Source organism: Eublepharis macularius, chromosome 3 (assembly GCF_028583425.1).
Source record: "Eublepharis macularius isolate TG4126 chromosome 3, MPM_Emac_v1.0, whole genome shotgun sequence".
In the NCBI taxonomy this organism is placed as follows: domain Eukaryota; kingdom Metazoa; phylum Chordata; class Lepidosauria; order Squamata; family Eublepharidae; genus Eublepharis; species Eublepharis macularius.
This window is the reverse complement of record NC_072792.1, coordinates 114,452,876-114,725,676: the sequence shown is the minus strand read 5'-3', so window position 1 is coordinate 114,725,676 and position 272,801 is coordinate 114,452,876. Positions and strand designations below refer to the sequence as shown.

The window sequence follows — 272,801 nt, the reverse complement described above, 5'->3', positions numbered from 1 at the left end:
ATACTAATATAATCTTTTTTGTCTGATGTAACTATTTCTGGAAAATCCTGCTAAAAAGCCTCAGATTTTGACAGCTTGTGTTACCAACTGCTTCTGTATGTGCATGTTTACTTGGAAGATGGTCCCACAGAATACTGTGAGGATTTGTAAAATGGTATGCTGTTTACTGTATTTGTCTACACAATAATTATGAGAAGTACACCACCAAGGACTGTTAAACATGCCACTGAAAAAAACCTTAATTGTGTAAGTTTATAGGTGCCCAGTATCTTGTTTAAACATACATACAATGCACTATGTGTGCAAAGTGAGGATGTTCTCCAAAACTACCTATCACAGGTTTGCTGGCATTGCACATGTAGAGGCTAAGGGCCAGTGTAAATGAAACATGGGCAGTGGCATAACTACACAGGTAAGTTATTCTGTCAGCATCTTTAAATCAATATATCTAATTCTCAATGTGGCCAAATCTCTGGATACTCAAGCCACGAACAGACAAAACAGATCTTTTTACAAGCCTAAGAAGACCCCAAGTTTTGCAGAAAAATCTGACCTAAAAAATATCCCGGGGGGGGGTAACCCTCCCCCCTTCCATAATAGTAGTGCCTGTGGCTTTAAGAAAGAAATGCCCTCAATGCTGCTAGGCAGCTACAGCAGTCTTGCCAGTTGAAGACTTGGTTTCTGTCAGTAAAAAGCAGAAAGAGGGACAGAACTCTTCAGGGCTGTTTTGGCCTTTGAGGGAGGAGTCGGGCCAGGCCCAGCAAGGTCAGGCCCAGCAGCAACCACTGGGTAACTTGTACCACCTGACTTGTGTGACTCACCCAGACATGTTCAACAGCAGCCACTACGGGTGTGCATAATGGGGAAAAGCATATATTATAAACCAAACTTGCTGGTTTGACTCAGTAAAGCAGCTTCTGGAATGCTGAACCAAATCCAGGAAACAAAAAATTCTAATGAGACCCTCCCGCCCCCAAGTTTGTGTGTTTCGTTTTGGTTCGTATCTTCCAGCAGCAGAGAGGCACTGGGCTCGCCTGGCAAGGCAGCAGCTTGTTTTCTGAACAGCGCCAATCAGATCCCGAGGGAAGACAGACCACACATTAATTAATTCTGTTGGTGGGAAGAGGGAATGAGACCAATGTGCATGGTGTGAGTGCATCTCCCCAGCCCCCACCCTGTAGCTACCTTGGAAATGGCATTTTCTCCCTCTGCTAATCTAGTCCCCGCAAGGGGAGACCCTCCTTTCCTGTCATCTTTGGAAATGTTTGAAAGGGGCTGAAATCATAGGCTACAATTTGAAAGACATTTCCCTGGGAGTAAGCAGTATTGATTAATGGGACTTACATCTGAGTAGACCTGTTTAGGCTTGCTTCTATAGTCTTTCAGGGCTCTCTCTTTTTCTTAGTCAAATGGCAAACGTACCTACTCCCCCCTTTCAAAAACAATCCTGTCTGCCCCCAGAGCAAAAGGGAAACTTACAAGAAAAACACGTCTGTTTTTGTTGGGGGAGGGGAGGTTACAGCCAATCATTCTGCCTGCCTGCAGTTGAGTGATGGAGAAGATTAGCAGCAAGAACTCCTTGTTTTGCAGATGAACGCTGAGCATCAAAAAGAAGGATTTGGAATTACCCCTCATTGTGGGAAGGAAGCACAAGGAAATCTGAAATCAAATGTGTTGGAGGACTCTCCTGCTTGGGATTGCCCTGCTGCTCCACCCACTGACACTCAGCTTCTACAGGTCTATTGTGTGTGTGCTATTGTACTTGGAGAAAAACTCAGTGGATCGATGGTTTAGACTCGGGGGATTAATGGTTGATGTTTTTTGTTAAATACAAAAAGAGCTGCCCCAGAGCCCCGTTTCCCCATCCTGGCTCCTTGAAAAGAACAGCATGCATTTTGCACATGTGTGACCAACATCCATGCAACGGACTGAAATGAAAAAAAAACTATACAGATTAGTTCCAAGCTGGCACCAACCAACCTGAACTAGTAATGGAATTATTCCGGACCACCCCCTCCCTCAAAGCCAAAACTGAAATGGAAACTTTCTTGGTGCATGCACCCCTAGCAGCCACTCCACAAAAGACAATGTGATGTAGTGGTTAAGAGTGTCAGACTATGATCTGGGAGGCCCAAGTTTGAATCACCAATCTGCCATGGAAGCTCAGTGAACCTAACCTACTTTCCAGGGTTTACGTGAATTATTTAAGCTGCGTTTGTCCCCACTGTGGAGAAAGACAGGGTATAAAAGTAAATTAATAATAAATATAGCTGAAAATAGAGAACAGATAAAAAAGTGGATGGGAGATGGTGAGAGAGAGAGAGAGAAGGAAGTAGGAAAGGGGGAGAGGCTGTTGAGTCCTTCAGAGAAAGGAAGGAGGAAATAGGGGAGGGAATACAGGGGGAAATGAGGTGCCTTATAAAAGTCCTTGCAGGTTCCACACCTCACAATTGGGCCCAGCCCAGCAGCCTGCACAGCATAACTCAGCTAGACTTTCCCCAGGGAAAGGCTTCAAAGGGTAAGGAAGGAGAGGAAACTGAAAAATGGTGTGTATGTGATAAAGATAATATGTCTGGTGGAGAAGTTTACTTCTGTGAAGACAATTTATATAGGGATGTACGTAATGAATATCTCATCTGCAAAAATCACAAAAATAACTTGCAGGGCTTATTTTGAGAACCAGTTTGGCGTAGTGGTTAAAAGTTCTGGGACTTTAATCTGGAGAGCCAGGATTGATTCCCGACTCCGCTTCACTAGACTCAATAGTTCTCTCACAAATACTTCAAATATAGGCAGCACACAGCTGGCCTCTCTTTCCCTGACTGAGTGTCCTTTCACAAACATGCTCAGTTCAGGTTCCACACAGGTTATATTTCTCTCATGAATATACTCAGGCAGCACACAGCTAGCCTGCTTTCTTCTGACTGAAACTTTTCTCTCTGCACTGTCAGTCTAAACTGCATTCACTCCACCCACACACTCAGCCATCAACCAATCATATCACTCACTCATCCCTCTCTCACCCCCACTCTTCACCTAGCTCAAACCAAGCATTTAAAGACACATGCACCCATTTACTTGAAATCATTACACCAATATACTGATTTCTTGATAGTTCAAGGGAGAGCAGGTTGTCTAGTTAGATACAGACAACAGGTTTTACTTAACACGGTGCTGTAAATCTCTCTGGAGCCACTGAATAAATCTTTTTATTTTCTTTTTCTTAAAAGACCAGCTTGTATCTAGCAAGCTCCAACTCCCAATTCCTAGGTAAGGGTTTTGTTGATATAGAAAATCAGTATTTTGAGGCTTTGATGTCACACTATTAAAGCAGTGGTCACTGATTTACATTTATGGCTCTAAATTAAATAAATGTAATTATTTATCAAAAAAATGTTTTTTGAATTACCCTGGAGTACAGTCGCTATACAGAGACTATATGAAATAGAGCATTTTAAGTAGCCTTCATAATTAACTTGTTCAACTAATGAGAAGGCCAAAATGATGGGTCCCGGTTAGTTAAGGTGCCTCTGTGAAAAATTATAATTACTCTTTGGTTCCATGTTGAAATATTGGAATAAATATTGACGTATTGGAATTCTGAGTGGTCAAAAGAATGATTGGTAACAAAGACATTGCCTAGAGACTTCTTTGTGACACAGATGCTGTTGCAAAATGGAAGAGGAGGGTAATCATAACAAGGCTTGTGTTTAAACAGTTGCCCTGGAACATATGAAGACCATACAAAATGAAGCCTTTTAAGTAGCCTTCATAATTAACTTGTTCATTAACTGGAGCATACCCACAGGCAAGTGTTTCTCACTAGAGACACTAGATGCTCAGATGTAAGTGCTGTATTAGTTATTATAAATACTAAAAGTCAGCTTATTGATCTCTTTTTCATAGTCCTTCCCCACAGGTCAGTCAGGTGGTATCACCATTCAGATATGCCATTCCTGTTTAACTTGTCACTAGAACAATTAATTAGATAATTGAACCGGTTAAAGAAGACCTTATGAATGATCTGCAGCCCCAATTAATCATGTGCCATTTTGGCAAACGTCTTTTCCCTCCCTGCCTCCCCAGCTGAATTGGGCACTGCTATTTTCCTTGTCTGGCAAGGTGCAGCATAGAGACACTTTCCCAAGATGGCATCATAGATTAGCCTGCACAACAGTTAAAGCAAGTGATCTTACCAGGTGCTTTTGAGCATGGATCCACCAGTCACAGCTCTCTGAGTAAGCCTCACTGTAATCCATGAGGCTTGCTCCTATGTACTGTGATTCAGGAGGCACATTTTTTTTTCCTTTAGAGCTGTTGATTTTATCTATATGTAATGATTTATGCCCTTTCAGAGAACAATCCTTCTCAGAAGTAGAGTCTACTCAGAAGTATGCCCCATTTAATTTGATGGAGTTTGTACCCAAGAAAATGTTCTTAGGATTGCAGCCTTTATCAATTAAAATTTTTAATTACTTCATAGCTGTATTGGTTATAAAGCTGTGTACCCTCACTAAAACATTTGGTGAGGGGAACAGTTGAGACTTGTGGTATAGGCAGTTATTACACACGTTTTCCACTAGATGTCAGAATATTGCTAGAGAAGCTGATTAGGGACAGCTCTTAACAGTTTCAGATTCTCAGAGAGCACATTAACCTTTGGTAACCATTATCCAAATTTTTGCAAATGCATAAATCATAAAGAAGCTTCATCATTTTCTGCCTGTTATATTTTATTCTCTAGGTCTAATAAACTCACTGAAGCTTCCTGTGAAATCATTTTGGAGGTTTTGAATGAAATCTGTTCTCTTCACAAATGTATTCACGTTGTTAATGTCACGTAATCTCCTGGAAGTGTGCAGGGCAGTCAGTGGGATTTTTACATGCTTTATCAATTATGGGCTTTATGAATTATGGGCCTAACCAGTGAAGTTATGCTGTGGTGTACTGAAGTATTTAGCAATTGTAATGATACTCAACGAGTCCATGGAGCGTGAGAGCACTCTGCAATCCACAGTGGCTTGTTTCAGGCCAATACAGGCCTGATCCTGGCCCAATTGGTCTGAATCAGGCTAATGTGGAGCACAGAAATGTTCCCGCGCTCTGCAGCGGCCCATTTCGGGCTGAATCAGCTTGAATCCAGCCTGATTCAGGCCCAAATCGGGCTGAATCGGACCCATGGAGCACAGGAGTGCTCCCGAGATGGCTGTGGACCATGTGATGATGCCACTTCTGCCACTTCTGGGAAGTGATGTCATTACATGGGCTCTGGAGCATGCACATTGAAAGACAACAGGGCAGGTAGGTGCCGGGTCCCCCACCTCCCACTGGGAGGACAGGGGGATCTGGCAATCCAAGGGGGAAACCATTGAGAGATATGCTGCATGATCCCTTCTCAGCCACATACGTTATGTGCAGACTGTGATTTTGTCTGTCTCTTTCAGTCTGACCTATCTCACATGGTTCTTGTGAGGATCAAATGAAATAAAGATGAATGCCGCTCCCTGGAGGAAAGGCAGAATAAACAATAGAAAAGAGTCCAGTAGCACCTTTAAGACTAACCAACTTTACTGTAGCATAAGCTTTCGAGAATCACAGTTCTCTTCTTCTGATGCATGGTGTTGCCAAGTGGGCCCCCTCTCCTGCTTTAAGGCCTGCCATGAACTGTGTTAAAGTTTCCTGCATTGCTGTTTTACTGCTACACAAAGACTGCTTTGCACGTGTGTGCTCTAATACACGTGTCAGTTTCCTGCCTGCGTGTTAATGACCTTGCTGCTGCAATAGACTGTGTAGTTCCCTGACTCCATGTTTGGATAACTACAAAAAGGACTCTTTTCCTGGGCAACCCTGCCCTGACCTGTATCTGGACTTCCCATTGTGTGTTTGGACTTTTATTACAAGTATGCCCCGTGCCTGCATTGCCATCTGCCACGGACCGTGCCTGTTCCCTGCTTTGGACTGTGTTTTGTGTGCTGTTTCCCCTGCCTCCATGGAAGCCTGCCTCATATGGGCCCAAGCCGCTGCTAGCAGCCGGGCGCCTGCCGGGGAAACCTCCAGCGAGCCTGGCTAGGCGCTCCCTGGTCAGTTCCTGCCTGGAGCCTCCCGCGAGCCGGTCGCCGAGCTTGCCCTCGCTACCGGGCAGCCTGCTATCCAGCCCCAGCTATGCCCAGCCGGCATCCATGTTCTCAGGCAGCCAGAAGACCCAGGGAAGAAGACTACTTTGAGAAGCCATTCCGGCGAAGCGGGCACACCACGTCCGCAGCGAGAGTACCTCGCCCCGCTCTGCATATCTTAGGAGCTGCCCCGGAGAAGGAACTAAGTGCCGACCATCCCAAGCACTTAGAGAATGCATCTCAAAGAAACCTCCGCATTCCAGAGCTGATGACATCAGGACAAGCCCTGTCCGCTGGAACATCCTTTCAGCCCACTTGGATTTCCCCCTCCCTCTTTTGTCCCCTCTTCCTGAGGTGTCACTTATCACAATCAGATTACCAAAGTGGCCCATCCAAGCCATTCAGTAACCCATTAGAACCTTTGTTTTAATCTGTGAGAACCACCAAGTACAGCACCAGCCCCAGGGTACGTTTTGGGGTATTTAAGCTGGTCTCTCAGACCACACGGTGCTTAGGCCATTCCCATCCAGAACCCCTCGCTGTCTGTGGCTTAGGCCATTCCCTATCCAGACCCCCTTGCTGTCTGTCTGTGGATCCATTGCTGGCATTGGGCCACCTCGCTGTTGTGTCTCTGCTTCGCTCCAGGATTGTGAGTATTCCCCACCATCGTTGGGAACCAGCTAATGCGAAAGTCTCTGCATTTCCTACTCTGTATTTCTTAGATCTTGTGTGTTCTCTTGTATGCTTGTGCAAGTTTAGGCTTACGCCACATTGTTAGCAAATACACGTGATCGAACCTATTTGTAGTCTGCCTCTTTTTCACTAGAGTGTCTGGGATCGGGACCTCCGTAAACATAGGTTAAGATCCGCGCTAATTTTAAGTTACAGACTGCTAAAGCTAATTTCCCCCTTTAATAAGAGCAGTTCTGGTAACAATGGAGGGTAAGAAAAGCTGGTCAGATATATGGGTGGAGAGGGGAGGGGGAGTAGATGCAATCAGTAGCTTCTGATAATGGGATCAGTTTGCTTCTGATAATGAAATCAGTTACTTCTGATATCACCTGTAGTTCCCAGCTCAAACCCATCCAACGTATCATCAGCGATTTACAACCCATCCTGGAAAATGATGCCTCTTTCTCACAAGCCCTGGGTGGAAGATCTCTCCTTGCCTACAGACAGCCCCCCATCCTTAAACGACTTCTCACTTACAACCATGAATCAGCTAGCAGAGTCACCAACACAGGTACCAGACCCTGCAACAAACCCAGATGCCAGCTCTGCCTTCATATCTACCCAGGAAATACAATTAAAGGACCCAATGGCGTCAACTACACTATCTCTTGCTCTTACAGCTGCTCATCTTCCAACGTGATATATGCCCTCATGTGCCAACAATGTCCATCTGCTCTGTACATTGGACAAACCAGCCAACCTCTGCACAAAAGAATAAATGGACACAAATCTGACATGAAAACTGGAATTCATATGTAAATTTGACTCAGTCAGGCTTGGATTGACTAGAGACTATGAATGGTTATCTCATTATCAGAAGTAACTGATTTCATTATCAGAAGCTACTGATTGCATCTACTCCCCCTCCCCTCTCCACCCATATATCTGACTAGTTTCTTCTTACCCTCCATGCGTCTGAAGAAGAGAACTGTGATTCTCAAAAGCTTATGCTACAGTAAAGTTGGTTATTCTTAAAGGTGCTACTGGACTCTTTTCTATTTTTGCTACTACAGACTAACACGGCTAACTCCTCAGAATAAACAATGTGATAGATGAGAGTTGTGAGATCTCTTGCAATGTAGCTGAGGTTTTACTTGTGTTAGGCTCCATGCCCTACAGTCCATTGGCTCTCCTCATCCAGGCCTGAGTTCTCATCCCTAGTCCTGAGACCCAAAAAGATGTTAGGCAACTGGATGCTTACAAATATTGATTTATTTGTATATGAGCTTCTGAACTGTGTTGATGGGTACAGCTTAAAATCAGGAGGGGCCTGATTGGAACTCTTGTGATGTCTTCTGTTGATGATGTTGCTTTGGGAGAGCCAGTTTGGTGTAGAGGTTAAGAGCACGGGACTCTAATCTGGAGAGCCGGGTTTGATTCCCCACTCCTCCACAAAGCCAGCTGGGTGACCTTGGGCAAGTCACAGTTCTCTGGAGCTCTCTCAGCCCCACCCACCTCACAGGGTGATTGTTGTGGGGTAATAATAACACTTTGTAAACAGCTCTGAGTGGGCATTACGTTGTCCTGAAGGGTGGTATATAAATCGAATGTTGTTATTATTATTATTATTATTAATAGACAAAGGCAGCACAAAGCTGATTGTGAAGATATTGTCCCTTATGGCTTGAAAGTAACACAGCTGTTAGAGAATTTTTTTCCTGAAAGACCTTTCTTTCTTTTTTCCAAAGTTACAGGAGAAACGAGAATATTTCTCTTACAATTATCACACCAGTGAGCATTTAAAAAAATCCATGGTCTTATCATAAAAGATCTTGACTTGAATAGTTAGCAGTTTAACAGCCAAATCCTACGAGCAGCTGGGCTTGCAAATAAGCATGGGATTCAAGCCAGTATAGTGAATCTTCCAGAAGCATCCTTTGCATTGAGCAATACACTCCTTCACTCCATCTCATGGAAAGCAGCATAAACCAATTCTGTCACAGCTTCTAATCTTGCACAATAGGCAAAGTGAACTCAGAGAGCTAGTGTAGCACAGTGGACAAATGAGTGAGTTCAGGACTCCTTGAATCAAATACACTTCAAGCATTTCCTTTGACTTTCCAGATCTGCAATATGGAAGTTATGATATTGTCCTATCTTGCTGCTTACTCAAAGAACTCTGACCAACAGTGTTCTATAAATGCAAAAGAATTATTATATTGTACCAGTGTTCAGCTGTTACTGTTGTGGCCGTGTTCTCATGTGTGTCATCGTGGCAGTACTTAACATCATTACTGGATCTGGATATAGGCAAATTGTGCAGGTAGCAGGACCAAGGTGACAAGATTACAGAGTACGTTCTGTCCTGAAAGTCTTTCAGTCAAATAGTGCCAAAGCTAGTCTAAGCATGGGACTGAGCATTCATAATAGGGATGCCCCAAACAGGACAGACATAAATAGTGACAGTTTTAACACAAGAATCTGAGAACAGTGATCTGTGAAAGACCTTTTATTTGTGAACAGGAACAAGCTCACAATAAACAAAATTCACAGAGACAGAGATACACACATAGACTAAGTTTCACAGCTGTGGACGCACAACTCTATCAGCCTAGGAAACTGAAGAGTTGTGTCATACACATTTTCGGTACACATTAAATACCTTTACAGACAAAAGGCAGTGATAAACCACAGTTTTTCTTTTATCTCCTGAGCTCAGATCAAAACTTCAAGTTCGCTTATTTACCTAACCATATTCTGTGTCCCTTGTTAGGACTGAACATGAAATTTGCAATATCTGGTGTCATATGTGACAAGCATTTTACAGAACAAAGATCATGTTAAAGAAAGAAAAATGCAGTATAATAAATTGGCTACATCACTTGCTTCACTTCCTTCATAAATACAAATGATGCCATTGTGGGCACATTGTATCAAGTCAGTGTCTGTATTGCCACAGCTGCACACTTCCGTAATATTCTAAATAACTCCCCATTCCTTACTAATGTGTAGTTAACCTCATAGTTGGATCCCCAGGATGAGAATGCTATTGGCACACTGGGTTACGTGCAGGGTAGGTAGCATTTGTTTGAGTCCTCTTTCACATATTCCTTTAGGACCAGTCCTGGCTCCAGAAAAAAATAGAAAATCTTTGGTTTAAATAAGAGAACAGTAGCAGTTGTATTTCCACTTGCCTAAAGCACAAATACAGATTAACTTTCTAAATGTCTTTACTCATGCATGAAGTCAATTGTTTTAAGTAAAATTGTTAGAGATAAATATATTTAAGGTCAAATTCTGTGTGCATAAAAGTTCATTGTTGTGAAAAGCAACTATGACCCCATGGGGTCGAAGCAGAAACATAGACAAGTCTATCCTTCTCTGGATTGTGCTCTTAAGCTTTCAGGAGGTTAAGGTTGGGCCAAGTGTCAGTTGAAATAGCTCTGTCTTCGCTCTGAAAATAGTTGCGTGCTGTACTGAATGGCAGACTATATCCAGTCTTTTACACTTGCAGCTACACTTACAGATGTCTTTTCACCATAACATACAAATAATAGGTATTGCTTGGTTTTTAAAGAATGCATTTGTTTAAAATCTCCATTTTATTTATCTGTTGAGCACCTGCAGATTAATTCTAGGTGCTGCACGAAGTTTAAACATCCAGACTTTGTCTACAAATCACAAGCATAGCCTCTGTGACTTTCAGGCAGAGGTGAGAGGTGTCATTAGTATGTGCACATCCATCATTATTTTACAGTAGGATATAGTTAATCAATGCATCATGAAATAATGATTAATAAGGGATAATGCCCTGCTGGAATTGTTAAAAACTAATCAATTTTTATCATGCAGAGTATAGTCCTGTATAAACTCATTATTAGGCACATATGCATACAACACTTGGTAAAGCCTGGTTACTGTGGACCTTGTGCTATTTAAGAAAGTGAACTTTATTCTGAACTCATCAGCATAAGTCAAGGTCTTCAATGTTACTGCTTTGTAACTTACCAGAAATCTCTGCTCAATTGGCATCCAGTTGGTATTAGCTGTAGCGTCCGCTAAGGCTTTCGACATACCTGGAGGCTTCTTGGAGCTATTTCTGACAACACTGATGGAATCATTCCGACATTAGTCAGATTATTCTTACAAGACAAGCAAAAATGTTAGCTACAACTTGTCTCCTTTTCTCAGCATCACTCCCCCATATGCTGTCATGTGAGTAGCAAGTGTCTATTTAGCCTGGAGAAAAAAAGTTTGTTGGAAGCTGATACTGTAAACCTACAGCCCTTGCATAGAGGCTCTACACCTCTCTGGGGAAAAAAATCTAGGTGCAAAACTAGAAGCCACTCTTTACAGTATGATCATAACAATAAAAATACAAAGCCAAGTTCTCCTTCTCACTGATCTTTCTAGACCTATTGGGCTGCATATTTAAGTAGCCTACCATTACTTTGTGCTCTTTAACAATTCTTAGTTTAGGATATGTGCTATTTATCTACTGGTTGACCCTTCTTTGAGTCTTTGAATAACTCCTGTAGAAGTGAGCTTTCCTGGAAGTGGCAGAAGAAAATATATTATTTACAGTTTCTAGCCCTCTGATTTTGTGTGTCAACAAGCTCCTAAACAGAAGCACTGACTTTTGATTTTCAAAATTTTGGCAGCTGGAGTAGGATCAAGAGAGAGAGACTGCATAGACCAGGGAGAAGCACATAAGTGCTCAGCTTCTGATTATCTTTGATGTGGATGATAACTTAAGCATTACATACTATGACTTGAACCCCCACCCCTACCTCCTTGCCAATTCTCTGACTTAAAAACCCAGTACTACCTTCAAATAACTATTTTTGTAAAAAAAATGTAATCATTTACATGCATTTGCAGGTAACATGTACTTATGTATTGCTTTCTGAGCCTGATATTTGGATTTCACTGCCTTTTAGAGTTATTAACCATCACATAGTCCCTTCCAGTCTGACCCATATTTCAACTTTTCTGTGCTGCTTTACTGGAAAAGTTCATTGCTGTCTGAACAGATACACTTACACAAAGTGAGTAGTCATAGATATCACTACTGAATTGTATGCAGTCTAAAAGCAGAAGGAGAGATGAGGCTTCCTGGGAGATATATTCACCACAAATGAACCAGCATTTCCATATGTGCCTCCATTCTGTTATTAATGCAATTTAAAACACAAGCTTTTAAAACTGCTGTTAAATTTAAATTATTCCATCTAAGTATTGCTTTCTAGTTTTCCATCTCAGTAGACACTGTTCCATTTGAATAGCAAAATGGACATTGGGTTAGGGTAGTTAGAAAAAAGCCCTATTAGGCAAGAGTCCATCACCCAATAAGTGCAGGTTGTAATTAGACATGGGCATGAAGAGAGAAAAAATGAACATGGTGTTCATTGTTCGTTGCCATCCATGAACAACAAACATTGACAAACATGATCCTGTTCATGAACATGTTCATTGTTCGTGGAGGCCAGCAGGCTCTCCTCCAGCCATCAAGATCCCTACCGCACCACTCCCAGAAACCCTACCTGAGCAGGCAGCAGGAAAGGTACCAATAATAAATAATAGCTTGGCCCCAGAGCCTGGCAGCAGCCCTGGAACTTGAAGGGGTAGATCCCTACCACACCACACCCAGAAACCCTACCTGAGCAGGCAGCAGGAAAGGTACCAATAATAAATTGGGTAAAAGGGGTAGATCCCTATCCCACCACACACACAGAAAATTCAAGCTCCAATGCACTCACCCTGTCTCTCTAACAGCAGCTGTCTCTCCCTGAAAGCCAGAGCTGGGAGCCCCCCTCCCCCCTGGTCTTTTCCTCTTGTAACAAATTTGGAGCTCCAGTCCACACTTGGAAGGAAGACCTGCCTATCAGGCTAAATTGGGCTTAGATTGGGGTTTCCAGGGCAACAGCAGGAGTTCAGACAATCCGTGCCTAAGTTGCCAAGGGAATTGATTGCAGGTGCCAGACTGTCTGGCTTGACGAACAGCAACAGACAAGGCTGCCATGACCATCTGTTTGTTTAGAATGGGGCCTCATGAACAGCTTGTTTGCGAACAGCAGATTGGGCTGTTTGTGGGTTTTTTTAGTTCGTATTGCTGTTCATGCCCATCTCTAGTTGTAATACCTTGACAAAAGCCATATCAGATATTAAATTGATATAGTACATAAGCGGTTCATATTAACTGTTATTGTAAAGAAAGTGGACATCCTGGGAGAAAATTTGTCATTGAAATAATAGTTTAGTAATCTGGAGAGCCAAAGACAATCTCCTACAAATTAGTACAAGGAAGAGTTTATAGGCTCACACTGGAAATGTATCCTATATCAGAGGGCTGTCTTTTATTTATGGGAAAGTTGTGTAAACTTGTTCTCAATGGCAAGCATATTTCAAGTCTTCCATTATGTTATTTGTTGAAGTGTTATATGTACAAAGAGAGGTTTTTTCCAGATACTTTGGCAATGATTTTTTAATTGGCATCTTAATTTAGATTCCCATCATGGGAACATAGACATGTTCAGCTATGACAACTCACCACCGTAAATAATATGGTATCTCAGCTACACTTCCAGCATTGTTGTCAAAAGATAGGCTGGATTACAATTCCTGTCCCTGAATTTCCACTTAATGAATTCCAGAAGAAAAATTCCTAGATCTAGGCCTTTTAAGCACAGATGAGCCATTCTTGGTAGGGTTGGTGGGAGTGAGTGTCCTGGAGGTAAATTCCCACATGTGTGCACTCCTGGCACTGATGTAATGATGTCACTTCTGGGAAGTGATGTCATTGCAAGACAGCAGGCTTGCTCCCATGCTTTGCACTGGGCCAATTCAGCCTATTCAGGGCCAAAATTGGCTCCTGCGAAGCACGGGAGCATGCCTGCAGCCAAGCATGATGACATCACTTGAGGAGGTGATGTCCTCGCACTCACTGGAAGTACCCCCACTGCACTTTTGTCCAGGAGGTTCATTGCCTGCTGGGCCAGTTACCCATGCCTTTCCCTCCACTGGACATGTGAACAGCAAGGTAAGCAGTGGTGGAGAGGCAGGGGCTATGAGCTGGGGATCCCCTGCTCCCACCAGGGGATTGACAGCCCTAGTTGTTTGCCAAAACTTCACTTGGTTGCTGAAAACTATCTGATAGGAGCCCAGGTTAGATCCCATTGTGGTTTCATTCCATTTCAGAAGCTGAAGGAAAACAATACCTCCATACCTGTATCAGGCTACTATATCACTTATAAGTGAATATTCAGCACAAAACATTAATTTTTATGGATTCATTTAAGCTAGTGTAACTATAAGAAATAATATTTGAATCTGTAGATGTAAAATGTAAAAATCAAACTATTTCTGGTATAATACTAATAAGATTTTTTTTAAAAAAAAATCCTTAAGTTTTAGAATCTGGCAAATGTGCAGAATTTGGATTGGAAAACTATTGCCTGATTTGGCTTGCTCTTCCTGTAGAGGCAGTATTAAAAAAAAACCAAAAAAACATCCCATCATGTTTTCAGTACTAAGGGATGCAGATGTGTGCCTGTATTCTTCTTTCACATATGAAGACATGCTAAAAAGGACATCCAACAATCCTACCTTGTTCTTTCATAACTTATCCAATTTTAATATACATTTACAGATTCCCAGTGTTCTATTTAGGAGTGCCCAAAGTGCCAGGGAAAGTGAGGAGAAAGCCCACTGACCTACTGTAACGCTCTTTCTGAGTCTCATCATAGAGGTAGCAGCATCAGCATGCAGCACATCTAGGTTTGGGGATCAAAGTGTCCATGTCAGTTAAATGCTAAACCAGTTAGCAAGGATCAAGAACTTATTTATTTATTTAAAACCCTTCTGTGCAGCCTTTCAGCATCCCTGAGGTGGCATCTGAATCACAGCCTATGAAGCTGACCAGAGAGGCCAGGTAGGTTTATGTGGGACTAGGCAGTCCTTCAGGTATGCTGACTCCATGCCATATAAGGCTTTAAAGGTCAATACCAGCATCTCGAATTGGGCTTGGAAACAAACTGAGAGCCAAAGTAGGTGGGAAAAGCCTGGACTGATATGGTTCCTACAATCCACTCCAGTCATCACCAACCAAACATTTTTCAAGGGTAGCCCTTTGAATAATAATGATGAGGTATGGATAATAATTAATGTTAATTAAGGGATAATTATATCTCTATAATAATAGTAACAAAAATACTTATTTGATTAGTTATTATTAAAAGGGGCATTCCTGTCATTGTACATGAATTTCTTGTAGATTTTTGTAGAACCTACAAAACAGTATTCCTGCTGCTAACTTACCTGGAAAAATTAACAAAACTATATTGAATGTTGTCAAAGTTATTCCTGATTGGTCCTTATGATGTCCTTGTGATGTTTATTTGGAGGGCTTTCTAAATACTTCCACTTCGGAGGAGAGAGAGAGAGAGCTGGAAAAAGGCCTTCTCCATGATGGTGCTTGTGCTTATTTATTCTACTGCACCCACACTGATGGATATTGGATGGCAGGTAGTCTTGCTTGCTTCAGCTTTTGGTGGAGTCTAGATTTTCCATTGCTGGTTTAAATGTGGATGTTAGTATAGTTTTGTATATTTTGTCTTTTTTTAGTGTATTGGAAAAGATTTTGTAAGCTGCCTTAAAAACTGAAAGACTGGATATAAATATGTTAAAGAAATAACCATTTCTGTTACATAGGAGACTTGTCAGTTGACCAAAGAAAGCATGGTTATGATCTTGTTGAAATGTTTTGAATTTCAGGATTCTCTCGTTGCAGAAGCTCTCATAAATTTCAGTATTGAACTGTGGAGCTTCAGCTGCCTGGGAGATAATTGATTTCCTCCCTCAAGTAATTTAGTAGTCTTCACTTCAGAGAACATCTTTCTGATTATTGACTCTTTATTATTAGTCATTTGCAAAATTATTGCTATAGCTATGAACGTCACAGTTCTCTCAAACTTTGGCTCCTTTCCTTGAGCTTTGCATCTCTGCCAAGCTGATTTTAATAATCTTGTGCTTACAAAGAAAAATCTTGGTTTTCCTCCCTCCTGCCTCTAGAGAGTTAGGGATGCTGGCACTACTCCCTAGAAAATTGAACTTTCCGATCAGTCCTCTTATCAACTTGTGCCTCAAATGGAGCTCTACTCTAGTCTCAGAAATGCTTTGAAGAGCTAGGTCAATGACAAGCTTTGCAGAACATCTGTTTGCTGCATGGAGAAAAATACTTTCAAGTTATTACTATATCAATGTAAATATATAAACTGCTTGTAGCCTTTGTCTTTTTTTCAGTGTACACTTTAATAGGCATTTTACCTGAGAATAAATACTGTGCTTCCTCACATTGTCATGTATTCCACAATGTGAGCATGACCTCATCCCTGTCATATGGAAGACAAAATGAAAAGCAGACACACTCCAGACATAAATATCGTATCGTATCGTATCGTATCGTATCGTATCGTATCGTATCGTATCGTATCGTATCGTATAGTATAGTATAGTAACTGAGTTTGTTGCAGCTGATTTTCAGTGAAGTATATATAGCCCTAGGGATTCTTTGCACACAGCTAGTAACTGTTGCGAAGCTGAAAGAAGTTTCAGCAAGATAGCATTTATCAAAAACTGCAGGTGTTCTACAACGAGTCAAGAACAGTTAAGCCACTTCGCCATCTTGTCTACTGAGTGTGAACTTGCAAGAGAAAATGACTTTAGGGGGTTACTTCATAATTTTGCAATGCAAAAGGCCAGAAAAATAAAACGTTAACTGGCCTAATCTTTGTAACCACGTTGGTCCATGATATTTTGTTTTTGTTTTTTAAAGACATTGCCTGAATAAATCCCTTCTTAGTGATCCAAAAGTTACTAAATAGTCAGAAAACTTGTGGAACTCTCGGAGTGGATGTTATTATTAATCAAAAGTTGCCAAAGTGGGCATTTTTCAGAAATGTAGAATATGTAACAGTAACTTACTGTTTTCATGGTTAATGAGATTTGTATAGAATGAGGGATTGTGGTGTTGGTGGGAGGAGGGAACATTTTACAAGTTTGTACTGGGCATGAAAAAATAATGCTTGGGGCCTGCCCAGGGTTAGATAGATATCACATTGCCAGCACCAATTCCTAGCCCCAGCTAACATGGAGCTATCTTCTGGCTTTGCTAGAGGTTTACAAGTTGTGTTCCTATATGAGCAGGCCTTTTAACATGGCAAGGAAAGATCTCCCGTGCCTTCCAGCAGGCATCCAGTTGACTAGGCCTATCGTGACATAAATCTTGTTCAGGCTACAGTAGAGTCCATGTTGTGCCACAGTCAGGTAGCATCAACAAGTAGTGAAGATGGCAAGTTGGGTTAAAGAAAATGGTGACTTGCAGTGCAGTGTTCTACATGTGTTGGAGCTTAGAAGAATGTAACTGCTTACACTGGCACTGTAAATTCCACTGTAGTTCTAGCACATACCTCACGAGTCACAACTCACCAAGCCAAATGAAGTCCACCATCCATTTCTGTTGAACCCAGAGGCTTAATATATATCATGACCAGAAAGGAATAGCCAAGCACTTGTAGGGCTGCCAGTTCCAAGCCTGGAAATTCCGGGAGATCTGGGGAGTGAAACCTGGAGAAACCTGGAGAAAGTGGGGTTTGGGGAGGGAAAGGACCTTGGCATGGCATAATTCCATAGAGTCTACCCCCCAAAGTAGCCATTTTCTCCAGCTGAACTGATCTCTGTGGCCTGGAGACCAGTTGTAATTCCGGGAGATCTCCAGCCACTGCCTGGAGGCTGGCAACCCTAAGCACTTGTCAGGCATATATGGCTGCAAGGCTTTAAGTTGGTTGACTGCAAGCTCATTTCCACATTATAAAATTCTAAGCGGCCTATGACATTTGTTTACAACAATAAATAAAGTTATGCTGGCTTGTCTTTAGCAAATAATAAGGCAAGATAAACTATAATGAAGAAAGAGGGTTACAAAGGTAGAGGTTATTGCAGTTAAAAAGGAGGTGATATGTACAACAAATATTGCTATTCCCAGCCAGGTGTGGTGGCATGTGCCTATAATCCCGCTTGCTGGGGGAGGCGGATCATTTGAGCTTGGGAGTTCTGAACTGCACATGGCCTGTTTGCAGAGTGGGATATTACTATCCCTTATTCTAATGATCTCCTGTGGTGTTCTATTATATTACTGTTCTAATCCCTTTGTAAAAATGTGCTCCTGAACATTTCTGTTTTGCACATTCTATGAAAAGCTATTAAACACATTGTTAGTGGTCAGATCTGCCTTCGTATTAACAGAAGGCTTATGATTATGGCAACATCCTAAGCAACTCTCCTCATGAGTTTTAAACACAGAAATGCTGCCTAGCAAGGCAGGAAATGGCTTGCTAGGCAAATTACTGTCATGTGAGTCACCAGGTGAGACTAGCTTTTGGCCCCATGTCCCCAGAGACGTGCAATGATCCTAAGACTACAGGGTCTTCCAGGAGTTCCTGAATTAACCTGCTTAACACATCCTGCCAATCTTCTCCTTATCCACTCTCCCATTCCGTGCTACTCTGGGCTCTGATAGCCGTTTCCCATCCAGCCATCGCGGCTCATCAATCATTGATCACATTAGTTTTGCCCAGGAAGGTTTAACCAAACTGTTCCAGTTTCATTGTCTTGCCCCAGAGACAGCTTCCTAGTTCTTTGTTTCACCCCAGAGATGAACATTAAGCTATTATTTTGGGGCAGAAGACGCAATCCTGCCCAGGGCACATTCCACAGTATAATTGGACTACCCCTCCACTATAGTTGTGTGCATGCCCTCAGATCCAGCATCCACCCTCAGACCTACTCTCTCACAGCTGCCCTCTTCTGGTCTGATTGGTAACTATCACTGGACTCTACAATCCTCTCTCCAATTTTCCTTCCTGTTTTTCTACTTAGCTCTGTCTGTGTGCTGTGTGTTTTGTGCGATTGATCTTTATTATTTTATAAATAAAAGCTCCTTTGGTTGAACATCTGGCTGTTTATTAAAAGAGTTCTCTACAGAGACAATCCCCATATACACAGTTGTAAGATCTCGCAGTTAGCTTCCTCCCACTGCCTCTCCTTGCATGCTAATTCATCCAACTCACAAGGAGACCCCCATTAGGGTAACAACATTGCTGTCCTATGCAAATGCTATCAAGCCATCCTGATCACCTCCATGGATTCATGGTGTGGCCTTGAGCAAATCTATCACTACCTTAGTTACTTATTCCTAATATGTGTGTTTCCCATTTCTATCCCATGGGGTTCTCAAATAGATTAATAATGTCCTACTGGCCAGGGGTGTTCTGAGGGTGAACATAACATGATTTCTAAGTGCTTTGTATGTGAAAAATCTTGTGAAAGATTACTTTTGGAGTTACATTTTGTTAGATTTTCTTGCAGTCTCCAAATAACAAATAGGAGTTTGACATTAAAAGCAATTACTTTTTTTAATTAGACAGCCTTACTTTGTTTCCTAATTACCCTTCTGGTGTGGACTGTATGGCCTTATAATAATAATATTATAATAATAGCATTCGATTTATATACCACCCTTCAGGACGACTTAGCACCTACTCAGAGTGGTTTACAAAGTATGTCATTATTATCCCCACAACAAAACACCCTGTGAGGTGTGTGGGGCTAAGAGCTAGAAGCTGTGACTGACCCAAGGTCACCCAGCTGGCTTCAAGTGGAGGAGTGAGGAATCAAACCCGGTCCTCCAGATTAGAGTCCAGCACTCTTAACCACTACACCAAACTGGCTCACACTTCTACGTCTTTAGTAGAATATAGTATTTCCACAGAGATCTTCAGAAGTTTGCTTTATCACTTATCCTTTTTGACGGGTTTAATGTTTTCATCATATTGCTGCTGAATTTCCCCTTGCTGCATCTTAAGGCCATTACAGTTTGTTGTGTCCTTGTGCACTAATGAGAACAATTGGTCCATGTCTTTTGCATAAGGGCATCTTACATATCTGAAGACAGTAATGCTTCCCTTCAGTCCTCTTTCCCTGAGACTGAACAGGCTTCATTCTCTTAACCTTGCTTCTTCAGAGGTCTTATTTACTAACTAGATCATCATTGCTGTTGCTCTCATCTGAACTCTCTCCAGTTTTTTTCCCTCCCTCTCCTAAAATGTGGTGCCCTACATGGCATAAAGCTCTTCAAATGAAGCCCGCTGGTGCCAAGCCAAATATAAAAGTCAAAGTCTATCCCAAGCTGTACAGGCTTGATGCCAAATAGAGCGGAATAATTACTTCAGTTTTTTTTTTTTTTAAAAAGGCAGTATTCCTATTAAAGCAAACCATTGTTATGTTGCCCTATATTCATTTTATCCATTTTTACTCTTAATAATGAAACATGTTCATCCTAACTTATTCTGGAAACATAACAATCCAAACCATTTATCTTAAGTTCCACAGCCATGTCAGGTGAACTACCTGTACATCAGAAAGTGTTCGTCACATGTCATTGTCATAATGAAAATTAGGAAAACTAAAGACATATTAATATTTGTTCTGTGCTCTTAATGCCTTTATATGTGTGATTTTTAAAAGTACACTTAAATGCAGGGTTCTTATGTGTTACCCATCCTTATTACAGGAGTAAATGTGTGTTTCAGTCAAGTAATACTGAACAAGAAACTTGAGACAATGATGTTTATAGTTTTTTTAATAAAAATCTTACCCATGTTCATATATCCATTGGAGAAAAGATGATATGAATTGAAAAGTGTGGTATACTGTACATGCTCCAATTCCAGTTACCAGGTAATTCAGAAATAAAATGTAATGTAATACAGGTCAACTTCCAGAGCAATAAGCAGCAGCCTCTCATCCCAAATATTTGATGTGAATTTCTACTATTAGGCTAACTTGACAGACTAGCTTCCATTGGGCTAAAACCAAATCTTTATTTTGGGAAAATCAGCAACACTAGAGAGTTCTATTTATCCTATGGATTCCTTGGCGTATCACTTATTTAAATCTCCCCTGCATCACCCTGATTTCCATCCACTATTTTCCATGATTCTTGCCAGTTAGTGGCCAAAAGGCAGGTCCATTTGTTCACAAAAAATACACTGAGCATGCTCCTGGGGTAAGGCTAGACTTTCCCCTCAGAACCCATCCTATGGCTGATACTTTTATGATCTGAAACCAAAATAACACCCATTTCTTTTGTAGCATGCTGCAGTGGCCTCCATGTATTAAAAACTTTATTATTTTTAGGACATTTTGATATCTGAGGATTCCCATGTATTTAGAACACACTTGAATGATAATAGCAGCCCCACCAAAGGTGTTTTTGTGCAGTTTACCAGCAGCCCCCAAATCCTATCTTATTGTACAAAGAATCTTAGATTCAGATTCCCCCCCACCCCAGTATTTTCTTAACCTTTACAACTCTTTAAGACCACATATTAGTGTATTTTTCTTGAGAAATGCTCAAGATGTATAAGTAGCAGTTTCTGAACAAGAATACTGTGGAAAAGATGAAACTGTAATTTGCGATCTCAAATGCTTTTGTATTGCAAGTTATGGTACAAAATGAAAATTGGTATTGTGTGTATGTCTCAAAACATTTCTATGTCTGGCCCATGTTGCAAAACATTTTTAGAAATACTAGATATTTATTTTGTAAATTTGTATGATGCCTCTGTAGGGAACCTTCCTGAGGCAATTTACAGCTTAAAATAATAATCTTCAGAATAAAAGCACACTATTAAATGGTGCTGAGATCAGTCAGTCCCTTAATTATGAGAGTTTCTTGCATCTTATTTCTGTAGTTCTGCTTTCTAGAATCTATGTAGCAATGCTTTGCTAGATCGTTTGACATCCTACATGTTGAAGGATATACTTAGCCATTTGAGAGATTTTTCTGAAGACTGATGCTTGCCATTAACCAAATTACTTCAACAAGGTGTAGTTAACTGCACCAGATTGAAAATGGAGCCTGCCACTGTGCTACTGGCTGATGATGATCTTGTTGTGCCAGTGCGGAAGAATAATTTCTTTGCCAGTTTACAAAGAAGGAGTTCCTGCTGTCGTAACAGATCTTTCTGGTGTGCTTGATTTACTGGCCCCAATTACCATATTTTTGAAATTATAATCCATGTCTGATGAGGATGGTGGAACCTAGAAGGCCTTGAGCAGAGGATCTCGGAGTCTTATAAGGATATAATGTCTCCAATTGATCTTTCTGTTTTAATGTTTCATCAGCACTGCAACCAGTTGATAATTTTTGAATAAAAACTGTAGCATAATTGTTTGCCAACTCCTGTGATTCATTTTCACTTAGCTAATCAAAATGTTGTTCCACTAGACTCTGATGATGTTCAATATGCTTTGTAGGAGGTATTGCCTCAATCTAAACTGGCTGCCTCAGATGGCAGATTTCTTTTAGCCTTATCAAAGTACAAGACATGAGTTATTAGTCATTACTATCCTGTATCAAATACCTATCCAGAGGTTCATAGGGTTATCTTTTCATGGTGTTTGTTAGTTAATAAGACCTATTCAATTTTTTGTTCCTTCAACAAAAAGATAACCAACCTCTCAGTATCTTCTGATATACATTTTGTGCTAGTTAACATTGTAAAATTTTTAAAAGGTTCTCAGCAGGGACAAGCTGATATGGTCATTCTTCTATTTGATTTCACAAGTTCTCTGTCATCAGAGTTGGTTTGCCTCATTTTGTTGATGATTCTTTTGTTGCTAAAGTGTCATACTATGATCTGGGAGACCCAGGTTCGCATTCCTACTCTGCCATGGAACCTTACTGGGTGACCTTGGGTCAATCACACATTCTAAGCCTAACCTACTTCTCAAGGTTGTTGTGGAGATAAAATAGAGAGGATAACAATGTAATCTGGTTTGAGTTCTGATTGGAGAGAAAGACAGGGTATAAATGAAATAAATAAACAAATACATGTAGACATGACTGCTCCAAAACCAACAAGGAAATGTTTGATTTTAATGATGAGGGCACTCAGGAGTACATATCCCTTCCACAAGCTTTCACTTATGCAGCAGTTTTGAAAAGGTAAGAAACAACACAAGACTCTCTTGCTGTTTTCTGTAAACCAACACAAAAGACAGAATTCCCTGACTCTCCTCCAATCCCTCAGAGGACATTTGGCGGTGGGGGTGTGTGTGGAAAGGGAGAAATAAGTGGAGAGCACTATTTGTGGACCTCTCTGGTTGATCTGTGTGACAGGCCTTTTCTTCTAGCTGAGAGAACCCACAAAGTCTCTTACAAGTTTAGGGAGGGGGACTTGCAGGTGGAAGGCGGCGGCTGCAGACATTGTCCTGAAGCGTCAAGGTTTTTAAGTTTTCTAAAAATTATTTTAATGACCTATAAATGTTTTTATTTTGTATTAACCAAGACAAAACTTTTAGCAATTCTTCACTTATCATATTTTAAGTCTAAGTTAAGGCGTTTCTCAGGAACTGTCAGTTTTCTGCTTGCTGCATATTCCAGCATCTCCCACTCTCAGTACAGTCTGTATTAGCAAGCTAATTAAGATAGTGACTTTTATGTCTCCTGGGGTTAAGAAAACATTCTAACTTCATTTACTTCATGAACAGCCCGTCTCAGTGAACTAAAAACGTTCCTAAGAGAACAAGGAAGGGAAAAGGGAAAGAAAAGTTTTATTTTGGTCCTTCGTAATGGTCGGCTTTAAAAGGGCTCATTGCATAGAGGATTTTCCCCCTCCACGAGCATGCAAGCAGACAAAAATTGATTATTACTTTCCCTCAGATTTACACCTCCACACTCCTACTATTCCTACTTCAAATCGCAGTTTGCACCTTTGGCTAACCATCTGCCTGACTCTAATGAAGTAGATGAACAGGGAGAGGCACCTATCTTGTGCCAAGAAGATAAAAATGGCAACACAGACCATAAAGACGCCAGTGCCAGAGTCACGGCTAATAACCCAGGGGACCTCGTTCAGTTAACTGCCCAGTTAACTGCTAAAACTGTTGATGTTATTTTTGAAAGGATCAAGCTAATCAAAACTAAAATCAATCAACTTACCAGATGATTACAAACTATTCCGGCGTGAGATTGGTCCCAGACAGCTCCCAAATAGGAAATCATCCTATTCCAAATTCTTTACCTTGGAGACCACAATGAGAAAAGGCAAGCACCTGGAGACATCAAGCAGATGTGGACCCACTTCAGCTAAAATTGCAGCCTCATAAAATATGTATAACTGTCTGCAGACATAAAGGTCAAACCCCATTCTGGAACTCAACACGGCAAGCTGCCAACCACCTAAAAGCTCTGTTGGGCAAAGCGATGCCTTTACTAATTCAGGCAGTGCCTCTTTATAATTTGAAACCAACACACAGAGTAATGCTTACTTTTGGCAGCCCAAGGGGTCCCAGAATAATTATGCAACAGAAAGAATTTTTGCATACCAAGGGGGTCTTTCCAGCCCAGGTCTTTGACAATCTAATTGTAAAGCCTCTTTTTTCTAACTTACAAAAACCTGGTTCTGCAAAGGAGGTAAAGGAGGTAAAGATTGCTGACGATCTTCCCAACAACGACCTGATGAATTGTTGTTCATCAGGACCAGGATCAGAGGTCCGCCAATCCTATCCTCCATAATTCATCATTATCACATTTTTCTCTGAAAATTCAATTGTAGAGAATTTATTAGCCCTTACATCAATAGAGCAATTGTTGATTACCACCAGACTGGAACTGCTGAGATTAAAACTCTTGAGCACAAGTGACCTGTCCCAACAAGGGGTGTGCACTTCATGTATCCGATTTGGGTAAAATACCCAAATCGGGCCTGCTTTGGAAAGCTTCGGTATTTCCAAATCAAAGCTTCCTGAAGCATTCGTAATGCTTTGGGAAATTTCAAGGCCCTGGGGGTTAAGTTTAAAGGGCACTTTCACAAGTGGCAGGGCCCTTTAAACTTTCCCATTCCCCACCCTTACCCCCCACTTACCTGGCACCGTGCTGGAGGAGGCAGCCCTCCCGCCTCCCTGCTGGCCTCCAGTGGTGGCGGCAACTGTGTGCCAGCTGCATGCCAGCTGGCTGTGCCAGCCACAGCTGCGTGGTGACGGCAGCAGGGAAGGCCCTGTCTGCCGGCCAGCTGCGCCGGCTGCAGCTGCACGGTGATGGCAGCAGAGAAGGCCCTCTCTGCCGGCCAGCCATGCCGGCCATGGCTGCGTGGTGGCAGTAGGGAAGGTCTTCTCTGCCAGCCAGCTGGCCAGCATGGCATTGGCTCCAGCCTTCTGCCTGTCCAAGTAAGTGGGGTGGGGGTGAGGGGATGGGGGTGGGAGTTTAAGGATGGGGTGGGCCTCCCCCTCCCCCTTCCCTGTCACTTCAGTATGCTCTGAATCTTTACGGAGCATACTGAAGTGACTTAGAAACCCAAATCTGAAGTGGCATGCCGCTTCGGATTTCAGGTTTTTCCAAATCTTTTCCGGGTGCACACGCCTAGTCCCAACAGGTTCCAGCATCAGCTGTTCCTGTACTTATCCATGCACCTGAGTACTCTCTATCCAAGCCATCTTCTCAGTTACGACCTCCTTCAAAGTTGGCAGACCCAAGATTGCAAAAGACATCCCTACCCGTCTCCAAAAAGAGAACTTTGGAAATAAAGCACCCAACGACTTTCAAGAATCAATCATGAGCAATTGCAAAATCCTGGAAGTAGTTCCCTCACATAAAAACTGTTATATCTTGTTAGATACTGAGGGTGATCTAAATAAGATATTGATAGTGGACTGACAACTAAAGATTTTATCATGGAACCTGAGAGGCTAAGGCAGCAAGCTGTATGACTCTGATTTTTTAACATTTCTTTCCAGTCATGACATACCCTGTCCCCAGAAAACCTAGATCCAGAATCTGGATTCTCTGTCCATGCAAGGTTTTAGGGCCTTTTCTGTGCCTGTGACTAAAGTCTGTTTGAGGGGATGTGGTAGTAGAGGACTGGTAACTTTTATTACTGTCATCCTGAATCTTGATGTGCAAGTTTTAGAGAACATCTGCCCTAATAACATTCAGAGTCTATGTGTAAAGGGTTCCTATTTGGGCCTCTGCTGTGCGTCAGGGTGTACATTCCTCCTAGGGGTGCTGGTACCCAGCCAGAGAGCTGCCTTTGGGACTCCTTATTATCCACACTGCAAGTGCTGATCTCTCGATAATCCATTGATAATATTATCTTATGCAGGGGTTTTTTTCTGGGAAAAGAGGTGGTGGAACTCAGTGGGTTGCCCTCGGAGAAAATGGTCACATGGCTGGTGACCCCACCCCCTGATCTCCAGACAGAGGGGAGTTCAGATTGTGAGTGGCGCAGAGGGCAATCTCAACTCCCCTCTGTCTGGAGATCAGGGGGCAGGGCCACCAGCCATGTGACCATTTTCAAGAGGTTCCGGAACTCCGTTCCCCCGCATTCCCCCTGAAAAAAAGCTCTGATCTTATGTGATGATTTCAAAGTGAGAATAGTTCCGGGGAAAACTGATGTAAAGGCAGGTCTGACTGCACAGATTGCAGTTCATGCCCACTTTCTAGACTGCTCAGTGAAGGGTGTGGTCATAAGTTTGGTCTAAAAATTTTAGAACTCCTCTCATTGCTCAATTTACATATTCTTCATGGTACTTCCTTCGATTCATCCAGAAGGACTTTCACCTTCTTGTCCACTTGCAAAGCCAGCACAATAGATTGCAAGGCCAGCACAATAGATTATATATCTACTTTAATGAATTCTGTGGTTAGGTTTGTAGATTCTGCCCTGAGCGAACATTGCTCACAGCAGCTGATACTCAACACCAACCCCAAACCAGGGTTTTGCAGAAGGCAACATATCCAACCTTAGAAGACTTAGATGGTCCAGAAAATTACACAACATGCTAGCCCAAGCCCTTATAAGCCCAGAGTTGACCTCCTTGAAATCCTTTCTACTACATCATAGTACTGATGTCATAAAGACCTTTGTTGACATCAATTCACAACTCAAGCCATACATTATAAATAATAGGCCTGTGAAAGTTTGCTCAGTTGCAAAGAATGGATGGTATGATCATGAGTGCAAAGATCTTAAAAAGGTGTTAGTTCATGCCATGAGACAATCTAGATGTAACACTGATGGGGCGCTAATGTCACGCCTTCTACAAATAAGATCTCAATACAAAAACCTAATTAAGCAAAAGAAAACCAATAAATTTCTCTGGAATGAGCTGGACCATGCAGTAATTGAAAAGAACAATTCCCACTTTCAGCAATTAGTGTCTGACAGAAGAAGCGGCTCTCCCTGTCAGTCTGATGCATTTATATCAGGTAAAGAATGGGTTACATACTTTAGCTCTGTCTTTGGATCCCAACCCTTTACTTCCTCTGTTAACCTATCCAGTCTCCCAAAGTGGGACCCTGTCTCAAATCTGAGATTAGAGGCTTAATAGCCTCTTTAACTTCTGGAAAATCTCCTGGGGAAGACCTGATCCCCTCCAGATGCATACAAAGTTTTCCCTAACTGGTGGTCTCCTGCACTGGCTAGGGTTTTTCACAGATCAATGACACAGGTCTCTCAGGATGGAAACTAAGTATTATCATCCTTATAAACAGAAAAGGGAATAAATCCGCCCCACAAAACTACAGTCCAATAAGCTTGCTTGATATAGTGGCTAAGCTATACAGTAAATACTGCTGTCCAAACTAGAAGACAGGGTAGATGAGAATCAAATTATTCACCCAGTCCAAACAGGATTTAGGAAGGGCTCAAGTACCACTGAGCATTGCATAACACTTCAACAATTGGCTCATTCAAGTATTCAAGGCCCCCTGAAAACTCTATATGCAGCCTTTGTTGATCTGGCTGCTGCCTTTGACTTGATCGATAGGAACCATCTGTGGTCGAAGCTCACAGACATGAATATTGACAATCGCCTACTATTTTTGTTTCAAGAGCTACATAAAAATACTCACGCCCAAGTCAGAGTAGGAATTTTTGGCTCACTAACTGATAGAATTCCGATCTGAAAGGGCGTGAAACAGGATTGTGTGCTAGCGACCCCATCTGTATATCAACAACATAGTTGGAAGCCTATCAGGTCCTTGCTTCACCCCCCCTCCCCACTGGGCCATCAAAACTTTCAGTCTTGTTATACACAGCTTGCATGTTCCTAATTTCCCTAACCAAAATGGGTTTGAAGAGGCTATTGCATCAATTAGGGGTTTATTGTAAAGAAGAAGTTCTTACTATCAATTACGACAAAACTAAAGTAATGGTTTTTAGAAAAACCAAAAATTTCTTCCTGGAGTATCTTGGGTAATCCAATTACACAATGTAATTCATTTAAATATCTTGGAGTCACATTCAGAGAGACTTGAAATTGGTCCGCCCATGTGGCATTAGTCATATCGTCAGCATTAAGAATGGTTGGATCTATCTTGAGTTTTTATTATTCTGAAGGTGGACACCTTATAGATCCTGTTCTGAGACTATATAATAGCAAGATTATACCCCATCTCCTCTATGGAGTTGAAGTCTGGGGATGGAATGATGTTAACTTGGCTAGCCTTGAAGTAGTCCAGAATTATTATTATTATTATTTTTTAAAAAAATTATTGGATGGGTTCACAAACATACACAGAAATCAATAATATTATCTACCCCATAACATTTTCCCCATCCTTCTCCCCCCCTTTTTCTGGTGACTCCCAGCAGTTTTCCATACCCAACTTAATCTAAAAAGTATATCATATAGATTCTTAAAGTCTATACTATATATCTATGTTATGCATACTAATCAAATCTCTTTACTCATCTTAACTATCTACACTTACTATATTACTTATCTTAAATAAAAATATAAAAATTATATAAGTACATAATAAGTACTACTAAATATACTAACTAAAAAAAAGATACATATATATGTGTAACATTCTATTCCTTAAGTACCTATTACTATAACACTATAACTCCATACTAATCCAATAAAATACAATAAAATAAGATATACCCCTTTTTGACCTTAAGTAAGTTTCTATGGGCCAAGCTACAAGTGACGAATGACACTTGAACGGCAAGTGTATTTCTCCCTGTTCACTTGCCCTCCACTCAATCCACTTGCCATTCAAGTGTCATTCGTCACTTGTAGCTTGGCCCTATCTCCCCTTTAATTCTCCAAAGACCTGAAGTAATCCAGAATTAATTGTTAAGGCATATTCTAGCTCCCCAAGAGTTCTTCAGTTGCTCTGATGAGAGCTGAAACTGGTATTCCTTCCTGCAAGGCTCAGGCCCATTTAAGAATCCTTAGATACTGGAAAAGAGTCAAAAATTTGAGATCTTGGTCGAAGCCACACTCACCCTTTGCCCGCATGTTTATCGGATATCTTCCGTTTGGCTCCAATCCGCGATTTTTTCCTCTTCGTTCACATTCCTTCTTCCAATCCGTCTTTCTCGCGCGGCCCTCCGGTCACATGACCGCTCAAAAACCGCTTTTGGGGGCGGGACTTTTTTCCCCGCCCTTTTTTTTAAAAAAATTTTGAGCGCACTTTTCCGTTAATTCGATTTTGCCTTACAGAGAAACATCATTGAATATAATGATGCCTCTCTTCCCCCCACTGACTGCACTGACGGCTCTCTCCCGTTTCTTGTTTGCCAACTCAGATGTCTGTGGGAAACTTTCGTGGCCGTTCACTATGAAGGACAGTTCAGCGTTTGAATTTTACCGCTGTTTCATGACCCTCGAGTGTAATTCTGTCACCCATGGTCACAGGATGAATCCACATCCACCCCACACCAGCATATTCCGATTTTGCAGGAGGAAAAAAAACCATTTGCCGCCATTCTCTTTTTTAAATTTCGTTTCCGTTATTTCGATCTTGCCTTATAAGGAAACTTCAATTAAGCGATTTATCACATCAGCTTCAAAGTTATTGGTTGACATTTTCTGGTGGGGGGATTTGAAAATAATATAAAAAGGCAAGCATTTGGTGGAGATTTCTTTGTGGGTGTTTGTTGGTGGATGGTGGGTTTGGGAGGTGTTGGTTGCTTCTGGTTACAGTGATGGATCCAGTGATTGCTGTGATTGCTCAGGTCATCTGGGTCATGATGGCATGCCAGACACAGATGCTGCTGGCATACCGAAGGTACGCCGTGTGACAGTGTCGTGCCGCAGCACGGATGTTTTTCAAAAATTCTTGTGCCACTGTTGCCTGGGCGCGTTCAAGAAGACGTCGGTGCCAGCGGTTTTGCCAGTGGCTCGTGCTCGCCGAGATGGAAGAGCCAAGGCAGCACTGGGTATTCCCACGTAGCTCAGATTGGTGGGAGAACATTGTAATGGTGCATTGGGACGACCGGCAATGGATGCGGCGCTTCGGGATGTAGAAGAGCACATTCATAGAGCTGGTGGAGGCTCTGAGACCACGGCTTCACCGGCAGACCACATCCCTTCGTGTGCCAATATCGGTCGAACGAAAAGTCGCAGTTTCCGTGTGGTGGCTGGCAAGCGGCACTAGTTACCAGGTTGCAAGCGACCTCTTTGGCATCGGAAAGTCAACGGTAGCCTTGGCGGTGGTGGAGTTCTGTCTCGCCGTTGAGTTAGAGCTTCTCTCCAAGACCGTCGTCTTCGGTGCCGCACTAGGACAGGTACTTGTAACCTTGTAATATCATTTTTTCGATATGACATTAAACCTATCAAACAACGCTTGCATTTTTCCTTCGAATACACGAGTGCAAATTTTAGTTGGCATTCCTACATTTCTGTTCATGGACCCATATGTACCTTGCTGAATGGCATGTCTTAACAAAATGATTTCTGGTGCAAACTCAATGTTCATTGTATAATCTACACTCGGATGAGAGAATCCCACATATTGAGCAGTTTATTGTTTCATTAAAAGTAACCACAGGATAAGAAACTGTGGGAGTGTGATCGTGTGCCCACTTGCTCAGTTGTATATCTCTGCTGCTTTGGCCAAGCATTATTTTTTTTTTCTTTGTTAATTTAAGAGGGTGTGCATTCTCACCTGGAAATAACCGTCCCCAACCCATGAGATCTCTGTCCCTGCACAACCAATGAAGTTCTTCTCTTTGTGCTGAGAGAACAACATCAATTGGGTTAACTTAGTAGTTTTTTGAATAAAATTCCCAAGTTAGCAGCTCATGAGTTGTGTTGTGGATGAACAGTTTTGAGTCATGGGGGTGGGTGCTGCATAAAGATTCTGCTGTAAAGACTAGCCAGAGAAGCGTGCATCTCCACAAAACAGTGTTGACTGTTCCCTTGCATGAAAGTTGGGCCATGGAGAGATTTTCCTAAAAAATATTTCCTTTGAACTATGTTGTGAGTCAGAAAGCACTCTGTTGCAGCAAAGACAAGACTCCTTTCTTGGGCAACAGTAACATAGGCTGTCAAGTGGTGGGGTCAGACTCAACATACTAATGTTTTGCTGAAATCTCTTGTTGCCAAAAGACGTGCTGTCCTGGCAAGAACTTGTCTCTTGTTGAGAAGCAGGAACTTAATTTGCATGGCCCGAGGATAGTAAATAACACTTCAATTACGTGGCTCTCAAATTTTACAACGTCCCATCACAGTAATCAACAATTAGGTTTCAACAAAACAAGTCTGAGACACAATGTCCTCACAATGCCTTTTTCCTTGGCCCATTTTCGAGAATCAACACAATTTCTATGATGTGTGGAATAAGAAGGCCACTATTCACACCTAATTTTCCAATCTACAACTGTCTTAAACATAAACTTTGAGGGAAGCCCCACAACTAGTATATTGAGATGTTTACACACGGGCGGACTCCTCAGCAAAACATCAACTTACCATGCTTTGCTGCTGTTCAAAGATTGATAGGCTTCCCAAACAGCATATAAATGTCGGCCTGGACATGTCTTTTCGTTGTGTGTGCATGAACCAACATGGCTTTTTCAAACCTGGGCCTCAAAAACACACCAAGCAAACAATCTTCCAACATATGGTTTTTTAATGTGAATTTTAACTTCAAAAAATCTCTGAAGTGATTGAGAGCATTTGATGATTGATGAATTCTTATGAATGAAATTTGCCTATTGCCACAATTTATTGCTGATCTAATTTTTTTCTTTTGATATATATTCCATTTATTGCGATTAGATTATGGATGGATTCCAGAAACTTGGATTTCCACACTGCGTGGGAGCAATCGATGGAACGCATATCCCTATCTGTGCACCAGGTGGACACCCAGATCAATATGGGAACAGAAAGAACTTTTCATCCATTCTTCTCCAAGGAACTGTGGATCACCTAGGCAGATTCGTGGATGCTGAGGTGGGGTGGAGTGGGAAAAACCACGATGCTTTTGTGTTTGCCCACTCAGCCTTCTGCGCAGCCATGGACGCTGGAACACTGCTGCCGGGCCATGCATTCCTGGTGGTGGATGGGGTGAGAATACCCCCTGTGGTCATCGCAGATGGAGCTTACCCAATGAGGCGGTGGCTGATGAAACCGTATGGGCGGGCAGCAACAACCTCTGCACACCAAAACTTTGATAGACGTCTGGCCAAGGCAAGAAACCGGGTGGAATGTGCTTTCGGTAGGCTGAAAGCAAGATGGAGGTGTCTCGCACATCGTTTGCAAGTGAGGGAGCACAATGTTGTGGCCATAGTGATTGCCTGTGTTGTTCTACACAACCTGTGTGAGAGCAAGGGACATCCAATTATTGGCGGGGGCAGACCTCCAGCACCTATTCTGGTTTCAAGTTTCGAGGGAACAGAGGGCACCTCCAACAATAGGCACCTCACTGAGGGGAAGAAGGTGCGTGACGCCCTTGCCAAATACATTGAGAACTTTGGGTGCTGAAATTCATATTGGCTGTCTCTGCTTGGCAAAAAAGGGCAAAAGAACCATTACATTTTCCATTAAAAAAAAAAAAAACAATAAATCGTTTAAATTACCAATGCTTAAATTCCTGTTATTGATTTCTTTCGAAATTAAGTCCTTTTTAAAAAAATCCTGACAGTCAAAACCTTGGTTAGATGTTCGGAAATGTCATCCATCACAGTAACAGCACTTTGCATCTGTTGTCGGTTTATGGCCATGAGGAGCATTCCAAACTGATCACTCAATCCCTTGAAGGGTTGTGTGTTCCACCCACTCCTCATGGGCGCTTCGTGAGGAACACATTAAAAAAAGATTCACGCATCATTATCACTCAGGGAAAATGGAACAGATACATTGTAGCAGATCTTCACATCAATGTAAACATCACATTGTACAATGCATCGCCCCACAATGTCACATAGGACTTCTGATTTTTCTTGTGTGAAAATGAAAATGTGCCCCAAAATATACTTTTAGAGATGATGGGGAGTTAGCCGTGTAAGTATGTGGTGGAATAATCAAAAAGAGCACAGTGGCACCACCTTTATTTATGATCTAAGACTAAACCTCTGGATTCTAGCGTGAGCTTTCTGGAGTCAACCTCAAGCAACAATGAAAATAGTTGTTTGAAAAGGTTGTAATGGACTCTTTGTAAAAACACTTTGGCTAATGGAAGAGAGAACATAATCAAACCATGTCATGCTATTGAACACAGTTTTTGAAAAATAATTTTCCTTTTCCCAAGGTTCTGTGAGAAGACAAGTGGAACATTGAAAAAATAAATAAATAGAATGTGTGTACCGGCATAAAATGGATCAGAACACAACACAGGCAGCAATCCGGACGTCAATGGAAGGAACCTTTTTTTCCCCCATTCCAGTATTGGATACATCACAATATATCAAATTGAATTTATTAAATTAAGTTGATGACAACCAACTCTTCCACAAAACTCAGTGCAGGGTTTATTAAATTATTTGTCTTATGGGTAGAGGGAAAAGACGGCTCAAAACAAGTATCGAGCAACCAAGCAAACGTTGATGACATTGGGATCACCATATTAAGTTGTTTACATAACTTGACCAGCATTTTCTTGACATCGAAATAATCAGGTTTACAATCAACACTGCTGTAGCGGTGTCTAAGTTATTGTTCCCCATCAAAGAAGATGGCACACAACGGCAAGCGCACACACAGCTACAGTGAAGTTGAGTGCAATCAAGAGGGGAAAAAAAATTAAACCGTGTGTAACAAAAGTTTTAAAAATGGGTGGTTCTGTGATTGAAATTTCAAATCCAATGGTTTGTCAAGTCGCTATCCAACATATCACGTCTCGCCATAGTGGGGGTCGCTTAATCATAGTTGGAGGGCGTGCTTGTGTCGTCCTCAACCTCCACAAATCATAAAAAACAACAGAGGACCACATAGTTGTCTACAGGAAAAATCACCCGGTGACTGAAATTGAAAAGTTTTTTCCCATGGCCCACGCGGGTGGCGAATCGATGACATACATTGGATTTTAAACTTGATCACAAACCAACCTTTGTTTGGATAGCACATGTTTTATTAAAGAGAGAACAGTGGTAAGCATGGTTAGATTCGTTAACCTACGGAACAGTCATGAATATTTTCCCTCGTTCAGTGCTCACAGCGTCAATCGATCTCTGGCTTTGCCAACACAGGAACGTTTACTATTGCCCATCTTGGTTGGAAGATTATGTGGGGATTGTGAACACTGTTCAGATGTCATGCCAGATACGCTTTGTTGCCGCTGACTCGAGAGCATTTCTCCCAGAGCCTTTAAGGTACTAACTGCATCACTCATTACAGCAATATTTTGCTTCCAAACCTCTGTGAAATTTTCCCTCTCTATCTTGGTCTCCTCCAAAAATTCCTTTTGAAGGAGCTTTTCATCCTCCTTCCATCTGCACATAACCTCATAATCCCTACCCCATTGCGCAAGTTGAGCCTCATGCTCCTCCCTTGCACGGAGCATCATTTTATCCGCCACACCATACAGTGCCGCGTTCCTGCGTTTTCTATTCCTTATGTTGCTTAATCTTGTTCCCGGTGATAGTTCGGCTAAGCAGCTTCCTCTTCCCCCTGTAAGTGTAGAAAGACACAGGAATCAAGCATTGCAATGGATAATCACCTTTTCCTCCATGCATGATTTGGCTTGTTGTTATTGGAAGAAGACCGGACACGGCCCCCCGGGTGACGCAACACAGGACACAGAAGAGTGGACACACATCATTTTTCACACGATTTTGAGGATGGATACAAACTATCGCCAACAGATCGTGGTGGCCCACTTGTCAAAGACGGCCAGAAAAGCATTATTTTTTCATCAATCACACATGTGTACCCTTGATTTTCAAATTGCCCCGCAGCCTACAGCCAAGGCAAATGCAGCAAACAGCACAGGTCACAGCATTAGAAACAGGACCAAACCATTCATGCAAGTGCATGCCACACTAATTTTGTTCATGTTTTCACAGTAGTTGCCTGAGCAAAGGAAAAATAATGAAAATCTCATGTGTACATTAGGGGATGATTGGCACTGTCCCCCCGCTTCTCAGCGTCAGTTCACCACTTGCTTCGATGTTGAGGGTTGCGTTAAAGGCGAGTAAACAGGGTGTGTGCCGGGTCCAAACGCATATCTGTTTCCTCAACGAGATTAAATAACAGTTTGTGGTTAACATCAAAAGTTAGGCTTTGGCTCAACAGCATGGATTTTACCAATAGACTTCGCAGAAAAAAAATGTTTTCCTTTGGGCCCATTACTTTTTAATTTCCAAAGATGGAATTAAAAATTATATTTAATCAATATAAAATTTTTACCGGGAATGCGTGTGGATCTATGTGCCAAGGGCAGATCACTGTCGCTGTCATCCTCTTCCCTCATATTTGCACGCGTTGCATCGTTCTCTACAAAGGAAAAATCACCCATTATTGGAGAAACAAAGTTTTAAATTTTAACCTAGAAGAACAGCTTTTTTTATATTGTGGACCGTAGGCCGTGTTTGGCCTCACATGAATGGGATGTCTCGGCATGGTCATGGTCTCTTCCTCTTTTTTGGTTGTGTGTGGGGTTTGGCAAACATTTTCCATTGATTCCAAAATTACATTTCCTTAAGCTCTGATCTGAACATACCGACTAAGGGCAGCAGTGCTCAGTGGTTGCAGACCACATGAAAGTAGAGAACAGTCATTACCCTTGTCATCGAGACCATCCAATGTGCGGTCTAGGTCTTCGTCATTCACATCCATGGACGATGAAGAGTTATGATCTGGAGAAAAGTCCAAAAATTTTTTTTTGTCCATAAGCACATAGAATGAACAGCAAATGTATGCAAAGCATTAAAATTTTATAGTGGTGTTTCAGCAGAACATGATGAAAACTCACGGTCTCCCATTGCTGTGGGTGATGATCTCCTTAGATGTGCCGCGTCGATGGTGACAAACTCGTGAGAAAAAAGTTCCTCCGAACCCTCCATCACCTGATCAGGAACAGTGATCTGTGGCCAGCCAAAGTCAAGACTAATGCTCCTGGCTATCCTTTTTGGCTTGACACTTGCGTCCCCCCTAAGGATGCTGTCAAGTTCTCTGAAATAGGGACATGTCATGGGTGCGTTTCCTGATGTGCCATTATGAGCAATGACACGTTTATACTCCAAACGCATGTTTTTCGTTTTATTCCTGCACTCAATAGCGGTTCTGTGGTGACCGCGGGATGCCATCTGCCTTGAAATTTTCTCAAAGTTATCCAAATTCCTATGGCAACTACGAAGGGCCTCTTGGATTTTTTCCTCACCCCAAAATGATAGCAAGTCAAGTACTTCCCTTTCCCTCCATGTGGCCGATCTTGGAACACCTGCAGCATTGCTGGCCATCCTTGCGTGGTCCGATTGCTCCCGGTGCTTCAAGCACAGCCAGGCTCACAATCACACCGCTTGCACGTTCTCTTCTGCAGGAAGCAGCAACCTCAGCTAGGAGCATGCGCAGTTAGCGTCAACTGATCACCACCTCTTACATTGCATGTATTTTGCTTTTTTTTTCAATATCAAATTATCGTTACGCCGTTATTTTGATGAAACATTATTAAAAAAAGGCCGCGAATCAATTGGAATAAAATCTAATGAACCCTTCCAATTTACCATGAGAGAGATCGAGAGGTACATGTGAGTCATAAAAAAAGATTAATCAAGTTGTTACACATTGTGATCTTTGATATTGGTGATTAAACTTTATTTTGTCGTTGCCCAACCCGTTATCACAATGAAAAAATTGCCATAGAGTTAGATGGGTTTTGTCAAATTAAGGATTGAATGGGCAGGAAACCATATAAGTTTTTAAAAAATACTATTTATTTTTAGGCGGGAAGAAAAGGGCGACAGCACAGTTCGCTTTTCCCGCCCATAGATAACGCCGGAACACCATTGGACAGGCTACTGTACTTTGACCAATCAGGAGTCTCGATTTTTGCGCCTTTCCAGGACCGTTATTGGGGCATGTTTCTTAATGCAATCACTTATTTTTGCAATTACGTCTTGGAATCAGCATGGCAAGCCATGGGAAAGGAGTCTTCTGGCGGGATGAAGAGGTTGAGACCCTCCTCGAACTGATCGCAAGCTCGGGAAAGTCCGAGCGTGTAATGAAGAGCACTCATTTGCCCACCAAAGTGATTTTTCACAAACTGGCAAGGCAAATGAGTGCTCGTGGATACCCTCGGACCCCCGAGCAGTGCCGATCCAAATTTAAGAGGGTCAAGGGCGATTTCTATGGGGCGCTTGAGGCTTGGCAAGGAATCCCTCGCCAAAGCGGCAAGCCCCCATACTTTTCAAAAGGATGAACCTCTGGGATCTTGCCGGGAGGCCGAGCTGGCAAACCAGACGTCATGCAGGTAGGTGTAAATTTTTTTTTTACAGTCAGAATTCTAAGTGGCTTATGTTTTACGGACCTCGTTGCTGTTTGAGGATAGAACCATAGGTTTGTGCCCCAGTATAATGTTTGCCCACGCCATTATCGAATTACAGTTTTTTCAAATAAACGATGTAACGTTGACGAATCGAGCTAGTGGTTCATTGTCAGGATATCTATAAGTTTGCAAGGTGCCGTTGGTTCGCTTTAGAAGCTTTGACATACTCAGAGAACTCCTTTTCTATAGAAAAGTTATTTTACACAGAGAAGCTGCACCCGGACTGTATTTCCTGAAATCCAGATTCCTTACTTTCATTCCCTTAACCTTTACCCTGATGTTCTTCCAATAGAGGACTCAAAGCATGTCACCAGAGAAGCTCCCCCCCCCAGTTTACATTCAGAAAAATTATTGTGAGGTGGGAATGATCCTTGATTTGTGAATGACCTAGGGCACCAACTGAGCTTTGGATGCACAGTTGGCATTTGAATCTGGATCATCCAGATCCTGAAGTGACAAATTTAGTTCTTAAATGCTACCATTTGAGAATTTCACCCAAAAGCACTCATTAGTTGGACGACCCCCCCTGCAGGTTAAAATGTGGAGCATAATTGAATAGCTCCTGTAGAGGTGGACTGCTCCTGAACAGGGAGTTTCCATTATTATGTCATGTGAAAAAGCTAACAACACGCCTATCTTCAGTGGATTTTTTGAGAGGGTGGTTGAATGACTTGTGGGTAGAGTTGATCTTCTTTTAAGGACAAGTGAGATTATTTAACAGCATCTAGAAAAAAAATCAATATAGGCCCGTTATGCCTTCTGATTTTTTGCGCCCCCCCATATCTATATCTTTAAGAGACATTGTTCAAAACATTTTTTTTGATGTGTCTGATGGTGCATGGATGGCTCAATGCATTGATTTTTTCGCATTGCAGCTGTTCTCCGTGGAAGAGAGGCCACCCAACGTGCGGCGGAGGGTGAACAGCAGGAGGCCCTGGACATCACCCCAGGAAACATCTCCTCCGAGGATCCCCTCCCTCCAACTGCAGACACACCATCTGGTGAGCATTTAGAGGCAAAGTCTCCACAGGGGATGCCCCCAGAAACCATGGACAGCATAGTGTCTGTTGTAAGCTCCTGTCACTTTCATCTTTAATTCATATACTCATCTCTCCACTATTAAACTTTTATTTTCCTGTACCAAGTCTAGTCAAAGACATTTAGGATGTGGTATCCATCAGTTCTGTGACATATATTTCTTTTGTGAAATTTATTGGTTAATGAATCTCAAACGTTTACCTTGCCCGTTGCTGCTCTGTCATTGACCGGCAACATAATGGACATACACAGAACCCGCCCAATGATGGACAGAAAATTGAATATTTATAAAGTAAAGTGTTGTAAAAGATTCGATTGCATGAAGTTCTCATCAGAGAACCACTGTGACAACACGAGAGAGGTCCCTCCGTTCTCATTCATCCATGTCTGAGTCTTGGTCTGGTCTCCTAACGCAGGTGAACAGACAGGGCAAGAAGCTGATGCAGAGGGTCTTCCCTCCACAAGTGGCACACCAGCACCCCCAGCAAGACCGAGGAGGAAAACCCTTGATGACGTTCTCTCAGCTGTGGAGGGGCTGGAAGAAAGACTGGGCGCCTCCAGTAAGTAAAAGTCTGAAAGCGAACCAACTTTGTCAATAGAACAGAATTTAAAAAGTTTCCTCTTCTCCACAGTAAACCAATTGCAGGAGAGAATGACCACGGTGGAGGGCCGTGTCAGAAGGTTGGGGAGAAGGGTGACCGCTGTCGAAAGGAGAGAACGCCAAGACGCCCGTCCCACAGCGACATGATTGAGCTATTTCTGGCGCTGCTCACTGTATATAGTTTAAGATAAGGTTTTCCCAACAAAGTTATCACAAAAAAAGTAATTTAAATGTTGTAATGTTGCATGAAAGATTAAATTGAAATACTTCACTGTTCACCTTCCAAATAAATTATGTTAATTTTTAAAAATAGCACTGTTTATTTAAATTTATTTAAAATCAAGTCAATGGGTATTTTGTGACATCCGTGAATAGGCTGGCAAGGAAGATTTCAAAAGCAATTTTTTTTTTCCACAAAGAATATGCATGCATCTTCACCTAACAGATTGCTTATTTAATTCAAACCCCAACAAAATATTGCGGAGACTGATCAAGAGTGTCCCCACTTAGCAACAATATGGCAGGAAGGACAAGCCTTTTGATGACTTGTTTCTCTCCAGGAACACATTTCTGAGCCTATCTCTTTTTTTCCTTGCTGCGGCCCCCACCACTGACCAAGAACTTATTGCTGGTGCAAAAATAAACCCAAGCAGCAGTCCTCAGCGTAATAGAGGGATTTTTTTTTGATAGGGAGGATTCTGGAGATTAACAAATGGGGTACGGTTTGGCTTTGGTCTATATACAGCATTCTATAAAATTCAATTAGTTCATCCACAGCATTATACCACCAATGGTTAAGTATGTTTTTAAAAGGGGGTGTACCAGGAGTGAGAAATCAGTTTCCAAAGCCATCACAGTCACCTCCCTCCCGCCGTATACCGAGAAAAAAATTTCCTCACAGAGAGTGAAAGAATCTCTAGTTTTAATTTTTTTTAACCTGAATGTTTGGAATAACGATATCAAGATATATTGCTTGCGGATGCGTGTCTCTCCGACGCGATTACGGAGATAGATCAGTGGTACCATAGCAAACAACGATATGTTCAGAGTTTGGGATTTCATGAGGCTAGGCTTCATTCTTCATCCCTACCTGTGTCAAAACCAGAAATCTCTGTCACACAAAGATAGAGAATTAATGTTCAATAAAAGTTATTTCCATATAATGGGCGCTCGATTCTCACAGTTCAGCCTAGGGAAATTTTTTTTCACACGAAGGGTTGTCATAACGAAAAATTGATGCTTTGATAAAAAAGTCTTGTCTGCCCGATGCATTGTCGGAGAACCAACTGTGTGGCTGCATGTATCTAGCCCCCCATTTTCTAGTGTGAGGTTGCGGAACATTTTCCCTGACATTTCTCAAGGGAATGTACAATGTCATTGGAGACCGGTTACAAATGGGGGGAAACGTGGAAGAGTAGTGGAGGTCCCGCACCGTGTTTTTTTTATTTCGGAAGTATGATTCACCATAATTTCGATATTACAGTAATATTAAACAAAAAAAAATTTTTTAAACGGAACTTGTGCGAGTCCCTTCTGATGATGGATTCTCCCCAAAATCATTCTTCAAAGTAACAAGTTTGATTCATAACCTGCTTATTCAATAAGTCCAATACTATGAAGTAAAAACAGTCTTTTGCAGACTGCGGAGCTCTTGCCAGCTGAATCAGCCAATAGGAACTCACGGAACGTCCGGAGAGACAGGAAGGGGTTGGTTTTTAAAACAACCGCGTAAATTGCGCATTGGGCCGTTCACGGCCACCGTGAAACTCCCATTAAAAACCCGTGACCACATATTCGGGAGAAAACCGGATGCAATGCGTCTGTTGGATGAGGTGATGTGACCGGCGCTAGAGATTGCGTGGGGAATGCGGGAAACATGCGACTTAGAACGGGTAATGTGGATTTGACCCTAGTCTCCTTAGTCATCAATTGTTTAACTTGTTATCTAAAGATCCACAACGTCTTGCATTTCTGAATATCATATTTGCAAGATATTCTATTCCAGATGATGTTCTAGGAACATCAACTGATAACTCCCAACTCAGAAATTGGATACATGACGTCAATGCCTGGCTAGATCATTCCTCAGTTTTAAAATCCAAAGCAGCTTCATGGTTTAAACTAATTAAACTGGACCATACTAGAACTCCCTACCTAGTTAATATCCCCAGCTTTGCACTCAGAGTGACCTTCACTTCTTTACAATTCCAGTCAATGCCAATGGCACTCTTGGAGGTGTATAGGTATAGACAGAGAAATGTACATTTTACAGCAGTTTATGTACAGCAGTTTATTTGCTTTCAGCCATTTGACCTCAGCTGTCAGGCAGTGAATCAAGACCTCTACTACATCACTAAGAGCTTTGGATAGGAGATACAGAGACGGGAATCATCTGCATATTGATGACATCTAATTCTATAGCTACAAATGTTTTCTCCTACCTTAGACCAGCCTTAACCTCAATTAGGTTTCAAACTATGCCCACAGTGATGTTAGCTGGTCATTATGCCAAAATACCTCAAGCTCTTCACTACTGTATTTGTGGAGCCCATGTTGTAGAGGATCTGCTACACTACCTATTATCCTGTCCACTCTATACAGCGCCAAGGACTAAATTCCTAGCACAGTTTTTAATGGGTCTAAGCTCCTCTTTAGACTCTGAGAAGCTGCTTTTTCTCCTGTCTGATTCTGTTGCATTTGTTTCTTATAAAGTCTCTTATAAAGGGCTCTATAGTATACTCTATCACATTCAGTGCAGTTAAACAGCCTTGAGCATTTTGTGACCTCTGTAGAGCAATGAAAGTTCTCAATTTTCACTGGGTCTTTTTTAAAATTTGAAAATGAATATTTTTCTGCATGCCTGGAGGAGTAGGGGTGTGAAATTCTGTATAGCTGGTCAGAAAATATACCTAAAAATACCATATTGGTATTTACCATATACCAATATTGCGTGGGGATATTGGTATTTTTATATATACCAATTTTTATATATACCAAAATACCATATTGGTATTTTTCAGGTATATTTGGGAAACCTGATTATATCTAGGATTCTCAAATATACCAGCATTGGCATTACCAAATAATCCTAGGAATATTCAGGAATCACCAGCACCTGCATTTTAAAGGTTGCCATCACCGCATCTTTTTTCTCCTTTGCAGGTTTCCTGCACAGTAGGAGATGGGAAAGGGAGACATTTTTCACAAACAAATGGTTATCATATTAGAGGGAGCTCAACTATTTGGCCAGTCCTAGTGATTCTCTCATAGGGTAGTTCTGACCATAGTCAAACAGCATAAAAGCCGGCCTTTCACCCAGCTCACTTTTGCAGGCAGGAAAGAGCTGGGAGGGGGACTGTTCATCTTACTACTGGTTCCACATATCTCTGGCAGTAAGATGAACAGCCTGTCCCCATGGCTCTTTTCTGCCTGCAAAAGCATGCTGAGCGAAGGGAGGGAATCACAAAACCTCTCCTGCCTCTGGGCATGTGGCCTGGAGCCCATTCCACCACCACCACCCTATTCCTGATTTGCAAGGATAATATTTGCAATAATAATAAAAGGCGTAGGTTGACTTTATAGCATTTAAAATTATTGCATGAACTGACAGCAGTGCTGTTCCAGGTGAGGGTTTTTGAGTCCTCAGTGGAAGGATTGCAAAGGATTTGCCAGGACTGCTGGCACTTAGGCTGAGGGCTATATAAAACATTGAAAAGGCCAAGAGAAGATGGTCATTTAGTTTTTGAACAACTACCAAACATCCTATACTTTACTGCAGAAAAAGGTATAAAAAGGATTTAAGAAAGCAAAGAGTCATCCAACTCATAAGCTAATGATGACACAGCATGTAAATCGAATACTCTTTCCAAGCACTTGCCCTTATTGAGGGAGAACTCTTCCCCCCCCCCATCCCAAGCCAATACTCCTTCAACCAATTGCTTTTCCTTCAATTATTTCTAAACCACTGATGGGCCTTTCAATTAGTATTGCTTGTTAATTCCACACAAGGGCTTACAAAGCTGCCCATTACATGGCAAACATTCTTCCTGATTAAGCAGAGGAAGTAAACACTTGATTGACTTTTGCCATAAATGCTGACATTCCAAGGCCAAAGATAAAACCTCTTCATTATCCAGGCTATCTTTAGCAAGGATTTCAGCTTCAAGAAAGGTGGTGGCACAGCCTTGGATTAACATATGTGTCTTCATTCTTTCATGCCCATATTACAGGCCTCTGTTTTTCTTATGTATATGATATGATGTGCTGAATAACACATTGCTTTGTATAAAAGAGCACCCAGGAGTTGCCAGTCACTTAATTTATTTCATTTTAAAATTATCTCCCATTTCAAAATTGTCTACAAGCCAAAAATAGAGAGCATTTTGGAGGAATTGGCCATATTTTGCCTTTGTTTGTGTACCAAACAGCAGAGAATGAAATAATGGCTCCTCTGCTGGGTTTATTTTAGTACAAGCACGTTAAATGGAATTGAGGTTAATTGACCTTTATATAATGGATACACAGGACAGTACTTACGCTATGCACATAGAGAGCAATTTTATTTGAAAAGCAAATTGCATTAATTGACATTCATTGTGCAACTTTCAGTTGTTTATTGCAAGCAGCTCATGTGAATAGTTTGTTGATGGTATAGATAGGACAAACATTTGTTTCTGATAAATAGGATTTTCAGTTGAGTAGCTTTTAATTAGATGAATACTACCTGAACTTTCGTATAAAATTGTAAGGCACCATACAGTATGAAGGTAATACTAGCTAGAAATTTAAATCCTTGAATTGTTACCCTTGCTATGGAAACTCTTGAATTGTAACCCATTTTGAGGTTATACTGCTATTGTATAACCTCTCTGCTGCAGACCCCCATCATGTAATTCCTTACATTCCCTATCCCCCAGTAGCAGAATTTTGTGAAGATCAGTCAGCTTCAGAGAAGAAGCAGGAAAATTTATTTTATTTATTTTACAAAATTTATACCCCCTTTTCCCCCCCATAGGGCAGAAAACACACATTTTCTAATTAAAACACACATTCTAGTAGTTCAACTACCATTAGATAATTTAGCCTGGATCCAACTCCTAAACAGGCAGCCATAGTTTTGCATTAACAAGCTCACTAATTTTGTATTTTAATTTGGTATTAATTTCCTAAAGTGCATTATTTAGAAACATGGGTTGAACCCATGTTCATGGGTTGAACCCATACGATGACTTTATTCCACCAAGTCTTGATTAGTGGAAAAATATTTCCTTTAACAAGGGAAGTCTTCAGTTAAATGAAGACTCACTAGAAAGTAGTCATTGGATTGGATTCTGTGGAAAAGTCACAGGTGTTGGCAAGAGTGGATCTTTCCCCATCTTCCACAGCAGAGTGTAGCTTTTCCAAACATGTTCTGAGTCATGGAGACTCTTGTGAACACCAATATAAGAAGCTTCAGTGAAGAGAGGAAATCACGCAAAAGCATCCATAGTTGTTTTATCCAATTCCATCTCATCTCTACACCCCACTTAAATATGGTACATTTTGTTCACAAGGATTTCCTGACCCTCAGAAGTGTTTTTCAGAACAAGAAGCAGGTGAAATATCCACCCTCCCAACTCTTTCTCTATTCCACAAGCCTACTGTATTAAAGAGAAACTATAGATTGACATTTACCTCCGACCAACAGTGTTTAGATTAAATTAACATTCCCTCTAGAAAAGGCTAAGAAACAAAGGCTAGCTCACATATTGTGCTGGAATGCTAACAAAACAGTCTGGTGATGGGACCTACCCCAGACTGCAGGCACATCTCACCTCTGCTGAGGCAAGCCATATGTGGTGGCAGCCTCATCAGCCCAGCCAGGTTGTGCCTGAAACAAGCAGGGTGGATCTGCGAATCAGAATTAAGAAATTGCGTTAGGCATCTAGTGGATCCTAATACATCATCAAGTCCTGCCCAGGGAGAGAAGCTGCAGCTTCTAGGAGGAAGCTGCAGCTGAGACAGGGTTCCAGAACACTTCCTGGTTGGCTGAAAGGGTGGAGGGCATGGGATTGGAAGCATGGCCAGCTCTGGGAAGGGATTGGAAGGGTGGCCAATTTAAGGAGGATCTGCAGCAGGCCAGGAAGAATGCAGCATCTCTGCTCAAGCAGTGCATGAGCATACAGAAAGGAAGAAAAGGAATCAGGTGGTGAAATCCCTTCTCCTTTCTAGTCTAAGGCCTTGAGGTTCCTCTGCAACATGGCTTGACAAGGAGGAATGTCACAAAACTGACGGGAAAACGATTTTTTACATGTACGCTATCTTTTTCTTCCACGGTTGAATCATTTCTTATATGATGATGATGAAATAACTTTAATGACAAAGTTCATCTCTGGAAATGGCAGTACTTCTCTATTTATGAAATGAGTATGCTTGTTAATAGCAAAATGTACATTTCTTTTACTGTAGGATAGCCATTTGGGTTTCACTTCCCAGTGATAATTTCTAGCTAGACTGACATATGTGCGCATATTATAGAGGAGCCTACTCTAAATGGTTTCATCACAGCATGTACATTTCTCTGTCTATACCTATACTCCCTTCTAGAGAAATTACAAAATTTGCTTGTGATGTCCTGTCCAATATTCTGCACAGATTCAGTATGCAGAAATGAACAGAGAGCTCAATACCTGGACATTTTTAAAACAGAGTTAAATTTAATCCCATGGATGCCAAGAGTTTTTCTTTGCTATTATTTGGACAATACGTTTCCTTTTAAAAGAAAGGTTGTTTCATGGGAGCACCCCTCCTTGCAGACTCACCTGGGGGGCTGGTTTGCAGGCGATGCGGGGGAGGCTGATGGGGAGACGGCATGGTGGCCACCCTGTAGTGAGGGGCGGGGGAATGACTGGGGGTGCACGCCCAGGACATCCGGCATGTGCCCCTGGTCTGGAGCCCAGCTCCCGCCCCTCAGCTCTTGGCCCATAGCGTCTTAGGCTAGGCATGATCCCATGCCTGGTGGCATTGTGCAAGGTGGACCTATCTCTTTCTAGTGCACCCACTGCAACATTCGCACACAGGGGAATGGATTATAGTTTGGCCAGTGCACATTTCTGTCACTTCTCTGCAGATTTCACAGTGACACAGTCTCTCACTTTTCCTTACTTCACAGTATAATATCCTGAACAGGTAGAACACATTCAGTGCTGTGTAATTAATGCACATTGATTAACTCGGTTACCCTCAGCATGCATTATGGAATTCTGGATGTGTGAATGCGGCCAGTAATGGCACATTGCAAGCTATCCAATGTGGAGGGGAACATTATGGTAAGCTCCTATGAAGGAATGGCACAGCATTTGCTGCTGTGGAAGGGTTTGAAATCCTTGTGACCATGGCTGGAAGGGCAGATTCTTCCTCATAATCAGATGCAGCGTTTTCTTGCCTCGGAGTAAAATGGAAATAATGGAATAGCATGCCCCATACTCCCCCCCCTTTTAGGGATTCAGTGTTAGGCGCTTCTGTGCTCTGCATTCTATAGGAGCACATAACACTAGTAGCGAGCTCCTGCCTTAGCCTTAATTCTGTTCTGCGGACATATTCCCAGCAGAACAGGCACAAAACGTTAGTTTGATGTTTGGAGCATGAACACTAGGTTGCAGTTCCAGCAAGCCTCCTGTAAGGCACTTGCCTTGGTACGTAGTTTGTAATATATAAACAAACAAATAAATAAATAAATAAAATGAAGGATGGGAGTTCACACAGATTGCAGGGAGTTTTCTGCCACTATATTCATTCCCCTCCTTGCACTTCCAGTTCTCATCATTCTCTGAGCAGAGGTAAATATTCCAGCTTTCTTTTCTCTCACCTCCAAGTCTCCTTTGAGGATCAGTCAAATATATTTGGATAGATGATAGATAGATAGATAGATAGATAGATAGATAGATAGATAGATAGATAGATAGATAGATAGATAGATAGATAGATAGATAGATAGATAGATAGATGATAGATAGATAGATAGATAGATAGATAGGTATTCAGTTGCAGCATGCATTAAATTATTTACTTTTGAAATGGGATATCGCTGCTGCGAAGTGCTCTTGGGGGGTTTGGGACAATTTGACACTGTTTAGTGGTGTACATTCCATATCAAGCATTCTAAGGAGGCAGCCCTGAATTCTTTTTCATGCATCCTATGCGCATGTTCACCTTGCTTTGTCAGCTAACAAGTTTTTCTTCAGCCCAGTATGCTGCAGGACGTGGAATCTACACTGCGGAATACTAAGAGACTGATTCTTCAAGTGTATTCTGGACGGAGTTATGGGCCAGACCTGTTGCCAGTGAACTGCAGAATTTTTTTAAATTAACTTTTATTAATACATTCATAACATGATAAGAACAAGAACTAGAACAATGAGGTAACTTGCAACTGGTAGTATCAACTATACATCAAATAACTGCTTTCACAAGTAGATTGAAGCTAAGGTCCATAAAGCAGGTATACAGAGTAATTCTGATGGATCATTTGAGCTAAACTCAATCCAAAAGAATTAAAAGTCCAGATTCACCATCGCCTGGTAAGGAAGCTTTGTTAATAACAATTCATTGGTCAGATAATCTAAGAACAGTTTCCATTTTGCATAGAAATTTGTTGTGCAGTGTGGCCTTTCTCTATGTTGCAATCTTATCAGTTAATTTTTCCATAATTAGCTGTTCCCAGATTTTGTTATACCATGTGTTCAAACTGAGAGACTTAAGAGATTTCCAATTAAGAGCTATGGAGGTTTTTGCCACTACTGATTATGATGAAATTAACTGTTGCCTTATAGTTGGAAGTTCTTGATCTTTCCAAATGTCTAAGAATATTAGTTCTGGCTTTGATGATAAATTGTATGAAGTAATAAGTGCAATTTGTCGCCACATTGTGTCCCAAAAGTCTGCAATACATGGACACTGCTACCAGCAATGTAAGAAGGTACCAATCTGTCCGCATCCCTTCCAGCATAGTGGGGGAACTGGTGGAATATATGTTAGACAGCCTATGAGGAGTGAGATACTAATGGTTTATTATTTTATACGATTGAAGTCTTGTGCTTATAACTGGAGTATTCACTATGCTTGAAGTCCAAACCTGTTGCCACTCCTCATCAGAAATGCTCATCTTGCAATCCTGCTGTCATTTCAAGTGAGTAGTGTCTTTTTTCGGTATTGCATCTTGTATCAGTATATTGCATACTTTCGGAAGCAACCCTTTTCGGGTAAATTCAGCAGTTTCTAGCAATAATTCCAATTTCATCTTGGGTTTTTTCATTATGTATCCTAGTTTGATATCTTTACAAAAATGTGAAAGTTGCAAGTAAAGGTACCAAGGAATGGAGCAAGAATATTTTGCTTTCAGCTTAATTTTTTTCTAAGAGGCCTTTTTTAGAGGCAATGTCTATAAAGTGTAAACTTTTAGTCAAATCTATTCTGTGTAGGAAATATGATGCAATTTCATGAGGTAACTGTTTTTGAGAGTTTAAGGTGGTGTGTCTTGATAATTGAGGGATTATTTTACCCTTATACTTGTCCCATCTATTTAGAATAGCCTTATATAGTATATTATGGGTAATCTCCAGTGGGTAACGCTTCTTGTCTAGCCAAATTATATCTTGTATTGTCTTAGAATTACATATTTGATCTAAAAGAGTGATCCAGTCAGATTGTCTTTCCTCATGTAATATATGAATAGTATTTGCTATCCTGGCAGCAGAGTCGTACAGTGCTAGATCCGGATAATTAAAGCCCCCATGTTTTTTTTTTCTTTCTGAGTACCTTAAAAGCTACTCTAGGGCACTTATACTGCCAAAAAAATTGCTTTAGTAAAGTTTGCCATTGAGTCAGTATTTTAGGCAGGATTATTATAGGAATGGCCCTGAATAAAAATATTAATTTCTGTTGTACAACTGATTTTATTATATTATATCTTTAATACCAGTTCAGACCTTGTTTGTTCCACTTAAGCAAACTTGATTTAATCTTCTTCATTTTAAGCTTATGATTAATTTGAACTAATTGGTCCAGATTTGAAGAAATATTTACTCTTAAATAAGGTAAAAATTGATGAGCCCAATGAAATATATATCGAGTTTTAATTGAATTTTCTATTGAATTTGGTAGATTTATAGGCAAGATATTGGACTTGTCTTGATTGACAGTCAATCCTGAGATTTGACTGAAACTAGCCAATTCATTATTAAGAGCTGGAATCAACGACAAAGGGTGAGAGAGATATAGTAAGTTGTCATCAGCAAAAAGACGTAACTTAAATGTGTGCTGGTTGATTGCTATTCCTTCAATGAATGCGTTCTTTCTTATTGAGTTTGCTAAAGGCTCTACGGCAATAATTAAAAGTATAGGTGAAAGAGGACAGCCCTGGCATGTGCCTCTATTTAAGGTTATATTATCAGAAGAGATTCCATTCATTTTGATTTTAGCTATAGGGTGAGCATATATTACGTTAATGACACGTAGGAAATTATGCCCAAAATTCATTTTTTGAAGCAAGGCTTGCAAATATTTTATTTCCAAGGAGTCAAATGCCTTCTCTATATCTAAGGCAAAAATTGCCAATTGTAATAGATTTTGTTTACAATGTGATATTATATTGAGGGCCTTAAATATGTTGTCCATTATATCCCTTTTGGGTACAAATCCAGACTGATCTATGTTTATATATTCACCAATAAAGGTGTTTAATCTTTTAACCATTATGGAAGTGAATATTTTATAATCAATGTTTAATAGAGAGATTGGCCTATAAGATGCTGGATTCATCCCATTTTTTCCTGGTTTTGGAATCATTGTTATGGAGGCCTCCTTCCATGAGGGAGGAAGTTCTCCCGATTGCAAGATGTTATTACATGCATTCATTAAGGATGTTGATAGTAAATTAACATATTTTATAGAATTCTGCTGTAAATCCATCGGGTCCTGAGGCTTTGTGAGTTTTAAGTTTCTTAATAGAGTCTAAAATTTCTTGTAAGGAAACAGGATTTTCCATTAATTGACAATGAATTTCCTTGAGCCTCATTAATCCAGTTTGGGTCTTTAAATACACTTTAATTTTGTCTACGTTTGGAGTAGAAGATGTATACAAGTTAGCATAAAAATCTTTAAAGACTTTTATAATATCCCCGTCTTTGTACGTGTCCTACCTTGGGTACCTTGTATTACTCTAATAAATTTGTTTTCTTCTCCTTGATTTTCCAGGAGATATATCGCAATGTCCTTGGCGTTAAGATGTTATTATTCCAACAAGCAGGGCTGGCCTAAATGTGTTTTAATTGAGTTGTCCTGTTCTGAGTTAAATTATTCAATATGTTTATATTTTATATTCTTATTGTTTTATATTTGTATGTTTTATTTTTGCTGTACACCACCCTGAGTCCTTCGGGAGATGGGCGGTATAAAAATTCAATTAAAGTTAAAGTTAATAAATTGCTCAATTTCCTTAGCACTGTACTCATTATATAATAAATTCCTATTAAAAGTCCAATGTCTTTCTTTATACTTTTCTTGGTTAGTGGTAAGAATGCATTACACCCACGCATGATCTGAGTATTCAATATTTCCAATCTTTGACTGTTTGATTTGTTGTGTTATATCACTAGATACCAGGACATAATCAATCCTGGTATACACATTGTGTCTATGCGAATAATAAGTATAATCTCTTTTAGAACCTCTCATTACTCTCCAAACGTCAACTAGCTGAAATTGTTGTAATATTGTTGCTAATTGTGTATCTTGATTATGTTTCTTCGCTTTTCTGTTATTGAAATGAGACCTGTCCAATTTGTAGTTCATAATGTAATTAGGGTCTCCCCCAATAATTAAGGAGCCTTCCTGAAATTGTTCTAGTTTACCTAAAGTTTCTGCAATGAAGTCAATTTGGTTTGAATTAGGTGCATAAATTGACACCCATGTGTAAAGTTGCCCTTCTATATGTCCTTTGATAAATATGTATCTGCCTCTAGTATCTTTCATCTGAGCTTTAAGAGAAAATTGGATATTTTTGGATAGAATCACTGCTACCCCCCTAGCTTTCGAGGATCCCTTAGCATGATATTGACTTTGGATCCATGAAGCTTTTAGCTCCCCTGCAGTCTTGGAATGTAGATGTGTTTCTTGTAAGAAAATTATATCTAGCTTGAGTTTAGCCAAATTAGTCAAGATTCTATTTCTTTTGATGGGATTGTTTAATCCTCCGGTATTTTGTGAAATTATATTTATATGTGAAATAGGTGTCATCATTTACCGGCAGATTGATACCTTCTAGTATATATATAACGTTCTGTACTACTGAAGTAAAATACCTCAGAAGTAGGTGAAGTCTTTTGCAGTATGTTTCTAAATTTTCTTTCAAATTCATGCATGAAATATGGAGTCAGGATTCCAAAAACAGCCTCTTTAAACCCAATGGCCAATGCACTTTAGCTGTATCTAAATTAGAAGAACAATAACATTAACAAACTGCAACTTCGAGAAAATGTATAAACGTTTTCGTCCAACCACTCTGGGTGCCTCCCTGGTGTAACTAATGTATCAAATGGAATATGTAAATACTAAAAAAACAACAACAATGTAATCAATCAGTAAAACAGCATAAATTAAGTTATTGAAAATTGATTAACCCTATCACTAGCAATTCCCTACTCCCCAACTATGGAAATTTGTAACCACTCACGAGTTCAAGGGAGATCTTGGATTGTTTCCTTCCTCCACCCTGCAGCCCTCGCAGATGGGGCTTTAGCATTTGGCCTTAGTCACCCGACATCTATAGCTGTAGCTGCACATATGCTGATCATTCTGGGGGGCATGGGGCCTCACCCCAACATCTAGAGGGGTGTGTGTAGGTTCTAGCTCATGGGGCCCTTCTCACGTGCCCAGGGTAATGCTGATTGCCAATTTGGGGTCAGGAAGGAATTTTCCTCCAGGCCCAATTGTCTCTGGGGTCCTGGAGCTTTTTTGCCTTCCTCTGGGCATGGATGGGAGGAGTGTCATCCAGGAGCCCCCCCCCCCGGAGGGCTTGTCCTTACTATTGGTGTGGTCCCCTTCCCCCATTTCCTGGGGGAGGTGGTTATTGGCAGAATGGCCTGTGGTCTTTTCCCTGCAGCGAACAGGTGGATTCGTACAGCCACAGATGCCGAGCTATATTGATAGAGCCCAAGCTCCCCGCTAATTCTCTCTTTTTAGTTCTGAGCTGGTTCTGGTGAAGCCTTACTGGAGGGGACAGTGGCTGCCAGGTCTGGTGGTGGTGAGGTGGCTGGGACCTGGAGGGGTGTGCCAGCATGGGGAATCCTAGCAGTGGCCACGTGGGCCTCCTGCAGTTCTTCAGGATCAGCAGGGGGTTCCTCAGGGGGCCCCAGCTCAGGATGTGCCTCCTTGGACAATGGGTTAGAGCAGGTTACGGTGCCCAACCTCGATTGAATAGGATGCAGGGCAGAGGCTGTGGGACGGCCGGTGGAGTCTCATGGGGTAATTCTTCCCCAGTCTGCTTTCATGGAATGGTGATGGTTCTCGCCTGGTGATGCCTGTCCAGCTGGTCTGGATATGTAGTCTTAGGACACTGAGGGGCCAGCTTGGTTGGTTTTGCAGTTCTGGAGCATTGGGAGTGAGCCATTTTTGGCTCTTGTGGTGGATTGGCATTGGGCACCATTTTTGGGGGGAAACAGGGCCCTCAGGCTCAGTTTTCCTATTATGGGGATCCCCATAAGGGGTCTGGAGAGTGAGGAATGGCCAGTGCATGCCCAGCTGGGGGCTGTCAGTCCACTTCACTCCCAGTTGGCAGGGATGTTTCATACAGGGATGTATACCCATGTGGCATCCCACTGGCTGTCATCCCATGGTTCTCCCCCTCAGCAGGGGTCTGAGAGGGCATGTGGGTCATCGGCTTGGCAGGTGGGTGAGCCAATGTTCGGATCTATGCCCTATGCATGCCTTTGCTCCCTGAGCTGTGATCTCAATAAAGTTGTGGCCTTCTTTACCTTCAGCACTGTGTCTATGTGTTTTTGTTGCCGTGCCCTTTCCCTGCTCTCCTCCCTCATGTAGCTCTCACCTGCAAATGCCCTTTAACATGAACTGCAGAAAAGCCATTAATTGTATGTGAACTGTAAACTAGAGATTGCCTTGCGGTGTCCACTTTCTTCATCTCCTTTGTCAAAATTTCACAGAAGGGGAAGTTTAGCAATATTTATCTGGTCTTTCTCAGATATGGTAAATGGTCTGATCAAGCTCTCTTCTCGTGCTTTGAAATACTCAAGAATTTGAGCACTCCTTTTGCAGCTTTCTAACTAGTTACAAACTAGATTCCAAAACACTCTTACCACTGACATCTATGTGCCCTGAAGTCTGAAGTAAACCAGTGCTTCCATCGCTCATCCTCCATGTGATAGTATTTAGCACATTCATAATCATTTGGAGGAAGTTCTATGTGAATCAGAAATACTTGGATGCATTAATACACATAATGGCTATAATACCCATCTTGTAAAAATGTAACTATGACTAGGGAAATTGCTGTAATTGTGTGTACTACAGTGTATTAATTCTTCTATTGCACATGCACTTCCTCCACATTATCTCAGTTATTTACTAAAGGTATGTGAAATAAATTCTACAATGGTGAAGCATCGCTAACCTGAGCCTTAATAGATGTTGCTATGTTTTTCAATGATTTGTACCTGAAAATATTGTAAATAACTTGTGCCATCCATATCTCATTCAATATCCTGATTTAATTACCACCTAATTTCCAGACATCTTGAAGTCACTGCCTTATTAACTACATACTATCTTATTTGACATTCCTGTGACTTTTAGAGATCCACATGGTTCCAAACTTGAAAAGTTATCATAGTTGCAATGGAAGAAGCATAGCATGTGATATCATGGCATCCTTTAGAATTATCAACACTTAATGGATTTTGGCAAGTTCATAGGTGGAACTGGCAACTATGGTATCTGTAGAACTGGAGCAGAATAGGTTCTGGAATTTGGGAAGGTGGAATAGATCTGTGACAGACTTCCAGCTGAACCTATATTGTTGAACATGTTTGAGCTCAACAACATAGTTCCATCTGTTTATATTTAAAATATGTTTCTAAAGGGAAATGTATTAATTTGTACATAAAATGTTTCACTTTATAAATATTATATATTATGATTTGGTCAGTATTTTACAACTAACAATCAATAATATAACACACAAAATACACACTGAATATATTTAGCACGAGTCACAATCTTGGAAATAACAACATTAGAAACTGAATGGATTCAAGTCATGTTAGTTTATTTTCAAGGGGAATGTTTTACGAAGTATTTTTTAAAATATCATGTAAAAGGCAAGCAAATTAAATTCAGTGGATGGACAATTTTCTATGCTAATTTTTAAGTCATTATTTTACTCCTTCTAATAAATATATATATATGAATGCCTATTTATATACTATGCACATTAAAGAAGAGTTTTACCAAAGCAAATCTTGAAAAGAGAAAAACCCTGTTTTCACAAAGTTTACAAAGAAATTAATAAGAATATGGAAACTCTTTATATAAAAAGGATGATACTTCATCCAATATTATAAACATCATAACTGTTTTGTATATAAACATCCTTTCACTTGATGATATAATTATCTTAAAGCAATTAATGAACTTCTGTATTATATTCAATAAAATTATGCCTAAAAGTTTCATATTCAGATATTTGGCTGGATACATTTTAATTGCAATGGCATTTTGATGAAAACATTAATATCTAGAATTGTATCATAGGATAAAAACAAGATTATTTCTTTGCCTTGTAAAACAATTATATACACTATTTACAGTCCTTAGAAATGTTTTTGGAAATGAACCATCTCAGAAATATAGAGCATTAACTAATCATTCTCATATGATAGAAAAGGAATTTACTGTACAGATAATGTATAAAAAATTTAATGACTGCGTCTTTAGCAAAATTACAAAAGAAAGCAGAGGATTATTCAAGAGACAGACATTTTCTTGAGGAAAATGTTATTAGGTAGAAATCCAATGGCATATTGAGTCTCAAAATTGATTGATTATGGACATTCCATTCCATTATTTCATTTTTATGCTAAGTTCAGGGTTTTTGCTAAAGCTGAAAACTCAGTGTGAATCATTCTGTTAGAATTGTAAATCCATTTAGTTCGACTCAGTGATGGTGATTGCATGCACTAGGGCAGAGAGGTTCTCCGTATCTGGGTCGTCTTTACTGTTATCTGAATTTTCTGATGAAGTGTAACAGCCAGAGTCTCTTGGACAGTCGTTTGAGTGTGACTTGTTAAAGCCAAGGTCAGGGCTTAAGGTCTTTGATACTTGCTCAGTGTGTTGGTCTTGATCATCTGCAAAAATAAACAATATATTATTTTAAAAATTCCCTTTATGTCAGTGATAGCTACATGGCTGCATAAACCTTTCTAAGCTTCATTTCCACTTGCACTATATATAAAGATATCAGAGACTACTAATTGTCTTCCAAGGTTGCCAGCCACCCAGAATTACAACTGATTTCCAAGCAACAGAGATCAGTTCCTCTGGATAAAATGGCTGCTTTGGTAGATGGACTGTATTACATCATAGTAATCCTACTACAACTGCACCTCTGTACCAGTGATGGCTCATATTTCTCAGATGGAAAATGTATGCAACATTCATTTCCATGCAAATCTCCTCCACTGAATTGTAATATAAGACACAGGGTTGTCAACTTTGTGCTGAAAAATTTCTGGAGATTTGGGTGTGGAGCCTGGGGAAGGTGGGGTTTAGGGAGGGGAGGGACCTCAGTGGAATAGAATACCATATCTTCCAAAGCAGGCTCCAACTAATTATGGTATAATTGGATTTTCATTACACATGTATAGTAGGGTTGCCATGTCCCCTTACCCTCCCACCTTACTGTGGATGATCTTCTCACACATGCACAAATTGTGCATATGCACTCCCAGCAGGTGTGATGATGTCACTTCTGGAAGTGACATTGTCACACGTGGTGGGCACATGCCTACTGTGTGCTGGCCCAGGAGGTTTTTTTGTCTCCCAGGCCCATTCCCTGGGCCTTTTCAACCCACTGTCCAGGTGAGTGGTGGTAGGAGGCAAAGGCTGGGAGTGGGGGATTCCTTGCTCCCACCAGGGGACTGGCAGTCCTAATGTACAAGCACTTTTGCAATGATTTAATGCAAAAAAACTGTTTTGTAAGGTAGCATGTTTTGACGATCATCTCCAAAGTCCTGTGTATCCTCCAGGGCTCAGAACCAATCCTTGTGATTTAAGCCTCATGCAAATCCACATGGTTGTCAGCCAGTCAGAGCCCACAGAACTTTACTGGATGGGATGGGGGAGTCAGCTTCAGTTTAAGAAAGGAGAAGATATACTTTTACCCTCAGATGGGATTTTGGTGGCTGTCGATAACAGTGTAAGCTAGACAAGGTTTTTATTTTGGCTTTTAGTTAGGATTTGAGATCACTTTAGGGCAAGAAGTATCCTGTTAAGTGTCCGTCAAATCTGTCTTTCTGTGTACAGGTTCTATAACCAGTGAATTAAAGGAGAGGCTTGGAACAGAAGTAATAAGCCTATTAGCTGTGGTTAAAAAAAAGTTGCAGTTGAACCCTGAGTGCTGAGGAACTTGTCCAGAGAAAAAGGAATCAAATTTCTCCTCAGGGTCTCACCACACGAGACAAAATACACTTGAATTACACGGGTAACAGAAAGCTTACATAGTATGAACCAGTTAAATAAAGATTGTGTCTCCCCTTTTTATTGATTTTGGGTGGCTAAAAGGGCTTAAGCAAATAAAAGGAGAAGCCAGAGTGTGGGATTTGAACAGCTGTAAACCCAGAAGACTCCCTTGTTTCTCTTCTCTTCCCCATCCCACACATGCTGTTCGGTTAGATGCAGAATCAATTTTCCATCAGAACAGAAATTTCCTGCCTCCGTTTCCCACTTCAGCCCACCAATCTCCATCGAATTGTGCTCCTGAAATACAGGAGATAGGAGACCCTGAGGTATGTCATGAGGGGCGTCTTCAGTCAGAGGAAATTTCCCTTCTCTTTCTGTTAACAGATAATTTAGTCTAGATCCAGCTCCTTAGCTGGATTAGTGGCATACAAAGAACCTTGCTCCCAATGCTTTGGATCAATCTATGCATGCTAAATTCCAGTGTTTTTTCTCACTTGATAAGAATATGTTATTCAGAATACAACTGCCAGTGATGCTGCTCCAAAGGGTAGCAAAAGTCCACTCTAGCACAAGAAAAGTAGAGATAGTTGTTGTGGGTTTTCCGGGCTGTATTGCCGTGGTCTTGGCATTGTAGTTCCTGACGTTTCGCCAGCAGCTGTGGCTGGCATCTTCAGAGGTGTAGCACCAAAAGACAGAGATCTCTCAGTGTCACAGTGTGGAAAAGATGTAGGTCATTTGTATCTTTTGGTGCTACACCTCTGAAGATGCCAGCCACAGCTGCTGGCGAAACGTCAGGAACTACAATGCCAAGACCATGGCAATACAGCCCGGAAAACCCACAACAACCATCGTTCTCCGGCCGTGAAAGCCTTCGACAATACAAAGTAGAGATAGCTTTCTGCTGTCTTTATTCAAGCACTGTAGAATTATTGTTCTTAAATGATACAGTTGATACAATGATTTGGGAAGGGCAGCTGGATATATTGAAGTATTATTGTCCTAGGAGGTTGTGCCCTGCTGGCTTTTCAAGCCAATACTGGGGCTCTAATACCCAGCGGTAAGATTCGCAGCTACAAAGTAGCAACTCATAGGACCTGGCCTTTAGACAATATGCACTCTAATCCTCAAATGTCAGCAACATCTTTACTTTTCTAAATCACCAGGCATGTTTTAGAATTTTAGAATATTGGTGAAAGGTATAGGATAAAGAGAGAGATTTTAAAGGCCACTATTAAATGTTGCAAATTCAGCAGAACACAGTATCTTATCAACGACTAGAAGTCATGTAATTTTCCTAAAGCATAGCAGTTTCATACAAGATAAATGGCTTTCAGTCAGAGTTGTCTAAGATAGGGTTAGCAGAGCTATGATATGCATCATTTTGACATGTATATTCTGATACTACTTTAGTCTCTAGGATTAGGCTATGGATGCTGAAGAAATATAAGTCTGATGCATACACTTTGACAAGAGCTATGCTATAAATATTAATTATCTGCATTTTTGCCCTTGTTTTGCCCTTGGACCTTGGTTTTTTTTTTGTTGTTGTTGCAAAGTTACAGGTGTGCAGCTTACTATATTAGATGTGAGAATACAACTCCTTTCAAAAAGGAATGTGAAGCTCAAAAGTACCTGATTCTGAGAATATTTGTTCTAAACATTTGCTTAACTTCCTTCCTTGACTTCAGGGGAACTCTAAATATACATCACCAGAAGGTCAGGCCCATTTACAGGTAAACTACACTTTTGTCCTAAAACATAGCAATTTCAAGAAAGATAATTATGTGATACATCCTTGGTAGGATCTTATCATATTTGTCTGCAGATTCGCTATTGCATGTTGTAGCTGTAAAAAAAACTCATATATGCCTAGTACAATCCTAATATATATATATATACATACACAAACATACACATATATATGTCATATTTGTGGGTATATATTTGGACTGGATATATCCAAGCATACACCATTAATTTTGAATGCTTAGATTTGTCAGACTGTGGCTAAATAAGGCACTCACTACAGGGTTCCCTTTAGAAGCAAACACAAGTCCATTGTTTGGAAAAGGAAACTTTACTGCAGAAAAGGTCCATTATAGTCCACTGTCCTGAATAGGAGACTCAGGATGGTACATGATCATTGTTACCAATGAAGAGCAAGCATAAGGTACAGAGTAACAATACCCATTCGGATCAGCCTCCCCCCACAGTTCTCAAAACAACATCTCTCAGTCCTGGGAAGCTGCTCTCCTTCAAGGCCAATGCTTGGTGGAACGGTGTTAGACTAAACAGTCTCCTCCGGTGGGAATGCTGCCTGGGAACTGGTGCACCTGGGAAGGAAACACTCAAACACTAGAAGCATTAGAAAATGGAGTCAGTACAGTTTAGATATACACTGGACCTGACATTCTGCCCCCCTTAAAACAAATCCCCCCCTGGTTTATATGGGTAGCGAGTATGAAAAGCTTTGGTAAGTCTAGGAGCATGAACATGCGCAGAGTTCACCCATTCATCGTAACCAGAATCAAAGTCCTTCCATCGAATGAGGTAAAAAAGCTGATTTCGTTTGAGTTTAGAGTCCAGGATTTGTTGTACCTCATAGTGTGTTTGGTCGTCAATTAAAGTTGGAATGGGTGGAGCTTTGACGTGCCATTTGTTGTCGGTGGGAGCTCTCTTTAGAAGACTGACATGGAACGTATCATGCACATGGCGCAGGTTCTTGGGCAAAGTTACAGCAACAGTCACTTTATTTATTACCTTGCGTACAGGAAAAGGTCCTAGGAATTTCAGAGCGAGTTTGCGGCTTGTCTGAGCTAGTTTCAGATTTTTTGTGGAAATATACACATGATCTCCGGGTTGTAATGCCCATTCAGCCACACGATGGCGGTCTGCGTATTTTTTGTAATCCAGTTTGGCTTTTTCAAGGTGTTTCTTAATAAGAGTCCATTGCTGCGCCGCCTCCCCCCACCACGAAGATACATCTGGCCATTTAGAGGAATGGAGAGGGGGTGCGTCCAACGGGAAGGGATTGAAGTGAGTTCCGTAGACAATTTTGAAGGGGGCCTCCCCCGTTGAAGCGTGTACACTGTTGTTATATGAGAACTCGGCCAGAGGGAGAAGGTCCACCCAATTATCTTGTTGAAAATTGATGTAGCAACGAAGGAACTGTTCTAATATTTGGTTTGTTTTTTCGGATTGCCCGTCGGTTTGTGGGTGGTGGCTTGAACTGATGCCTTGTTCAATATTCAACATTTTCAAAAGCTCCCGCCAGAAGTTGGCAACGAACTGTCCGCCGCGATCCGAAATCACCTTGGACGGAAAAGAATGTAATTTTACGATGTGTTTTAGAAATAAATCCGCTAGTTTTCGAGCGGAGGGTATAGCAGTACAGGGGATAAAATGAGCTTGTTTGGAGAACAGATCTACCACAACTAAAATACAATTATGTCCTTTTGAGATAGGTAGATCAGTGATAAAGTCCATGGATATTACCTCCCAGGGTCTGTTTGGCGTTTCCAATGGTTGCAGGAGACCCGGAGGCTTCCCTTTCCTGGTTTTGGCACTGAGGCAAATAGGACAGGAAGCAACGTATTGGGAAATGTCTTTGCGCATGCCCGGCCACCAGAATTGCCTTTGGATTAGGTGCAAAGTTTTCAGATACCCATAATGTCCAGCAGTGGGAGCATCATGACAGCGCTGCAAGACCTCCAGCCTGAGGCTGTCCGGGACATAAAACTTGTTCCCAGCTAGCCAATCCCCGTGTGGGGATTGGGTCAGTTTGTTTCTCGGAGCTCTATCCCCCTCCTTCTCCACTTCAGTTTTAAGTTTCGATTTCCACTCTTGGTTACCCGGGAGGGGCTGCTTGGCACGACTGCGAGTAGTCACCACGCCCCCAAGTTGCGTAGGCGAGAAGACAGTGTCGACAGTCTCCTCCCGTTTGCTCTTATGTTGGGGCATGCGCGATAGGGCGTCCGCCAAAAAGTTAGTTTTGCCCGGGAGATAATTTAGAGTGAAGTCGAATTTGGAAAAGAATTCCGCCCATCGCAATTGCTTGGCATTTAGTCTGCGTGGGCTTCGGAGGGCTTCCAGATTTTTATGATCTGTCCAAACCTCGAAGGGGTATCGCGCCCCCTCCAGCCAATGTCTCCAGTTAGTAAGGGCTGCTTTTACTGCAAAGGCCTCCTTCTCCCACACATTCCAATTCCTTTCCGCCTCCGAAAATTTCCTAGACAAGAAAGCACAAGGCCGCAATCTACCATCCTCCCCCTTCTGTAGTAAAACCCCCCCTATCGCCGTATCGCTGGCGTCGACCTGTACTATGAAAGGGGATTGTTCGTTGGGGTGGGAGAGGATGGGTTCCGTTACAAATTGCTTTTTTAGACATTCGAAGGCCGTTTGGCAATCGGGGGTCCATTGCAGTTTGGAAGAGGGTTTTTTAGCTTGGTCCCCTTTATCTTTGGTTTTCAGCAAGTCTGTTAAGGGGAGCGTGATTTGGGCGAAATTTGCTATGAAGTCTCTATAGAAGTTGGCAAAACCCAGGAAGGATTGTAGTTCTTTACGGGTGGTGGGTGTCTGCCAGTCTTGGATCGCCTGTATTTTGGCTGGATCCATTTTCAGACCTTCTTGGGAGATACAATACCCGAGGTAAGTGAGTTCGGTTTTATGAAATTCACATTTGGACAATTTGATGGGCAGCTTATTCTTCATCAGGGTGGCTAAGACCTTTCGTACCGTTTGAATATGTTCTTCCTCGGTGTCTGAGTAAATTAACACATCATCAAGGTACACCACCACCCCGCCACGACGTTGAGAAGGTCTCGGATGAGCGGTATAGGATAGGCGTTGTTGGTGGACACTGCATTCAATCCTCGGAAATCTGTGCACAGTCGAAGTCCCCCATCCTTCTTTTTCACGAAAAGGACTGGAGCGGCGTGGGGGCTAGTGGCTGGGCGGATGAATCCTCGTTGGAGGTTGGTGTCAATGAATTTCCGGAGCTCTTCGCGTTCATGGAGACTCATGGGATAGAGTCGTCCTTTGGGCAGTGAGGCTCCGGGTAAAATTTCTACCGCACAGTCCGTTCGTCGGTGCGGGGGTAGAGCATCAGCTTCCTCTTCCGAGAAAGCATTTAGAAAAGGCCAGTACGGTTCGGGTATTTGGTTGACTTCTTCTTGGGTGAGAAGGGCCTTTTCTTTATGAGTTGGATCTTCGCCCCAGTTTTGATTCCAACGGTGATTTTTACAGTTGGTATGACTGAAGGTAATACATCCTTGTGCCCAGTCTATGTAGGGATTGTGATCACATAACCATTTACTGCCTAGAATTAACGGGTACTTGGCAGTAGAGCTGATGACAAAGGACCTCTTCTCCCAATGTTGTCCCATGCCTGTGATCACTGGGATGGTTTCAGTTGTTACAGGATTCATGTTGGTACCATCCATTTGCTCAAAGATTACTGGATTTTGTAGATCCCGAGTTGGTAGAACTAGTCCATTGACTAGAGCAGGGGCGATGATGTCTCTTGAGCAGCCCGAGTCAATAAGAGCTTGCACCCGAATGTGCATCTTTCTCTCTGGGTTGATTAGAGTCACTGGCGTGAACAAGATGGACCCAGGCGGCCGGTTCCGTGCAGGGACGGGCTTAGGGCGGATCTGTCGTTTGGGTCCTTTTACGACAGATCCATTTCGTTTCCCGACTGGGGACTTTCTGGATTGGCTTCTGCGGTTGGGGAAGCGGGATCGTATTCCATAATTTCTTCCGCTTCCAGCCCTCTCTCGGAGGCTGGCCTTTGGGAAGCGCCGCGGCCTCTATTCGCTCGTGGTGCTGGAGTCGGGCGTTGGAGCGTAGGAAACGGAGCAAGGGTTGGACGCCGTAATTGGAGCGGAGGTCTTTGCACAGGCCGGTAAGGGCATTGTGCTGCAAAGTGACCAGCCTGTCCGCATTGCAAACACAGCCCTTGTTGCCATCTAGCATCTCTCGCTCCACGGGTGGCGTAGCTAGCTCCCCGTGCTCCCCTCTGTAAGGTCAATGGTCTTCTTTGTCCCGTTTGTTGTTGTTGTTCAACCAAACGGACTTCCAAAATGCGATTCTCCACTTCGCACACAAGTTGGATCCACCCTAACAGTGTGGGGGGATTGTCTTGCATGAGGGCTCTGTCCAAAAGTCTCGGGTTAAGGCCTTGTTTGAACAGAATAATCTTGGTGGACTCCTCACACCTAGGGCACTTGGCTGCTAATTGCCTGAATTTTGTGACATAGTCTCTTGCTGACATGCTGCCTTGTTTGATGGCTTGCAATTCTGTTCGGGCCCTGGTTTCTTCTAAGGGGTCTTCATATTGCGCTCGGATAGCATCCACTAACCCCTGAAGAGTATCGAGTTCTGGGGCCCCAACATTGTATAGTCCTACATACCAATCTGCTGCCTTGCCTTGTAAACGAGATCCAAGATGTTCGATTTGACTGGCCTCACTGCCGAAAAGGTGCCCCCATCGGTTGAAAAACTGTACCACTTGTACTAAGAAAAATCCCAGTTTGGAGGGATCCCCATCGAAGGTGGCTTCCAGCTTCACCCAGCCCATCGGGAGTTCTTGTCTCGGAGCAGGCGCTGGGTAGAAGTCCATCGGCAGTCTTAGTTGCGCCTGAGGCGCGGGAGGAGGTAACTGGAGTCTCGGTCGGGGCAACGGTGCCGGCTGTACTGGCGGCGGTTGAACCGGCGGTGCCGGCTGGGGTTGGGCTGGCTGTGCGGGCGGAGGTTGCCGTGGTTGAGCTGCCTGGGTTGGTCTCGGTTGGGCCGGAGGCTGCAGTGGCTGGCGCGCCGGTGGCGGCAGTCTTGGTCTGGCTGGTAACACAGGAGGCGTTGGCAGTAACTGTTGAGGTGGAGGAGGCTGGTGTGGTTGAGTGGAGATCGGCCGCTGAGGAGGGGGTTGGAGGTGTCGTAGTGGTGCAGGCCGTCCCGGTTGGTTCGGTGGTGGTAAGACGGGCTGGTCCTGGGGCTGCTGCAACGGTATGAGCTGCGGTCGAGGTGAGAGGGGCCGCAGCGGTGAGGGTTGGACAGGTGGAAGGCCGCGCGGGCTTGCCCCTCCGGGCGTTGTTAATCTGGGAAGCAACGGCTGGCCTCGTGGCGCTGTTAGACCGTCTCCCGCAGGTTGCCCGACGGGGACAGTGTCTCGCGGTTGACGAGGGGCTCCCTCCTCGGATGGAGCCGCGTGTGCTCCTGCTTGGTCCGGCCGGACCGTTATAGGAGAAGTATGAGGGGGTATCACCGGTGTATCACTTGGCTTTTCTTCCCCTTCCGTAGGCCTCTCAACGGGAGTCTCGTCTGGCGGCACATCCCCTCCCTGGTTAGGAGGTTCGGTGGGGGTCTCTCCGGGTGGCTCAACCGGGTTATCCCTTCTCGGTGGAATTTCCTGCTGTGCGGGAAGTTCCTTGGGTTGTTCTCCCGATTCGCCAGGGTAGGTGCCCCCCTCGCCGGTAGGTGATGACCGTTGCTGAACTTCCTCCACCGGATAGGAGATGACACTCTGGAGGGTAGCTATCTGTATCGCCATCTCTTCAGGGGACAGTCTTTCTCCTGCTCCCATTGCTGAAATTAGATGGATGGCATGAGCCAAACTTTCTTCCATATCCATCAGTTTAGCTTCTAACTGTTGCATTCGACTTGGCCCCGGTTGCTCGCTTATGGAACCTTCATTTGTTGCACTCACCGGGGAAAAGGGGCCCCAAGGAGGAGGGTCCCCTTGGACGACTCGCGATCTCGTGGCTAGAATTCCCTTGGCCATACCCGTCACGGCCGAGATGCTGGTATCTACCGCATAGGTGCGACCTTGTATCTGCTCCCAACTTTGTTCAGGGACCTCCGTTGGTTCCTTCCACGGAGCAAGTTCAGAGTAATCCCAACTCAGGGCGCCGCGGCGAGACGTGTCCTCCGTCTGCTCGAACGTCCTGTTCCAATATCGCCATGGTTGGCTGCTGTCTAGCTCAGGAACGGTTTCCAGGCTTCGGCGCCCGTCCATCGAAACTCGTGGATGGAGTCCACCTGCCCGACGCTCTCTGGTTTCTCGGGGTCTGGCTCCCCACTCCGACGGGGTGGGTACCGAAATCAAGGGGAGAGCGGTCGCTTTCGGCCTTGCCCCGAGGTCGACTTCGGTCTCGTCCCGAGTACTGAGTTCGATGAGAGGCGGGGTGGAAGTGGAGGCTCCGGTTCCGTTCCCGGTTGCTCCCAGCTCCTGGGAGTCTTGGGCTTGCACAGGTTGATTGTCGGGAGACGCATACGGATCAAACAAAGGATCCCTGTCCGGGACAACCTTGGATTCCGCTGGGCCCGACTCAGACATGATTGGTAACAAAATGTCAGACTGTGGCTAAATAAGGCACTCACTACAGGGTTCCCTTTAGAAGCAAACACAAGTCCATTGTTTGGAAAAGGAAACTTTACTGCAGAAAAGGTCCATTATAGTCCACTGTCCTGAATAGGAGACTCAGGATGGTACATGATCATTGTTACCAATGAAGAGCAAGCATAAGGTACAGAGTAACAATACCCATTCGGATCAGCCTCCCCCCACAGTTCTCAAAACAACATCTCTCAGTCCTGGGAAGCTGCTCTCCTTCAAGGCCAATGCTTGGTGGAACGGTGTTAGACTAAACAGTCTCCTCCGGTGGGAATGCTGCCTGGGAACTGGTGCACCTGGGAAGGAAACACTCAAACACTAGAAGCATTAGAAAATGGAGTCAGTACAGTTTAGATATACACTGGACCTGACAAGATTGCTTCTAAATGATAGGATGTTATAATGTAGAATTTTAATCCTACAAGGTATTTCATGTATTTAATATATTGAATACAGAGAAAATTTTGTTAGAAACTGCTTCTTTGGAAATACTGATGAATAATTGATATTGTTTTTGCATATAAGGCACAAAACAATATTTCAATTCTAGTTCCATATTGAGTTTACTTCCTGAGACCCTTCATATTCATATATGCATAAATGTTTATCCCTTCATGAAGAATTCCAGTGGCTCATATTAATTACTTTGGTTTCCTATTGTGAAATTCCCAATTTCAGGTTTCCATCCTGAAATTAGGTAAAAGAAACTTTGAAGTTAATGCCTGAAAGACTCAAATTAATAAACTTCTGGACACTGAGAACTGCATTGTGGTTTGTTCCACAAGTGAATCAGCAGTACAAGGTTCAGAAGAAGAGCTACAATTCTGCAAATCTGTATTTATCAGAAATAAAATTCAAGCCCCTTCACAGCCTTAAACAAACCATTTGCACTTCTCAGTCTAAACAGCTGGAGGATGGCTGATCTTGTCTTTTGGATATTTCAGTGTAATTTCCATAGTCAGTAACAAGATTCTTTTGTACAATTGGGTAATTATGCTTCTCACTTCTAAACACTACAGATAATCAATTTTAATCAGGAAATCATTTATAGTAGACTGAGTCATGCCTACTTAAGAAAAAATACTGACCTTAGAAAGTTGATTTCAGATTAAATATTTACTTACAACAATGATGTTCAGCTTTTTCAACCCAATTTTCCACTTGGACTGACAGAAACACAGCAGTTTAGCCAAGGTCATGCAGAACTACTCACTCTGCTAAGAGTTAACCCGTGGATCACATTAGCTCCCATTCTTTCATTATAATTACTTAACTGAGTGACCTATTATATCCCATTACATACTTTTACAAACTCCTCTCCCCCTATCTTGCACATCACTGATCAACAGCAGGGAGAAAACATTGCTTTTTTTAGCAAAGAGAAAGGAAGAATGCTGCCAGCAAGACCCTATTTTAAGACTCCTTATTCAACTTCTCCTTATATACTTAAGAAGTACACAGTGTTGTCCAAAAAGCCCAATAAATGATATGGGTTGTACCAAGAAGCTCCATAAATATTATGAGTTGTGAATGCATTCTGCCATACATTTGTTTTATCCATATGACGTGTCTTCTCTTTTAGCAGCACTCTACTGTGATGGAGATATTTTGGCCTTCATGTAACTCCATGTAACAATTAGACATGGGCACACAAAAAAAAATGAACCATGAGGTTTGTGATTCGTTCAGTTTAATGAACCACGAACTTTGACGAACTTGACTACAGTTCATGAACTGGTTTGTGGTTTGTGGTGGCCCAGAATGCCCCCCCTTCACACTCAGAGAGCCCAAACTCGCAGGGGGTTTTCAGCAGGCTCTCCTCCAGTGACCCTCCAAGTTTGGTCAAGATTGCAATACGGATCTTTGAGCTACAGAGCCCCAAAACCAGCACCCCCAGGAAAGTCCCATTCAAGACAATTGGAGTCATGAATGCCAATTGATTTATAGCTCCATTTGAAGAGATGGACCCCCAGACATGGGTAATGTCAGTGGCCGCCCCCTTTTCACGGGCTCAGGGAAGCGGTCAGCCACCTCCCTTCTCGAGGGCCGGGGGTTTGGCTGCCAACCGGCGGCACACACCCTGTGCCCGCCTGCACATCCCAACAGGCGGCCACCTTGTCCGGCAGATGAGTGATGTTGGCCACTCCCTCCTTGAAGGCTTAGGGAGGCAGTTGTCCACCTCTCTTCTCGGGGGTGAGGGATTTGGCCACCAGCCAGCAGCACCCTCTGTGCCTGCACGAACGCCCCAATGGGCAGCCACCTTGTCCAGCAGATAGGTGATGTCGGTGGCCACCCCCTCCTTCCTCGCAGGCTTAAGGAGGCAGCCAGCCACCTCCCTTCTCAGGGTGGAGATTTGGCTGCCGTCTGGCAGCACCCCCCCCCCCCGTGCCCACCTTGTCCGGCAGATGGGTGATGTCGGAGGACGCTGTCATGGCCCAGTCTGAGAGTGAGGTCTCCTCTGGAGGAGAGGAGCCTTGTGTAGCCAGCCAGGACTCCTCAGGAGAAGAGGAGCCCTGTGTAGCCAGCCCTAGCCCTGATTCAGCAGAAGCCAGCAATCAGGAGCAACAGCTGCTGGCTGATCAGAGCTTACAGCCAGCAGCTGAGGCACCAGCACCCTCTAGCTCCAATACTACAGAGGAAGCTCAGCCAGGGACTTCTACAGGTGCAGCGCAGCCAAGAGCCTTCACCCCCCAGGTTCACCCACGCCCAAGAACGCTGCAGGCAGCGCCAGAGACTGGAACTGCAGGAGAGATGGCGCAGTGCTCACCTCTTGAGCCAACGCCAGCTGCTGGAGAGTGACAATGAGTAGTGGCAGGATAGAGCCCCAGCAGCTGGCTGAAAACCACGCCTGGCTATAAGAGCCAGTCTGGAGGAACTGCTGGGCGTGGAAGCAACGTGTCTACTGCCTGCAACCACTCTGTGTTTTGTGAATCTTGCCTATGCCTGCTTTTGGACCTGACATTATTGGTGACTTACCTTGGACTGTGCCTGACCTTGCTTTTGGAGTCTGGACTCACTCCTGGCTTTATCTCGTGCTCTGACCACTGGTTTGACTTGGCTTTTGCTCTTGGAACTCCCCTTTGACTTTGGCCTTAAGGTTTGGACTTGAACCACCCTGCTTGGGCTGGCCCAGCCTGTGACAGACGCCCCCTCCTTGCAGGCTTGGGGAGGCGGTCAGCCACCTCCTTTCTTGGGGGCAGGGGATGGACTGCAGTCACAGTGCCTTCCCCCATGTGCCCACCTGCACATCTGGACCCATGAGTTTTTTCAGAGGGCACCCTCTCCTTGCAGGCCCGGGGAGGGCAATCCTCCATGGGGTTCTTGTGAGGAAATGAAGGAGAGAATGATATAAGATGCTTTTAGACCCCACTACCAGGGCTTTTTTTCTAGGAAAATAGGTGGTGGAACTCCTGGCAGGAGATGGCACCCTTGCAACCAAATGCGCGCGAATACTCCTGGGAACATGTGATAATGTCACTTCTGGGAAGTGATGTCATCACACAGGAAGTGATGTCATTGTGTGGGCCGCAGCTGCCCCCCCGGGAGCACTCCCACCCTTTACTTGGCAGCAATGTTCTCTCTAAGCGGTGCAGTGTTGTGAGCCAGAAATCTATTTTGTGATCAGTGACTTTTTGAGTATGCCTTTTCTAAAACCAGATCCTTTGACTGAAATACTTTTGAATTAGATTGTCTGACGCACTGGTATTGGGTGCCATCAATTTTTGATGACACCCACTTATATATGTGGTTCTCAAAAGCTTATGCCTTAATAAAGTTGGTTAGTCTTAAAGGTGCTACTGGTCTTTTTACTGTTTTGCAACTACAGATTAACATGGTCAGCTCCTCTGGATATTAAAGAGTTCATCTGTAATTTTCTTAGGATTGCGCTGTTTGTCTTTTTAAATGGACCTGTCCATTCTACAGTCTATATGAAAGTCAATAATGGTTAGCCAGTAGGGTTGCCAGCCTCCAGGTAGTGGCTGGAGATCTCCCGGAATTACAACTGGTCTCCAGGCCACAGAGGTCAGTTCACCTGGAGAAAATGGCTACTTTGGGGGGTGGACTCTATGGCATTATACCATGCCAAGGTCCTTTCCCTCCCCAAACCCTGCCTTCTCCAGGTTTCACTCTCCAGATCTCCAGGAATTTCCCAACATGGAGGTGGCAACCAGGGCCGGATTTAGATGAAGAGAGGCCCTAGGCTACTCCACTTGTGAGTCCCCTCCCAATCCCCCACCCTCACGACTAGAAGAAAATGGAAGAGTGTTATAAACAAAATTGAGTGAAGCCAAGGATGATGATGGGTATTTAAAAATCTGCAATTCACAATTTCTCCTCTAAAGGACATAAGATGTTATTGTTAAATACCATAGTGATTGTAAAAAAAATGCATAAATGTTAAAATTAACACTGAAAAACTTTTGCAATAACTGAACTTTGTAAACCTTTTGTGGAATAAGCATTAATTTTTAGGAAAATGAAGTTGCAATGTTATTCTTAAAAAAAAAACCCTTGACTTTACAAATTATATTGCCTGGGAAGTGTAAATAATATGATCATGATTACCTGACAGTGTGGCACTTTTAGAATCAACTTTGTTGTCATTAAGCAGTCAGTTTTAAAACACATATTTAGAAGTAAACTACAACCATCAAATACAGTAAGACTAAAAATGGTTTTTTCTAGCCTTCCTCATAGCAAAATCATCCAAAACTTCACCAAAATTTGTCTAAGTTTGTCACTTTCAATGTACAGAATGCTCAGTGTGGACAACCTCTCTTGAGACATCATGGCCCTTAATTCATTTTTAATTCTTTTGAGTCTTGAAAAACTCCTTTCTCCTGACCATAAAGCTAAGAAATAGCTGCAAGATTGCTTCCACATTAGGCAAGTCCATCTGAATTTTTTCCTTGTATATAATTTGATAAAGGTCTGTATGAGACAGAGAGTGCTCTTCTGTAAGCCTATGGCTTTGTCTCATATACAGGTGAAAGTGCAAAAGTTCATCAATACATTTCAGGTCAGTATCTTCTGGGTATGCTTCCATCAACAGTTCAACACCTTCCTGAATTTCTTGCTTAGATGCTGTCAGATTAGCAAGAATGGAAAACAATTATGCAACATCACTGTACACAGTACTTCTTTTTAAATTGGCTTCAAGTGCATCTAATATAGAAATAAAGGATTTTATCCTAAACTTATCTCTTGAAGAAAGTGCATCTAAGGCATCAGGTGCATCTCTGTCATTTCTTTGCTGTTTGTTCCCTTACTCTTTGTCTCCTTGTTTTGTAGTTAACATTTGGCAAGGTGGCTTTTGCTTGTTTCTCAAGCTCATCAAAATCTTCTCTAATTTTCCTTAAAAAATCCAGAAGTGAACTGTACAAACTTGCACAAGAACTCAATAACAGGTCTGATTTCTGAAGGGCTTTGCTGACCTTGTGAAAATGACCTAGCACATGGGTCCAAAAATGCAGCATAAACACAAATTCCAGTTCTTCAATTTTCTGCAAAAGATTGTTAGCTTGAAGCCTGGTCTCCCCCTTCCAATTAACGTCAGAGTACAAATGACTGAGGGCATCAGTGATAGCACTGTAACTTTCCAAAACAGCTTCTGTGGCTTTTGTGTGTGCGTCCCACCTAGTTGACAAATATTTAGGCACTTTAGACTGAGGTGGCAAAAATTTTAGAACTGTCCATCTCTGTGGAGGATGAAAAGAAGGTATAAATTTCATTGATAATGCCAAAACAGTTCACTGCATCAAGGCAGCAATCCACAGCTGAATGGCCCACCAGATTTAAAGAGTGACCTGCGCATGGAATAAATCTTGCAAATTGTTTTTTTTGATGATTTTTTGCTGCATACCGCTGTACTTACCAGCCATGTTGGCAGCGTTAGAAAAGGGGGAGGGAAGGCAGCGAAAACCATACTAAACAATTATGGAAAACTTTTTATATATGCTGGTAACAGTATAATGTAAATACAAAATAAATTGCTTGTACAAAAATTAATTCCTCCAATTATTAGTCACTGGAGTAGTTGAAATGTACCTTTAATCTAGCAGTCTAAATGTATATCTGTACCTTTAAGGGGATGGCTATATATCTACCTTTATGTAACCCAGTATTGCTGAGTCATTGTGCTGCCGGACCCTTCCCATTGTGGCTGTGATTTGACATGTTGGTTTGGTACTGGAGTGTGACTAGTTTTTCTTTTGTGCGTGGAACCTGGTAAGACCATGTCTGTGAAGGTTTAATTTTTGTTATTTTGAGTGTAGTTATCTGCAATGCATGTTAATTTCCTGCAATTAACGCCCTGAGGAAGCAATGAATTGTGAAACGGGGGAAATGGAATAATATGCAGGCATAATCCCTTTGGCGTTTGCATCAGAATCTTCAGCTTTCCAGTGTACCACTCACATATGGACATTTATTTTGATCATCATGGTTCTTCTGTATACATTGTGTTCTAAACCAACTTACTTTTGAGTTCATTGGCTATTGGTCCTGGTACCTTGCACATTACTAATTGACATTCATTGTATTTATTGTATCCTTATTATTAATTGACATTTATTGTATTTATTGCATCCTTTTCATTGTTTTTATTGCATTCTTTTGGTCTCTGACCTTGTATTTATCTTGCAACATATGTTCATTTGACTAATAATTGGAGGAATTAATTTTTGTACAAGCAATTTATTTTGTATTTACATTACACTATTACCAGCATATATAAAAAGTTTTCCATAATTGTTTAGTATGGTTTTCGCTGCCTTCCCTCCCCCTTTTCTTACCTTGGTCTAGCAGGAAGAGCATACCCCCGTCTTTTTTCATTTACTATGTTGGCAGCGTTGTCATAAGACTGCCCGCATCATTTTCTAAAGTCAATTTCAAGCTCAGTAGTAAAATAGTTGAACAATAAATCAGCCATGCTTTCTCCTGAGTGGTCTTTTAGCTCAAGGAAAGTTAAAAATCTCACAGTTGGCAAACCATCTTCAGGTGATACATATCTGATAATTCAAGTCAACTGATCAGTATGTGAAATGTCAAGAGTGGAATCTACCGAAAAGCTGAAATATCCAGCCTTTCTTACATCAGCCAGAATTGCATCCTTAACTTTTTTTTTGCCATGAGTTGAATAATTTCCTCTCATACAGTTTTTGACAAATAAGAGGAATTGCCTGATCCAGAATGTCCATACCGATTGATATGAGCAAGTAAAAATGGATCAAATTTTGCCACTAGTCCTAAAAGACCAAGATAATTGCCATTATTTGAACATCCAAAGTGTTCATTGTCTCCTCTGAATGGTAAGCCTCGTTCTACAAGAGTGCATATTACAGCAATAATTCTCTCCATGACATGCCGCCAGTACTGCTGTTCTGCTTTTATTTGTTCCTCTAGCTTGGAAGTTGTTTGCTCTCACTTCCTTGTTAGGTTGGCCAACATGGCATTCCTATGCTTCTCTGCGTTTTCATGAGTTTGGATAAGATGGGGGTTTTGCCAGTCATCAAACCCTTCAGTAGCTAAAGCTGTGGAAGAAGATGCAAGGTTTGGAAAGAGTTTACAAACAAAGCAATAAATCCGTCCTTTTGAGGGAGAATATACAAGCCACTCTCGGCTATATGTTTCCCCATTTGCTTTTGCTGAATAAAAAAGAGCTTTTGTGCAAAACCTGGGCTGCTTTTTGTACAGTTGCTTGGAATTTGAAAATGGCCCACAATGATGCAGAACTTGAGAGGGACCCCTCTCTACCCAATAGGATACTTCCTCATGTGATAATTCTGACCATAAACCAACATCTGTTACAGTAGATCTATGTTTGACATTATCTTTATCTGCATCTGGAACACCTTGGACTTGGCCTATCTTACCAGGTGTGAACTGCAAAATCTGACTATTTACATTATTTTTTGTGGTTCTTTAGCCTCTCCCTGTCCAGTAAGTGACTCTTGAATTAGTTCTATATTTTCAGTTTGAGCCAGCATCGTGGCTACTTCCTCATAATCAGCTTGCTGTTCCACATCCTGCTTTGCTGTTTCTCTTTCAGGGAGGTTTTTGTCTGGTTGCATGCTAGTAGTTGGCTCAGGCTGGATAGCTTCACTGCTGGCTCTTGTTGCTTCAATGAGTGGTGGATGCATGAAAGCAGTGATTGATCTTAACTTCATTACCATAGCATTTTCAAGTCTCTGTCTCTTGCGCTTGCTAGCACCACTTTCAAATCTTTTACTCATGCTCAGATTAGAATCTAAAAATTAAAATTAATCTTCAACTGGATAAACACATGGATCAAAGGTCTATCAGTGGCTATTGGCATAAGGTATAGATGGTTGTTGCTGAAGGTTTACAGAATTCAGTTTGGCACCTGCACATTTGGGGGCTTTTCCCCTCCCAGGACCCTTCTTAAGGCACTAGTAGCGGGCAAAGCGGGGAAGACTCCATGGTCAGAGCACCAGAGTGGGGTTTTAAACAAAAAACAAAGATTTTATTGTCTGTTTACAAGTAACAGGATTTTAAACACAAAAAGGCACTTTAAACCAAACACAGAAAGGGAAACACCACCAGGCACAAATAAAATGAGACAAAACGCCATTCTTCTGTCCCTGAACTGATCCCTATACTTATTTTCCCTCGGGATGAGGTTCAGTTACCAACCTGCAGCCTGGCCTCCTGCCTTCTACAGGTAGTGCTGGATCCCTCCGAGGATCCCTTCCCACTGCTGCCTTCCCTGATCCCCAAGGCCTCTCTCTGCCTGTGGGCAATCTGTAGCCAGAGCTTCCTGGCCTCTCTGAGGGTTACAGGATGACTCCCCCATCCCAGGCTGGCTGGAGCATTTATATCATCTGACTCCGCCCCCTGGCTTTCCTGCACTTTTTGGCCATAGAGGCATCTGGGATTTGTAGGCCTACCCTGGAGTTCTGCCCAACTTCCCAGGGTGGGTGGCCATTTTAACTTAACTAAACAACCTAAATTAAAGCAAACACAAGATGGAGTCTATTCTGTCACATCCAACAAGCCAACCCTATAGCACAACATCATTTTCCATTCTAAACATTTTCAAAAGTTTATAAACTCCCAAAATTGCCAAAAGGATTCAAAATAATTTTCTCCATGACACATGCATTTAGGAGGCTTGAAAATTATGCAAAAACATAGGTTAATAATTAACTATAATTTCTCATCTAATAATTCCAGCAGCAGCAAACACCAGGCTCCCATCCAACAATCAATACTAGCCATTTAAAAGAGCCAACTGCAAAAAAATGTTATATAAAATAAATATGTAAAACTTTGATTAGATTCTGCAGTGGCTTTAGAACAATTTATCTACTATTAATGTATGAAGCAGTATTGTTTGGATTTATTGGCATAACAATTGACACCATCAATATTTCTTTTCATATCCAAGAAGTTCTGAGAAAGGGGTTGCAAGTGCATGCTGCAGGTAGGGCTCTGTGATGTGTGAAAGATAGACTTCCCTGCCTGGGAGGGGTGAGGCCAGTGCCAGTCACATGTGCTTGCCTTGCTCTGTTCAAGCCAAGGAGGAGGGAAGAAATGGAAGGGACTTGGGAGAGCTTGCTTGCCTGGTCTATCTGCCCCAGCCAGCCCCCCACTCACACTCTCTCACTGATTAAAGTGCAGCATGTACCACTACTGACCTGACCTTTGAGCTGAGGAAGGCTGTGCAACTGGTTGTTGACTCTCGGCTGCTGGCTCTGGAGTCCTGGAGTCTGTACTTTGAATAGTGGCACCAGGGACCTAGAAGGGGCAGGGCTCGTCAGTCCAACCCCTGCACAGTCTCATCAGGGCTGGCCTTAAGGCAATTGGAGCAATTTGGCCAAATTGGGCCCCGTGGGCCACTCCTAAGGGGCCCCCTGCACCAGGGCAATCTAGATGAATTGTATTTATATCTCTAATATTCTGCAGACATTGGCTGTGAACTAGGCCCCACAAACATTTTTCAAGTTGGGCCCCAGAGTTTCAAATTGGGCTCCACTGGCTGGCCCTAAGTCTCATAGTTGCTGGGCCTGAGTTGCCAGCTCCTGCCCTCGCATGAAGTCTTGGGTTTGCAATTTTGGGAGAGGGGAGACTGCCCGCTGGGGTGGGGGTAGGGCTGTGGAGGCCCCCTAAATTTAGAGGCCCTAGGCTTCAGCCTACTTAGCCTATACATAAATCCAGCACTGGTGGCAACCCTATTAACCAACTATCTAGTGTAAGTATGTTGGGTGCCTATCAAGAGCCTCTGAGCACTTTTAAGTTACTGTACTTTCTCTAAAGAGATGTTTTAAAATAAACTGAATTATAGACTGTTCTTATGCTTCAATAGCTTTAATGAAGATCAGTTCAAAACCACAAGGGGCACCTTTGAGGACAAGAATTGTCATTATAGGACTCTCTAAAAGAAAAGTGTGTTTACAATTAAGTTCTTATTTATTATGCCAGCAACACTGAACCACTGTATCTAGGAATTCTGAGAACTTCCTTGAGCAATTACAAAATCATTCCATACTGTTAATTTTTAAGAAGATCCCTGGTTTTCATCTAACCTTAAACCAAGAGCAGTTTCTAAAGGCTTTAAAACTGAAATCAGGTATAGGGCGGGGGAGAGGGGGAAAAATCATTTGGGGGGGGGGTAAGAATTCAAAGAGATGTTTAACAATCAAAACACCCCCCCCCCCAAGATTATTGGGTTAACTCAATGCTCTAAAGATTACTTGGTTAACTCAATGCACTCAAACTTAGTAGCACAAGACTCTTTTGCTAAGCAGATTTTCCTCCAAGAAAAGTGTCAAAAGCAACACATTTTTAAGTACCGGCAACTGAACCTTCTCCTGCAGAACTGCTGGCAGATCGTGCTTTGCCCACTTTACATTTGAAAAGGAAAGAGCCTCAAAAGCTAGGTCTGTCTTCCAGTGGCCAGCAGGGAAGCTCTCCTTTATAGTGTCCAGGCTTTTTTGCACTTGCAGCTCCTTCTTGCCAGAAACAAAGACACTCCCACCTCAAGGCTTGCAGCAGCAAAGAGAAACAGCTACAAGAAAGTTTGCTTGCACCACGCCCTCTCCCTCACAGCCACCACAGGAAAAAAAAATCTGACAACTGATAAAGCCACATTCTCAGTTTGCATGCTGCTCTTGTCCAAGGTCTGACTGCTAAAATCACACAGCATAGAATCGCAAAATCCTAGTCTGCTTAATTTTCTTTAGGAAGGTAAAATGCAAAACTGCATTGGAGGGTAAAATGCAAAGTGTGAGGTGGGGAGGGGGAAACTGGCTGGCTCAGCTGTCCCTGCTTGGAAATGCATGCTGGAGCTGCTCCTCCCTCTAGCCATCCTTGGCTGACAAGAAGGGATGAGATTGGGGCAGGCTAGCAGCTGGCCTTGTTCGCACTGCAGCCGCCCCTTGGGACAGGGCATGGCTGGAGGGGAAAGCCGTTCCTGGGCTGAGTCCAGAGGCGCTACAAATTTCCCTGCTCTGCTTTGCTGGCTGGGGGGGACTGCTCAGCTTGGTGGGGAAACTGCCCTCGGGGACTACTCAGCCCACCTCCAGTCCCAGTGCATGGTGGTATCTCCAGCAAGTGCAAATGGGGGCTGTTTTCTCATCCCACGGAGGATGGCAGAAGGAGCCTAGCATTGCTTTTAGCACCAAAAAATTCCCTGTGCCTCCTCAGCTTCCCTCCAGACATCATTTTCTTCTAATTCTGTGCCCTCAGTAGTCCATCACCATACTGGGTCAGACTCCTGTGGAGACCTTCCAAACAGTTGAGAGGCTGCTGGTGCAGCAGCAGACACCTGGACTCTCCCCAACCCTGTAGGAGGCAGTCAAGCAACCGGGGCAGCCTGGGAGCCCCCCTGCCCAACAAACAGCTGAGAGGGCTGCAGCAGACACCTGCTCTCTCCTCGACCTTGCAGGAGGCAGCCAAGCAGCCACGGAGTAGACCCCCAACTCAGACCACCAAACAGCTGAAAGGGGACAGCAGACACCCACTCTCGCAGACCCTGCAGGAGGCAGCCAAGCAGCCTGGGAGTAGCCCCCCTCCAGCCCAACAGACAGCGGCAGCAGACACCAGCACTCTCCTCCACCCTGCAGGAGGCGCCAGGCTGCTGAGCCCTACACCCAGGGCTCCAGATTTCAAGCAGATGCTGGGGACGCCACCCCATACCAACCACTCGCTGGAAACAGCTCCTGACCCTGGAGCCACTTACCAGCCATGCTGGTCTGGAAGGAAGCAGGCCAGGGAAGCAGATGGCCAGGGAGTAGCCCTGCCCAGGAGTAGCCCCAACCTCCCTGAGACCCACCAAACAGCTGAGAGGCGGGCCTGCAGTAGGCAGCCTGGAGCCTGAGCAGCCGAACCTGGGCTACACCCAGGGTGGAAGCTCCACCCAGGAAGGCAGGCCCACAGGTGCTGTGGGCTGAATGGCTGTGAGCACAGGGGGAAGGAAGAGCCGCCTCTGAAGGGAAGAGAGGGGAGCAGATCGCAAGGGCGGGGGCGGGGCCTCCAGTCATGTGGGTGTTTGCGAGAGGTTCCGGAATGGTGTTCCGGCGCGTTCCAGCTGAAAAAAAGCCCTGCCCACTACAATTCTGCCAGCACAGAACTATACCCATCCCCGTGCCAGGGAAGAACAGTACCCATCTACTGGACATGGGGGCATTGACAAATGCCTTTTCCATTTTGGGCAGAGAGAAGTATTAGTCCCGCTTACGGGGTGGAGGAGATTCCCCTGTCCTGGGACAGCAGAGTAATGCAATGGAATCATGTTTGCCGGTTGTGGAGCCGATGGAAGCCCTCCACACCTTTCCAGGTGGGACAGGTTCACAAAATAAGGCCCCCACATGGAGACCAACAGGAACCTATATAACCTGCCTTCTGGATGTGGTGGGCGGGACAGGTCAACAAAATAAGGCCTCCATGGTCCAGCCGTGGCAAGCAGCAGGAATGAGTGGAGGACCGTGTCCCACACCGAAGGATCGTGGGCTACATTTCACACATGGGGGCCATGAAGGATGCAGCTGCCGACAAAACCCATGGTCTGGCCGTGGTGGACTGTTCTGTGGCCAGAGCAAGAGCAGCTGCTGAAACACCCATGGGGGAGTGGCTGCCAACAAAACCCATGGTCCGGCTGTGGTGAGCAGCAACAGTGAGTAGAGGACCGTGTCTGACACTGGGGGACCATGGGCCACATTTAATGCATGGCAGCCGTGAAGGATGCGGCCGCCAACAAAACCCATAGTCCGTCCATGGAGGGCAGCAGGAATGACTGGTACAACAACACAGAACATGCTCAAAACAGCATCAGGCCCCCCACCACCCTAGATGTGGTCTCCGACAAAACTAATGGTCCAGCCGTGGCGGCAGTGATGGATGCCCTCCCCAACCAATCCTGTCCCCAACCAGGAGGGACAGGATTCAGCATCAGGATGGGGGGGGATCCTAAATGTTGCGTGCAGCAGCAGAACCTATGGGCTGGCCGTGGCGGTTGGGGAGGGCCGTTCAAAGTCCCATGGATATGGGACCCACCCACCATCCTGGACAGTTTCATGTGCAAACTGTCCCTCATGCTGAGGAGCGGCTGCCACCAACATAACCCATGGGCCCCATGCCTACTGATAGACTCTTTGGTCAAACTTGATGTGTTCCTTGGCTGAGGGCTTACAGCACTCCTTTTTATTTTGTTTCTTAATTCTTCTTTCTTGGAGCACTTGTTCGAGTTGGTGTCTGGACGGTGGGTTAGGGGCCTTTTCTGTTGCCAGAGCAAGAGCAGCTGCTGAAACACCCTGAGGGCAGTGGCCACTGACAAAACCCATCGTCCGGCCATGGCCGACTTTTCTGTAACCAGAGCAAGAGCAGTTGTTGAAACACCCCAGGGGGAGTGGCTGCCGACAAAACCCATGGTCCGGCCATGGTGGACTTTTTTGTGGCCAGAGCAAGAGCTGCTGCTGAAACACCCCAGGAAGAGAGTGAGTGACAGACCTAGACCCATGCATGAGGGCCGTGAGGGATGCAGCTGCCAACAAAACCCATGGTCTGGCCATGTCGGCAACGATGGAGGCCTCTCCCTCCTTGAGAGGAGGCTATTATAAGTCCCACTCTTGGGGACCATGGGGGGGTTACCTCACAAAGTGTTATGTTCAGCTGCAAAACCCTCTTGCCGGACAGTGTCAGTAAGGATGGAACCCCATCCCCCCGGTGCAGAGGAGATCACGGGTCCCGTTAGGGACCATGGAAGGATACAGCCACAGACATCACCCACCTGCTGGCCATGGTGGCAAGGACGGAACCCCTTCCCTCATTGGGGGAGTGAGAGACCAAGTCCCATGGAAAGTGGGAAGTTGCACCCAGAAGGGACAGAGACATCAATCCCCATTGTGTGGGAGCCCTAACCCACCACACACAGACACCCGACTTGAGCAGGCAGGACTGTGGCAAAAAATAAAAAAGATAGTTGCCCCTGCCCCCTACGCATCAGGCAATTGCAAGAATGGCACCATGCCACACAGGGGTCATTGGGAAGGGTCTGAAAGTGTTGCCAGAGTGAGAGATTGAAATTGGGAACCGGGAGCTAGATCACAAGGAGAACTAAGGATTTCCAACTGCGGTGTGGAGCTGGACTGGGAAGATGGAGTGAGGGGTCAACTGCGAGCAGGGACATCCCCAAGGGTATGGGATGGGGGGTGTTGAAGGTTTCTCCAAACACCCACCCTCCTGAGGTCCCTTGATCACTACCCCACCACACGCAGACACTTGACCTGAGCAGGCAGGACAGGTACACAAAAAAGATAATAATTAAACCCAGAAGGAATAAGGAGAAACAAAGAAAATCCCAGAAAAAAAGGTAGGCCTCAGTCAAGCTAGGCCCCAGCCCAGAGCCAGGCAGGCCCTGAGACTGGGGTGGGTTTGGATGAGGTGGAGGAAAGAAGGCGCCCTTCCCAGCAATGCAAACTGAAGCAGAAGAGGTTTTTCAGTCTCTCTTTGCAACTAGCCAGCAGCAGCCAAGCTCACTTCCAATCTCCCTCTCTCTCCCTCCAATGCCAGCAACAGTCTTCTCTCTCCCACTGTCTGCTGAAACCGAAAGCAGGAGGCAGGGAGCTACACCTCATATGACAAAGGGTCCCATAGAGCAGAACAGAAGCTCTCTGGTTGGCAGTCAGACCTGCCTAATAGGGTTTGGAGGGATGCAATTGGAGTTCCCATGGCTACAGAAGGCCTGTCTCCCCCCTGCTTCTTGGCTTCCATGTAACAGAATGGGAGCTCCACAGTTGGAAGGGAGAGACCTGCCTATCAAGGTTAGGTGGGCTAAGACTGGGGTTTCTATGGCAACAGAAGGTCTGCAGATATTCTGGGCCTACGTTGCCTAGGAAATCAATTGAGTGGCGCCAGCCTATCTCGGGTCACGAACAGTTCCCAGCTCTCACGAACCGGGCCTAAAAAGTCGTGCAGTTCGTGAAAAACACAGCCCCACAAACTGTGTTTTTATGAACCATGAACTGTATTGCGATTTCTCCAGTAACAATCAGGTCATTAGAGAATATCTTTGCAGATCCATTATGATCAGACAAAAATCATTGTGTTCTCAGCTGAGAGAAATTTAGAAATAAAAATCAAGTATTGGGAACAAGAAAAGAGACTTGCCTATTTAATGTTCTTGGGGAACTACACCACAGTAATGTCCCCATTAAGCCAACTACATGGTAAGTATATATAAATTATAGACATATTTAGTCTTGCTCTTGGGACATATGAGAAATGCTGACAATTCCTTACCATTCAGATGGCCAGTCTGTGTTTTGCAGACAAATATTGAGGGGACAATGAGTTGCAAAGATGTGTGCTTTCCTAAATAGTACTTACATAAATAGTTTTTCTGGCTTTTCCTTGTGAATATTTAGGGTTCGTTTATAGAACAAATCATTTCATTTTAGTTATTAAAGAACTAAAACACATCAGCTTTATAATAAAGTTATGGTGGGAGACGTTTGTGTTCTCCTCCTTCAGTTATCATTAATACCTAACATAGGAGAAGTATGTAAGCCATAACATATGAATAGCTTCAAAAGTGCCTGTTTTCTTCCCAACACTTATTTTAACTGTAATGCATATATACCAGTTTCAGCTAACTGAAAGCAATTTCTGCTTGGAAGCAATAAACTAACAGCTGGCTAGCTATAGTTTCCCTGTAGGGCCAACTAGAGAACCATTTGTGGCTCTTAGAGTAGCAATGGCCTACATAAATTTTGTGGTGTTTTAGGAGGCAGTCGAAATTGTAGAGTCTGAGAAAGTCTAGTCTAGAGGCACTACAAGACAGCAACAAGTATTGCCCGGTAATTGCATTTCATGTGCTTCCTTTCTTAGTCTATAGGGGATGATATGGATAGAGAAGATAGCTTCATCTGCTTGTTCCAGTAGCTGTTCCAGAATGTCAACACTTCCCTGAAGGTATCTGCTGAAAATGTCACCAGGTACAAACTGGTTCAGCTATAAAACTAATGGGAGATTAGCCACTGATGACCATGACAAGCAGGGTACACTCATAATTTCTTCATGCTGTTATTTTCCCCTTCTTAAAAGAAATATAAGCTTTTAAAAAAACGTTGATCATTGTTGACGGCTAAACATATGGAAAGCCCTCTTCAGAGGCATGCCTACTGAAGGCATGCCCATTGCTTCATTAAAAAAAGAGTTATTGTTTAAATGGCAATATAACATCAAGGAAAAACTGAGCACTCACTTTCATAATCCTGCAGGTTTTCAATAGCAGATAGCAATCTCATTCTGTCTTCCGGATTTTCAATATTAAGCTCAATCAAATGGCTCTCTTTTAGATCTTTTAAATCTTCCAGTCTCTCATAGCCATTTAGCAAAAGTGTTGATATATAATCCTGAAGAAAAAATGCAAATTCCTATGCTTAAAATGACAGGCATTTTCACACATTTTTTCCTCTTTCATGGTTTTGTTAACAAGCCCCATCACTGCAGTACTGCAACCCAAGCTCTGCTCATGACCTGAGTTTGATCCTGGCAGAAGCTGGGTTCAGGTAGCCGGCTCAAGGTTGACTCAGCCATCCGTCCTTCTGAGGTCGGTAAAATGAGTACCCAGTTTCCTGGGGGTAAAGTGTAGATGACTGGGGAAGGCAATGGCAAACCACCCTGTAAAAAGTCTGCCAAGAAAATGTCGTGATGCAACGTCCCCCCATGGGTCAGTAATGACTTGGTGCTTGTACAAGGGTCGTTACCTTTACCATGGTTTCATTAGACAAGGATCAGGAGGCTCTGAGGTTCCCAAGATTAACAATTTCATATGGAAACTTTACAGACAGCAGATAATAAAGCTAAAGATTATCTCCATATGAAATGTCTTATATCTTTTATGCCATTTGATTACATTAATAGATATTTGAAAATGATATTCAGTTCATAAGTAAATATTTTAGAACTGAATAACTGTAAATTTTGAAAATATGCAGTTCAACATCTATAGTGAAAAACAGTTTTTACTATAAAACTGAAATTAAATATATAATTAAGAAGTACAAAACATACTTTATGATGGAGGAAAAAAGCACTTTAAAACATACATGCATATTTAGAGATGTCATGCTCCATTCAAAGCTGAACATTTTACATCCATGTTTTATACAAGACTGCTGAAACAGTGACTGTTCATATACTATCAGTATAACAATTGCTATTATTATTACCTTTTCTTGCCTGGATTTATTTATCACAGTACATCAAAGGAATTGCCAATGGCAAATAGCTCCGTTTTCACACAACTATGTGATACTTCAGTTATTGCAAGACTGCATTGTTTACAAACTACCAAGTGTAGGGAAATATGCTAGGCAAATATTGTGGCTTGCAGGTGCTTGACAACCCCCTTCTGTTTTTTGAAATCCCTAGCAAACAGGAAAAAACAACCCAGCAGGTTTAAAATAAATAAATAAATAAATAAATAAAAAAGCTGACAATTTTAAGGTCCCATTCTTTCAACAAGAAAAAATTACACGATTTCTTCTTTTGTTGAAATAAAAGTACCTGCTTAACTGTTGTAAGAGTGTGCCCATGTCTTTACATTTCAGAAATCCATCCAAACCTTTCCTTTAATTTTAAATATCCAGAAGTTCGGTAAAAGATCTCAACATATAAAGTGCAAGCACAAACCTTTAAAACCTTTTCCTCCAATATTTACACTATCCAATTTGAAGTATTCTTCAGTCAAATTGGTGTACCTTAGAATGTTTATATCTCATTTGCAGAGAAAACATTGTAAACAATATCTTATAAAAATGCCATTTCAAACAATATTACATTTCTGTACACACAACATAAAGCATATAGCTATTACCACAGATTTGGATTTGTTGTTTGTTATATATTTATAATCATCCATTTCTGAAATCTGAATATGTGGGAGAATTTCATTTGAGTATCTTGTGGTACAAGGTTAAGAGGAATAATTAACATTTGAAAATGGCATTGTAATTGTGAAGGACTACACAAATACTTTAATGTTCCGTGCCACAATGTTCTTACACCATGGCTTAAACAAAGGAAGTGTTAAGTATCTCTGTCTCTCTCCCTTCCCCTCTCCCAAGCATTTAAATCAGCTACGAAGTGTTTTCAGTCATAAAGAAAATGGAGTGAAGGATTTTATGAACCAAACATAGCAATAAGTACACAACTGACAGGCTCATCAAATGGATTTGCTGCTTTTAAAAGTGCATTTTTAGCAGGATGAGAAAAGTTAGTAGCAGACTGCTGGCATGTTATTTCAAGGCAAGCCCTTGCTGACTCATCATTGAGTAAAAAAGAAATCCAACAGTGCAAAGGTGCTTCTCAGCTCATTGAAAGACACTTGGATGTGCGAAAGCTGCTAGTGATGGAGGAATGCATTCTGCATTTGAGTACTGCCTCTACAACAAAAAGGCTGTAGTGCAAAGAGAGCCTTAGAATCTAAGCCTATGTGTTTGTTTTCAGACTGAACTGATGAAAAATGGGTTGGATCCTACCAATGTGACAGTGAAAATGGGTCTTTCCCAACCTCCCTCTTCCCATCCAAAAGGCACAGAGACCCCTTGCAGAGGAAGCCATGCAGGTGGTTTGCAGCTTGCAGTGAGGAGATGAATTGTGTGAGAGCACCCCTTTTCAAAAATGGAATATCCACAGGATACTCTACTTCATCCAGTTTGTCTGATGGAAAGAGAAACAAAAGGTCTGAGAATGCTTATGTGTTTGAAACATTGTGATCTGAAGCTTCAATGACTAATTTCTACTATTTAAATAGCATTTTTAAAAGACTATGCATAAGCTTGTTTTCTTTTCTTCCCTCACTCAGGTGAGATCACAATTGAGATTAAGATACCAATGCAATCTACAAACAGCTAATACTTAAAAAGAGGGAATTCGAGACATGTATTGAGGACTGTTCCCAATTCTTCCTTTCTTGTGAGACTAGCCAACCCTCTAAAAACCTCTAAAAAAGGAATGGGAACATGCCCAGCCAGATCTTATTCAACTGCCTGAGATGGTCTCAGTTCCCATTTCATACTATATTTTTTTCTTATTGTATACCAACATTACTTTAGGAGATAGATACCTATTCTGATCCAGAAAGGCAAATATGTGCACAAACTGAGCCTGGACATATGTTTCTTACCCTGCTCAAGCATCATGTCAGCATTATATAATGGTCAAGGTGTAGGATTTAGGTATATAGAGACCCAGGTTCAAATCCTTATTCAGCCATGAAACTCATTAGATGACCTCTTTCTAGTCACCTCATTTCAGCCTAAGTTACCAGTCAGATTTGGTCTGAGGATAAAATGAGAGGAGGCTAATATATGCTGCTCTGAGGTTTCTAGAGGCATACAAAATGTTTGGTAACTAGATATTAAACTGTACTTATTACTAACATCAAGGGGAGGGCTAGGACTGGTTTAGTCTCCCCTAAATATTTATTCAGCAATTATCCAATAAATTGTCAATTATCGGGCTACATAAGCCAGTTTGAGACCATCTGCTCAATTTACCAGGGAATGATTCAATTCCAGAAGACAACAAGCTGTCTCATTAATCAATTTCAGGGATATTGGCATTCCCAGCTTGCAACTTGCTGCTTTAAGCTGGGGGCCGTGGTTTTGCTGCGCCGGCAGAGGAGAAAAGCAACGCCGGCTTTCCCGGGCATCTGGGTATGTGGGGAGAGGCGGAGCTAAGGCTGTTTAAGGCTGCTCTGCCTCTCTCCCTCTTGCAGTCGCCGTTTGCTCAGCAGAGGCGCAGGAGCGGTCCCTCTGAGCGGCGAAGCAGGGCGTGGCGACGGCTGGCGAGCGGCGGCTGTAGTGCTCGGCGCGGACGGGGCGGTTTGGACTGAGGCATCGGAGCGGCCTCAGTGGACGGCGGAGTTTGGTCACTGCGCCGCAGCAGCTGCGCTGGGCAGCACGGTGTCGGCCTTCTCGGCCCAACGGCGGTTTGTGCACTGCTTTGGCAGTGCTGGGGGGAAAGGGCCCCGAATAGGCTCTGTTTCGGGTTGCCGGCTTCGTGGGCTGCTCCCTTTCCAGCCCTTTTAGTGCAGCCCTGTTAGGGGATTTACTGTTCGGGCCACCCGGGGACTGCTTGGGGTGCAGGTTATTCTGTTGGCTGGCCTGCATACAGGCTGGTTTGGCGGCCAAAGCTTTGCAGCACCTTTGCACCCACACTTGACTGCTCAGGGGGTGGCATTTTGTTTGGTGGGGCCAGTCAGTAGGGCCCAATTACCAGTTGCCTCTACATAGGGTGGTGTGTTGGGGCAGTGGTGCTGAACATCTTGCCCATTGGGCTGGTGTGTTGCGGTGGCCATTTTGGTTTGGCTCCTAGCCTGTTCCTGGCGGCCATTTTGTTGCTGCTGAGTCCAAGGTGCCTTCATTTTGTTTGTGACGCACTGCAATTAACGGTATGCCTCCAAAAAAGGGGGGTGGTACGTCAAAAGGCAAGCAGCCTGCTAAACGGCCTGCACAACAGCTGCCTGACCCCTCTTCCTCTGAAGAGGATGATGGGGCTGGCATGCAAGAAATTTTGGAGCGCATAGCGGCTCTTGAACAGGCTAGAGGGTCGCAAGGGCAGGTTGCCAGCAGGGCAAAAAGGCAAAAGGCAGTAAGGGCCACATCAGCGGCAACGTTTAGGCGGGAAATTTTAACCCGTCTCTCTGCCTTAGAAGGTGCAGCCAGCACAAGTAGTGCCAGCAGCAGTGCAGCACCAGTACCGGAAAGTGAGGACACCGGAGTTGGCGTGTTGGAACAGAGCGGGTTCGTGGAAGCTGGCCCGGTAGCGGTTGCTGTGGACACAGGGGAAGGTGAAGGTAAGCCTTGCACTGCAGCACAGCACACATACCCGTGGCCATGGGGCGCTTGGGGTCAGGTTTCTGCATCTAATGTGGGTGGTGCTTCTTATGCCGTAAGTAATCAGCCTAGCACATCCCAAGGGGGTGGTCAGTTTGGCATGTGGCCATCTTGGCCTCAACAAGCTGTAATGGGTCAACCTGTGGGAACAGGACTTGGTGGTTCTAGCATTCCTTGGCAGCCTCTGCCGAGTTCTTCATGGATGCCTTCAATGTTTGGGCCGAGTTTGTACAGCTCTGTCCCTTTTAATGCCTTACCTTTTGGAGATGTGGCACTTCCTTTAGGAGATCACCTTACCCAGGCCACTAGGGACAAAATCCTTATGGGGGACTATGTGGATGTCTTTACCCTCCTCTTCAGGGACCTGGAGAAGAGGGATAAGGACGAGCTGGACGATAAGGATAAGGAAAGGCTTAAGCGCCGCAGGGTAGATAGAACCTGGGCCAACTGGCTGCCAGGTTTCCTTATATATGCCGGTGTAATTGCTAGGGCGCAGTCGTGGAGAGCTGCCTCCTTATTTCAGTACTTAGACATAATCTATAAAGGGTATAATGACTTTGCTGGTGGGGCATGGCTCCAATATGACGAGGAGTTTAGAATGCGTGCTGCCATTAATCCAGGAATGCCTTGGGATAGAATACACCAGCAATTGTGGCTCCAGGTTATGTCACCATCTAAACCAAACACAGGGGATCGCTCTGACAGCGGTCACCTAGTACACCGAACATCGACTAATGTTACTACCCGCATTACTGTGGGGCAGGCTGTTCAACCCCGCCTGCTCTGTTGGGAGTTTACCTCCCAGGGTGTGTGCAATAGGAAATTTTGCAAATTTGGGCATGAATGCCCAATCTGTGGTGGGCCTCACGCCTTTACCGCTTGCAAGCGGCAGAAGCCTGGTGGGAAACGCAAAGGCAGGGGTGGTGGCAGACAACAGCAGTTTCCGCCTGGAAAAGGGGCCCAGCCCCATAAATCTGAAAGTGCTTAGTCAGCTTTTAGTCCACTATCCTAGGCGAGATGATGCTCGCTATTTATTAGAAGGGTTCACGTTTGGTTTTCGTATTCCTTTCCAAGGCCCTCGTTCCCCTTTCATGGCGGCCAACTTGCGTTCAGTGGCTGGCATGGAAGGGGTGGTTAGGGAAAAGATCGCCAAAGAGTGTTCTGAGGGCTGAGTGTTGGGTCCATTTTCTTCCCCTCTGGTTCAATGTTTGCGAGTTTCGCCATTGGGGGTGGTTCCTAAAAAGACCCCCGGTGCATTTAGGATAATACATCACCTGTCATACCCTAGGGGTGGTTCGGTCAACGATGCCATTCCTGATTATTTGTGTTCTGTCTGCTACACGTCGTTTGACCAGGCTGTTATGATGGTCCGACGATGTGGAGTTGCTGCGGAGTTGGCGAAATGCGATATCAAGTCTGCCTTTCGCCTTCTTCCAGTCCATCCACAGGATTTTGAGCTGTTAGGGTTCGCCTTTGAGGGGCAGTTTTATATGGACAGGGCTCTACCTATGGGCTGTTCCATCTCGTGTGCTGCCTTCGAACGTTTTAGTTCCTTCCTTGAATGAGCATTATGTCACCGGCTGGGCTGCCAGGATGTGGGTCATTACCTCGATGACTTTATTTTTTCTGGGAAGGCAGGATCTGGACAGTGCGCCAGGCTCCTGGCGGGGTTTGTTAGTCTAACTGAAGAATTGGGTGTACCGCTGGCTCACGAAAAGACAGAGGGTCCTACCACTAGGTTGACATTTTTAGGAATAGAGCTCGATACCATTCAGCAGACGTCTCATCTGCCCTTGGAAAAGCTCCGGGACCTTCGAGCACGCCTGGCTGTTGTAAAGGGCCAGGAAAAAAATTCTCTTTTGGAGCTTCAAAAGCTCTTAGGCCATTTGAATTTCGCGTGCCATGTGGTTGCGCCTGGCAGGGCCTTTTTGCATCAACTTTGTGACGCTCTTGGCACCCTTCGGTTGCCACATCATAAGTTGAGGATTAACAGGGGTATGCGTGAAGATTTACTGGTTTGGGAGCGTTTTCTGGAGTCATATAATGGGGTCACGTTTTGGAGAGGGGAATTGTTGTTGGAAGCGGAGCTACAGGTGTCCACGGACACTTCTGGGTCCTTAGGTTTTGGGGCTTATTTTAGGGGCCATTGGTGTGCTGAGCAATGGCCAGCCAACTGGTTTGAGAGAGGACTAAATCGGGACTTAACATTTCTGGAATTATTCCCGATTGTGGTAGCTGTTTTCCTCTGGGGAGATAACCTAGCAAACCACACGGTTCATTTCTGGTGCGATAACCAGGCCGTTGTACAGGTTTTGAATTCTCTCACATCCAAGTCCCAAGTGGTGATGAGGTTGGTTCGGCCGTTCACGCTCCGCTGCTTGCAATTGAACATCTTGTTCAGGGCCAGGCATGTCCCTGGTTTGGACAACGGTGTGGCAGATGCACTGTCTTGCTTGCAGATGGAGCGTTTTCGGCTGCTTGCCCCCGAGGCCAACTTACTGCTGGCTCAGATGCCGCAGGAGCTATGGGATCTTGGATGATGGAGGCATGCAGGGCAATGCAGTTAGCTATGGCGCCTAGCACGATGAGGGCTTACGACCGGTCGGTACACCAGTTTTCAGGGTTTAGGAGTGAAGCGGGGCTGCATCAGGTATGGCTGGTTCCTGTGGAACACTTGATGCAATTTTGTGTCAATCAAAGAGGTAAGGGCCTCGCAGTTAAGTCGATTAAAGCGCAGTTGTCAGCTTTGGCCTTTGCGAGTAAGACTCATGGGTTTTGTGAGGCTACGGGTGACTTTAGAATAAGAAAAATGTTGGAGGGTTGGTCCCGGGATGCAGGGCACCATAAGGATGAAAGGCAGCCCATTTCTCCGGAAGTTTTACTGGGTTTGGGTTCGATATGGGGTTGTATTTGCAGTTCTGGTTTTGAGAAGCTGTTTCATGCAGCTTCTTTAACTGCTTTTTTCGGTGCCTTGCGAGTAAGTGAGCTCGTGGCTGCATCCCTTAAGGATGAGTCTGGTAGGGCATTGTCGGTTCGAGACATCAAGTTCTCTGGAGGAAGTGTCACAATTACGGTGCGTAGTTCCAAGACCGATCAGTCGCAGAAAGGTGCGGCTATTGTTCTTGGAAGCTGTGGCACTAAGGAACTTTGCCCTGTAGCTGCTTTGCAAAGGTACATGTCTGTCAGGGGTGAGGGGCCTGGGGTACTGTTTCGTCACCAGGATGAAAAACCCCTCATGAAGTATCAGTTTTGGGTAGTGACTGGGCGCGCCCTGGCTAAGTTGGGCCTGTCGGGGGTTAAATTTGGAACCCATTCTTTTAAAATTGGGGTGGCTTCTACAGCTGCAGCTATGGGTTACCCCGTGGATGCCATCAAGAAGGTGGGAAGGTGGTGTTCTTCCGCTTATCGATCGTACGTTCGCCCCCTTACTAGGCTTTAAACGGTTATATTGTTTTTTCCTTTCAGGAGCTGTGCCGTGCCGCGAGAGGCTGAGGATCCTCATCGTTGGGCACAGCATGGTGTTTTGGGCCGCCCACCAAGCCAAAAGGACGTTGGTGGGGACCCAGTTGGGTTTGAGCGATCGGGCTACAGTTGAATGGCAGGGTCGCCGTGGCCTTCGGTGGCCAGGCTTGTTGCCACTTTTGTTTGAGGGGAGGTCTTGCCCTCCTCCCCATGTTTTAGTCATTCATCTAGGTGGGAATGACCTTGGTTTAGTTGAGGGCCGTGCCCTCTCTGTTCAAGCTGAAGTGGATTTACGTTTGGTTGTCCAGCGTTGGCCTGGGGTTTTGATCGTGTGGTCTGCCATGCTTCCACGCAGAGTTTGGCGGGAGGCTTGGGAGCCACGGGCGATAGAAAGAGCAAGGAGGAAGGCCAATAGGGCTCTATTCAGAGCCATGGAGGGTGGTTTAGGGGTTTATTTGCCCCATCCACAAATTCGAGCTGAATTTGTTGACCTTTATAGAGGGGATGGGGTTCACCTTTCGGTGAAGGGCAACAGCATTTTTCTTAATGACCTGCGGCAAGGGCTTAGGTTGGTGGTAGACCATTTGTGGGGCACAAGGGCGTAAGCAGAGGCTTCACCCTGGCGGTGGCAGGATAGGGTCTGGAAAAATCAGCGGGATGGTGAGCACCCTTGGCATGTACCCATTTTAAGGGGAAGCGGGGTCTGTCAGGATCTCTGGTATGGTTTGACGGCTGCCAGTAGAGAGAGCAGACTGCCGTGTGGGGCCTCCTGTACAAGTACGGCCCCTCATGTTTGATGGTGGGGGGTCATTAGGCTTGGTGGAGGTTCCATATGCCTGGCCAGCCGGGTGCCAGCCATACCTTGGATGGCTCGCCCTTGGGGCAGAGGGGCTCGCCCAGACAGGTCAGGGCAGTGGTCCATGAGTGACCCCAGGGCCTGACCTGTACCGCTTAGTTAGCCCTTGCCGTTATTACTGTTCATGCTGTTGTCAAATAAACGACCTTTAGTACCCAACAATTGCTTTTGTCTCTTTATTCCGCCTGGGGTGGCAAACAAAGGACTATAAATGAATGGTGAGCTCCAGAAATCTAGGCCTGAATTGAAACAGTAGTTGCAGGCTTGAAAAGGAGAAGGTGTAACTAACTATATGCAAACCACAACATGTTTTACTTTACTGACCTGGAGATGGATTCGTTCTAAGAGTTCTTGAAGAGATTTAGGCTTGGCCCTTTTACTTCTCTTGTGTGGCTTTATCTTTCTGGATCCAGATTCTTCTGCAATAAGGTCCACATAAATGAATTTGAAGTTTCCCACCTTGTTATTCAGGAGCCCTGTCCACATGCCCATAGGTGTTTTGCAGATGATGTCAATAATATCTCCTTTCTGGAGGAAGAAAAAAAAATGCGACATTTTGAAAATCATACAGATTATTTCTGATCTCCAAAACTAATTTAGTTGCTCAAAACAGAGCCACTGCAAAGGAAAAATAAGAGCCTTCTCAAATATTTATGTGCAGTTAGAAAAAAATAGAGCTAATGTTATGGCAGGATTTCAGTTCAGTGGTACCTTGGAGATCAACAAGATTTTCAGAGTGCAAGCTTTCAAAAGTCATACTCCCTTCTTCAGGTGTCTGTCTCCCTTCTGGTGTCTGGAGCTCTGACTCTCAAAAATTTACCCTCTGAAAATCTTGTTGGTCTCTAAGAGCGGAACTACAAGTGACAAAAGGCACAGATTGGACACTTGTCAGCTTCCCTCAAGTTTTGATGGGAAATGTAGGCATCCTAGTCTTGCAGCTTGGCTCTCTGTCTGCTGTCCAATGGACTTTTCAACTGTCACTTGTCCAACATTCCGCCAAGCTGCCTACATTTCCCATCAAAACCTGAGGGAAGCTGACAAGTGTCCAACCTGTGCCTTTTGTCACTTGTGGTACCGCTCCAAGGTGCACTGGACTCAAATCCTGCTGTTCTACTGCAGACCAACATGGCTATCTACAAAAGCTAATTTTATGGAAACCTAAGAATGAACAAACATGACCCAATTCATGGTTGCCCGTATCTGCTGCAGCATGGTTGTTCCCTATACCTTCTACTTACGTGAGAAGTAATATGATATGGAAAATGTACCCTTCGTTTTGGGTGCACATGCACAAGGTGTCAAAAAAGAACAAAACTACACATGACCAAAGTGTCAAAAAAGAACAAAACTACCTCTTATTAAATATTTCTTGTGTACATGCCAGGAGAATAATCATAATCAGTGTCTTGGGGTAAATTAATCAAATTTAGTGACTAAAGACTAGACATGGGCACGAACCGCATTACGAATGCAAAAAACCCACGAACCGTCCGATCGTCCGTTTGCGATCCAGCAGTTTGTGAGCATCCAAGTCCAACGAACCAGCATTCGTAAGAAGCCTGGTTCGTTGCATATGTCAGTGGTTCGTGAAGCCAGACAGTCAGGCACCATCAATCAATTCCCTAGGAAACGGAGCCGGGTGAATGCCTGAACTCTGTCTGCGCTCCTTCTGTCGCCCTGGAAACCCGAATGGAAGCTCAGCTTACCTTGATCAGCAGGTCTTCCTTCCAACCATGGAGCTGCAAAGTGGTTACAACTTGGGAGAAGACACCCGGGGGAGGGAGGAGGGAGTGGGTGTTCTGTAGCCATGGGCACTCCAATCTCATCCCTGCAAACCCTGAAAGGCAGCTCTGACGGCCCACCACAGACCTCCTGTGTTGGTCTATGGGACCTGGGCTTATAAATAGCAGTGGACTCCCAGGCTGGGTTTCACTTTCAGTGAGCAGTGGAGTGTGACACAGCTGTTGCTTGCTACTTGCTAGCCTTTGGGGAGAGAGACAGAAAGTATAATTGAACTGGGATTTTGGGGATAGGGATCTATCTCCTCTGGTTCCAGGGCTGCTGCCAGGCCCTGGGGCCAAGCTCAGTGGGTACCTCGGCTGAGGGCTCCCATTGATTGTTATCAGTGCCTGATCTGGTCAGGTCTGTGGGAGTGGTGGGCTAGGGCTCTAGTTCCTCCCTCCCTCTGGTGTCAGGGCTGCTGCCAGGCCCTGGGGCCAAGCTCAGTGGGTACCTTGGCTGAGGGCTCACATTGATTGTTATCAGTGCCTGATCTGGTCAGGTCTGTGGGAGTGGTTGGCTAGGGCTCTAGTCCCTCCCTCCCTCTGGTGGCAGGGCTGCTGTCACGCCCTGGGGTCAAGCTCAGTGGGCACCTCGGCTGAGGGTTCACAGTGTCATCTTCTCTCCTCTATTCTTGTTTGCTGGAACTATGAGGCTTTGGTGGCGGACAAGAGTAGACATGGGGGGAAGTGCAGAGATTGTCCCGGTTGCACCACAGGAAGCAATGCTGTGCAGGGCTCTGGAGCAGCAGAGACTCCCGCTCCCAAAAAATCACCTGTTGCGGCTGTGGAGGAGGCCAAAGAGCTCTTGCTGCCGGCAGAAGAGGAACTCTTGAAAATGTTTGAGGAGGAGGCGGCTGAGGGATCCTTGGAGGAATGGTTGGGGTTCAAGGAAACATCCAGCCCATCCCCATCCCAAACTACTGGTGCTGTCCCTGTCTGCAATCCACTCATCACTCCGTCTTCCATTGCCAGCTGTGTGGCACAGCCAGTAACCCTTCGTCCTCCCTCCCCTGGAACAGTTAGTGGGCCACGGTTCAACCTCAATGTATGGAAGCACTTTTGGGCCCTTCCGACTGACCCCCGTGTGGTGCGGTGCTGTGTGTGTGATAGCCTAGTGTGCAGGGGCAATGAACCTGTCATCGACGACCCTGAGTAGGCACTGGAAGAGGCATCACCTGAGCCTGTGGTCTCCGTCCTCAGGCAGCGAAACATCCATCAGGGGGAGACAGAGGGCCACCAGCTCGTCTGATCCAGGATTGGTGGGAGGGTCACCGGAATGCACCCCAAGCAAGAAGCCTTACCCCGAGGGTGCTGCTGGTGGGAGTGGAAGGGTCAGGCAGTCCACCCTGGGGGAAGTTGTTCCATCAGGGTCAGGGGTGGTGCTGCTGAAAAGGGTGAGGTTTAGGGCTCAGGAGGCGGGCGTACGTGTGGTGGGGCCTGCAAGGCTTCCCCCTATCGGTCATGGAGGGTGTGGGCTTCCAACTGCTGCTCCAGCACTTTGCCCCATGGTTCTCCATGCCGTCATGGCGCACCATTGGGCATCGAGTTGTACCTGCCCTATACGAGTCAGTGTGAGACATGGTGCACAGAGAGCTGTCGGCTGCCCAAGGCAGAACAGTGGCACTTCACGGCTGACCTGTGGAGCAGCTGCCATCACGGGTACCTTGCCATCACCGCTCACTGGTGGCAAGCAGAGGACCTCCGCCGCCCAGGCCAAGATCTGGCACCCGTGAAAAGGTGCCCAGCTTGACACCAGGCTACAGGGCAGTTCTTCTCCAGGCCCAGGGGATGGACGAGGTCCATACTGGGAAGAACATCACCGCTACCGTAAAGGCGGCTCTGAGGGAGTGGGCATCCGAGGTGGAAGGGTTTGTCCACGGCTTCATGGTGACGGACGTGGGAGCCAACATGTTGGCAGCCTTGAAAGAGGCATCCCTCCCGGGGCCTGGTGTGCATGGTGCACAAGCTGCACCTTGTGATGAGGGACGTGCTCGGGCTGGGCAGCAAGCCGAGGGACAGCTGGGATGAGGGAAACTTGTGGATACGCAATCTGCTGGATAGCTGCCGTGGCATTGCTTCCCACTTCTCCTGCAGCATAAACTCTTCCCGTGAGCTGTTCCAGAGGCAGGGGGAGGGAGGGGACCCCGAGTACCAACTCTTCCAGGACCTGCCCACCTGCTGGAACTCCACCTATGACATGATATGTCATCTGGTGGAGCAGAAGGGCCCATTGCAAGACATCCTGTCATCTTCGGATGTGCTGAGGAGGGGAGAGGAGTTGAGCCTCAGCTCCATGAAATGGAGAGACCTTGCCCAGATGTCCCGGATACTGAAACCCTTCAAGGATGCCACTGAGCTCTTATGCTCCTATGAGGCCAGCCTGGGTCAGGTCATCCCTCTGATCCACAGGCTTGACCGGTTTCTGGCCCAGGAGCTCCAGCATGAGCAAGAGCTGCTCCCTAGGGTCCAGGACTTTGTTAGGAGGATCCAGGCCTGCTTGGCTGAGCACTTGCATCCTCTATGCCATGAGGCGTTGTACCAACTGGCCTCCCTCTGTGACCCCTGCATCAAGGGCAGCATCGCCACACAGGCAGATCAGATGCAGCGCTGGACAAAGGAGCTCCACACAGCGGTGCTCCATTTCCAGAGAGAGCAGGCAGGACAGAAGGAACCAGGTAGGGGCGAGGGGCAGGCGGTGGAGGAGGAGGAGGTGGGAAGAGAGCCACGCCAGGGAAGACCCACCTAAACAGCCCCATTCGATCTTTGGGCCTCATCGGTGGGCTGCGTGGTTGGCCGCTACACAGTGGGCACGTCCCTCTCAGTGGAGGACTTGGCGAGGGCCATGGTGCGTGAGTACCTTGCTGAGCCCAACGAGCCCCCCCCCCATGCTGACCCATTGGATTATTGGGCAAGGAAATCTGCCATATGGCCGGACCTGTCCATCGTGGCAACAAACATCCTGTCCTGCCCTCCCACCAGCGTGCAGAGCGAGTGGGTGTTCTCCCACTTGGGAGACCTCCTCCGTCCCCGCTGTGCACGTCTGCACCCGGACCTGGTGGACATGTTGACCTTCATAAAGGTCAACCTCAACCTACTGGGGCACCCTTCCATGGACCTGGACCTACCTGGGCTCTGAGCTACCCTGGGGTTGTAGCCGGCCCAGCTCGTCCACAGCAGCCCTCAGTTCTTGGGGCTGCTTCCATGGCTGGTGACCCTTTGCCCTCCTCTCCCAGACAAGTTCCCGTTCCCTCTTTCATCCTCTCATTCTCCAGATGGTGCCCAAACGTCCCCTCCACACAACTTGTCCTGCCCATCCCGTCCTTTCTGTGAAAGCAGGAAGGTGAGTGTTTTCTGATGCTCTGTTTTTTGGGCACGTAGGGCAGCTCTGGAGCTGCGGCACATATGGTTGCACAGCATGGAGCCCAGTATCCTAGGCTCCTGCTGTCCCCTCTGAGCATGGTGGGAATGGGTCCCTTGACTCATCTCCTGTCCATGAAGGCAGGAAGGTGAGTGATATTGGCAACAGACTCCACTGCGACACAGGAGGGGCAGACAAGCCTCTGCCCCAGCAGCCTGCACACTCCTTCAGTGTGAATGTTTGGGGCCTCTTGGTCCTCCTCTTCCTGTCAATCTCCCAGCCCCTCTTCACACCTCGCCCTCTCTGGGACTGCTCCGACCCCTCCCAACGACCTCCCTGGTCCTGCCCATTCCTGTCCTTTCCGTGAAGGCAGGAAGGTGTGTCATGTTGTCACATGCTGCTGCCCGCAACTCAGTGGCTTTCTCGGCTCATGGCTCACCGACTAAGGGGTCTTCCTGGTCATGCTCTGTGATGCAGCTGGCAGTAACCCTTTGTCCCTGTCTCCCTGACATTTCCCCTGATGGTCCTTCTTTCAACCTCTCCCTCTCTGGATCTGCTCAGATGCTTCCCAACCTCTCCTGTCTTTCCCATCCCATCCTTTCCGTGAAGGCAGGAAGGTGTGGTGCTGCCAGCTGATGCTGCTTTTGGCCACGAGGAACAGCTCTGCTGCTGTTGCTGGTGTTAGGGTGGCATTGCAAGGTAGCCCCCCTTCCATGGCACCTGGTGTCCCCTCTGAGCAGGCGGGAATGGGTTCCTCCCACCGTTTCCGTGAGGGCAGGAAGGTGGGAGCTGTCTGCTGCTGCTGCTTTGGACCCCGAGGGGCAGCTCAGATGCTTTTGTGAGCTGACAGGTTTGAGCTGCACGGTGCACCCCTATCCATGTGCACCTGCTGTCCTCTCTGTGCATGGGGGGAATGGGTCCCATGACCAGTCACATCCTTTCCACGAAGGCAGGAAGGTGGGTGATGTCTGCCAGTGGTGGTTTTGGCCATGAGGGGCAGCTCCGCTGCTGTTGCGCATAAAATTGTACAGTGCAGCATCCCCTGTCAACAGCAGCGGCTGTCCCCTCTGGGCAGGGGTGAATGGGTAATGCCACAACCAGACACATCCTTTCCACGAAGGCAGGAAGGTGAGTGATGTTGGCGACAGCCTCCACTGTGACACAGGGGGAGCGGACAAGCCTCTGCCACAGCAGTCTGCACACTCTTTCAGGCTGGATGTCCCTCAATGGGACCCTTGGATGAGGTTGCTGGGGGATCTTCCCACTTCCCCTCTACATGACATCTCCTTTCCCTCCCATCCTTTGGCAGGAAGGTGGGAGATGTTGGCTGCTGCCAGAGAATTCCTCAGTGGGACCCTTGGATGAGGCCCCGTGGTTGCTGGGGGATCTTCCCACTTCCAAGACCCCCCCGCCTCCCCGTTTCTACCAGGCCCGGTGGCCGCCGACAACACCTACCTTCCAGCCTGCACTGGGAATAAGTGCGTGCCCCTCTGAGGCCTGGCGGGTGGGCTGAAAATGGCCGAAAAGGGGCCCAAAATGGTCAGGATCAGGCCGTTGCTGAACAGGAGAATGATCCACCACCCGTCAGAGGCCTGATCCGGGCTGTTTCAGCCCCAATCCAGGCCGCAACAGGCCCAAAATGGCTGCGAGTCAGGTGGGCAGGGCCACCTGATGTGTGACCTCTTTGGGGAACTGCCAGAACTGTGTTCTGGCGCGTTCCCCCTCGAAATGAGCCCTGGATAAGACTAGAAGGAAGTAGGGGAGAGGGGGAGGGCTGTGGCTCTCCCCTCACCTGAGTGAAGGAGGGTTGCCCTAGCACAGCTGCAGTTTATCAGCCTGGCTTCTGGTGACAGCAAGAGGGTTCTCAAGGCCCTCTATCCTGAGACAACTGCAGGAGCACTACTCCCACCACAGGTGCCTAAAGCAGGAGCTGGCACTGGGCAAGGGCCTGTTTCTGAGGCTCCCCCTCCTCCAGCTGTTGAGACTCAGCTGTGGGAGGAGGAGCAGCATGAGGAGCTTTTTGGGTTGGGCTTGGATTATGTGTGTTTCCATCCCTTGTGCCCACCTCAGGGACCTGGACGATGTTGGAGGAATTGGTGGAGGTGCCCATCATTGGTGAGCCTTCCCCAGTTTCCTCTGAGGCCAGCAACAGGCCTTTTAGGGTGAGGCAGGAGGAGAGGTTGGTCGAGGAAGAGATTGTAGAAGTGGTGGCCCCGAGAGCCAGTTTGGTGTAGTGGTTAAGAGCATGGGACCCTAATCTGGAGAGCTGAGTTTGATTCCCCACTCCTCCACTTGAAGCCAGCTGGGTGACCTTGGGCTAGTCACAGTTCTCTGGAGCTCTCTCAGCCCCACCCACCTCACAGGGTGTTTTGTTGTGGGGATAATAATGACATACTTTGTAAACCACTCTGAGTGGGCATTAAGTTGTCCTGAAGGGTGGTATAGAAATCGAATGCTGTCATTGTTATTATTATTACATTTCTACAGAATCTTGAGGAGTCGTTAGATGACAGTTAAGAGTAAGTCTCCTGCAAATTTGGTGAAATTTGGTCCAAAAGATGACCAGCCCCCAGGCCACCAGAAAAAAACCCGAATTGAATTTCCTTTAGGAAACAATGGCTGAATTTTACCAAATTTGCTGTGTAATACCAAACTGAACTAGAGAATGAATTCAGTATTCAAAGAATAACATTTTCCCCCAATTTGATATTACCAAACTGAATTTACTAAAAAAATTTTCCTGTGCACACTCCTACTGTCAAGTGCTAAGCATGTTGATCACACACATATATATATCTAAATAAATCTATATTATATTACATTTCTTTTTAAAAAAATTGAAGATCAACATTTTTGTTCAAATTCAGGACAAGTTGATTCAAAAATATTAGGTATGTGGTATATCTGGTTTCTGGATCATTTGTACTAAATTACTGAAGTTTCTTGGTTTCTTCTTTAGTATTGGTTTCTTCTTTAGATATTATCTAAGAGCAAGCCATTGATATGCTTCAGTAAAAACTGACAACTTAGGCAGATCCTCCATTCCCATTGGGATCAAATTATTACTTTAGAGTTCTTACCAATTAAACAGCACTTAATCACACCCCAGCATGCTTTAAAGATAGGCACTGGACATCAGCTTGTCTTTGCTAATGTAGAAAACAGAAACACCTCTCTACACACTGTCCATCCCAGCCATAAATCAAGGTCTTACAGCAGCAAAGCGTTTGGCCTCATTGTGTGAACTGGAAATCTGTAGAAAATTATTAGTATGTATTTTTGTACAGACACCTTTAAAAACATACAGTTAAAACTCGATAAAGGGTCTTAAAACATATAAACAAAACAACAGTTTTGTCTCACCTTGATTTTGAGAGAGTCTGTGTCATAAGGACTTGGTGTGAAATCTGTATGCACTTTGGCTCTGCCACAGAATGGTCCTGTATAAGGGACTTCGTCATCGAGCCTCAGGCTGTCCCTGTTGCTGGTTCCTTCTGAACAGCTAGTCACTCCACCTGAAAGTAATAAGGATGGTCACCCTTAGATGGCATCTGAGATGGATTGTGTGTAATGCCAGAAGGCTCTACAAGAAATATTTTTAAAACAACACAAAATGCAGTACTCCTGGCCAGTGGCAACAGCCGCTGCAGCTGGGGGCTGTGATTTGTCTCCCCGGAGGAGGAGGAAGCAGGCAGTGTTTTCCCAGCCATCCGGGAATGCAGCGAGGGGTGGAGTCAGAGACCTTACTTGGCCACTCAGCCTCTCAGTGCCTCAGTTGTGCCTCGTGCTCGGCCAGAGCGGACTCTTGTCTCTGGACCGAGCAGCGAGGCTTCCAGCAGCCTCCCCTCTTTCTCCACTCATACAGGCATTAGAGGAACAGGTGGACAGCTGATTGGCAGCCAGCGGCTGAGCGGGCAGGAGCGTGGCATCTCACAGGGGAGTGTGGCAGCTGGGCTGCGAGAGAGGAACTGCAGCTCCTGCCTGCCTCCATTGCTGAGCTGTCGGAGGAGCGAAGTGGAACAGCTGATTGGCATCTGGGCAGTGAGGGACAGCATTGTCAGGCTTTGCGGCAGGGCTGGGGCTTTTTTCACCCCCCCAGCACTTGTGGCAGAGCTTCTGCCACCACCGCACCAGTCTTGTTGCCACTGGTGCCATCTGCAGAGCACAATGGTCTGGCTGAGTTGTGGGCAGAGGGTTGCTCAGGGGGCAGCATGGGACATCGGGGCTGCAACCCAGTGTGAGGGCTTTGTCCCCTCCCCTTCAGCAGGTGACATGAGCTTAGCTCCCCCCTCTACTCTGGGCATATTAGCCATGCAGCTGGCCCCCAGAGTGGCAGTAAATGGGGTACTCATTCCTCCTTCACTGAGTGGGCAGTAGGGTGGTAGCTTCCCCCTGTGGGTTCATTTGCTGCTGGGAGTTAGGCCCTGTCCTCACCCCCCTCTTCCATTTGCCTTCAACTGTAAGGATCTGCTAGGTTTCCTGGTTTGCCTGTAGGGCCCAGCCTTGTGGCCTTGTTAGGGGAGGTGGGGAGTGGGCAACCATTTTGATGCTCCAGCCTAGTTTGCCATTTTGTGTGTGGCTAGATGCCATTTTTGCCCCTCCTTCTTTGCAGGGCTCATCTGCGCAGGTGGAGGAAGGGCCTAGTGCTGCCCCCTTCCTGTTTTTCAGTTAAGGGGCCCTGTTATATAAGCAGCCTTGCCTGCCCAGAGGCCTCACTGTGTGGCCTGGTGAACAGGTTTTTAAGCCCAGTGGCCATTTTGTAAAGGCCCAGGAGCCATTTTGTGTGGATGATGAGATGGCCATTTTGCTCTGTGGCCCATTAGTTGAGGGGCAGCTTTGTCTGGGTGCTTGTGGACACCTCCCCCCCCCAGGTGGTGTGGTTCCTGCACGCCAAGCCATTAGCTATAAAGCCATTATCTTTAGTGGTTAAAAGCTGCAGGAATGTTTTCAAGGGTTGTACTGGGTTGAGCAGAATGCCCCTCAAGAAAGGCTCTGGGCTCTCTAAGGGCAAACAGCCAGCAAAGCAGCCTGCCCCTACGCAGCCCACAGAAGCATTATCATCCTTGGACGATATGGAGTCTTGCCAGCAGGAACTGATGTATTGTATAGCAGCCCTGGAGCAAGCCCAGGCCACTCCCAGCCATAACTCAGGGGCCAAACAGAAAAGACAGATGAGGGCTGTGTCACGTGCAGTTTTGTTAGATATCTTGTCCCGCTTTTCTGCCCTTGAGGGTTTGTCTGGTGCCAGAGGGCCATCCTATGCACCTGAGGGTGTCAGACCTGGCAAACTTCCAGAGATCTCGATGGACGATGCTGGCATGGTGGAGGGTGACGCAGGTTGATCAGCGGAGTCCAGACAAGTGGCAGTAGTGGTACATCCTCCTGAGTTGGGTGGTACGTTTTCTGGCCATGGGGGCCCTAGGGTCAGGCCGCTGCCTCCGTGCTCCCATGCACATTTCAGGCTCCATACATGCTGCCTGGCATGTCATAAACTATAACTTCAGGTAGTGTATGGCCACAGTGGGGGCAGCTGTCCTTTATGGGACAATTGCCTGGGACAGCTGGATGGCCAGCCCAGACTCCAGCTAAAATGCACCATGGAGTTCCTTTTATGGCTTCCCTTGGGCTAACTATGAGTCAGTGCCCTTTAGGTCCTTGCCTTTTGGGGACACAGCAATGCGTCTGGGGGACCATCTGATGCCTGTGACAAGGGAAATGATCCTCAAAGGGGAATATGTGGATGTCTTTACCCTTCTCTTCAGAGAACAGGAGAAGAAGGATAATGAGGACCTCGAGGAGTGGGATAAGGAACGGCTTCAACACTGTAAGGTGCACAGGACCTGGGCTAACTGGATTCCTAGGTTTCTAATTTACATGGGGGTCATTGCCCATGCGCAGCTTTAGAGGGCAGCTCCCCTGTTCCAGTACATGGACATCGTATTCAGACTTCGCCAGTGCAGCTTGGTTGCAATATGACGAAGAATTTCAAATATGTGCTGCCCTTAACTCTGCTCTGCCCTGGGATCAAGTTAACCAGCAGCTTTGTCCCTCGATGTAGCCCAATGCAGGTGACTGCTCTGATAGCGGCCACTTAGTGCATCAGACCTCCATAGCATCTGGCACTCGCCCACCAGGGGAGCCATTTGCACAGCCTTGTATGCTCTGCTGGGAGTTTGCCTCACAGGGCAGTTGCTCCAGTGAGACTTGCAAGTTCCACCAAGTGTACCCAATTTGGGCATGCCCTCATGCTTTCATGGCATGTAAGTGTCAGGGACAGGGCAAAAGGCAAGGAGTAGGTGGGCAAAGGGACTTTGCCACAAGATTGAGTGGGCTAGTTAATGTGTAAGTTTTGTTGCTTTGTTGTTGAAGGCAGTTACTGGTTGTATTTTCTCCTGAGGTGTGGTTGTTGGGATTGGTGATGACCTGTGGACATGGAGATCTATGGCCTATCGAGTCCTCACTGGAGATTAATGAGCTTTTGTTGAGGCTTTACCCGTTGTTGCTGGGTCAGGACCTACGGCTTTTCTGCAGTATGTTCTGTAGAAGCTAAGGATTCCTATGGTATGTATTCCAGTGCTTCCCTGCTGGGTGTGTGCAAGAAGCTTGGAATTTGTTTTGTTTGGGGCCCAAGGCTCCACGCTACAGGTGTGCTGATATCCAAGGCTTCCTCACCAAGGCCGATTCCAGATGGGCATAAATAGAGCGAGTGTTTTCGCTTTTTCAGCGACCTCACTCGTAAAAACCTGCAATTTCCCGTCCCGGCTTACCTGCGGTCCATGGCGCTCAGTTGTGCTCTATAAGCAGATGGTGTGAACGCGGTATTGCGGGTTTGCACACTTCTGGACGCTTCGTCGCCGCGGAGAGGCCCTCCCCTTTCCCTCCTTCCTTTGCCGGCCGGCCGGCAACAATATTCCCTTAATTTTTTTTTTAAAACCGGGCGCCATTTGCGCAGTCGCACATTTGCGCACATCAAACTGCGCAAGTGTGCACAAACGCACAAATGCACAAAAGCGCACAAACGTCAACGCTGCGTATTCGCATACCTGCACATTTGCGCATTTGTGCAAAACACGTAAAAAAAATTTTTTTTTAAAAAAAATGAAATGCGAACCAATGAAGGCCCCCGACATCAACTGTGACGGGGAGGAAACAACCAATCCCGGGTAGCTCAGTTGGCCATGCGAACATCTGGAAGAGGGACGGCACGGCACGCTGCGAGACAAAGTGGATGGAAACGAAAGTGAACGCGTGGCCGGTAAGCGATTATTTCCACAGAAAAACTGCAATTTCTGGCCATCTGGAATCGGCCCAAGTGTGTGCAAGAATGTTATTTTGTTTTGGGCCCAAGGCGTCCCCCCTGGATGTGTGCAAGAAGCTTGGGATCCCTGCATGTACCTTCTCCAAGAGTTCCCCACTGGGTGTGTGCAAGAAGCTTGGAAGGTTGTTTTGTTTTGGGCCCAAGGTCTTTATGCCTGGGTGCAAAATACTTCCCTGCCTATGGTTACAGGAAGTTGGAATCTGCTGTTTTGGGCCCAAGGCTCCCCCGCTGGGTGTGTGCAAGAAGCTTGGGCCCTGGTTTGAGGTTTTAGTCCAAGGCTCCCCGCCTGTGGTGCACAAGGGGCTTGGACTCGGGGCTGAGGGCTAGACAAAGGCCAGCAAGCTTTCTTTATAGTCTGGGGGAGGGATTAGGGAGCCTCATCTGCAAATTGGAGCTGAATTTGCTGACCTCTACCGAGGGAATGGAAACAACAACATTTAGGATGATACATGGCAGGGGCTCAGTTGGCTTTAAGCCACCTGTGGGGCACAAAGTCCTAAGCAGAGGCTTGGCCTTAGTGGTGGCAGGTTAAAAGTTGGGGAAAATGAGCAGGCTGGTGACCACCCTTGGTATATCCCCATTGGAGGGGAATTCAGGTCTGTCGGGTCTGCTTTATGGCCCACTTGCAATGACAAATGCCCTGGTGGGGAACCCCTGGACAAGCCAGTCCTCCCCCAGCTTTATGGCTGGGTGGGGAAGCTTTAAGGGGGTGAACCACTTCACCTGGTCAGGTTGGGTCACAACTTGTAGTCAGGGTGGCTCGCCCATACAGGTCAGGGTGGAGGTCCATGAGTGACCCCAGAGCCTGACCTGTATGGCTAATTAGGCCCTTTGCTGTGTTGACAGATATGTTGCTGTAATTTTAATAAAATGGCCTTTTACTTCCGAACTTTGGTGTCTACCTCTTCATTCTAATTGCGGGGCGGGGGGGGGGGGCAAAAATTCCTAATGCAAACATACTAAGATCTTCTACAGGGCGGGATGAAAAACTTTATAGTCCCAAATGCAAATAAATGGGATTTGTGCTTAACTTTGGCTGGATCATGCTTCATATAATTAATTAACATATGTTGAAGGATAATCTTAATTGTGGTGATGTTCTAACAGATGGGCAAAGCAATCTTCCAAGTCCTGAAATGGCACAAATGCCATTAAAATGATAAAACCCACATCAACACAGAGCTATGAAGATTGGAGCCTGGATTTTACTTTTGACTTGTTGAAAAAAAGTTGAAAACCAACATGTACTTTTAATGCTCCAATTAAACTATCCTCTACTTAATATTTCCTCTTCATATTCAGAGCAAGAGTTTACTGTACATGTCCTATGGGATGCTATGTAGGGAGCTTCCAAAGAATCATGCCTTGCAGAGGGGACATGTTTTAAGATTTCTAGACAACATTTTGTCAGAGCCAAACAATCCAGCATCAGCACATTTGAACAAGCTCTGCTACATTCCATCCTCTGCATTCCCTTAAGATAACAGCATTGGCACCTTGAAATTTTCCCAGAAAATTGATAATGGAACAAGAAAATTATTTCACTTTATGTAGTTGCTAAAGAAGGCATTGGAGAAGAATAGTGTCAAGTCATGACTTCGCTAAGAATTTGCCTGTTCGTTTACTTCTTTGTTTCAATAGATTTGTTTTGCCCCACAGAGAAGGAAGATTAGGATAAACAAGGAGCATTGTGGGAAGATGTGGAGTAAGGGACGCTGGGATTATGTGTTCATTTCTGACAACAAATGTAGAAGAAACAAGAGGTTTCTCAGTACCACAACCTGGAAACGCCAGGGTTAACTTACATTCTTTCTTTAGCCCTTAGACAGTTGTATTTGCATAGATAATTTGGATTGCAAAACACATCTTCTGAAATTATGATGGCAGTACTAGGGTTGATTCCTAAATAAAGAAAGATCACATTCCCTTCTGTTCCTTTAAAAGTCCTGATGGAAACATCCAAGTGATCATTTCAATGCATCTATTCCACTTTGAAGGATGATGCAGGCCCTGAGACTCCAGGCCCCTGTGAATGTAGATGGTTAGGTCATGAGGGCTGATGGATCAGGTGTGTTTCCAAGTCACTTTCAGGATGTGGCCAGCCAGCTTCACTGACTATTAAGATGTGGTCTAAATGCTAACCAAGTCTCTCTCTACAAGTGCCACTTTGAAATGTATGCAAGCACTTTGTGGATACAATCACTTGTATCTATTCTAAATTGTACTCCACAAAAAGTGGAGGTCCTGTGTAAGAGCTGTCTAGAAGCTCTGCTTGACACATTTGGATGAATTTCAGTTGCCTGAGAATGGGAACAGAGTTCTTGGAAACATGGGCTGGCCATGCATGTGTTGAATTCTTGCCCATGCCAGCTGGTTCATACAAGCTGGGAAAATCTAAAAATATTGGTCCCGGTTGATAAATACCCTCCTTCAGAAGCAGGTAGTTCTAGTTGCTTTGAAGGAGGAAACTATAAGGCCACTGTTAGGACAAATGATCAAGTAGAAGTGATAGTACACAGACATCTGGATGGTATTGATTATTGACCCCTATTTGGCATCATGCCATTTTAGCAATTAACTGTGCCTTGATGGCTTTCTAGTGCATTACCTATGACAGGAGAAGCGGAGGGGTGGGATAAGTGTGACCTTGCTGTTTCTCCTGTATCTAGAAGCTGCTTTCAATACTATTGAACATGGTATCCTTCTGAGTCACCTGGTAAGGTTTGGGCTGGGATATATCATTTTATAGAGATTTTCTTCTATGCTTAAATGGTGTGGTAATAGTGGGAAATTGCTTCTTTGCCCAAGGGGATTTACCCTATGTAATGCTTCAAGATTCTATTAGGTACCCTATGCTTTTTAAAGTTACATTAAACTATTAGGAAATATTGTATGGAGCAAAGATGCATGGGAAGTTCTGAATGGATGCATATAGTTGGTGACACAAATGAATAAACAGAAGTTCAGTCTTACAAGGTGCAGACTGATGATAGGAAGCTAAATTAATTTAGCATTTGATGAATTTTCCCTTCTGGATGAGTTTATATTATCACTGCTGGATTAAGAATGTAGTTTGAAAGTATTGCTTCTAGAATACAAGTTATGGATAGTATTGCTTTTAAGTAAAAGGAGCTCGCTGAATTCCCAGAGTTGTCGCCGTGTGAAAGACGCAGTGAAGGCGTCACACCCTGGATGGGGAGGAGCGTCCAGCCCATGTCCGGTCAGCAGCGTGGTGGGTGCCATTCCTCCCAGGACTGCGGCAGGAGCAGCGCATTTCCCACCCACCCTCTGCTCAATGGAAGGGAGTAAGGACTGTCACAACTTTATGGGTTTGGCGGGTTTGTGGCATTGGGCCGGATCCCAACAGGGTGAGTCGGCCACGGGTCTGCTCACCCTGACGGATTGGAAGGAGAAGGCCGCCTGGCATGTGCCGGCGGGGGATGACACTTGCTGTGTTGGGCCAGCACGGGACTGGCGGAAGATGCATCGATTGGCAGGATGGCCCTCGATGCCAACGGGGATCCGTGCCCAGATGCTGGGCCAATGCTCCATCTAGCTGTAATCAATAAAGTTGTGGCCATTTTCTAACCCAAAACAGGTGTCGTGTGAGTCATTTGAGCCGGAACGCAGACTAAGATAACACATAGGCGACAACTGAAGCAACTCCTAGAAAATTATAAGCTGGTTACCATGTAACAGGTTTTGAGTAGTCAAACTTAGATGTTAACATAGCATGTACTACAATATAGCCTACAATGGTTTGCCTTTGAAGACAATGTATTGTCAATATACATAATTTAAATGGCTGTTGGTTTTATTGATGTTTTATATAATGTTAAGTGGAGCCATACTTGGTAGAATATACGTTTCTAAATTAATAATTGAAAAAATGCAACCAACCTCTCCCAGATTAGTTTGATCACCTGTATGAGCTCAATGTTGTGGCTATAAGAAAACAATAACAGCTGCCTATATTCAAGCACTTAATGGGGTCACAGCCATGTCTCTTTGAAATTGTGATTAAGCCAGACCCAGAACATAAAAATTGAATTGTTATGTCAGCGAACAGTTCCATTTTACAGTGAACTTAAATTTTAGCTCAGAGTATTAAAATGGTCTGTTTTAATGTCATTAATCAATTATATATGAGAATGTGAGACCTTACATAAGACTTTTTTAGTGAATAGTATACAATAGCAACATCTCTGTCTGAGCTAACCATTTGAACCCTGTCAGTACACCTAAAGATAATGGATGAGTTAATATTTAGAGATAATCAGGCTGAACATGATTTAAGATATATAATGAAAAAAACAGAGCATGGATTTCATGAATTTTATTCTTATGCTATTTTCTTGTATAGCATAAGTTACTTCCATATTTACCATTTAAATATATCCTAGTAAGATCAGATAATTGTTCTAAGAGGAGTGTCTCATTTCTGTCCATAAAAAGGGAACTGATGAAATGGATGAATCATATTTTTTTAAAAAATATTTAAATTTATTGTCTTTAGTGTAGTGGTGGAAAGTTTGAGTTAGTAACTCTGCAGACTAAATCTGTGAGTCTGAACCCACTAACCTGGGAGTAAGCTCTTCTGAACAAATTACATAGGCCTGAACTATCAATTACGCCTGAGTCTTGAATTTGCTACCTGAAAGCCACTAATTCTCTACCCTCAGTGCCATGGGATGAGCTGTGGATTAGCAAAGGTCCATGGCTCAGTGGTAGAGCATCTGCTTTGCTTGTAGAAGATCCCAGATTCAATCCTTGGCATCTTCAGTTAAAAGGATCAGATATTATGAAATGTGGAAGATTTCTACCTGACACTCTGGAAAAGCCGCCACCAATCAAATTTACAGTACCAGTGGTCTGACTCAGAATAAGTTAAGTTTAAGGGGTACATGTCTGTTCACATCTGCATTCTGAGACCTAACTTGCAGGATGAGTGTAAGGATTAGAGATGGGCATGAAAATGGCGGTTCATGGTGGTTCGTGGTTCGTGAAAAGTGATGAACCATGAACCACTATGAATTTGCCCAGTTTGCGAAGACTTCATTCAGTTCATGGTTCATCACTTTGGGGCAGCTGCAGCACATTTCTAACTGTTTGCATTTGCAACAGCAAGAAAAGTTTCAAACTTCCCATCCCGCTGCTTTTTCACCCGATGGGAGGGGGAGGAGGGGAAAAAGCAGGGCGGGAAGTTTCATAGCAACACTTTTCTTGCTGCTTGCAAGTGGCAAGAAAATTGTTTCTTTCAAATGCCGGCTGCTTTTCAGCTGATAGGAGGGGGATTCCCTCATCAGCTAAAAAAAGTTGCCAGCATTTGAAAGCTGCTCCCATCAGCGGAAAAAAGCTGCTTTCAAACGCCAGCTGCTTTTTTCAGTTGAGGGGAGGGAGAGGAAAGCAGCAACACCATACAAGAAAAGTGTTACTGCTTTCAAACCCCCTCCCCTCAGCTTAAAAAAAGCTGCTTTCAAACCCCTCAACTGAAAAAAGTGTGGGGGGGGGGGGGCATTTGAAAGCAGCAACACTTCTCTTGCAGTGTAAGAAAAGTGTTGCTGCTTTCAAATGCCAGCAGTTTTTTTTTCATGTGACAGGAGGGGGATTCCCCTCCCATTAGCTGAAAAAAGCTGTTTTCAAAGGGCAGCCTTTTTCAGCTAACAGGAAGGAGGGAGATTCCCCTCCCCTCAGGTGAAAAAAGCTGCTTTCAAACACTGGCTGCTTTTTTCAGCTGGGGGGGGAGTCATTTGAAAGCAGCAACACTTCCCTTGTGTGCAAGAAAAGTGTTACTGCTTTCAAACAGGGGCTGCTTTTTTCAGCTGAGGGGAGGGGTCCCTCCTCTCCCTCCCCTCAGCTTAAAAAAGTGGCCAGCATTTGAAAGCAGCTTCTTTCAGCTGATTGGAGCTGCTTTCAAATGCTGGCAGCTTTTTTCAGGGATCCCCCTCCCATCAGCTGAAAAGCAGCCAATGTTGCAAACAGCAAGAAAAGTGTTGCTTTCAAACGTCACAATCCAGCACACATTGTGTACTTAATCACTGAAGCCAGTAATTTTACATTGCTTTTTCCAAACAAGCATTATAATTTTATATTTCTTATTGTCTCAATAGTTCTTCCTTGATTGGGGAGACCAAAAAATGCCAGTAGCTGAATAGCTACTGGCATTTAAGTAATCCTGTGGAAACACACTTTAAAAAAATGCCGGCCATCTCTAAATAGAGCTGAATTCTAAGTGGGAGTGATATGTCATGTTTAGTCCTGGTCTCTGCCGATGAATTTTAGGTAATCTGTTGAATTAAGGTAAGAGAGATGTGGATACTAAAATAGGTGTTCAAGTTGATGGCATTTTCTTCCTTTCTCAATCTATAATTGTTTTGATTGATTAAGATATTAATTTTGATTAAATCAGACATAATTATGATATTATTAAAGGTTTGTTTTGTACTTACTTGATGAGCTTTGACCACTATTAAGACTATAGAGACTGTCCATGGAATCACTAGCTTGTAGAGAAGCTTTCTCAGTGTTTGATCCTCCTCCAGGGTCACTGTCTTTATTAGAGCTGGAATCTTCTTTTCCTTCCTCATTCTTTAAGGGAAAGGAAAAGAGTACTTAAATATAACAGTAATTCATACACTTTTCACAGAATGAGTATGCACATACGGAAGTAGGTTAGTAGGGTCAAAAATATATTAATTCAGTACATCTCCTGTTCTTAAACTGGATCAGTTTCATTAAAATATCCCTAGCTTCCAGGAAACCTGGATGCTGCTGAGTTCCATCTAAAAAATATTAAGCAGCAAATTTCAGATTGTAACTGTAGATGAACTGAACTGGGTTGAAGCCGGGACTTGCTGGCATTCCTGAAAGTTCTGCTGTGTCTTCCAAAGGCTTTCCTGTTAAAGAATGTGAATGGCACGAGGCATGATGTGAATGGCAATTTGTTGTACTGATACTTATATCTAAAATGGCCTGTTCTTCTGATGAAACCATGGAACACATTGGATTGTAGTAAATCTTCAAGCAAATCTTTGGAAGCAGGCAAGGATTCTTAAGTGGAGGAGGTTTCTCATCCTGATTAGAGACATGACATTTCCTGCGGAGGCACCTCACCTTTGGAACACCCTCCCCCTTGAGGCTCACCTGGTGTCTACTTTACTTCCCCCCCCCCCCCCCAGTGCCAGGCTAAAAAACATCTCTTTACCCAGGCTTTTAATTAGGTTTTTCCTCTTATCTTCTTTCTAATGGTCTACTTCTGTTTTATGGATAGTTTTTTTATGCTGCTTATGTTTCACAGTGTCATGCTATGGATGGCAGGATACAGCAGAGAGAGATCTGGACCATTGCAGCAAGACACAAGTGCTTGGTCAAATGGCTTTTATTCAGAAATCAGATCATTTCCATATACAGGTCCATAGGACTACTTAGAAGCAAGGTAGACATCTAAGCAGCAAGAGTAGTTGATAGGAATGACATCATGTGAGAGAAACTTCTCTTTTAACATTCTAGTTTACACAAGATACATTGTGTTCAGCAGAACAGAATCAAAATTGGCACGGATAGGGCTCAGACATGACACACAGTCAGTGTTTTAATGGTTTTTGATTGTATTTTTAAATTGTAAAACACTGCAAGCAGGACTATGAAACAGTGGCAGAGAAATTTTCTAAACAAATAAATAAACCCTGAGACTCATTAAATGGGGTCTGATGGTGCTATAGGCAGGGTCCAACAATGTTATGGAGAAAGACCTGGTTAAGTTACACATTGAATAACAGTATTGGTAGCAGTACTTCTACACATCACTAGGTAATGAACCACATTGTATTTATGAACATGTTTAATCACCAATTATATGGCTTTGAAGAGATGAATTATTCACCATACTAAAAAAACTAGTGTGGTAACTTAGTTGCCACACGAAAAAATAAAAACATAACTAGGTGCATAAAATGTAGTTGAGTTGTTTTCCAGTCTGCATAGGCAGTAGTCTTTTTAAAAGTTTTTCATTTATTTCAGATAATAAACTCAAACATATACACAAAAAGCATAACTACATCATAGAATCATCCATATCATATCTTTACAGCCATCCACTACTTCAGTCATCAATAATCATCTGGATCATATCATCTAAATCCTGTACGAGAGAAACATAATGAAGTAACTACTATAAATTAAATCAAATTGTCAGTTAAATCATATACCTATATAGAACTCGCCCATCTATTCCTTATATATAGTCTGCGTATGTAGTAGTGACCACAAGAAAGAATGCATAGAAGTCTTAGAAGAAGTCATCAAGTGTGGGGCCGTCTGGATGCCTGAGGTGAGCCTTCAAATGTGTCTCAAGGCCAATACCTGGGATTTACCTACTGTGTCTGTGGAGGGTGGTATTATGTCAACTTGAAACCTAAGTCAAGTTACTGAATTTTTTTAAATTTGAATTTCATCTAATGGTATGAAAGGTTATCTAGATAGTTGGAGAATTTACAGTAACATAGAAGTATGCAAAATCAAATTCCTTCATATGAGCCATATGAAAATATCTATGGTTCAATGGCTGTTGTGGGTTTTCCAGGCTGTATTGCCGTGGTCTTGGCATTGTAGTTCCTGACGTTTCGCCAGCAGCTGTGGCTGGCATCTTCAGAGGTGTAGCACCAAAAGACAGAGATCTCTCAGTGTCAACACTGAGAGATCTCTGACACTGAGAGATCTCTGTCTTTTGGTGCTACACCTCTGAAGATGCCAGCCACAGCTGCTGGTGAAACGTCAGGAACTACAATGCCAAGACCACGGCAATACAGCCCGGAAAACCCACAACAGCCATCGTTCTCCGGCCGTGAAAGCCTTCGACAATACATCTATGGTTCAGTTTAAAGGGTGGGTGGGGAAAGGATGGGAGAGCAGAGATCATTGTGGGACTACAGAATATTATCCAGCTATACCTTATTCAGTATGTGTCGTGTTATGTGCCGTCAAGTCACCTCCAAGCTTTGGCAACCCTATGAATGAAAGACCTCCAAAACATCCTAACATTAACAGACTTACTCAGATCCTGCAAACTGGAGGACTTGGCTTCTTTTATTGAGTCAAGCCATCTCGTTTTAGGTCTTCCTCTTTTCCTACTGCTTTCTACTTCTCCTAGCATTATTGACTTTTCCAGAGAATCTTGTCTTCTCATGATGTGACCAAAGTATGGTAGCCTTAGTTTTGTCATTTTAGCTTCTAGGGAGAATTCAGGCTTGAATTAATCTGGAACCCACTTATTTATCCACGGTATCCTCAAAACTCTCCTACAGTACCATATTTCAAATGAATCAATTTTCTTCCTGTCAGCTTTCTTCACTGTCCAGCGTTCACATCCACACATAGTAATAGGGAATACCATAGTTTGGATTATCTTGATCTTGGTTCCCAGAGAGACATCTCTATCTTTAAGGATCTTATCTAGTTGCCTCACAGCTGCTCTTCCAAGTCTCAATCTTGTTCTGATTTCTTCAATGTAGTCTCCCTTTTGGTTGATAATTGAGCTAAGGAATAGAAAATCCCGGACAATTTCAATTTCCTCATTGTCAACTTTAAAATTGTGTAATTCCTCAGTAGTCATTACTTTTGTCTTCTTCGTGTTCAGCTGTAATCCTGCTTTGGCGCTTTCTCCTTTAACCTTCATCAGTAGTCATTTCAAGTCTTCACTATTTTCTGCCAGTAATGTGGTGTCATCTGCATATCTCAATTTGTTAATGTTCCTTCCACCAATTTTCACTCCACCTTATTCTAGATCTAATCCAGCTTTCCTTATAATATACTCTGCATAGAAGATGAACAGGTAGGAAAATAATATTCATCCTTGTCTGACACCCTTGCCAATTGGAAACCATTCTGCTTCCCCATATTCTGTCCTGAGAGTAGCAGCTTGTCCAGAGTACAGGTTACGCATCAAAACAATCAGATATTGTGGCACCCCCATTTCTTTTAAGACTCTTCATGGCTTTTCATGATCCACACAGTCAAAAGCTTTGCTGTAATCTATAAAATACAGGCTGATTTCTTCTGAAATTTCCTGTTATGTTCCACCTGCCATCGTAAATTTGCAATGTGATTTCTGGTGCCTCTTCCTTTTCTGAATCCAGCTTGAATATCTGGCATTTCTCATTCCATATATGGTGAGAGTCTTTGCTGTAGAATTTTCTGTATCACTTTGCTTGCATGGCAAATTAATGCAATAGTCCGATAGTTGCTGCACTCTTTGGCATCCTCTTTTTTTGGAATTGGAATGTAGACTGAGTGTTTCCAGTCTGTGGGCCATTGTTTTGTTTTCTATATTAGTTGACAGATTCTTGTTAATATTCTGATGGACTCCATTTCTGTGGCTTGAAGTGGTTCTGTTGGTATTCCATCTGCTCCAGGTGCGTTGTTTCTCTCAATTACTTTTACTTCACTTTCTAGGATTTCTAGTTCCTCATCAAAAGATTCTTCGTCAAAAGTATCTCTCATCCTTCCATCTCTTTTGTATAGTTCTTTGGTGTATTGTTTCCATCTTTCCTTTATTTTGTCCGAAACAGATATTGTATTTCTGTGTTGATTTTTCAGCATCTCAAGCCGTGGCTTGAATTTTCCTTTGATTTCTCGGATCTTTTGGAACAGATCTCTTGTTCTTCCTTTTTTGTTTTTGTCTTCTATTTCTTTGCACTGGCTATTATAATAGATTTCTTTGTTCTTTCTTTATTCTGTTTACAAGGTATTATATCTGTAATATGGCATAATCAGCTATGGAAAGTGATTTGCTTATAATTATACTATGAATTCTTTGTTAATTTTATTTGTGTACTTTTATTCTTCTCTCGAGAAACTGCTGTAGGGGGGAATTCAAAATAGTTGGGAGCTAGGAGTGTGGACCAGATGGCAATTAATCAGTGGTTTAATTTTAAAAATGGGAGATTTCAGAGTTGCTACTATGTAGTGAGGGAAAGGAACTCTGCATCCTTTGCGTTCAGAGCAGAGAAATTCTTTAAATTTATTTAAAGAATTTAAATTTATTTGATCCCCAAACCATTATTTTTTTGTATTGGAATTTGCCTTAGTGAGTGGTACACACCTGATATTATTATTTCTCCAAAGTCCTTTAATCTGCTGCAGATAAGAATTACCTTGAATATAGTGAAGGTTTCTAGGGTTCAAACCTCCCTTTAGACATAACAGCGCTGGTCTGTCTGCTAGGAGTATCTAAGTATCTAGGCAATCACCTAGGACACTAGTCTGTTCCAGAAATGGAGGGGTGCCAAGCAAGCCTTCTCACAGCATCAAAGGATCAGTCACTGCACAAGGCATCAGGTGGCAGGAGAGGCTCTTCTCCACCCTCCGGTCCAGGGCAGGATCAGAAGGAAACTGAAGGTGCATGTGAAGGTCTCTTTCTTCCTATTCTTCCCCATTCTCCTCCACTCAGCACATGGGGGAAACTTTAAAGCCTTGCATCTGCATTGGTGCTAGGGATTTTAAACCAGGAGCTCTTGTTGCACTAGTAGGGCTTGACAGCCTCTCATACTGTGGCCCTTATCTCCAATAGGAATGAAGGGGTATGGTAGTGCTTCATCTTTGGGCAGAGCCCCAATCACATGTGGCCAACTTGAAAGTGTGTCTGCTAGTTCCAGCCATTTGCCTATGATGGCTGGCTACCCTCCAGAATGGGGAAGGATGGCCAAGACCAGTGTTGGAGGACCGTCTGTCCATCCCTGAAGTTGGTTCCATGATATGTGGGGTGTTCTGCTTTGTCCTCAGACACTGAGATAGGTAGTGGGCATACTGTGGCAAGCCACAGTCCAACTCCACTGAAGGCAATCTGAGTGAGGGTGGCTTTCCCATGATACAGGGGAGGGAGCAAAGTCATCTAGGATACCAAAAACCCCTGGGCCTGCCCTGAGGCCTAATCCTAGATTTTGGAAAAGATAGGGACAGGAGTTCACATTGTTTATTGACTGGTGAGTAAAGACTTTTTGTATAACCCCAGAAGCATAAATTCTTTGAAACCTGCAAGTTCTTCACTGCAAACACAGGAACCATGCCCCAAATAATATAAATCTTACTTAGCTCATATGACCAATGTTCATACTTGTCACTATGAAATTGAAGAGGGGTAACAAGAAAGTAGTGGGCCAGGGATAAAATGTTATGGGAGAGATCAGAAGAATGAATTTGATCAGTAAGAGGTAAACTGACTCAACACTAGCTGAGTGGCTGTTCCCCATCTCCCCATCTTCCAAGGCACTATGGATAGAAACTGTTTACACAGGGTTATTTTTAAAGAGCAATTGCCCCCTGAATACCAAAGCCAGGTATAGGATAGTAGGCAAAATGAAAAGATCAATGAAATTTAATTTTAAAAAATAATATAAATATAAGTTAATTTTGTTGTATTGTCGAAGGCTTTCACGGCCGGAGAACGATGGTTGTTGTGGGTTTTCCGGGCTGTATTGCTGTGGTCTTGGCATTGTAGTTCCTGACGTTTCGCCAGCAGCTGTGGCTGGCATCTTCAGAGGTGTAGCACCAAAAGACAGAGATCTCTCAGGGCCAAGCTACAAGTGACAAATGACACTTGAGCGGCAAGTGGATTGAGTGGAGTGCAAGTGAACAGGGAGAAATACACTTGCTGTTCAAGTGTCATTCGTCACGTGTAGCTTGGCCCTTAGTGTCACAGTGTGGAAAAGATGTTGGCAGGTCATTTATATCTACTCAGGAGGGGTGGGGTTGAGCTGAGTCATCCTGTAAGAGTTTCCCAGGGTGTGGAATGCTAATGGCGGGAGGCTTCACTGTACCTCCTCAGGATACAGTGAAGCTTCCCGCCATTAGCATTCCACACCCTGGGAAACTCTTACAGGATGACTCAACTCAACCCCACCCCTCCTGAGTAGATATAAATGACCTGCCAACATGTTTTCCACACTGTGACACTGAGAGATCTCTGTCTTTTGGTGCTACACCTCTGAAGATGCCAGCCACAGCTGCTGGCGAAACGTCAGGAACTACAATGCCAAGACCACGGCAATACAGCCCGGAAAACCCACAACAACCATAAGTTAATTTTAATTAGAAATCTGGGTTCATCCAAAGTGGTCCCACAGGTTGTACCACAGAATAAGATAAGACCTTGTGATCCACAAATATAACCACTCTGGTTATACAAGTAAATGGGTTTTCAAAATGGGTAGGTATTGTAACAGCTGTACTGCTCTCCTATCTTTGGCATGTGTCACTGTGTAAACTAAAGAAGTCATCACTTCATAATAAAAGAGAAAACAAAGAGAAGCAATTTCTTCACAGTGTTCCATTATTACAGGTGAACATGACATGCATACTGATCATGAGATAACTTATACCACTTGGAAAGTTACAGTGAATTCACTGTAACATATTTCTGGAGTGGACAGAGGTGATTAAACTTTCATTCCACCGTGTGCTAGACAGTTTCCAGAGATTTCTCTTCCTGTTACATTACTAGTCCCAAAAACCAGAACCAAGATTTAGAAAAGCCAAGAAAGACTAGATAAGGTTGCCAATCTCCAGGTGGTGGCTGGAGATCTCCTGGAATTGCAGCTAATCTCCAGACAATGGAGATCCATTCCCCTGAAGAAAATGGCTCCTTTGGAGGTTGGACTTTATGGCATTATAACTTGCTGAGTTCCCTCCTCTCCTAAATTTTGCCATCCTCAGGCTCCACCCTCAAAATCTCCAGGAATTTCACAACCCAGAGTTGGCAACTCTAGGACCAGACAAGACCAGTTTCTTGACATGAAGAAGTCTGATCATCGAAACTTCCTTGTATGAAAAACTTATCACTCCCCTGACCATTTCTTTTGGTCATATTAATGTTTTTAGATTCTATTTTGCAACAGAAGGAGCCGATGGGTTGGGAGGGTTGAATAATCCATGTAGATATTCATAGAATTATTAAATATTCATTTCTGTCCCTTGTGGAGAGGAACTTTACATTTTTTGGTTTTTCAAGACTTACAGTGAAATCTGAAGCAGAATTACTTCAGTCTAAGCCCACAGACACCAGTGGGCTTGGACTGAAGTAACTCTGCTTAGGATTTCACTGTTTGTGCTAGGAGTTGACATTTACAGAAGGTTTACGCTGTTACTTCACAATCCTTTTTACTGGCAATAATACCTTATTTAACACCTAACAATGTAAAAGTAGAACTGGGTTATTTTTACAAGGTGCATTTCTTTGCTCAGCCGCTATTTTGTTTCCCATTCTATGAGATCCTTTTGCAATTTTTCATTCTATGTTAATACTTTCCCTACATTCTTTGTATTTCACTCCCTTTCCCAGACATTAATGATTTTTTAGAAGTTACAGTACTTATCATTTGACTATCTTGCTGAATGAAGCATCATCAAAAAAACTAGCTGATCATACATATATATATATATAAGTACTTAATCTGAACTCAGACTCAACCTTAGCATCTGCTTGTAAGGCAAACTTCATCTCAGAACACGTGAAGTAATACTAATGAATAAATCCTCTGAGTTTTAGCCATCTTCATTCCCTTTCCCATTGAGGGTAGGACTTCATGTAGCATGGAAATGTGTAACAAAATTCTGAAGGCTATGGGATAGAGGGACATTTAAGCAGAGATGCAATTGGGATGGAAATACCATTTGTATATTCTAAACTACTTCATTTTCCAGCCCAAGCAGCTTTGGTGGGGAGGGGGCCAACGCAGTGGGGAAAGGATTTGGCAAATCAGTGGATAAAAAAGGAGTTATGTACATTTCCCTCCAGAAAAAGCACTGGATTTTGTTACATTTGTAAGTGGTAGTTCAGCCTTTAGCAACCTCAAGCAGCAATTTAGAGGTTTCAGTTGCCTCTCCATTTGGAAATAAATCATCACTTTCCTACCATAAAACCAAAAGTACAGCTGCAAAATATTTGTTTCCATCTCACAACATCTTCACTTAAAAAATAAGATTTGGTAATAGGATCTTGCCGAAAGGTTTCTGAAAGTCTATCACATCCAATATCACATGGAATCAAATAAGGGATTAACATAACAAAGAACACCATGGAATATGTAACTAAATTGGTACAGAATGCTGCAAGCCAGGATGTTGACTGGTTAGGGTTGCCAGCTCCAAGTTGGGAAATTCCTGAAGATCTGGGGAGGGTGAAACCTGGAGAAACCTGGAGAAAGTGGGGTTTGGAGAGGGAAAGGAAGTTGGCATGGCATAATTCCATAGAGTCCACCCCCCAAAGTAGCCATTTTCTCCAGATGAACTGATCTCTGTGGCCTGGAGACGAGTTGTAATTCTGGGAGTTCTCCAGCCACTACCTGGAGGCTGGCAACCCTATGACGAGTGGGTCACAAGGACCATATGACATCAGTCTTGGCCATCTATATTGGCTCTGAATTTGTTTCTGAGCTCAATTCAAGGTGCTGGTGTTGACATTTAAAGACTTAAATGACTTGGGACCAGCATACCTGAAACTGCTGTGGGGGGCCAAGGAAGTTCGTAGCCCGACTCGTTGGCTAGATTTTCGTAGGGCCAACTTCGATGAACTCAGAGGCTTGATGAGAGTCATTCCATGGGGGAGTGTGCTGGAAAGGAAAGGAGTGAGTGAAGGGTGGGCTCTTCTCAAACATGAGCTTTTGCAAGCTCAAGCCCTCACTGTCCCAGCAAGACAGAAAAATGGTAAGGGCTCCAAGAAACCAATGTGGATGCACAGAGAGCTCCAGAATAAGCTAAGGGAGAAAAAGGAAATGTTCAGGAAATGGAGAGAAGGACAGACCTCTAAAGAGGAGTGTATGAGGGTTACTAGGTACTGCAGATCAGCCATCAGAGAGGCCAAAGCTCAGTACGAGCTGGGTCTGGCCAAGAGGGCTTGCTACAATAGGAAAAACTTCTACAGATATATGAGAAGCAAACGCAAGGTAAAGGAGGCAATTGGACCGCTGTTGGGAGTAGATGGAGAAACTCCGATGCAGGACGATGAAAAAGCAGACAGGCTAAATGACTTTTTTGCCTCTGTTTTCTCCCTGAAGAACTCAGGCCCATCTAGAGATAGTAGAAAATGTGACAGGACACCTGAGTGGCTAGTTGACATTGACAGAGAGGTTGTGGAGAGGCATCTGGCTGCACTGGATGAATACAAATCCCCTGGGCCAGATGGGGTGCACCCAAGAATGCTGAAAGAACTTTCTAGAGAACTTGCAGAACCCCTGTCCATCATCTTCAATGCCTCCTGGAGGACTGGGGATGTGCCACAAGTAGAGATGGGCACAAACCACATTACGAACCGTAAAAACCCACAAAAATGGCAATCGCATGATCGTGACCCGGCGGATCGTGGTCGGCCATGGCCAATGATCCAGTGGTCGGGAGAGGCCTGGTTCGGGGCATTCGGGCTTGAAGCCAGACACTCAGGTGCCAGCAATCTATTCCCCTGGCAATGGAGCCAGGGGAATGCCTGAGCTCTGTCTGCCCTCCTTCTGTCGCCCTGAAAACCCAAATGGAAGCCCAGCTTTCCTTGATCAGCAGGGCTTCCTTCCAACCATGGAGCTGCAAAGCGGTTACAAGTTGGGAGAAGACACCCAGGGGAGGGAGGGGGAAGGGGGTGTTCTGTAGCCACAGGCACTCCAATCTCATCCCTGCAAACCCTGATAGGCAGCTCTGATGGCCAATTACGACGGACAATTTTTGATTGTGTATTGGATCCGGGAGTGTGTTGGACCAGGAGTTATTACTTTCCAGAAGATATATGCCCATGAAGAAGTGCCTTTTTGCCACGAAACGGGATTTGAAACATCAGTGCACACATCGGACCGTCGGCAATAATGGTTTCATCGTGCATGGATTATGACTTTTAAATTATTTATGAACTTTCCTGGAAATGTGTTTCCAACTGGAACTCCACCTCCCCGTCCTGGGATCTCCCATTGTGGAATATATATATGGACATTGACGGATTGTGATTGATATATTTATTGCTTTTTGTACAGTGTTTACAACACTTTTGCTATTTGCACTTAAATGCACTTTAATAGAATAGAGATACATATTGTTATATTCCCAGCTATGTTTCTGTTTACTCTGGAGAAGTGGGCAGCTGCGAATATGATGCAATTCAACAAAGACAAGTGCACAGTATTACATCTGGGCCACAAAAATGGGAAGCACAAATACTGGATGGGGGATACACTTCTGGGCAGTAGTATATGTGAAAGGGATCTTGGAGTAAGAGTGGACTGTAAACTAAATATGAGCAGTCAGTGTGATGCGGTGGTAAAAAAGGCCAATTCAATCTTGGGTTGTATCAAAGGGGCCATAGTGTCAAAATTGCAGGAGGTCATAGCCCCTCTCTATACTGCCTTGGTAAGGCTGCACCTGGAGTATTGTGTGCGGTTCTGGAGGCCTCACTTCAAAGAGGATGTGGACAAAATCGAGAGGGTGCAGAGGAGAGCGACGAGGATGATCAGTGGTCTGGAGACTGAGCCCTATGAAGAAAGGCTGAGGGCCTTGGGAATGTTTAGTTTGGAGAAGAGGAGATTGGGGGGGGGCATGATTACTCTCTTTAAGTATTTGAAAGGCTGTCATTCGGAGGAGGGCAGGGAGCTGTTCCAGTTGGCAGCAGAGAATAGAACCCGAAACAATGGGCTTAAATTACATGCACAAAGGTACTGGCTGGATATTAGGAAAAACTTTTTCACAGTCAGAGTAGTTCAAAAGTGGAATCAGCTGCCTAGGGAGGTGGTGAGCTCCCCTTCACTGACAGTTTTCAAGAAGAGGCTGGATGAATATTTGTCAGAGATGCTTTAGGCTTATCCTGCACTGGGCAGGGGGTTGGACTAGATGGTCTGTATGGCCCCTTCCAACTCTATGATTCTATAAAACACCTATCCCCATACAAATTTACCTAGGTCCCTGCTTTGGGTCCCTCCCTACACCTTCTGAGATTAGGTGGGTGGCAACCCAAGGACAGCCTTCTCAAACATGGCTCCAAAGCTATAGAACTCTCTTCCCAGGGATATTTATCTGTTCTTTGTTACTCTCTTCCACAAGTGGATGAAGACTTTTTTTGTTTCATATGGTTTTCTTGCCCTAGGCTTAATTACTGTTTTGTGTGTGTTTTATTATAGTCTTAATGATTTGTTAAATTTTTTTGTTTTAAATGTTTAGCTGCACTGGTTGCCCCAATGGCCTAGAAGGGCAGCATATGATTTTTAAATAAATAAATACATTTCTCTTGTTCACATGTTTACTGATACTCTTAGACATTTTTTTATAATTAAACTATATTATAAGCCTATAGCCAAACTGATTGTTTGGCTCAAATGAATACATGTAATTCAATCGTCATTTTCCCTGTTAGTCCCTTTCTCCTCTACCTTCTTCTCAAGTTCCTTCTTTTTTCTTCATTGCCTAGTCTGAAACTTTCTGCAGGCTCTGTATCTCTATGCTTCCTGTCCTTAGCTTCTTTATTTCCCTTGACGTCTTCCTTCAACCTGCTCCCAACCTACTATCTTTAAGGCCTATGTAAAGTCAAACTCTCTTCTCTCATATACAAACATTGTCAGCTTATCACAGCATCTTTCATTGCCTCATGTGATACACATGTCTACAATATAAATGGTTTCCTTTAAAAAATTCATGCTATCTAACATGGTTACAAAAACATTTAACCCATTCTGTTCTTGAAATGCATAATGTAGTATTACTGACAATGCTCAATGAAATAGAACTCTGATTCTAAACCATGCCCTTATTCACAGTGCAGGGAACCATGGAGGTCAAGAGTGCACAGACGTTGGGAGAGATCTATCATCTCCAAGAAATGATTCTTTTTTTTAAGAAGAAAACTGGGAAGCAGCAGCTGAGAAATGCTCAGTTATGGCTCTTATAGTCAATGGCTAGAGAAGTCCTGTCCTTTTTCTCTTGGCCTCTCCCTCCCCACCGTATGCAGTCCCTCAGTCTGAATGTAGCAGTACCTTCCATCCTTCACATCTGCTAATTATATTAGCCTCACTGAGATACTAGCCAATCTGAATCATGATGACCCAGAGAGTGCAAATCATGCTGATTACACAACAGCAACCACAAGAGTATCTGGACCATTTTTTACCTCCTAAGGAATTGCAAAAGAAGAATTTGAGGAGTTGTCAAATTTAAGGTAAAGTTTGGAGTTCTTTTATGCAATCAAGTGCTATGGGAAGGGAAACATTTCTGCTAAAAGGACATCTTGAATGTTTATTTACTGCAATCCAAAGATGCTTATGTGCTGTAATGGGATGTATACTTAGCTGGGAATGAAGATTGTGACACACACTTCCAGCCAAACAGATGGCTGGCACTGAGGGCATGAGTGGGTGGGTAGAGAAAGCTTGGTTGATTTGATTAACTTAGCTTGTATTCTGCCCTCCCAATGAATGGGCTCAGGGCAGATAACAATAATATTTTAAACCAACAATCATAAAAATCAGAAAATTTAGTGAATGTGTATCAAAAATTGGCCAAAGCTTGTCCTACATCTTTGTTTGCAAGAACCTCTATTGTTTGTTGCCATGAAGCAGTGATTGACATCCTTAGGGTCCAGAAGTTGCACACAGCTGAATATGATGCAATGGAATAGTTTACAGAGCAGAACTCTGCAGAAAGCAAGGCAAGCAGTAAACACACAGAGACACAACTGATCTTAAAGGAATTTAACAATATGTTTACCATTTCCTCTGAGAGTGCTTTGATGTACTTTTTCCCCATCTTTTTCTTCATGGTCATGGAAATTGCCCGCATTTTCTTTCCAAGGCTTCCTCCATTATTCATGATTTTATTTTGTCCTGGTTCTCCACCATCACTTACAGCCTCTACTTCACAAATCTATGGTTTTAAAGAAAGAGCAAACTTGAAAAGAAGTCATCTAATAAAAAGCCCAGATAGAAGTTATTCAGAGGCAGTTTCATTCTTACATTTATAGGATTGAATAACATGGCCACAGAGTGCTTGGCCAAGTGTTCTTTTCTCATTCTGATTGCAGTTTGTTTATAGCAGGTAAATTATGAAAGCTCCATTGCAGCCCTAGTTTGCGTTTGGGCATGCCACTGCAGTCTTCCAAAATTATGTAGGGGTGTGCAGTTCGGGTTAATGAAACCCGAAAAAATCCCTAATCACCCTGATTCGGGGCGATTCGGGGCAGCATTTTGCTTGCTTTTCAATGGGAAAAAGCCTCCCCAGGCTTCTCTGAAGCCTGGGGGAGGCATTTTCCCACCAAATCAAGTCAAAATTGGTGGGGACCTTCCGCTAACTCCCCTCTAACAACCCCCCAAGTTTCAGACCGATTGGACTTTGGGGGGCCATGTTATGGCCCCCCAAACCAGGTCCCCCTATCCTCGCCTATAAAAGGGCATAGCTTTAGGTTGCTGCTGCTAATCTCCTATTTTGTGCTTGCTGCTGATGATCTCCATTATTTCCTATGGGGGAAAAATGAAGAGGCAGGCTTCCTTTGCCAGGGGTGGCATTTTGCATGCACCCCAACCCTCAGGGGCCCTTCTCCCACCTTTCCTCCCATCCCCCACCAAGGCTCAGCCTGCTCCCACTGGGCGGGGGGCATTTCATGGCCTCCCCAAGTAGGTGCTCTTTTCTCTACTACTTACAGCTGGGTGAGGCTTGTCTTGCCAGGGGTGGCATTTTGCATGCAAAATGCCCCCCAACCCTCGGGGGCCCTTCTCCCACCTTTCCTCCCACCCCCACCAAGGCTCAGCCAGCTCCCACTTGGGGGGGCATTTCATGGCCTCCCCAAGTAGGTGCTCTCAGCCCCCAAAGTCCACCCCCTACAGCCCCACACAAACCCAATTCCCTCCCAGCTGCCACACACAGACTCAAATCCCCACATTAGCCCCTCACAGACCTAAATCCACCCCCAGCAGCCCTACACCCATAACCCCAGGAACAGGCTGGCCAGCCCTCCCCCTTTGTTCCCTATGCTGGGAACTTCTAAACTCTCTTTCCCAGGGCAATTCTGCACAGCCCAGGGGTGCCACAATGGTGGGCAAACTTCTGAGTGCCAACTTGTCCCTGGGAAAGAGCACCTGACCTGACACACAGACAACCACCCCCTGACACCCCCACCACCTACAGAGATGGCTGGCCAGCCTCCCCATTGTTCTCTATGATGGGAACCAACTGCACTACAAAGAATAAAACACGAACAACACAAAATACAGTTTTTAAAAAATTATTTTCTCCCTTTCAAAGTACAAGTAGGCAAAGCATTATGACACATTACACCAGCAGTCCCCCACACAGAAAAATAACACAACTCTCACAACATCAGAGAATCACAAAAACATAATTACTGTCAAAAACACTTTATTTCTTTAACTGCTTTAGGTTACACAGTAGGAGGGCACAACAGGGCATGATAGCAGTGTACTACACAAAATAATACAACCCACTTCACCCTTTTTTGACAGCAATTGTGTTTTTGTGATTCTCTGATGTTAAGTGAGTTGTGTCATTTTTGTGAGGTGGAATGCTGGAATGCCCTTTGGTGTGCCCCCCCCCCCCGCTGTGTAACCTAAAGCTGTTCAAGAAATAAAGTGTTTTTGACAGGAATTGCGTTTTTCTGATTCTCTGATGTTAAGTGAGTTGTGTTAATTTTTCTGTGTGGGGGACTGCTGGTGTAATGTGTCATAATGCTTTGCCTACTTGTACTTTGAAAGGGAGAAAGTGATTTTTTAAAAACTTTATTTTGTGTTGTTCGTGTTTTATTCTTTGTTGTGCAGTTGGTTCCCATCATAGGGAACAATGGGGCTGGCTGCCCAGCCATCTCTGTAGGTGGTGGGGGAATTTGAGGGAGGGTGCCTGTGGTTCAGGTGCTCTTTCCCAGGGACAAGTTGGCACTCAGAAGTGTGCCCACCATTGTGGCACCCCTGGGCTGTGCAGAATTGCCCTGGGAAAGAGAGTTTAGAAGTTCCCAGCATAGGGAACAAAGGGAGAGGGCTGGCAAGCCTGTTCCTGGGGTTATGGGTGTGGGGATATTGGGGGTGGATTTGGGTCTGTGAGGGGCTAATGTGGGAATTTGGGTCTGTGTGGCAGCTGGGGGGGTATTGGGTATGTGTGGGGCTGTAGGGGGTGGACTTTGGGGGCTGAGAGCACCTACTTGGGGAGGCCATGAAATGCCCCCCCAACAAGTGGGAGCTGGCTGCGCCTTGGTGGGAGGTGGGAGGAAAGGTGGGAGAAGGGCCCCCGAGGGTTGGGGGGCATTTTGCATGCAAAATGCCACCCCTGGCAAGACAAGCCTCCCCCAGCTGTAAGTAGTAGAGAAAAGAGCACCTACTTGGGGAGGCCATGAAATGCCCCCCCCAAGTGGGAGCAGGCTGAGCCTTGGTGGGGGGTGGGAGGAAAGGTGGGAGAAGGGCCCCTGAGGGTTGGGGTGCATGCAAAATGCCACCCCTGGCAAAGGAAGCCTGCCTCTTCATTTTTCCCCCATAGGAAATAATGGAGATCATCAGCAGCAAGCACAAAATAGGAGATTAGCAGCAGCAACCTAAAGCTATGCCCTTTTATAGGCGAGGATAGGGGGACCTGGTTTGGGGGGCCATAACATGGCCCCCCAAAGTCCAATCGGTCTGAAACTTGGGGGGTTGTTAGAGGGGAGTTAGCGGAAGGCCCCCACCAATTTTGGCTTGATTCAGTGGGGAAATGCCTCCCCCAGGCTTCAGAGAAGCCTGGGGAGGCTTTTTCCCATTGAAAAGCTTTCCCGAACCCCCGAATCCAGCTGAATCGATACCCGAATTGCTATACCCGAATCGGCTTGCCGATTCGGGTACAGCTGTTCCCGAATCGGCTTCTCGATTTGGGTATACCCAAATCAGGAAAGCCGAACCACTGTGCCTTTGCAAACCCCTAATTATGAGTATCATGGATCACAAAAAAGTTACAACTAGCTCTATTATATCACCATGTTGTTCATAAAATGTCAGTCAATATAGCACTTTCTATGCTAGGAGAGCTGGAAGAAACATTACACTTGCTCAGAAAGAACAATAAGATCTTTGAGTGTTGGGAAAATCTATTCCCCTTCCCCAATCACTTGCTAGGAGAAAAATGCATTTTCTGATTTCAGAAAGCGTGATTCCTGTTACCAGAGCTTTTTTTCAGCTGGAACGCGGCGGAACGGAGTTCCGGAATCTCTTGAAAATGGTCACATGGCTGGTGGCCCTGGCCCCTGATCTCCAGACAGAGGGGAGTTTAGATTGCCCTCTGCGCTGCAATCTAAACTCCCTTCTGTTTGGAGATCAGGGGTGGGGCCACCAGCCATGTGACCATTTTCTCCAAGGGCAACCCACTGAGTTCTACCACCTCTTTTCCCAGAAAAAGCCCTGCCTGTTACTACAATGTTTGATTAGAAAATATGAGAACCGTGTTCCTTATCTGAGCCAAGCTTCATCATATGTTTTGCACAGTGTTTTTTGTGTTGTTTTTACAAAAGTCATAAGAGAACATACTGTAAAAGAAGTAGATTTTGCAATACACAAACCTCAGCTGAATCATCTGGTTTTGATGATGAGGGATGTCTGCTATGGTCAAAGTTCCCAAAGCTGCTTGCTCTCTGTAAAAAAAAGAAAATATGTTTAAACACCCTATGTCATAATTCATTTTATTTTAAAAAGACATTTGATCCCAAGATATAAGAACTGTACTAAATGTCCTTTGCACATGGTATGGGAATTGTTAGGAACATTTATTAATATTTGTCATATATTCCTGGACTATGATGATAAAAGTCCTGGATGAAGCAATCAGAGCTTTGCAGATTTGGAAATTAACAGTCATTATCTTGCCAAACTACCATCCCAACAGAAGGATTCACTATCAATACCACACAGATTCAGTCCATACTGTAAGAAGCCACAAGTAGAACTGGTAGGTTTAAAGGACTCAGGCAAGAGAGATCAGTCATTTTTTTTTAACTTTCTATTAAATAAGTATATTTGCTTGGTATCCCTAATGTGCTTGGAAAGTGTTTTTAACTAAGTTTGGAGCATAATACAATTTTTCAGAAAAATCTGACTTTTTAAAAAAATGTGGAGTTAAAATCCATCAAATTAATAAAAGCAGTGCCTGTAGTTCCAAGAAATGAATGCCCTCAGTGGCCATTACTGAACAACCAGTAGTATTGCCAGCATTCAAGCCTTGGTTTCTGTCAGTAAATAGATGGGATAGGGCCCTTTCCAAGGCTGATTTGGCCTTTCAGGAAGGACTGGGCCAGGCCAGGCAACAACCCCTGGGTGATCTGATATCACATGAACTACATGACTCACCCAGTCCTTGCTGCTTGCCACTGTTAGCAGCAGCCACCCCACGAAAGCCAATGTTGTCTAGTGGTTAAAGTTTCAGACCACGGCGAACCACATATTCTTAGCCTAACCGAGCTCACAGAATTATTATGAGAATGATGTAAGCTGCTTTGAGCCCCTATTGGGGAGAAAGGCAGGATATAGATGAACCAAACAAATAATAAATATAGCTGTTGATGGGGGCAGATAAAAGTAGAATGGTGGATGGGAAGGAGAGAAGAAAGCAGGGGGAGGTGAGGATATGGGGATTACCAGGAGGAGGAAAAGAGGAAATATAGTGGTGGGGATACAGGGGATAGACAGGTACTTCCTGCAAGTCCTTGTGAGTTTCCCATGGTGCAACTGGGCCTGTCCTGGTGCCCAGCACCACACAACTGGGCATGACCCAGCCTGGTGGCTGGAACCATGCAGAGTTTTCCCAGGAAGAGGCTGCCAGGGCTTGGATGAAGGAAAAGCTTAAGACAAGTGGACAGATAAAGGTAGGTTGACTGGTTGATAAGAAGGTCAGAAAGAAGCAGGAACAGGGGAGAGACTACAGGGGCTTTCAGAAAAAGGAAAAAGGAAATAATTGGGGAGTGCAAAGCCTTTACGGGTCCCCTTTTTGTATTATTTAATACTGAACCTGACTTATAGAAAGTAGATTGGAGTAGACATGGGCACGGACCAGGGAAAAAAAACCAGTCTGTTGGTCCATTGCATTTCATGGATCACGACGTTTTCACGGACCTGCCCCTATTCATGGACCAGTTCATTGGTCCATGGTCCATCACTTCCAGGGGCCCTAGGAATGCCCCCTTTACACTCAAAGATGCCAAACTCACAGTGAGTCTTCAGCAGGCTCTCCTCCAGCCATCCTCCAAATTTGATCAAGATTGCATTTCAGAGGTCCGGGTTACAGACCTCCAAAGTGGCTGCCCCCAGGAAACTTCCAGTAGATAGACTAGGAGCCACAAATGCTAATTGACTTGCATTGGCTTACAGCAATTGGCAGAGCCCTAGGCTAGCCCAACACCCCACAATCAAATAAGAATTGAAAGGGAAAAAACATGAGACAGGAGAGTGAACCCACAAGGAGCCCAATAAGCTTGGTCCCAGAGCCTGACTGCAGCCCTGAGATTGGGTTGGGGCAGAGCCCTAGCCCACCATCCCACAATCAAATAAGAATTGAAAGGGAAAAAAATAAAACAGAAGAGTGAGCCCTCAAGGAGCCCAATAAGCTTGCACCCAGAACATTACTGCAGCTCTGAGACTGGGTTGGGGAAGAGCCCTAGGCTAGCCCACCACTCCACAAGCACATAAGAATTAAAATAAAAAATAAACAGAAGAGTGAGCCTTCAGATGAGAAAACCCAATAAGCTTGCTCCCACCCAGAGCCTTGCTGCAGCACAAGCCCCAAGCCTCCCTCTGGCGCAATCCAAAAAAAAAAAAAAACTCCCGCAACAAGCAGTTCCTCCTTCAGTAACCATCTGGAAAGTGAAACCGCGGCTCAGTGCTAGGTATTATATATACTGCTTACTTCATAGAGAATAATGGGAGCTCTCTGGTTGGCAGCCAGAGCTGCCTATCAAGGTTTTTAGGGCTAAGATTGGTGTGTTTCAAAGGTAGCAGAAAGTCTGCATGCGACTCCCCTACATTGCCTAGGGAATTGATTGCTCAGCACCAGGATGTCTGATTTCATGGACCAATGGACCAACAGACCAGTCCAAAAGTGGCATCCCATGACCCATCTGTTCAAGAACTGGGCCAATCTGTGTCAAATTTTGGTCTGTTTTTTGGTCCGTGGCCACCTCTAGTTTGGAAGAAAAAGACATAATAGAGCCAGATACAGACAAGAGTAATTTTCCTACAAACCTAGGGAAACATCTAAGTTTGCAGAAAAAATATAAACATTTTTTAACAATTGTAGTGTGTGTGTTACAAGAACCTCAAAATTGGAGAAGTGTTCTTTGCACTTGTCATCGTGGGCTGGAGCAAAGTGGCCACAGGTGGTGAAGCAAGTGCACAGAAGCTAATAGGCAAGGAGAGAGGACAGCCATGTGGGGACAGACTACAGGAGCCAGCCAAGGCAGAAAAGAAGCCATGCAGTCAATAAGGTGACAGTAGCTGGAAGGAGGAAGTGGCAGTACTGGTTGTGTCTGGGAGGAGATGCTGCTGCTACTTCTTTCTCCTTTCCCCAACTTCTATCCCCAAACAGGAGAAAAGAATGGCAAGTAGCAGTGAGTAGCTGAGGAAAAGAAAATGTGCTGCTGCTGCTTTCTCCTTTCTTGCTTTTCCGCTGGTTGCCCCATCCCCCTCCAGAGAGAGAATGTGGGAAAATGTCAAGAAGTAGAAACAGGCTTGTTGTGTCTTGTAAATCACAAATTTACTATTTATATTAGGTCCCATATCTTTTACACTTATCTGAAAATAAATAAAATTAATAAAAATAAATAAAATAAAAATAAAAATGGTCGTTACAAAGGTAATAGACAATTTAGAAAATAAAAATAAGCAGACTCATCCAGATGACTGCAGCCTTCTTGAATATTTTGTTTTTATACCTCTCATTAATCCTAAGGTTCAGGAAAAGTAGCAACAATTTCCCATATGGATCTGTGAACTCATGTAATCCAACTAGTGAGTACATTTGTTTGTTTGTTTGTTTGTTTGTTTATTTATTTATTTATAGTCTCATTGATCTCAATAGGACTGACCTCTGAGTTACTATATTTTATGATTACATTGCTGTCCAATATCCCAAAAATCTCTTAGGCTTGATACATCTAAATTCTATTTGTAATGGGAAATGATGTTTGGAGAAAGACAGTACCATTCACATTTATAGCTGGTGGCATAGTATCTTCTTGGTGGTAATGATATCCCATGCTCCTACAGCAATATATCCCCATGCTATAGGAACTGTGTGGGCTGGGCCAATTAATCGGACAGGAATGGCCTGCCTCCACTTGCAGCCCTCCTGTATTTGCTTACCCTCCTGGTTTGCTAAGAATTGCAAACGAGGCCTAAGATCCAGGTTGCCAGCTCCATCTTGGGAGATTCCTGGAGATTTAGGGGTGAAACCTGGTACGAAGGACGTAGATTTCAGTGGGGAGGGACCTCAGAGGGGATATGATTTCATAGAGTTTGCCCTCTGAAGCAGCCATTCCTTCAGGGGAACTGATCTCTGCAGTCTCGTGATTGTCAGTTGTAATTTCAGGAGAACTCCAGGCCCCACCTGAAAGTTGGTGAACCTACCTGAAACAGCAGTCCAAACTCCACTTATGTGGAAATACGCTGTCCTGATATTAATGGGATTTTCTTTCAAATAGATATTTTAGGATTTAGGATATTTATACCCTTTTAAAAATTATTGGTCCCCTGAATTGAATATATACAAGCTGAGTATTTTTATTGGCTAGCTGTTAACCTTTCTTCTTTATATAAAAGAGCTAATGAGTACTGATTAAAGAGCCCTTTAGCCGCTACAGTTAACATTTTATGTAAAGATTTTCTATATTAACCCAATGAACAATATCCTGACAAGTGACAAGGGGCAGCTCAATAGTGTGATATAACACACGGCCCTGAGGATTATGGGTCTATCAAGCAAGATTAACACCTTTTGCTGACTTTTCATTCTTGCTGAATGTGCCCCACAGCATTCTGGATAGATGAAAGCGAAGGAAGGACAGCAGAAGGCTGGAATTCATAACAATGCCTGTTAATTTGCAAGCAAGCTTACGGCAGATACAAACTTAACATCCAGCACCTTTCTGTAACATTTCATAATTTCAGCAGCCATATCAGGACTCCCTGTATATTGCTGATGTGCCAGTGGGCCACTGAGGAGCAGAGGGGAAATAATGCTTATCACTGCTCTTCTCATAAACAGCTGGAGCTCAGGGAAATCAGTTATTTCTTCAGAGTCTCAGAACACTCTTATATCCTCTCTGAACAGAAGCCTTGGGCTCTTTTGTTGTGTACTTCAGCGTCGCTCTATACTTATTAAACATTAATAAGGGCTGCAAGACGGTTTCCACCATTCAAGATAATGGGCTTTGTTTCACAAGACAGCATTAAGCAGGGCTACTTCAGCAATCCTCAGCCTTAACTTTTTTTCCATTAAGTAATCAATACAGCTCCTACTTCTTAAATGCATTCAACCCCATGACAACAGTATGGGAGGGGGAACCACTGAAGAACTGAGGACCATGACAAGAAACATGAATTTTGCTTCTGCTAGTGTGTGTCGGGCACCACATTAAGCTTCAGCAAATACCTGCTTGGTGCAGCCATTGGCGTAATGTGCAAACCTTATTTCCAGCTTCAGGAAAGCTTTTAAAGCAGATACAAGTCTATTGGAAGAGAATGGGCCATTGATTTTGACATGGGTATTCAGTATCCCATAAAATTAAGTGATTCTTTTTGGCAGAATGGCTGCATTAAGCAAATTAACCTCCTTGAACATAAAATGTGTTGCCAGAGGGAAGGGGCTGCTTGCCCCCATTAAGGAGGAAGAAGGAGAAAGAATGCAGGGGGCCAAATGCTCCCTCTGAGGTTTGACATTTTTTTCCTGACTGGATGATTCATTGGGGCAAGAGTCACACAGAAACAGACTTTTTGGTCAGTTTGTTTGGGCTCATGGCTTTGGAACTAGTGGATAAAAGCAGCCATTTGAATACAGAATATGCGACTGAATTTTCCAGTTCTACTTTTTTCTTCTACTACAGCTTAATTTATGTGGGCCAAATTATATCTTTTTCTGTGGCTGCATTTACTTGATAGATGCAGCATAGCATCAACTCCACATTTTGATAAGGGAAGAATTCACACAATAATTTTTTTAGAATATGCTCTCCTATATCTGTTTTTATTTGATCTCATATTCTCTGATATCCACCCTGATCTAAAGCAGTTCCAATACTTTCTCATTCCCTGCCAAGCTATGCCCTGTAGCCATTCTTATTCTACCTGTTCTGCTATTACTCTGCACATTTATCACCAATAACTCCTTGGAGTCCACTAAGCCAACCTTCCTTAGTGTAAGTGTGAAATTGATGGCAAAAACAGCTCCAGGAAGTGTTGTGGCAAGGATGGAGGCTTTGGTATTGGCTTGGGAATTTTCCATCTGCTCTGAATCTTCCACATGATTCCAACATTCAAGCACTATCAGGAAAGTGTGGAAACGGGAAGCATGGTGTATTCATAACATATGAAATGACCTTTCACTGGAAATGCCAGTGATTGAACTTGGCAAAGCACTGCCATTAAGTTGTGCATTCATATGTAGCACTTAAAAGTGTTTTTCAGTCCTTCCTCCAGCTGCAGGCATGGTACGCATAAAAAACAAATGAGCTTGTATGTAGTTTCTGAAACAATTGGTATCTAAACCAGAAAACTGATTTACATTATAATAGCATTTGGACCTTCTTGCACTTTACAATACATGTGTGGTCTTGGCTTAGGAAGTTAGGATCAATCACTATTTCTTCATTGGTTGGAAGATTTTCTAAACTCATGGATGCGTTTGTTGCTTTTATTTGTATCAACCCCCCCAAACTTCCCTACCACCTTCACTTTCACCAAATCCTTTGGGAAATCAGGACATGTAACTAAAGCTGTAACTACCTATTAGATGATGACATTATTATATTTACATTTTCAATCCCTGTCTTAACTAATCACCAAATCTCCATTACTCTCTCTCTCTCTCTCTCTCTCTCTCTGTAGCACTCTAGAGAAACTGATGCTTTTAAAGAGCTATCCAAAATTCCAGTATCACATTCATGAGAAGTAATAATTAGTACCTAATATTGGTTTAAAAAACTCAGCAACATGATAATGTTCACAACAAGGCCCAAGAAAACTGTAAACAATATCTTGTGTTTAGTTAGATTAACATTTGGTAAGGGAAAGAATCCCAATATGCCCTATTCGATTTTTCTACTAGCTCAGTTGAAATTAATCGGGGTGTGTATGTGTATGACATCAGTGTTTATTAGGTTGCACCTGTGGTAAATATTCATTTCTGGGCCACTGAAAACAAAGGATAAATCAGTAGGGGGGGCTTATGCTGAACAGAGGAGATTCATCCACCTGGTTTCACATCATTGGCCTTTATTTGTCCCCAGAGAAAAATATTTTCTTTATATAGCCATCAACTGTTCCATCACCATAAGTGCTCCTTTGGAACTAGGTTACAGTCTTAAGATAACTGTTGCAATGCTTTAGTAAGCTATTCACATCTCAAATAATGAGCACTTTTTTCCTTTTTGTCCTTTCTTGTTTACACCTTACAAAATATTTTCTGCTTCATTATGTTGGAACTTCTTGTCATATTATAAATTGTTCTCCCAGAGAACAATAGAATATATGCTTTACTGGAGACAGGGAATATGTCTACTTAGGGAATACTTTCAAAAGTAGAATGAATACTTCTAAGAGTTCCTTCCCTTTGGATATAAAGGTATGTACAGACTATGCAGGTGTCAGGAAACTGTGGTACTCCTCTACACCACTGCCTAGTGCTTTACCACGTGGCTGAGAAATATTAATCCTTTAAAGGGGGCGATTATATGTGGCCTTTATGGATCTTATGGTACCACTGTATGTAATGTTTACATTATAGGTTAGAGGTCAAGGATAGCTATATTACCTTAAAATATTTTCATTAAAAAGTATGTGTGGAGAGGTGGAGGAAAAAAGGAAATCTTGTAACTATTTTTTTTAGCACAGATGTAAGTCTAATGGTTCGATCCTATGGTAATGTGAACAGAAGAAGCTTGTTCAATGGGATTTTTTTTGGTTTTCTTTTGTAGCTACACAAGCCCTTTCAAAACTCAAAAGCCTCTGCTGAGAGTCAGGGGACTGTCAATGAAAAAAAGAATCATGATGTAAGATATCAGAGTCGTAAAATCTGAATGAAAAAGATCCATCTGTGTAGGCTGTCTGTTGGACAGAAGCTCCATCTACCCAATCCCCAAAGCATTTTTTTAACTTCTTAATTTTATTAATAAATAGGTATTGTCATCATGACATAAACCAGGCTTACACTACAGGAGAATTTGCAGTTGCAACTCTTTGGGCAGTATATCCTCATCTGTTATTTCATGAAGGATTTTACTGCAGAAATCAACTTCAAGGTTTGGCTTCCAAATTAACTTCCACGTTTCACATTTTTCTCTCTAGTCTAGTGTAGCAGAAAAGTCCATATATGACCTGGGCACAGAGCCCCTGTACAGCATTAACAGCTGACTTCACTGTGTTGCATCGTAACAGTATTCTGGCTCAGTGTTCCTAGGCTAACAGCCACCACTATTTTAGGGCACCTCTGGTGTGGAAAAACAGCACTTGACACATATTTTTAGTTTGTAGTTTGTAGCTGTAGTTCCCTGGGGGAACTCAGAATGGGATATGTAGTTCTGCATTCCTCCATTTTATCTTTTTCAGCGGCCTTTGAGGTACGTCAGGTTGAAAAATACTGAATAGTCCGAGGTCATCTATTGCATTTCATGTCTTAGCAGAGATTTGAACCCAATTATTCCAACATTACACAGTTCACAATAGTAAAGAGTCCAGTAGCACCTTTAAGACTAACCAACTTTACTGTAGCATAAGCTTTCAAGAACCACAGTTCTCTTCATCAGATGCAACATCTGACAAAGAGAACTGTGGTTCTTGAAAGCTTATGCTACAGTAAAGTAGGTTAGTCTTAAAGGTGCTACTGGACTCTTTACTATTTTGCAACTACAGACTAACATGGCTAACTTCTCTGGATCTATGACCACAGTTCATAATGTGTACATTTGTATTTCTGAGACTCATAGGATGATCCTCGTAATGTTTATCTTCAATTCAAAGGCAAATATTTCTGCCCTGAGTTCTTGCATATCTGAGCCGGAAAAGAATTCATGTCATCGTTCTCACCTCCCAACCCTAGCTCCCAGTCAGCTGACCAAGTTGCCCAATCAAATTACTAGGAAGGGCACCGTCTTCCCCTCTCTTTAATTATCTCTTCTTCTCTTCTGCTTGCCACTCTAACATTGCTTTGGCGGCATCCAAGATTACAAGAAGCTCCCTGGGAACCTAATAGACTTTGAGACTGCAATTCCCAGGAGCACCCAGTGGTTTGGTAATGGCCAATGCAAGATATGAGAATCCAGGGTGTAGTCAGAGATGGGGGGAGATTCCCTCCAGATGCTTGTCCTCTGGCTGACTGTCCAACTGCAGTTGCTGATGCCATCAACTGTGACAGGAGCACTAATGGCCACCAACACAACCTGATAACTGGGGAGTGATTGGATAGATTTATTTGTTATATCACTTTTCCAGCAAAATATCTGAGTTTATGGAGAACAATTCTGAATCATGCATTGGGAGTGGGGCAAGGGGCTTGCCCAAGTCTCCAATACAGATCTTGGCCATCTTAGAGATCTTAGAAACAATGTCCTTTGCAGTCCTACACACTTAATACACTGGAGTAACTGGTTCTGATGAGATTGCAATTACACGCAGCATAACAGAACCGAGTTACTTTCACAGACTGCAACTGTGGTTTTGTCTGCAGAAACCACTCCCTACAACTTCGCAACAACATACATCCATGGGACTGAAGCATACCTATGTGTGTATGATGTCAGGGTAGAGAATGTGATAATCCAGAATGTGAGATCTAAATAAATATTTCTCATTCATAAAGATCACTAAGTAGCCTTGTATAAATCATTATCTATCAGGCTAATCCACACTATGTGGTGGTTGCAAGGGTAAATGAAGTAAAAATTATGAAGCACTGTGCACTCTAAAACATATTATGACATATTATTATGAAATTCTGAATTGGTATCCTACTATATAAAAGGCTAAGCATATTCAAGACAACTTACTTCCTACCCTGGTGCACCTCCAGAGGGCACTGCTGGAGAGGGAAGCCCAGATGAGGCAGCCGGACCTCCAGAGAGCACACCAAGGCTGGAAGCCCAGACTGGGATCAGGAGTGGAGCAGGCTGCAATGCCCATCCCCCACCTCTCCCAGCTGTGATCAGGAGTGGAGCAGGTGGCAATGCCAGACCCCCATCTAAACTGGGATCGCCATCTTAGCTGGGATCAGGAGCGGAGCAGGTGGCAATGCCCATCCTCTCTTCACCCAGCTCAGATCAGGAGCAAAGCAGGTGGCAATGCCTGCTCCCCCCTTCAACCAGCTGTGACCAGCAGAGGAGCAGGTGGCAATGCCCGCACCCTGCCTTCACCCAGGTGGGATCAGGAGCAGAGCAAGTAGCAATGCCCGTCCCCGCCTTCACTCAGCTGGGATCAAGCGTGGAGCAGGTGGCAATGCTGACCCCCTCCATCTTCACCCAGCTGGTATCAGGAGTGGAGCAGGTGAAAATATCCACCCACCCTTTACCAGCTAGGATCAACAGTGGAGCAGGTGGCAATGCCCACTGCCCACCTTTACCTGGCCGAGATCAGGAGTGGAGCAGATGGAAATGTCTGCCCCCTTCACCCAGCTGGGATCAAGAGTAGAGCAGGAGGCAATGCCCGCCCCCCATTCAACCTGCCAGAATCAGGTGCAGAGCAGGCAGCAATGCCCGTCCACTTCACCTGGACAGAATCAGGTGCAGAGCAGGAGGCAATCTCTGCCCTTTCTTCACCCAGCTGGGATCAGGAGTGGAGCAGGTGGCAATGCTCTCCCTCCCTTCACTCAGCCGGGATTAGGTGCAGAGGAAGTGGCCATGCTGCCCCCCACCCCACCTTCATCCATCTGGGATCAGTGATGGAGAAGGAGGGAATGTCCGCCTGCCTGCCCTCCCTTTTCTAGAGCCCACTGCATTTTTCCCCATAATGGGCTTTTTTGCTAGTTATATAGTATACACAACCAGTGTTCTTTACACTGATGATTATTGTTACTTGTTCTTTTAGGTTTTATTTTGATTTTTAATGTACACACTCACATATACCAGATCACATATATATAGGACAATAACCTTTCTTAAAAGATAACAATATATACCTAGCACAATGGATGATCCTAAAGCATTATGATCCCAAAGAACATTAATATGGAATTAAGCCCCATTGAACCCAAGGTGACTCTTAAAATTTTTTCGAGTACTTGAAGACAAAGGAGATTTTCAGGATATAAACATTTGAGCCTCAAAGTTCCCTTCATCAGATAACCTTTATCCTTCTCTGCCTGAAACTATCTCAATGCAATTCTAAGCAAATTTACAGCCTTCTAAGCCCACTGAAGTCAATGGGCTTAGAGGGTATAACTCTGCTTTGGATTGCACTGTAATTCTCAAGTAACTGCATTGGATTACAGCTGTCGTAACTTACTCATGCGTTGGATGGAAAAGAAGTGTTTTACAAATCCGTGAATGGATACTGGACCACATAATTGAGATTTGGGAAGTTGTCCCATAGTTCAAATAGCCTAAATGGAGAAACAGCACTATTTAGGGAAGGGCTATCTATTAACCTTCCTTTACATTACTCTACTGGAGCTATCAAGCTGAACAGTCTTTTGAGCTATGGTATGGTGTTACATGCAATACAAAGGATTCTAACCTTTTCTAGAAATGCTTCTAATAGCGATACTATTTATTTTTAGGGATATGCATTCTTTAATTAATGAATCAAAGAAAAAAATGGAAAATCCTGTTCATTATTGTCATTGTACCCTGGCTACCCTGATCTCATCAGATGTGGGAAGCTAAGCAGGGTTGGCTTTGGTCAGAAAATGGATGGGAGACCTCAAAAGAAGACGTATGTTGCAGAGGCAGGCAATGGCAAACCACCTCTGTTAGTCTCTTGCCTTGAAAACTCCAGTAGGGATTGCAATAAGTGAGCTAAGACTTGACAGTGCTTTCCAACACCATTAGTTCATATTAATATTAATTAATAATGCCTTGCTTCTAATCTAGTGAGGTTTTCTAGAGGCAGGGAGCTCTTAGTTTCCAGAGTAATGCTTCTTGATTATTGCTGGCTTGAGAAGACATTCTTAGTTCTATAGAAGCAACATCCCCACAACAGAATCTCTTGAGTTAGTTCTGTTCTCTTTGAGACTGAGAGTTTTCAGTTTCCAACTGCAGCCATGTTGGTCTGCAGTTGAACAGCAGGATTTGAGTCCAGTGGCACCTTAGAGACCAACAAGATTTTCTGTAAGCTTTTGAGAGCTGGAGCTACCTTCACTTGTGTCTGAAAAATGGAGCTCTGGTTTTCAAAAGTTTACACTCTGAAAATCTTGTTGGTCTCTAAGATGCCAATGGACTGTGAGTGTTTGCAAGTTCTTGCTGATGCATTGCAAACTACAGCAGCCATCTTCATGGGTTCTGTTTTGGGTGTGCCAATTTCAGTAGCAAAACAAAATAATAAAAAATTCCCTACTTATGTGTATGTACTTAATCACTCTCCTAACTGTTAAATTCATAATCATTCTGATTTACATTTTTCAAGAGCAAGATGTATTTAAGATGACTTTAGAATAGGGTTCTTTTGCAGTATGCTGAACTTTATATTTTAGGGAGATGTAGGGAGAGGCTTTCTTCCTAATTCCACTTTAAACTCTCTTTTGTGTAAAAATCTATCTTAAGTTTGTCTTCTGAAAGCTCCTGAAAAAAGCCAGTAATAATGGCTGCAACTTGTGCAATGAGCAGTTTGGGAGGCAAAAATGTATCCTGCCAGTTAAAACATCTGGTAAATAATGTTGATCATTCTCCAAATGAATGAAGATAAAAATTCTTTTCAGAGTGTGATAAAAATTTTTAGTTTCTTGATATGTTATCCCCATATTGTCAGTCCTTGGCAAGTTCTCCACAGCAATCACACAGGTGCTTTGGTTGAAGTAACTTTTATTAGAGATCTATCAGGTTCAAGGTGCTCAGACAGTAAAATTGGCAGAAGTGACGTGTTGAAGGAAAGCCTGGTTAGTTATAGGGTAATGTCCCACCCCAGGTTAGTAGCCCGTTGAAATTCTGTTGCGAGTGCCTGAGACAAAAAGTATCAGAGTTTAGACTACGATAGGCAACAATAGCAAATTGGGAATGAGATCATCCCTGTTCTCAGGGAAGATACAATTCAGACTAGCTGCATCTGGCCTCAAGGCCGTTGGCTACAGAAGTGAAAGTGTTTAACTTCAAAGGAGAGATAACACACTGAACTTCCAAATAACAGGCATTGAACTGTACTCTGAACTCTCCATAGTGTCAGAGGATCAAAAGGTTACACATAACATACTCATGGCATGTACTGCAGGCAGACATAGATGACACATATTATGAATCACAATGTCTGCCAAAAAAATCATGGGTGTGGAAATTAGAGTAAATCTGTTCTAACAGATAAAAGTATATTAAATAAATGCTGCAGTCTGTTGCGGATTCCCCTTTCTTCAAAGCCTACTTAGTTTCTGGAGATTAATAAACATTTCAACCTTCCCAACTATGTTTTACTGTAGCCATGCAACAATGCCCTTGACCACTGGTGATGACCAACAATATACAAATTCTTGGGAAGATTTCTTTTTTAAGTATGGAGAGGGGAGGGAGGACTTTTACTACTTTTAAATGAATGTTTGATGCATCATTTTGGTTTACCTGATTAATGTGCACAGCAAACTCAGCCACTGGAGTTGTAATGTTTCTGCAAGCTTCCCTAAAGCAAAGCTCAGCCATTAATTCAATGGCACATGTCAGCTCAGCAGAACAAGGTCACTCTTCTCCTTCAAGGGGAACCTTTTTAGAAATAATAAAACTGACAGAAAGTTCTTTTTTACATGCTTTATATCACCTGAGGTTGAGTGCTGCAATGAATATAGTAGAGCATATAAACAATCCCATGCTCAAATCCCAACCAACCTCCCAGCTTTTGGGGAATATCAAGTTTGTTTGTTTTTTAAGTTGATGACAGTTTTATGCAGGGCAAACATGCCATCTGTAATCCTAAATGAGTAAAGAATGAGTAAAAAATGAGTAAATCTTTTCTTCAGATCTTTGAAGGAGAAAGTTTGGAAGCCTAACAAGCACAAATGCTGATGTTGCAGCTTGTGTACAGCAAGTTGGTGCTTAGGAAGAAAAATGTAGAGGGAATGGCTTCATGTTGCTCATTCCACAAGGATTTCAAACTAGTAGAAAGTCAGGAAAATATAGTCCAAATGTGATCGGATTGCTCAGACTATAAATATAATGCAATTCCAGAAGGGTAGCTATGCTAGTCCATTACAGCAAAACAAAACAGAAGTCCAGGTACATTTTAACCTGTTGTTAGTCTTTAAACAGCCATTGGACGTGTGTGTTTTTTTTAAAGGTAAGACAGTGGTTCTCTTAATTTTTGTAGTATATTTAGTGTTTTGGGAACCACTACTGCTCGTGTGTATCTGGGAAACAATGGCTGTCAGCTACACCGCTAAGCTTCACTTCCCACACCATCAATTGTCTTATGTTAAGGATTACCTTCAAGTAAATAGGCTACAAAACAGCTTCTTAATAGTATTGAATTTCCTACATGAAGAAACATATGATATGCACTAGAAATGGACTTACATTTCGTTGATCGCATTAGGTTTTACTCCAATGCTATACAAGAACATGAAAATAACTTATTTGCAGCAAAAATCAAAGCAAACCTGCACACTTCTAAACCCAGGGGATTTAGAAAGTCAAAACTTTTCCAGGGTTGCCAAATTCAGTCAGGGGAATACCTGGAATGGGGATTTTGGGGGAAGGGACAACAGCAGGGAATAATGACATAGAGTCTACACTCCAAAGTAGCCCTTTTCTCCAGTGGCACTGATCTCTTGTCTCTGGAGTCCAGTCAGAATTCCAGGAGATCTCCAAGCCACACTTGGGCATTAGCAACACTAGGTCAGAGAGTCTGCAATCATTGAGGGGCAGGGGTTAGAGTAGAATAGTGCTTACTGCTAAACTCTGCTTAGGATTTCACTGTTGGTATACTGTTGGCATCCTTCAGGTTGCTAGCTAAATTATTTTGATCCTTTGCCTTCTGCTGTTAAGCAGTCATAGAATGGTAAAGGAATTGTGTCATAGGAGATAGAAATACAAAAAGACCGAAAATATCAGTCTATAGGATAATGTAGAGATGTACAAGTATGCATTTTTTCTTTTATTATTTTTGCATAGCCGTACTTTCATCCTGCTTATTTTCTTTGGCAAGTTTGTTTTTCTGTTTTTTGATGTTATTTATACATTATAAATATAATAAATGCAAAAAACAGGTATTTTTAATGGCAATGTGACTATTAAATTTCATGAATATGGGGAGCAGCAAAGTTGATCTTCCTTCATTAATATTGAATCAGATGTGTTAACATCCTTGAAGTGTCCTAAAACATAATGGAATACCATGTCATTTGCCCTGACCTAGATAGCCCAGACAAGCCTGATTTTGTCAGATCTTAAAAGCTAAGCAGGGTTGGCCTTGGTTAGTGATTGGATGGGAGACCTCCTAGGAAGGCCAGGATTGTACAGTCCAGTAATGGCAAACTACCTCTGTTAGTCTCTTGCCATGAAAACCCCACCAGAGGTCACCATAACTCAGCTATGACTTCATACCATTTTCTACCACCAAATCATGACAGTCAAAGTACACTTTCCACAGGCCTTCTCACCTCTTCTACATCTGTTTACCGTTTAAATATAAAAATATTTTTGTTCATTCAAACTCCATTAATAGCTTTAATTTAAAGTCAAATAAGAATCTTGTTACTCTTTTTCCTTAACTGTCTGCAGAAATCAAGCCATATGTATACAAATGGGATCCTTGTTGTGCTTATTCAATGTTGATGACTTATGAACCCCAAAGAAACTTTTTGAAAAACAGGTCAGAATTGAAGGGAAGCAAAAACACTCTTCTGCCTGCCAACAGCTGTCTTATGGTTTGTCAAGATTACTATCACCAACTTAATAATGTCAAGCATTGCAGACACTTTTATAAACAGTGGAAGGTGGGGGGGGGCGTGGCATCGATTCCCACGGGAATGGACGTGTTTTAGGAGAGCTCTGTCCTCCTGAGCCCTATACCTCTGTTAAATCACTACTACTGAACTTTAAAAAGTGCTTGATATGCAAAATCAAATCTCAAAGAAAAAGAAATCGCGTTCAAAAGATGTGAAAAACTTACAGCAGTATTTTATAGACGCAAAAGACACCAAACAGGAGATGAGAAAAGCCGGAGTACAACTTAAAATGGTGGACGAGAGAGCGGCAATCGCTGAGGGGTAGGTAAATACCTCAGATCTTACTCTCGATCCCCAATTGCAATTCTTGGAGCAGAGACTTTCGAATCATGTGACCAAATTGTTACAACCTCTAGCAAATCAGTTGTCTGAAATAAAACTTGAATAAAACAAATCTGAAAACAGAAATGGCATTAACTCTGAGTCAGAGATCACAGAGAGATATACAGGATCTTCAGAAACTGACAGAGTCTCATCAGGAAAGACTTCTTGGTCTTGAGATTAAAGCCCGGCAGAGAAATTTAAAAATAAGGGGGGTGGAGGAATCATTTGCCACGAGTGAAAATCTGATGAAAAATCTGACATCTTGGCTAGCTGAATACTTCAAGCTGGGAGAAGATGCCCCCCCCCTTTCATTATTAGAGCCTATAGGGTCGGCAGAGAGAGATTTTACAAGAACAAGCCGAGCTTGAGAGATATAATTGAATTCTAGGAGGACTTTATGCGGCTGAAAATCCTTCATGAAGCAAGACGCAGGGATTCTATTCCCCTGCATGGTGCCTCAATTTTCATATTTGAAGACCTGCCTAAAGAAGCCTTGACAAAACGCAAAGAACTGAAACCCGTAACTGAAGCCCTTAGAAAATCAAATATATGCTATAAATGGCTGAACTGCTGCAGGCTGTTGGTGATTATACAAGGCAAACACTATACGGCCTCAGATGCAGACATGGAAGTGGAACTTCTCTCAGCATTGGGAATCGAATCACCCATGGAAGTTGGTAAAGCCAGCAACAAGAGAAAGTCTCCGTCAACTTCGTCACCATCCAAAGGGAGCAAGAGACCAATAAGAGAGACTTGAAGCTGGTTTTGCAAGCTGCTATATAATGAATTAGAAATTTAACGCTGTGATTTATTAAAAGTTCGGGGTAGCTAATTAAATATTAAAACGGGTGTGATTACAGGGGTGTGGGGGGAGGTAGAGTTCTGTTGCGACAGCTCCGTTTTTGCTATTAGTAGCTCAACAATTTTAGGATTTTTTCTTTCTTTCCCAAAACTAGAGTATTACTCTAGGTAACAGAGCTACTGTTGGGGAGATTGGGTAGTAACTTGTACATACTGCAGTTAAGAGGTGTTTTTCTTTGTTTTGTTTTGTTTTTGTTTTTGTATCCTTTGTTCTTAGGAAAAATCTCTTTACTTAAAGAGTTTGAACTGACTTTAGGGTAGAGGTGAGGGAGGGGGGAGTTGAAATTTACTTCATACAAGGCATTGAATAAGGTGGGAGTGGCAGCCAGAGAGCCCAGCCGAGCCTGGTCATCAGTGGCACAGGCAAGTGAAGAGCCAGTGGTGGACCTTGCGCAGGAGGCTGTGGGGGAATCTGCACCTGTGGCATTGGCCGTGGATCTTGTGGATGCCGGGGGTAAGGATGTTGTGCCTCAGGCTTTTTCATGGCCATGGGGACCTTGGGGGCCAGGAGTTAATCAGGGGGCTCATGGGTTGGCTCTGGGGGCTGGCCAACAGTTCCATGCCATTTGGCCTGCCTTTGGCCAACACTCCTGGGCACCACAGGGCCCAGGGTTGATGGTTGCTCAACAGACTGCGCCCTCACATCCAACATGGGGAGTACTGGACGGTTCCTGGAGTCAGGGTCAGGTAGGCATGTGGCCCGGGTACACAGGTGGCCTTGGGGTTTTTATCCATGTTCTGCCTGGGCCTATGGGCAGATGTCCTTTAGCGCACTCCACTTTGGGGATACAGCACTTCCTCTGGGTGACCACCTGACACAGGCGACCCGTGATAAGATTATCAAGGGTGAATACGTTGAGGTCTTAACTCTTCTTTTCCGGGAGTTGGAAAAGAAGGATAAGGATGATCTGGATGACCGAGATAAAGAGAGACTTAAGCAGAGGCATGTGGATCGGACCTGGGCCAATTTATTACCAGGTTTCTTGATTTATGCTGGGGTACTAGTCAGAGCGCAACCCCAGAGGGCTGCTTCTCTGTTACAGTATCTGAATATCATTTATAAGGGATATACTGGCTTCTCGGGTGCTGCTTGGATGCAGAATGAGGAGGAGTTCAGGATGCGAACAGCCCTTAATCCTAGTCTCCCCTGGGACCACATACACCAGCAGCTTTGGCTGCAGGTGATGTCACCTGCAAAGCCTAACTTGGGGGACTGTTCTGACAGCAGCCACCTGGTGCAGCGCCTGGCTTTGGCCACTTCAGTCACTACTACCCGCTCCACAGCGAGGCAGCAGGTTCAACTCTGGCTGCTTTGCTGGGAGTTTGCCTTTAAGGGTCAGTGTAGTTGGAAGCCATGTTGGTTCAGGCATGAATGCCCTTCCTGTGCTGGGCCACACCCATACAATGCTTGTCCCAAAGTTAGACAGGGTGGGGGAGGTAAGAAATCAGGAGGCAATGGAGCTGGCGGTCAGCAGGCTTCTGGTAAAGGGACCCAGCCCGGTAAGGCTGACGGTCCTTGAGCATCTGCTGAGCGCTTACCCCAGTAGGCAGAATGCCATTTTCCTGTTGCAAGGTTTTACTTTAGGCTTTAGGATCCCGGTGCAAGGGCCATGTTCCCCCTTTATGTCTAACAATTTGCGTTCTGTTTTAGGCATGGAGGGTATTGTTAGGAATAAAATAGTTAAGGAATGCGCTGAGGGCCGAGTTTTGGGCCCTTTTGACATGCCCCCGTCCCCAATTTGAGGGTGTCCCCATTCGGGTTTGTACCTAAAAGGCAGCTGGGGAGTTTTGCTTGATACATCACCTCTCTTTTCCCAAAGGGGAGTCGGTGAATGATGCCATTCTGGCACATTTATGCTCGGTTCGGTACACGTCCTTTGACCAGGCAGTCAAGGTGGTACGCCGCTGTGGAGTGGGGGCCAAGATGGTGAAATGTGACATTAATTCTGCCTTTCACCTTCTCCCAGTCCATCCTGAGGACTTTAAGCTCCTCAGGTTTTCTTTTGAGGGGAAGTTTTATATGGACCGGGCTCTCCCAATGGGCTGTTCCATATCTTGTGCTGCCTTTGAATGTTTCAGCTCCTTTCTAGAGTGGGAATTACAGCACAGAGCGTGTAACCGCGATTCCGTGCATTATTTAGATGATTTTTTGTTCATAGGGGCTGAAGTGTCTGAGCACTGTGCCTGGCTGTTAACTACTTTCGTCCAATTGGCTGAGAAGCTGGGCATGCCTTTGGCGCATGAGAAAATGGAAGGGCCCTCTCAGGTATTGATGTTTTGTGGTATTGAGCTCGACATGGTTCATCAATGTTTTAGAGTCCCCCCAGAGAAAGTTGCTGACCTTAAGGTTAGGCTGCTTGACTTTAGGTCCAAGCAAAAGGTGTCCCTATTGGAGCTGCAGCAGCTTGTAGGCCACTGGAATTTCGCTTGTAAAGCGGTTGCTCCAGGAAGGGCCTTTTTGCAGCATCTTTGTGATGCCATGTCATCACTGTAGGCTCCCCATCACTGCCTTAAGGTCACTAGGGGCATGTAGGAGGATTTGGATGTTTGGTCCACCTTCCTTGAGGATTACAATGGGGTTACCTTTTGGCGGGAGGACCTGCTGCTCGAGGCTGAGCTGCAGGTCACGTCTGATGCATCTGGCTCTTTGGGCTTCGGAGTTTATTTCTGAAGGCACTGGTGCACAGATCAGTGGCCACTTGATTGGTGTGAGTCAGGTTTGGATAGGGATTTAACATTTTTGGAGTTTTTTCCCATATTGCTGGTAGTCCACCTGTGGGGGGAGGAGTTCTCTAACCGTGTTGTCCATTTTTGGTGCGACAATCAGGCTGTGGTTCATGTAGTCAACTCCTTGACTTCAAAATCAGGCTGGGTCATGAGGCTGGTTCAAGCCTTCACGTTGTTGTGCCTCTGGAGGAACATTTTATTTAAGGCCAAACACGTTCCTGGTGTTGATAATGGTGTGGCAGATGCTTTGTCTCGCCGACAGATGGAGCGGTTTTGGCAGCTTGCCCCAGAGGCTGACCCAGAGCCGGCACAGATGCGCCTGGAGTTTTGGCAGCTTGGGAGGCCGAAGCGTTCAGGGCCATAAGGCTTGCTTTGGCCCCCAGCACTCAGCATGCCTATGACAGAGTGGTAGGACAATTTGCTGGGTTTAGGAGAGATTTGGGCTTGCAGCAGGTATGGCGCATCCCAGTTGAGCATCTGATGCACTTTTGTGTGCATCAGAAGGGATGAGGGCTAACAGTTAAATCAATATGAGGCCAATTGGTGGCATTGGCATTTATAAGTAAGGCTTGGGGGTTCCTTGAGGCCATGGGGGATTTCCGAGTAAGGAAAATGTTAGAGGGGTGGTCACATGAAGTGGTAGTTTGCGCTGACCCCAGAGAGTCTATTTCTCCACTCATTTTAAAGGGGCTTCTCAAGGCCTGGGGTGCCATTTGCACCTTGGGATTATTCCATGTGGCTGCTTTGGTAGCCTTTTTTGGGGCACTGCACATTAGTAAACTGGTTGTCCAGTCCAAGGCAGATATGTCTGGTTGGGCCTTGAGGGCGCAGGACGTTAAACTGGAGGAGGGAAGGGTTTCCCTCACAATCCGGAAGTCGAAAACGGACCAGAAACAAAAGGGGGTGGTACTTAGCCTGGGAACCTGTGTGGATCCAGAGCTCTGTCCAGTGAGGGCTCTCCGTAGATATTTACGGGTTAGGGGAGATGAACATGGAGTGTTGTTCCAACATGAGGATGGTTCGCCCCTGACACGTTACCAGTTTTGGGATGTGACTGAGAGGGCACTGGACAAATTGGGGTTGGCAGGCATCAAATTCTGCACCCATTCCTTTAAGATTGGGGCTGCATCTATGGCAGCAGCCATGAGGTACTCAGTGCAGGCAATTCAGGGGGTGGGTAGGTGGAAGTTGTCTACCTATCGGTCCTATATTCATCCTTTGACATGGTTTTAAATGTAGTACTAATGGTGTTTTCTTAGGTGCTGTGTTTTGCTGGGAGAAACAATGGATTTTGATCTGCAGGCACAGCATGGTGTTTTGGGCCACTCATCAAGCCAGGAGGACACAGTTTGGGTCCCAGCTTGGCTTGAACGAATGGGCAATGGTGGAGTGGCAAGGTCGTTGCAGCCTCCGGTCGCCTGGTTTGTTGTCACTCTTATTTAAGGAGCGGCGGGGTCCTCCACCACATATATTGGTGGGAATTCCCACTTGGGTGGGAATGACCTGGGGTTTATCCCAATGGTAGGGCATTGTCCCTGCAGGTTAAATGGGACATGCAGGTGATACTCCAGCATTGGTCTGGAGTGCTTATTATGTGGTCTGTCATGTTCCCTTGCAGGGTTTGTTGGGAGGCAGAGAACCGTCAGGCAGTTGCAAGGGCTCAGATGAAGGCCAATAGGGCCATTCAGAAAGCCTTCAGGGAGGAATTGGAGGTCTATCTACCCCATCCCCGGATCCAGGCCGAATTTGCTGACCTCTATAGAGGGGACGGGGTACACCTGTCAGAAACTGGCAATGATATCTTCCTCAACGACTTGTGGCAAGGGCTTAGGTTGGCGCTAGGCCATTAGTGGGGTGCTAGGGCCTAAGCAGAGGCTTGGCCCTGGCAGTGAGAGATAGAGTTGGTGAGAGGCCGCAGGCTGGTGAGCACCCTTGGCACTTCCCTATTGGTGGGGAAGAGGGGTCTGCTAGGAGCGTCTGGTACTGCTTGTGACGGCTGCCAGTGCACGTGGGCAGTCTGCCTGGGGGAACTCCATGTGCAAGTCCTTCCCTTGCTCCTGTACGGCTGAGGCTTAGGAGCTTGAAAGGGGGGAACTAATTTGCCTGGCTGGCCGGGTCTCCTAGCCATCCCCAGGGATGGCTCGCACCCAGGGCTTCGGGGCTCGCCCAGGCAGGTCAAGGTGGAGGTCCAGGGGTGACCCCATGGCTTGACATGTACTGCTTTTACCCTTGCCACAGTTATGGGTTAATGTTCTTGTTGAGGTTGATTTAATAAAGTGGCCCTTACATCCAACACTTGTGTCTGTCTCTTCATTCCAACTAGGGGAGCAATACAGTTCTACCTCTGGGCAGCTTGAGCTGCTCCAGGAGGGGGTCATTCATTACCTCCCTGGAAGGAGGGAGAGCGGGCTAGTTCCTGGGCATCTGAGTCTTTCGCTGGGTGGGCGGGGACAGCAGCCTTTTAAGCTGCTCTGCCCACATAGCTTCAGTTAGCTTTAATGCTTGGCCCACCCTCCTCATGCTGTTCCTGGTGTAGGATTAGCTGGTTGCTGTATTCAGAACCAGGTAGGAATTCCCCCCCTGCCTTTTTCTCCAGATTGGAGTGGGGATAAGGTTTTTTTTCACCTACCTTGCACCAGGGCTTGAGTGGAGGAAATTGGCTTGGGGTGGTGCTGATTAGTGATGTCACTGGAGGAATAGAGTTGGTGAGAGGCAGCGGGCTGGTAAGCATCCTTGGGGCTTCCCTATTGGTGGGGAAGAGGGGTCTGCTAGGAGCAGCTGGTACTGCTTTTGACAGCTGCCAGTGCGTGTGGGCAGACTGCCTGGGGGAAGCTCATGTGCAAGTCCTTCCCTCGCTGCTGTACGGCTGACGCTTAGGAGCTTGAAAGGGGGGAACTAATTTGCCTGGCTGGCCGGGTCTCCTAGCCATCCACATGAAGGGCTCGCACCTGGGGCTTCGAGCCTCACCCAGGCAGGTCAAGGAGGAGGCCTAGGTAGGACCCCATGGCTTGACCTGTACCGCTTTTACCCTTGCTGCAGTTATGGGTTAGTGTTCTTGTTGAGGTTGATTTAATAAAGTGGCCCTTAGATCCAACACCTGTGTCTGTCTCTTCATTCCAACTAGGGGGGCAATATACAAGACCCATCCAACACAACAGGATAATCTAATAGGAGTTACTGGAATGCTCTTGTCATCATACACAAAGAACCTTTAACTACAACCTCTGTTTTATCTATCACTGTACAACCTTTTTCAAATAAGTGTTAAACAGGTATATTGTGATGTGATCAAAAATATATTAAACATTCACATTTTTAAAAATAACTGCAGAGTTTATTACAAATTCATTAAGATTTTAATATGAAATTGACCTTTCACTGTCAGAAGTGCTTGAAAAACTGGGCCTTAACTATCTACAAAATTTGAGTGTTTTTGTTACTATGTTAACCTGAGAGCTTTTTCATACCTTGCTACAATATAAATGTACTATTGTTTATAACAACCCAGCCTCCTAAATTATCTTTTAAAATATAAAATGTTTCAGATCTTCAAATCATAATATATAAAAATTATTATTATTTACGTTATTTATATTCCACCATCTTCACTGGGACTCAAGGCAAATTACACAATGTAAGTCATTGTAAGTCACTGTAACTAAAAATAGCACAATAACATTTCCTTTAATGCAAAAAAGATACATTTTAAGTTAAAAACATTCTATCACCAGTGTAAAATGTAGAGTACAATCAAAATGTAGGGTACAATCTACAGGACAATTCTCTTACACAAGCTCATTGGGAACTTCTAATGGGCACAGCTTTCAGGACACTGAATCTAATCTATTCAGAAAGAAATACAAGAAAAGATGCAGCCTTGTGAGTTAGAGAAGCTTTAGACAATAGATCACACATATACATACAAGTTTATGTGATGCAATAACCACTGTTAGTTCTGATCTAGTTTATTTACAAGGCCTGCAGGAAATGCAAAAACCTTATCTGAAATGTCACTCACAGTACTTTTTATACCTGTGCATATGCAGACTTGTTTCTACAGTGTTATATATGTGGACCTCATCTGATAAGGCTTACAGGTATTTCCATCAGAAATTTTTGTATCTGGATGTTATCTGTTTGCATTTATTGTGGGGGGGCACGGACACAGAACTTGCAAATATCTTGGATAGTTTTTTTAAAGATTGTGCTAAAGACCTTTGATGACAGACCGACATGCCACCTGCATCTAGGAGGATAAGTTTTCACAGTTGGAAGCCAGGAGAAAATAGATTATCATCATCTCATCACCTCTCATTATTGTTAGAATAAAATGCAAATAGGTGAAAATGCTCCTGCCAAATAGGTTGTAAAAACCAGCTACTATGACATTAAGAGTAATTAATTAATTATTGGTTAATTTTTTTAAAGTAAAGTTTTCTATTTTAAAAATATTGCAGAAATGCCTTTGACATAGAAAGCTCAGGTTTACACCACCCAGGCACCTAACCCTTCTTAATATTCACTAATACTGAACAACTACCACACTGCAGCTCTTACCTGTCTTCAAATCTACAATTATAATTTGAATAATGGCGAATATTTACTTTGACTTTATCTTTTTATTTTATTTTATTTTATTTTTATAGGTTGCTCTTGAGTACATTTTATCCACCATAATACAGGGAACAGCAGTCAGAAGGAAAATTAAAAAGTAAAATTTTAATGGTATCACTTTACTGTGCTATGGTTGGATCTCACCTGGAGTACTTGGTTCAGTTTTGGGCACCACAATTTAAGGACTTTGACAAGCTGGAATGTATCAAAAGAAAGGAGTCTTGAGAGGAAACCATGTCCTGAGAGGAAAGGTTGAAAGAGCTAGGTATGTTTAGCTTGGAGAGAAAGTGACTAAGAGCCGAACCACATGATACGAATTACACATGAATGACACGAAAACGTACACGTGTTCCAACGTTGTTTTCAACTGCACGCACCAGGAATGCAGGACCTCCATCGAACCCATGTTCACAATGGCACGGGTTTTCTCTGCATTTCTCCAAGACAAGGGAAGGATATCCTATCATGCATCTGCACTCTGTGCAGAGACATGAGCGCCATCTACCCACAGTTCTGAGAGCATGGTGAAGTGAGCTACAGATAGGAAGTAGAAGATCCAGGAAAAAAGGACACTGCATTGTCGACTTACTGGTTGTGACTGTGAACACGTGCCATTGCAGCCACACTGAAGCATAACATTAAGAATCTGTGCCTGGACCAGAACACATGCTGATCGAGAGAATGCTGGACATGGGCATTTGGGGTAAGACAGGACTCCTGACACTTGCTCAGTCTCGTGTAATTCGTATTGTGTGGTTCGGCTCTAAGAGGTGATATGTATTAGAACATTAGAAGGGCTGTCACATACAGGATGGAGCAGAGTTGCTTTCTGTTGCCCCAGAGGATTGGGCTAGAAACAATGGGTTAAAATCATGGCAAAAGAGTTTTTGACTAAACATTAGGAAGAACTTTCTGACACAGGGGTTCCTCCATAGAACAGGCTTCCTCAGGAGGTGGTGGTCTCTCCTTCCTTGGAGGTTTTTAAGAAAAAGCTAGATGGCCTCTTGACAGCAATGATGATTCTGTAACTCAATGCATGCTGGGAGAGGGAGGTCATGAAGGGATGAGCTGAGGCTTGGCTCTTGGGCCCTTTCTTACATGCTCAGAGTAATGCTGATCATCACTTTGTGGTCAGGAAGGAATTTTCTTCCAGGCCAGATTGACGGAGGATCCTGGAGGTTTTTTGCCTTCCTCTGGGTATAGAGCAAGGGTCATTGGAGAAGGTGAGGGGGGTATATAGCTGTGAATTTCCTGCATTTTGAAGAGATTGGACTTGATGACCCTTGGAGTCCTTTCCAGCTCTATGTTTTATGGTTTTATATGCACACAGTTCTTCCCTAGCTACATTAAATGAAGGAACAGTTCTCTGTGCTTATGATTGTGAAGCTTCTCTAGCCATTCACTGAAATCAATGGGGAAATTTTATTTATGTGTGAGCGCTCATGATACTCTGGTTTAGGGACAATTTATCTCATAAAACACAGCAATGTGTATTTTAAATTGTCACAAGAAATTCCTTTCTAAGCGTTTTCTTGCCTATACCAGGCCAATTTTTATACTAACTTTGTTCACAGCACTCAGAACTCCAACTCAGATGTCTAGAACTAGACTGTCAAAGATCCTTTGTGATATGTGTAGCTAAAGTAGGAGTCACCTAGTCCAAGATAAGTAATGAACTGCATGACAGAGTGGTGATTTAAAACTAAAGATTTTTTAAATACAGTAAAAATAGAAGACCAACTGCTTCAGTGAATACTATTTTGAAAAGAGAGTTTTTAAAGTGTGTTAAGTTCAACAACATTCAAAATCAAATTTTTATACAAAAAGAAAGAAAGAAACAGAGCAGGAGAGGAAAGAGGAAATCTCAAAGACAGCCAACTTGAATTTTCAAGGATAGGAAATTCATTGTCATAAAAACATAGTAAATATTTCTAAATTAAACTAAAAGCAATGGAAATTGTTGTTTGATAATGATCAAAACTGTCTGAAATGTGACTGGTCGCAACATTTGCTTCAGTAAAGCCTGGCTAGCCAGGAAGATGCATAAGGAAGTCAATTGTGAAATTCTGCCAGTGGCTTTGTAACGATAGATACATGCTTTAAACATTTCCCAACCATGTGGCCAGTTTGGTAACTTGCTTATTCAGAGGAAATGTTGCAAAACTCAGCATCACAAATGTAGGCTTAGTTTTAGTTGGGCTTTCCCCCTAATTCTTCACACCAAAGATCTAATTCTTAAATTGTCAAATTGTCCCCTTCTTTTAATGAAAAGTAAACTCAATGTAAAATTGGTCTGAAACAAACAGAACAGTGAAAATATACTTTAACTAGTACAATATGCTAGTACAATATGTCTTTGGGTAAAAATTCTTAAACTACTTAATATAGTGTAAGAAATGATCAAATGTACAACAGATTGACATTACAATCCTAAACAGAATTACACCCTTCTAAATCCATTCAAATCAATAGGTTTAGAAGGGTGTAACTCTCCTTAGGAATGTGCTGTAAATTATGTTTGTTCTCCCATTGTATGATCTCAAGCCAGAGTGATATAGATCTGGGAGAAACAGGTTCAAATCCCCACTTTTCCCACTTGCTGTGAAACCTGGGGCTGGCCACTCCCTCACTGTCAGCCTCAATCTACCTCAAAATATTGTTGTGAGGATAAAATGGAGGGGAGAATGGAAAAGCCACTATGGACACTCTTTGAGATAAAAAATGGGAAATAAATAAATGACACAAAATAATTGGAGATTTGTAGAAATGTAGGGGAAATCAACTCTTACTGTCCATAGTGGTGATTCGTATTTACTGAGTGGCAGGCATACTGGTGATTCATATTTACTGAGTGGCAGGCATTTAACATTCCACATTCACAATTAATGGCACATTACTGAGCCCCATGTTTCCCTAGGTTTCTGAACGTTTGTGAGCATGTGGTGATACTGTTGTTTGGAATGTCCAGAAGTACCTCTTAATGCAAGACCATCTCACAGAAAATTATTAAAGAGAAGCTTAAAGAGTAATCCACCCTTATCCTTTACTGCTTAATGCTGGGCCATAGGGTGCCATCCTCCATGTGGAGCCATGAATACTCCCATAATTATAGCTGATCTCCAGACACAGAGATCAGTTTTATCCTCTGGATAAAATGGCAGCTTCAGAGGACGAACTCTGTTACATTACATCCCTGCTGAACTATGTCTCTTCCCCATACTTCACTCTCCCCAGGTTCTATCCTCAAATTTCCAGGGATTTTCCAATCCAGAGTCTCTACTAGACTGACTTTTCTCTATAAAGAGACTATACAATTTCACCAGTGAATGTATGAAGCTGTCTTAGGGCCAAGCTACACATGACGAATGACACTTGAACAGCAAGTGTATTTCTCCCTGTTCACTTGCCCTCCACTAAATCCACTTGCCGTTCAAGTGTCATTCGTCATGTGTAGCTTGGCCCTTATATTGAGTCAGACCATTTATCTTCCACGGTCCGTCTTGTCTACTGTGACTGACAGTGGCTCTCTGGGATCGCAGGAAAAAGTTTTTCACATCACCTTCTACCTGATCCTTTTAATTGGAGATGCTCAGAACTGAACCCTGGGCCTTCTGAGTGCAAAGGAGATGTTATGCGCCAGAGTCAGAGACACCTCCCAAGGAGTGAAGCTCTTGAAGAAATAACTGCTGATGAAGTTTCAGGATGGAGTCCTTAAAGCAAGTGCATGACAAAGTGGGTGTGATCAGTTTAGGAATCAGGGTATTTTTTATAGGTGAGATATTTTTGTTACTTAGTGTATGGCATATTAATTTAATTAAGTGAGGATGTGAAAAAAATGCATGCTAATTTCTGTTAAAGAAAGTGATTTCCTATATAGGATAGGAAGAGTAATGATAACGAAAAGTAAAGAATAGATAAGCCATCCAACTGATTCCACCAGCTTCCTTCCATTTGTTTACCAGTATACCTTATTCATATTATTCCACTTTCCTCTCTCATATAATACATATAATACAATTATCTACAGAGCATTGAGTTAAATATTAATATAGTTCCTCAGGTAACATGGATACCAATTATCAACCGATTATTTTTGTTGTGTCCTCTATTTTTTAACAATGAAAAGATAATTTATTCTTCTATTCCCCCCCCCAGGAAAGCTTTTCCAGTCCCCCCCCCCCCAAAAGCGACTCCACAAGAATCAGTTCATCTATTTTCCTCCTCCTCCATGTCTTTGACAGCAGGAGTTGAACCTGACAAAATCCACAGCAAATTTAGAAGCCTGACCTGCCACTGTCTTCCTGCCATTTTTATACTAGCCAGTTTGGTACAGTGGCTCCAGTTATTGAACTATAATCCAGGAGACCTAGGTTCAAATCCCCAGTCTACCATGAAGCCTACTGGACAACTTTAATTTAGTCATTCTCTCTCAATCTCATATGGAGGAGCAGAAAATAATGTATGCTTGGAGGAAGGGTAAGATAAAAATATACTAAATCAAGTAATAAATAAATGTATTGCATTTCACATCAGAAAATCAGTCTTTGGAAATCTGTTGTTGGGATGAGTTTAAAGTTTCCAGAGTACAGAACTTTCCCCATTGAGAACCTGCCTTGAAATCAACGGAATTATTTACAGCAATCCACTGTTATTACAAGAATAATAGTGACAATACTAAACATTGAACAAGGCAGTTTATCTATGACCTCAAAATGTCTTTTAAAAATTAGCTGTTTATTATGCAGTCCCATTACCAGAAATGCACACTGATGCTGGGACTGAAAAAGATCTCTGAAGGGCCAGTGACAGATTATACCACAAGGCAGACAAAGTGATTACTAGCAAAGGCTTGGCACAAAATAGTTAATTTACATTGTAACATTGTACATATCCACAACACATATATTTTTAGCTTTTCAACAGAGTCATTTACAGAAAGTGCAGCTGGCAAAAACTACTTAAAGTAGTTTTTTTAAAAAATGAAAACACACACCATCAAGTGGGGCCTACTACAATCTCAGAATTATTGTGGTGTTCCTATGCAAGCCCCAAGCAGTTCACTGAAAGTTTCCTTAAACAGTCATGTATCCAATATACCAGTCTTGGGAGAAAATAAATAACCAGTCTCAGACGGAAAATAAAATCCAATTTGTTGGCAGAACTGGCCTATGAGGTGAACTTTTGATATTCTATTCCTTCAAGTTGTGTCTTTAATCAACAAGAAATAGATGTTTCTAAAAGCAACTTTGGCCTAATTGTCTAAGGAGGATGTGTACATTAAAATAGGCTTCAGACATAAATTCATATCTCTTGCTGGGTTGTGGATAACTGTTGTGTGCCTAGTTCTTACAACTACATTAGGAACCACACATATAACCCCAAACAAATGGTCAGTTTGTCAGCACTGCTCATCTGACGAATGGGTGTATCTTTCTGCACATGTGTCTTTCTGAATAAGGGCTTTTGTTAAATTTCTTCAGTTCAGATTTGTTCAGGTTAGTATCTAGGACAACTTGTTGAAACATCTTTAAGGACATTTCACTTGCTTGGAATACAAACCACATATCTGCATCATCTGTATACAGTGATTCTGCAATTCCATTTTCATGTTTGTAAGGAAGTTGCCCTATAGCCAGGACCATAAAGTTACCCTGTATGACATGACTTAGGAAGTTAACATGTGAAGCGGCCCTCAGTTACCTCTAATTCAAGAGAGTGGATTGAGGTCTGCAAGCCTACAGCTTTGGTGCCATACTGTTAAATACTATTGTAAGCACCACAACACTTTTATAAACTAAAAGATATGATTTCAAAATCTAACTTCTCTTACCTTTGGCTTCTGTGATTTCTCCTTATCTGAAGCATTGGAAGGTTTTCTCTTCAACATTTTAAAATAAGTTTACAGAGAAGAATTAGTAGACTTTTCTCTGATAAAAATGCAACAGTGAATGATTCACAGGAGCTCACATCAGCTAAAAAAACCTTCCTTATTCTACTAAGGGTACTCTCAGCTCTCCGTTAGATGTGGTTGAAATATTCATGACAGCGGAAGGAAGACAAAAAGAAGAAGAAGAAGGGGGATGGGGAGAGAAACGTGGGTTGCAATTCACTCTTTCCCACATTCATTTCGGAGAGGCTTACACAAAAACAGTGCTTGATGTCCTTAAAAAGCAGAAGAAGTCAGGAATCAGGAATCCCGAAATCTCTTAAGATTTTTGCTGTATTTCAGTAATTCATTAATACCACCCTGAAACAGGCTCATGTCATGTTTGATCTCACCAATTCATGCTTTAGGAGTTTCTACATAAAGCAATATTCTTGGAAGTTATCAGAGGTGGAGGATCAAATTGATTCCTATCTATCTTTTTCTGATGGAATAAGTTTAGAAATGGGAGGCTGGATTTATTGTAATTCAGCTTCAGGATCTCTTTGCACAAAACTATCTGCCTGGCTCAGTTGACATGCTGCTTCCTCTCCCATAAGTTTAACTCCAAATTGTCAAAAATTGAATGATATTTACTTTGTAGCAACCTTGTCCACAACAGAACTAAATCACCAAATTTTGTTTAAGTGTGTTTAGTTCATTTGATATCAATAGGCTCCAATCAGTTTCATTCCTAACATTTTTATTTAGCTGGGCTATAAAGTAAGCTGACTGGAAGTAAAACAGAGAGCACCATTCCTGGAAAAATGCATATAAATAAATAGGAGAGGTTGCATGGATCATTTGTTGGTGCACTGAATCCACAGTATCCTCTCCACTATCTAGGGCAATTCGGCCCCCACCTGGCCGGCAGCCAAAGGCTTGAGGCTGGGGGCCACATTTGCTGCCATGGAGGAGAAGTGGCAGTGTTCACGTGGGAAGGGGGCAGGGCTAAGTGCCTTAACAGTACAGCCCTGCCCACGTATCAGCACTAGGGGTGTGCAATTCGGTATTCTGATTAGGTTAAAAATACCAAATCAGGGCCGTTTCGGATTTTTTCAGTATTACTGAAACTTTTTCTGAATACCGAAAAATTTCGGTAATACTGAAACAGAGATTGCCGAAACGATTCGGCCATTGTTTTCAATGAGAAAACCTTCTCCCGACTTTCCGGGAGTCTGGGGGGGCATTTTCTGTCCAAATCACACCAAACTTGGTGGAGACCTTCTCCTAACTCTCCTCTAACTACCCCCCAAGTTTCAGAAAGAGCACCTGAACCACAGACACCCTCCTCCAAATTCCCCCACCACCTACAGAGATGGCTGGCCAGCCAGCCCCATTGTTCCCTATGATGGGAACCAACTGCACAACAAAGAATAAAACACACACTGAATAAAGTTTTTAAAAAAATATTTTCTCACTTTCAAAGTACAAGTAGGCAAAGCATTGTGACACATAACACCAGCAGTCCCCCACACAGAAAAATAACACAACTCACTTAACATCAGAGAATCACAAAAACACAATTCCTGTCAAAAACACTTTATTTCTTTAACAGCTATAGGTTACACAGCAGGGGGGCACACCAAAGGGCATTCCAGCATTCCCCTACACAAAAATAACGCATCTCACTTCACATTAAAGAATCACAAAAACACAATTCCTGTCAAAAACACTTTATTTCTTTAACTGACCTGCCACTGTGTGTGTTATTTTTTTGTAAGATACTGCTGGAATGCCCTTTGGTGTGCCTCCCTGCTGTGCAACCTAAAGCTGTTCAAGAAATAGTGTTTTTGACAGGTATTGTGTTTTTGTGATTCTTTAATGTGAAGTGAGATGTGTTATTTTTGTGTAAGATACTGCTGGCATGCCCTTTGGTGTGGCGCGGTCAGTGCAGGGCAGAGTGGAGCAGAGCCGAACTGTTTGTACAGAGGCAGTGGCCCGAACAGCTGAGAGGTGACAAGAAGGCACAGCGGGGAGTGGAGATGTCAGAGCATCTGGCTCCTTTCCTTAGGCTGCACATGCCCTCCTGTCTAACCAGTGTTTTTTCTTCTTTTTTTTGCCATTTTTGGGGCTGCTCCAGCCTTTTACTGGCTGCACGCCAGTGGGCCTTTTTTTGCCACTCATCCCCCATTGGAATGGGTGTGTGTGTTTCTTCCCGGGAAGGGGAGCATGGGTGCCTTCTGCCACTTGGGCCCGGGGTTTGGGAGGATATTTCCTTTACACCCCCTCTTTCAGTTCTTGGTATAAGGGGTTTGGGTGCTGTGGAAGCATAGCAGGATTGTAGGGGTATATTTAGCTCACCTCCCTCCCATTAAATTTAATTATTTGGCTGGTGATTACTGCTGCCCCCCCTTCTGTACTGTGGGGTAGGGTGTTTGCCAGTTTATCTTTTCAATCTCCTCAAGGAGAGGGTGGCCATTTTAGGGTGCTTGTTGCCTCACTGCTTAAAATAGTTGGTGGCCATTTTAGAGTGCTTGTCCTCTTCCTGGCAAGCGTAAGTGGTGGCCATTTTAAATACAAGCAGAAAAGCATTTGGCACCTATTTTAGGGACTGACAAATCTGCATTTTAGCCCCAGAGACCTGTTCGGGAGGCTTTATTCATCTGATCAGGTGACATTACCAATAACAACAACAACAACAATTGTTCTTAGTATTATTATTAAAACAGAATAAACACATAACCTTGCCATCCAAAAAAGGGTCTGGCCCTTCTAAGGGGAAGAAACCGGCCGAGAAGCCCCCTCCTGAGAGGCCCCCTCCTACTTTGTCATCTTCAGATGAGGATGAAGCCTCTGGTCGTCAGGCCATTTTGAGCCATATAGCGGCCCTTGAGCAAGCTAGAGGTGTAGGAGGGACAGGGGGTGCGAAGTGCAGTAGGTCTCTTAGGTTGCATCGGCGGCTGCTTTTCAAGCTGAAGTGCATAATAGACTTTCTGCCCTTGAGGGGCCTTCTACATCAGCATGTGCAGATGCAACAAGAAGCCAAACCACAGAGGGTATGTCTTGCAGTGCTGAGCCTTCTGGAGTCAATCCTGGCTGGATGGCTGATACTGAACCGGTGGCTGTGGTCATGGACCCGGTGGTGGATGGTAAGTCTCTTTTGTGTCAACAGGATGGTGGATGGCCCTGGGGTCAGGCCACTGCCCCAATGCCCTCAGCTATGACACATCCGTCTTGTATGCAGCAGAACATCATGCAAAGTCAAAGCACTTGTGGGGTGGGCCTGTTCGGAACAATCAGTTATGGGGTGGACAGTCTGCCATAGCTGACCTGGGTGCATTTACACAGACATGTACCACCTCTTGGCAAGGTGTTGATGGCCAGTCATTGCCTGGCCCTTCTTTCACTTGGACTGGTTACTCTTCCCCTTGGGGTTTCCCCTTTTCAGGAATGACCCCTTATGGCTTGGTTCCTTATCGGGCCCTTCCATTTGGGGACACTGCCCTACCCTTGGGTGATCATCTTACTCAAGCTACTAGGGACAAGATTTTGAAAGGAGAGTTTGTCAACATCTTCTCCCTTCTCTACAGGGAACTGAAGAAGAAAGACAAAGAGGACCTCGATGATAGGGACAAGAAGCGGCTGAAATGGCGCCGGGTCAATCGTACCTGGGCCAGTTGGCTCCCTGGGTTCCTGATTTATGCAGGAGTAATTGTTAGGGTGTAGCCATGGAGGGCTGCATCTCTTTTTCAGTACTGTGACATAATATATAAAGGGTACACAGGCTTCGTCGGTGCTGCATGGATGCAGTATGATGAAGAATTCCGTGTGAGGGCTGCAATGAACCCTGTGTTGCCGTGGAATAAGATTCTCTAGCAGTTTTGGCTGCAGGTGATGGTCCCTGCAAAGTTTAATCTTGCAGACCACTCTGACAGCAGCCATTTAGTCCAGCGCTCCTCTGCTACTCCCAGTACCCGTGGGTACTGGGAGTAGCAGAGGAGCGCTGGACTAAATGGCTGCTGTCAGAGTCAGCCAGTTCAGGCATGGCTGTTGTGCTGTGACTTTGCATATCAAGGAACGTGCACAAGAAAACCATGCAGGTTCAAGCATGAATGCCCAATGTGTGGGGGCTCCCACTCCTTTAACTTCTGCCCTAGGTGCTGTAGAGGCGGGGGCAAGTGGGGTGAGGTGGGGCCAGAGGTAGCTCTCAGCAGCAAGCTGGTAAAGGGTCCCAGCCTGATAAAACCAAAGGAACTTAAGCTCCTCTTGGATGGTTACTCTAAGCGCAAAGAGGCCTTGTTCATGTTTAATGGGTTTAAGTTAGGTTTTAGGCTCCCTTTCCAGGGCTCCAGGACACCTTTCATAGTAGCCAATCTACGTTCAGTGGCTGGTATGGAAGGGAACATTAGGGATAAAATTGCTAAGGAGTGTGCTGAGGGTCGGGTGTTGGGCCCCTTTCCGGCCCCACTGGCCCTCATTTGCAGGTCTCCCCCTTGGGTGTGGTACCGAAAAAGGCAGCAGGTGAGTTCCAGCTGATACACCACCTTTCTTACCCCAGTGGGGGATCTGTTAATGATGCTATCTCTGAGCACATTTACTCAGGGAGGTACATGTCCTTTGATCAGGCAGTCAAGATTGTCAGGTGTTGTGGACAGGGTGCCGAGTTGGCAAAAATGCGACATTAAGTCAGCATTTCACCTTCTCCCAGTTCATCCAGAGGACTTTGAGCTGTTGGCTTTCTCTTTTGTAGGCCGTTTCTACAGGAGCGGAGCATTACCCATGGGGTGCTCTATTTCCTGTGTGGTCGTTTAGTGCTTCAGCTCCTTCCTTGAATGGGCATTGTGTCACTGGCTGCTCTGTTGGGACACTGTTCATCATCTAGATGTTTTTTCATTTTCGTGGGGCCTTCTAGATCCAGACAATGCGAACGGCTCTTGGAGGGTTTCATTAATCTAGCAGCACAACTGGGGGTCCCCTTGACCCATGAAAAGATGGAGGGCTCTGCCAAGCTGGACACGGTCCATAAAACCTCCAGGCTGCCGCTGGAAAAGCTAGCCGATTTCAGGGTGCAGCTTGCCTCATTTAAAGAGTGGCATAGAGTATCTCTGATTGAGTTACAGTGGCTTGTAGGCCACGTAAACTTCGCTTGTAGAGTGGTGGCTCCTGGACGGGCTTTCTTAAGGCGTCTCTGTGACACCATGGGCAAATTATGGCTTCCCCATCACAGGCTCAAGATAGTGCTGGGATTAGGGGGGACATTATGGTTTGAGATGAATTTTTATGGCATCTCCTTTTGGAGGGATGATCTTTTGCTGGAAGCAGAGTTGCAGGTGCACTCTGATGCCTTCGGCTCTTGGATTTGGGGTGTTCTTTCGAGGGCACTGGTGTGCCAAGCAGTAGCCATCAGATCAGGTGGAGTAGGGCCTCTGGGGATGGGACCTTGCCAAGCACACTGTGCACTTCTGGTGTGCCACATTGTGTTCATGCCCAAGCACGTCCCAGGGTGGGATATCACCTTACGCAGTAGTGTTCAACGAAGGGCTAGGGGCTTAGTGGTAAAGTCAATTAGGTGCCAGCAGGTGGCATTAGCAATGCATTTACCAGCAAAGCCCATGGGTTTGCGGATACCACTGGGGATTTCTGCCTTGAAGATGTTAGAGGGTTGGTCCCGAGGCAGCCCGACCAAGGAATGATAGGGAGCCTATGACTCCAGCCACCCTCAGTGGCCTTGGTTGGTATGGGGTTTCAGTGTGCTGCTCTGGTTACAAGGTGGCTCTAGTTCATGCAGCTGTGCTGACAGTCTTTTGGGGCGCACTTAGAATAAGTGAATTGGTGGCCCATTCTTTTAAGGATGAGTCAGGTAGGGCCTTGCTGGTCTTGGGCATAAAAGTTTGTGGGTGATAATGTTACTTTAAAGATTAGACATTCTAGGATGGATCAGTTACAGCTGGGGTATGTTATCCAGCTGGGTCCTTGTGTAGACAAAGAATTGTGCCCGGTTTCGGTGCTGAAGCAGTATATTGCACTTCAGGGGGATGACAGGGGGTTATTGTTTTGTCACATTGATGGAGCCCCCCTTGACTAAGTACTAGTATGGACAGTCGCTGGACGGGCTCTGACATGACTGGGTCTGCAGAATGTTAAATTTGGCACCCATTCCTTCCGGATTGGGGCAGCCTCGATAGCTGCAGCCATGGGTTACCCTAGTTAAGGGGGAAACCATCTTCCAGGCTGGCCAGATCCCAGCCATGCATTTGGATGGCTTGCATCCGGGGCAGTGGGTCTCACCCAGACCGGTCAAGGCGGGGTCCAGGGGAGTGGCCCCAGGGCTTGACCTGTACCACTGGTTAGGCCCTTGCCAGGTTTTTAGTTGTTGCACTTCATGTTGTTGCCAAAATAAAAAGTGGCCTTTTATTACCCAAGCCTTGTGTCTGCCTCTTTATTCAGACTGGGGGGGGGGGAATAGCCCATAATTATGTTAGGCATTCTATTACAGTGGAGGCAAAGGATCATGATTAAAATTTGTTGTTAAACCTTACTAATTATATCAGATTAAGATTAAGCTAAATGCTCTTGATTTCTGAGATACAGATTTAGCGCCTGTGTCATATAGTAGTTAGTCTAGGATGTGGGAGTCTGAAGCTTAAATACCCACTTTGATATGGAAGCATGAGGCTAGTCACTCCTTTACCTAACCTATGTCACAGGTTTGTTGTTATGAGGTTAACAAGTAATAGGTAGAAAGATATTTATAAACTGCATTAGGGCCACATAGGGGAGGAAAGAAGGGTGTAAATAAATAAATACATTGAGCTTTGTATCAAAAGCAACATTATCATGTTCATCTAAACAAACATACAATCCAAACTATTGCTTTTTGATTTGCTTTCTCTAAAGTGTTAACAGAAACTTTAACACATAATGACTCATCTCCATTTAAATTAAATATCCATACAGTTTTTACAACACTTTAAAAATGCATGCTAACTACTACAAGTATAATATTTTATCCTGCCTTATTATATGGTCCGTTTACATTTTTCCCCTGTGATGCATGGATAAGAAAAAAAATTCATAAGTACCATATATTTTGAAATGTCCTCTGTCTTTCTGGAGCTAACAATAAATATTCTAAAGAAAAAACACTCAGAGTATATATTAATATACACATGACTTAGCATTTAATTTTGTTATTCTGGTCGCTGCATAAATTTATGCAAATCTAAGGCAATTTGATGTCAAGGTGGGTTGAGCAAACTGGATGGACAGGCAGCTAACAATGAAAGATTATAGAGCCCTTGAGAATTTATAAGGTGGCCTTATAGCTAATTTTTTATAAGTCCTTCTAAAGGGTTAGATCATAAAAGGTGTTCATGGGCACAGTCTAGAAGGAACATCTCCAGGGCTATTAAACATGATTAGGGCTAGTGCCTAAAACACATCATTTCATTCCAACAGAGACTATTTGGAGAAGTTTCCTGGACACCGGACTCTATGTTTCCATAGTATCTAGGCTTTATTTTATTATTTAAATTATTTTGAGTTGTACTTTCATAAAGTTTTTCTTAAATTTGAGTGTGGGTTGACTGGTGATTAAACTTAAAAAATGATTATCTAACCTGAAGGATTAAAATATCTCAGTCTCATACATCTGATAACAGCAGTAGCAATGCAGATGTAGAGACCTAGCCCAAAAGACAATCGAGTGATTTACAGCAAATATTTATTTATTTATTCATTTATTATTTATATTCCGCCTTTCTCACTGAGACTCAAGGTGGATTGCACAGTGTGAGATTAGTACAATCAGTGGCAAGGACAAGGGCAGGCATTTCTATACAGTATCAAGAACATTTCCATAAACAATGCCATGGGGTAAAAGAATATAGGTTTACAAACATATAGTATTAGCAAGGATCCAGTATGGGGTTGAGGAATTGCTGGAACAGAATATAATCAGTTCTATGACTTACATATAAAGCACAGGTAGTATATAGGAGTGCATATTTAAAGCAACAGATAATATGTAAGGCAACATAATGGTGAAATCTATGGTTTCTAACTCATTAGCGAATCATCTGGGATCCCTTTCCTACAATACCGCCCTCTTAGCTGAGAAAAAGGCCTTTTTGAATAATTCAGTTTTGCATTGTTTGCGGAAAGCCAGGAGGGTGGGGGCTCTCCTGACCACCTCAGGCAGGCCATTCCATAGGGTAGGGGCCACCACAGAGAAAGCTTGTGTACGGGCTGCTGTTGATTTTGCCCATGTACAGGCTGGCACCTGCAAGAGACCCTGTTCAGATGAGCGAAGCTGCCATGGAGGGACATAGGGAGAGAGGCGGTTCCATAGGTATGCTGGACCAAGGCCATGAAGGGCTTTGTAAGTAATAACCAGTACCTTGAACTGAGCACGGTAACTGATAGGTAGCAAATGGAGTGACTGTAGGATGGGAGTGATGTTCAAGCTCCTGCTTGCTCCTGAAAATAGTCGAGCTGCAGCAGTTTGCACCAATTGGAGCCTCCTAGTTAACATAGATGGGAGACCAATGTATAATGCATTACAATAGTCAAGTTTTGATGTTACCATAGCATGGATCCAGGTGGCTAGGTCAGCCGTGTTGAGATAAGAAGCCATTTTCCAGGCTAGAGTGAGATTGTAGTAAGCATTTTTTGCAACTGCTTTAACTCGTTTTTCTAGTAGTAGCGCTGGATCCAGTATAACCCCATTTTCCGCCTTTCTCACTGAGTACAAGATCATAAGCCACTTAGCAATATATTAATAATACAGTTTTGGAAATGCACATTCTGTGTTTTATAGTCATAAAAATGGAGTACATCCAATTATCAGTATATTTGTTAAACTCCCATTTAAATATCATATACACCTTTAAAAGCAGATCAGACTACCTTGATAATTTAAGCATTAATTCCTTTCCTACTCTCTGTTAAAATCTGTGTGATTAATAAAAGGAGAATTCATATGTAGAATAATATATGAGCTTCCTTTTGCTAGAATATTTATTGTTAAACATGAAGGAAGAGACCATTTCAGGAGATATAGTACCACCCAAATCTATTTCCTCTCTTCATGCATCAGAAAAATTATAGCAGCTTGAAGGCTGACCTGATTATCTCTTTGTCCTTGAAAACCTGACCTCTGCACTAGTTGTAGAAAATACCAAACAGAGTGAACGACCTAGGCTGGTAACATTACAAGCACATAATTTAGTTAAGTAGGATTCATGAATGAATTTTAATGCTTTGGAGACTAATGTAGTCTGTGATTTTTATCTTTTTAATTCTCAAATGGTCTTTAATATAAAGAATGGATTCTGTAACATTGAACATAAGGTAGGGCAGGGGATTGGCCACCATATGAAGCAAAACATTTTAAACCAAATTTTTGGGGTTGATTGTAAATAAAGTAAATGATGCCATCACATTTCAGATTACTGTAGTCTTTTAGTTACTTAATGTTTTGTACCTCTTTATTTTACAAAGGCCTAGATGTTTATATGCTTTTCCACTTAAAGTGGGGAGTGGTGATTGTCAATGATTTCCAGGAGCAGAATTTGAGGGGCCATGAAATTAGGGCAGCCAGGTTTCCTGGTAGCTCCATGTCAGGGTGGAGATTTGAAGCCTAGTCTTCAAAATCCTAGTCCAATATTGTAACCACTCCACCACATTAGTTCTACAAGTTTATACACATAGAATTTTGCATATATTACAGACCACCACAAGACATCTCCAGATGTGGTACAACTAACTGACTTTCACCAGGCAATGCAAGAAGTGGCTACTATGCTGGAATTGTAGGGCTCATTCTATAGTGAGGGGGAGGTTTCAGCCTCAACCTCCTCTACCATCCTGGCCAATTCACCCTCCTTATGTCTTCATTGTTCCCCACCTGCCTTTCCCCTCATGTCTATTGAGGGCAGACAAACAATGCTCCTTCCCTCTTGATTCCCCAGGAGTCTTGAAATGTTGCATGGCTTGCTGACCTCCAGTGGAACTCCTTGTTGGAACTATGGAATTGATTACCAAATCATCTTCTAAAAGTGTTTCCAGAAGTGGCTTTTTGAGAATGTGCTACTTTGAATCAGAGCTCTATGTGGAATCTGCAAAGTGGACCAATACATAGGCCATTTCCACATAGCCTGTTGTTTTTGCCTTTTGCTTGCTTTAGGTCTGTGTTTTCTCGAGTCATGCCAGCAACTCATCTTTGGCATGCAATACCCACAAGCTCTTACCTGTGGTTGTGAGTTTGCTGTAAAACCTCCAAACATACAGAAATGTATGTCAGCATAGATAAAAAAAAATCTCAATCAGGCTTCTGCAGCTAGACAAAAATGCAAAGAAGGAGGGGCAAGAGCTTCAGGGGAAGAACTGGGTAGAGATTCAGAGAGGTGTGGAAGGTTTCTTCTGAAATGTTTAGATGTTCATATGCCTGAAAATGCTTTTTAAAAGCACCAGGAACACGCAACAACAACAAAACTGAGCAAATGAGATACTGGTAAATCTGTGGAATATCTGGTGAAAAACCAAGATGCATATGGCTGGCAAAAAATACCCTATGCGTTGGGTAACCCTATGCATTTTCAAGTGTGACTTGCACCTCTTATGACTTGTGGAAATGGCCATAAACTAGTAAGATAAGCATACATAGCATAACTATTGCAAGCACTAAAACAAGCTCCAGCCCCTTCAATAGAAATTATATTTTCTTTAAAATGGTTCCTGTTGTTCTTGTAAGATTCTGCTGTCTTACTATTTTCTGCATAGATTTGGTTATGCTACTCAAATGCTACTCAAATGGTTTTTTCAGTGTTAGTTGTATAAACATCCTAAGACCATATAACTGAAATCTGTGGTGTTTACTGAAGTTTGTGATTTTTTATTCAAGTTGTTGGTCAAATTTCCATTTGGAACTTTGGAAGTTCCCTGAATTTGTGCAATGATAAGAGGGGAAAGTAAAATGAGGAAAAAAACCTGAATACCCACAATATGTCGTGTGATTGAGTGGGTGTGATCAGCAACCATAAACCTAAGGATACTACTTCTCCTATGACTATACTGTAGTCATTTCGTTAGTTACTGTGATGGAATACACTTTAAAGAAGGTTCCCTAAGCTCAGAAAGCTTTTGACAATTTGTTCTGGGAGTTTATGTTTGCAACAATGGAGAAGATGCAGTTGGGAGAGAAATTTATACAAGCAATAAAAGCAATATATAAAAATCAATCTGCAAATATAATTGTTAATTCAGATGTAACAAAAAAGTTGGAAATAAGAAAAGGAACAAGACAAGGGTGTCCGCTTTCCCCACTTCTGTTTGTAATGGTATTGGAGATTTTACTTAGGCAAATAAGAGAAGACAATTCAATAAGAGGACTGAGGACAAAAGGATTTGCATATAAAGTCAGAGCTTTTGCCGACGATATAATGGTGATAGTGGAGGATCCAGTAGAGTGCATGCCTAAATTGATGAAGAAAATGAAAGACTTTGGAGATTTAGCTGGATTTGTTATAAATAAGGTGAAGTCCAAAATATTGTGTAAAAATATGACTAAACAACAGCAAAAGGAGTTGATGGACAAGGTAGAATGTGAAGTAGTGAACAAAGTTAAATATTTAGGAGTGGAAGTGACAGCGAAAAATATCGATTTATATAAGAATAATTATGACAAGCTATGGCAACAAATAGATAAAGACATGATTAAATGGAACAAAATGAATTTGTCATGGTTAGGTCGTATTGCAGTAATTAAGATGAATGTTCTTCCAAGAATGATGTTTCTACTACAGACAATACCTATTGTTAAAGATAGTAAACAATTTGAAAAGTGGCAGAGAATGATTTTAAACTTTGTTTGGGCTGGAAAGAAACCCAGAGTTAAAATTAAGGTACTGTATGATGCAAAAGAAAGAGGAGGTTTACAATTACCAAACTTTAAATTATATCATGAAGCGGTATGTTTGGACTGGATAAAGGAATGGTTGACATTGAAGCATTTGAAGCTGTTAGCATTGGAAGGATATAATAAACTATTTGAATGGCATGCATATCTATGGTATGACAAAGTAAAAGCAGACTCTATGTTTTTACATCATTATGTAAGAAGAAGCTTGTTTGCTGTATGGACCAAATACAAGAAATATATGGAAGAGACTATACCAATGTGGATTATTCCTGCTGAAGTAGTAAATCCAAGAACAGAATATGCAGGGGAAGAGTGGCTGACATACAAAGAAATTCTTGAGATAAAACAGAACAATTATTTGCTTAAAGACAATGACGAATTGCCATTCCAATATGGATGGTTTCAACATATGCAGATAAAAGATTTGTATGAGAAGGACAAAAGGAAAAATGGTTTTAGGCTACAAAAATCTGAGATTGAGAACTGCTTGCTTCAGGGGGGGAAGAAAATGATTTCTAAAATATACAAGATATTATTGAAATGGTTCACAGAGGAGGAGGTTGTTAAAGTTCAGATGGTTAAATGGGCAATAAACTGTAATAGGGAAATTTCAATGGAAGCTTGGGAAAAGTTATGGAAAAATACAGTTAAAATTTCAGCATGTACCACGGTGCGAGAAAATGTTTATAAAATGATGTATAGATGGTATTTAACACCGAAGAAGTTGGCCAATGGTAATAGTCAGATGTCTGATAAATGTTGGAAATGTAAACAACATGAAGGTTCATTTTATCATATGTGGTGATCTTGTGACAAGGCAAAACAGTTCTGGGGGGATATAGTAAAGGTTATGTCGGATATTTTACAAAGGAATGTAATTAAAACCCCGGAATTGTTGTTATTATGTATGAACCTAGAAGACTTTGATAAAATGGACAGAGTTATGGTATTTTATATGATTACGGCGGCCAGAATGTGTTATGCACAGTTGTGGAAGACTCAGGAGATACCATCTATGGAAGATTGGATCTTGAAAGTTCTGAATATGGCAGAAATGGACAAACTAACGAGGAAATTGAAAGAGCAAGAAGTATTGGAATATACATTAAGTTGGGAAAAATTCAAGAAATATGTGGAGAAAAAGTCGGACATGAAGGGGAAATTGCGGTCTTTGGATAGTTGTTAAGGGGGAGATAGAACTTTACTTAAGGTTAAAAGGGGGTATATGTTATTATATTTTATTGGATTAGTATAGAGTTATAGAATTATAGTATTATAAAGTTAAGAGTAAGACAGTGTATTCATATGGGAAGTAATAAGGTTGAATAATAAGGTTGAATAGGTAATAGGGAGTATATATAATATTTTAGTGATGTATGAGAAGCAATAGATTTATAATATAGATAATAGGTATTTAAGGATTAGTATATATATATAGTTAGTTAGTTAGTTAGTTAGTATATGTACCTATTATATACTTATATATTTTTATACTCTTAATTTAGATAAGTATTATATTAATATAGTTAATACAACTAAATAGACTAGATTAGTATGTATTATATAGATATATATTATACATATTATTATAGATTTTAAGAATTTATAGTATATATTCTTTAGGTTAAGTTGGGTATGGAAAACTGTTGGGAGTCATTAGATAAGGGAGGGGGGAAAGGATGGGGAAAATGCAATGGGTGGGAAATGATAATGATTATTATGTTTATGTTTGTTAACCCATCCAATATGTTTTTTTTAAAAAAAAAAGAAGGTCCCCTAAGCGCAACACTCAGAGAGCTGGAAGAGAAGTACTTAATTGCCTGTAATGAGAGCTTGATTGACAGCCTTCTCTCTTCTCTCTGATTGGTCAGTTGGAACCAGCCTTCAGGATGACGGTTGCTGATAGGTTTTGAGTTCAGAAGAGTGTGTGTGAATTTCTGACAGGGAAGTTCAGTCAGGTTCCACTCTGGCCTGAGGGAAAAGAAATCTTTGACCCTGACTGTGACATCATTGTCTTGAGGGAGAAATCTAGTTAAAAATTCCAAGTATAAAAGTCAGCAAAAGCTGAAACCCATTTACACAGCCATGATAGAACTTGGGGTGTGATTTGGCAAGAATGAGTGGGTAGCAAGTGGAGACTCCCATTCAAGCCAAATAAAGAAGAGTTAATTCTTCTTAGGAGAAGATCAATTCCTGCCCAGTGTCTAAAGAGGGTTTGGCTTTGAGGAGGACCTCAGGTCTGCTGTAGAGGGAAAACAGTTTTGAACAAACATCAGGAAACCTGAGCTGTAAAAGGGAACTCTGTGAAGAAGCATTGTTGCTATAAGCAAAATCTTAAACAAAACACCTCTCACTGTTATGAACTAAGAATAAAAAACTACATTTCAGGAAAATTATTTTGCTGGTAACTTAAAGAGTATTCTGTTCTACTGTCCTTATTTTATCCCTGCCTGTTCAATAAAGTTGTTGCTTCTTTTGAATGGTGTACACTCTCCAGTGCCATTTCTGAGGAAGAGGGATCCTGCTTTTCCCCCATCAAGTTTCTGGGCTGGGCTTAAAAAGCCAAAACTATAACTGCTTATTAGGGTGGAACACAAAATCACGAATAGAGACGTGCTACTTGGGGCTGCTCAGCCAAAGCAGACAAACTTGGATTTTGGTAGAAAAATCTGCCTCTGAGTCAGGGGAGTGAAGGGGCGGGGGGTCCGTTATAGTTACCAATCAGTTACTGGATTCAATTCAAAGTCCTAGCTGTGACCCACAAAACCCCTGATGGCCTGGGATCCACATACCTGCAGGACCACCTCTCTTGCTATATTCCTCCAAGCCAGCTGCACTCATCTGAGCATTGTCTTCTGCAGGTGCCAATCTACAAACAGGTAAAATAGGCAACTGCCTCTTAATGTGCATTATCTATGGTACCCTCCCTGAGGCTATCAGGAAGGCATTCATACTCCTATGTTGGGACCTTTCTGATGGTCTCAGGCAGGTTGCTTGCAAAATAATTAGAAGGGCATTCTTATAAGTGGTTCAAAACTATGGTATTATGAGAGTTGCCAGCTCCCCCAGCAACTGTTGGGAGATGGGGAGAAGGGGTAATTACCTGTCTTCCTGGTATATGCATAACTTAGAAGCAGGCAGAAGCCAGAGAGTCATACCAGGGCCGATTCTTTAACAATCGGCTGAAATCAGATTATTTAGTTTGTTTGAGGCTGATTATTAAAGAATTGGATCTGGCATTATACCTTCACTTACAGGTCATGCTGGAAGTGACTTCATTAGTTGGGGACACAGTTGTGCACACACCCAGTTTTCTCATCTGTCTCCCTCCTTCAATAAGCTGGCAATCGGCAGGCAGAAGCAGGGATTGGCAGGAAAATGCCCATTATTGGCAAGCACCAGGCAAGGCTAGGTATAATAGATGGGCCCAAGAGCCTACTTATATAAGAAGAGGCTACTTACTGTAGTATATTTCCATGTTTATATCATGTATTACTCCCTTTTACTGCACTTCAATGTCAGTTCAATGGTTTTTTTTACCTTTGTAACAAGGGGCAACGGCGAGCTTTCCCTAACAAGGGGTTGGTGGCAGACCTAAGAGGAGACCATGCCTCCGAGGCCCACAGCCCTCTCCCTGCCCCCGCCAGCCAGGCTGGCCAGCTCTGATTGGCCTGCCTTGGCTTAGATCCAAGACAGTGCAGGCTGCCACTGCAGCTGCTGCTGGGAGCCCCGCTGCCCTTCAAACATGGTGGCTACCATGTACCCCTATTCTCCCCACTGTGCAGCCTGCAATCCGGTCCCCCAGGTGAGTCTGGGGGCAGTGTTTATTAGATATCTGAGCTATTTGAATTTCTTTTCATATTTTGTAATCCACCTTGAGTGGATGAAAAAGGTAGGCTATAAATGAAGATGCTAATAATTCTCAAATGAAATACCATGAACCAATATAATCTCAGCTTTAAACTGAAGCCTCCAGAAAGGATTTGTTCAGCTCCAGCCCCCTTGTCTGTGAGCAGGCCCGCTCTCATTGCCAGTGCAACCCCCCAGACTTATCCAGGAGTCACTGAATGCTCATGTGCCAGCAACTCAGTGGCAACAAGGAGAAATGCTGCAATATCAGCAACACATTATGAGCCCTTTAAGTCCCTAATTCAGCTACAACCAATAGCTTTCAAACCAGCCAGGACAACAGCAGCAACAAAGAATACTGCAACAACAGTAATGCAATATGGGCCTTTAACACTCTGTTTTAAGGCCCTCTTAAATCACTGCAAAAGGACAGGGGGAACGGTCCCAAACTCCAAGGCAAAAGGCACACTAAGGACACGCCAAAAGACCGCTGCTGCAATCCAAAGCTTTATTCACAAGTGCCGAGGGTCAAATCAAGAAGACAGGGGAGCGCCCACACTCTCCGGCTGCTCCCGGCGGGAGATTGGCAACGGGTTTGCCTGGCAAAATTGTCCCGTTTCGCAAGGCTCACAGCTTCATCAAAAGCCACAAATAAATTCTTAGTATAAGGCGTATTTCTTTTACTGAAAAATAACCTGCTAGACAAGAATCAAGTTTCTTCTTAGTTTTTGTTGAACAGAATTTCCTCTCTTGTCCAAATCACTGGCCAACAGCTACTAGCAATTTAGCCCAGCCAGGACAGTGAGAGGGAGGAGAAGAGGTTGCAGGACTGCTAGTTCTTGAGTCTACAGAGCAATTGACTGAGCATAGGAATGCCAACCCCCTGATGTGGGTAGGAAATTCCCCATCCCCACCTTTGCTACCACATCGGTGGTTTGAGGAGAGGAGAGGCAGGCTGAGAGCCCCAGAGCATACATTGAAACAGCATGTGCACTCACTCTGGAGGCCCTAAAACATCACTTCCAGTGTAAATTGGAAGCTACTGTCTCAGCGGGGCCAAACATAGTGAAAACACTAAGAATCAGCCTGTTTGGTGCCCAAATTGGCCCCAAGCAAAGCACAGTGTGATGCTCTCCCCTCTGGGATTGAGGTCAGCCACTGTCTCTTTAACTGCTGTCCTTGCCTTCTCAGGATACTCCTATCTGTTTCTTGTCGCTCCACACGTCTCATCTAACCCCTTACTCTCAATCCCCCCCCCTGCATGTAGAGGGGACTCCCCTTTTATTCCTTCACCAATCCCAGCCTCCACCTCCTAGCCCTGCCCCTAACAACCTAGCTGCTGCCTTCATTGCCTTAGGCAGCCACACCTGTGGCTGCTCTGCTGTTGGCTCTTCCAGGCTACTCCCCGCCCTTTCTAGCCTGTCTGTTGGTTTACTGTGCTGCTGCACCTCTCCTGCTGGCCCCCGGGTGGTAGTGTGGCCTGCTGCTTGAGTTGGTTCTGGCTGGCTGTCTCTGCCCTTTGCCTCTTCTCCCCCTGGCTGGGCTATTGTTCTTCCCCTGGGCTGAGGAAAGAGGCTGCCCTGGAGCCCTGACTGGGTAACTGGCATTTGTTAGGACCCAGGAGACGTCACCTAGCCTGCCTCCTGTTGTTGAGGCTTTGCCTGAGCTTCTTGCACCTGGGGCTTTGCCTGAACTTTCTGCACCTGGGGCTTCTTTGGCATTATTGGCCCTTGTTGGTGTCTCTGACGTCTGTCCTCTCCTGGCTGGGTGAGTGTTAAGGGTGGCAGGGCTGGACTGGGGGGCTGCAAGCCTTGTTTCTGGGGTGGATGTCCCTGGGGCGTTCCCTAAGTCCGGCCCCAGCACCAGACACGCAGGAACATTCCCATGACCAACACAATGACATCACTCCTGGAAGTGATATTGTCACGTCATGCTGGGGGGGGGGGTCCTCCACCCCACTGTGGGCTTGTCTGGGAGGTATTTTGTCTCCCAGGCTTGTCCCCCATGCCTTTTACCCCTGCTGGCCAGGTGAGTGGTGGCGGTGGGTGGAGGATGTGAGTGAGAGATCCTCCACTCCCACCAGGGGACTGGCAGCCCTACTCGAGGCTGTGCTGCAGTAGCAGCAGAATATCCCTCACCTCTCCAGTCCCGTGGATCTGCAAGCCCAAACAGAACAGAAGAGAGCGTGATGGATAATGGAGCTGCTGAAGGACAAAGGAGTATATGCCCCTGAACCTGCCCCCCTCCCATCTTCTTTTATGTTTATGCATTATTTTGAACATTCAAAAGTGAATGGAATGTGGCTGTTCCTTTCCTCTATTTAAAGGTTTGTTCACATGATCTTTGGAGACCATAGCCATATTTTCAGCCTTGGTCCCATGAGCTGAACCAGTTATCTGCACAACAAGCACCATATGCCACTCTTTCATAAATTAGGTTTAGATACCCAGTTACAACAACAGCTTTCAAAGTATTTGCAATTGTGTGACAAAAACTATTCAACATGTGGCAGTTGTCAGATTGACAGAGGTCCCACAGCTACACAGATGGAAGCCAAAATTGACTGGTTGAAAATCACAGCAGTCATAATATAATGTGATTAGATCCTCAATTCACAGTTTTTTAAAAAGTTTTTGCATTTAATCTTTACCAAGTATTAAGACGTGTAGAGAACAATAGTAATTATGCAATTAGTAGGGCTGCCATCCTCCAGGTGACAGCTGGAGATCTCCTGGAATTACAACTGATCTCCAGCTGACCAAGATCAGCTGGAGATCAGTGATGGCAGGGGGACTGAAAATGGCAGTTTTTGAAGGTGGACTCTATGATATTATACCCTGCTGAGGCCCCTCCCTTCCCTAAACCCCACCCTCTCCAGGTTTCACCCCCCCCCCCAAATCTCCAGGAATTTTCCAACCCAGAACTGGCAGCAGTTTACACAGATTTTACTCATTAAGTGTTTATGCCGTTAGTAATTTGCTCATGCTCCTCTGTGTCATTTGTGGCAACCACCAAAGTGCTTATTCTGCATGACATGTACCAAAAGACAGTCTGCACTGGAAATAACTTAAGCTATAAATTTAGAATATCTAAACAAAAAGGTACATTTGAAAGTCAGTATAGGAGAACTGGGCAGTATCTGAAAGGTAAGTGGTACTGATGTAAGTCAGAAGAGACAAGAATTTTTCTTCTGGGTAGTTTGAAAAATTATTTAAACTTTGGTGGATAATTAAACAATACCTATCTCGAAGGATGGGGTGAGCAGAGACACTGAGAACTTCTGCACAGTTTTGTGACTTTGCCCAACCCCCATTTGTTCTTTCTGGGAAATTCAGGAGAAAATCAAACAGGATTGTGCCTCAGATGATCAAGACATGTGACTGTTTTATTGACTAATGTAAATTTGGATTTTATATTTAACTTCCTATTTATTCATCTGGGAACATGGTACAGCAGGACAATGCACATAATACTCCATTTGTGATGGTTGCTTCCTGTTCTGATCAAATGAGTCAACTTTAAATGCAACAAACAACTGCATAGGCATTTGTTGTCTCATAACTAAACAGAAGTACTGAATGTTTGTGAATGAGACACTAGAGAACTTTGATATAACTATATATCAATTCAAGGATAGTATTCCTTAATGAAGATAGTTCACTCGTTTAGCTGGGAGTCCTCAAGCAGTAACCAACGTGTAATGTATTTATGTTGTATGCAAGCAAGCCTGCAATACATAATTAGCAGAGTGCAGCTATCACAGATTTTTTTTAAAATGAAGGCATGGGTTCTATGAGCAAAGCAATTATGTCCATCATCATTTGCATCACTACCTTTGTGGTCCGCAGAAACTTGTGTGCTTTGAACTTATACAAAGTCAGACCTGATCTATTATTATCATTATTGATATTAATATTACTATACCGCCTTCTGTTCCCAAAAGCAGCCAAAGTGTCTTGCTAGTATATAAATTAAAATAATAAATTATAAATGCATAACAATAAATATAATACAATACAACCATCACTAAAATTAACTAAACCAGCTAAGAAACAGCAGCAGAAAATTAATGATGTAATAAAGGTCTCACTGCAAAAAATTAAATCAGTTGTAAAAATATCTCCAGAATAAGCATATTTTAAATGTCCAATAAGCTGGGCTTACCAACACCTAGAGGCAGAGCTTACTACAGCCTTGGAGAAGAGCCCCAAAGGCCCTGACATTAATAATACTAGCCCCATAAAGAGTGAATTACAGTAGTCCACCTAATTCAGGAACAGCATACCTGATAAAAAGCATCTCTTTTTATTACCATCTGCTGATCCAAAGACAGTGATGAATCTAGAAGCAGTCCCCCAGAGTGAGCTTGATAATTCAGGAGGCACAACCCCATCTATTCTTGAATATACTCTGGTCTACTAATGTGGTTCTTTCTTGGATTAACTTTCAGCCTGTTGGCCTGCATCCAATTCACTGCTGATTCCAGGTACCGGTTCAGGGTTTCTATTTCCTTTATGGAATAAGATGGCAGGAGAACTACAGCTGGCTATCAGCATACTGATGACACCCCATTCCAGATGAAGGTTGCTAGGACCCCTCAGCAACTAGCAGGGGTGGGGGGACTTACCGTGTCAAGGAGGAAATCAACTGGCCAATGGGGAGAAGAATGTCAGGAATGAGGGGAGTGTCATCAGCATCCTGACATGTTGACATCACCCCCTGGGCATCTGGAAATTATATCAGTGTATCACCAAGGGGACACCTGGGATGCTCTAGCATATGGGGAAAACTCTGGATAAAGTACAGAGTTTTCTCCAAATTTGAGGGGATAGCACTGAGCTATGGGCTTTTAAATGCACAATTTCGTTTGGATGAACTGTGGCTGTAGATCAAATTGTGAGAAAGACTGAGATATTGTGGGGCTAGAGAAGAACAGAAGTATGGCCTTCTTTAGGCACAGGATCTGCAAGATTATTGATCATCCATCTACACTGCATTCACAAAGGGTAACTTTTGGTAGCCTTCTCAGTTTGAAAAATTGCTCGGCAGCATGACTTTTCAAGTGGCAAATGTGATGCTTCCTGATCACCTATCTCTGATTAAAATCAAGATCAACAGACATATGTTGTTCTGATTAATACTCAGTCTCTTGTCAGGAATATCTTTTATGTTACCACCAACTTCTATTAGCAAACAGCTCAACCTGAATTTGTTACTTTATGTCAGAGTGTCAAAGTGCCGAACTCTCACAACATTAAAACAGCTGTCTAAGCACTAGCCGTAGAAGCCCAGTTACATATTAACTTTTAATATGTGAAAGAAAGCATTCACCATTTTCATTGCACACTATTTGATGTAAGTGTGACTCTGAGCCATTTGTCAGATTCAGAACTTTAAAAAAATCCAAATTGACTAGTAACTAAAGTAATTAGAATAGATAATAAAAAACCCACCCAAAACAAAAACAAAGAATAAATCATAAAGTTCTGTGTCAGGCTTACAAGATATGGAGGATATTTTCTTTCATATGTTAAATGTTAAGGAAATGCAAACCAATTTCCAAGAACTACTGTAAATATCACAAAAATGCACTTTTGAATTCCCCAGAACTCTTTAGCAAGCTGAATGTTTAGAACAATTAAAAAGGAAGGTAGGAAAAAGATGGTTCAAGGCACAGTGGCAAAACTGTAGTTTGAAAGCTTGAAACTGGTTCTAGTAAAGTGGTCATTTGACCAAATCAGCTGATTTCAGATTGAAGCAACTGCTCTTGACATAAGGAACTATTTTCATGCTTCCTGCATCAGGCTGTTTTGCACATGCATGTTTTGATAACCTTTCAAGGAGAAAAAAATACAGATTTGCAATTTTTAGATGTGTATTCTATAGTTAGATTTCACTACCATTATTTCTACAACTGCAGTGGTGGGTAAATTTAAAATCCTTTTCAGATAGTAACTTAGAAAAAAATGCCTAGGCTGTAAAACCACCATGGACTGGAAAAGGGCTGCCAAGCCTCCCACTGTAGTGTGTGTGTGTGGGGGGGTTCCCCCCCGCTGGTAGCCCTCTTTTTCTACTGCCACCCTGACTGGAGGCAGGAGAATTAAAAAAAAAAAGCAACATCATCAACATTGCTATGTCACTTCTGTGGAAAGCCAGTTAGCTGAAAAAATCAGGAACTTACCCATGACAGTGGGAGATCCACATCAGCAAGAGAACAAGAAAGACTGGGTTGGTGAGAGCAACAAGTACATTTTTCCCACTCCTCTATTCGGGTGATCAGAAAATCACAAGGACATAGCTGATTGTCAGGGAAGGGCTTCCAGTCACTCCAGAGTTGAAATTCAGTTTCTGAATGGATGGAAATATTTCCCAAGTTGCTCAGTCTTGAAATATAAGATCTGCCTAAGGAAGTAGAGATGAGGTCTGTTCTAGTGTCCCTTTCTTCCTTTCGTCTTGTATTCTCTTTCAAGATTTTCTTCTCCTGTGATTTAGTTAGTTTCATACAGGATGTCAGCCCTTCATCTTCGTCTTCAGTGAGGCAGGCATGCTGTGGTGGGAGATCTTCAAAAAGTTTTTAAAAGATTGTGGATTAAATCTGTATAAAATATCTGTCCCTCAAACATACAAATAATAAAAAGATGTGGATAGATGCATGGGAAACTTGTGGATAACCAATTTGGAGCCAAACACAGAGAATTATTTTGTTTTATGTTTTTTTGTTTATTAAAATATTTGTATCCTACTCATCATGACTCAGAGTAGTTTACAAATCATAGCTGAAATATTAGAATATTGAAGCGTCGTGTCTCCTAACATGCCTCAACTACCAATTTGAAAATTCACACATTCTTTGAGCCAACCAGGAAAGCACTTTGTTCTATGTACGTTCAAATAATATTTCACAAGAATAACAACAAAGTAATTTACATTTGAATGAATCAAGCTTCTACAGTGCTTGTACATTCTGGAATTGTTCTCGGAATGTGAGCTGAAACCAATGTAGATTGTATGCAGTCATAGACTCTTACTTACTGAGAGGAGCCAAGACATGCTTGATGTCCTCTAAACTTTGCAAACTGGCTTTCTTGGTTCGAACTAATTTCTGCAGCCGTTTTAAGGTTCCCATTGTTTCAGCTTTGTTCTCATCTGTGTCTGCAACCTAGTACAGCAAAACAAAACAAAACACAGAGTTGGAAGAGTTAAAACATTGTCTTTCTCAATTTATTTGAGAGGTAAAGAAATGTTTTCTTGTTTCTTTCTAACTGTAAACTCTGTCACAGATCTGAGATGTCTGAATGACGACTGAAATCCAGTTTGGTGTAGTGGTTAAGAGCCACATGACTGTAATCTGGAGAACTGGGTATGGTTCCCCACTTCTTCTCTTAAAGCCAGCTGGATGACCTTGGGTCAGTCACAGTTCTCTCAGAGCTCTCTCAGCCCCACCCACTTCACAGGGTGATTGTCGTGAGAATAATAATACCATACTTTGTACACCTCTCTGAGTGTGGCATTAAGTTATCCTGAAGGGCAGTATATAAATCAAATGCTGTTGTTGTTGTTATATACTTCAGCAATCTTACTGATCCTGTAACATCAGGATTGAAGCAGTGGTTGTAAACACACAGCCTTGGTGAAAAGTCTGGAGTTCCAAATGTCTTTGTTCTATATCTTTCGTTTTCAAACTTCAGAGTGATGCAATACTGTGAAAACCTGCCGGTGAGAGGTTCTTGCTGGTTAGAGCCCCCTGGTTTCAAGTATCTGTGGCAGTTACCTGGAATCCACCTTACTTGAAAGTGGGGCTTCAAAAGAAATTTAAAAAGTGAATGGTCAGCATTTGGAACATAAGAATCGTGATAACATGGAATGATCTTAGGTATAAAATGTTCCAAATTCCTTAATTAGTGATACAATAAGAAAGAGTTGGGTAATTTAGGCATGCTTATAGATCTCACATTATTGACAACAACAATGTAAGAGCCTAAGAAGCGCTGTGCTAGTTGAAATTAATTTTCTTAGTGTTGCTTATTGGCAGTGATGCTGCGTAGAGATTTGATTGTGCTATATATAATGGCAATGGAGTCCTACTTTTAATCCACATTATCACATGGCCTGAGCTATTGTACCAAAAGTGGATTTTTGCTTCTTTGCTGCTCAGGGCTTTTTTTCTGGGAACTCAGTGGGTTGCCCTCGGAGAAAATGGTCACATGGCTGGTGGCCCCGCCCCCTGATCTCCAGACAGAGGGGAGTTTAGATTGCCCCTTCTGTCTGGAGATCAGGGGGTGGGGCCACCAGCCATGTGACCATTTTCAAGAGGTTCTGGAACTCCGTTCCACTGTGTTCCTGCTGAAAAAAGCCCTGTTGCTGCTATATATCATAGTGATAGTAAGCCTACCTTCTTTAGAAAATTTTGGAGGGGTGGGAAAATCCTAATGTAGCAGTTTTCTCTCTGACAGTGGGTTTTGAATATAAACCAGACAGAAATGTTTGAAGAAGCTATGTCTGGAGTACAAATAGAAAGAGAAGAAGACCCTACAAGCAGCAACAAGGGCTAGTCAGATAGGAAAGTGAGGACAGCACCTCTCTTTCTATCATAGATCCAGAGGAGAACTGTGGTTCTTGAAAGCTTATGCTACAGTAAAGTTGGTTAGTCTTAAAGGTGCTACTGGACTCTTTTCTCTTTCTATTGAGCGTTATTTCCTTGTCTCCATATTGGTACCCTCACGGAAATATCCTGCTTCTTCTCAGCTAGATAGCTAGAAGTTTATCTCTATCTCTCCACTTTAATATCAGGTATGTTAGTTTCTAAATAAACTTTCTTTACTTTTTAATCAGTTCGTGTGACTATTGTTGTGTAGATACTCTTGCCAACATGAACAATTGCTTTTCATAGTCACTGCTCCATAAACAGCTGTTTACACACAACAATTCACCAGTCTGATCAGGTGTATGTTTCCATGTTAAAGCTCTATTGTGTAAAATGTACACCCAAAATGAGTGCTGAGGTGCTGTATATTAAGATGCAGAGCCAAACAGGCCTCCATTTAGCAACTGTTTTGTATTCTTCAGACTTCCAATTCAATAATCTGTACAGATATTTCAGACTTTGAATACCAACATTTCTGATACAAGGTTGCAAATTTTTAATATTAAAAAGTATTTTCATGGAATAAAATACTTTGGGAACCAAACACAATAGAATAGATATGTAATATAGTAAAATTTTGAGTAAGAATATAAAAATTATGAAACTTTTTTTTCAGTGTAAGCCACACCACACAAATTGTTTGAGGAATAGACAGGGATGGGAAAGGGAACTATAATGGAAAAGAGATTATAAAATAAAAATAGTATCTTAAAATGTAATCTAAAATAACAGATTGTGTTAAACTAAGCATGACTTTCTGAAATGAAAGAATGATTTTACATATCTAAGAACTTTTCGCCAGAATACAACTTGGAAGATAAAAAAACAGGCTATAGCTTTACACAGAATTAAATGTAATTTGAGGCTTCCGTAAGTGGTGCATAATGGAACAACTCAGGTTAATTTTGAATTTATAGTATGAATGAAATCTAACATCACTCACAACCATGTTACAAAAAGATTCAGAAGTCCACATTTGAGAGTTGATTTCATGTTTATTTAAAATTTCAAAGCTACTTGGTTGAATTAGGCATATTGCTTAAAATATTATGATGTACACCATATTGACTAAAGACGTTGTTCCATCAAAAAGTCCCAGTGAGGGTAACTTTCAGTAGAATCTTCTGCTGATAGCACTTAGGGCTCAAATACATAGCCAAGGAAAGACACATGGACCAAGAGAAAAGGGGCAGCCACTTCTGGTTCCATGGGCAAAAGCAAGGCAGGAGAGAAACTAGAAGTTCCTTCTCTCTTCTTGCAGCATGCCCTTGCAGTGGCGAGCAAAGGAGCACTCTTTAAGGTGAGTTCCCCTCATGTACCTTTGACTATGAATCCGGTCACACACCCATGACCCAGAATATTGTGTATTTGAGCTCTCAGTGACACAAGCAAACTTGCACATCATGATATTCTAGCTTTACTGCATCTTCAGTGTGTTAAACACATGCACAAACCCAGTATGGAGTTATTATTTTTATTGTTTGTATAGTCCTATTTCATTAGTTCACAAGCAATGATCCAAAGTTTTCACATTTCTTCACAATGAGGATGGTGTTGGACAAGATGATCCTTGAGGCCTTTCCAATTCCTAGGAGTGAATAGCCCTCTGCAAATGACGTTACGCTTGTTATGATGAATGAGTGCAGATCAGAAGTGGGCATGAGCATGTCGGCCCTTTGCCACACTGGCAAACAATTGCTAGGCGTTGAGCACAGTACCAAAGTTTGCACACTGGTAATATATATAGTCTCTCTCCCTGTGATTGAAAATACTGCTTTTTTAATGTTCCCCAGCATGGAGACAGAGCTTACATAGGCACAACTCATACACACATGGAAATCACACTCACAAACCAATAATCATACACAGACATGGGGCGAGGCCTCTATTCTCTTGCTCTCCATTCAGGGATGTTGATTTCACCATGCATAATGTTGTCTGCAAAGGGGATTTTAGACATCTGAACATAGATTCTTCAGGGATTTGTGAAGGCTGTTTGCAAAATATGGATCAAATGGTTACAGAATGCTAGCAATTGAATTAGGTAATGCTTAGCAGCCCTACTGTAACTATTCAAAAGTAACATGCCCATTAATTTGGGGCAGGAAGGTCTGATTTTGAATTTTAATTTGTGAGGGAAGGGGGAGGGAGGGACTCAAAGCAGAACAGCACAATCTCGTCAACTTATAGAAATTCATTCACTGTCATTGGGACAGTGGATACAGTTGTCCCAGCCCCTTCTAGATTCAAATAAGGCACAGGACTTTATTAGTTGGACAGCTAATTGCCTAGCCTATACGAAGGGCAAATGGGTAAGCTATGAAAGAGGCTTCATGTCCTTCCCACACAGTCATTTGCTACATGCTGCTACCCCCACCTAAGGCCACATGGGACAAACTGGTCACTTTAGGACCAGGCAACATTTTTGTGGGGGAAGGATCCACTATGATTGGTTTATTGTGTGTATAAAGTGCTCTCAAGTCTCAGCTGACTTATGGCAACTCCAGAGGATTTTCAAGGCATGAGACATTCAGAGGTGATTTGCCATTGCCCGCCTCTGTGTAGCGACTAGACATGGGCATGAACAGCATTACGAACAGAAAAAAACCATGAACAGCCCAATCTGCTGTTTGCAAACAAGCTGTTCGTGATGCCCCATCCTAAACGAACAGGTGGTCGTTGCAAGCCTCATTCATTGCCTTTGGCAGCCGTTTGTCAAGCCAGACAGTCTGGCATCTGCAATCAATCCCCTTGGCAACCGGAGGCAGGGACTGAACTCTGTCTGAACTCCTTCTGGCTTTCCTTCCGGCTTTAACCCTTCAAATTACTTCCAGCAGAGAGTCCTGTTTTTGCCACTGTGAAGAGAAAATGACAGCCAACAAGGAGACCCATGGATCATACCTTTCCTAGGGTGCAATCTCTCTGAAACTTGGGGGGGGGGGGTGTCTTCAGAGGACAGTGAGGACTATGTCCCCTGCAAATTTGGTGGGTATTGGACGTTGGGAAGGTCAGTTCGTAGCCCCTCAAAGTAGCTGCCAGCAGACACTGCAGTTTTTGCCAGGACAGGGCCCCTGCCAGCTGATAGTTTAAAGGGATCTTTAAAGGGCCAGGTAAGTGGGTTTGAGGGGAGGGGAGCTAAGTGGGGGGGTGGGGGTGGTTTTGGCCCCCACGAACAACGAACAATGAACATATCCGGGAACAGTTCATGTTCGTCCATGTTCTTTGTTCATGGATGGCAACGACCGACGAACGGGGTGTTCGGGGTTTTTTTTCCATTCATGCCCATGTCTAGTAGCGATCCTGGATGTCCTTTGTGGTCTCCCATCCAAGTAATATTCAGGGTTAACCCTGCTTAACTTCCAAGATTTGATGAGATCAGGCTAGCCCAGGGTATCTTAGAGAACTCTTTTTTGACTGCTTCCTGTTGTTGGGGGATGGAAGGGATAATTAGTCCTGGTCTACAACTAGTTTAACAATAACTGGTTTGGCAGGAGTAGGGAAGGTTGTTCATTAAAGGTATGACAAATTGGTGAACACCCTGAACCATCTGTCATGAATAGGATTGTTCCTGAGAAGCCCATCACTTGCCCCTATGGCAGGGTGAATAGAGAGGGGATGCCTTTGGTGCTGAGCAGCATCACCCAAACCCTTAGTTGTCTCTTCAGCACACTGGGTGAGGCAATGAAACGTGGCACCTCTTGGAATAGGTATGAGGATAAACAAAGCCAGTAATTAATTGCTTGGATCCAGGAAGGAGTTGCCCATGTTGTAGCTTTCAAAGGACTACCTAGCATAGCCCACCCTTTAAAGGAAATAGTTATGACATAGATCAGCCAATAAATATTAATAAACTAGTTGCTTTATATCCTATTTTGAGGAGCATTGCTGGGACAAACAAATGAGCATGGAATTATGTGTCAGTGAAAGGGGCATTGTTTCAAAGGGTTAGCAGCAGAAAAAGCAGAGATTTATACTTCTTTTGCTCTTGCTGCCAAATAGCCTTAACCTTACATGATGGAAATTTCTAGGCAAAGCTTGTATCTTTTGTGCGCCTTCTCTGACAGTGGATCTAATCAGTCCTGACACTTTCTATGTGTACACTTACAAGTAACTTGTAATGGAAGTGTGTATCTGATTAATGGCTGCTTTCTTCCAAGTGAGAAAAAGATGAGAAGCTGCTGATACTGCTGTGTGAACTGCCAAGGAGCAGAAAGAACTATCATGTTCTGGGTGAGGCAGTCAAACTAGTGGAGGGACCAAGCAGCTTAGAAGGACAGGGAGCATGTGAATGTGAATGGAAAGAGCACATTCAAAGAATGCAGAGGGTGGGACAAATCTAGGCAGCAGCAGTGGCTTGCTGAGGTCACTGGACACAGTGAATACTGGCCAGTCCCAACAGGCTCAGTAGCCATTTGGTCTCCACATGCAGGGTTACCCTGATGCTTTTTCTTGACACTGTTTCTGCTCTGGCTACCATGAAAATCTACCATTCTCCTCCATCCTCAGTGGTTAGTGCCATCCTGTTATTCAGCCCACTGATTCTTGTTGCTCCCAGGAATCATGTATTTGCTTTGCTAGGGGAAGAAATCAGCCAATAATCATATGGACAGCACACTTACAAATTGCCTGGAAGGGTACACATGGAAAGCGTTACTTCTGATTAAGCCCCAAGAACTGACTTATTGCATGACCTTGGGAAAAGCCCATGTTTACATATAAATTGCTGTTCTTCCAGTCCAAGTCATGAGGCTATGCATTCACTGAACAATGACAGAATACTGTTTAAACAGTTCTTTTCCAAACCTGTGCCATTTCACCACAACCTAGTTTTCAAAGATCTCAGCCCAGAAACAAACCCTGCTGAGGCAACTAAGCTATTACTAGCAAAGCCTTCTGAGGATTTAATCCATAGATCTAAAGAGGTTTGCCTTGATAATGATACAAATGTAAATCAGTAAAAGAAGTCTTGTCAAAATACTCTTTTCTTGCCGCCAACTAACAATTCAGAGCAAATGAAAAGAATATAAGATGTGCTAACTCACCATATCACTAGATGTATCATGATTCTGAGGTGGAATCCACTGTTCAAATGTCATTACCTTGACCATAAAAGATTTAAAAAAAAGTACAAGAAAGCTTAGTAACTAATATCATATAAAGATTTGGATGTATCATAACAGACAGAATATTGCTGAAATTCTATAGCATGTCATGGCCACACACATTTAAACCCAAATCTGCCCCCTATCATGCAGAGAAAAGGACAGGTCCAAAGTAGACATGGGCATGAACAGAAAAAAAAACCCGAACATGGTGTTCATTGTTCGTTGTCATCCATGAACAACCAACACTGATGAACATGATCCTGTCACGAACATGTTCATTGTTCGTGGGGGCCAGCAGGCTCTCCTCCAGCCATCAAGATCCCTACTGCACCACTCTCAGAAACCCTACCGGAGCAGGCAGCAGGAAATGTACCAATAATAAACAATAGCTTGGCCCCAGAACCTGGCAGCAGCCCTGGAACTTGAAGGGGTAGATCCCTACTGCACCACTCCCAGAAACCCTACCTGAGCAGGCAGCAGGAAAGGTACCAATAATAAATAATAGCTTGGCTCCAGAGTCTGGCAGCAGACCTGGAACCTGAAGGGGTAGATCCCTATCCCACTACACACAAAGAAAATTCAAGCTCCAATGCACTCACCCTGTCTCTCTAACAGCAGCTGTCTGTCCCTGAAAACTAGAGCTGGGAGCCCCCCGGTCTTTTCCTCTTGTAACAAATTTGGAGCTCCACTCCACACTTGGAAGGAAGACCTGCTTATCGAGCTAAATTGGTCTTAGATTGGGGTTTCCAGGGCAACAGCAGGAGTTCAGACAGAGTTCAGACAATCCCTGCTTAAGTTGCCAAGGGAATTGATTGCAGGTGCCAGGCTGTCTGACTTGATGAACAGCAACGAACAGCAATGAATGAGGCTTGCAACGACCACCTGTTAATTTAGAATGGGGCCTCACAAACGGCTTGTTTGTGAACAGCAGATTGGGCTGTTCGTGGGTTTTTTTAGTTCATATTGCTGTTCGTGCCCATCTCTAGTCCAAAGGAGGCATGCAGATGATCTGCACTCACCATTTACCTGCCCAGTTCCCTGCAGGGTGCTTTGCTTTTAGTTGAGCTCCAGCACTGGAAGTGAGGTAGACCAAGTTCTGGTCTATACAAGCAACAGGATGAGGTAGTAAAATCTCAAGGTATTACAATGGATAGTTTGGGGCAGTAGTTAAGAGCAACAGGACTCTAATCTGGAGAACCAGGTTTGATTCCCCTCTCCTCCACTTGAAGCCAGCTGGGTGACCTTGGGTCAGTCACAGCACTTCAGAGCTCTCTCAGCCCCACCCACCTCACAGGGTGATTATTGTGTGGATAACAATAACATACTTTGTAAACCACTCTGAGTGGGTGTTAAGTTATCCTGAAGGGTGGTATATAAATCAAATGTTGTTGTTACCACTTCAGACTGCAGGTGGAGAGGCACACATTTTTAATGTTCACCACTTTTAAAGAATTGTTAAGGTATAACATTTTTAGAAAATGTAATCTCTCAGCTGCAGTGTGAAGTGGTGCAGCCCATAATACTATCTAGTACTGTGCTATATCATTGAAATGTATACTGTTGCATATTTAGGCCAGGCCTAAGGTAAAAGCACTCAGGAACAGGAACAGTGGAAAAAAGCTGTGGGTGAGAGATTTCTGCACTCTTCCCCTTTACATTCTTTCTGGCCGTTTCCACACAGCTTACCTTGTTCCGGAAAACAGCGAAATCGCGCGTGAAGACGCTGTTATCGCACGAAAAGACATGATAACAGCATCTTCTCACGAGTTTTCACTGTTTTCTGGAACAAGGTAAGCCTTGTGGAAATGGCCTGTTTTTCCAAGTTATTCCTAGAAGATTCAAATTTTAAATATGGATTTCATAGGGTTTCCAGACCTGATCTGACAATTAGAAGGAGACTTGGGGGGGGGGGAAATGGAGGAGTGATTATTAGCAATAGTGTGGCATCACTTCTGGGTCTTCCTGGAAGTGATGTCATACCATCACTGATGGCATTTTTCCCTTTCTCCTTCTAGCCATTGAAATGCCAGAAGGCTGCTGTTGGTGGGAGATCTCCCATCCCCAGCAGGCACACAGCAAACTTAATTTTTTACCATCAAGTCTAATTTGGCATTCTAGCACCATGTATTTCAATAGAGACCATTTATTCAATGATTCATAGCTGTATGTTTGCTAAGAGACTGGGTGAAGTATATGCTTGTGTGACTCAGAAGCAAAATGAAGCAGCACATATATGCAATACTTCATAATTTGGGATACTTTCCATATGCATGATTGAAACTATTTATAAAGTATATTTATTAAAACATTTGTATCTTGCATAATCAGCCCTATTATACTCTTGCTTTGTCTGTGGTCTATAGATGTCAACGAGCTAGGCTGGCAATGCTGAAGGGTTATGAAAGAAAACATTTTTTCTCTTATTTAGTAAAATTTATGTTTGTCACTTTAATAATATATAATACAGTGCTACATTTTTCCTCTTTGTTAATATGTATGAGAGTAGGAAGGCTAGAAGCAGCCTAAGAATTTATGTGAAAAATGAAACATAAGATGTTTTTGAAAATGTATTCCAATGGCAGACTTACTGTTTATTTCGTATTTTTCTCCCATATTCTGTAAAATATCTGGATTGTTAAAGGTGAATACTGTCAGAGAAGAACAAGCAAACAAAATATACTGGAAATAAAATTTCGCTTCAGTGCATATTCCTTGTGGTGAGCTGGAAGCAGAAACATTCCAGCCACAAGCAGATAGTATTTTTCTTCAAGCCATTACTTGCTTAAATTTAAAAATTGCCCCAACACAATTGAGGCCAAGCTTCTGACAAGCAAAATCAAAAGCATGAGGTCATGCCTCTTCAATGAATATTACTTACATATACAGCTATCCTTGGAAGTGTGCTATAATATATACAAGAGAAACAAGGTTTATTTTTCTTACCTATAGACAGCCCCCTATCTTAAACAACTTTTTACTCACAATAATGTACTTCCTAACACAAACTCTGGGATCAGGGCCTGCATAAACCAAGATGCTAGCAGCACTGTCTCCCTATGCACTGTGACAGCACAATCACTGGACCTAACAACACCATCTCAGCTTCATTCACTTGTTTATCTTCCAGTGTTACATACACTATCAAGTGTTAGCAATGTCCTTCCTCTACACTGGACAAGCAGGTCAGTCTCTACACAAAAGAATAAATAAACATCAATCTGACATTAAATATTGTAACACTGAAAAACCATTTTTTAATCTTCTGGGATATTCCATTGCTGACCTAAAAGTGGCTGTTCTCAAACAAAGATGCTTCAAGGGTAGATTATAATATGAGATTGCTGAACTTGAATTCATTTACCAGTTCAGAACAATGAAAGTCTTAGGGCTGAATAGAGACAAGTCAGCTAACCCCGCAGCAATAACCTCTTGCACCTGCTCCCTGTTGCTTTCCGGATCCTGAGACGAGCGAGCCCTTATCTCGGATGGCTCGCCGCAGCAGCCTTGGGACAGCTCCTTCCGTCCAGCTACTGATTGTGTTCGGCCAGGAGGACCAGTGGGGGGGGGGGGACATGTAAAAGGGTTGATATAATGTAACCTATGCTCACTGCGTCATTCTTAACAAGAGACCTGTGTACAGCCAGACACCTTTAATTGCTTCTGTGTAACCTATGGACATATGTACCGAGAAGCCTGTGATATCTCAATAAAGACCTATTTACTCAAGAGAGCTTGGATTTCTTGCTGCAAGGGTCGGGAGTCACCTTCAATGTATCCTGTCTTCCATAGACTGACACACTTTCCGCAGGTCATAGAGAAATATCTCATTGCCCTATGTTGACAGGTGTACACCGTCGCCTCGGTAGAGGTGGGCAAATTCAGTCCTAATTCTAGGACGTGGCAAATAAATGCCCATGCCATCCCCCCAAGGACTTATTAATGGCATGGTTAGCCTTACGCCAGCCCCCCTCAATTGCCCTAAGATTAAAGGCTTTCCGCCAAACCCGTCTTTGTAGCATCTCTGACCAAAATAACAATATGGAAGGACAGTGGGCAACAGACCTGACAAAGGGCTTTGGTTGGCTTTAAGCCACCTGTGGGGTGCGAGGGTCTAAGCAGAGGCTTGACCCTTGCAATGCCAGGGGAGTTTTGAGAATAGGGTGCAGGCTGGTGAGCACTCAGTGGCGCTTCCCCATGGGTGGGGAACAGGGTGTGCCATCAGTGCGGTATGCTTGAGGCAGCTGCCATAGAACAGGCAGACACCTGCGAGGATCCCCAGGGACAAGGCCTTCCCTCATGCTATACAGCTGGGGTGTTAGGTGCTTGATGGGAGGATCCATTCTAGGGATAGCCTACACCTGGGGCTTTGGGGCTCGCCCAGGCATGTCAAGGCAGAGGTCTGAGAATGACCCCATGGCTTGACCTGTACTGCTTAGTTAGCCCTTGCCATGGTTTATGTTTAATGGTCATGTTAATAAACGGCCCTTTAATTCCAAGCCTATGTCTGTCTCTTCATTCTGGCTGGGGCTGCAAAGAATTCTTATCCTATGCTAAATTCTACTCTAATTAAGCTGTATTGTAACTTTGTGCCTTTACATTCTGACTCCCTTCTTTGCTTCACCTCTCTCATCTCCTGACTGACATATAAAGTCTCAGGGATCTCCACTCCTCCTCATATCTGAAGAAGAGAGCTTTGACTTTGAAAAGCGTATACCATGAATATCTTGCCAATGGACGCAAATCCTGCTGTTCTAATGCAGACCAATACAGCTACCTACCTGAAACTAAGGTACCTGAAACTACCTGAAACATTTTTATTCCACTTTTCAGCCACATTACCTCTATAGCAGGAGGCTTCCCACTTGCAAATTCACTGCCAACTGGACTGGTGTTGGGAGAAAAATTGAAAAAAACAGCAGCGTCACCAACATCACTATGTCACTTCTGGGTAAAACCTGGAAGTGAAAAGGGTAGCTCTAGGTTTTACCATAGAGTTTCTGGCAATTTCTAAAGCTGCCCTTTGTCACTTTCAAGTTTTACCTAGAACTGACATAGCGATGTCATACCTCCCCATGTCCCAGCCCTCCTACTAGTTGCCAGATGTGGTTTGGCAAACCTACTTCCAATACAGCTAACATCAGGAAACGTCAGGAACTACAATGCCAAGACCCTCCTACTAGTTGCCAGATGTGGTTTGGCAAACCTACTTCCAATACAGCTAACATCAGGAAATGTCAGGAACTACAATGCCAAGACCATGGCAATACAGCCCGGAAAACCCACGACAACCACAGCTAACATCACTTGAAACACATAATAAATATTTTACTAAAAAATACTGACGAGTGCCAACGAACAACAAATTTACATCATAGTGAACAACTGAGCAGGATTTTTTTTAGCAAAATCAAGTAATATGAGGGCTATGTATTTTGTAAAAAAAACCCCAAAAACGTAAGAGGCATTAATGTCCCCTGCACCTCACATGTTTAAATCACAGAACAGAACAGATGTGTTTGGAAGCCAGTGTTCTTATATACTACCTATTCCAGTAATTCCTATTTTAATATAAATGTGTCTGTAATTTGTCTTCTTTCATATACTTGCAAGCCAGTAACTTCCTTCTATGTCTGCAACATTCTGCTCTTTCCAAATATTCAGGAACATTATGAGATGTGGAACAATCCCTATCATTATTTTGATGATTTAATTCTTAATTTAATGTTACACTATAAATCAATACATTTTATACAATTTTGCATATTCCTATATAGTTTAAGTGGGTACCTGTCTTGGTCTGTAGTGGAAGAGCAAGATTTGGGTCCAGTAGAACCTTAAAGGCCACCTAGATTTACAGGGTATGAGCTTTCGAGACTGGAACTCTGACTCTCAAAAGCTCATACTCTGGAATGTTAGTTGGTCTTGAGGGTGCAACTGAACCTGAATCTTGCTCACATATTCCTATATGTGTGCTATTTCAATCCCAATCCATTAGGTCTCTAGAGTTACCTTCATGTCTCTAGAAGTTCAGAATCTGGTTTATAAAGAAAAAAAACATTGATGACAAAGGAAACATCTCTTGCAGTTTCTAATTCAATTTTAGAACCAGCAGTAACAATGCTGTCACTGGTCACACCTATTTCTGCTGTGCCTTCTTGTTTCTCGGTGTTCAGCACAGTAGCTAAAACATTGTTAATTACTTTTATAATATTATGCAGAGGCCCAAGGGGCAGGCTGCTTTAATTGCTCATACTAGTGGGCTAATCAATATAGTCTTCTGAAGAAGAGTGCCTGGAGATACTGTGTATGTTTATAAAGACGAAGAAACATTCAAGATGCATACACCAATCCTGAGCTTGCCAGATTGATCAAAATGTATAGTATAGGTCTGTGTCAGATAAAATGGTAGTCAGCTAATTTAACAGCAGGCTAGTTAGTTGCAGCAGGGGGAGAAGGGAGATGGGAAAGCTTTTCTTCAGTTTGTATGGGTTATATATTACGAATAGAAGCTGAGTTATATATTACTAATAGAAGCTCAGTGAATGTGAACAAGTGAGTCAATAGCACTTAGAGCCAAACTGAACATAATGGCATCCTTGTGGCAACCATGAGAATGCCACAATTTCAAAGTCATTTGAAGACGCCACAAGAGTTTGATCCTGATTGGGCATGCCCATCATTCTTGTTCTTCCTGTACCTTTTCAAATGTTGAAACAGCAACAGAGGGTTGGTACAGTCCTTTGGCACATGATAAGGCACAGGGTTGGGGGAATAAGAGTGCCTCAGCCTGCTGTGCTGGGTGCCAACATGGCATTTTAAAATGATTTTAAAATAGTGACAGCATCGTCATGGTGACCATGAGGACACCATCATGTCTAATTTGGCACTAATTCTTTAGCTACTTCACCAGATACAGAAGCATATCTAGCAAAAACTGCAGCAAAGGCAAACCCACAGAACTCAGTTTTTTGGCCATCTCCCTAGCAATGTGATTCAATAATAACATCTTGCTTTAGTCCATTAAAGAAAAATGAAAGAATAATAAAAGACCCAGTTGGTGTAGTGATTAAGAGTGGCGGGACTGTAATCTGGAGAACTGGGTTTGATTCCCCCCCTCCTCCACTTGAAACCTACTGGGTTACCTTGGGTCAGTCACAGCTCTTCGGAGTTCTCTCAGCCCCACCCACCTCACAGGGTGATTGTTGTAAGGATAATAATGACATACTTTGTAAACTGCTCTAAGTGGGTGTTAAGTTGTCCTGAAGGGTGGTATATAAATCAAATATTATTATTATTAAAAAGTTGTCTTGTTTTTTTCCAACCTAGCGGAACTCTCTGTTTATTGAGACCAGGGCCCAGCAGTATCTGTTATCATTTCACCGGGCATGTAAGACAGAGATGTTCTGCCAGGCATATGGCTGAGGTTGGGCCAGGCCTCCGCTGGCCTGGTAAGAGGGGAAGAGAAACTATCTAAACCCTCCCAATTAAGTTTGTCCACCATCTGTTGCCATCTGTTTCTGGTTATATTGTATGAAATGCTGAATGCTGATTGAATTTTAAATGTTTTATTGGTTTTATGGAACATGTGATATTTATTATGGTTTTAAATGATGTGATCTACCCTGAGCCTGCTTGCAAGGAGGGTGGAAAAAACAAACAAATAAATAAATAAATAAATAAAATACCCCATGAAGGATGTGCATTCAGATAATAACTAATCAAACTCTGAAACAAGGATAGCCTGCCTAACAACCCTGAGAAGGATAACTAATCTGTATTAAATTCACTCCAGCATTTATATCTGAAACAACTAGACCATGGCTGCCCTTCCTCTCATTGTGTTTTGTAATCTACAGCTGAACACTGACATGAATCCCTTGGATCATTTCCAGTGACAGAAGGGATTTCTATGAGCAGAGTGTATTTTCCTTAGCTGCCCCCTCCTGGTGAAGCCCAAAATATGCCCTGAAACACTGCTTGTGGAAGATACGGGCTACTAAAAACAGTAGGTGTGCAGCGGGGAGGGCGAAATCAGTGAACATTGCCCTCACATTTGTTGGAAATTGCAATGTCTGGTGTACTGCAGCAGCAAGAAGGGAAGAAGGGGGCAGCAAGGATCACTTAGTTAAGACAGTGAGAGCATCTCTCTTAGTTAAGACAGTGAGAGCATCTCTCTTGTTTCCTGAGGGTCATTTTCTTGTCTTGTTTCCTATTGGGCTAAACAGGGCAATATCCTGCTTCTTCTCTCTCTTGCCCTACTCATTCTTCTACAAGATGTAGTCAGATAGCAAGGACCCTATCTCTATCTCTCTTCTTCACTCTCAAGTATGTATTTCTTAAATAAACTTTTTAGCCTCTTTAATCAGCACAGCATAACTTCTCTGCTCTGTTTGCACTCTGCTAACAGGGTTATAGGTCCAGGCACACACTTGCTGTAATTAGAGAGGCAATGGACTCTGCCAGAGCTCAGATAGCCGCAGGCAAAAGTGTATCATGGCAGACAATAGAGGAAAGATGGCCAACCCCTGGGGATCACAGCAGGGGTTCTATGTCAACAGACTCAATGATGAGAATTACCAGATATGGTCTGAAAGGATCAAAGCTTGGCTCATGGAGCTAGAAGTGAGGGATGCAGTGGAAAATCCCAAACCGACAAATGACGCGCAAAAGGAAGCTGCTTGGATCAAAAACAACAATAAGGCCAGATCTATTATTATTAATGCTTTAAGTGATAAAAAGTTGTTAAGAGTCATTCATATGCAAACTTCTGGTGAGATGTGGTGAGAGCTTGCAAATATGCATGTGAAAGGATCGCTTAAAAGTGTTGCTTATTAAACAATTATACAGAATTCAGATGCAACCTAATCAGGACTTAAGAGAGCACATTTCTAATTTTATGGAATTATTACAGAAATTGAGAGGTCTTGGAAAGCAGATAGACTTGTCAATAATTTTGCTGACTAGCCTTCCTCAATCTTATGCAAATGTCGTGCATGCTTTGGAAATGCAGGAAAACTTAAGCCTGAATCATGTGCTTGCAAAATTGGAGGAGGAAAGACTTAGTAAACAGTTTGATAAGAATCAGTCCAATGAACATGCCCTGAAAGTTAGCTCAAGAAATGATTTCTCCTGCAGCTTCTGTGGGAAATGGGGTCATGTTAAAAGAAATTGCAGAGTATTTGAATCACAAAGAGCCAGCAGTTTTCAGCCACGAGGGAAAGAGACAAAGGGATTTAGGAAAGCAGATAAAGCTGGCTCACCTAATGCAAATAGCTGACCTATTGACGGCAAATCTAACAAGAACTGTTTAATTGTTGCCTCAAAGGATGAAAGTGTATTTCAATGGGCCATTGATTCTGGTACATCGAATCATTTATGCAAAGATAAAGAGTTATTTGATGAATTGAATCCACATTATGAAAAACTCTTTGTAGCAAACGGACAACCAATGATTGCTCAGGGACGAGGCCATGTAACTATGTATTGTGCGCTACCCAGTGGTCAAGTTATAGAAGTGCAGATTTTTAACTGCCTCTATGTACCTCAGCTGAAGAGCAATCTCCTATCTATCCCAGCAATGGTTCAGAAGGGGATAGATACTGTGTTCAGAGGAGAGAAATGTTTTATTAGCAATGAGGGTGAATTGATTGCACAAGGCACATTAAAGGATGGCCTGTATATGCTTGATTGTTCTGAAAGGGGAGTGAATCTAGTTAAAGAATGCAACCATAAGAACTGTTCTAAGCTTTTACATAGAAGGCTTGGACATGCTAACATGGATTATATATATATCAACTTGAAAGGCAGAATCTGACTAATGATTTGCAAATGAGAAAATGTCCTGATACAGAGAAATGTGTTTGCTGTATTCAAGACAAAGGCACCAGACCAGAGGACCTTCTTTCACCAGGCAGAGTGAGAAGCAAACCACAAGACCACTAGAGCTGATTCACAGTGATGTCTGTGGACCAATGGGAACAGCAACACCCAGTGGAAGTAAGTACATTCTGACTTTTACTGATGATTTTTCAAGATTTACTGTAACTTATCTGCTCAGAGAAAAGAGCCAAATACTGGAAAAATTCAAGCTGCACCTAGCAATGGTGCTGAACAGATTCCAGAGAAAACCAATGGCTATCCACACAGACAATGGAGGCGAGTTCATGAGGAAGGAGATGACAAACTTCCTAACAGCTGAAGGAATAGAGCATCACCTAACCGTGTCCTACATGCCAGAACTCAATGGGATAGTGGAGGGAAAGAATTGCTCTCTCACAAAAATGTGCAAAAGTATGCTCCAAGAAGCAGAGCTACCTCAAAAATATTGGGGAGAAGCTGTCAACACTGCTACCTATCTGCAGAACATGCTGCCTACAAAGGGTGCAAGCAGCACATCATTTGAACCGCAGTACAACTGCAAGCCCAATGTAAGGCACCTCAGAGTGTTTGGATCCAAAGCCTACACTTATATTCCGAAGGAAAAAAGGTCCAAGATGGATCTCAGAACAGAAGGCATATTTGTTGGATATGCACTGGGATGCAAAGGATACTGAATCCTCAACCTAGAGACAGACATGGTGAAGATTCACAATGTGATATATATTGATGAAAGAAAGAAGGCAAGCAAGCCAGACACCACAGAATCTACACCAAGAGAAGCTGAAGCAGCACAGCAGCCAGAGATGATGCAACTGTGTGACCTGACTGAGGCACATGAGACATCTGCAGAGCCCACAGAAAGAGAAGGGGAAGCAGAGCCAAGTGTCAGATGCTCAGCCAGAACAAACAAAGGAGTTCCACCAAGGAAATTTTCCTACCTGGCAAAAACAGAAGCTGTACCAGAACCTTCTAGCTGGGAAGACATAGAAGGAATGCCAGCAAGAGAAGCAGAGAAATGGAGAAAAGCTGCAAAAGAAGAAATTGACTCCCTGATCCAGAACAAGACATGGATTCTCACAGAACTACCACCTGAAAAGAGGACGATAGAATGCAAATGGATCTTCATAACCAAACTTGATGCAGATGGAGAAGTACAGAAGTACAAAACAAGACTAGTTGCAAAGGGATATTTCCAGAAGTCTGGAGAAGACTATGATGAAACCTTTGCACCAGTAGTGAAACACACTTCAGTAAGAACACTACTGAGCATAGCAGCCGCAAGGAAGATGCATGTGGAGCATCTGGATGTGAAGACTGCTTTTCTACATGGAGAGCTGAAAGAAGATGTGAACATGACACAGCCTCCTGGATTTGACCAGTCCAAAGACAGTCCAAAGACAGAGGACTTGTATGCAAACTGCAGAAGAGCATTTATGGACTGAAACAGGCTGCAAGGCACTGGAACCAGAAACAGAACCAAATGCTCATGAAGGAAGGATTCAAGCAAGGCGGGGCAGAGCGCTGCCTGTACTCAAGAAAGAAAGACAACAAATGGACTTTTATTCTGATTTATGTTGATGATCTTCTTCTTTGTAATGAAAATCAACAAGATTGTGATGAAATAATTCAGCGCCTGAACCAAGAGGTTGAGGTGAAGGGTCTTGGAAATGTCAGCTTTTACCTCAGCATCCAGATAGAGCAAGAGGAAGATGGAAGCTATCTTCTCAATCAAAAGCAAAAGATCATGGACTTCCTAGACTACATGAATATGAAAGATGGAAGATCAACATGCACTCCAATGGAAACAGATTTCTTGAAACAAGATGGAAGCAATGAACCTCTGAGAAACATCAAAGTGTACAGAGAAGCAATTGGAAAACTGCTGTACATAAGTACAGTAACCAGACCTGACATAGCAGCAGCAGTTGGAATACTGTGCAGGAAAAGTGCATCACCAAGTGTGAATGACTGGAATGCAGTCAAAAGACTGGCAAGATACCCAAGAGGCACTGCACAACTGAAGCTCAAGTTACCAGCAATCGACAATCCCAGACTAGTGGGATTCATGGATGCTGACTGGGCAGAAGACACTACAGACAGAAAGTTCACCAGTGGATGAGTGTTCTTCTACCGCGGAGGAGCAATCAGTTGGAGAAGCAGAAAACAAGACCTTGTAGCGGCATCAACTACAGAAGCTGAATACATATCAGCAGCAGAAGCATGCCAAGAACTCAAGTGGATTCTACAACTGTTAGAAGACTTTGGGATAGATGAACCCAAACCTATACAACTCTTTGAAGATAATCAATCATGCATAAAACTTGCAAAGACAGAAAGAATTGGATCAAGAACCAAGCATATTGACATAGAGTCACATTGTGAGAAATATGCAAGAAGAAGGGCTTGTTGAGCTACAGTACTGTCCTACAGAAGAAATGATTGCAGACGTTCTCACCAAGCCACTTATCAAAGAGAAGTTTCAAAGTCTACGTGAAAGGCTGAACTTTATGGACTTTGTACACTAGACATTGAGAAGGGGTGTTGGAAATTGCAATGTCTGGTGTACTGCCGCAGCAAGAAGGGAAGAAGAGCCTTCTATGCAGGGGGCAGCAAGGGTCACTTAGTTAAGACAGTGAGAGCAGCAGCTCTCTTGTTTCCTGGGGGTCATTTCCTTGTCTTGTTTCCTATTGGCTAAACAGGGCAATATCCTGCTTCTTCTCTCTCCTGCCCTACTCACTCTTATAAAAGATGTAGTCAGATAGCAAGGGCCCTATCTCTATCTCTCTTCTTCACTCTCAAGTATGTATTTCTTAAATAAACTTTTTAGCCTCTTTAATCAGCATAGCGTAACTTCTCTGCTCTGTTTGCACTCTGCCAACAACATTCATTAGCAGAAAATTTCCACTTTCAACTTTCATTTCTCTACTATGGTAAGGAGCAGAGTGGGGCAGCTAGAAGGAATGCATGACAGTAGGTATGTACCTGAAAACCAACCTTAGCCACATGCGTGTCAAACAGAAAACAATATTGCCTGTGACTGATCTTCTGTGCACACCATTTCACTCAATCACATTGCTGGCTCAAAGGCTTCAGTAGGAATTTATACACCCAGAGCATTTCAGCTATTGAGCATGAAACTGATGGAAGCAATGGATAAATGCTTTGCTTTTAGCTGATAACAGCATAGTAAATTTGGTCTGGTAGGGACAGAAGAGGAGATTTTTGGCTTCAGCTAAAAAAGGCTGGTTTTCCTGCACTCCACTTAGTTCTCCTTTGCAACAGGCAGCCTGATTATAAGGCAGAGTAGGGGCTATCAGGTTTCTACCTGAAAAGTAGAGAGAGAGAAGAAAAATCAGGGAAAAGAAAAATCAGGATCAAGTATCTCTTCCTGTTTTAAAGCAATCTTGAGAGAATACCCAATAATGCATACGGCATCCATTGATGAAGCAGGAGAAGGGGAGGCAGCTGTATTTGCAAGGTTCATTTGTGTGTAAAATGTTCAGAAGCCTTTGATTTTTCTGTTTAAAAACAGGCTCTCACCCTGTATCTACATCAAGATTTCAATGATGGGAAACCAAAGGGGGGGGGGAGCCTCATCCTGCCTAGCTGAGTTTGGGACAAGAGCCCCACTCAGATGACTGTTTCCAAGTTACCTGACATGTGGTTTCTTCTATCCTTGTTCCTTGTAGTAAATGGAACCGTTCACCAATAGGCAACTCTTCCTTCATTTCTGGAGGGGAAAATTAGAAATGTACCAATATAATTACACTGAGGTAGGGTTGCCACTTGCCATCCTCAAGGTTGGTCTTGAGATCTTCTGGAATTATAACTGATCTCCAGATTACAGAGATTACTTCCCCAGGAGAAAATGGCTGCTTTGGCGAGTGGACTCTCTGGCATTATGCCCCACTGAGGTTCTTCACCTCCCCAAACTCTGCCCTCCTCAGGTTCCACCCTCCAAATATTTCCCAATATGGAACTGGCAACCCTACACAGAGGAATCTTTTTTAAAAGCACAGTTGTTTTATTTCTATTATATATGCCCAAATATTTTTTTGCCAATTATCAAATTAACTTAACGTGCTTAAAGGCCAACCTGTAGTTCAGTGTCTTGATTCATCAGGATTTTGCATTTTGTGATGTTAGCTAATGATCCATCATGCCCGTTCTCTTTTCAAAGGAGGGGGAAGGGGGGGGGAGAAAAGAGGGAACTGACCCCATTTGATTTTTCCAGAAAGCACAAAGGTGTTTTTGCAAAGAAACTAGCTGAGAGTTGCCAGAATTAGGTGTCAGCCTCTTTTAAATAAACTTGAGTAGGCCAGAACTCTGAAAGCACCCAGAGGCAATTGCTGCTCTGCAGCAAGTGAGGGCTTGTGTTAGATATTAGCTTCCTTACCTGACCTGGAAAGGTAGGAGCCATGAAAGGACTAAAGAAGAAATAAACTGAGCCTCTAGGTTGAAAAAGACAGCCACTGGCCTAGACAGAATTGACAACAGCCAATATCTGCAATTGACTGGATAGGTCAATTTTAAGATTTCTTTAGTTCTTTGTTATTGCTGTCACCCTGCTGGGGCTCATCAATAGCAAGTGTGCTATGAAAGCTTTAACAGGCAGTTGCTAGGCTTTATTTTTTCACAGAAGAAATGCTAAGAGTCCATTCATAATTTCAGTGGTTTTGCAGTTATTCCAATGTTTGCTGTAGCCATTAAGAAACATGACCACAGTTGAACAGATGACAACCAGGAAATTGTAGCCTCGCGATATGGCTGGAGCCAAACATCTCCAATTTTCACTGCATGTAGATACCGCAGCAAGCATAAAGCATTTCCAAAGTACATGTGAACTTCTTCTCAGTCTGGATAGACTTTTCATCGGTGGTGGCCAATTTACCACAAATTAAATGAAATACATGAATTACTGTAAGTATGTGAAAAAGTCTTCTTACCCCTCCTTTGTCTCATGCCTTAATGTGTTTTTCCCTCTAGTCTATGGTTTTACCATAGTTTCTCATGATTCCTAGAACCATCTTACATCACCTCCAGGTTTTCCCTGTAACTGACATAGCAACAGAGACAATATTGTGCCTCCCTTGTCCTCTCAAACCTCCCTCTGGTTGCCAGGCATGGCAACCCTAATGATGGCTACTGACATGCCTCCTGGTGCTTGCTTGCTTAGTCTTGAATGGAACAAAAAAAGGGGGGCTTTGGGTTACTTCTTCAGCAGATGATTGGCAAAATACTGAACTCAGAGTTGTGCAGCCTCACCTGGCTGGTATGGCATGTCATTATTTTAATTTACTCACAAGATTGTGATCTAAAGCACAATGATCTAGAGTAGGGCCCTCCAACTTTTTTGATCCTTTGACACTTTTAGAATTTTGAGAGGGGGTGTTGAGTGTCACTAGAAAATGGCTGCTGTGGGAATTGGAGCCAAACCTCAAATGTCTACTGCAGGTGGTAAAGCCAAAATACTTCTCTTCTTGATTTACAAAAGAATTGCAGAAAAGGAATAAAAATAAATGAAGAAAAGCTGGAGAGAGGGAGAGAAGAGAGAGATAAGTAAGGAAGAAAAGCCTAAGGAGGAGGGAGGAAGAGAAGAGAGAATAAAAAGAACTAAATCCTCAAGGGGGAATGGAACCACACACTGCCTAAAGAAAACTTGAGTGCTTACCAGTCCCCTTGATCCTCTAGTAGCTATGGCTGTTATTGCAGCCATCAAAAGTCTGATCATTTGAATGAGGGCAGCTGATAAAAAGCCTCACTCGGCAGGCAGCAGGGGACAAAGTAAACCCCACTCTTATCAATGGGACACTGCCAAATTAATTCAGAAGTTTTTCAATATGTCACTACTGGCATTCTCTTAGAAGGACTTTATCTCTGTATTACGAAGATCAACTAACAAACTAAGTCAGAGTCAAACAGCTTTTTGACTCAATCTCACCAATTCCCATCCTTATTGCAGCCCCTGTTTCAAATAGCTTTTATACATGCATGTCCAATGATATCCAGCATCTCCTTTTCGGGGTGATAAAGGGGACCTTTTCCAGCAGCAGAAAAGCACCATCTTTTGATGGACTTATTCTCCACTTATTTGTCTAATCCCATTTTGGTGGATGAAAGTGCCATAAAGCTATAGGTGATTTATGGTGACCCCTGTTGGGGTTTTCAAAGCAAGAGACTAACAGAGGTGGTTTGCCATTGTCTGCCTCTGCAACTCTGATCTCCTTTGAATATCTCCCATCCAATTACTAACCAAGACCAACCCAGCTTAGCTTCTGAGATCTGATGAGATCAGGCTTGCCTGGGCTATCCAGGTCAGGACAATCCCACTTCAGAGCCACCTATACTGTCACTATAATTACATCCTGGACCTGTAGCAGTAAGTTAATTCCATGAGTTAATTGTGCAAATTATATACTGTCTTCCTGAGCCTACTGCCCATCAACTTCATTGGTTGCCCCTGAGCTTCATTAGTTTGTTTTTCCTTTCTTATATCCTGAAAATCCTCAAATTCTTTAGCTTTCACTTGTTGGGAAGGTGCCCAGCCCCTTGTTCATTTTGGTTGTCATTTTCTGTACATTTTCTAGCTGTATAAAATACTTTTTGAGATGGGGTGACCAGAAATTTACCACAGTGTTCTAGATATTGCCACATTTGTCCCATCTACCTTGTGCAACAGTAAAGAAAACTGCACGTGGGTTCTACTGACCTATAACCACAGGAAGCATTTAATACTAGCCATGTAGCACTTTACTTCAATTTCTTCCTTATTTAAAGTACATATTTTTCCCTTGGGGAAGAGTCAACCCTCCCCACCAAATGCCTTGACAAATTATTTCACTGTTTTCCTCTGTGCCCTTTAAAATGTTTTGTAGAAAATGCAAAATCAGCTGAAATGCATTTTGCAATTACCTTCAGACTGACAGTGCCTTCCGAAGTACAAATCATTCTCTTGCTTCTTGGGAAGCTGCCCAATTGTGCCATTCACATTTTTTCTATCTAAAAGTAAAGCATAGAGAGCAGTTTCCAGAAATCGTATTATAATAGTGATGGAGCTGAATGCCTTATACAATTTGCTTTGGGGTACGAATTGACCAACTCCATTAGACAACTTTTCTGCAAAAGCGTCCAAAGTAAAAAACTTGTGGTCAATTGCCATTTATACATAATATTTACAGTTTGATCCTCAAGTCAGCATTGAACTGGCACAATGAGTCCTTAAACTAATAAAAGAGACGGTTGAACTCCCTGTGCTAGTCTTGGGCCATATCTGCATGACAGCTGCACAAAGTGGTTAGGATCCAGTGATCTGTCAGCAAAAGATTGTTCCTTTGTTCCCTTCCCCTAAGTGTTCCATTTCATCCCTTGAAAAGACAATTACTGGAGTTTGGGAACTGTATGGAGAAACAGCCAGGTGGGTTAGGGGGTCTGCATTGGGGAAGGGGCCAAATCACTTCCTCCTGCAAACAGATGGAAGATAAGGGTCAATTTCACTTCTGCCTCCTCACTGTCCCCTCCAGCCCACATCCAAGCAGGTCCTGCAAGTCCAAGAATAATCTTTCAGAGGGTCAAAAGGGACTGCCTGTGAGAGGAATATGTTGAAAACCTGCATTTTCCAGTGCCTTCCACTGACTGAGAACTGGATCCAAGCCATTGTCCATTTAGCATTTCAACACAAAACCCATAATGTATATAAACTGGTAACCTGCAAAAACAAATAATAAAAGCCCAAATTCTATCATTCAAATAAATTGGCCTAAGTTGTTTACATCATCTCCCACATCTGGGAAAGGGACAGGGAGGAACATATGCCATATGAGATGACTAGTGGACACAATTTAGATATGAATTAAAGGAAACTGCCATGCAGGTACGCAGGGATCAACGGTGTGCTGCATGCTGATTATGAGCCAATTGCATCGTACAAAAGATCACATGATGGGTGGAAATTATATTTCACCTTAGAGTTTGTTCTTGTACTTAGTCTGAAAATAACTTTAATCAGAAACCTTATAGGTTAGACATGCAAATTCAGGAATTATATTTCATTCATAGCATGAAGAAACAGAGGCTCCCTGTGGTGACTTGTCTGCAATGAGCAGTGAGTATGGGCCAAACAGAAAGCAACTGCCACAAGCCAGACGGATATTCAGTGTGGCTGTGCAAAGCTGGAAAAACGTTGATTAAGCAGTGGAGGACGAAATGTGGCTTAGGTTGCAAACTGGGATGACTCAATGTTCTTCACAAGTCAATTTGGGCATTTGGACTGGAATCCTAAGAAACGTAGAGAAGTACTTAAGAAGATGAGGGTCTCTATTATTTTTATGTAAGTATGCCAAATCAGTTTGTACAATTAAAGATTCACATAATTAGATTTTTAATGTATATGGATATAAAAATCATAATTTAGAAGTACGGATGCTTTTTTTTTCCAGGTTTTGCACTGATTTCAGGAATGTAGTAAGACCATAACACAAACCAATATTTTGCCTAGTTATGAAACAAATTAAGAATTCTGATTAAGTTTTGAATAAATCAGAAGTGTGACTTGGAAACGTATTTGTTTTTAAAAATGGCTGTCAAAATAGGATGTTTTTATTTTCTGAACATAAAAATAATTATCTATGTAATTAACAGTTTTGCTGAATATCAGTGGCACAATTCCCCTGTGTTTGTATTTTTTAAATTAATATTCCATTTTTATTATATATCTATATCTGTATCTCTATGTATATCTAAGAAAGTGATTTCAATGTCACATGGATAGTTCATACTTATGACTGTTTTTAAAACAATGCAATGTCAACTTGATAACAAATTCCATCAATTTTTTGTTTTCTAGAAAATGAATCCAAATCCTGCTGAGCTACAAAACTCTCTGAAAGATTGGTAGGTTCTTCATGATGGATTGCTATGTTGTTTATTTACATATTCAGTGAAGAAAATGTATTTTACATTCTGAATACATTTGGAATAAAAAAGAAGTGTGACTTGGAATATGCAAAAATGTATTTTTTTTAAAAAAGTGACTGTCAAAATAGGATATTTTTTATTTTCTAAACATGAAAATAATTATCTTTCTCATGAAAGAAAATTGTCATAGTTTGTCCTAGCAAGTGAAAAACAGCTATTTTTTTACCAACTGAAAATCAATGAGCTGGGGTATCTCTGCATAAGATTGCATTATATCCTCCCAGCTTACAACTCTTTTCGATTTCTTTTTGAAGAATACAGTTTGTGAAGCATGACACAATTTCCAACCATTACATGCACAAAATGTAATGAAATAAGCAAAAATTCTACATGAACAGTGTTTTGTATATTATTCTTTCTCTATTCCTTTGCCTGAAATAGATTTCTATCTTTCAGTAAAAGTAATTGGGACTCTAGAAAGAGTATTATTTTATTTATATGGGAAGAAACAAGACAAAAGCAAACAGAGTATAGTTTTAATTACCAAATGCTTCATTCTCTGACATTGACTTCTGGATGGACCTAGAAAGAAAAGAAGAATGTGGCCTAATCAAGTATTTATAGTTTCAACCTAATTCTCCAAAAGATTGAACAAGGATTTTAGTATGCTGCCTTTACAGGATTTTTAGTATGCTGATCTTTATATACACTTACCACAGTAGATTCTGCAGTAAGATCTATTCTACAACAGCTCCACCTGTAACAGATGGGTTTATTAGACTTTCTAAGGTGTCCTAGGATTACATGTCATTCATCTTCATGGCTTCTGTGCAGGCACACATTGGGACTGCACACACACACACTAGCCACAAAGATGACCAGAGCTTTCTAGAAGACTAGGAGCACCCCTCCTCCCTTTGGCATTTTCCTACCAAAAAAAAATCACATAGCCAGGAGGAGGGGTACTGTTCCTTTAGTTCTCTTTTTGCTACCACAGAGAGAGGATCTCCATTGCTGTTCTCTGCTTTTCCCTCACCTGATCCTAGAGGCTGAGGATAATGACTTCTTTTGTTTTTTAACCTTCGATAGACATTCTAGTGAAGAATGCAACTACATTTAAAGAAGAAAAATGTCTCTTTCCTTTTGTTGTTATGGCTCAAGAGAGGCCTCTTCAAGATGCTGGAAAATGTCAGCCTGATTAAAGGCACCTGCTCCCTCCCTGACAGCCGTGAATATCAAGAGCTAAGTCCAGAGGTGTGGTCCATCAGAGCCTCCACACAATAGCTCTTCTCCAAGGCTATAACTTTGTGCCAGCTTGATGGCTTCCCTGGCACCATTGAGTACCAAGGGCTAAGGCCAGATATGTGGCCCGTTACAGGCTTCTTACAATGGTTCATCCTTCAAGGCTGTAGCAACACACCAGCATGATTAAAGGTACCTGCCCCCTCAGTTCCAAGAGGAGAAGTCTGGAAATGTGACCTGACAGAGCCCTCAGTTCCAAGATTCTTTCCCAAAAACTTTAACTGCATGCCTGTATGGATAAAGGCCACTTCCCTCCTTGACTGTGTCAACTCTGAGGGGAGACACCTGGAAATGTAGCTTAACGGAGGCCTGGGATAAGAGGCTGAGAGGCTTTTCCCCAAGGCCTTTGGAAATGTGCCTGCCTAACTCAAGAAATCCCTCCTCCTCCCAGGCTGTCCTTGGTTCCAAGAAGCAGTCCCAGGAGGCAGGAGTTAATACAGCTAACAGAAACATAGCAGCCTGGAACCTTCAATGTAATGGTTGGGGCTCTTCAGCTGCTTCTGTTTTAACAGAGATACAGAGATGATAAACTTTCATGTCTAAGCCCAATGCTTTTTGAAGGTAGTTTTTGCCTGTTGGTTCCATATATGCCTGTACACCCTTTTTCCTACCAGGAAATGTTGCTGGCTCTCCCTGGGGTTCTCAATCTCATTGCTGTAAGATTTAGCAGTCATTTAGGAATGTGCAGAGGGTCTCTTTTAGTCAGGACAGAGTAACTTTATTCAGAAACAAAAAGAAGAACACAAGGGGTAGCTCAGGCCTTCTTTATTAGTCCTTCAGCCAGTATACACAAACATGAGTAAAACCTGGGCTGGAACTAGGGTTCCAGGATGGGGAAGACCTGGCACTTACCTCGCGTCTTCCATGTGCCTTTTTTGGGGCTCACGTGAAGCACGGGAGAGTTTCTAGAGCTTCAGTCCTGAAGTGATGTATTTGAGAATCAGCCCATTTGGGGCCGATTTCGGCCCTAAACGAAGCACAGGAGCATTCCTGCAGCTGGCACCACAATGTCACTTCTGGAAGTGACATCATCATGTCTGCTGGGAGCACATGCACTGTGCATGTTCTGGAGTGCCTGCCAGTGGCAAGCAGATAAACCACTGGGAGATTGCCCACCACTGGCAGGCACCTGTGATCCCTATCTGGAATTACTCCAGATTTCAGTATACTGGGACTAACATAAAACATGAAACAGATTCCACAGCATTACAATTGCCACTGTTAGGACAGAGTTCTTGTTGTAATTGTACTCATCCTGTCTCTGGAGTCATTCCTGTATAACAACATTTCTAACAAGAGCCAGTTTGTATAGTGGTTAGAGTGTTGGGCTGGGAACCAGATTCTTCCAGATCTGCTTGTGGGGATCAAGGAGGAGGCAGAAGACTTGTTAGCAGCTGCTAAAACTTTTTCAGGAGGAGGAGGAATCTCAGGGTGCTGATGAATTGGGGGGGGGGGGTTGTGGAGAAAAATCCACCTCTTCCACATTCCAACCACCTGGGGTTGCCCCTGCCTGCTGTCCACCCCTCACTCAGTCCTCCTGGCCCAGCCACACACAATGGCAGTTAAGCCTCCATCCTGACCCATCAACTCTCAATCCCTGTTTTAGGCCCACACTTTGGGAACACTAACCCTCCCCAACGAACCCTGTGAGGTGCGTTGCCAGGCCTGTGATGACCTGGTACATAGGGGTTTGGACCCCAAGCACCTGTCGTCCACCGCCCTCCACAGGCATCTGCAGAGGCACCACCCGAGTCTGCTGCCTCCGGAGCTATGAGAAGTGGGGGGGGGGGGCGCGAAGAGGGCTTCTGAGCAGGGAGAAGAGGGAGGGAAATGGGAGTCCACCCCAAGGAAGAAGACTTGCACCGAGGGTGCTGTGGGTGGGAGTGGAACTTCCAGGCAGGCTACCCTTCAGGAGGTTGTTCCCTCAGGATTGATGGCAGTGCCAAACAAAAAGAGTAGGGGGAAGGCTCAGGAGGCAGGCACGTGTACTGGCTGAGGTGATTGCCCTGGACAGACTACCTTTGTCCATTGTGGAGGGCGTGGGCTTTCACCGGCTGCAGTGTCATTTTGCCCCCGGTACACTATCCCCTCACAGCGGACCATTGAACGGCGAGTCTTGCCCACCATCTACCACTCTGTGGCACAGCTGTTCATGAATGAGTTGTCTAGAGCACAAGGGTGGACCGTGCACTTCACAGCAGACCTGTGGAGCAGCCATCATCATGGAGATCTTGCTATCACTGCCCACTGATGGCAACAAGAGGACCTCCAGATCACCAAGGAAAAATCAGAGGAGGGGACAGCCCTGCCACTGGGCTACAGAGTGGTTTTGCTCCAGGCGCGAGGGATGGATGCGGACCACATGGGAGGAACATTTCCGCCACAAGCAGGGCTGGACTGAGGGAGTGGGCACCTGTGGATGATATTGTCCATGGCTACTGGTAAAAACATGGTGGTGGCCCTGAAAGCCTCATCACTTGAGGGCATTGTCTGCTTGGTGGACAGGATGCACCTTTTCATGAGGGATGCTCTTGGGCTTGGTAGCACCATCAAGCCCACCTGAGACCAGGGAACACTGGACATGCACACCTTGTTGGACAGCTGCTGGCGTCTGGCTGCCCACTTTCCCCACAGCATTAAGTCTGCCCACCAGCTGTTCAAGAGGCAGGAGGAGGAGAAGGAGGGGAGCCCTAGCACCAGCTCCTCCAGGACATGCCCACCAGTTGGAACTCCACCTATGTCATGTTAGCTTGTCTGGCGGAGCAAAAAAATGTGGTGCAGGATATAATGCCCTCTGAGCCCATTTTGCAGGGAGGAAAGGAGCTCAGGAAAGGAAGCTCTACAACCTCCTCTGCTCCTACACAACCAGCTGACCCCTAATCTGCAGGCTGGACCAGGTGCTGGCCAAAGAACTGGAGCTGGGGGAAGCTCTTCTCTCCAGAGTCAGGGATTTGGTGAGGAGGTTGCAGGCAGGTGTGGCTGCTCACATGCACCCTCTCTGCCAAGAGGGGGTATACAGACTGGCCTGCATCTGCAATCCCCGTATAAAGGGCAGCATCACAATGCACAATGCTGAGCTCCAGCAATGGAAGCAGGACCTCCACAGAGAGGTCCGGAGGTTGCAGGCCAAACAATGTGGCCTGCAACAGATATTTGGCAGTATCAGGGTTCTGAGCCACCCCTACTTGCTGTGCCACTGCCAGACTCAGGGACCAAGTATTTGGGTGGCTGAGTACTCTGGACCGTTCCCTGTCCTTGCCAGGTGCAAATGTACCCCCCTCCACACACACACACAAGGGGAATTTTAACTTCCTTGTGGACCACCCTGTCTCTGCCAGATGCGAATGCACCTCCCTGCATCTGGCAAGGGGAATTTTAACCTCCTTCCACATGGATCCTCCCTGTCTGAGGTCCGAGGCCCAGCCCTCAGATTTGCCAGGAGGAACAGGTAGGGGACAGCCGGGAGGCAGCTACTCAGCTGCACCAACAGACCAGGTTCCAAACTTGCCAGCAACAGAGGAAGGTAAAGGGACACCTAAGCCTCAGAGAGTCAAACAGGGCAGGTGGAGGCCGGCCAGCCCCACCCTCCAGTAGGAGGGTGGGAGCCCAGGCAGAGAGAGTGAGGGTAACCAGGAGGGGGCCCAACCAGAGGAAGAAGGCACAAGAGGCAGGGACAGCCAGCAGCAAGCCAGCCAGCAACCTTACCAGCAATGGAGGAAAGGCAGTCAAGGCAGCACCAGGCTACACCCCAACTGGCATGCGGGCTAGAAGGGGTTAGCAAAGACCAGGGGAGGCTGGGAGCAGAGCAACCACAGGTGGGGTTGCCTGAGGCAACCAGCAAAAGAAGCACTGCAGCCAGCAAAGAAGGCACAGGTGGGGCTGCTCACAACAGCCAACACAGCAACCCCAGGTGTGGCTGCCTGGGCCAGCCAGGGCCCTGGCTAGAGTGTTGGGGGTGCGGCTGGCAGGTGGAGCTGGGAATGGGTGAAGGGATATAAGGGAAGCACACACACAAGCAGGGGTGGAGAGTTAGGTGTGAGGGAGAGGGAGTTGGTACAAGCGTGTGAAGGAGAGGATGAGAAGGACAGACCAGACCAGACCAGGAAGGGAGTTGGAGGGCTGGCCAGAGGCAGGCAGGGTGGAGGAATGGATGAGAGGGAGCGAGGGTGATATATCCCCCCCCCCTCTGGCCATGAACACAACGGCCAATTGGGGCCTGCAGGCTGCCGCCCATAAGCCTTTGACAAGTGGTAGGAAGGCAGGAGCCGAGAGGCCTCAGCCTCAGGAGGCCAAAGGTGCTGTCCAAAGACCCATAACAGGTGCTAGTATGTCAGGTGCAGCCACGCCTGGACGCAGACCTGACACTCCCATCCCCTAGTGCTTTCCAGGTGCAAATGCGCCCCACTATGAGGGGAATTTTAACCTCCATCTCCAAGAGCCGGGCTCTGACCCCACCCCAGTCTCTGTTCTACTGCCAGACTCAGGGGCTAAGTGTCTGGGTGGGTCAGGGCTCTGGACTACCTCCTGTCCTTGCCAGGTATGAATGCACTCCCCCCCCCACAAGGGGAATTTTAACTTCCTTCCCTCTGGGTCCTTCTGGCCTCTAGTACTTGCCAGGTGTCAATGCACCCCCTTACCTTCCTTTGTCTTTTGTTTTACTGCCAACGCTCCATGTCATTGCAATTCATTACAATAATGTTTCCTTGTTTCTTCAACTAACTGGCGCCAATTCCTAAATACTGATTAGAGGTATGGGCTATTGGGCCATGCACTATGATGGTCCATGGCCTACTCTTTTGTTTGCTTCTTTGCTGCTAGGGACCCCTGTCTCTGGGAAATGCCCTTGCTAATCCGCTGGCAAGGTAATCTGTTTTTATGTTTTATCTCCAGGTTGTTTTTTGTTGCCCAGATTGTTCTGCTAGCAGCATAAGGTTAACTGATGGTGCATACTGTCCTTTGGCCCCATCATGCCTGCTTCACTGTTTTAATTATTCTGGGCCATTTCCACACGGCTTACCTGAAGCTGGGCCATGGCACAACGTTGCGGATCATGCTGGGAAAAACGTGAAATATCGCGTTTTCTTGCGTGAGTTTTGTGCGAGAAAACGCGAAATTTTGCATTTTCCCCAGCATGATCTGCAACGTTGCGCCATGGCCCGGCTTCAGGTAAGCCGTGTGGAAACGGCCCTGGTGTGGATCTGCTATGTTTTCACTCCCTCATATGGCTTTGGCAGTTTTGGTCAGCTCCTTTTCCAGCACTATAGCAGTAGTCTCAGTTTTATTTTTATTTATTTTTTCCTGAGTGGCAACTGCTGCTCCTTGACTACCATATCTTGCACCTCTAAGTGGGTAAGAGTCTCTGCTAAGGCCGTAGCAGGACTTGGACCTTCTTGTTCTGCTATTGATTATGTTTGGGACTCAAACAGACTACTTTGACAGGATTGACCTACCAAAGGTACCGGAGAAGTTGAAAGAGAAGCTTAGTGCTGAGATATCAATAATGGAAGTGTTACAAGCAATACAAGCTACTACAGTTGGTAAAGCTCCGGGACCAGATGGAATTACTGCAAAATTTTACAAAGTGATGGCAGAGGACTTGAAACAACTGATGCAAAAGATGATGAATGAATATTGGAAGGGGTCGAGATGCCAGATACATGGAATGAGGCTAATATTACATTGATACCGAAGGAGACATTAGACTTAAGTAATGTTAAGAATTATAGACCAATATCTTTAACTAATAATGACTATAAAATATTTGCAAAGATACTAGCAGAAAGACATAAGACTTGGCTAGTGGAATTTATTGAAGAGGATCAAGCCGGCTTTTTACCGGAAAGACAAATAAAAGATAACTTATGAGTGTTGTTGAATGCTATTGAGTATTATGATAAAAATCCAGGGAAGCAGGTTGGTTTTTTCTTTGTGGATGAGGAGAAAGCGTTCGACAATTTGAACTGGGATTTTATGTTTGCAACAATGGAGAAGATGCAGTTGGGAGAGAAATTTATACAAGCAATAAAGGCAATATATAAAAACCAATCTGCAAATATAATTGTTAACTCGGATGTAACCAAAAAGTTGGAAATAAGAAAAGGAACAAGACAAGGGTGTCCGCTTTCCCCACTTCTGTTTGTAATGGTACTGGAGATTTTACTTAGGCAAATAAGAGAAGACAATTCAATAAGAGGATTGAGGACTAAAGGATTTGAATATAAAGTAAGAGCTTTTGCTGATGATATAATGGTGATAGTGGAAGATCCAATAGAGTGCATGCCAAAATTGATGAAGAAAATGAAGGATTTTGGAGATGTAGCGGGTTTTGTAATTAATAAGGTGAAGTCCAAAATACTCTGCAAAAATATGACTAAACAACAACAAAAGGAGCTGATGGACAAGGTGGAATGTGAAGTAGTAAACAAGGTTAAGTATTTGGGAGTGGAAGTGACAGTGAAGAATATTGACTTATATAAGAATAACTATGACAAGTTATGGCAACAAATAGATAAAGATATGATTAGATGGAATAAAATGAACTTGTCATGGTTAGGTCGTATTGCAGTAATTAAGATGAATGTTCTTCCAAGAATGATGTTTCTACTACAGACAATACCTATTGCTAAAGACAGTAAACAGTTTGAGAAGTGGCAGAGAACGATGTTAAACTTTGTTTGGGCTGGAAAGAAACCCAGAGTTAAAATGAAAGTACTCTATGATGCGAAAGATAGAGGAGGATTACAATTACCAAATTTTAAATTATACCATGAAGCGATATGTCTGGACTGGCTAAAGGAATGGATGACATTGAAGAATTTGAAGTTGTTAGCATTGGAAGGATATAATAAACTATTTGGATGGCATGCATATCTATGGTATGACAAAGTAAAAGCAGACTCTATGTTTCTACATCATTATGTCAGAAGAAGTTTGTTTGCTGTATGGGCTAAATACAAGAAATATATAGAAGAGACTATACCAATGTGGATCATCCCTGCAGAAGTAGTAAATCCAAGAACAGAATATGCAGGGGAAGACTGGTTGACTTATAAAGAAATTCTTGAGATACAGCAGAATAACTATATGCTTAAAGGTAATGAAGAATTGCTATTCCAATATGGATGGCTTCAATACATGCAGATAAAAGACCTATATGAGAAAGACAAAAGAAAAAATGGTTTTACGCTACAAAACCCTGAGACTGAGGAGTGTTTGCTTCAGGGGGGGAAGAAAATAATTTCTAAAATATATAAGATATTATTGAAATGGTTTACAGAGGAGGAAGTTGTTAAAGTGCAGATGGTCAAATGGGCAATAAATTGTAATAAGGAAATTTCAATGGAAGCTTGGGAAAAGGTTTGGAAAAATGTAGTTAAGATTTCAGCATGTACCACTGTGCGTGAAAAATGTATATAAAATGTTGTATAGATGGTATTTAACACCGAAGAAGTTGGCCAATGGTAATAGCCAGATGTCTGATAAGTGTTGGAAATGTAAACAGCATGAAGGTTCATTCTATCATATGTGGTGGACTTGTGATAAGGCTAAGCAGTTCTGGGGGGATATAGTTAAAGTTATGTCAGATATTTTACAAAGGAATATAAATAAAACCCCGGAATTGCTGTTATTATGTATGAACCTAGAAGATTTTGATAAAACGGACAGAGTTATGATCTTTTATATGATCACAGCGGCCAGAATGTATTATGCACAGATGTGGAAGACTCAGGAGATACCATCTATGGAAGATTGGATTTTGAAAGTTTTGAACATGGCAGAAATGGACAAATTAACAAGGAAATTGAAAGAACAAGAAGAATTGGACTATACATCAAGCTGGGAAAAATTTAAGAAATATGTGGGAAAAAAGTGGGACATGAAGGGGAAATTGTGGTCTTTGGAGAAGTAGGGGAGATAGAAACTTACTTAAGCTTAAAAAGGGGTATATTTTACTATATGTTATGGGATTAGTATAGTATATTTACAGGGGATATGTATGTAATTTTGTTTTACTTAGTTAGCATATGTACTTATTATTACTTATGTAATCTTTATATTTTTAACTAAGATAGGTAATATAGTTAGAGTAGATAGTAGGTATATATTACATTAGTATTATAGATTTATAGATTATAGATTATTATAGATTATAGATTATTATAGATTATAGATTATAGATTATAGATTATTATAGATTTTATGAATTTATATGATATACCTTTTAGATTAAGTTGGGTATGGAAAACTGCGGGGAGTCACCAGAAAAAGGGGGGGGGAGGATGGGGAAAATGCAATGGGGTGAATAATGATAATGATTTTTATGTTTATGTTTGTAAACCCATCCAATAAAAATTTTTAAAAAAAATGTTTGGGACTCAAACACACTAAACTTTCCTCTTCCTTATTGGATCTCCAAAGACATTTAAAGTAGTGGTGCAAACCCTTGTTAACATTTTGCCCTCCCCATGTGCTTCATTTTTTGTGTACAGCACTTCCATCTGTAGAATGAGGAACCTGTAGATTTCTAACCCTGTGTCCCCTCCCATTCATAGAATTTCACAATGCTAGGATTTCCTACAAGGGCTTGGCTTTAAGCCCTCATGTCTCACACAATACTATTGGTGGTATAAGTTGTTCAGGCTCCAAGAGAGACCTGGCAGTATCCTCACACAATCCTTCCTTTGTTAGCTGGTAAAGGCTATAACACTCTCCTTAAGTGCATGATTGTTCAATGTCCTTTACCTAGCACAGTTCTCCCCACCAGAGCACTGTTTTTTCCTTGCTGCATTCCTGTTTGTACTTTGGCAGGGATAGTTTTAGAGAGCTCCCAGATTCTTTAAAAGTTTCTTTAGCAGCATCTCTGTGTTAATGTCAATGAGACATTAGGTATTTGTTGGGAAGGCAATCCTCCATAGTCTCTTACTTTGAGAGCTTCACACCCACCTCCTTCATTAAGTGAGCTTGCTACTCTCTCAATGAGGGATTGCACAGAAGCCACAAAGATGAAAACAGGGTTGCACATGTGTAACTGTTCTTCATCAAGTGGTTTTCTGTGCAGGCACACATCCCTCCCTCCTGCCTCACTGTGAACTTCCTGGAACCTTAGTTTCTGGGGAGTCTCTGGTGGCATGGAAAGAACTGAAGGAATAGTGCCCGTCCTCCTGGTCATGTGATGTTTTTGGTGGGAAAATGATAAAGGGAGGAGAAGCACTCCTAGTCTTCTAGAAAGTTCTGGAAATCTTCTCCCTGGCTGATCTGCATGTACACAGTTCCAATGTGTGCCTGTACAGAAAAGCACTTGTTGAACAACAGTTACAGTTAAGTGCAACCCTGTTTTATCATAAGGCTGAAACCACTGGCAATATGTCCTATGATGTGGGGAGTCACAGTGAGGGCACATTGGGCAAATTACTCCTCCCTTGCTATTGTGTGAGCACAGCAAACTCAAACTAACTGTACTTTCACAAAAATGTGGTGTCTTTTTTTACCTACCTCCTCTTCACTGCAACCTCCATACCACACGGTACTTTATTTATTAAAGTCTCCTGAGCCTCAGCAGTTGGATTAGAGGACCACAGGGAATGAGGACAATCCTCCTAAGTAAGGGATACTACCCATAGGATCCAATCCAATAGTAGCAGATGTAGCAGTTAGAAAAACAACATCCACAAACTGTACCTGACAAAAATCAGTGATGAGAAATGCTGCACCTGTTGAAATTTCCTCTTGTGTAGTATTGTTGAAGAATTAGAAACCCTGGTTTTTTAAAAATCTGATTATTTTATCATCTAAAACCCTGAACAAAAGTCTATGCTCTATTGTCATTATACAGACAAAAAGAGAACCACACATAAAACAATAAAAGGCACACAAGCTACAAACCAATATTCACTAGTCTTCTAGAATCTAATCATGTTTTAATCAGCATGTGGCATGACTTAAGATACTTGCAAATAAGTTTTAAAATCCTCATAAGTGTAATTCTAACAGGGCATCAAGGCTTTAGTTTAGTCTGTCTTGATTCCAAAGCTGAACATCATATGTTATCAACTGACAACATTCTAGAATGACTGGATCCTCATACAAACACAACCTAAATTCAGACAATACAGCATTTTCCATATCTGTCACAGAATGACAAATGAGCTTTTAGATGAAAATTCAATGGAAAGAGATGCCATCAACAAAGCAATAATGTCCTGTCATGGGCTGAACAGAATTTCCTCATTTTTTTTTTCTGTTCCAGATCTTTTCTATAAAAATTAGTACTTATCATTAGCACAAATAATAGCATTAGCTAATACATATCTTAGTCCAACCAAGCTACTGTCACAGAAATACTTGATAAAACACAATCTGGCCTGGTGCTTAAGCCAAATCGTTTTCGAACTAATGTTTTTTTATTGGGATAAAAGGGGGGAAAGCTGCTAGATTATCAGGTCAGTGGAACTAACATGCTCAGAAATGAGTTGCCATTTAAGTTGTGGAAAAAATGAACATATGGTTAAACCAGGCTCAGAGATTAAACACAGCTAAGTGCATCTGAGTTTTGATGTTCTTGATTCTATTATTGCGGATAGAAAGCTCTAAGAATATAAGGAGAAATGTTTAAATAGAGTTAGTAATGAATTACAAACTTATTTTGCTTTCAAATTGCAATCAATTACAAACTTATTTTGCTTTCAAATTCTAATCTCATGGGCACATTCATGTGATGAGTAAGCAAGCCTAGATAACACCAATCCTAGATAATAGCAGAAAGAACAGCAATATGTATAACATGAGTAAGAGCTTACTTTCTTTTTTTCATTAATACCCCTTCAGTATCAGAAAATTCCTTTGGGAGAAAAAGAATAAAACAAGTTAGCTTCCAATTTGTTTTAAACACTGCACATTTTATTTAAAGAATACATACACATACACACCCCTTCAAACTATTTATTCAGAATACTTCTCAAAAGATTTATTTAGAATTCTACTCTAAAGCAAGAAATGGAAGAAGGCAGGCCCAAAATATTTGGGAACTAGAGATGGAAAATCCAAATGATATCCCACAAATCTAGTAACTAGATTCCCCACATTCCATTTTGTTATTCCCCCCATACTGTCCCCCACAATCCATTCCATCTGCCTTCCAATTTAACTTGGAGAATTGCTAAACTTGAATTGGGGAGAGGCTCAAATCTGTCATAGCTTTCAATACACTCCTTACAGCATAGTGATGCATTTCAGATCATAATACCACTGATTAAATCACAGCATAAAAAAGAATCTGGAATGCGATCACACAATATATAGTATAAATAAGAATCTGGATTCAATCACACTATTGTATCTAAACATCTGTTTGCTGTATTATTTAATCAGTGTGATATATGTTGGACAGCCATAGTTGGAAAAATAGTCATAAACAATTAAAAAATCCTTGTATATATGTAGATGCTCAAAATCAAAAACAGGAAAAAATAGTCGATTACTAATGTATCAGTGTCATTCCAGAAACAAGATCAAGTAATTCAAGACCTGTTAAGAAATTTGGATGGGGAGAATTTCATAAGTATGCCTACAAATAATCTGTTCAGTTATGAACCATTTGCGTATGTTAATTGCACCGCAAATCTGCCAAATGTTGGTCATATTACATTGTGTAAATTAATAATATGGCCACTCCTGATCTTCCAATGTGCTGAGGAACTGCAGGTTGACTTCTCAAAATACTAGTACTAGCTTGATACCTATGCTTCGCCACGGCATTTAACTACTTTAAATCCAGTTATAATACTTAGGGGTATGTAACATTTTTTGGTTTGTGTGTTGTTGTTGTTTTGAGTTGGCAACCCTAGTGAACTTTTAGGGGAAGACTGGGAGGTGTATTTTTACCTCAGGACACATTCAATGACTCCCAACAGCAACTGCATACTCTTTAGAATGTTGGGGTGATGACTAATCAGGCCGCATATGCACATGACCTCAGGGGTGGTCGAGTTGGCAGTTGGCCGGGGGGGGGGGAGCAGCCTGCCAGCCACACAGGGAAGCTGTATCCCTATGGGAAAACACATTTTACCCCTTTTTACCCCCTTAGGGGGTGCATTTCTTAAAATCCCTTCTTAGTGAGTCTTTACATCACGAAAGGAATGTTCTCCCCAAATTTCATGTTTCTAGGTCTATGGGTTTGGGCTGGGCGTTAATGATTCAGTCAGGACACTTGTCTTTATATAGAGAGATTAAATTAGTTGTGTCTACATTATGAAGCTGCATCATGTGTCCCACATCATAAGTATGATAGGCTGATTCCAAATATAAAATGCATCTTAATTTCTCTAGAAATCAAGCAGTACCCAACCAGTAGGTCAAATGCAATGCAAAAAATAGTAATAATGGTAGAACAGATCTTACAAAGTGCTTGGGGAGCTCTCAAACTAACTATATGGAGAGAAAACAGTTTTACCTAAAGATGAAACACATTTATCGACTGCATCAACAACCATTTAAACAAAGAGATTGAGTATTATCAAATAATAGTTTGTATTCAGATATCAATGATATCACAACACCAAATAATAGTTATTGTGGATTGTTACTGTGAAAAGGTAATGCTGTTTTTGTACTTATGACCAACTACTCAGCTTTTGAATTATAGAGTTCATGTAGGTTCTAAGGAAACTGACTGGATATTTTGTTGCAGGTTTATAGACAGTAGTTTCCACAACTGGTGGAATGAATTTTCAGTAATATGTAATGGATATTTGAAATGTCAGAACTGTCAAACCATTATGGGGGATGGTAAAATATGCTGCCATTTTAAGCTGATCATGCAGCTTTCCCTTGACAATTAATGCAAGATTCATTCCAACTTAATATTTTGGAATGAAATTAAGATCGGTGCTTCCTGCTTTCCAAGATTAAAAAAATTAAAGTGCTGAGCATAATTTATCAGAAAGGAGCTTCCACTGCTTTTATTTTAGTAGCTGCATGGCAGTAAGACATCTGGAGTGTTTGACTTCTATCACTGTTCTGCATTGACAACCATAGCTGGTGAACTTCTGTAATACACATGGGCTGAAGTAGTGATGATAATTATGTATGCGAGGATAAGTTATCAAGTTTCTCTATAGAGATATTTCTGAGCCTCCCATAAATTGTATATGAAATCTATTGCTCTCTGTTCCAAAGACAATTAAGGCAACATAGATGCTAGCCACAGTTTGAAGGCAGCAAAGTTTAATTTCTCTCCTGGTCAACAGTGCATATAAGTAGGGTCATCAAGCACATAATCACATGAGTGGCTAAAGGAGAAAATGTTACTGATGGTAACACTCAGCAAATAAGTGAGCCTACAAAAATAGCCTGGCTGTGCACATTCATTTCTTACATCCTCTCAAGTTCACCATGCAAGACTAGAATTTGGTAAAACATAGTGTTCATTTTTTAAAGCAAGCTTCAAGTCCTTATGGAGAAAAACAAAATGAGAAGTACCTGGTAAAGAGTTAGAGAAGGACCAGAAAAATATTTCTAAATGATTGTGGTTTGGCCCTCAATATTGATCTGTATTACATCTTAAGATGCTCCAGGGCTGAGTGCTGGCAGTTATAATAGGTTCTGAGCAGAGCTGACAATGTTATAGTGTACCATCAAGTTTTGCTTCAGGCATTACCTGTCCAAAGCAGTAAAAATCTAGGTAAGGAGCATATTCCAAAAATGAAAGAACCTGAAGATATCAACAACATTGTGTTTTTAAAATCACTGAGTTACTGTATGAGCAGAATTATCTGTATTAGCAGAGCCTCCATATATAGGGATACTTTATGCCATGTCAGATCTTTGCTCTGGCTTTGATTGGCAGCTGCTATCCGAGGTCTTAGACAGATAAATCTCTCCAAGTCTTGCTTTTCAGGAAGTGACATGGATTGAAACAGAAAGGGCTCCATAGTGCTTTCAGGTCCCTATCCCTATGGAACACTGATCTTCTTTAAAACCTTTAAACAGGCAGCAGCCTGCGGCTTTTGGAGTAACAACAGTACCGTGAGAGCATCAAGTAATGACGTTCAGATGGCAGCTGACAATATCCAGAACAAGACTACAAGCAGGCTCAGTTAATAAGCTTTGAATCACAAATAAGGTGTAGTCCTAATAGCTCTCATACTAGAAATAGATGACAGGAGATTACTCATTGTGCTTTGGCCTAAGTAGCATTTTTCCACGGGCCTCAGTACTGAAACATCACTACTAATCTCATTTTCCATTTCTAGAAACTATTTTATAAATAACTGTATTGATTTGGTAGCTAACAGTGACACAGCAGAGAGCTGTTATTTCTAGTTAACCACTGTACTAAACTAAAACAGAAAGACAAAGACCTATTATGTCTTTCATTAAAGCCTGTTGATGATGAGCAATTTGTTTAACTGATTTAGCATTCTTTGAAGTCTGGGGAGAATTTTAATTAGTAGTTTGTAAAAAGTAAGCACAGCATTTTAAAAAATCCATTTTCTATCAACATATGAGAGTGGAAGTACCCAACTGTTTTCTTTAATAGCATGCATGCAGCTTTGATATGAATTCACTTGCTGAAGGAACAGTAGAATACAAGAATGCAGTTTCTGCACATAAATTTTTTTTCTGTGACCATTAAGTGTTGTGCTTACTTTTTACAAACTACTAATTAAAATTCTCCCCAAACTTCAAAGAATGCTAAATCAGTTAAACAAATTGCTCACCATCAACATCCCATCAGATTCGCTCTCTTGTCCCAGTTTTTTTTAAAAAACGTATCAGACTGTCAAGACTAAAGTTATTGTTCAACTGCAACAAGTAACTGCCCAATTCCATGTTAAAACAATGGAACAAGTCTTATCTTAACTCAGGGCCAAACTACAAGTGACGAATGACACAGGTTGGACGCTTGTCAGCTTCCCTCAAGTTTTGTTGGGAAATGTAGGCAGCTTGGCGGAATGTTGGACAAGTGACAGTTGAAAAGTCCATTGGACAGCAGTCGGAGAGCAAAGCTGCAAGACCAGGATGCCTTCATTTCCCATCAAAACTTGAGGGAAGCTGACAAGTGCCCAACCTGTGTCATTCATCACTTGTAGCTTGGCCCTCAGTGAAACTAGAAAAAAAAATAGGAAACTGCCATCATAGTTGATCTTGGCATTACAATGCATGCATGGCACCATCCAAGTTCCAGTTCAGCAGCACTCCCAAAATGTTTGATTGCCACAACCTCTCCGCTATGGCCTAGTTGCATGGTGGGGAACCTACATGGACGTGCAGGGTGAGGTTCTTCACATTTCCCTGTATGGCCTTCCCCACACTATTTCCTCTTTCCATCTTCCCAGCAGCCTCCATATGCTCACCTTTTCCTACATCCTTCTCTCCTTCAAACCCACTAAGCAACTTACCTTTTATCTGCCCCTGATCTTCATCTATATTTCTTAATTTATTTCATTTATATACTGCCTTTCTCCGCAATGGGAACCAAATGCAGCTGATATCATTCTGCTTGCATCCATATTATCCTCACAACAACCCTGAGAGGTAGGTTAGGCTAAGAGAGTTTGACTGGATCAAAGTCACTCAGTGAGCCTCTCCAGCAGAGTGGTGATTCAAACTTGGGTCTCTCAGATCCTACTCTGAAACTCTACACTACACTGGCTTTTGTGGGGAAGGGCTGATTTTGTAGAGTGGCAAGTAACCAGGTCCGGGTGAGTTACACAAGTCACGTGGTATCAAATTGTCTGGTGGTTGCTTCTGGGCATGGCTTCAATAAGTCCTCCTTCAAAGGCCAAAACAGCCCTGGAAAGGGCCTTCCTTTCCCCCCTTGCCTTTTCCTGACAGAAACCAGCTTGGAATACTGACTATTTGGCACGTCCAGCTGCAGCAACGCTGCTTAAGCTGGGGGCCATGTTTTGCTGGCTTGCCCAGGAGAGAGACAGACTCCCTTCCCGGGCATCTGGGTATCTGTCTGGGGGCGGAGCCACAGCCTTAGAAGGCGGCTGTGCTCTCCTGGCCACCAGACGCTGCCTTTTGCTCGGCCCACCCACCTCACCCTGTCATAGTGCAGGATTAGCCAGCTGCTGTTTCCAGAGCCAGGTAGGAATTTTTTGCCCCTATTACCGTATTGGCTGCTGGTTTGGGGTTTTTTTTGCCTACCTTGCACTGCTGGCAGAAGTTGAAGGTTTTGGGGAATAGGGAGTGGGCCAGTGAGCACCCAGTGGCATTTCCTCCATACGTGGGGGAACAGGGTCTGCCATCAGTGTGGTATGCTTGTGATGGCTACCACAGCACAGGCAGACGCCTGCGGGGATCCCCAGGTACAAGTTAGGGTGTTAAGAGCTTGATGGGGGGGATCCGTTAGCTTGGCTGGCCGGGTTGCAGCCATTCCATGGATGGCCTACACCCGGGGCTTTGGGACTTGCCCAGACAGGCCAAGGTGGTGGTCAGGTGTGACCCTGTGGCTTGACCTGTACCGCACAGTTGGCTCTTACCGTAGTTACAGTTTATGTTATTGTTATATTAATAAACAGCCATTTATCTCCAAGCCTGTGTCTGTCTCTTATTCTGGCTAAGCTAGCAAAACTGTTATGGCTGCCTAGCAACAGCCAGTGGTGTTCCTTTAATCCTTTTAGTTGTCCGGGGTCTACAGCCCAGCCCCTGGACTTACCTGGAGAAAAGGACAGGAGACCCCCGGAAGACAGCAGCCCAGGTGCCTCAGCAGACAGCCAGGCCCAGCACCAGCCAGCCCCAGGGGGAAGGGAAGAGACATCCAAGCCCCAGCCAGCCCCAGGGGGAAGGGAAGAGACATCCAAGCCCCAGCCAGCCACAGGGGGAAGGGAAAAGACACCCAAGCCTCAGAGGGTTAGAAGGGGAAGGTGGAGGCCGGCCAGCCCCACCCTCCAGTGGGAGTCCATGGGGCCAGGTAAGGAGACTGGGGGCAACCCAGAGGGAGCTAGAGCAAACAGAGAGGGCCAAGACGGTGGGGACAGGCAGCCAGCAGCAGGCCAAGCTGAAGTCTTACCAGCCAGGGAAGAGAAGCAGCCTCAGCAGCTCAGAGCCACACCCCAGCCTGCAGCCCAGCTGGAAAGCACTAACCTAGCCTAGGGGATGCTAGGAGCTAAGCAGCTCCAGGTGGAGCTGCCTGAGGCATTCTGTGGGAGGAGATGGACAGCCAGCCAGGGAGGCTTAGCTGTGCCTGCCTTCAGCCATCAGATCAGCCAGGGAGGCTGGACAGCCAGCCAATGAGGCACAGGTGGACTGGCCCAGTGCTTCAGCCAAAGGAGCACAGGTGCAGCTGCCTAGGCCAGCTAGGGCCATGGGTGGGAGACAGCAGGAGGGCGTGGTTAGCAGGCAGAGCATGGCGAGGCTGAAGGGATAAAAGGGAAGCACACCCACAGGGTGGGGTGGGTTGAGTAGGAGCAATGGAGTGGGAATGGAGCAGAGGCAAGGAGGAGAGTTGATGAAGGAGGAGATGGCGGAGATCAAAGGGGGTGAGTGGCACAGGTTGAGCAGGCCAGCAAGTGGACTGAGAGGGAGTCTGGGTGAGGTATACCGCCCCTCCTTCCACAGAGCAGGGTCCTGCAGCATCCCTGGCACCCCTTTGATGTCAGGGCAGGTCAGACTGGGGCCCCGCCCAGCGGTGGCTGCCGCAAGCCCTGACATTAGTTTTATTTTAAACCTTATCCCCAAAGTTTTTTTTTTAAGATTTCAGATTTTTCTACAAACCCGTGGCATTTTTTAAGCATGTAGGAAGATCTATCTTGTTTGTTCATGGCTCCAGTCTCTGGACTTAAGTATCCATGGATCAGGGCCATTTGACTATTAGTGTATAAGATAACTTTCTGCCTGCCAAGCTTGTCTAATATTATATTGGCATTAATGTCATGTTACTAATGTTAATGTTATTTATTGTTATTGTTATTAATGTTAATGTATTTTTAGAAATGGAAAATTTTCCACCCCACATCTCTGTTGAAATCTGAGGTATTGGTCCATAGCAGTTGTGCAAACAGTGGGTGATCTACTTTCACATAACCTCACCGACAATCTTTCAGAAAACAGAGAGAAAGCAAAAGCTATTGTAAGCAATCATTCTTCCTTGTCTCACTGCCCTTGTGATTATTTGGCTATGCCGTATGCCACTGCTTTAATTTTAGTAACATATTTGGTGACCTGATTTCCAAGAGATAACTGAAAAAGGTTCAGTAATAGTAATACCACACACTGAAAAAAACATCTGTTGATTCATGCTGCATACAAGCAAGATCTGCCATCTTGTTATCTTTAAAATAATATCACTGTAAAACATTGTGCAGATGGCTTGCAGTTATGTTTTCATAACATCCATTTTTTTAAAAAAAGTAGGAAGTTATACAGACATTTCATTTTTTCATTACACAGTTTTCTACTGGCTTCATTTGTTTTGCATGCAGAAGCAGGCCTCTGTACACACAGCTGATGTGTATGACTAATTCCTTCATGATGCTCAAAGGAACCCCACCTTACTGGCTTTTGATGTGGCCTTACATCCCCATGTTGTGTTACTATCTATTTTGCATGTTTAATTGTATGGAACCAGAGCAGATCAGATCAGTGTACCTCCCATTACAACAGTTCTCATGTCAGACTGTACATACACTCCTTCAAGTTAAGCCTGATCTACAACAGATAATTATGTTAATCAGAAGTGGACTCATTTTGAACAAAAATCTAAAGTAGTTATTCATTAAGTTAGCAATTTATTTTAAGTTAAGCAATTTCAATATCATACACATTGTGAACAATTTCTAGCGTTTCACCTTCCCTAGCTTTTAATTTCAGGTCAATTGGAGAGCACATCCATTGTATACAGAAAGTTCTGCCTTCAGTCCCCTGCATCTCCATTTAATGATAGCAGATTTGCTAGATTTTCCTGGAAAGCTGTAGCCAGACACAGAAAAAAAAATCCTAGTCTAGATGGAACAATGATTTGACACGGTCAAAGGTAGCTTTATATGCTCCTTTATAGTTGTATTCTTCCATTGTTCTTATAGCTACCTGCAATTTAAAGATCTTACTATGAAGACAGAATAAGTGAGTGGTGCATTACAATGCAAAAAAGACACAGGAAACTACTATCAAATGGAGATGAACTGGTGGGTAGAGTTGCTAACCTCCAGGTGAGGCTTGGCAATCTCATGGAATTACAAATGATCTCCAGAACACAGACATCAGTTATCCTGGAGAAAATGGCTGCTATTGAGGGTGGACACTTAGTCACTATTCTCCACTGAGATCCCTCCCTAGACTGTACTTCCAAATCCCCAGAAATTCCCAAACCTGGAGTTAGCAGCCCTACTAATAGGGTCCTTGCCTATGCCATTGACCTTACAAGGAATAAAGTAAGATTGCTGTGCTCTAGAACAACCGATAACATGGTCCCTAAAGCCTGATCACCACTGCTACATCCTTTGATTGACAATTCAAATGTCATTACCTCTTAATTTCAATGCATCCATCTTCGCAAAGCATCATACCATTTGTTGATTTGCTGTGATGATTTGAGTTATATGAGCCTCCAAGCAGTTACTGATGTATAACCACTATATCTGACTGTGCTACATAGCAACCATGACTATGAGTATTTTGTAAGCTTGATTTGCAATAAACAAATGAACAAACAAATAAAAGTAAAACTTTAATTTCTAAAAATCATTTGGGGTTAAACCCCACCCCCTGAAAAACTTACCAGTAACGTGCTCATGTACTGACATTGTAGGGGGGGGAACCCATCTGAAGTTTGGGAGCCTATTTTGAGTTAGTGACCACCACACACATTGGGGTTCCTGCCTTGATACACTCTGTAGAGATTCTGGGAGTCAGGGCCATGGCAAAAGGGAAGAGAAGAGAAGGCAGGAAGCAGTGAGGAGGGGAAAGAAAATGTAAGGAAGAAAAACCCTACATATATCCTCCCTGTCTAGGGTTGCCAACTCTGTATTAGGAAATTCCAGGAGATTTGGAGGGGTAGAGCCTGGGGAGGGGAGAGGTTTCAATGGGGTATAGTACCACAGAGTCCACCCTCCAAAGCAGCCATCTTCTCCAGGGGAACTGATGTCTGTAGCCTGGATTGTAATTCTGGAAGATCTCTCCCCTCCACCCCGAAGGTTGACAACCCTTACCATAGCACCACAACCAGGAGCACTAATAGTGTCCAGAGAAAGTGAGCACCAACAGTATAAAGCATTGGACTAGGACCTGGGAGAGCTGGGTTCAAATCCTACTCTGTGCCATCAAGGGTCCTTGGAAATAACTGATTTCTCTCTGTCTCACCTACATCACAAGATGGTTGTGAGGACAAATCAGGGAGGAAACTGTACATATAGAATGTTCTTTACAGGAAGGGCAAGATAAAAATGTATAAACAGGGAGACATCCCTGGCAGAGGCAGATACCTGTAACAAAGAGGAACAGATAGATACATATATGTCAAAAGCAGAACATTAAAAAACCAACAATCCTCGGATTCGGTTTTGTTTTCTCGGCCATGTCGGACGCTCCTCTCCGCAGGTCCGGGAGGAAGCGCCCGAGCACTCTGACCGGGCGGCTGATCTGCGAAGATTAGCCCCCAGGACTCCCAGTGAGGGAGGCAGGGTCCGGGACGCTGCGGGAAGAGCCCCCCGAAAACCTATGCGGGGGGTAAATTGCCCGTTTGTCCCTATGGAGGCCGGCAGACGTGCGCAGCGCCTCGTGTGCTGCCGGGCCATGGAAAATGGCAAAGAGCAGAACTAGGTGGAAGCCTGCAAGTAAGCGAGTCCCTTCTGTTATTACAAGCGCACGCGAAGGAGTGGTGGGATCTGAAGCTAAGAAGGCTAGTTCTTCCCCCTTGCTGAGTCTCAGAATTTGGCTGGCGGTCCCCCCCCCCCCTAAAATGGCAGCGAAAAAACAGAGTCCCGCTCTGGGCAAGTCAATCTCGGCTGCCCTGCAGGGGAAGGGAGAGTCGCTCGAAGAACTGGTGCGGAGGTCGGTTACCAAAGCCATAAAACCCTTTGTTGACAAGCTGAACGAAACAGATCAAAGGGTGGGCTTAATTGAGAGTGAAGTGAAAACCATTAAGGAAGCAGCGGGGGGGCAGAGAAGTCTGCTCAGGAAAGTGCGTCACTCGTGAAGGCTACGAATAAAGAGTTAAAGCTGGTGGAGAACCAGCTGATCGGGCTACAAGTGGAACGAACACAAACAATTTTGCATCTCCAGAATGTGAAAGAGGAGGAAAATGAGGATTTATGGGGTTTGGTCTCGGAACTACTGGCGACACCCGCGAAGGCAACTAAAGAAGAGGTTAAAAGCGCCATTTTGGAGGTCCGTAGGGCTTCTTCAAAATATGCAACGAAGCGTCAGCTGCCTCGCGAGATCATCATCGATTTCTCATCTAAAAGGATCCGAGACATCATCCTATACAACTCATACAATGCGGATCTGGACTTTTTGGGTAACAAGGTCAAGATACTGAAAGACGTCCCATTTTTAGTTCGGAAAAGACGTTTTAAGTATAAAAAGCTTGCAGCTCTTCTGAGGGAACGTGGAATAAAGTACAAATGGTTATTTCCTGAAGGCATCTGGTTTAGTTACAAAGATCAAGCTTACAAGATATTATCAGAAGATCAACTAAGGGATTTTGAGGATAAAAATCCGGAATTCCAGCGAGACACCAAGCAAGAAGAAAACGAGAAGTCTGAGGGGCGGGGGGAGGAAATGAGCACTGCGGCTGCAGTTGCTCAGAGAGAACTGCGTCCGGGACCCAGGAGGGGGAGGAAAACTTAATTTGAATTTGAATTGTAATTTGCATTATGTAAGGTCGACCACTCCATCAATATTATACAAAGCTTTAGTTTTTAATAATGGCAGTATGAAGGGAAAGCATTCTGTGTAGTGTAGATGTTATATGTTGTCGTTTGGGTTTTTTTTCTCTTTCCTTCCCTTGTTCCCCTTCTTTTCCTTTGTATTGTTAGTTAATGTAGTTAATAAAAAGAATAAAAAATGTTAAAAAAAAACCCAACAATCCTCCTGGAATGACCTGACTAGAAATTTCCAGGGGATACTTGAGAGATGTGTTCCCAGGAAAAGAACAGATATTCTAGGGGAAACTATCACAGGAAGGCTGATTCAGCCTTCCATCCTTCCAAGGTCGGTAAAATGAGTACCCAATTTCCTGGGGGTAAAGTGTAGATGTCTGGGGAAGGCAATGGCAAACTACCCCGTAACAAAAAGTCTGCCAAGAAAACGTGATGCGACATCCCCTGGCCCTCTCATATATATCTCCAGCCACAAACTTTGCAATTACATGGACATGAGAGTGAAGTGTTTGGTATGCAGTTTGGGAATTAACATGCTTGTGTGGAACTTTTATACCTCACAAAAGAAAGTTAGAAAGCCCTGTACAGAGGGATACTAGTGGCCTCCATCTTGAAGGCTTTTCACTTTTTCTTATTCAGCGGCACAGCGTTTTTAGTTACTTACCAAGGAATGAGATCTCTCTGGAGGGCCATATTTCACTTGGACATTTACTGGAGTGTTAGCTCGGCTGGTCATGCAAGTGGCTTCCTGTGGTTCTTGGTTTTCTTTAACAGGTTCATATAAACTGTCCATGGAGCCCTCCTGAAACAGAAGAACATCAAAATTGCCATTCTAAGTTGATCTGAGATTACTTTAATGGGTAGTAAATGCTGCCTCCCCAATAGATCCTGTTACCCCTTCACAGTTCCAGACTGCATTTACAGAATTGTTACATGTAATGATTAAAATGTTAGAACACTGCAGGTAGTTAATGAAACCTCTGTCACTTATTCCCATACTCTACCCAGCCATTACTACATTAGCTGGGACAGGACAGGCCATCCTCTAACAGCCTCTGCTTGGCCAGAAGCAGAAGGTACAATACCAAGATCTTTTGTAATCTCCTTAAGTTTTGAGCTGGCTCTGACCTACCTGCCTCATGGCCTTGGAGATGAAAAACAAAAGTTTGGAAAGCCCAGACAGGAAAGTTCAGCACAATCTAAGAACATATGGTATAGTGGTTACAGTGTAAGGCTAGGAATGGGAAGACACAGGTTTAGATTGCCATTCATTGGCTGACTTTGGGTCAATCACTCTCACTCAGCCTAAGCTACCTCAGAGTAGGGCTGCCAAATCTGGATCGGGAAATGGATTGGGAAATATCAGGGGATTGGGGGAGACACTTCATTGAATTATAGTCCCATAGATTCTACCCTCCAAAGCAGCCATTTTCTCTAGGAGCTCTGATCTCTATCATCTGAAGATCCGTTGTAATTCTGGCAAAACTCCAAGCTCTACCAGGAGGTTGGCAACCTTACCTCACAATGTGCTCTTCTCACGATTGTTCAGCTGGGTGGCAGGAGGAAAATGACAGCCAGTGTTCCAAGGTGCTCACATCACTTCTAGCACACCACCAGGGGACACTCTAGCATTCAGGGGAATTTATCTCAGTAGTCCAGAAACAACAGGGAGATCTTCAGGCTCCACTGGAATTTTGAAACCCTATATCACATTAGTCTTTAGGAGGTCATATTTTGAGAGTACATGGTACAAGAGTTCTCATATTTCCCACATGGCATTGGAAGGTGCTGTGCGACAGTGGCTCTCATGCCACGATGATAATGTGAGTTCTGTGTAACTTTCTTCCTAGTTCACTACATGATAGTGGATTCAAAATGAATTGTGCATCTGCAGGCTCTAGTGCAGAATTCTACAATATTCTATGACTCTCAGTAACCTTCAGTAACCATCTCATTTTATCAAGGCCATACGGGAGCCACTGCTTTAGAACTTCCCATGACACTTGGATAATGTGAAAAACCCTGCGTGTGAGTGACACGTTCAGTCTGTGGCTGCTCTTCTCACCAGCATGTCAGGATATAAAAGGAGTGTTGGTGGCATGGGAAGGTGCACTGCATGGGCTTCTCTCAAGTGGACCATAGCAACTCATTTTACTATTACTTGTTACCCTACCCTTATTCTGTTCAGTTGACATAAATGGTCCTACCTATTTTGCCCATGCAATACCCTTGTGATGTAGGTGAGGCTGAGAAATAGTGACTAGACCAAAATCATCCTGTGAGCTTCATGACTGGTTAAGAATTCAAACACAGGTCTTCTCAGTCCTCGTCCAATATGCCCACTATACCAATCATCATCATCAAAGTGCTGTCAAGTTGCAACTAATTTATGCCACTCCCTTAGGGGGTTTTCAAGGTAGGAAATGGTAGCAGAGGTGGTTTGCCATTGTCTTCATCTGCAAAGCAACCCTGGTCTTCTTTAGTCTCCCTGGTCGCTCATTCAAGTATTAACCATAGCCAACCCTGCTTACCTTCTGAGGTCTGATGAATTTGGACTATTCAGGTGCAACATATCGCACTATCCTGAAACATAATGAAAAGGTAGGGTGCTCTAAAATACCTAGGGTGGTAGGGCTTCAGTATTCTTTCCCCATCAACTGCCTAGCCAGTAAAAGAGTTTTTCAAATAGCTGCAAAATATTGTACTTCAGCTTAAAATCTGAGATCAAGATTCAGCTTTAAGTAAAAGCAAACTTATCTATGACAATAAAAATCTTTGCCATTTAAAGATCTTTAAAAGGATATGGTAAACAATAGCACAATCTTCTAATATTTCCCTCATGTGCAGATTTTTCAGGAGTCCATGGATCCCTTGGTCCAATTCACTTGAAACTTGTCTTTAGTGGACAAGTAGTACTAGCTCCCCTTCAATTTGGGGGTAATTTGGTTGAAAAACAGCCATTCCAGCTCGTACAAGTCCTCCATAGGGAATAATAGCTATGGTTTTCTTTCCCTCCCTCTTTACTCATTTTGTTAAAGGAAATAAACATAGCATCAAACAAGGAAGGAGGGCAAACACAGAGTTTTGAAAAACAGAGTTTTAAGCAGAAAGCTATTTTTTATTGTCAGCCAGTCACTGTAAGATTAGGAAAATGAACTGAATGCAGACTTTTAAAAAAATGCCAGTGGCCAGCCAGCAGTCTCCTGCTGGGCTACCGCTTGACCACCTTTTTCCCCATAGGAATTAGTGGAGAGAAATGCACTATGCCAAGAGGCACCTAATTTGGGGTTTGTAAAATTGAACCCCTTCGTTCAATGAGCTTGAAACTTAGAGGATATTTAGATTAGAGGGAGGACTGTGTTTGCTGCAAATTTGGTACCATTATTTTCATAAACAGCTGCCACAAACCTTCTAATACATTCACTATTGAAAATAATGGCCCCAAATTCTTGAACCCAAAACAACCACAAAGATTTGAATCCTGAACTGGTAATATTCTCCTGAAAAATCAGCAGATCATGGTTAAAAAAACTCCCTCAAATCTCACATCTATAATTATAATTTTTTTCTCAAAAAATACCTGACTCTGATTTTGTATGGCTCTCTAAAGGGTTCCTGAACCCTTTTCAAGGGTCTTTTCAAGGGTCCGCCACAATAATGATCCCAAACTTTGGGGACTCAAAAAATACTTGAAAGAATCCTGAACTGAAAAATCTTGATAACAAAACAGTGCCCTACTTGATATCATGATCAAAAAGTCATATGATATTTTTGAATTGTACACCTGTACTACTAATAATCATGCATAGGATTGCTGTCATTGCCAGAACTGGAATTTCTCGTTTGTAATGATACATTTCTTGGTTTCAAAATTACTCTTTTAAGATCATGAGTATTTTCTTTACTACTAATATAGAATTCATGCATAGAGCTTTTCAATAAATATATGAGCAGTTATGAAAACAAACATAACCTGTTTAATTTATTCATGAATTAACTTGTTCCAGTTCCTTAAAAATCATATAATCATTGATATGAAATTTTATTGATAAAGTCATAACTACTAGGTTATAAAGCTTAGAAGTCATTATGTTGATTTTATTGCAACCAAGTGTATCTGTACACATTAATGAACAAGTTCCTTACTCTATGTTCATTTGTATTTTTTAAAAAATATAATAAGCATTCCATACTTAATCACAATAATTGTGAGGAAAAACATTCATTTGTGGCAATCTTGTAAATCATCCTGAGTTGGATAGTTAATTCATCATAATTCTACATTGATTAACCAGGTGTCTATTGCAGCGAAAAACACAAGACTCATGGTATTTAAAGACTAATATTGATTTCAGCACAAGTTTTTGTGGAATCTTATGATGTGGGTTCTAGTCCTCAAAACATTATATTGGAATAAAATAGTGTTAATGCCAAAGACTCCTGTTTATTCATTCACTATTTGCTCTGTTTTATTGTAGTGCTGTGGTTTGTGTGGTTAATCAGACTATGCCAAGACCATAACTATTATTTTGATCCTGGTCATAAAGGAATGGTGCACAGGTAGAGATCTTTCATATCACCTACTACCTATTAAATGACAAAGTGAGCTTTGATTCACAAAAGCTTACCTTGGAAAATTTTGAAAATGCTACTAGGCTTGAATTTTGTTCTACCTTTTAAGTGGAGAGTTCAGGGATTCAAACTGGGGTCTGTTGCATGAAAAGCAAATGCTCTGCTACTGACCCATAACCCCACCCATCAACATCACAGAGAATTCAGGGGCACAGTCTTCAATTACAAGGCCTGAGAATTTCAGCCTATCATCCTGGGACCGACTGTGGGAGACAAAATGTCACAGCAAATTCTGAAATGTTTTCTGTAGTGAGATGTATAATTTTTACAAATGTTTCTACTATTTTATTTTTTAGCTTATAAATATACTCCTTAGTAGTCCAGTAGCAAGTTAATAGCATGAAGCTTATAATCATTCTTAACTAGAATTTCTACAATATTCGATTTATAGTGCTAGGGCATTTCATGGAGGAAAATGATCACAAAAAGGAACTCTGCCAAATCGTTGCTTTAATGTTATATTTATGAAACTCATTCCCAGGGGAACTATATCAAGTCTATTCCATTGTTAGTTTTCAGAAAATCAGAAAAGACTACCATTCTGCCACAATTTTGAAAGTAGGAAACCACCTTGATGTGTTAGATTATTCCTTTTATATGAACTTTTAAAAAATTACTGTTCAAATTTGTTGAATGTCACTATAATAGTATTTTATAATGTTCTTATATTGCATCATGAATGTAAGTTCTTGAGGGTTAAAGAGTAGGTTAGAAATCTACAATTAAAATTAAAATACTCAAATCAAGCTGGATCACATATGTCATTGTTCTTCTGTAGATATATTGTTATTCATAAAGAAGCAACAAAGATTTTATATAACATTGCATTTTTGTTTCAAGCATAGCAAGCTCTGAACAATGACTTTGTACAACTGTGTTAAATAACATCTGTAAATAGAAGACTGATAGTGCAATCTAAAACATGCACACTCAGAAGTAAATCCCACTGAGGTCAATGGAATTTTCTCCTAAGTAATTGTATTTAGGATTATAGCCTGAGTTTCGCAGTGATGCTCACAATTGAACATATTTTTTTAAAAGTAGGGATGTATATAAATAGATGCACTGAATGTATGGAAAGTGTCAAACTCTGAAAAACATATGTATCTTGCAAGGTCATTACTGACTCGTATTAGTTGGTACCCTTGTATAGGCCCCGTGCAAGAGAGCAAGCAAGCCTATTATTTGAGGACGCTTTATGTTTTTCACAATAACAAAGCAAAACTACGAGACTAGCACAGCAGAAAATGAGAAATGAATGCTGGAGACATTAATAATGCAAGAGCTGCAATATTTCTAAATCATGGAATAAAAAGCTTAATTCAAATTGCTATGTAAATACAAATAGAAATTTTTATATTTATGAATAAAAACATAACAACAATGTAACAACAGTATTTTAATACTTATCAAACCAAACATTTATCTATTAGATTTCCTACCAATTAGGTTAGATTTGGTAGAGAATCCACATTCTTTGCAGTTTTTAAAACTTGCTGTATTTTTTACTGGCCTAGATAGTTAGCTTTGTATCATATATTGAGAGATCTCTTTCCGGTACCTTTAATCTTTGTCGCCTGATTTAGCTTAGGCTGACAAACTAATATGGTCAGATAGACTAAGGAAAGACTTACCAGTGAAAAACAGAAAAGATTCATTTTGCTGTGAAGATCTCTACCACATTTATAAATAATTATCCAGTGTCAACAAATTCCAGGCACAGAATGCTGTTCCTTCCTGTTCTTCCCAGCTGTTTGTACATTTCTCTCTAGAGATTAGGGCAAGATAAAATCCCTGCAATAATCCACTGGATTCCGAGTCCATTATCAAATGAGATAGGATTGTCTGGGCCAGCACAAGCAGAGCCTCAAATTAAAGAACAATGTTTACAAACAAAACCAGACCTCCGTCTCAGTGCCACCATCTAGCTCTGGGACCAAGCTAAGTGGGTACCTCGGCTGAGGGCTCATGTTGTTCTTTTTGATTTGCTTATCATCTCTCTTTAATTTGTGCACCTGTCCTGCCTGCTCAAGTCAGGTCTCTCTGTGTGGTGGGGTAGGGTTCTACCCACCCACCCATCTCAGGGCCACCATCTGGCTCAGGGGCCAAGCCAACTGGGAGACTCGGCTGAGGGCTCACATTGTTCTTTCTTTTTGATTTGCTTATCATCTCTCTTTATTTTGTGCACCTGTCCTGCCTGCTCATGTCAGGTCTCTGTGTGTGGTGGGGTAGGGCTCTACCCCCCTTCCCCATCTCAGTGCCACTGTCTGGCTCAGGGGGCAAGCTAAGTGGGCACCTTGGCTGAGGGCTCACATTTTTTTGATTTGATTACTCTCTCTTTGTTTTATTTGCTTAACATCTCTTTATTTTGTGCGCCTGTCCTGCCTGCTCAGGTCAGGTCTCTCTGTGTGGCGGGGTAGGGTTCTACCCCCACAGCCCGTCTCAGGGTCACCATCTGGCTCAGGGGCCAAGCTAAATGGGCACCTTGGCTGAGGGCTCACATCTTTTAATTTGATTACTCTCTCTTTGTTTTGTGCACCTGTCCTGCCTGTTCAGGTCAGGTCTCTGTGTGTGGCGGGATAGGGCTCCCATGCAAGGGGGATTGATGTCTCTGTCCCTTCTGGGTGCAACTTGCCCCTATACATGGGACTTGGTCTCTCACTGCCTGATGGGGGGAAGGGGTTCCGTCATTGCCACCATGGCCTGCAGGTGAGTGATGTCAGAAGCCATGTCTTCTGGGGTGGGGTGGGGAGAGAAACATTACTCTGTCTGTTCTGTGCTGTTGACCCCCTGGCAGCCTTGAAAGAGGCATCCTTTGAGGGCCCTGGTTGCCTGCTGCCAATAAGCTGCACCTGCTCATGAAGGGATGCACACTATGAAGGGTGGTCGGACTTAGAGAACAGCCTCTCCTCCAAGGAGGGGAAGGCATCCTTCTCATCTGCCATGGCCGGCAGCTGAGTGATGTCTGTGTCCACTGCTGCTCAGCATGAGGGACAGTGTGGGAGTGTACCCTATCATTGTGCTTAGTGTGTCCCTCCCCCCCGACCTAGAGGGAATGGGTTCCATCATGGCTGCCGTGGCTGGCAGGTGGGTGATGTCTGCGGCCAGATCCTTCCATGGTCCCACTCCCTAATGGGACCTGCTATCTCCTTTGCGCCCGGGGGGAGGGGTTCTATTCTTGCTGCCTCGGCCGGCAGGTGGGTGATGTCTGTGGCCACATCTTTCCTCAGTCCCACTCCCTAGGTGCTCAAAGAAAGAAAAATTAAGAAACAAAATAAAAGGAGTGCTGTGAGCCTTCAGCCAACGAACACATCAAGCTTGGGCAAAGAGTCTAGCAGTAGGCATCGGGCCCATGGGTTATGTTGGTGGCAGCTGCTCCTAAGCATGAGGGACGGTTTGCACATGAAGCTGTCCAGGATGGTGGGAGGGCCCCCTATCCATGGGACTTAGAATGCCCCCCCCCACCACCACGGCCAGCCAATAAGTTCCGCAGCTGCATGCAACAGTTAGGATTTTCCTCCCTCCCCCCATCCTGATGCTGAATCCTGTCCCTCCTGGTTGGTTGGGGAGGGCATCCATCACTGCCGCCTGATGCTATTTTGAGCATGCTCTGTGTTGTACCACTCACTTCTGCCACCCACCATGGCTGGCCCATGGGTTAGGGGGGAGGCGTCCGCCCATCCATCCGTCTGTCCTTCCCTTCCATGCACGCCCCGGGGCAAGGGAGACACCCCCCAGGCATTTAGAATATCCTCCTCCAAAGGGGGAGGCATCCGTCGATCCGTCCATCCATCCTTTCCCTTCCCCAGAAACTGGGTTCAGTAGGTCCTTGTTTCTGCTGCCACGTCTGGGAGGTGGATTCTGGTCCCTTTTGATCCCTTGCTGGCAGGGGGCATTTGCATAGTTCAGCTTTTCTGCCCTGCAGTCTCCGTGTGGAGGAAAAGGGAACCATGTTCCCTTCCTTGAGCCAAGGCAGGGGCTCCATTGCTGCCACTAGGTCCAGAAGGTGGGTTCTGTAGGTCCCTTTTGGTCTCCATGTGGGGCCCTTATTTTGTGAACCTGTCCAGCCTGGACTCGGGTCCATCACTCACTCTCCCCACCTGGGGGAAGGGGTTGCGTTAGTGCTTCCTGCCCTCAATGGCTGGACCATGGGTTTTATCAGCGGCCACTCCCCCTGAGGTATTTCAGCAGCTGCTCTTTCTCTGGCCACAGAAAAGTCAGCCACGGCAAGACCATAGGTTTTGTCAGCAGCCACTCCCTCTGGAGTGTTTCAGCAGCTGCATGAGATGTGGCCCACCATACCCCAGCATGGGACATGGTCCTCCACTCACTCCTGCTGCTCACCACATCCGGCCTATGGGTTTTGTTGGAGGCTGTCCACCACTCACTCCTGCTGCCCATCACGGCTGGTCCAAGAGTTATGGGGGATGCATCTGTCGATCCATCCATCTGTCCTTCCCTTCCCTGAAAGATGGGTTTTGTAGGTCCCTGTTGGTCTCTGGCAGAAGGGGGAGGGGCATAGTTCAGCTGTGTTGCTCTGTGTTTTCCCTGTGGAGGTCTTATTTTGTTGACCTATCCCACCCACAACAAGAGAGCATCTGCTCAAGGAAGTACAACCAAAAAGTAGAATTCCTGTATAGGACGGTATAGTCTATATTTATAGGACCTCCAATGGGTAAATTTCAGTATTCTTGATATACATACTAATACATAGTCCCCTGCACATACATCAGGTGGAACCAGTATTTAACATAAATATACAGACATTAAAGTGCCCCAAAATCAGAGCAATTACAGTCAAGACCCAAATGGGTAAAGAAACGCCGCTCATTCCCCTACGTGCGGGGAGAGCTCCCAGCTTGGATTATGGGCTGCTGGTGTTCCCTGAAAGCTGGCTACAAGCTTTGCCGGCCTTTTACTGCTCCGCTCGTTTCGAAGTAGTTCTTCTTCCGGCCAGTAATTAATCATTCGTGTATAGCCACATTCCAAATTCCGTCTCCGATCTCGTCAATATCTCTGGGGCCTATTTTGTTGACCTATCCCACCCACCATGTCCGGAAGGCGGGTTCTGTAGATCTCTGTTTGTCTCTGTGTGGGGCTCTTATTTTGTGAACCTGTCCTGCCTAGAAAGGTGTGGAGGGCTTCTGTCGGTTCCGCAACCTGCGGGCATGATTCTGTTGTGTTACTCTGTTGTCCCCTGCTGGGTGCCACCGCCTTGCAGGCAAAGTTTAGGTGACCCACTAACTGCTGTATCTGTACAAGGGATACCTTCCGCTTGGCCCTGAACTCCTGCAGCCAAGCTTTGAGGTCTCCAACCATCTCTGAAGGCACCTTTGTGGATTGCTTGACAGTATTCAGCTCAATGCCCCAAAAGGTGAACACCGTTGAAAGTCCCTCTGTCTTCTCATGTGCCAATGGGACCCCCAGGACCACCACCAGTACCATAAAAGTGGCCAGAAGCCTGGCACACTGCCCAGACACCACCAGTCCCACGATCAGAAAGTCATCTAAATAGTGGTCCGTGTTGTGACTCGCCGTGTGGTGCCAGACTTCTCACTCCAAGAAAGAGCTGAAGCATTCAAAGGCAGCACAGGAAATGGAGCAGCCCATTGGGAGGGCCTGGTCCATTTAATACATACCCTCAAAGGCAAATCCAAGGAGCTCAAAGTCCTCAGGGTGAACTGGGAGAAGGCAAAATGCAGACTTGATATCGCATTTTGCCATCTCCTTTCCAACTCCACATCTATGCACCACTCTGACCGCTAGGTCAAAAGAGGTATACCTAACAGAGCATAAGTGCTCCGGTATGGCATCATTTACTGAACCTCCCCCCTTTGGAAATTACAGGTGATGAATAAGGCAGAACATGCACGCCGCCTTCTTTGGCACCACCCCCAAAGGAGAGACCCTGAAATTGGGGGTCAGAGGGGCTGCAAATGGCCCCCAAACCCAATCTTCAGTACATTCCTTCCTAATTTTCTGCCTAACTATATCTTCTTTACCCAAAACAGAACACAAATTATCAGCCATAAACGGGGCCCTTGACCATTGAACCAGTATCCAAAAAGCAACTTTAAACCCGTTAAACAAATATAGAGCATCCTCTCCCTTCGAATAATAATCCAACAGGCACTCAAGGACCTTCAGCCTTACTGGGCTGAGACCCTTTACCAGAGGCCTGTTGCCCCCCCAGAACCACCACCACCTGGCTTCTTGCTGCCCCATCCTTGCTTAGTCTTAGCACAGGCATTGTATGGGTGTGGGCCAGCACAAGAGGGACACTCGTGCTTGAACCAGCATGGCTTCTGGTTGCAGATACCCTTATAGGCAAACCCCCAGCAGAGCAGCCGGGGTTGAACCTGCTGCCCCACCACACTATGGGTACTGGTAGCTGGGGAAGAGCACTGGACCAGATGACCACTATCCAACTGATCACCCAGATTTGGCTTAGCAGGGGACATCACCTGCAGCCATAGCTGCTGGTGTATACAATCCCAGGGTAAACTCCGGTTCAAAGCCGCACGCATCCTAAACTTCTCATCGTACTGCATCCACGAAGCACCCGAGAAGCCCATATACCCCTTAAAAATGATGTCCAAATACTGGAACAATGGCGTAGCTCGATGAGGCTGTGCCCTGGCTAAGACCCCGGCATAGATTAGGAAGCCAAGTAACCAATTGTTCCATGTCCTGTCAACATGTCTCCTCTTCAAACGCTCCTTATCCCTATCGTCCACCTCATCTTTGAATTTCTTTTTCAATTCACAGAAAAGAAGGGGGGAAAGTCCACATACTCCCCCCCCTGCAAGATTTTGTCCCTCGTTGCCTGGGTCAAGTGGTCCCCCAGGGGCAAGGCCGTGTCCCCAAATGGTAAGGCATTAAATGGGACTTGGCCGTAAGCAAGAGATGAATATGAATGAAAGCCCCGTGGGCCACTAGCACACCCTGGCCATCCCACAGGCATGCCAAAGTATGCAGCATTCCCAAACCCCCCTCCCCATGCTGAGGGGGCTGTTGAGGACTGAGGCAAAGAAGGTGCCCCTGAGCCCTGGCCAGATCAAGCGGTGGGCCCCCCATGGTCCCTGTGACCAAATGTTGGGGTATGACCCCTGAGCTGTCCCAGAAACAGCAGATGTGATCCCCTGCCCCCATAACCCCCAAGGCCAGGGGAAGCCAATTTGTGGTGTGACCTCTTTACCTCCTATGTCCACCGGGTCCACTGCCACAGCCACGGGGGGCAATTCCTCAGGCCATTCCTGTTCTGGCTCCACTACTGGCTCCTCCGCTACCAGTTCAGCTGACCGCTGGACACCACTGTCCTTGCCAGCCAAAGATCCAGATGCAGCCTCCAAAACAGAAAGATGTCTCAATATTTCTCTACTTGCAACATTTCTAGAGGCACACCTGATTGGCCTTACTGCGCTTACCCCCTGAGTTACTGACCCCGATGCCCCTTTTGCCTGCTCCAAATCTGCCAGGCACCTTAAGATGTCCTGCTGATTAATACTAGAGCCCTCCTTGTCCAAAGAGGACAATACCATAGGGGGCCTCTTGGGTGGTGCTCTCTTCGCCGGCTGCTTCCCCTTGGAGGGGCCACTCCCCTTCTTAGGAGGCATTGTGCTCACAGTAGTCACAAATGGCTAACCACCAGAAAATGGCCACCTCCTTGGTCACTAACAAAATGGCTGCCTCCTTGTACCCAAGAAAATGGCCACCTCACCCTTTCCAGGGAGAAGTGAAGCCTGAGTACACAAGCTGCCCTCCTTTTATGCTGTGTCCACGTCAGCCCCACTTTCCTTCTTTCTTGTTTTTTTTTTTAATACAGGCCCAGCAGGGGCCGCAGGAGCAAGGCCCGTCTGGGTCCACCTGCCATGCCAGAAGCTGATGCTCCCAGTCAAAACCAAGGCCCAACTAAGCCCAAATGTCCCTGCTACACCTGCCTGTGCCACTTGCCAAGCTGGCCCCAACCCAATCCCACAAAAAGGAAAGGCCTTGGGCCCACTAAGTCGCCTTCCTGCTCGGCTGCTAGTTCCCCAAGAAGGCCGCCAATGGGCCCAGCCACCTGTGCCTGAAGGTGCCTTCACCCAGCCCCTATCACCCAGAAAAAAGGGGGGCAATGTGGGGGGGAAAGCCACATGGCCCGTGAAAAGGAAAGGCCCTGGGCCCACTAAGTCACCTACCTGCTTGGCTGCTAGTGCCCCAAGAAGGCTGTAAATGGGCCTAGCCACCCATGCCTCAAGGCACCTTCACCCAGCCTCTATCACCCAGAAAAAAGAGGGGATGATGTGGGAGAAAAAAGGCCCAGGCATTGCTGCCCAGCATAAACACTGAGGCCGTGAATGCGGCTGTGCCACTGGCAAAGCAGGCCGAGGTGCCACTGCCCTGCACACATGCCACCAACACCACCCTTGAACTCCTGTGCTTGCTTGGCAGCTGCCCGAGCCACCGCCACCAATGCAGCTTCGTCCTCCACCGCCACTACTGCTGCTGGAACACTGCTCATCGCTCAGGTAGAGAACAACGCAACACATCCACCTCCACCAAGCAACAAGTCGCAACTGTAGCTGGTCAGGGTGGAGCTGACTCCTAAGGCTCCTGGCTCTGCCCTCCCAGCTAATCCCCAACTCAGGAGGAATGGTGCTGCCTCCATCCTTCCAGAGGGGCAAATGTCGACCCCCAGCCATAGCAGCAAAGCTGCATTCCAGTGATGGAATGGAACTCCAACATCATGTGCAGATGGGCCCTTAGGTGCTTTTAGTATCACATAAAAAGGTGATCTGGAGAAAAGTGATCTGAGTATTTGTTCCTAATGTTATTAGGAACATTAATGGAATACTCCTATTTCTCTTTTACTTTTTCAACAGTAAAGTTCAAGAAAGGCATATTAAAACACTGCCCTGCACACATGCCACTGACACCACCCTTGAACTCCTGTGCTTGCTTGGCAGCCGCCCGAGCCACCGCCACCAATGCAGCTTCGTCCTCCACCGCCACTGCTGCTGCCCCTTGGAGGGGGCACATACTGAAGACATTTACCATTCCAAGCAGCTGATAGTGACATGGTCTGCTGGTACAGTGATTTGCATCTGTGGAAAGATCCATGCATTGGGCAGAACACATAGATGTTTGTTCCTCATTGGATACAACTCAATATACCTCTCTAAAGAGAAAATGGGGGGGGGGAATTGAAGATACAAAAAAAATACCATAAGATTGTGAATATGCTATAAGACTATATTGTTTAATTAAAACTCTGGATACTCATAGCTACATTAGAAGTGGGGTAAAAGGCAGTGATGGTCATATAAAAATGTGAATTTTACTTAATTTAAAATTCATGCATTTAAATATTAGTATCATAATATTTAGCAGGAGGGTAAGACACCAGTCTTTTACATTGCTACATTAGGCAGCTATCTAAGGTATGTTATTTTTATTGTTATATCCTTTTCCTGGAAATTAATTCTGGTTCACACATGTGTATTCATTGCTTGATAACTGCATCAGTCCTCAAGTGATGAATGTGTTACATGTGAATGGTCCATCAGAAATCTAACACCACAATCACACATAGATACAGTGCTTTGCAATGGAGACAGTTCACAGTCAGCTGCCAGTGGCTGTACAGAGAAATCAAATAATGGACAGGCATGCATGAAAGAGACCTTAGACATCTCCATTTTTCAATCCATATTTCCAATTCAGATATCTTCTAGAAGCAGAAGTTTTACAAGTGAGGCTCTCTTGATCTTATTATTATCCTTAAGCACAATATTACATTAATATGTTATATTACTATTGCTTGCATTTTTAATATTCCTATGAAACATTTGAGTTTGCCCTGCATGTGCAGGGTCAGAGGGCTTGGAACATTCTGTTCTAAAATACATGGATACAAGCGGGGCCCTGAGCTACACATTGCTAAACTATTTGGAATAGACCCATGAAAACACTTGCTGAAAATCTAACTCTTAAAGACTATTGATTTTCTTTTCTTTTTTTTAAGAATCCATTTCCATTTAAACAGCTTTTTAAATGTCTTCTTCTACAACTCAGCAACTAATTGAACAAGGAAAAAGGAACATTTTAATAACTTTTTCTTAAAATATTTCACATGGCACTCAGACAATTTACAATAGCACTGATAGAATTGCTCCACTGACCAATCCCTGCAGCTGCTAATTGAGTTCCAAAAGAGTACCTGCTCAAATTGATAGTTACATCTAACTAAATCCAGACACAAAATGGCACTAACTTTGCAAGATGACCCCATTATTTCTATCTTAATTCAGACATTAAAATTATACTAATTTTTTTCAAGAGACCCTGTTCACATGGTTTATCCTTTCGGTCCCCTTTATGTAAAGAGAAAATCATATGAATGTGATCTCTGCATGTTTATGTGGCAATTCTAGTTCACACAAAAATTTATTTGAAGGTGGGGTATTGTGATGTTCTTCTATGATCTCAAATGATTTTATGAATGAAGCGTAATAGTGCAGTCCAAACCAAAATTATACCATTCAAAGGTCATAATCTTCAGGATACTTAAAAGGGTATAACTCTGCTTAGGACTGCACTGTAAATTCTGTCCACTGTCATAAACTCCACAATTCCTTTGGGGGGAAATATTGTTATTAGTGCAGTTTAGATCAAATACTGCTATACAATGTTTTGAAATCCATGATGTTATCTAGTAGCCTGTAGCCCTGAAATCTATGATGTTATCTAATAGCCTGGGGCATGCGAATGTGTGTGTTACTTGTCTACCCCATGGTTTTTTTCTCTCTAGTTAGAACTTGAAGGAGAAAAGACAAGCACAATGTGGCTGCTCACCTTATTATTTTTTTCTGCCCAAGGTAGGGTTGCCAGGTCCCTTTACCATCATGGCAGGAGAGGGAGCCAGCACTTACCTATAGAATATCTTTACGTATGTGCTTCTGGTGTGGTGCGATGATGTCACTTCTGGAAGTGATGTAACTTCTGGAAGTGATGTCATCACGCAGGCCCAGGGAGTGCTTCTGAGCTTTGCACCAGGTCCGTTTGGGGCCCCAAATTGACCCAACATGAAGCCTGGGAGCACTGCTGGGGCTTGTATGATGAAGTTACTCCTGGGAGTGAAGTTGTCATGCTGCACTGGGAGCAGGGCCTGGAAGGCCCATTCCCACACCTTTTCCCCAGCCAGCCAGGAGAGGGATCCCCTTCCCCTACTGTGGGGCCGGCAACCTTAATCCAAGGCAAATACAGCATGAGGGAGTTGGTGGAACTGTAAGAGAAATAAGAAATAAATGTTCTCTACCCCTACAAAGACTCATTCTGAATTAGGGCCAGGCGTGATTGCAATTTACATTTTAAACAACCCTGGAAAAATCACAACAAGTCTCCAAGCCTCACATATTTAGATTATCAGTCTTCTCTTATTTTGGTGTTTGATCCAGTCAGCTTTTTCATGCAGTCTCAATCTCCCTCGTTACTTTCTCCCTCCCCACATGACTTCATTTATGCAGGTCCCATGATACTGAGCATATCATTTTTGCTGGTGAAAAGGGAACCATCTCCCTTTATCATAGAATCATAGAACCAGAAAGTTGCAAGGGTCCATACATACCATCTAGTTCAACCCCCTGCCCAGTGCAGGATCAGCCTAAAGCATCTCTGACAAATATTCATCCAGCCTCTTCTTGAAAACTGCCAGTGAGGGGGAACTCACCGCCTCCCTAGGCAGCTGATTCCACTTTTGAACTACTCTGACTGTGAAAATTTTTTCCTAATATCCTGCCGGTACCTTTGTGCATGTAATTTAAGCCCATTGTTTCGGGTCCTACCCTCTGCTGCCAACTGGAACAGCTCCTTGCCCTCCTCCAAATGACAGCCTTTCAAATATTTAAGAGAGTAATCATGTCCCCCCTCAATCTCCTCTTCTCCAAACTAAATATTCCCAAAGCCCTCAGCCTTTCCTCATAGGGCTCAGTCTCCAGACCCCTGATCATCCTCATCGCTCTCCTCTGCACCCTCTCGATTTTGTCCACATCCTTTTTGAAGTGAGGCCTCCAGAACTGCACACAATACTCCAGGTGTGGCCTGACCAAGGCAGTATAGAGAGGGGCTATGACCTCCTGCAATTTCGACGCTATGGCCCCTTTGATACAAACCAAGATTGAATTAGCCTTTTTTGCCACCGCATCACACTGACTGCTCATATTTAGTTTACAGTCCACTCTTACCCCAAGATCCCTTTCACATATACTACTGCCCAGAAGTATATCCCCCATCCAGTATTTGTGCTTCCCATATTTGTGGCCCAGATGTAATACTGTGCACTTGTCTTTGTTGAATTGCATCCTATTCACAGCTGCCCACTTCTCCAGAGTATTCAGGTCTTGTTGAATTTTAATTCTATCTTCTTGGGTGTTTGCTACTCCTCCCAATTTGGTATCATCAGCAAATTTAATGAGCAGCCCTTCCACTTCTTCATCCAGATCATTGATAAAAATATTGAAAAATACCGGGCCCAAAACCGAGCCCTGCGGCACCCCACTGGACACCTCCCTCCAATCTGATGAAACGCCATTGACCACCACTCTTTGGGTGCGGTCCTCTAACCAGTTCCCTATCCACCAAACTGTCTTATAGTCCAGTCCACAGTCTTCCAGTTTGCCCATCAGAATGTCATGGGGAACTTTATCAAAAGCTTTACTGAAATCCAGATAAATCACGTCAACAGAGTTCCCCCGATCCAGTAAGCTGGTCACTTGATCAAAGAAGGAAACCAGGTTGGTCTGGCAAGATCTGTTAGGGACAAAACCATGCTGACTTCCCCGGATCACTGAGCAGTCCTTCAGATGCTTACAGATTGATGCCTTTAAAATCCGTTCTAATATCTTCCCAGCAACAGATGTCAGACTGACTGGCCTGTAGTTTCCCGGGTCATCCTTCTTCCCTTTCTTAAAGATTGGGATAACATTTGCTCTTCTCCAATCTTGTGGCACATCCCCAGTCCTCCAGGAGGCCTTGAAGATGATGGACAGGGGTTCTGCAAGTTCTCTAGAAAGTTCTTTCAGCACTCTTGGGTGCACCCCATCCGGCCCAGGGGATTTGTATTCATCCAGTGCAGCCAGATGCCTCTCCACAACCTCTCTGTCAATGTCAACTAGCCACTCAGGTGTCCTGCCACATATTCTACTATCTCTAGATGTGCCTGAGTTCTTCAGGGAGAAAACACAGGCAAAAAAGTCATTAAGCCTGTCTGCTTTTTCTCTGTCCTGCATCAGAGTTTCTCCATCTACTCCCAACAACGGTCCAATTGCCTCTTTTACTTTGCATTTGCTTCTCACATATCTGTAGAAGTTTTTCTTATTGTAGCGAGCCCTCCTGGCCAGACCCAGTTCGTACTGAGCTCTGGCCTCTCTGATGGCTGATCTGCAGTATCTAGTAACCCTCATACACTCCTCTTTAGAGGTCTGTCCTTCTCTCCATTTCCTGAACATTTCCTTTTTATCCCTTAGCTTATTCTGGTGCTCTCTGTACATCCACATCAGTTTCTTGGAGCCCTTACCATGTTTCCGTCTTGCTGGGATAGTGAGGGCTTGAGCTTGCAAAAGCTCATGTTTGAGAAGGGCCCACCCTTCACTCACTCCTTTCCCTTCCAGCACACTCCCACACAGAATGAAAGAGAAAAGTTGGTTGGATACAATCCTTTAAACTGAGCAATTTCAGTTGGTCTTTCTTGCAAATGCAGATACATGGAGGGTATTTTGTACCGGGGGGGGGGGGACTACATGAATTGAAGCTTCCAGTAATTGAAGACCAGCTGGGAAAAACCGATCCCTTTACTGGTTTCTGATGCATCTGTCAGGAAAAAAACACACATAATACTTACTTAAAGAAGTAGGGAAGATCCTGCTATTGGTTACCAGTAGCTAAATGCCATTGTTGCTGAGCTTCTTACTCCTATTCTTGCAGGTATTTAACCCTGGCTATGGCCATAGGCAGAAGCTGAAGGTCTCTTGGCTTATGGCTGGGTGTCAGTCTATGGAGTTCAAGTTACTCTCCCAGCCCTTGCAGTTCATCTCCCAGCCCTTGCAGCAAGAAATCCACATCTCTTGAGTCAAAGGTTTTTTATGGGAAGAGTATATATTCAAGGTACAAGTGTCCATCGGTATCCAAAGGTTACAGAAGCGTCTGGCTGAACACAAGGCCTTTGTTGAGAATGACGTGTTAGTGTCTTGTACAGTATATCAAACCCTCCTTTCCATCCTTCCCCCTTATTCCCAGTTAGTATAGACACATTAGGGAATGTGAAAGTTATGACTCCAAGTCATAACTCCAAGTTATGACTCCGAGTCTCTTCTGAGATAAGGCTGTCTTGGGAAACACATCTGTTCCTGTGAATCTGTATACAAAATAATACTGGAAAAGTACAGCACAACAGTAGTGAGAAAGTAATATGGCAGTACTGTGGATTGCAGACCTGACATTTCTGCCCCTCCAAAGACCCCCTTCACCCTCCAGCCCCCACCTTGTCTGGGTATTTTCTGTGAAACTTGGCTATTAGTTTAGGGTCCTGTACATGAGATGATTCTACCCACTTTCTAAAGCTTTCATCAAAATCTTTCCATCTGATAAGATAATAAAGTTTGTTACGTTTCAGTTTGGAGTCCAATATCTCCTCCACTTCGTAGTGTATTTGTACATTTTCCGGATGCCATTCATCTGGTGGCGGTGCCTTCTTTAGTAAACTGAAGTGAAAGGTAGAGTGCATCTGTCTCAGGTTTTTTGGTAATTCCAACTCTACAGTCACTTCATTAATCACTCTTTTTACAGGAAAAGGACCCGTGTATTTAGGTCCTAATTTTTTGCTGGGTTGCTCGCTTCTAAAATGTTTGGTGGAAACATAGACTCTATCCTCAGGTTGTAGTTTCCATTGCTCCACACGGTGGCGATCAGCATATTTTTTGAAATCCTCTTTGGTTTTTTTCAAGGTTTCTTGGATAATTTCCCATTGTGCTGTTAAGGTACACCACCATTCTCCCAAATCCCCTGGTTTTTTGGTAGGTGGAGTGGTTTCCACAGTTATAGCATTTCCTTCATAGCCCTGCGCGATTTTGAAAGGGGACTCCCCTGTAGAGCTGTGAACTGAGTTGTTGTACGCATATTCGGCATAATGAATGAAGTCCACCCAATTATCTTGTTGGTAATTAATGTAACATTTGAGAAACTGTTCTAGTACCTGATTTGTTCTTTCTGACTGCCCGTCGGTTTGTGGATGATGAGCGGAGCTTAAACCTTGTTCAATGCCCGCTACCTGTAGGAGCTCCCACCAGAAGTTGGCAACGAACTGTACACCTCGATTGGATATCTCCTTGGAAGGAAAAGAATGAAGTCTGACTATGTGCTTCATGAACAAGTTGGCTAGCTTTTTTGCTGTAGGAATAGTGGTACACGGAATAAAATGTGCTTGTTTAGAGAACAAATCCACCACTACTAAAATACACGTACAGCCCTTTGAAGGTGGTAAATCAGTTATAAAGTCCATTGAGATCACCGCCTAGGGTCTGGAGGGAGTCTCTAGTGGCTGCAATAGTCCTGGGTGCTTTCCCTGTCTGGATTTGGTCATTATGCAAAAAGGGCATGAAGATACATATTGAGAAACATCTCGTCTTAGAGTTGGCCACCAAAATTGCCTTTGCACTAAGTGGAGGGTTTTGAGATAGCCAAAATGTCCCGCTAACTTAGCATCGTGGCATTGTTGAAGTACTTCTTTTCTTAGTCTTAAGGGTATATATAGCTTGGAGCCTTTGCGCCATTCGCCCTCCTCCGTTTGTTTGAGCTCTGCGGTGGGCGCTTCCTCCCCCTCTTTTTCCACCTCGCTTTTCACTTTTTCCCTCCAGTCTCTGGGATCAGGTTTCTCTTTGTTTTGCTGTTTGGATGATTGGCTATGTGTAGTTACTGCCCCTCCCAATTGGGTGGGCGAGAAAACAGTGTCAATGATCTCTTCCCTCTTGTTATGTTGGGGCATGTGCGATAGTGCATCCGCTAGGAAATTAGACTTCCCAGGCAAATAATTCAGAGTGAAGTTGAATTTGGAAAAGAACTCGGCCCACCAAAGTTGTTTAGCATTAAGTCGGCGAGGGGTGTGGAGAGCTTCTAAGTTTTTATGATCCGTCCAGACTTCGAACGGATGGCGGGCCCCCTCCAACCATTGTCTCCACGTTGTGAGGGCTAATTTAACAGCAAAAGCTTCCTTTTCCCATACACTCCAATTGCTCTCTGCCTCCGTGAATTTTTTGGACAGATATGCACAGGGGTGTAATTTGTTAGTGTCATCCTGTTGGAGTAACACCCCTCCATGGCAGTGTTGCTTGCATCGACCTGCACAATGAATTTACAATTCTCATCTGAATGCTGTAGCACCGGCTCGGAAGTAAATTTGTCCTTTAAGCCTTCAAAAGTGTGTTGACATTCTACGGTCCAGTTTAATTTAGCCTGGGGTTTATTCGCTTGCTTTTCCCTCCCCTTTATTTTCAGCAAATCAGTTAAAGGTAAAGCAATTTGAGCAAAGTTCTCTATGAAAGGTCGGTTGAAATTTGCAAACCCCAGGAATGACTGCAGTTGCCTTCTGGTAGTGGGGGCCGCCCAACTATTAACTGCTTGGACCTTCGCGGGGTCCATCTTTAGCCCCTGGCCAGATATACGATAGCCAAGATAGTCCAATTCCTCTTTGTGGAATTCACATTTGGATCATTTGACCGGCAACTTGTGCTTAATTAGCGCCTGTAGTACTTTGCGGACCAGCTTTATATGTGATGCTTTATCTTGTGTATAAATTAAAACATCATCAAGGTACACGACTACTCCTTTGTACAGGTACTCATGCAGTACTCCATTTATGAGCGTCATGTACACACTCGGGGCGCCTTTAAGGCCGAAAGGCATGACTAAGTATTCATATTGTCCCAGAGGCGTATTGAAAGCTGTTTTCCATTCATCCCCCTCCCTTATTCTCACATGGAAGTAAGCATCTTTCAAATCCAATTTAGAAAAGATTTTACCTTGAGCCACCACGCTGAGTAGGTCTCGGATCAAAGGAATGGGGTAGGCATTGGACATGAATACGGCATTAATCCCTCTGAAATCTGTGCATAGTCTCAGTCCCCCATCCTTTTTCTTTACAAATAACACGGGAGCTGCGTGGGGGGAGCTGGCTGGCTGGATGAATCCTCGTTTGAGATGTTTGTCTATAAACTTCCTTAACTCTTGTCGTTCTGCTGGACTCATGGAATATTTGTCCTTTGGTAATTTTTCCCCTGGCACCAGTTCAATTGCACAATCTGTGGTACGATGTGGAGGAAGTCCATCTGCTTCTTCCTCACTAAATGCTTGTGCTAGGTCTTTGTATTTGTTAGGGACGCTCATTAGATCCTCCTCGGTAAGTAGGGCCACTTCCAAGGCTGAGGGCGCTTTTTCTCCCCACTCTTTATTCCACCAGTGGTGTTGGCAATGTTCTCGATTAAAGACTACCATCCCCTCCGACCATTTGATGTAGGGGTTGTGGTCCCAGAGCCAGCGACTCCCCAGGATTAAGGGGTATTTCACCACTTGGCTAACAATATAGGGTCGGATCTCCCAATGCTCTTCCATGCCTGTAGGGACCGGCTCTGTTTCAAACGCTGCCAGACTCATGTTTGAGCCATCCATTTGCTCAAACACTATGGGATCTTCCAGCTCTTGCGTAGTTATACCTAGTACATTTACTAAAGCTGGCGATATAATTTCCCTAGAACATCCCGAGTCTATAAGGGCTTGTACTCATACATGCATCCCACGTTTAGGGTTTACCAGTTCAACAGGCATAAACAGTATGGCCCCCCTTTCTCCCACCTCACCAGGGGTGGTTTTATTTTCGATCTGTCGTTGGGGCCTCTTCACGACAGATCTTCTTCGTTTCCCGACTGTGAGGTTTCTGGGCCAGGGTAGGCGTTCTCTCCAAATATTTCCTCTGCTTCTAGGCCAGGTTCCGATCTTCTCCTCTGCACTGGAGGTTTGTGTTCCGCCCTGCCCGTATGCGGGGCAGGGGTCGGCCTTTGCGGAGGTTGTTCCGCCGTAGCTCAGAGAGGGCATTGGGCTGCGAAATGTCCACCTTTCCCACACTGCAAGCATAGGCCTTGCCTCCACCAGTTATCCCGAGTTCCTTGAGTTAGTCCCGGGCCTCCTTGCACTCCGCGCCCTCTCCCAGGGGTAGGGGTAGGTCTCCTCATACCCCCGAGTTGGTGCTGCTTTACTAAGTGGACTACCTGTGTACGATTTTCGACCTCACATGCTAATTGGATCCATTCCAGAAGAGTAGGTGGGTTGTCTTGCATCAACGCCCTGTCCAGCAATTCTAGGTTCATGCCATTATGAAATAATTCAATTTTCACTCCCTCATGGTAGTTGAGGCAGTTGGTTGCCAGCTGGCAGAATTTAGCTGTGTATTCCATGACTGATTGGGAGCCTTGCCGAATTGCTCTGAGCTCCGTGCGAGCCCTCTCGCTTTCCAAGGGATCTTCATATTGGGCTCTTAAGGCGGCTATGAAGGCTTGTAAACCCCACAGTTCGGGTGCCCCCATGTCGTAGAGAGTAACGTACCATTCTGCTGCTATCCCCTCCAACCTGGAGGCCAAGTGGATTACTCTACTTTGTTCTGTAGGAAATAAGTGTCCCCACTCATTAAAGAACTGTAACGCTTGCACAATAAAAAATCCTAATTTTCTGGGTTCTCTGTCAAACGTTGCTTCTAGTTTAATCCAGCCCATCGGTACTTCCCCTCCCTGCGCTCGGTCTTCTACTGGCCTTCCCACAGGAATGAGATTCGGGACGGGTGGGGGGGGGCGTCGTGGACGATGCGGAGCGGCGGCGTCTGGTAACTGTCGGGGTGCTGGTGGAGTGCGCAGGGCTGGCGGGGGCGCAGGCCCCTGGCATGGGAGGGGTCGAGGGCTTGGGGGAACAACTGGGAACTGATTCTCCGGTCTCGCAGGGTAGGGCACGGGAGGAGCGGCCATTTGCCGAACTTGCAAAGTGGCTCCTCTTCTCCTGTCGCTAGGCCTAGTAGTCCCTGCTCCTTTCGGGGCCGGAATGCCAGGCATCCTTGCTGGCGGTCCCACGGGTACAAGCAGAGGCAGTGGGGGTAACATCGGAGGCAGAACGGGTGGTCCGGCAGGTTGTGCCAGCATAAGTTCCATCACTTGGGCTGCCTGGGCTAACTCCCCTCTCATGGCCTCGACTTGGGCTTCCAAGGCGGCATATCGAGCATTATCCGCCCTCATTCTCCCCTCTGCTGCAGCCATCTCTGCATTTCTGCGTAGTTCTTCCTCCCACACTTGCTGCATCTGTTGGGCACGTTCCAGTTCCTCGACTGAGAATCCAGGTATTGCCCCTGCTTCCAGGGTTGGGGTGGTCTGCAGTCCCACCTCATGATGCCCTCTTGTCGGGGAGGCCAACGTATCGTGGTAACTGGACATCGAAGACATAGATCCAAGGGACCCTTCCACTTGTTCCTCCTCTCCTAGTACATCCCACGGTGCTCGGTCCTCCTCTCCTTGTAAATCCCACGGCGCCAATTGCGCTGCGCTCACCCCACTTTCCAGGGCCTGCTGGCCTGCTGCTTCTAGCGGGATGAAGGGGCGCTGTACCCCTGATACACTGTCTGCCCAGCCTTTGGTAAGGCCGGTTACTGCTAACATTTCATAGTGCATCACCTGAACTTTCTCCATGAGGATGTTCCAACGATCCCCTGGCGGCTCAGGTACATCATCTATCGATCCTCCATTGAGGTCATCCCAGATCTGTAGTTCATGGTGAGGAATCGACCAGTCCTCACCCGTCCCCGCAGCCGTCGCTGGTGCCTCCACAAAACCCCCAGCCACCTCATCCCAATTGAGTGGGGGGAATGCGTTAAATCTGGTGGTGTTAGCAGCCGCCGTGGCAGCTTGGAGAACTTCCCACACCGGATCCCCGCTAGCGCCTGTCCCAGGCGCTTCTGTGATAGTTGACAGCTGTGGATCCTGGAGGTTAAATCCAGAGGGGCGCGTGAACGTAGTCCCCCAGTGCCTTTCTCTGCCCTCTCTGGGCCTGGGTCCCCACTGTCGCGGTGTAGGTATGGACGTCCAAGTCATATGAGAAACTCCACTCCGCAGTCTGGCTCCCTGCTCAGTCCATGATACGTCTCCCGCCTGTGTTGGTTGAAAACTCCAGACATCAGGTAAAAAAGGGGTCTCCCTCTCCACCTGTCCCGGAGCAGGTGCTTCCATCGGTGTGTATCCGGTAGCCATCCTTCCAGGGTGTGGGTTTAGGGAGAAATAGGCGATTCTCAACAAAATGTCAGTCTATGGAGTTCAAGTTACTTTGATTTCATCTCCCAGGCTTGCAGCAAGAAATCCACATCTCTTGAGTCAAAGTTTTTTTATTGGAAGAGTATATACTCAAGGTACAAGTTTCCATCGGTATCCAAAGGCTACAGAAGCGTCTGGCTGAACACAAGGCCTTTGTTGAGAATGATGTGTTAGTGTCTTGTACAGTATATCAAACCCTACTTTTCATCCTCCCCCCTTATTCCCAGTTAGTATAGACACATTACGGAATGTGAAAGTTATGACTCCAAGGTCTCTGAAAGTCTCTTCTGAGATAAGGCTGTCTTGGGAACCACATCTGTTCCTGTGAACCTGTATACAAAATAATACTGGAAAAGTACAGCATAACAGTAGTGAGAAAGTAATATGGCAGTACTGTGGATTGCAGACCTGACACTGGGGGCCTGCATTAGCAGCCCAGTGGATCTGGACCCAGCCAGGATGTGCTTGTTTTTTGGTTTCTTTTCTTTATTTAAATTGTATTGTGTAAATAGAATATCTTATATTTTGAACCTTTCTCTAAGCCAGTTTGGGTTTGTTGAGGCAGAAAACTACACAGATAAATCAATAAATAAAATGTGTCATTCGGGCTCTAATAAAATACCCAGATCTGGATTTTGAATCACCAGCTATTTACTATGTAATTGACCCAATGTTGAAGCTTGTCCCTGGCATCATTCCCCTGCATATGAACACACATAAAACAAGCAGGGGACCTGCAAGGACTTGTGAGGGCGTCTCATTTTCCCCTCCCCTTTTACTTCCTCTTTCTCTTCCCTAAAAGCCCCTACAGCCTCTCCCCATTTCCTGTTCCGTTCTCTGGTTCCCACCCACAAGCCAACCTACTTTAATGTATTGTCGAAGGCTTTCACGGCCGGAGAATGATTGTTGTTGTGGATTTTCCGAGCTGTATAGCCATGGTCTTGGCATTGTAGTTCCTGATGTTTCGCCAGCAGCTGTGACTGGCATCTTCAGAGGTGTAGCACCAAAAGACAGAGATCTCTCAGTGTCACAGTGTGGAAAAGATGTTGGCAGGTAATTTATATCTGCTCAGGAAGGTAGGGTTGGGCTGAGTCATCCTGTAAGAGTTTCCCAGGGTGTGGAGTGCTAATGGAGGGAAGCGTCACTGTATCCTGAGGAGGTACTTTTGCATATGGATTGGTGCTTGATATGCTAATCTTCTCTGCAGGGCTATTGTCGGGTATAGGGTATTTTGTTAGCCTGGTGTTTTTCAGGACTGGAAACCATGCTCTATTCATTCTTAAGGTCTCTTCTTTCCTGTTCAAATTGTGCTTGTGCTTATGAATTTCAATGGCTTCCCTGTGCAATCTGACGAAGTAGTTGGAAGTGTTGTCCAGTATTTTAGTGTCCTGGAATAGGATACTGTGTCCTGTTTGAGTTAGGCTATGTTCAGCCACTGCTGATTTTTCCGGATGGCCAAGTCTGCAGTGTCTTTCATGTTCTTTTATTCTTGTCTGGATGCTACGCTGTGTGGTCCCAATATAACTTGTCCACAGCTGTAGGGTATGCGGTATACCCTGGTTGTTGTGGATTTTCCAGGCACTTGAAAAAGCACAACCTTCAAGCAGTATTCAGACTCACCAGAAAAATACAACAGATGCTTCAATCAGCAAAAGACAGTAGAGACCCCCTCACCTCTGCAGGAGTATACCACATACCCTGCAGCTGTGGACAAATTTACATTGGGACAACAGCCCTGCAGATAAGATTAGCATATCAAGCACCAATCCATATGCAAAAGAACCTCCTCAGGATACAGTGAAGCCTCCCTCCATTAGCATTCCACACCCTGGGAAACTCTTACAGGATGACTCAGCCCAACCCTACCTTCCTGAGTAGATATAAATTACCTGCCAACTTCTTTTCCACACTGTGACACTGAGAGATCTCTGTTTTTTGGTGCTACACCTCTGAAGATGCCAGTCACAGCTGCTGGCAAAACGTCAGGAACTACAATGCCAAGACCACGGCTATACAGCCCGGAAAATCCACAACAACCATCAACCTACTTTAATCTACCCCTCTGCCATCAACTTTCTCTCTTTCCCTTTCTCTGGCATCTTATACTGAGGAAAGCTATGGCCTAGTTGCTTGGTGCTAGCCTCCAGGCAAGGTCCAGTTGCACAGCGGGGAACCCACAAGTACTTGAAAAGCACACCTCATTTTCTCGTTTATCTCCTTCCCCACACTATTTCCTCTCTCCATCCTCCTGGCAACCCCCATATCCTCAGTTTTTCCTGCTTACTTTTCTTCTTCCCACATATTAACCAACTTACAATTTATCTGCCCCCTATCTTCAACTATATTTATTATATATTTACTTCATTTATACTCCATTCTCCACAATGGGGACTTAAAACAACTTATACCATTCACGTTACCTTCATTTTATCTTCACAACAATCCAGTGAGGAAAGTAACTTTAGAATTTAAGACTGGCCTGGTCACCACTGAGCTTCCAGGACAGAGTGGGGATTTGAACCTGGGTATCCCAGATCCTAGTCTGAGTTTCCCAGATTCTAATACTGGCCATTGTAGGCTGGTTGCTGTTGAACAGTAGCAAGTAGTGGGGTCTGGATGGGTCATGAGAGTTGGGTGGTAGCAAGTCACATGGTGGTTGCTGCTGGCCTTGGCATTGATGAGACCTCCCTCAAAGGACAAAACAGCTTTGCAAAGGTCCCTGCCCCTCACCACTCCCCTTGCCTTTTACTGAAAGAAACCGAAGGTTGAAGGCTGGCAATACTGTTGTAGTTGAATATCAACAGTCACTGAGGGCTTTGTTTCTTAAAGCTACATTGTTTCTATAATTTGGGAGTAGGATTAACCCACAGCTTCTTTATTTGTTTGTTTGTTTTAGATTTTATATTGTTCCGCAAACCTAGGGTAGGTTTTCTGGTTTATTAGAAAGATATGCCTAGTTTGTTGACAGCTCCAATCTCTGGATTTAAGTAGCCACAGATTTAGCCCTGTTTAGAATCAGATGTATTCATCCATAGCAGCCCAGGAACAAGCCAAGCTGAACAGTTCATGCTGCCAGTGGTGATGAAGCTTAGCAGCATGCTATTCACCATCACCAATCTTCTGGGGTTCATAGGAAACTTTCTTAGGTAGATAAATGGCTAGTCTGACCCTATATATGCCAGGCTAAAATGTACAGAATATGGCAAATGAATCCAACAGGATTTCAAATCCAAAAAGGACTGATAAGCCACTCCAAGGTAAAACTTGCAGTTTCTTTTCAGCTTTTTTAGTGGTCTGCTATAGTTCTAAAGTATACTGTTTTTTAAAATAACCATACATGTTATCATTTCAGTGAAAAGTGGAATGGTGATGTGGGTTTGCCAGAAGCATTTTTCAATTTCATTAGTAAAGTCACCGGATCAGCTTGTCTGCTCATGTAGCTTTATTGAATGCTAGAAAACTTGGCCCATAAATTTGTTTTGCAATACAGAATGAAAACTGTTAAGTTCCATCTTTAGGTCTATTCATATATTACCTGACAAAACTGATGTCTACAGTGAATTATGAGTATAGCAGCCATTATCTTCCAGGAGCACCTTGAAAACGAGATGTCTAATCTCAATAATGCAAGTTTCCTGGTTAAATAAATCCCCTGTGCTCAGTAATTCTGTGCATTTATAGAAGAGATGTCAACTTCCCACCTCATCAGACCTTAAAAAACATTTTAAAGCCTCAAGGGGATTTGCATCCTCACTAAACAGAATTGATTTCTGTACTTACTATTTAGTATTCTCTTAATCACATAGTTCATGCATTTCCTTTCTGTAATGGACTGGCAAACCTTGAAGCATCAGGCAGCTTCACAAACATTTGCTAGAAATGCACTGTACCCAGACTTTTTGTTACTCGTAATGGCATTTTGCTTTTTGAATGCAATCTTCTGAAACATCAGTTTCCTGAAAAAACCTACAACAGAGGCAGCTTAGACAATGGACACCTGTCTTTTTAATCTAATGTTAGCTGAGGTCTTGGGAAAGCATTCCAAAACATAAAATGAATGGTGTTTTGAGGTTTTCCAATCCACTTTGCAAGAAAGCTTCTCTCTCTTCAGTTAAATGTAACTACCTATGTTAGAGCTTTACAACTCTATCCTTATATGTATGTATGGAATAAGATCTGAATTATCTTGTCAATGCTATTTCCTACATAACTAGAATGCTGTTCTGTAAGTTAGTTCCATTTGTGAATTAGAACTGGTAGAAACTCTGTATATACATCTATGGTTGAAGATGCTCAGTTCATAATTTAAGTAAGTTTGTGGGAGGACAATTATCAAGAAGATTCTGCAATGATGGATTTATTTCAGGAATCTCAAGTTTGAGTATTCCTAAATGTGAGATTCTGTAGGATATCAGAATATTACTGTATTCAGTTTGACTATGTATCTTTGATCCTTCATCTTGTGAATGGTTTAGACTTTTAAACATAGTACAACAACAACAATAATCAGAAATAATTCAGACATCATTATTAAAGAAGCTGACAAAGGAAGAGCTCTCATCATGAACAAATCTGATTACTTCCAAGAGGCTTATTACAGCAGGCTAGGGCCCAGGGAAGCTCTCTGTAGGCTGCCACCACTCTGGTACAGGTTTCCTCGGAAGGGCCCAGAGCATCCAACTGACCCCTTTTGTTTACTCTTCCCCAGTAAGTATTATTTATTATGTGACCAAATGAGGCATGAGGGCCCAGGCATAATAGTAAAGAACTTTATTTAAAAGGTTTATTAATAGCTGGTGGTCAAAACTTTGAAAATAAAAGCAAACTAAAACACCCTAATGTGTCTAACTAGACTGTTCTTAACAGTCTCCTGGTGACTGGCTTCAAACTGTCTCACCCCTTCCGGATGAGGGATCACTCCATCTGCAACAGCCTCTCCTCAGTTCTGCTCTCTAGGGGTGAACATCCTCTCACTGTGGTGAGGCCTTTTACCCTTCTCTCAGACACCACCTCCTTACTTTTATATTGGTGCAATTTTCCCCTCAAAATCCCCTCTTACCCAATCATAGGGGCCAAAGGGAACCTGGAAAATGTAGGCCCTGCAATCACTTTAGTGCTGGCTTCCCCAGAGCCACTTGACCTCATTAGGCCCAGGCTCATAACAAGGCTGAAAGACAACTATCCAATACTATGTTCTATAAATGACTAACCTCAGATCCCACTCATGAATACAAAAGAGATCTTAACAGCATTTTGAAATAATTACTCACATACTTACAGGAAGAAATCTATGTGGACCATCAGAGGAACCTCAACCAGGTACAATCTATCTTCTGCCCAAAACACAGAAGTCTGGCAACCTATGTCCTATTGTCTCAGGCATAAGGACCATCACTGTTGAGGTGTTTGGGTACATGGATTCCATTCTCAGACCCTATGCCATCAATGCCCCAAGTTATGTGTGAGACATTACAGACATCTGGAGAAAAGTACAATCAGTTGACAATTTACCAGGTATCGCTCTTTTGGCAACCAAGTTTGTTGAGTCTTTATACACCAACATCTCCCAGAAAGATGGACTACAAGCCATTAGGAGCACCATCACTGACAACACCACAGATGAACTTGCTACCAAGGCTCTGCCAGTTTGTCTTCACTTGCAACTGCTTCAGCTTTAGTGAAGAATTATTCCTTCAAACATTTTCATGGCTGACTCAGAACAATGCTTTCTCAGCTCCTAACTGCTAATACACATCCTGTACCTGAGATTTATTGATGACATTTTCCTCATCTGGACACATGAGAAAGATGCACTAAAGGAATTCTACCAGGCCTTCAGCAACTTCCACTCCATCATCAACCTGATTACAAACCAATCCACACAGGAAGTATATTTTCTAGATACCACTGTACAAATACATCATGTATACTTAAGAATCAGTTTATATCAGAAAACTACAGATTGGAAAAATTTCTACATGTCTCCAGTCACCATCCCAAACACACCAAACAATTCATTGTCTACAGCCAAGCTCTACATTACACCTGCATCTTTTCCAGTCCCTCTGACAGAGTTTCTCACCTGCAAGATATACAACAGACATTTTGGGAACGACAGTACTTGATTAAGTAGATAGACACAGCCATAATGATACCAAGGGATAACCTGCTACAAGACAGGCCCAAGCATTAACAACAGCCGTTTCCTCATATCCTAAAAATAGCGCCCCACTCACTGAATGCTGGCGGCTTTTCCATGCAATTTCTGATGTCATTATTTCCAAAATGGATGCAGATAGTTTTGATTCCATTTTGTGGCACCACTGCCTGCATTCATTTCTACATCAGACAAACAGGATAGTTCCTCTCAGTGCTTTTTTTCAAAAAAAAATGTTTAGGGGTACTCTCAATTGGAGTTGGTTTAGCGGGAATTCCAACATTTTAAAATTTTTACTTTCTCCTGTTAGATTCACAAAATGTTTAGGGGTATGCGTACCCCTGTGTACCCCCAGGAAAAAAGCACTGGTCCCTCTACAAAAGAATAAATGGATATAAATCTGACATTAGAAATCACAACACTCAAAAACCAGTGGGAGAAAATTGTAATCTCTCCGGACTTTCCATTGCTGACCTAAAAGTGGCTGTCCTCAAACAGAGAAACTTCAAGGGGAGATTACAACATGAGATTGCTGAAACAGAGTTTATTCACAAATTCAAAACAATGGAACACCCCCTCCCCCCAGCTGAACAGAGACTTAGAATTCTTATCCCACTACAGATGCTAATTTCTGTTCTAATCAAGCTGCATTATACCTTTACATCCTGATCTCCTCCCTTGTAGCACACCACCCACCTGGGATATGAAGTCTCAGAGATTCTCATAATTAAGATGTTTCAAATATATACTCAATTTAGTTGTCTTTTTCTGTATATTTTTCAATGTGATTATATGTATTTTTGAAATTGTGCCATCAGAAGTATACACAATATTCCAAATGTGGCTGATCCACATATTTATAGAATAGATTTATATAATACCATTATGAATATGTTTGTTACCGTTTTATTTTCAGTCTGCTTCCTAGTAATTTCTCACAGTGAGTTTGCCTTTTCATTACTGCACTTTTTGATAGACCATACTGATTGAAAGAAGGTAAGTTAAGAAAATGGTGGTGTGAATTCTCTTAGAGTCAAAGATCCATTGATTGTTCCCCTTGATAAAACATTTGGGAATCTCCACACTAAAATAACTTTATCAAATAAAGGAGGGCATTATAATAGCCATGCATTTTGAAGCACTGGGTAACAAGGGGTCACTCCAGAAGTCATGGAAAATGCAGTTTTTGGCCACAATCCAGCATGGATTTAAGAGTGGTTAAGCCTGTTGATGAATTAAAAGTGTGCTCAGTTCATTTTCATAGTATCTTGGATTTCAGGGTTCTAACCTAAACTTAAAAAGAAAGACAAGAAAGACCCTGTTGAGGGAAAAGCAGGACAACCTTGCTATGAACTGAAAAAGGTGTAGACAGCTGAACATTTTAGATCAAAGACTTTCACATCAAAGAATGACCCAGTGTCTTTGCTTTCATTTTACCATAATCCTTAAAAGCTGGTTTCATTGGGAAAATATGACATTTTTATCCTGGATAACCAAGGAACTGCCAGTATTTCCCCTAAATCTATTGAATCAAGATGTTGCCCTAAACCTCTTCTTTGTAAATACACCAAATAAAATACTGGCTAGGGTGGACAGAGATGTGCATGAATAATTTCAGACATCAGTCAGGATAGGGATAATGAAATGCATACGTATTTGCTTAATGCTGCAGAGATAGTATACATTTATCTTTGAGTACCATGATATTATTAGTAGTTAAATATGAAGGCATGAAGATGATGTAGTTTGCGGTGAATCTGGGTTATTGTCATAGAGAAGAGCGTTTCTTTGTAACTGGTATGAACACAACAACATAGATAAATATTAGCACATCAAGCACCAATCCATATGCAAAAGAACCTCCTCAGGATACAGTGAAGCCTCCCACCATTAGCATTCCACACCCTGGGAAACTCTTACAGAATGACTCAGCTCAACCCCACCCCTCCTGAGTAGATACAAATGACCTACATCTTTTCCACACTGTGACACTGAGAGATCTCTGTCTTTTGGTGCTACACCTCTGAAGATGCCAGCCACAGCTGCTGGCGAAACGTCAGGAACTACAATGCCAAGACCACGGCAATACAGCCCGGAAAACCCCCAACAACCATCGTTCTCCGGCCGTGAAAGCCTTCGACAATACATAGATAAATAACTTGTAGAATAAATTATATGTAATGAACATTAAAATATTAGAAGAAGAAAAATACTGAGTGGTGATCAGATAAATGGTGAAAACCATGGGAAGTAGTAGTAATTTTATGCTTCATCCGGATGACATCCTTGAGCATCTTAATCTGGATTAGATTAGAAAGCAAACATTTATATTCACTTAAGAGAAGTCAGAGAAATCAGTACTGGTGATGAAGGATCAAATCATCCCTCTATGCAAGAAAGTGCTGCTGGTTTAGGATATGAATGTCTCAAATGTACAGTCTAGTCTTGGTGGAGTAAACTTTCACCAAAGCTACACATTATACTTGTTTTCTCTGATATCAGTAGATATCAAATTTGAGGATAAATCCATTTCCAGTCTCCAAAAGACTTCATAGTCCAATTTCCCCTTTAAAAGAAAGTGAAATGGACTTTCTCTTAAGATTTAACAACAAATCATACATTCATATGTAAAATTTAGTTCGTCAAAAGCTCATTTTTGTATTATAGTAAAAGATGTATCTCTGCAAAATGAGAAGGCCCTTAGAGTTAGGAATATGCTAACGTTCTGTCATTTGTTAAAATGTTAAATTGTTTAGGAGGCTTGACCCATATTCCCTCTGAGTGTGAATACTGCCGAAACTCTGTAAATCATATAGCTAAATACCAAACTACTATATATTAACATACATTTTGGTTATAAGGATGTTAATTAATTGGGACTGCTACAGCGCAAGTAGTGGATGGAGTGTTCAGGGAGGCGACTAGACCATATTAGGGCGTAACTCCACAATATGCTGTTGGAAGCTGCATTCTGCCAGCACAGTGCCCTGGAGCCCAGCTGCCAGCATAGCCCTACCATGGCTGCCCTCTGGCAGGACACCAGCATAAAGCCCTTGTCGTGAGTCAGCCAGGGCTGAGTGATAGTGAGGAGTCCTCAGAGGAAGAGTTGTTCCATGCAGCCAGCCTTGAACAGCCAGAAGCTAAGGACTCCTCAGAGGAAGGGGAGCTAACAGAAGCTGACCAGCAGGGAATATCTGCTGATCAGCCTGCACCATCAACAGCGGAGGCAGGACCAACACCCTCTAGCTCTGATCCAGCAGGTGAAACCAAGTTAGCTGACCCCAGCCCTTCAGATTCACTTCCACCCTTTGAGTGCCACAGATGGAAGCTGAGAACTGAATTGCAGGCAAGGAGGCAAAGTGCACGCCTCCTGGCCCAACACCAGCTGCTTGTTGAGAGTGATGAGGAGTGAGCACAGGATAGCTCCCAAGCAGCTGGCTGCAAGCCCAGCCTCTCTATAAAAGCCTGCCACAGACAACCAGGGAGTGTGGAAGCAACAAGTTGGAGCTCTGTTCTGTGACCACCAGACTGTGCTTTGACTCTGCCTCTGGATAGCCCTTGCTCTAACTGGTAACTGACCTATGGACCTCTTTACTTGGCTTTCGAATTCTGGACTTTGGACTTGAAATACTCACCTGGCTTTGAACTCATGCACTGACCTTGGACTGGACTCAGACTATCCTGCCTGTGCTGACCAAGCCCACGACACCCCTGAGCCAATGAAGGAAGGGGCGGATCCATGGGTATGGCTGGAGTTAGCTCCATAAGCCACTCCTGCCTGGGAAAACCCTCCAACTCCAGCAGATACTTACACCTGCAAAAAATAGGGTGTAGCCCATAGGCACCCATATGACAGAAAAGGCCAACCTCCCCCCACATCTATGGCTCCTCCCCAAAACCCCAGTGGAGCACAGGATGCTGACTACAGCTACAACCAATCACCTTCCTCCCCAGCATCGGACAAACCCCCTCTACAGCAACCAATTACTGCCCCTTTCCCAGCATTACATAAACCCCAGCCAGAACTCCCCCCTGGTCTACTGGTTGGGGTGTTTTACAACTCTGTGACTGGATCAGATTACAGCATGCACCTCCTTGCCCCTCTTCTTCCCTTCCTGTGCGTTTTCTCCTTAGGCCTGTCCATTCATACATTCAGGAAGGTAGGCTATGGCTCAGGAATGCCCATGCTGAGATAACTGTAGTTTGTCTTTCTGGTGCCACTAGATTTCTGTTTTCTTCAGCTGCCACACATAGAGGTGGGTGGTCCAGTGAAATGTGTGGTTGTTCTTGGAAAGGGAGGTCTCTGGGTCCCACACTCCCACAGCATTGCCAGTATCTGTTAAACTATGCAGCTTGTCTGCAGTGGGGAACCCATAGTGGATGCAAGGGGGCTGCTTCTCTGGGTGCAGTGGTGTGTGGGTGGAGCAGTGTCCCAGCCTAAATGATGGGTCTTCAGGGTGACACACGGGCTGGGCCATCATGTTCCCCTTTTTGCAGTTCGTTGGGGCAAAACATCGACTCTGGGGCTTTCACCTGCCTTTTGCCCTTCCCAATGTGGTGACTGAACCAGGCATCCTAGCTGCACTATTGTAGTGCTTCCCTACTCTATGCAGTATTCTATTCCTGGCCGCTTATGGCTGCTGGTGCTGTCAGGGCTGCAGTGGACTGCCTAATGCCTATTGGCATGCTTCCTTTGAATCTTGGCTCAGTGGTTAGGATTAGAGATGGGCACGAACAGTAATACAAACTAAAACAACCCCACAAACAGCCCAATCTGCTGTTCGCGAACAAGCTGTTCATGAGGCCCCATTCTAAACGAACAGGTGGTCGTTGCAAGCCTCATCCATTGCTGTTCGTCAAGCCAGACAGTCTGGCACTTGCAATCAATTCCCATGGCAGCTCAGGCAAGGATTGTCTGAACTCTGTCTGAACTCCTGCTGTTGCCCTGGAAACCCCAATCTAAGCCCAATTTAGCTTGATAGGCAGGTCTTCTTTCCAAGTGTGGACTGGAGCTCCAAATTTGTTACAAGAGGAAAAGACCAGGGGGGAGGGGGGCTCCCAGCTCTGGCTTTCAGGGAGAGACAGCTGCTGTTAGAGAGACAGGGTGAGTACATTGGAGCTTGAATTTTCTTTGTGTGTGGTGGGATAGAGATCTACCCCTTCAGGTTCCAGGGCTGCTGCCAGGCTCTGGGGCCAAGCTATTATTTATTATTGGTACCTTTCCTGCTGCCTGGTCGGGTAGGGTTTCTGGGAGTGGTGCAGTAGGGATCTTGATGGCTGGAGGAGAGCCTGCTGGCCCCCACGAACAATGAACAATGAACATGTTTGTGACAGGATCATGTTCATCAGTGTTCATTGTTCGTTGTTCGTGGATGGCAACAAACAGCGAACACCATGTTTGTTTGTTTTTTCTGTTCGTGCCCATGTCTAGTTAGGATGCTGGTCTTTGGTCTGGGGATACTGCGGGTTCAGGGTTGTCTTCTATTTTTATTTTTTACCTTTTCTGAGGACACAGAGTGTGTTGCTTGGATCAGGGAAGGTTGTGTGTGGGCCACACTTTTGCTTTCTGTTGGGACCTTGCCAGAGAAGGGGAGGTCAACCTGTCTTCCACACTTGCCTGTCCCCTAAAGACTGTGGAGGGGGGCCTCTTTGGCCCTGTGTCTCTGTTGGGGTTTTACTCTTCCTGGGTCTTCCCTGTCAGCAGCTTTCATGGACGGGGGGATAGCATCAAGGGGCAATGGCCAGATCAGTTGGTGATTGGCTGTCCCGGAATGTGCTACTCATCAGTTGCTGCTGTCTGATTGGTGGATGTTGCCAGGGCTGCTATGGACTCCAGCATACTTGCTATGCCATCTGTGCCTTTCAGAAGGCTGTGCATTGCTGTTTCCCTCTGTGGAATGTCCATAGGGAATGGATCACTTCTTCAGCAATTACACTGGGGACTGGCTGTCTTCGCTTTGGTGGCTCTCAGGATTACGCTGCCCATGTCATTATTTGCATTCCCTTATAAATTAATGCACATTTTAAATCCAGAATACTACATCACTAACCTATATACTTTCATAGTGACCTCACTATTTTCTTTGCTAATATTCATTTAATCCAAAACCATTTGTAAGCTGCCTGAACAACATCCCCAGGCCTAAATGTACTTATAATAATTGTGGCCCTAACAAGATTTATTTCAGTGTTTTGAACAACTTTCCAAGAACTAACAACACAACAACCCATAACACCTCCCTCCTCTCTACTGAATTTATTTTTCCAACTTTACCTGCCCTGTACAGTAACCCTATCTCCCTAAAAATAATAAAATCTGAATATAAATGACATTTCAAACTATCAGTGCAGTACTAAGCAAAGTTACACCTTTTTCAATCTTTGATGTTTTTAGAAGGGAGTAACTCTATTTAATAATCATAATAATAATATTTGATTTATATACCACCCTTCAGGACAACTTAATGCCCACTCAGAGCCATTTACAAAGTATGCTATTATTATTCCCACAACAAACAAAAAGAGCTCCAGAGAGCTGTGACTAGCCCAAGGACATCCAGCTGGCTTCAAGTGGAGGAGTGGGAATCAAACCTGGCTCTCCAGATTAGAGTCCCACGCTCTTAACCACTACACCAAATGGCTCTCACTGATTTAGGATTGCACTGTAAATTTTTCAGCATTTCTTCTAATAATCTGTCACTCCTAGTAAACCCAACAACTTCTCCAACAAATATATGCTAGAAATATAAGATAACTGGGGGACCTTCAAAGTCCCAAAAAAGGAAAGTCTTAGTTTTTGGAAGACATCCCATTGGCTTTGGGGACCTATCAAATGAAATGAACCAGTAAAGCCTACAATGCTATGTGAAGTGAGAGCCTTCCTTGCTAGACAATGCTAGACTTCAGTTTTAGAACTCTGGCCAGTTCCAGCCCACCCATGTATGATTACCTTGGTCTCACTTGCGTTAATTGAATAGCAGATAATAGAAATATTTAGGAAATTAATATAACATTTATGTTAATTAAGGTTATATATGCATGTGTATGTAAAGACACGCGCGCACACACAAATACACTAAACTGCAGCAGGCTCCAAAACTAATTTTTTACTAGTCTGGTTGACAGATTGATAGTGGTGGCCGCATAAATCTGTGGGGCCCTATCTTCTTTTTCTTCACAACAACAACATTTGATTTATATTCTGCCCTTCAGGACAACTTAACACCCACTCAGAATGGTTTTCAAAGTGTGTTATTATTATCCTCACAACAATCACCCTGTGATGTGCGTGGGGCTGAGAGAGCTCAGAGAAGCTGTGACTGATCCAAGGTCACTCAGCTGACTTCAAGCAGAGGAGAGGAGAATCAAACCCGGCTCTCCAGATTAGAGTCCTGCTGCTCTTAACCACTACGCTATTACAAGAGTGCCAAATAAGGCGCATATAACACTGTTCTTATGTGAGCTGCATTGGTTGCCAGTGGAGTACCAGATCAGATTCAAGGTTCTGGTATTGACCTATAAGGCCCTGTGCGGACTGGGACCAGCATATCTACGGGACCGTCTCTCCCCATATATTCCCCAGAGGACACTCCAATCAGGGGACAAACAGCTGTTGGTGGTCCCTGGCCCCAAGGAGGCCCGCCTAGCCTCGACTAGAGCCAGGGCCTTTTTGGTCCCGGCTCCTACCTGGTGGAATGCTCTGTCTGCTGAAATCAGGGCCCAGCAGGACCTACTATCTTTTCGCTGGGCCTGCAAGACAGAGTTGTTCCGCCAGGCATATGGCTGAGGCTGGGCCTCCGCTGGCTTGGAAAAAAGGGGTGTATAAATCTTAACCCTCCCTGTGAAGGCTGTTCACCATCCTGTTTTAAATGTGTTGTTTTTAATTAACATGAATTTTTAATTGTATTTTTACAATTAAAAATTCGCCCTGTTATCTGCCCTGAGCCCACTCGTGGGGAGGATGGAATACAAATTTGAAATAAATAAAATAAATAAATACACCAAACTTGAGTAAAAATTCTACCCCTGGATGCCATGATAGCAATGGAACAAACTATGGCAGCAAGAAATTATAGGAGTAATGCCATATAATAGTAAGAATGAAGTAAAATGTTGCTACTATGACTTGACAGTACTGGAGTATCTGACCAGTATACTTCAGTGGGTTTCTATCAACTTCAGTCTAAGTGGCCTGACATGACTGGATTGTGGACCAGGCTGGTTGTGATGAAGTGATTACATACCAGCACTGCAGGCAAAATGAAAAGAGCAAGAAGTGAAGGTGACTTTCTCCTTAACTGGTCATTTCTGTGCTATGAAGTGTTTTTTGAATTGTTCAGCAGTGTGTGACCTGCTACAACCTTAACTTCACCAAACACATTATAAGAGAAAGTCAGGTTGATGGGAAATGGTGTGTTCATTATTTTTTATGCTGTGAAACTGGCATAAACACTTAGATAAATCAAGGTTTTGAAACACGCAATTCATAATGATATATCGATATGTATATGTGTTATATCTTTTAAATGAACTTGGCCCTCAAATGCTTGTTTAATTCTAAAACCTTTGGGAACTGACAGATTAGAACTTTCATTTGGAGGTAGCTGAACTCAGGCTTGATTTGTACTAGCAAAATTCATGCAATGTAACAAATTATTTTTATTTTAGTCTTAGACTATTACTAATAAGAAAAAAATAACCAAACTATTTCCCCTCTTTTATAATGTATAAACTAGATAAATTGTTAATGCTCATCAGCTCCCTAGGTAGTAATGAATGACAGTTTTCTGTGTTACCCCTGATAATGTTTAGGATATGGAAAGCAGTTTAATCCTCTTTTCTCACACTCCCATCTGTGCTTTAGAGCCAACAGAGTGAATTACTGCATTGCAAAGCAATATTGTAGGCATAATTTTATATTTCTAAAGCTTAGATACTTTAACTCCTCCATATATTTTAATATACTGCAAAAAGGTAAAATGCCCAAGAAAGTCTTGAAAATAAAACTGTTACATCTAAGAGATAAATGTAAACTTTTGAGAAAATGGAGCATTATAAACATCGATTGGAGTATAGTGCTAAGCCAAACTAATCACTTTGTTTTCAGAGCAGCTGCATGGCAAACTCACCACCATTTATTATTTGTAAACTATTCAATGATACAATTGATGTGCACAAATATGGCTTTAAGAACTCTTTTACTTGTACTGTAAAACTATGCCTTTAGTTGGGGGAAACAAATTTGATTGATCTTGGGTTATTTTAGTGGATTAATGTTATTGTTATGTGTTTTAGGGAATACATTTCTTCTTCATTTTCTTTATTATCAATATGAATTCACAGTAATTGAACAGCTTTTATCTGCTCTTTGTTATTTTTACACTTTTTGCTCTTCTGTTTTGTATATTTTATTGTTTTTTATTGTAAACTACCTTAAATAGATATGTAGAAATGTAAATCATTTATTTAGACAATTTCTATGCTGTCTCTCATGGCACTTTCTGAGCCACTTTCAAATACAAAATAAGAAAAAAATTAAAAACAATAAATTAATTAAAGCCCAGCATTAAAACTTAGCCAGAATGTAAAAAGATAAAACATTAGGCAACTTAAAATGAGTTTCACACAGTTCTTGGGCTAGAAACAGACTATTAAAATGATGTTGAAAGATCAATCCTTAATTAAAAGCCTGGGTAAAAATAAATGTTTTGGCCTGCAATCAAGATTACGGTCACACAATTGCTGATAGCAAAACCCAGCAATATTACTTGGATATAAACAGAGGGTGGGTCACCATGGCCAGATTGCGCTTGTACAGGCAGGGCCACAAAATCAAAGAGGTTGCCTGAGCTTTTAGCCAAAGGCCAGAATCCAGCAGCACTCCAAGCTATGAACCTGCTCCTAATGGGGGAATGCCACCCCTTCAGGACAGGCTGATTACTTAGGGCCAAGCTACAAGTGATGAATGACACTTGAATGGCAAGTAAACAGCCTCACATGTATTCCTCCCTGTTCACTTGCGCTCCACTTGCGCTCGACTTGATCACATGTGATCAAGTGGAGTGCAAGTGAACAGGGAGGAATACATGTGAGTCTGTTCACTTGCCGTTCAAGTGTCATTCGTCACTTGTAGCTTGGCCCTTAGACTCACTTTATTATCTTTGCCTGGCTTGAAACCAAGAACCACAAAAGACAAATGTTGTGTTCAGACAGCATTGGCTGTAGACTTTTAAGCACCTTGTCCACTTCATCAGGCTTCACCAACTTCAGTATCCTTTTCCTTGTTCTTCTTTGCTAGTCCTTTTAGAATGAACATCATTCTTCAAAAACTAGGGGAACTGGGCAATATATCAGAATAGTACATCAAGTTGGAGACAATCATTACAAATAGAAGAGGTGAGTATTGTTGCATATGTGAAATGGAGAGCTATGTATTCATGTGTATACATGTGTTTATTTCCTAAAACAATGACAGATACATACTTTTTAGAGGAATGTATAATATTACATTGATGACTTCTTTCATTTTTGTCGTGTGTGTGTGTGTGAGAGAGAGAGAGAGAAGCACAGATTTTGACTTCCCCAAAAGAACTGAAAATGATCTAGAATTCAAAGCTTTGGAACTAAATGGTTCATTAGTTCCCCTCCCCCTGAACATCTGAAGAATGCCATACCCTCACAGTGGTATACTTTTTGAACATTTTCCAATTTCAGATATTTCCCAAACGTTTTAATACTTCGTTGCTTTTGCATCAATTACTGCCTGACCTAAAGCCACGCTGGAAGCAGATATGATATATAGTGGAATCTATTTAAATGAATTTCTGATGAAAGAATAAAACTGTTAAAAGAATAAATTTATTGCAAAGAGATTTATACAAATCCAGTATATGCAGTGAAATCCTCTTAAATGAAAAACTGATGAAAGATTAAATGTTAAATGAATTAAAACTCAGCATCCTGATGATATATAATGATGATTTGACCTATTAAAGGAAGGAATCGCTGAACACAGTGCTATGAAGTGCTCCAATATGTCAATTTTAAATATGCAGTGAAACTCTGTAAGGTAAATACATGATCAATAGGTATCTCTATTAAAGACCAAATTTATTATATGTTAAATAAATAGGAGACATTTATTGCTCTTGTCCAGTGAATGGATAAAGACTGTATGCCCTCTGTTGTTAAAGGAAGCAGCAGTCCCATGCTGTAGGCTACTACTGATTTAATGCAGAAGCGGAGGTCAATGTAATTTAATTCAGAAGCATTAATTGGAGGGTTATAGGATCCCAAAAACCCAAACCATTTCCCTAGCTGCATTGAAGTGAAGTAAAGGAGAAAAAGTGCATCCAAATGTTTGTATATCTGTAACATTGCACATAAAATAACTGGACAGTTCTAATCAGTCCTTTTTCTGGGCTGAGGGAATCCTTGCCCTGTGGTGCAAAAATGGATGTGCACACAACCCAACCATGTGGGCACTCCTTGTTCTGTGTGTTTCATAACTTCTCGAGCATAATAATTTTCACATATAGATGCCTGAGCAGAAGAGAAGGGTTGCATCTGGGGTTACCAGCTCTGGGTTGGGAAATTCCTAGAGATTTAGGGGTAGAGCCTGAGGAGGTTGGAGTTTGGGAAGGAGAGGGACCGGAGCAGGGTATAATGCAGTGAGAGCTGATCTTCCAAAGCAGCCGTTTTATCCAGGGGAACTAATCTCTGTATCCTGGAGATCAGTTAGCAACCCTAACTCTACTTCCAATCATCACAAAAAAGTGGCAGGTGACCACCCCCTTCCTGGGATGTAACTTCTTCCCTCCTTTGTCCTGGGTGGCAGCTAGACAACTTCAAGCTTTCCTAGATTAGGCAAATTGCATAGATCCTTTCCAGTTTGGTGTTAGGCCTGGTTATGGGACCAAAGAAGCCTTGATCACTCTGTTGTATAAGCTGTGCTGGGAGAGGGACAAAGGAAGTGTGACTGTTGATTCTCCTGAACCTCTCAATGGCTTTTGGTATCATTAATCATGGTATTCTTCTGAGTCACCTTTTTGGGCTGAGATTGGGAGATACTGTTTTGCAGTGGTTTTGGTCCTACCTGGAAGATAGGTTTCAGAAGTTGGTGGTGGGGAGACTGCTGTTCAACCTCTTCCTCGTTGGTTTGCGGGGTTCTTTAAGGTTCCATCTTATTCCCTACACTCTTCAGCATCTACATAAAACCATTGGGTAAGGTCATCTGGAGATTTGCAATGAATTGTCTTCAAAATGCGGATGATATTTAGCTCTACTTCTCACTTCCAGCTGATCCCAGGGTGCTGTAGAAACCCTGCACTGGTGCCTGGAGAGTTTTGGAGTGGATGTGGACTAATAACATGAAGTTTAATCCTGACAAGACATCAGCACTACAGGTAAGTGGGAGGTCTGATATGATTCAAGATGTCACTAGTTCTGGATGGGGTTGCATTTCTCTTGAAGGAATAGGTCTGTAGTTTGGAGGTGCTCTTAGACCCAAACCTAATGTTAGATAAGCAGGAGGCAGCTGTGGCCAGGAGTGCCTTTTACCATTTTTGACTGACCTTTCCTGGGTAGAGAAGATCTGGCAACTGTGGTGCATGTCCTGGTTACATCTAGATTAGATTACTGCAATGCACTCTACGTGGGGCTGCCCTTGAAAAGTGTTCAGAAACTTCAGTTGGTGCAGAATGCTGCAGCCAGGATGTTGACTGGAATGGATCATAAGGACTATATCTACTCCAGTCTTGGCCCATCTACACTGGCTCCCAGTTCATTTCTAGGCTCAATTCAAGGTGCTGATGTTGACCTTTAAATTCCTATATGGTTTGGAACCAACACATCTGAAGGACTTTCTACTCCATTACAAACGTAGCTGACTACTGCAGTCGTCATTGGAGGCCCTGCTTCAGGTTCCCCCATTTTCTGAGATTAAATGGGCAGCAACACAGGAGAGGGCCTTCTAAGTTGTGGCACCAAA

General features: G+C 43.5%; 1 protein-coding gene across 2 annotated transcripts; it reads right to left on the bottom strand.

Moving 5' to 3' along the window:
• Positions 1–54,985: 54,985 nt before the first annotated feature.
• Positions 54,986–186,731, bottom strand: SAMSN1 (SAM domain, SH3 domain and nuclear localization signals 1). 2 transcript variants are annotated; one of them, XM_054974108.1, is made up of 10 exons: positions 186,678–186,731; positions 180,024–180,150; positions 179,173–179,552; positions 127,061–127,132; positions 123,244–123,399; positions 109,974–110,112; positions 99,570–99,721; positions 91,392–91,595; positions 82,108–82,258; positions 54,986–55,662 (listed from the first exon to the last, which is right to left on the bottom strand). In XM_054974108.1, the coding sequence occupies exons 1-10, from the start codon at positions 186,729–186,731 to the stop codon at positions 55,463–55,465; spliced, it is 1,635 nt and encodes a 544-aa protein (XP_054830083.1). In that variant the 3' UTR covers positions 54,986–55,462. The 2 variants fall into 2 exon arrangements, with proteins under 2 accessions (XP_054830083.1, XP_054830084.1); XM_054974109.1 differs by lacking the exons at positions 179,173–179,552; positions 180,024–180,150; positions 186,678–186,731 and adding an exon at positions 157,187–157,283.
• Positions 186,732–272,801: the final 86,070 nt, after the last annotated feature.

Coding starts and splice junctions, on each gene's coding strand:
- SAMSN1 (XM_054974108.1), bottom strand. CDS start 186,731: ATGACATTTGAACAGTGGATTCCACCTCAGAATCATGATACATCTAGT. Junction 99,722..109,973: donor TAGTGGTCAAAGCTCATCAA/GTAAGTACAAAA, acceptor TATTACTTTCAG/GTGGAGTGACTAGCTGTTCA. Junction 82,259..91,391: donor TAGAACGAATCCATCTCCAG/GTCAGTAAAGTA, acceptor TTTTTTCTTCAG/GATTATATATCAACACTTTT.